The 274,631-nt window shown below is 44.0% G+C and overlaps 2 protein-coding genes and 1 long non-coding RNA gene across 6 annotated transcripts; 2 read left to right on the top strand and 1 right to left on the bottom strand.

The window, feature by feature from the left end:
• The first annotated feature begins 58,752 nt into the window (after window positions 1–58,752).
• Window positions 58,753–86,184, top strand: LMNB1 (lamin B1). Of its 2 annotated transcripts, none has more exons than XM_081213732.1 (11): window positions 58,753–58,983; window positions 73,399–73,555; window positions 74,981–75,106; window positions 76,148–76,318; window positions 77,947–78,072; window positions 79,599–79,819; window positions 80,518–80,743; window positions 82,779–82,883; window positions 83,800–83,919; window positions 84,179–84,295; window positions 85,499–86,184. In XM_081213732.1, the coding sequence occupies exons 1-11, from the start codon at window positions 58,826–58,828 to the stop codon at window positions 85,538–85,540; spliced, it is 1,569 nt and encodes a 522-aa protein (XP_081069858.1). In that variant the 5' UTR covers window positions 58,753–58,825; the 3' UTR covers window positions 85,541–86,184. The 2 variants fall into 2 exon arrangements, with proteins under 2 accessions (XP_081069858.1, XP_081069857.1); XM_081213731.1 differs by lacking the exon at window positions 58,753–58,983 and adding an exon at window positions 60,730–61,573.
• Window positions 86,185–100,574: 14,390 nt separating this feature from the next.
• On the top strand, window positions 100,575–102,059 carry LOC308597624. The gene is made up of 2 exons (XR_014013086.1): window positions 100,575–100,668; window positions 101,742–102,059. It is a non-coding gene; the product is annotated as an uncharacterized lncRNA (long non-coding RNA).
• Window positions 102,060–105,047: 2,988 nt separating this feature from the next.
• Window positions 105,048–259,023, bottom strand: MARCHF3 (membrane associated ring-CH-type finger 3). Of its 3 annotated transcripts, none has more exons than XM_081213880.1 (5): window positions 258,916–259,023; window positions 162,202–162,445; window positions 153,498–153,702; window positions 127,552–127,761; window positions 105,048–105,508 (listed from the first exon to the last, which is right to left on the bottom strand). In XM_081213880.1, the coding sequence occupies exons 2-5, from the start codon at window positions 162,387–162,389 to the stop codon at window positions 105,350–105,352; spliced, it is 762 nt and encodes a 253-aa protein (XP_081070006.1). In that variant the 5' UTR covers window positions 162,390–162,445; window positions 258,916–259,023; the 3' UTR covers window positions 105,048–105,349. The 3 variants fall into 3 exon arrangements, with proteins under 3 accessions (XP_081070006.1, XP_081070008.1, XP_081070007.1); XM_081213882.1 differs by lacking the exon at window positions 258,916–259,023 and adding an exon at window positions 208,470–208,489; XM_081213881.1 differs by lacking the exon at window positions 258,916–259,023 and adding an exon at window positions 203,369–203,388.
• Between the last annotated feature and the right edge of the window lie 15,608 nt (window positions 259,024–274,631).

The raw sequence follows: 274,631 nt of genomic DNA, 5'->3' as shown, positions 1-274,631 counted from the left end.
CTATGAGATTAACCTCACCCAATGGACTAGAATGTGGTCTAAACCTCCCTTTAAATCCATATCAGAGAAACGAAAAGAACTCACTCTTAAACTGATTTACAGATGGTACCTAACACCAAAGAAACTAGCGCTGATACACCCAGGAACACCACCAAAATACTGGAGAGGATGTACCTCCACAGGCACATACGTCCACATGTGGTGGGAATGTCCCAGAATACAACTCTGGACATCAGTAATACAAGAAATATGCAAAATAACTAAGCAAGTAGTAGAACTCACCCCAGAACTGGCCCTATTGAACACCTTCCAAGTTAATAATGCCCACTCATAAAGAGCTCATAACCCACATACTCTCAGCAGCCGGAAGCAGCAGAGTCAGACACTGGAGAGACCTGTCAGGAGTGAACATGGACCAATGGTATCAAATAGTATGAGAAACAGCCTTACTAGAACCAATAAACTGAAAATGACATGGGGACAAATAGAAGAAGACTAACCTGATCCAAAAATCCACACCCACTCAAGCACAAAAACAAATCTCACTACAGCCCACCAAAGACAACCAACCAGACCAACATATTTATTTTTTTAAAAAAGTTTGTAAGGTGTTCCGTTAAACGAATGATGTGACTTTTTCTTCCTTCTTCCTGCTTGGGTGAATTTGAACTTTGATTGGCAACCACTTCCAGAGATTTAGGCTAGGGTTTTTCCTTATTAAATAATCAGGTCATTATACAGGGATGTTTTATGAGGAGCATCCAAGTCTCTGTGTCAAATCTAACGTTCTTTTCTTGAGTCGGGTAGAGTTGAAAGGGAGCAGACTTTCAGGAATGGAAAAAGCTGCGAACACACTACCCCCATTTCAGACAATCCATTGTGAGCCATGCCTGCTCAGTCTCCTTTAATTTTTCATTTTTAATAATTGGGCCTTGGCAGTTTTGTTCTGTTTAAAAAAGATGGCACAGGATGGTAATTGTCCTATTGCAGAAGGTATGGAAAGAAAGTTTACCTCTTTCCTTCCTCACGGCAATAATGAAGAAAAACCCTCCTCTGAAGGGTTTGACGCCAATGGATATTTTTCTCCCAATGCAAGTAGCAGCAACAAAGGGAAGATTTTCCAAGGGACCACAAGAGAAGAGGAAAGTGTTAAATTTTCACTGCAGTCCCAATGATTCCTGGCACATGCACACAGGCTGGTGCTATTTGCATTTTTTAAAAGCATGCTGGTTAGATGCAAAGAAACCTACGGAGGTATAAGGTAAAGGTACCCCTGACCGTTAGGTCCAGTTGCGGATGACTCTGGGGTTGCACGCTCATCTCACTCTATAAGCTGAGTGAGCCGATGTTTGTCTGCAGACAGCTTCTGGGTCATGTGGCCAGCATGACTAAGCCGCTTCTGGCAAACCAGAGCAGTGCAGGGAAACGCCGTTTACCTTCCTGCCGGACCTATTTATCTACTTGCACTTTGACGTGCTTTCGAACTGCTGGGTGGGCAGGAGCAGAGACCGAACAACAGGAGCTCACCCTGTTGCTGGGATTCAAACCGCCGACCTGCTGATCGGCAAGCCCTAGGCTCTGTGGTTTAACCCACAGCGCCACCCACGTCCCTATGGAGGTGTAAAGGTAAAAGTAAAGGGACCCCTAACCATTAGGTGCAGTCGTGGCCGACTCTGGGGTTGCGGCGCCCATCTGTTTTTGGGCGACAGGAGGCAGGCAGGTGTGGAGGATTCCCTGGTCCTGAATGGGGTAACTGTGCCCCTGAAGGACCAGGTGCGCAGCCTGGGAGTCATTTTGGACTCACAGCTGTCCATGGAGGCACAGGTCAAATCTGTGTCCAGGGCACCTGTTTACCAGCTCCATCTGGTACGCAGGCTGAGACCCTATTGGCCTGCGGACTGCCTCGCCAGAGTGGTGCATGCTCTGGTTATCTCCCGCTTGGATTACTGCAATGCGCTCTATGTGGGGCTACCTTTGAAGGTGACCCGGAAACTACAACTAATCCAGAACGCGGCAGCTAGACTGGTGACTGGGAGCGGCCGCAGAGACCACATAACACCGGTCTTGAAAGACCTACATTGGCTCCCAGTACATTTCCGAGCACAGTTCAAAGTGTTGGTGCTGACCTTTAAAGCCCTAAACGGCCTCGGTCCAGTATATCTGAAGGAGCGTCTCCACCCCCATCGTTCTGCCCGGACACTGAGGTCCAGCACCGAGGGCCTTCTGGCGGTTCCCTCACTGCGAGAAGCCAAGTTACAGGGAACCAGGCAGAGGGCCTTCTCGGTAGTGGCGCCTTCCCTGTGGAACACCCTCCCACCAGATGTCAAAGAGAACAACAACTACCAGGCTTTTAGAAGACATCTGAAGGCAGCCCTGTTTCGGGAAGCTTTTAATGTTTGATGTATTATAGTATTTTAATATTCTTTTGGAAGCCGCCCAGAGTGGCCGGGGAAGCCCAGCCAGATGGGCGGGGTATAAATAATAAATTATTATTATTACTTATTGACCGAGGGAGCCGGCGTACAGGTCATGTGGCCAGCATGACTAAGCCACTTCTGGCGAACCAGAGCAGCGCACAGAAATGCCGTTTACCTTCCCGCTAGAGCGGTACCTATTTATCTACATGCACTTTGATGTGTTTTCGAATTGCTAGGTTGGCAGGAGCAGGGACCGAGCAACGGGAGCTCACCCCGTCGCGCGGATTTGAACCGCTGACCTTCTGATCAGCAAGTCCTAGGCTCTGGTTTAACCCACAGCGCCACCCGCATCCCTACAGAGGTATAAATATGTGCAAACTTCCCCAAAATAGAAGGGGGTAGGTAAGAGAGGAGACAGGTGCCTGGAGCCCTCTTCTGCAGACACTCTTCTGCAGACTCTGTCGTCAGCAGGAGGCACATAGCCTGGTCCACCTCTGCAAATCCACAGGCTGGCGGAGTCCAAAGTGGGAAATAACAGGATTGTTGCAGGGAATTCTGAGACTCACCTGCTGCTGAGGGCCTGAAGGGCCTTGCCGGCCTCCTTCCATCTGGGCTTTCTTAAAATTGCTTTTATTTTTTATCTATGTCATTTTAAATTGCAACTGATATTAATGCTGTATCCTTAGTTTTAGATTTTATGATTTATGTGGAAATGGTTTTCCATTTGGTAGTGTACTTTTTGGTTTCTTTTCTACATTGCTTATGACTTTTGTTACGTTGGTAATTATGTAAATCTTGTCATGTCGTAAGCCGCCTTGAGCATTGTTTTAACTATGGAAAGGCGGCATGCAAATAAAACGATGGTGGTGATGAATGATAATGTGCGGGAATTGCTTTGAATGCTCTCAAATGCTGTAGAACTGCTAATTATTATTTCCACAACACTTGCCCCAAATGCTCAAAACACTTTCCGTTCATGATTTAAGCAGATACGCCAGATGAAATGTTGGGCTAGGGGCAGAAGGGAGAAGCATTTGATGAGATGTTTTTAGATTGCCCATACTATTTACAAAGACCATTAAGTGCCGGACTTGGCTGTGAAGTGTAATAATTAAATGTAAAATATACCAATGCACCGAGATACTTTTAAAACTCTGCAGCACTGATACAAATACATAATTCTGAGCGTTTATTTAAATTAATTCCAGATTTGGGGGTCTGGGGAGGATTTCTCGCTAATAAGCACACTGCAGGGAGAAGCAATTTTTAAACAATTAAGGACTTACGGTTCTGAAGTTGCCATGGAAACAGACAAGCAGAGGTTTTTTAAAAAAATAAATAAAACACTTAACTACACTTTATATGTGCTTAGTATTGTCCCTCTACAGAGATTATATTTTTTTTAAAGCAGGTATAATCATTCTAAACAGCAGGTGTAAAAAAAGTCTCCCCCCACCCTCTTGAATAGAAGTAGAACACATATATTACTGGGTTTCACCCCCCCCTTCAAAGTTACACGGTAGATAATCTCTACATCACGTAATGCAATATTTATAGCAAGAAAGGGAGATTGCAGTCAAAATAGTTATTAAACCTTTGTGACTTTTCGCTCCTCTGTCAGCACTTCCAAATAGGGTTTTTAAAAATCCAAGATGGTATACATCACCGTTTTTTCCCCAAGAAGGGACTCTCTTTGACTTCACAGTAATGTAATAAAAATTATAATTCATGAATCAATGCAAACCAGACACAACCACTTAGAAACAGCCCACTATTGCAGCGGAAGGAGACAAATTTCAGGAAAATCAGATAAGAAACGTCTGAGGTGCAGCAATATAAAATATAATTCCCCCCCTCCCTTCAGGTACCAAAGAGAAATGTAAAAGAATAATTAGAATTTTGAGTTCCACTTTTCATCTGAAGTAGGGTCACCATATGTACCGGAAAATTCCAGTAATGTCTGGGAGGTGGGGGCTAAATTGGTTCCCCGGGGTTAAATCAATAGTAAATGTCCTGGATTTTATCTGTTCCCCAGCAGAAGCACTGTGCAGCAGTCAGTTCCTTGTTGCCTCCTAGATGGCAGTTTCGGAAGCCCGATCGCCACCCTGCTGTCCACCCCGAAACAGCTCAACAACTTTTTGAACAATGTCCAGATTTTTTACTTCTTGAAATAAGGTAAAGGTAAAGGATCCCTGGACGGATAAATCCAGTCAAAGGCAACTATGGGGTTGCGGCGCTCATCTCGCTTTCAGGCCGAGGGAGCCGGTGTTTGTCCACAGACAGCTTTCCGGGCCTTGTGGCCAGCATGACTAAACCGCTTCTGGCGCAACAGGACACCGTGACGGAAATGTGCACGGAAATGCTGTTTAGCTTCCCGCCGCAGTGGTACCTATATATCTACTTGCACTGGTGTGCTTTCGAAATGCTAGGTTGGCAGAAGCTGGGACAGAGCAATGGGAACTCACCCCGTTGTGGGGATTTGAACTGCCAACCTTCTGCCAAGAGGCTCAGTGGTTTAGGCCACAGCGCCACCATATTCTTGAAATATGGCAACCGGAAGACCACCAGTGAAGGACTACAGACATTTCAGGCATTGCTGCTCACATGTAGGCACCATGATCCAGAATAGCTCATTGCAGGGCTTTCTGCATAGCTGCCCTCGTTCTGTGGAACAGCACCCTTGTTGAGGTGCAGCAAGCGTGGCCTTCGCCACTTGTTATCTGTTCTTGTTCCTTATTAATTGCTTTCCACATCAGGGGTGTGCGGTGAATTTTTTTGTAGGGGAGCAGTTGAGGGCCAGAGGCACCAGCTTGTGAGAGGGATGGGGGGGGACCCATGTCACACGTGTGACGTTGTGATGTCCTGACCTTGTGCCTCCCTCCCTAAGCCAACCAGGAGTTTCCCGGGCTTTGCAAAGGAGGTGCCAGGGCCCTTAAGGGATGCTGAAGCCCTCGTGGCTCCTTCCCAAAGCTGGATGGGCTTTGGGAAGATGGCAGGATGGATCTTGGACCCAGTGGCATCGGAACGGGGGTGCGGTAGGGGCATGCCGCCCCAGGTGTCACCGCTGAGGAGGGTGACAAACTGGAAAGAATAAGTATTTAAAAAATAAACTTATTGAAGCTCCTCTCCGAGAGGTGGGGGGACTTCCTGGGTCCTAGATGCCACTCCCCTTGCCTTGGGACCTTCGCCCCGCCCCCAACCCAGCTGGCCAATCAGCTGCAGGCTGAGGGCAGGGCAAAGGCAAGGACTGGTGCTCTCAAGACCGACTTCCCGATGCTGCCAAGGCCCCCTGCAAGCAGCAGTTGGGTTTTTTGGGCCGCTGCAGCGACCTGCCGAGGAAGCAGTGGCCTGCAAAGGCCAAGGCCATCCTACAGAGGCCGAGGCGGCCACCAACAGCGGTTGGGCTCTGGGCAGTGCGGGCGCCATGGACGACCTCCTGGGCCGCTAAGCCAAAGTTGCTTATACTCCCAATGTTCAGTAAATAAACCAGAAAATGACACTTGCGACTGTATCTTATATGTCCTTCTTTTAATAATTTGAATGTGTGTGGGGAGGGGGTTGACAAGGTTTTTTTTGCACCAGGTACCACCTGATCTTGCTACGCCTCTTCTTGGACCCATCAAGGCCTCACGCCTCCCTTCCTAAGCTGGGCAGAAGCTTCCTGGGATTTGGGAAGGAGACGCCAGAGGAACATTTAGGGAACTAGCCTAGTCCCTTCAGTCCAATGACGCATGCCACTGTTCCACATAATTCCCTTCCATATCTATGATTCTGTGATTCCGTTACAAGTTCTCGAGTTCTTGCGGCTCCTGAACTGACCATCAACACACCTATTTTTCCCACTGAAGCACTCGGGATTACCTTGTCTATAGAAATGGCCCGAGATGTATCACACATGAGCATCTATGGTGCTCCGCGGAACTCATTTGTTAAATTGAACCGAAGCCTTCAAAGACAGACTGAGCTTCCTTCGCGCTCAAACTGTCACTTTTAACGAGTTATCGATCTTTCTGCGGCGCCTCATATTTCCAGCTGGAGGTTGTTGCTGCTGCTTTTTCTCCTACACTCGATCTCATCTTTTAAATCTTGCAAACAACAAGACCTGAGCCTCACAGCATAAACTTTCTGGTCTGAATTCAGTAGATATTGACTGCCCAAAGTATGTTTTGTGAAGCATTCTTCTTCCCATCAATGGAGTTTCTGTTTCCAGTAAAATAGCGTTAAGGTCCAAATAACATTTCAACCTCTTTTCTTCGTGTGGTGGGATTGCAAAATGGCTGTGACCTCGTATTGCCTAGATTTATGAGGCAGTCAAACTCCAGTTTTCAGCAAAGCCGAGCGGAACAGATGAATGTATGGGGATGGAAAGGTTAAATTTTATCTTGATTCATCTCCAGGACTGAGAGCTTGGTGCTATAAAAGAGCACTGGCTCCTTCTTTCCCTTCATCCTGATTATTTTGCAACAACCATGCTTTATGTACTTCTGCAAGGAAAGCACGAGAAACCAAAAGTGGTTTCTGAATACCAATGTTCAGGTTTCAAGGATGTATTTTTGTGAGGAATTCTACCTTAGAGATCTGGAGTCGAGAGAAATAGAAATTGAGATGTTTCTGCTTACAACTGAATTTTCCTCAGTTGAATCTGTCAGATGGATAAAGTTAAGTTCCGAAAGAGGGTCATGCTTGTTGTTGTTTTATTGAAGTTATATACTGCCCTATACCTGGAGGTCTCAGGGCAGTTCATGGAATAAAATAAATATAAAAACACAAAATGCATAATCAAAATAAGAACAACAACCCCAATACCCCCCCAAACCCCCCCATAAGATCCTCACAACATTTAAAGTAAGACAATTAACAAACCTGGACAAGAGCCACTTGTTGGAAAGACTGTGATCTCAGAAAAGTCTGTGGAGATATTTATTGGCAACCAAACTGGCCGGGTGCTTTTCTGATACAAACATAAAAATAGCTTTGAAATAAGGGCGGAGGGGGCTAATTAGCTTTGGTAGTTGAGCAGATGTAATGCTAATGCTTCAACTTCTGCAAGGGAAAGGCTTGTATCTAATGTTGCCAACGAGTCCTCTTTGCTGAGTTTCATCTTCTTTCTTCTTGGTCAGGAGTCAGCAAACTTTTTCAGCAGCAGGATGGTCCACTGTCCCTCAGACCTTGTGGGGGGCCGGACTATATTTTGGAAGAAAAACGAATGAATTCCTATGCCCCACAAATAACCCAGAGATGCATTTTAAATAAAAGGACACATTCTACTCATGTAAAACACACTGATTCCCGGACTGTCCGCGTGCCGGATTTAGAGGTGACTGGGCCGGATCCGTCCCCTAGGCCTTAGTTTGCCTACTCATGTTCTTGGTGCTGTTTCTGCCACTGATGTATGTTCCTGTTTGCCCATCCCAGGGCTACCCTGGCTTTCTGGATCAGCCTCTTGGTCAAAGTCTGTATACCTGTCATGCTCTGGAAGGCTGCTTGGTTTGGCCGAAGTCATTTTGCTGCTCAAATGACAAGATGGTGGCCTTCCATGACATGTATAGAAGCCACACTGATGACGGGGGGGAACCCACCATCACAACCAAGTTCAGCAGGCTAACTTTAAGGGCGACGGGCAGCCTAAGTGGCGCACAGAGCTTGCCACCTCTCCTCCATCACTTCACTGCCCTCCTGTCAGCATCCGCCACCCGAGGCAGCTAATTCGTTCTGGCTGATGGACATTCACTGTCGCCTACACCTTTTATGCTGTGAACCAGTGGCATAGCATCATTTGCTGGTGCCCGGGGCATGCTGTGTTGCCTGCCTGCCCGCACAGGGGAAAGCTGAGTTGGCCAACGCAGCCCTTGACGGGTGAATCCCCCCCCAAAGCAGACTGGGCCATGCTGGGATCACCCCTTGCCCTTCTCCCTCCTCATGCAGCCACTCACCATCTGAGCGAGGAGTGAGCGAGTGCTGGCCAGGCGGCCGTTCAGCAAGGGGATGCAGTGGCAAGGCCACGCCAGGCTCCAGGGCCCAGAGACCCCTGATGGCAGGTAGGGCAGGACGGAGATCGCTGCATGGGGATGCCTGGTTTGTGCCCCCTCAAAATTGTGTGCCCAGGACCACAGCCCCCCAAGCTATGCCCCTGTTGTGAACTGCCCTGTGATCTTCAGATAAAGGTCAGTTTACACACTTTTGTTATTGATGATAATACTAACACACCAATTGGAAGTGGTACTCCAATGTTACTGACCTGGAACATTCCCAGTCCTACCTGGAAATGCGGGAGATTAATTTGGAACAGTCTGCAAGCCAAGAGGATGCTCTTCCAATGTATAAAATATTATTGGAATGGGAGACAAAGGATGAGCAAGAAAAACCCTCAACGATATACTGGGAAATAGATATTGATCATAATATAGACATGGAAGCATGGGAAGGATTGTGGAATGTGGGTATAAAATTTACAGCATGTTATGGTCTAAGAGGAAATCATATGAAAATGTTATATCGATGGTACCTAGCACTGAGTAAATTGGCAAAAATATAAATCAAATAAGTGTTGGAAATGTAAAGAGAAAGAAGATTCTTTTTATCATATGTAGTGGTCTTGTAGTAAGGTTAAAGCTTACTGGGAAATGATATATACCGAAATGAAAAGGATGTTTAAAATAAACTTTGTATAAAAAAAAACACCTTTGTAAAATAACCTTTGTCATTTTACCAGAAGCTTTTCTTTTGGGAATTATAGGGACAGAACTACCTAAAATGTATAGAAACTTATTAATGCATGCTAATACAGTAGTAAGAATGTTTCTTGCCCCAAAATGGAAAGAAGCAGAAGCCCCAGCAAAGGAAGAATGGTTAAAAAAAACCTTATGGAATATGCAGAGAGGGTGAAACTTACCGGAATAATAAGAAATCAACATAACAATTTTTTAAATAAAAGAATGGAAATGGTTTATTGAATATTTACAGATAAATTATAAACAGATAAAAACATTGGCAGGATTATTGTAACAACCTGCAGTTTCATAAGAGTATATATTTAAAGAAGATGAATAAATGAGCAAACTAAGTTAATCTGGATATGCAGGAAGATATTAAAAACAAATTTAAGGAACCGCAGAAAGAGGGGGAAGGAAGTCAAGTTTTGAAATGTCAAAATGATTGTAAAATTAGTGAAATGTACAAACTTGAAAAGTACAAAATAAAAATACATAAAAATGGGGGGGGGTGATCTACCACTGAGCGATGGATATGCAGCAATTTGTTGTATATACTTTCCCCCTTTCTAGAATGGATATGAGAGCTGTTCTTGAAATAGGGTGTGTATTTCAATTTATACTTGGGTGGCGGTAGATGTTTGGAGAACAGACCTTTATTACAGAAAAGTGAATATGTTGAGAGATCAAGCATGGCACTCATGTAGGCAAGCACTTGACTGACAAGGGCAACCGTACGCGTGTCTACTCAGAAGCAAGCCTTACTGAGCTCAATGGGACCGATTCCCAGATAAATGTGTATAGAGCTCGCCTTTCCATGATTGTGCAAAGTGGCTCACAACTTCATTTAACACCATTTATTTAAATGAAGAGACTATTGCTGGAAGAGATTCTTGAGAGTCCCATGGACTGCAAGAAGATCAAACGTATCCATTCTTCAGGAAACCAGCCCTGAGTGCTCACTGGAAGGACAGATCCTGAAGCTGAGGCTCCAATACTTTGGCCACCTCGTGAGAAGAGAAGACTCCCTGGAAAAGATGGAGGGCACAAGGAGAAGGGGACGACAGAGGACGAGATGGTTGGACAGTGTTCTCGAAGCTACAAACATGAGTTTGACCAAACTGCGGGAGGCAGTGGAAGACAGAAGTGCCTGGCGTGCTCTGGTCCATGGGGTCATGAAGAGGCAGACACGACTAAACGACAACAACAGCATGGCAAAACTATTAGGTTCATTTCATTGAGTTCTGCAAAACACAGACTTTTCTGAACTTAAGCCAATCCAATGTGAGCTTGAAAAAAATGAATTCTGGCATAAAGGCGAAAACACCATCTCAAGTGATACGAGTCTTTTAAAAAAAATATTACTGATAGTAAAAATAAATAATCATGTGGTTGTGAATTCTTATGATTCTTACGGCATCAAATGCCATGGATAATGGCACAAATTTTAAAATTGTGATTGGATAGCGTTATACATATTAGAAGTAATTAAAAAAACCATTTCACAGATGTCATTCGCTATTTTATTTACCAGAGCAAAAAATAATCAGTGCGAATCAGGAGCCAGGGAAAGATCTTGATGTTAAACCGCAACTAATTGAACTTTATGCAATGTGTGGATTAAGGTTTTGCAGAATTTTCAAAACATGCCTCTTAACGCTTTTGGAATTGATTGGCTTGCATTAAATTAACCATTTCAACCGGTATTTTCTAGTCTTTTAGGCTGCTACTGAAACACTTCATATATATTTAGTTATATACAACTGAAATAAAGTTATATTTTGATGCTGAAATAAGCACAGTCGTTCCTTAGTCAAAACGTACGTATTTCCAGCAGAGGGCAGCCGATCGCTTTCCTTGTCAAGTTTGCCTGCTTTGAGGACAATGTCAAAATCTATTAAAATATTTTCCTGTAAGAATCAATCTGAATGAGATCTGAAATTAATGGCAATACGTAAAAAAAAAAGGAGTTAGTGATAGCATTGTTTACAGCGATGGTCCCAATTTCTGAATGGCAATTCTATTAGAGAGATGCTATCTCTTTTCAATTCAGATGTAATGGAAAGATCAAGAACACTGATTTAAGGAGCCAGCGCTTGCCTGAAACCACAGCTACAAATAATGAACACTCAAACAACTATTACTGGCGGGAAAATGAAGCAAAACGGCCAGCAGATAACGACTGCGCATTTCTTTTACCACATTAAGCTTTTGAAAACAAGGACATTGAATCCTATTTGTTAAACCAAGGAGATTCATTTATGGTATGTGACATGCCGTAAGCATTTAACTAAGCGCAGTAATTCTGATATCCAAATGATACTGAAAGGGCATGCCTGCTCTCACAGTTAAGTGGGCATAGGATTGCAGTCTAAATTAGTTCATTCTCCAGCCTGCAAAACCATTATGATTCGCCATTGGCCTCTCCTTGACTTTTCAGCATGACTCTATGTTCATCCCTCCCACTTCCTTATTTTTCTGCAGCGCTGTGGCTCCCAAACATTTTCCCCACGAACCGCTTAAAAGCCATAGAGTCGTCTCAGACCACTTAACGGTTTTTTCTGCCCCCCTTCTGTAGCAATTGCAGTGAGCTGCGCTAGAACATGTATAATTTACAAATACATGTGTATCACTATTTTTACCGTATTTCTTATACAGTGGTACCTCTGGTTACGTACTTAATTTGTTCCGGACGTCCGTTAGTAACCTGAAACTGTTCTTAACCTGAAGCATCACTTTAGCTAATGGGGGCCCCCGCTGCCGCCGCCGTGTGATTTCTGTTCTCATCCTAAAGCAAGGTTCTTAACTCAAGGTATTATTTCTGGGTTAGTGGAGTCTGTAACCTGAAGCGTCTGTAACCTGAAGCGTCTGTAACCCGAGGTACCACTGTATTGTCTTTTGCTTTGATAACAAGATGCAAAGCAAAAAATGCATAGCATCCTATGTATGCCCTATTAAAATGTGGGGTTTTTTTTGGCGTGGGTGGGTGGGTGGTTACTGGGTTGTTTTTATTTTGATTCTATATTTTGTGGTTTTATATTTTGACTTTGTTCTGTGAACTGCCCTGAGACATCTGGGTAGAAGGCAGTATATAAATTCAGAGGAGGAGGAGGAGACAACAAATGCAATTAAAAAACCCCAAGATAAATATTTTGTGTGGCTGATATGCCGACTTCCATCTGGGCCAGCATCATGCTCATTTGTGAAATGAGAATCTTGCAAAGAGAGGAAACCACATAATTATACGATTATATAGGAATTGTGGGATAGGAGGGCTTTGTGCTGATGCATGCCCCTACAGGTGCTCTGATGAAGAATATATCTGTGTAAAATGGCCAGCTGTGGCTTTACTTTTTCTTTTTTTAAAAATTGGGTTTTACAAATTCATTCACAGGAAAATATTTTTGCAAATATTAGAATTTTACGCAAGATTCTTTCGAATCCCAAGACTTCCCTCCTCCCCTTCATGTGTCCATTAAAAAACTTTCCAACTGCATATTTTAAGTCCATCCAGTTTACAGCCCTCCAGTATATCCAAAGTCTATGTACCATTGCAAGATTTCCTGTAGGACAGGCCAAACCCTATGCCAAACGATAAATGGACATAAATCTGACACCAGGAATCACAAGACAGAGAAGCCAGCAGGAGAACACTTCAGTCTCCCAGGACATTTATATACAAGATCTCCAAGCAGCTGTCTTATTACAAAAGAATTTCAGAAACAGACTTGAAAGAGAAGTTGCTGAATTACAACTTATCACTAAACTGAAAACTATTGAGAGACCTGGTCTTAAAAGAGATATTGGATTCCTGTCTCATTACATATGCTAATCATCTGCATACCATCCCTTGCTTTTTCCTGTAGGACTAATTGCAGTCGTTAACAGTCGTCAACAGCTTTACCATACCCATTATGTCAATCACCCATCTCCTACCACCCTTCTGAGAAAAACCCCACCCTCCCGCTATATATAAGGGTCTGGTGACTTCTGTTTCAGTGTATCTGAAGAAGTGTGCATGCACACGAAAGCTCATACCAAGAACTAACTTAGTTGGTCTCTAAGGTGCCACTGGACAATTTTTTTATATATTTTGACTGCGTCAGACCAACACGGCTACCTACCTGAATCTAGTACCATTGCAAGAGTTTGTTTTTTTAAAAGATATTTATTAAAGTTTTTAAAATATAACAATGAAAATGAAAAATAAAACAAAAAATACAAAATACAGCATAAAAACAGTTAAAAAACAAATAATTTTCCATAACATATCTTCCTTACACTTATTTCCCCAGACCTCCTCATACCTCCCTTCTTTGTATTCCACTTCAATTTGTTAGTTCAGCAAATCCTTACCATTAAGCTTTTACCCATTTATAAACCTTTTTTTTCGTATCTCCTAAAGCATTACAGCTGGAAACCCCTTAGTTTCTATCCAACATCTTTCTAGCATTCATTAATTTTACAATATTTCTGTAAATAGTCTTTAAATTTCTTCCAGTCTTCTTTCACCATCTCTTCTCCCTGGTCTTGGATTCTGCCAGTCATTTCTGCCAATTCCATGTAGTCGATCACCTTCATCTGGCATTCTTCCAGAGTGGGTAAATCTTGCGTCTTCCAATACTTTGCAATGAGTATTCTTGCTGCTGTTGTAGCATACATAAAAAAAGTTCTGTCCTTCTTTGGCACCAACTGGCCGACAATGCCCAGGAGAAAGGCCTCTGGTTTCTTCAGGAAGGTATATTTAAATACCTTTTTCAGTTCATTATATATCATTTAAATATTTAAATATTTAAATACCTTTTTCAGTTCATTATATATCATTTCCCAGAAAGCCTTAATCTTTGGGCACGTCCACCAAAGGTGAAAGAATGTACCTTCCGTTTCTTTACATTTCCAACATTTGTTATCGGGCAAATGATAGATTTTTGCAAGCTTGACTGGGGTCATATACTGCCTGTATATCATTTTCATAATATTCTCTCTTAAGGCATTACATGCCGTAAACTTCATACCTGTGGTCCATAATTGTTCCCAGTCAGCAAACATAATATTATGACTTCCGGGGTGGCGCCATCGGTAATGGCTGCTTCCCTCTGACTCGGAGGGAACTGGCTCTATAGAATCTGGGTCTTTTCCGCTACGGCGCAGCGGGGACCCTTTAAAAATCACAGGCGGGTGAAGCCTGTGACCGTGGGACTCAGCGGGCACCATTTGCGCCCCCCCCCCATTGCAAAAGGAGCTCGGCAACGGGCTCTGGAGCGGAGCGGGGGTTGCGCGGTGCTGTGAGCCAATTGCTTCTTCCGTGGAGCGAAGCCGCGAAGCTGTTACCGGAGAGCGCTGCCTTTTTCCTGGGATAATTGGATTCTGAAAACAACTACCCATTGCAAGAGTTATTTAAAGCCTGCCAAAGAGTTCAAGTGTTTACAGTGGTCTTTCAAATACAATCTATATTCTCTGTTGAAGTCATGATCATCCCGATTTCTGATTTCCCCAGTTAACCTTGCCGTCTCTGCATAGTCCAATAGTTTCATCTGCCAGTCCGCCCTCGTAGGTCTCTTATCATCTTTCCAGCTCTGGGCAAGTCCAGCTGTGGCTTTTTGATCCATCCCTACTTCATATGTGAACAGTGCAGCAACTAGAGAGATACCCAAAGTGGTTACTCCATTCTGTCCCATTTGGTCATTGTGTTCTCATTTTTCAGCCAAGCGCAAGCAGGCCCCTCTGCGGACGCCATAGCCAAGCCGCTTCACCCGTTGAGAAGCAATGCGCAATACTGCAGCATAATGATGTCGCAAGAGCACCCACAGAACATAAAGGGCAAGTCCATCTAAACCAGGGGTGTCCAAACTTTTTTAAAAGGAGGCCAGACTTGATGAAGTGAACATGCATCATGAGGGCCGACCAAACTTGTTGAGCTTTTTTTAAGATTTAGGAAACGGACTTTGGACTTGCCTGATCTAAACAATTCCTGTTGATGGAATTAGGAACTCGGGAGCTTGATTAATCAGACTCTAGACACTGGCTTTACATCCTTTTGCTGCTACTTTTCTTTTATAATTTTTTTATTGGTTGTTTTTTCAGTTTTTTACATTTTAACATAACCATTTCAAACATTAAAATACAAGGTTCTTTTGAACCTTCGGACCTCCTTCCCTCCCTCCACGGCTTCCATGTTTAAGATTAAATTTGCTGCATCTTTTACCATTATCCACCTTAAATATCCATAAAGGTAAAGGGACTCCTGACCATTAGGTCCAGTTGTGGCCGACTCTGGGGTTGCGGCACTCATCTCACTTTATTGGGCAAGGGAGCCGGCGTACAGCTTCCGGGTCATGTCGCCATAATGACTAAGCCGCTTCTGGCAAACCAGAGCAGCGCACGGAAACGCCGTTTACCTTCCCGCCGGAGTGGTACCTATTTATCTACTTGCACTTTGATGTGCTTTCGAACGGCTAGGTTGGCAGGAACTGGGACTGAGCAACAGGAGCTCATCCCGTCGCGGGGATTCGAACCGCCCACCTTCTGATCAGCAAGTCCTAGGCTCTGTGGTTTAACCTACAGCGCCACCCGCGTCTCGTTTAAATATCCATAAAGGTAAAGGTAAAGGGACCCCTGACCATTAGGTCCAGTTGTGACCGACTCTGGGTTTGCAGCGCTCCATAGCTATCATTAAAAAATTCTACATTACAAGTGTCATTACACCCCTGCCAGTGATTTTAACTGTTTACAGGGGTCTTTTAAATAAATTACAAATTTGCTCCAAACTTTAGAAAATACTTGATCTTCCTGGTTTTGGATCTTCCCCGTCAGTTTCACCATCTCCGCATATTCCATCAGTTTCATCTGCCATTCTTTGCTGCTGCTTTTCATTTACTTGCCAGACAGACCCTTTTAAAGGCCTGCATTCAATCCTGAGACGCTTTTTCGACATGTCTAGACCCCTGTTTGTGCCTGATCATTTAATCTCTGCATGTGTCCTGTACACGCGGGTCTTTTTTTCAGCCGGAACTCACCAGAACTCATCAACTTTTATAGAATGGCTTTGTAAATATTTCCTAATTTCCATTAATAATTCCATTATATTGGCTTCCCCTTCTTGCGCAGATCCTCTCTCTCCTTGGCCATGGTGCCTGCTTTCCTTTTGTCGCCATTTCTCCTTTCTCAACCTCAATCTTATTATATTCACTTGCTCCCTCTTTCTTTTCACTTTCCGTTCCTTCCCCCAATGTCTATATATTCATTTCATTATTTTTTTAAAATGATATTTATTAAGAGTTTTAGAATTACAGAAAAAAACAAAAAAGAAAAGGAAAGAAAGAAAATAAAATAAAAACAAACCACAATCAAACAATACAAATTGATAAAAATCAAAATAAAAAAATAACACAACACAATCAAAAGACAAAAATAAGCCACAAACATTTAAAAACAAATCCAATATTCTCAAATCCTTAACTGTCATTACCTTCTTTCTTTGACCTCCTCACTCCTCCCTTTTTTTGTATCCTAGTTATTAATTGTCACAGCAAATCCTTTGTCTATATATTCATTTCAGTACATTATTCTCCCTTTCTATTTTCTTTCTCTTTTCCCACTGTTTCTATTTCACTTTCCCGTTTCCCTTTTGGCCACCGGATGGCGCCAGAGACACTTTTGTACGTTTGCTCCGTGCAATTTAGCTACCGTATTTTTCAACGCAGGTGTTCCTTTGGTTCAATATTGTTTATGGTTTGTTACTTCCCAACCTTGCAGGAGTTTATCTTTCTGTCCTTGCTTTTCTGTTAAACTGCTTTTTCACTATGAATTTCTCCCTAGTAAATTCCTGTCCTTGCAATTCAGTTTAATTCTGAGTTCTTTTCCATTTTTACCATTTAAAATCCTTAGCGACTCATTTTTGTAAATATCTGTGAAGAAGGTTTACTTTGTCATATCTGGAAGTCTTGTTGGTTCAATTATTGGGCAACAAAGCCCCGAAATTAATCCCTAAACCACTCTATCAAAACGACATTTCCCAAGGATGACTTTGCAAAACATATGGAGAAGCACACAGGACACAGAAAACCGTTCTGGTTTGTGATTTAAAACCTTATTTCCTTTGGCACCCAAGTTGTTGAAAGCCCCTGCTGCCAGAACTGTAATCAATAAAACCTTGATTTCTTTGTCTTCCCCCCGCCCCACCTGTTTGATAGTACGGGGTTGCGATTTCTTTCTTCCCATCTTGTTTAGCTGGTTTTTAATTTGTGTACTTAGACAGTCTGTTTAGATCCACTGTTCTCTTTCGTTTGGAGGTTTCACTGCACCCCACAAAAAGCCTTCGGGGCCCTTACCCGCAAGTTCACGATTTTGCAGAAAATGCGACGTCATCCGATTCAATCCAAAACTCTGCTTAAAACCAGCAAAAGGACCCCTGCATTGTTTGGAAGTGAAGATCCCATGTTTCATGGCGCCTTACAAAATGAACCTTCAGTGCCCTAACGTGCAGGGTCACAGTTTCACCAAAAACGCAACGTTATCCAATTCACTCCAAAGCAGAGTGAATACGATTCAGTCTTCTTCTTTGGCAATCACTCACAGCCAAATAAGATTGTCTTCCATAAACACGGTTTTAAAAGTGAGTTCGTAAGTGACTGTGGAGGCCAGTTCTGGATCCACACATCCTTCCACAGTGGGGACATTGGTTTCCAGGTGGGAATTGTTCACGGTGTGGATTTGCCAAGAGTGCCTTCCTCTTAGCACATTTCTCCCTTGCGTCCTGAGTTCAAGCGTCTTCAAAGCCCATGGCACCTTTGGTAAAGGCTGTTCTCCAGTTGGAGCGCTCACAGGCTAGTGTTTCCCAGTTGTCAGTGTTTATACTACATTTTTAAGGATTTGCCTTGACACAGTCTTTAAACCTCTTTTGTTGACCACCAGCATTATGCTTTCAATTTTTACGTTTGGGATAGAGTAGTTGCTTAGGAAGATGATAATCAGGCATCCGCACAACATGACCAGTCCAGCTAACGAGTCCAAAATGTTTTGAGTAATGGGAGTGTATGCTTATTGTCATAATAGGCCTTCTCGGTAGTGGCACCCTCCCTGTGGAACGCACTAAGATGTCAAGGAAATAAACAACTATCTGACCTTTAGAAGACACCTGTAGGCAGCCCTGTTTAGGGAAGTTTTTTTAGGATTGGTGTTTTATTATGTTTTTAGATCTGTTGTATGTTATATGGTAATTTATGGACCTAATAGGTACAGTGGTGCCTCGCAAGACGAAATTAATTCGTTCCGCAAGTCTCTTCGTCTTGCGGTTTTTTCGTCTTGCGATTCACGGTTTCCCATAGGAATGCATTGAAAATCAATTAATGCGTTCCTAGGGAAACCGCCTTCAGACCAGGTCCGGGGACAGTCTGTCCCCGGACCTTGTCTGAAGGCTGGGGGAGGGACAAGGGCTTTTCTTCCCACCCCCAGCATTTTAAAAAACCCCGGGACAGCGGAGGACTTCTCCGCTGTCCGGGCGATCTTAAAATGCTGGCGGGCGGCATTTTAAAATCGCCCGGGACAGCGGAGGACTTCTCCGCTGTCCGGGGCGATTTAAAAGCCCCTGGGAAGGCAGGCAGGGTGGACAAAGACTTTCGCCCCCCGCCCGCCTTCAGAAGGTGTTCCCACCCCCCCCGCCCGGCTTCGCAGCAGCGCTCCAGAGCCCAGCGGCTGGGGCAGGTGTTCCCGCCCCCCCCGTCCCGCTTTGAAGCAGCGTTCCGAAGCGGGGTGGCTGGGGCAGGTGTTCCCGCCCCCCCGCCCGGCTTCGGAGCACCGGGAGAAGCGATCTCCCCACAGTCGCTTGCTTCAAAAGAGGTCCCGCACCTCTTTTGAAGCAAGCGGCTGCGGAGATAAGCGATCTCCCCGCCGCCCCTTGCCTCAAAAGAGAAGACCCGCTGTCCCCGGGGCAAGCTTCGTTTTGCGAAGCAAGCCCATAGGGAAATTCGTCTTGCGAGGCAACTCGAAAACGAAAAAACCTTTCGTTTTGCGAGTTTTTCGTCTCGCGAGGCGTTCGTCTTGCGGGGTACCACTGTATCTAAAAACATTTGCACATAACAAAATATGCATTTTATCAAAGCAATTATTGAACTGATATACAATTAAGAAGTATATTAATAAGATAAAGGTAAAGGTACCCCTGACCGTTAGGTCCAGTCGCGGACAACTCTGGGGTTGCACACTCATCTCGCTCTATAGGCTGAGGGAGCCGGCGTTTGTCCGCAGACAGTTTTTCCGGGTCATGTGGCCAGCATGACTAGGCCGCTTCTGGTGAACCAGAGCAGCGCACGGAAACACTGTTTACCTTCCCACCGGAGTGGTACCTATTTATCTACTTGCATTTTGACGTGCTTTCAATCTGCTAGGTTGGCAGGAGCTGGGACAGAGCAACGGGAGCTCACCCCATCACAGGTATTTGAACCGCCAACCTTCTGATCGGAAAGCCTAAGAGGCTCAGTGGTTTAGACCACAGCTCCACCCGTGTCCCGAATAAACAAGCACACAATCACTGATAGGTCCACCTGCCATTGTGAGGCTCAAAGCAATAAAGTTGATGCCTCCCCAGCTGTTGCCATTGGCTGTGGGTTTCTTGTGATGTTACAAAAGCACATGGCAACTCAGTAGATATAAAGCCAGACCAAGGAGAAAGCCCCTTTCTGTTTCCAGCAGGACACACCTGGCAATGGATGTGACATTCAGCACTGCCCAGGTTTCTTCCATTTGGAGGAGGCAAACTGGTGAATGGAAGGAGGCAATCCTCTCACAGCGGGATGCTATGGAGCAATAATAAGACAAGTTTGCTTGCTTGCAGGCTGCTGGTATCCATGATTGGAAGTTTGTGGACGTCTCATGATGGACCTAACAGTAGCTTTTGGCACAATGGGACACTGTGACAGAAGCCAGAGCACACAGAAATGCTGTTTACCTTCCTGCCACAGCGGTACCTATTTATCTACTTGCACTGGTGTGCTTTCGAACTGCTAGGTTGGCAGGAGCTGGTACAGAGCAACGGGAGCTCAGCCCGTCACAGGGATTCGAACTGCCGACCTTCCGATCGGCAAGCCCTAGGCTCAGGGGTTTAGACCACAGTGCCACCCGCGTCCCAAGTATATTAACAATGAAATACAATTAAGAAGAAGTATATTAATAGTGAAATAATTATTAAGATATAACTTAAAATGATTTTTTATTCATACAAACTTAATAATGCAAACTCATTGGCATTTGGCAATAACAAGAGTTCCTTTAGAAATGCAATTTATAAAGACTCGCAATTTTGGGGGGGGCCCCAAGAGATTGGGGCCCTAAGCGATAGCTTGTTTAGCTTATACAGTGGTAGCTCGGGTTAAGTAATTAATTTGTTCTGGAGGTCTGTACTTTGCAAATGAAGAAAGGCTTTGAGCACTTTGAGGGGAAGCATATCACTTTATACAGTGGTATCTCGGGTTAAGTACTTAATTCGTTCCGGAGGTCCGTACTTAACCTGAAACTGTTCTTAACCTGAAGCACCACTTTAGCTAATGGGGCCTCCCGCTGCTGCCACACTGCTGGAGCACGATTTCTGTTCTCATCCTGAAGCAAAGTTCTTAACCTGAAGCACTATTTCTGGGTTAGCAGAGTCTGTAACCTGAAGCGTATGTAACCTGAAGCGTATGTAACCCGAGGTACCACTGTACATAAATCCGGGACGGCTCACTGCCAAGGGGACATAACAAGCAAATAGAAAGATAAGCTACCCAAGTGCCACTGACACAAAATTTCCATGCATGCACTAAGTAAAAGAACATAAGCTTTACCACCCCAGCCCCTCTTTCCAGCCCCCCTTTTCTTTTTCTTTTTTTTAAAGATATTTATTGAACGTTTTTAAAATATAGCAAAAAATGAAAAATAAACATACAAAATAAAAAAACAATTAAAAACACACATTAATTTTCAATAACATAACTTCCATACACTTATTTCCTCAGACCTCCTCACACCTCCCCTCCCTGTATTCCAATTCAGTTTGTTAGTTCAGCAAATCCTTACCATTAAACTTTTACCCATTTGTGGATCTTTTTTTTCATGTCTCCTAAATCATTACAGCTGGAAACCACTTAGTTTCTATCCAACATCCTTCTAACATTCATTAATTTTACAATATTTCTTTAAATAGTCTTTAAACCAGCCCCCCCTTTTCTTCCCATCCCTATTCCGAATATAACACCGATGTCTCACGACAAATGTAACTGATTTGTAGAAAACACAACCTGAAGAAAGAGACAATGCATGTGCTTTTTGAAAACGAAGAAAATCTTTAATGCAAATTATGTCTTTTAAAAACAAACCAAAGGGGAATTCACACTAGCAGGAAACCTGAGAATGAGAAGCAGCCTTTGTTTTTACACATGTGACCAAGGTCAAGAAGAGAGTTAAGTGGAAAACCCTATCATGTTTGGGCAAGACAAATTGCCTCTGTGTAAAAGTGTGACAGATGTTGTTCTTGGAAAGGCTGGAGTTCTGCAGGAGGGGCGACTTGTCAGCCAGCTTTTGTTAAGTGTAGGTGGTTTCGGAATGAGTCAGCACCCAAAAATACTAGCAAGACGTAGCCTAGAGGTTAAACAAGTGATTCTATTGATCTTTTCATTCATCAGATGTGTCAGTCCCACAATCTCTTGTCAGTTATCCAAGAGGTTGGAAACAAATGCAGTATTAATGCATCTCTGCGATCCCTGTTGAGACATGCTATCATTGTTCAGTAAGAAATTGGTTGCTTGTGGCATGAATTAAATGTTTCCTTTCTCTGCTGATGAGATTATTTGAGCGGAGTCACATACACTTTTTTGATCCGTAACTTCTTATGCAAAGTTTGGCGAATGTGTGCCATCTACGCGGAAGGCGATAAATACTGGGTACTACCTGGAGAGCACACAAATATTAAAAATTCTTTATCAGTCTCTAATATTGTCATTAGTGGGATATTTTTCTCACTTTCTGCATAATTTAACCTTGCACGTTAATCTTGAAAATTTACGAAAACTGTTTGTTTCTTGCCAGAAATAGCAATCATGTGGGCTGCAAAATTATTTGATTTGTGCTAAATAGTTTGGAAGATTACTCATGCATAAGTAAGGTTGCCATACATCCAGGAATTCCATAATTTTATTTATTTATTAAAGTTCTTATGTTACATCGACAAACATTATCATATTACATCACAAAGACATGTCTTCTTTTGGGGGGTCCTACATGCCTAACCAGGGGGAATTTTACATTTTAAAGCAAATATCCAGGATTTTGGTTTTTTTATATATGTATATGCAGTGCTTTTTTCTGGGGGTACGCAGGGGTACGCATACCCCTAAACATTTTGAGAATCTAATTTTGGCCTCATTGAGGGGCAGTATTTCAATATGAGTAGGAAAATGAGAGTACTCCTAAACAATTTTTTAAAGAAAAAAAGCACTGGGTATCTGTATCTGTAGCTATAGCTATAGCTGTAGCTGTAGCTGTATCTATCTGTATCTGCTCTGGCGGCTCTGGTTCATGCTCTGGCTTTGACTTGGGCAATCCAGGTTTTGGCTTGGGCTCTGGCTTTGACGTGGGTGGCTTAGACTGTCAGGAAATCTTGCCTCAATCAGGAGAAGCTGGCCACTCTCCAGGCACCCGGCTTGATCTCCTGTTGACCTCCCTGTCTGCATTCCCGAGCAGGATCCAGGCTAGATCACGATCGGCGATCCTCCTCAAACGTGAGAAGAACACACCACTCTTCCCTCCTCCCTGCCTCCCCCAGGCAGGGGAAAGAGATAGACAGAAATGTATTTACATGCCTTTATTTCTGTCTTTGCAGCGTTACAGAGAAACACGTCTGCTCTCTTCAAACTCCAACAGCAGAGAGAAAAACTCCACCTCCGGTACTTCCTGTACAGCTCACATTACACTCTGAGCTAAATCCGGTGCTCAGCACTGTGAATAGACTGTCCCTCTGTTCCCACGGAACAGTCCCAACATTCCCATTATGTTTTGCTTTCATGCTAGCAGCTGCTCGCGGCTGCATTGCTTCTATATCGTGAGCTTGGCAGTGGCAGAGGGGCTGTCAAGCAATTGCCCTAAAACATTTTTTGTGTGTCCAGATTTTTACCTCTTGAAATATGGCCTTGAGCTTGTTTGGAGGTTCTAGCAGGTGAGCTCAGCTATCGTATACCCTTGACTAAAGAACGGTACAGTCATACCTCGGGTTACAGACGCTTCAGGTTGCGTTTTTCCAGGTTACGGACCGCCGAAACCTGGAAGTACCGGAATGGGTTACTTCTGGGTTTTGGCGGTCGCGCATGCGCAGAAATGCTAAATCGCAACCCGCGCGTGCACAGATGCGGGTTGCGAACGCTGCGGGTTGCAAACGTGCATCCCACACAGATCACGTTCACAACCAGAGCGTCCACTGTACACTCCTTCTCTCTGGGATGGTCATCCTCTTCCACCGTGCATGCGGCTTCGGGAGGGACGCACATGGAGCGGTGAGGGAGGAAGGGGACAACCGCCTAGCCAGCCAGATCAGCCGAATCAACCCTGGCGATCAATGGGGTGACAGATGTCGCAGCCAGATCGCCCTCACATCCGCCTCTTGAAATATGGCAACCCTATGGGATGCGACTGGCGCTGTGGGTTAAACCACAGAGCCTAGGACTTGCCGATCAGAAGGTTGGTGGTTTGAATCCCCGCGACGGGGTGAGCTCCCGTTGCTCGGTCCCTGCTCCTGCCAACCTAGCAGTTTGAAAGCATGTCAAAGTGCAAGTAGATAAATAGGTACCACTGTGGAAGGAAGGTAAACGGCGTTTCCGTGCACTGCTCTGGTTTGCCAGAAGTGGCTTAGTCATGCTGGCCACATAACCCGGAAGCTGTACGCCGGCTCCCTCGGCCAATAAAGCGAGATGAGCGCTGCAACCCCAGAGTCGGCCATGACTAGACCTAATGGTCAGGGGCCCCTTTACCTTTACCTTTATGCATAAGGCTGTTGGAGAGTTCCGACAAAAATGGAAATGGCAATTGCCCACGTTCGCTTATTTGCCCATGCCCAGGATGAAAATCAACCCTGTTGTTGTTGTTGCTTTAATCAAGGATGAACTTTGGTCTTTCAAATTTCAGCATCATCCTGTGCGAGGCCAAATGTGATCCGCCCCTTTCCATTCTGCTCTATTCTGCTTTCATTGATGACATCCCCTTCCTGCGCTTTGAGTTTCATTTGCCTTGAAATGAATGGAGCTGATGATGAAGCCTTGCTGATGATGAAGAACATGAACCCCCAGCTGGGCCTCTGCCAGAAACTAGAGAGGTACATAAACAAGGAACATTGACATGGTTCACCAGGTATGCAAGGGGATTAGATACAAGGCTAAGTGCAGACGAATGCACTGATCCAACAAGTGACTCACACCTGCCACACTTTCCTTTGGAAGGATGGGTTGGGCACAGCACTTAGCACGGGAAATAGCCATAGTGCGATTGGGCAAGCAAACTGGCACTTCTCTGGGTTGGCTGAGCTTGCAAGGCCTGTTTGCACCATCACTGGTGTCTCCATGTCCGAGGAGATGGAGATGATGTCTATGCTGGTTCAGTATCTGACTGAGTCTCAGCAGTCCTGTTCTTTGAAGAAGGCTCATCACTGACAGGGTTAACCACTAGTTCCACAATGGGACATGGAGTTTCTGGTGTCACCAGAGCAGAACACTCTTCTGCTAGCCCATTTGGTGCCTCCCTGGCTCATTCTGCTGGGCCCGGGGGTAACCCAAGAACCACGGTCCAGGTGTGGTCCAGAATCCATAGGTTCTGCTAGGAGTCAGTCTGACAGGATCAAGGCAGGGCACAAGGCAAGGACAGGTACAGGATCTCAGACAGGGTCTGGCATACAGCAATGTTGCTCCCACAACCTGGGGCGGGGTCCAACAGCCTTTTATCTTTGTCAGGGTAACGGCCGGTCCTGATCCCCCAGCGACTCACCTCCCTGTCTTGCCTGAAGGCGAGCACTCCTCCTGCGAATACTCAGGTCTCTCCTTCTCTCAGACCTTAGTCTCTGCAGCTCGGGAGATGTCGGTGGGTTACTAGACCCAGAGGCTGCCTCAGCCTCTCCTGACCCAACTGGTAGTGGAGCAGCTGTAAGTGATTGCCCCTCTGAAGGCAACGAGGTCATCCCTGCAACTGGAGCCAGGGCATGCTCAGGCCCCTGACTCGGCTCAGCTGGTGTTTGTTGCAGGGGAACCTGTGCAGACTGGGACTCTTCAGGATCAGGCCCCTGACTTGGTTCAGATGACACCTGAGGCAAAGGATCTGGTGCAGACTGAGATTCCTCTGGTTCCGAGTCCGAGCCTGAGTCCCAGGCCATCACACCCATCATCCCCCGGGCTATCAGACATGTCCCTAGGCTTGGACAATTTCATGGGTCCAACTGACGCTTTCTACAACCCACAGACCCCTCCAATGGGTTGCCCAGCTTACTGAGCTCTTCTCATTCTTCTTCAGACCACCCGCTCCATGACAGCTAAAGGAGAACACATGCCAGGGGTGGAATAAAAGAATGACAGCATAATTCACAAATTAATTATGTAAGTTATATAAAAAGGTAAAGGTAAAGGACCCCTGGGTGGTTAGGTCCAGTCAAAGGCAACTATGGGATTGTGGCAGTCATCTTGCTTTCAGGCTAAGGGAGACAGCACTTCTCCACAGCCAGCTTTCCAGGACATGTGGCCGGCATGACTAAACCACTTCTGGCTGACGCAATGGAACACTGTGACGGAAACCAGAGTGCACAGAAACACTGTTTACCTTCCTGCCACAGTGGTACCTGTTTATCTACTTGCACTGGCTTGCTTTCGAACTGCTAGCTTGGCAGGAGCTGGGACAGAGCGACGGGAGCTCTCCCTGTTGTGGGGATTTGAACCGCTGACCTTCTGATGAGCAAACCCAAGAGGCTCAGTTCTTTAGACCACAGCACCACCCGCTCCCCCCGTAAGTTATATAATTTCACCACAACAGATAACAAGACTAATAATGCAGTTTTGGGCAGAAGATGAACTACAGCAGAACAGGAAAGAGCACAGCATGGAACAAATATAGGGTGGAATGTAATACGATGCCTTCTTTCTTTTGAGGTTTTCTCTTATTTTCATTGCTTACCTATTAGAAACACATTCAGTGTACATTGTGGACACAGCACAGCATGCTAGCCATCTTCCTTCTATGTCTCTCCTAGACAGACATTTAAATTTTTATTGAGAAATGCATTTATAATAAGCAAAAACATCAAAACAAAGTGCTTCATATGAATGGCACATTTTTAGATATGTGTCGCTATTGTTCTCATGTTTTATGAAATCTCTTTATTTCTTTCCATGCGGAGAACATTTGCGCAGTTAACTGTGCCAGTTTCACTCGGGAAGAAAGAAAAATCCACTTATAAAGGAAATAGAAGCATATGTTCTCCAAGGAAGAATGATCAAATAAAACGCCGAAAGAGGAACTGTGTTTCTCTTTGCAATTATTGGGTAATGGAGGAAGAACGAGCATTCACTTCTTCACTGTGGGGACATGTGTGGGCTCCCAATGCAGGAACAGCTCATGCCGCTCCTCCTGATGAAGTAAATGAGTTGTCCCCTCATTCACTAGGCCAGATGCACAACCACAGGAAGCACAGCTTGCTCACACTTCCTAGAAATGGGTGGATTCATCCTGCTATAGACAGTCTGTTGATTCCAGAGACCAGAGAACTAGCAAGCCATCTTAATTATGCTGGCCTGTAGCTTTGGGGTTACAGGCCCATGGCATCTGAGACTACATTAACAGTACAGTGGTACCTCAGGTTAAGAACTTAATTTGTTTTGGAGGTCTGTTCTTAACCTGAAGCACCACTTTAGCTAATGGGGCCTTCTGCTGCCGCCGCGCCGCCGGAGCACGATTTCTGTTCTCATCCTGAAGCAAAGTTCTTAACCCGAGGTACTATTTCTGGGTTAGCGGAGTCTGTAACCTGAAGCGTCTGTAACCCAAGGTACCACTGTACGGGCAACTCCCCCCATATGCAGGGGTCATGTTCTGGGCCACCGTAAGTAAAATCGCGTAAAGTGAGGAGCACGTTCTAAATACCCTTTCAATGCTCTCTCCTCAATCCATACCAAAAACACTGTATCCAAAAATAGCCACAACCAGAACTGGAACTCTAGGGCTGGCAGGAGGCTGGAGGACACGTGGGAAAGCAGCTGCTGCTGCTGCTGTGCTACCCCACATGTCAGCTGTTAGACGGGAAGGGTAAGCAGCATAAACAGGTGAATCTCTGCTTCTTAATGGCGCCATTGGAGGGTTTTCACCAGACGAAGTGTTTTTGCACCCAGCACTTCCCTGCCTTCCACATTCCATGCCGGAGCAAGAGTCAGATTCCTGAGATGAACTGTGAGTGAAGCCCATTCCCCCTGTCCCTGGGGGGAATTTGCAAGGATAATTACCCTCAACCACCCTTGTTTTTCCTTCGCCAATGATCTTCCACTGTCATGGGGGCTGCCTCCACAAAGTCAGAACATTTGTTCATCTATCTCTAGCCTCTCCTGCTATGTCCCACGGAGGACCTTATGGTCTTCAAACAAAAACATCTTGGAGGTCCTGGGCCACAGAGAGGTTAGGCTGGCCTCAACCAGAGCCAGGGCTTTTTCGGGTGTGGCTCCGATCTGGTGGAACGCTCTGTCACAAGAGACTAGGGCCCTGCGGGACTTGACATCCTTCCTCAGGGCCTGCAAGACAGAGCTGTTCCACCAGGCCTTTGGCCAAGGCACAGCCTGACCCCCTCCTTTGGTAATTCTTCACAGAACTCTAGCCCAATGGTTGCCATCAATTTGATTTGAACTGATTTTATAATGAATTATTTTAGAATGCTGTATTATTTTACTGTTGTTAGGGGAGGGTGGGATATAAATGAATTATTATCATCATCATCATCATCATCATCATCATTGTCAGGGAACTGACATCGGAGCCAGAGGCGGAGGCGAGGCTCTCAAACGATGCTGGAGAAGGACCCAGCAGGGGGAGAGGCGGCTCACCAGCTGGGGAAGGAAATCAGCATAACACCAGGGATAAAGGGGGGCAGATGGGGGAATCGGCGAGGGGGCTCCAGGACTCTTCGCCGGAGATCAGCGAGGAGAGCACGGGTCCTCCGCTACCCACGCCCTCCCTGCGCAGAAGACTTCTGTGCAGGGAGAGTAGGAGTCAAACAACTTTTATGCTGGAAAAGGTTTAAGAAATGCCCACTGACGGATTCTGCCAGCGACTGAATAGCCACGAAGTGTAGGGCTGTCCAGACAGAAAAGGTTTAACAAGGCAAACTAGCCAGGAGTGGCACCAACTTGCGCACGAGTAACCCCTACAGTTATTACAATCATCATCATCATCTCAGTATTATCTATGCTGAGGTAGGGAACACCTGAGGCCCTTCATTCTGTTGCAGGACTGTGACTCCCACAATCCCTGGCTACGCTGGCTGAGGCTGATGTGCGTTAAGGGACCAGCAAGGGCCATAGGTTCTCCATCCCTGGTTGCACAGAGTTTCAGACAACCGTACCTAGAGGGCTAGAGAGTGAACCTGTGAACTTTTGTACCCAATTTCCTTATCCACTGTGCTTGAGTTCTTTCTACAACTACATATTGAGGCCTGCGCCAGGAATAGTTTAAATACTTTTTTATAGCATTGCAGCCAATTTGAATTTTGGCAGCCATCATTTTCATACTCCAACGGTGGGTGTAACAAAGTGATAAACTGAGTAACGTCTTCCCCGCAGAGGTGTGTCTGGACTCTTCATTTCTCAGCTTTCATTGAATGGTGTACCACAAACACTGGAAAACCCCAACAAACATTCTATTAACTGCATTTGTTGAGGAATAAAACCCTACTTAGCAAGGCATTCTCTTATCTTATGCAAGCTCATAAATCTCTTCTTTTGGCACAGGAATACAAGAACACAATGAAGCTGTCATTCCATATCTAAGCAGATGACATCCTTGCAAAGCAAACTCAACAGAGAATCAATTCAACATCAAGGTAGTTGTGAAGACTTGTATTAACTTGTTCAAGACATGCATAATACTCCCAGTATGTACTCCAACACAGTGGCGTAGCGTGGGTTGTCAGCACCCGGGGCAAGGCAAGCAATTTGCGCCCCCTAACCCGTGGATTTGCGCCCCCTAACCCTAACCCCCAGATGTTGCGCCCAGTACAGCCGCACCCCCTGCACCCCCCACGCTACGCCACTGCTAAGGGGACAAGGAACACGCGTGGGGTGGGTGGAGAAGGATGTGGCTAATAATGCAGGAGGGGGGTCTAAGGGGAAAAGGAGCTCGCATGGGGTGGGTGGAGAAGGAGCTTTTCGGAGAGCTGAGCGGGGAGGGGGGAGGGAAAGAGCACTGTTGCTTTAAAGGAGCCAACCGGACAGCAGCCACTTACAGCAGTGTAAGCAGCTCCTTTCCACTCCCGCTTTGCTCCTTCTCTCCCTCTTTGCTGCTTTACACAGCTAATGGCAAATCCCCTGCAACCCAAGTCCTGCTCAGCGGATCAGCTGAGACGCTGGGAGAATTGTAATTTCCCCCTCTCCCTCATCCCGTGCCCTCCTGTCCCCAGCAGCCTTTTAAAAAACTTTTTTACTGGTTTTCACTGCGCTCGTGGCTCAGAGCCCTCCTGTTCCCTGCCGTCCCTCTGCAGCCTCATTGCTCCGTTTAGAGAGCGCACGGACCTTTGCAAGCTGAGGCTGCAGCAGCTGTTGCTGGCTACGCGGCGCTTTTTCCGGGTCCCTATGGCTCCCGTCTGTCCCTCCTCGCGTGTAAGCGGCTGCTGCCCGCTTTGCTGGCATGGCTCTCCTTCCCTCCCTCCTCCTCAGCTCCACCCCCTCCTCCTGGCTGTAAAGCAAGCATGAGTGCTCGCTCCACCTCCTCCTCCTCCCGGCTTTGCTGCTGCTGCTGCTGCTGCTGCGCGGCTCTTTTCCTCCACCGACGGCGCGCTGCGCCTTGGAGAGGTTCCCGCTTCCTCGAGGGGGGCCGGCCAAACGCGCCCCCCAAAATGTTGCGCCCGGTGCGGCCGGCACCCCTGGCACCCCCCACGCTACGCCACTGCTCCAACACAGCAAATACCTTTGTGTTAATAAACATTACAAAGACCAAAGTCTTTCATCAGTTGCAGGCAGGTCAATTTCTCTGAAAATACAGCTGCCAAACATACCACGATGGAATCTAACCCTTCATGAGATGCCACATTAAATTATATTCTTATCTGCTTAGCCACAAAAAGCTAATTTTTAGGATTCCAAGCATTCTTTTGGCACCAGCAAAGCCTGAGTGTAATCCTTTAATAATTCAATGAAAATAGAAATATAACTCTGGCAGGGGAGGAAGCAGAAATATTAAAGCTGTATTTCATTAGTTGACCTAGTGTCAGGAAAACCTAGCAGAAACATCTGCAGATTTGCTCTGCATACGAGCAAGATCAAAGCTCTGTAAGTAGACAGTTGAAGCAGATTTTGGAGGGGCATACGGGGGGGGGAGAGTGTCCCATATTGATATGGGTTTTAGTGGTTCCTTTAGGCTGTGGCAAAGTACGCCTTTGCTTTCAGAAACTCTGTGCAATGGAAAATAGAACTTGGAACACACATAATAATATACCCTCCAACATTTCTTAGATGAAAATAGGGATTTCCTACTCAACAATGATAGTATTATTTTGTTATTTATATCCCGCCCATCTGGCTGGGTTGCCCCAGCCACTCTGGGCAGCTTCCAACATATATAAAAACATAATATAATATCAAGCATTAAAAACTTCCCAATATAGGGCTGCCTTCAGACGTCTTCTAAAAGTTGTGTTGCTCTTTATCTCTTTGACATCTGGTGGGAGGGCGTTCCACAGGGTGGGCATGACAAACCAAGTAGGCCCTCTGCCTGGTTCCCTATAACTTCACTTCTTGCAGGGAGGGGACTGCCAGAAGGCCCTCAGAGCTGGACTTCAGTGTCCAAGCTGAATGATGGGGATGGAGACGCTCCTTTAGGTATACTGGGCCAAGGCTGTTTAAAGCTTTAAAGCTCAGCACCAACAATTTGGATTGCACTCAGAAAGAGACTGGGAGCCATATTGTTTAACACCACTCCAATCTCTCAGTGGTGTGAGATTCCAGGGGTACCCAGGATTTGTGTTTCCTGTTGGGGATGAGGCACAGCAGAGACTAAAGTGTCTTTATGATATATGGTTTATTTACACACATATATACAACCTGAGCCTTTGAGGAAGGGGTTCACAGCATTAACACCCCAAGAGGGTCTTATTTTTCCCATAGCTGCAACGTTGGCCCCACCCATTTGCCAACACACACAGAACCCCCTTTTCTTTGTTCTCCTAATGGCCCATCACCCAGGCAATCTCTTCAACATAGGAAGCTAGCCTGGCTTACATTTTAACACTTTCTGGATCCAGGGGTTAGAAGGGTCTTGCATGCAAAACTCAACAATATTATAGGACTACAATCATAGGTGTCGAAAGGGTTTGGAGAGACTTCCAATAACAATCCAGGTAATTGTACTAACTCACAAACAGCCTTGAATATGCGCTAGTGCAAATAACACTACACCAAATAACTTCATTGTGCACTTTCCCCCATTCTTGTCACTTTATAAAAGGCAAAAGGTAGAGAGAGGGTCTATTACTATTGATGAAATGTACTCAAAGTTGAGTGTTGATTTCATGCTCTTTATTTCAGCTCATGGTAAACAGTGAGTGATTCCCCCCCCCCAAAAAAAACCCTCTGGCTATATTTACTGTACATTATTTACACGATGGGTCCCGCGTAATTGGCTGATTCAACTCCCCTCCTGGAGCCTGATTGGGCTGCTCCTGCAGGCCAATCAGGTTGCTGATTCACTTCCTCCTGGAGCCGGATTGGTTGGCTCCTGCAGACCAATCAGGCTGCTGCCTTCTAGGAGCCTACCTGTCTGTTGTTCTAGAATCCAAGCTCAGTACATAACAGCTGATGATAGTGCAGTCCTATGTATGTGTTCTTACTAATAAGATCCACTGAGTTCAACCATCATTATTTTGTTTTCTTCTAATGCCAATCCAAATTCACCTGTGCTCATAGCCGAAAAGGCATCATTCATGCACATGAGAGAGTTATCAGGAAACCTGAGATAACCCTGAGGCTTGTAGATGCCACCCCACTCGCAGTGGGGTGGGGGTCAAATCAACCCCATAAGAGCTCAACTAGCATGCAATGTTGGAGACTGAGGTCACGACAACACTATACATTTAAAACACCAGTTTTAAACCGTCATGGTTTTCCCCAAAGAATTCTGGGAGTCCTTGTTTGCTAAGGGTGCTGAGAGCTGTTAGGGGGTCTCTAAAGGTAAAGGGACCCTTGACCCTTAGGTCCAGTCGTGACCGACTCTGGGGTTGCAGCGCTCATATCACTTTATCGGCCGAGGGAGCCGGTGTACAGCTTCCAGGTCATGTGGCCAGCATGACTAAGTCGCTTCTGGTGAACCAGAGCAGTGCACGGAAATGCCGTTTACCTTCCCACCACAGCGGTACCTATTTATCTACTTGCACTTTAACGTGCTTTCGAACTGCTAGGTTGGCAGGAGCAGGGACCGAGCAACAGGAGCTCACCCCATCGCAGGGATTCGAACTGCTGACCTTCTGATTGGCAAATCCTAGGCTCTGTGGTTTAACCTACAGCACCACCTGTGTCCCTGTTAGGGGGTCCCTAACCGCCTACAATTTCCAGAGTTCACTGCGAAGGATTGGTCGTTAAACACACCGAGAATTGTAGCTCTGCAAAGGGAATAGGGGTCTCCCATCAATTGTCAGCTTCCTATGGCAAATCAAGTTGATGGACTATGCCGAAAGGGCAAAACTAACTGGGAAGCTCAGGAATCAAGAAGAAAAGAAATTTAAAAAAGAATGGGAAATGTTTATAATGTATATATGAAATCATTGTAAACAGGTCAAAACATTGGCAGGATTTTAAAGACACTTGTAATGTAACAGAACATATAGATAACCTAGGAAGATGAAAAATTGGAGAAGTATTGATACGCAGTTGAAAATAGAATCAATAGGACCCAGGGAAGGGATGGGGGGATTTCAGGAGATTCAGAGTCATTTCGATAATTAGATTGGGTATTGTTTTTGTTGTATGTTTATATTTTGGAAAATCAAATAAAATTTATTTTAAAAATAATAATTGTCAGCTTTTTTAACAAACTGCAGCTTCCCAAATTCTTTGGGGGAAGCCACAATTGTTTAAAGCGGTATCATAGTGCTGTGTAAATATGATCTGGAAGGGGCAAAACTGGCTAATGGATGGGAGGGGGAAGGAAATGGAATGACCGGGAAAAGAGGAGACAGATTTTTTTGATATAAATCTAGAAAAACAATCTATTTGTCTGGATAGTCACTTCCTGGTTCACATTTTGCTACAGATCCCACTTGTAAATTTCATTCCCAAGTAAGTGTGTATATTACTGCAGCTTAATAGTGCAAAAGATTAGTATAAATTTCCTCCTTGCTGCAGGATCGGAGAGAGACAATTTCCATTTTGTTTTAAATGGTTTGACTTATTTACAAGAGCAATGGGAGGAGGGATGCTATTTTGCATTTTTAAAGTTAATTCTCAACGGCCATCTAATCAAGTGCAGAGGAGTTAATCTTTCAAATATGACTCTAAAAGCATAACTAAGCAGTTTCAAATTGCTTCATTAGACATACACCTCAAAAAAATGGAAATTCTTAACTATCAATCTTTTATGAAGCAAGAACTAAAAATGGAAAATTCAGAGTGTCAAAAAAGGAAAGTTTGGAACATCAACATTTGGGACATGCAATAAACTCTTTTCCTTTTAAGATTGGAAATACATTACATTCACCATTTGTTCTCTTCATCAAAGCATTACATATATTAATTTTGACACCTGATAACAGAGGAATCGCGTCTTACATGGGTCGTCCAATCATTTATTTGTCTATTTAAGGCATTCTGTACTGACATTTCTGTTGTTTATTCCAGAGCTGTACATGGCACAAGTTAAATCAATAGTAACACAAAATGTACAATTAAACCCAAATCCCGGATGTTAAGTGGAAAAATCTGAAAAGGTTTTCCATGCAAATTTGGGTCATTTGCATAGGGAAATTGACAGTTTGTACTGAAAAATATTTGGATGCCTTCCTAGAGAAAGTGTAGGCAACATGCTGCCCTCCTGATGTTGCTGGACCATTAATCCCCTGACCATTGGCCTTGCTGGCTGAACAAAAAACACTAAACGTGAAGATCCTTGAAACTGCCAAGCTTGTCTAATATTGCAGACCCTCCAAGGGAACCTACAGTGGTGCCTCGCAAGACGAATGCCTCGCAAGACGGAAAACTCGCTAGACGAAAGGGTTTTCCGTTTTTGAGCTGCTTCGCAACGAATTTCCCTATGGGCTTGCTTCGCAAGACGAAAACGTCTTGCAAGTTTGTTTCCTTTTTCTTAACACCGTTAATACAGTTGCGACTTGACTTCGAGGAGCAACTCATAGAACGCAGTGTACATAGTAGCCTTTTTTGAGGTTTTTTAAAGACTTTGGTGATTTTTGAAGCTTTTCCAAAACTACTTTTGCAGCCATTTGGTAAGTTAAGCTTTTAAAACTTTTTTTTTGGGGGGGGTTGGATTTTGGGTTGGGGTGTTTGGAATTCAAGGACTTGGTGTTGGGAAGGGGTTTGCAAGAATCTGAAGGTTGTGTGGTTTTTTCCTGCATTTTTATGATTTTCTGTGACCATTGGGCCACTCTGCTGTTTTTTTTAAAAAAATCTGGATTTGAATTTCTGTGTGCTGGGTGGCTGGGGGAACAGTTGGGGAGGGGTTTGCAAGAATCTGGAATCTTGTGGTTTTTTCTGCATTTTTATGATTTTCTGTGACCATTGGGCCACTCTGCTGTTTTTGTAAAAAAAAATCTGGATTTGAATTTCTGTGTGCTGGGTGGCTGGGGGAACAGTTGGGGAGGGGTTTGCAAGAATCTGGAAGCTTGTGTTTTTTTCCTGCATTTTTCTGATTTTCTGTGACCATTGGGTCACTCTGCTGTTGTTTTTTTTAAAAATCTGGATTTGAATTTCTGTGTGCTGGGTGGCTGGGGGAACAGTTGGGGAGGGGTTTGCAAGAATCTGGAAGCTTGTGGTTTTTTTCTGCATTTTTCTGATTTTCTGTGACCATTGGGCCACTCTGCTGTTTTTGTAAAAAAAAATCTGGATTTGAATTTCTGTGTGCTGGGTGGCTGGGGGAACAGTTGGGGAGGGGTTTGCAAGAATCTGGAAGCTTGTGTTTTTTTCTGATTTTCTGTGACCATTGGGCCACTCTGTTTTTTAAAAAAAATTCTGGATTTGAATTTCTGTGTGCTGGGTGCCTGGGGGAACAGTTGGGGAGGGGTTTGCAAGAATCTGGAAGCTTGTGGTTTTTTTTCTGCATTTTTATGATTTTCTGTGACCATTGGGCCACTCTGCTGTTTTTTAAAAAAAATTCTGGGTTTGAATTTTGAAATGCTCTTTACAGTATGTGTAACTTTAAAGAGCACTTAATAAACTCTTGTTGTACCAAATTTGGCTTTGTTTGGACTTTTTTTGACCATAGGAACGCATTAATTGATTTTCAATGCATTCCTATGGGAAACCGTGCTTCGCAAGACGAAAAATTCGCTAGACGAAAAAATTCGTGGAACGAATTAATTTCGTCTTGCGAGGCACCACTGTATTTTCCAGGGACAGTCCTGGAGTTACAGAAGCCGTCCTGGTTTCTGTCTTGATCCTGGAATGGCCCGCTTTTCCATAGGATGTTCTTATTTTCATTGAAGAAATGTTGGAGGGTACGGAGGGTATGGAGTTATGTGAACCCTGAGCCAAGGAGATAAGTAACTAGACAATCTTTAGGGAAGTTTTTAAATGTTTTATTATGTTTTCATATATGTTGGAAACCTCCTAGAGTGGCTGGGGCAACCTAGTCAGATGAGTGGTGCATAAGTAATAAAATTATTATTATTATTGAAATAGGCCATTCCTATTTTCTTTGGAGAAATGTTGTCAGGTTTGATATTGTATGTGTAATTGGTTGCAATTCATTCTTAGTCGAGAACTTAGGAAACAGAAAACTTTCTGACCGTGTCACTGTCTACACCTGAGCTGCAGTCCTTCTGCTGAATTTACCTTGAATCTATCATCTTTATTGGTATGGAATAAAGTTGCATTATTTAGTTCAGTGTGATATTTTGTTAGTTAAATAATAACAATGGCCTAGATCTTATGGTAACCTAAGTTAAGGATCCCCTTACCTTATATATTCCTAGTCAGCTGCTTCAATCTGTGACACGGGCACTTTTACAAGTACCACATAATGCTTGCTCTGCACTTGCAAGAAATTGATCCTTCCACCTGGCAGACTGTACACGGTGGAATTCCTGTCCATTGATATCAGGCAGGTGCTTTCTCTATACTGTTTACAGCGTCCTTTAAAAAAAAAATGTTTAAGCAAGCGTCTCTAGACATGTCTCTTTCACTAAGTAAATTTATTTTATTGTGTGCTCCAGAACTTAATTTGTTCTGGAGGTCCGTTCTTAACCTGAAACTGTTCTGAACCTGAGGTACCACTTCAGCTCATGGGGCCTCCCGCTGCAGCCACACAATTTCTTTCCTCATCCTGAAGCAAAGTTCTTAACCCGAGGTACTATTTCTGGGTTTGCAGAGTCTGTAACCTGAAGCGTCTGTAACCTGAAGCGTCTGTAACCCGAGGTACCACTGTATCGGTTTTGCTTCCCCACACAATGAGTCAAATACCTTATTTTGTTTTATTATGTTTTTTATTCTGCATGGAGCAGGACGCCACCATCAGGTGTAGCAGTCCAAGGCCAAAGGAACTTCAGCCTGTGTGGAGGCCTTGCAGGGCAGAGCAGGCCTGCAGTAACCTTGACGCAACCACCACAGAGGCGAGCAAGAGCCTTATACTGCTTTCTCGAAGCTCTTAGTTCTGGCTCCTTAGTTTGAATCAACTGGATCTAGATTGCCAAGAGCATGTTTCACGATTGGTTACAAAGGAATTCAGTCTTGCTCTGTCAAGAATCAGCGACATTGCTCAGAACAGCACAAGGATCGTCCAGACATGTTGGTTATTCTCAGATTTAACTTCAGCCAGAATTGCGCCAGCATTCAATATGTTACCGCTAGCAGTGAGAGATTGAAAAAGGGAAAGGACTCCTGGACGTTTAAGTCCAGTCAAAGGCGACTCTGGGGTTGCAGCGCTCATCTCGCTTTCAGGCTGAGGGAGCCGGCGTTTGTCCACAGACAGCTTTCCGGGTCTTGTGGCCAGCATGACTAAACCGCTTCTGGTGCAAGGGAACACCATGACAGAAGCCAGAATGCACAGAAATGCTGTTTAGCTTCCTGCCAGAGCAGTACCTATTTATCTACTTGCACTTTGACGTGCTTTCAAACTGCTAGGTTGGCAGGAGCTGGTACAGAGCAACGGGAGCTCACCCCATCGTGGGGATTTGAGCCACTGACCTTCTGATCGGCAAGCCCAAGAAGCTCAGCGGTTTAGACCACAGCGCCACCCGCATCCCTAAAGGTTAGCATGCACTATGCTATATAAAGTGATGTGCCTCCCCTCAAAAAGTAATTTTTTTTCAAAGTGCTCAAAGCCTTTCTTCATTTGCAAAAACGTCACTGTAACGGGCAATGATATATTCCCATAAAAGGCGAGAAAACATAACCATTTCCATTGCCTATTGTCAACAATGAAGCCAAGTTAAAAACAACAATTAATCATTCTCCGAAAGTCTGAAAAACACGGATAAACCATTGATAGTTTCAGCAAAGAATTAAAACTAGTTGAGACTAACATTCATATCGGCCTGTTTGCTAATATTTTTTAGTATCACAAAAGAAGGAAAAACAACCCCGTACTGAATTTCTGCTCCAGGAAACTATCCAACCAGAAAGTGCCCTTAACTTTTTAAATGAATATTACCAGCTGCAGTGGAACCAAACATGCAGAAGGTTATTAATAGCAGGTGCATTTGCTTTGTTAGAAGTGGCTGATTGCTTCTGCACTAGCTATTAAATGGCTGCATTAACTTTATGTACTTCTTAATTAAAAAGCAAATAGGTTTTAGAAAAACTGTTTCACTGGATGCTGAAACGTAGCACTAATGTGAAGCCTGGAAGGAATGGCCTATAATGTTAAATTAAGAATATACTAGGGATTAACATATCCATTTTTAATTAAAAGATTATAGTCTTGTGAGACTCCAACACACGGCCAACAATGCAGCAGAAGAAAAACCGCCATCTGCAAATATACTATTAAAAAAAGTGTTTAGCGTTCCATAGATATGGTAAATAGCATCAGCAGAAACTCCATGATCAGCCTCATTTATCAATCAAATTCTAAATGTACTGTTGCAACCCATGATTCTAAACCTATACCAATTTGCATTACTGAATATTTTATCCACAGTACAGAATTCCGCAATGCATATGGTTGGATCTTGAATTTATTTGTGCATTGCAACAATAACAGCAAACATTGATGCACCTACTGTTATTTCTTTGCCTTTTAAGTCTCACAGCATAAAATATTTGTTCATCTTAACGATCTTCTTAAATCTTACCCATCAACTTTCTAGATTACTTAATCTGTTGGACAAAGTCGGTTTTAATCCGCAGAACTTTATGTCACAATATTGTCTTACCGGTTAATTCTATTATTTCATTTTCATAATTTTATTACGGTCAAAGACCAGCTCGAAAAGCACAACTGGGACAGCTTTCACAAGAATAAAATATACATTTAGAACATTGTACAACACCATCTTAAAGATTAAAATCTAAGATAAACGCATATACACATAAAGACCTAAAATTTGGGCTACCATACAAATTGGCCCTGCCACCATAGAGGCCGACTTCAACTGTTTTCCTAGTGAACTAATTTGTTTCAGGGGGTGGTCTGTGCCTGCAAATCTGCGCGCAGAATCTGGCAACCATCCAGGTCGTCTTGTGGTCTTTGCCTAAGAGGAGAAAATAAGTTTAGACTTATCCAAAAGGTTAGCAAGTCTCCCCAGCTGGGGGTCAATAGTATCTCTGCGTATCTCGGGTCAATTCTATTAGTCTTCACTTGGATGTAAATGGGATGTGCAATGCAATCCTAATCATATTTGCTGATACTGCATACATACCATACATTTAAAGCACATTATTTCCTCCTACAGAATCTATGTATGGTGGGTACATAGCATAAGATGTATAAGGGGTGGATTTAGGTTTGATGTGGCCCGAAGCTACTGAAGGTAATGGGGCCCTTTATATGTTCAACTGTGCTGCACTGCAGTCTGCAGCTGCATGCTGCATGTTACCATGCAACTAGTCCATGCAGAATGTAAAGGCTGACCATTAGGTCCAGTCGTGGCCGACTCTGGGGTTGCGGCGCTTATCTCGCTTTATTGGCTGAGGGAGCTGGCGTACAGCTTCCGGGTCATGTGGCCAGCATGACTAAGCCACTTCTGGCGAACCAGAGCAGCGCACGGAAACGCCGTTCACCTTCCCGCCGGAGCGGTACCTATTTATCTACTTGCACTTCAATGTGCTTTCAAACTGCTAGGTGGGCAGGAGCAGGGACCGAGCAACGGGAGCTCACCCCGTCACGGGGATTCGAACTGCCAACCTTCTGATTGGCAACTCCTAGGTTCTGTGGTTTAACCTACAGCACCACCCGCGTCCCATGCAGAATGTAGGCACCCTATATATAGAAATGAGCAAACCAGGGATATTTTAGGGAGCAGGCGGGGCCCATTACTTGCATCATAGGAGCCTACACAACACAAAACACTGTTGCTGTATGTAGGTTTATTTTATTTGTGTTTTATCTTATATTTTGGAAATGTACATCCAGGTTTTTTTCCTTTAATTTTTTGGGGGGCCCCCAAGAGAGTGGAGCCCTAAGTTAGAGCTTATTTAGCTTATATGTAAATCTGGCACTGGATGTGAACTCCCACTGCATTCAGACACACTCTTTAGTTAAGTGTGTAGGATTACAGACCAAGGAATTACAGTGGTACCTCGGGTTACAGACACTTCAGGTTACAGACTCCGCTAACCCAGAAATAGTACCTCGGGTTAAGAACTTTTTTCAGGATGAGAACAGAAATCGTGCTCTGGCAGCGCGGCATCAGCGGGAGGCCCCATTAGCTAAAGAGGTACTTCAGGTTAAGAACTGCTTCAGGTTAAGAACGGACCTCCGGAACAAATTAAGTACTTAACCCAAGGTACCACTGTACTCCCAAGAGAATCTGCAGATGATCACAGCTTTTCAGCAAAGTTATTTGCATTTTACTTGTAAGTCCCACTGAGTTTAGTTATTAATTTAATCGTGGAAGCCTTACAATACCACAGTGATATGCACCCTTTAATTAATTACATTCCTGCTATTTGAAATTTAGCACTGGACCATGAATTATGGGTTATGTATGCATTAGAGTCAGCCAAACACATGATGTCGGCACACTAGAAGAAGAGATCGTAACCTTCCATACAGCGATGGATTAATGATTTGCACTTCCTGCGCTTATTTGAACTGGCAGTGTATCAATATGTATGCAAAGAGAACAAGTATGAAAACATTTGCTCGGCTTTTTTTGAGATGCATGCATCATAGAGGAGAGAGAAGTATAGGACAAAAAACAACGTAAGCCATTGTCACATCATGGGGTGCAGCCTGCACCACGAGAGGGAGGGAGAAAACCAGTTAACTGTGTTTTCCCTGGTTGCCTCCACTAAAACACCCTTAACCCTCTGTAACTTTGTCATTTCCTATCAACCTCCTTACGGACTGAGCCAGTTCACTAGACTAGATAAAGAGGTGAGTAAAGTCCAGAAGGTACGGAAATGAAAACAAAGTCATTAAGCCAAGATGAAACCACAACAAATTTAGTTTTTATCAAAGGTCTTGAAAAGCAGCAGTTAAACAGTTGCTGTCTTAACATTTTCTAGCAAAAAGTAGGTCCTGAAACAGTTTAACCACAAGAGCAATTATAATATGAAAATCACAGTGGGGAAACCCACATCCTTTGAAATGTAGAACCAGAGATCTTGGTTCACTGCAAATCCTACTCTGATCGAGCCAACTTTATTTCCATCTGGCTCGTTTTACTAGCTGGAGTTTGTGATCAACCACTCTCCCAGGTCCGCAAGAAATGGCGAAAGGGAAACTAACCTGGACAAAGTCCTCCTGGAAGAGGACAGGGCATTGTGTGACCCCAGAGCTTTCCATGGGTTCATTCCAGGTCATGCATGCAGTTCTAGACTCAGGGGTGGCTTATTAACCTGTGGCCCTTTAGATGTTGCTAGAGTACAAATGAGGTGAGGCAAGTCTTGGACCAATGTCTAGTGTCGCAACCCCAGAGTCGGTCACGGCTGGACCTAAAGGTCAGGGGTCCCTTTAACCTTCTTACCTTTAGAAGGTAAAGGAAAAGGACCCCTGACCATTAGGTCCACTCGTGGCCGATTCTGGGCTTGCGGTGCTCATCTCGCTTTATTGGCTGAGGGAGCCGACGTTTGTCCGCAGACAGTTTTTCTGGGTCATGTGGCCAGCATGACTAAGCTGCTTCTGGTGAACCAGAGCAGCGCACGGAAACACCATTTACCTTCCTGCTGAAGTGGTACCTATTCATAGGCGCCGACGTGCTTTCAAACTGCTAGGTTGGCAGGAGCAGGGACTGAGCAACGGGAGCTCACCCCGTCACGGGGATTCAAACCGCCGACCTTCCGATCGGCATGCCCAAGAGACTCAGTGGTTTAGACCACAGCTCCACCCGTTTCCTGAATAAACAAGCACACAATCACTGATAGGTCCCCCCGCCATTGTGAAGCTCAAAGCAATGAAGACGATGTCTCAGCAGCTGTTGCCATTGGCTGTGGGTTTCTTGTGATGTCACAAAAGCACTTGGCAACTGAGTGGATATAAAGGCAGGCCAAGGGGAAAGCCCTTTTCTGTTTCCAGCAGGACACACGTGGCAATGGATGTGACCTTCAGCCATTTACCTTCCCACTGGAGCGGTACCTATTTATCTACTTGCACTTTGACGTGCTTTCGACCTGCTAGGTTGGCAGGAGCAGGGACCGAGCAATGGGAACTCACCCCGTCGTGGGGATTCGAACCGCCAACCTTCTGATCGTCAAGTCCTAGGCTCTGTGGTTTAACCCACAGCGCCACCAATGTCCCAGTGATGGGTTACATGATGGTTAATACAGAGCCATCTTTCCCATTGGGCTTACTGGTGTGTTGCACCAGGGTGCCGGCCTCTCAGGGGCGTCCTAGCAAGTGGGGGAGCTGTGCGGCTTTGCTGGCGGCCTCCCCTTTCCTTCCTGCATGCCTGCCAGCTGCACCCCATCAACCATATGGCTGGCAGGCGTGCAGCTTGCCTCCCAAGCCTCTGCAGGAGGAGAGCGATTCCTGCAGAGGCTGGGGAAAAGGTCGACAACTCTGGGAAATGGGGTGGGAAGGTGGGGCGCTGGAGGGATCTTTGCACCACAGCGCCGGATATGCTTAAGACGGCCCTGATACACTTAACTGAGGCTGAATTCTGGTATGATGTAAGCCCCGTGTGAGTGAGTTGTTCCCTGTTGGTTGTTCTTGGCAGGGTTGCACTGTCTTGTGAAGGAGCAGGTATGTAGCTTGGGAAATCTCTTAGATCCATCACTGTCAACGGAGGCACAGGTGTCCTTAGTACTGTTGAAGAGTCCTTGCAGCTTCATCTGGTACAGCTGTTCCTGGACAGAGGCAGTGAGGCAGCAAGTTGCTAACCTGCAGTCTGAACTGCTGGCAATGTGCTCTACGCTGCGCTTGTCTTTCATTGATAAATTGTAGCTAGTGCAGAATGCACCTGCTGGTGGTACATTCCTGAGCAAAGTTCAAGCGTATAAAATCCTAAATGACCTGGATTACCTTGTCCCTTAGGCAGATCGCTGTGGTTATCTGGAGGAGTCATCCTGATTACCCAACGCTGATTACATTTGTTTAGCTTCTTTCTACTCAAACTAAACCTTTGCTTTTGCTTTTGTTATATTATTGTGTTATATTTTTATTAACCAATTTCCACATAACAATTTATCAATCCTCTTAACCAATTACATCATTTCCCCCCCTTCCCCCCTCAACCCTCCCTCTCCCCCCCCACGGACTTCCCTCAGCTCCCCTCCCTGATTTCTTTACATATATTGTTTTCTGCAAGTTATAAAATTGTACATATCCTTACTTTGTCTATCATATATTCAGCTAATAAATTTGTGAATGTCCAGTTCATTTTGTTGTCTTTTTAGATAGCTTGTAAAAAGCTCCCATTCTTCCTTGAAGTTGTCCTTTTCACATAGTTTATATGTCAATTTGGCCCAAATTCCACATAGCTCATCAATTTTTCTTGTCACAGTTCTTTCGTTGGGATTTCCTCATTCTTACATCCTTTTGTTAACAAGACTTTTGCTACTGTCGTGGCATACATAAACAAGTTCTTTACTTTTCTTGGCAGATCTTGTCCTACAATCCCTATTTATTGTGTTTTAAGGGTTTTATGATTTGATGCTGTTTTAATGATTTTATTGTGCAGGCTCCATTATATTATTTATGAGTTTACAGTTGAAACACACACAAACACACACAAATGAAGATGCTTGCTCACTTGCTTGGGCCTTACGAGTAAAAAGAGTCTCCCTCAGGGCTGACTCCCCTGTCTCTGCTGTCTCGGGTGTTTGCCTCTTTCTGTCTGATAATAGGGTCATCCCTGATCTTCCTTTCCTTTGTGGGTGGAAGAAAGGTCCATGGCAGACAAGACATATTTAGAGGGAGAGCAGGGTTTGGAGTGTTTGTTACAGTGTCCGTTTCAAGTGGAATTAATTTTAAATATATGCCTGATTCGCACATCACCATGATTGCTACTTCTGCTGATCTTGATTCTACAGCACAACAGGGACATTTAAGAGGTGAAATCATAATGTAAGTTTCCGCAACTGTGCCTCCAGCACCGATGGTGTGCAAAACTCAGCACTTAAATATAATTGATATTCTGAAACATGTTTAGGTGACGGATTTATGGTTGTCAGGGTAGAGTCTGAAAGCGTATGAGGACACCACCTTGCTGAAGCTAAGCAGGTAGAGCAGCCACTTACATACAGTGGTACCTCGGGTTAAGTACTTAATTCGTTCCAGAGGTCTATACTTAACCTGAAACTGTTCTTAACCTGGAGCACCACTTTAGCTAATGGGGCCTCTCACTGCTGCCGCGCCTCCAGAGCACAATTTCTGTTCTTATCCTGAAGCAAAGTTATTAACCTGAAGCACTATTTCTGGCTTAGTGGAGTGTGTAACCTGAAGTGTATGTAACCTGAAGCATATGTAACTCGAGGTACCACTGTATTGCCAGAAAAGAAGAAGATGCATCTCTGAAAGGGGGGACAGAAGAGGATATGGATTTGCATATATTAATTTATATGTCTAGGGGCAGATTTAGAGTTTAAAAAGAAAAAGGTAAAGGACCCCTGACAGTTTAGTCTAGTGGCGGACGACTCTGGGGTTGCGGCGCTCATCTCACTTTACTGGCCGAGGGAGCTGGCATTTGTCCGCAGACAGTTTTTCTGGGTCATGTGGCGCAACGTTCTGGCGCAACGGAACACCAAAACCAGAGCACTGTGCGGAAACGCCGTTTACCTTCCCGCCGGAGTGGTACCTATTTATCTACTTGCACTTCGTGCTTTCGAACTGCTAGGTTGGCGGGAGCTGGGACTGAACAACCGGAGCTCACCCTGTCGTGGGGATTCAAACCGAATAGAACAGCGTTATGGGATTTTAAATTGGCTGCAACTTTTATTGATTACAGATGTAGGTAGGCTTTTGATCAGGCATTGGGTGTATATCTATTTTCGGGATCCATATGGAGGGCTGACGCTTCAGCAGCGTCGCATCTGACAGGGCAAATTCGAAGCTTGTGATACCGGCTGGCTGGGAGGCATTCCTGGCTGTGGCAAAGTCATTTCTCCCTCTGGGGATGTGAAGGGCTTCTGTGCCCGGCCTGTCATGAAATTCTACTCAATATTGATCCAGAGCAGATTCCAATGTGTAGTTAGCAGAGTAACAACTTAAACACATTGCAGGATTCCCAATAAAATAGACCAGAGGCAATTAATATTTCATCCAGCAGATCTTTACTGCTACTGAAGGCAAATGGACATAATGGTCACAAATCCAATACATTCAGGATTGGCACCGTCCATAAGAAATCCAGTTGCAGCAGACTTAACTTAAGCTTACAATAACTTATAAGAAGTCTAAACCTTAACGCTAAGTGTTAAGTTGTGGGTGAACATATCAGACCACACAGCAATTCTTCAAACAGCTCTTGTTTATTCACAGGCCAGAACAGAACTGAACTGAAGGGTTCAGTCAGCCTGCTTATATAGAACTCCACTACAACGCAACAGTAACAACTTTCTGTAACTGTCCAATCACTGAACATCACTTTCAATCCCTTATTTACATATGTGGACCTGAGTGAAAACTATCTAAAGTATCCTCTGCTGGCACGGGGTGAGAACTTCAGTACATAACACTAAGCATACTGTGTACAGAACACCACACCAGAAGGAAAAGAGATAGAAAGAGAAAGTGAAACCCAGGCTCCTTGTGGCCTATTACAGTGGTGCCTCGCAAGACGAAATTAATTCGTTCCGCAAGTTTTTTCTTCTTGCGAGTTTTTCGTCTTGCGAAGCACGGTTTCCCATAGGAATGCATTGAAAATCAATTAATGCGTTCCTATGGAGACCGCCTTCAGACCAGGTCCAGGGACAGTCTGTCCCCAGACCTCTTCTGAAGGCTGGCGGGGGAAGAAGGACTTTTCTCCCCACCGCCAGCCTTCAGAACAGCCTTCTGAGGGCTGGCGGTGGGAAGAAAAGCCCTTGTCCCGCCGCCAGCCTTCAGAAGAGTTCCCGGAGGGCTGCCTAGGCTGCGGATAGCAGCCTGCTGCCCGGTGCGAGGCAGACATCTGCAGCTTGGGGTGCCCTGCAGGACTTCCCCGCAGGGCTCTCCAAGCTGCGGATAGCAGCGTGCTGCCCCACACGAGGGGCGCTCTTAAGCAGAGCGCCCTTCGCGCGGGGCAGACACCTGCAGCTTGGGGAGCCCTGCAGGACTTCCCCGCAGGGCTCTCCAAGCTGCGGATAGCAGCCTGCTGCCCCGCACGAGGGGCGCTCTTAAGCAGAGCGCCCCTCGTGCGGGGCAGACATTCACAGCTTGGGGAACCCTGCAGGACTTCCCCGCAGGGCTCTCCAAGCTGCGGATAGCAGCCTGCTGCCCCGCACGAGGGGCGCTCTTTAGCAGAGCGCCCCTCGTGCGGGGCAGACATTCGCAGCTTGGGGAGCCCTGCAGGACTTCCCCGCAGGGCTCTCCAAGCTGCGGATAGCAGCCTGCTGCCCCGCACGAGGGGCGCTCTTTAGCAGAGCGCCCCTCGCGCGGGGCAGACATCTGCAGCTTGGGGAGCCCTGCAGGACTTCCCCGCAGGGCTCTCCAAGCTGCGGATAGCAGCCTGCTGCGCCTATCCGCAGCTTGCAGAGCCCTGCGGGGAAGTCCTGCAGGGCTCCCCAAGCTGTGAATGTCTGCCCCGCGCGAGGGCGCTCTGCTTAAGAGCGCCCCTTGCGCGGGGCAGCATGCTGCTATCCGCAGCCTAGGCAGCCCTCCGGGAACTCTTCTGAAGGCTGGCGGGGGAGAAGGGCTTTTCTTCCCACCGCCAGCCTTCAGAACAGCCTTCTGAATGTTGGCGGTGGGGAGGAAAACCTTCCTCCCACCGCAAATCTTCAAAACAGGTCCGGGAACAGAGGAGAAGCGCTGCGCGCCTTCCCCTCTGTTCCCGGACCTGTTTTGAAGATTTGCGGTGGGAGGAAGGTTTTCCTCCCCACCGCCAACATTCAGAAGGCTGTTCTGAATGTTGGTGGTGGGGAGGAAAAACCCTCCTCCCACCGCAAGCCCCGGGAACAGAGGAGAAGCGCTGCGCGCCTTCTCCTCTGTTCCCGGACCTCCCACCACAAGCCTTCAGGACAGGTCTGGGAACAGAGGAGAAGGTGCGCTGCGCTTCCCCGCTGTCCCAGGAGATTTCCCTATGGGCTTTCGTCTTGCGAAGCAAGCCCATAGGGAAATTCGTCTTGCGAAGCCTCTAAAAATCGGAAAACCCTTTCGTCTTGCGGGTTTTTCGTTTAGCGAGGCATTCGTCTTGCGGGGTACCACTGTACAGTGGAACCTCTACTTACGGACGTAATCAGTTCCAGTCTGTAAGTAGTTCTGGGTCGCTGGTAGAAGCGCCGTTGTGTGCAGGCACATTCGACGGAGTGCGCTTCTGCGCATGTGCAGATGGTGGCAGCCACTTCTGCGCATGCGGAAGCGGCAGAAGCCGCTTCTACGAGTGCATGAATCGTGGCAAACCCAGTATTTTCTTCCGGGTTTGCAGTGGCTGCAACTTGGATCGGGCCCAAGTAGAGGCGGTGGTAAGTAGAGGTTTTACCAGTGGAACCTCTACTTACAACCATAATCCATTCCAGAAGTCCGGTCATAACTAGCAAAGTACATAAGTAGAGGCGCACTTTTCCATAGAAAGTAATGGAAAAGTGAACTGATCCGTTCTAGATGATGAAAAACACCCCCTAAAACAGCAATTTAACACAGATTTTACTGTCGAACGAGACCGTAAATCCATAAAATGAAGGCAATAATCAATGTACTGTACTATAAAATAAATAAGACAGTATTGCAAATGAAAAAATTAACTTTTTTTTCCTTACGTGCACTGAGGGTGGGTGGGATTACCTGGTTACAAGCTGGGGGGTAGGGCAGTAAAGAGCTGATTCACTTCGGCCAGGGTCACTTTTTTTCCTTGCCAGCCCAGGTTCTTCTCTGGACTTCCTCAGGTTAGTTCATCGGCAGGGTTTGGGGCTGCAGTGCACCCTGCTGTGCCTCTTGCAGGCAGCACCTCTTCCACAGCTTCAGGGGTGGGATGGGGCCCTCTCCCTGGCAGCAGAGGCCTCAGCGCTGCCCCACAGCCGGCTGGGCGAGGTCCGGGCTGCTGGCAAGGCCTCTGTTCGTATCTAGAGGAACGTTCATAAGTCGAAGCGCCTACTGAAGGTATTAACTGGAATTGTACATAAGTAGAGCCGTACGTAAGTCAAGGTTCCACTGTATGCATAAAGGTAAAGGGACCCCTGACCATTAGGTCCAGTCGTGGCCGACTCTGGGGTTGTGGCGCTCATCTCGTTTTATTGGCCAAGGGAGCCGGCGTACAGTTTCCAGGTCGTGGCCAGCATGACTAAGCCGCTTCTGGCAAACCAGAGCAGCGCATGGAAACGCCGCTTACCTTCTCGCCAGAGCGGTACCTATTTATCTACTTGCACTTTTTGGTGTGCTTTCGAACTGCTAGGTTGGCAGGAGCAGGGACTGAGCAACGGGAGCTCACCCCGTCACGGGGATTCAAACCACCGATCTTCTGATCGGCAAGTCCTAGGCTCTGTGGTTTAACCCACAGTGCCACCCGCGTCCTACTGTATACATAGGAAAGATTAAAAAGGCAGCATATGCACAAAGAATAAAATGCAAACACTGCAGAAATCAAAAGTTATGTAAAATAATTGTGTTCAAAATGAACAAGATATAATCTTGGCTATTGCTTCATTTTCCTTATTCCAGCTGAAAACTGGTTATACAATAAAGATGGAGAACTGGTCATTCCACTTGCTAAAAGTTGGAAGTGTTTATGTTTAAAAGTTCTTAAACTTTTTCTTCTTTTCTAAGTTACCTCTGTTATAAGAAAAAAACCTTGCTCTTTTTCCCTTATGGGGTACCCAAGAGCCCATACAGAATCCTCTTTTTAGGTTCTCTATCTATAGGAGAAAATAACAGAGGCCAACCAGAGAATATTGAGAAGCAAGGCAGCTAATAAGCCTGATCCTTATTAAAGGTGTTGCAACAGGGTGCTCCCCCCCATACACGGGGGGGGGGGAGACCTCAAGCACAGGCGCACAAGCCCTTATATAGACATTTGAAATTGCCAGCCCTGCAGAACAAGACCACCCCCAAAAGCATCATAAATAAATCACAGAATACATCACAGAAGGGGTGTAGCCCAGATCACTCCATTAACACATCAGAGAAGGAGCAGAAATCTGGGTGTGTTGTTTCTTCCTGTCTGGCAGGTTAGCTGATCGGATTAAATGGCATCCTGGCCACTCTTTTGTTATGATAACTAATTCCTGACTCTAGGTCACAGGCTCACACCCTGATCATATCTTGAATGTGCCCTTAAGACAGGATTTGTGAGGACAGGATTTGTGAGGAAAGAGACAATGGGGAGGTTTCCCACTTTGACCTTGCAGAGAAATATTTGAGGTCAATTTGTTCAGGACCTTTTCTGTGGGGTTTCAGACTTGTGGTTTATATATACAGTTATGAAGATTTATTTTTTCATATATGATCTTAAAATGCTTATAAAACCTCCTACGCCTATTTGTGTCTGCAATTGTACATATGTGCAGTAGGCAAGACAGTGAGAGAGACTGGGGTGGAATCTAGACGCGTATTAAAAACGTTGTGAAAATGTTTCTTAAAAAAAAAACGTTTTGAAAAAATATATTGAATTTGCTATAGCTCACCATCGCCGTAAAGTGTCTTATTTGTATAATGCCCTCTACAACACACTTAAAACATTTTATTTGCAGCTGTGTAGCTGAGTCCTGGGACGCGGGTGATGCTGTGCTCTAACCACTGAGCCTAAGGTCTTTATATCCACTCAGTTGCCAAGTGCTTTTGTGACATCACAAGAAACCCAAGAAATGGCAACAGCTGGGGAGGCATCATCTTCATTGCTTTGAGCCTCACAATAGTGGGGGGACCTATCAGTGATTGTGTGCTTGTTTATTTGGGACATGGGTGGTGCTGTGGTCTAAACCAGTGTTTCCCAACCACTGTTCCGCGGCACACTAGTGTGCCGCGGGATGTTGCCTGGTATGCCGTGGGAAAAATTAAAAAATTCAAAAGATTTTTTTTTTAAAGTCAAATTTTTGATTGGGGCGCCGTGTCTAGATGACCCCTGGGGTTCCCTCCCTCCCTCCCACTCTGCGCCTCCCTCCTCCTCCTCCTCCTCCAGGGAGGCCCTTCCTGGCTCTCGGCCAAGGCTTGGCGGCTGCCACTCACTCACTCGCTCGCCCACCCGTCCCTCCATCCCTGCACCTGGCCTCTCCCCCTCCGTCCCCGGCGCGGGGGCTGCCGGGATCCGTAGTCCCCTCGCCCTTGGGCTCCGTGCCCACGCAGGGTGCGCGAACTACGTTTCCCAGGGTGGCCTGGCGGGCTGGGCGTTTTGTTTGAAGCGCTCTTCTCCCGGCCATGGAATGAGCGCAGCGGCAGCGGCCGGGCAGGGGCTCTTCCGCGCAGACCCCGCGCAGCCAGCCTGCGCCCCCACGGAGATCGGGCGGCAGGATGGAGCCCGGGGATCCCCGCGGAGGCGGAGCGGCGGAGGCTGCCCTCCCAGGTAGGGCTGCGTCGGGGGGGGTTTTATTTTTGCAATGCTGCATCCGCGCCGGAGGGGACGCATCGGACTGCGGGGAGACTCCTTGGCGGGCGTGCAAGGCAATGCATGTGTGCAGGCGTTGCATGGAGTGCAGTGCAATGCAATGGCAACGCGGCGCCCTGCATGCATGCATGCAACTTCCACCGGCGCTCCGGACTTGGCAGGTGAGGGGGGTCCCCAGTGGGCGGCAGAGAGAGCCGGGAGGGCGAAGGGGAGCCGGGGGTAGCAGCGCTGCTCCCCGAGCCGAGCCCGGGGGGGAACTTCGGCGTTGTTGCGCCGGGTGTTAGAAGCGGAGGCTGGCGGGGGCCCCACACCTGCAAAACCTGGTCGCCTCTCATATATTTCGTGCATTGCATTCATCGCCCGCTTTCTCCTCCAAGGAGCTCCCGGGGGCGCGCGTGGTTCTCCCCGTGTTATCCTCGCAACAACAGCCCTGCGAGATGGGTCAGGCGAGTGGCCCAAGGGAGCACCCAGGGATTGTCCTGGCCAGGTGGGGTGATTTGAACCCTGCTCTCTGCCCGGTCTTCGTCCTCATTTAGCCCCCACATGTGCATGACTGTGCATGACTGAGGTTTTCCCCCCTCATCTTGGCTATGGTGTGAGTCTGTCCTGTTAATTAATGGGGTTCTGCCTTCGGAGAAGATGAGCCAGCCCTCAAGGAGGTGATTATGTAATTTGCTAGCAATTCATGTTCCTCCCGGCGTGACGCTGCGCGCTGACTTCACGGGGCTGTAATGGTGGTGTGCCTCGAGGTTTTTTTCATGAAACAAGTGTGCCTTTGCCCAAAAAAGGTTGGGAAACACTGGTCTAAACCACTGAGCCTCTTGGGCTTCCCAATCAGAACGTTGGCGGTTTGAATCCCTGTGACGGAGTGAGCTCCCATTGCTCTGTCCAAGCTTCTGCCAACATAGCAGTTTGAAAGCACGCCAGTGCAAGTAGATAAATAGGTACCGCTGTGGCGGGAAGGTAAACGGTGTTTCTGTGTGCTCTAGTTTCTGTCACAGTGTCCCATTGCACCAGAAGTGGTTTAGTCATGCTGGCCACATGACCCGGAAAAACTGTCTGCGGACAAACGTCAGCTCCCTCGGCCAGTAAAGTGAGATGAGCTCCGCAACCCCAGAGTCGTTCGCGACTGGACTTAACTGTCAGGGGTCCTTTACCTTTGCCTGAGTCCACTGAAAGGGCCAAACTGAAGCTATACCTCCATGATACCTGACACTCATCTATGGAAACAGATCCATTGATTGATTTCACTCTATTTCCCAATAGAGGCATTGCAGTCAGCTAACTGAATCCATCTAGTTTTGCCATGACCTGATGATAATCAGCAGGTGCGCCAAGGGGGGTGGGTGGGTGGGGACAGGCCCCCCAAGTTCTGCAGTGGCTGTGCGCACACGCCACAGGGCGTGCTCACATCACATGTGCAAATACAGGGCATCCACATCACAGATAAGCACACCCAGTGCTCTGAGATAGCCACAGAACCACCCACATTTCATATTTCTTTATAACATTTCTCATCGCCGCACGGTGTTCTCCTTGCTTCCTCCTCCTTGTTCCCAGAAAACCTTGCAAAAAACAAACCCTGTGTAAAAGGACTTTTATGACATCACAACCCCGTTGCCCTGGGAACCTCCTCCTTCTTCTAGCCTTGCCATACATGAGGAAAATTCCTGACAGGGCCTGGTTTTCGGGTGTAAAAATGGTGTTCGGGGGGAATCTGAAAAATGTTGGAAAAAACTCACATGTATGCAAAAAGCAGCTTAAAATTACAACAATTTTGGTGATTCTCTTAAAAAAAGCCTGACAACTTTGCGGGTGTCAGGAATTTTACTTTTTGAAATATGGCAACCCTACCTTGGTTACCTTGGGCTTTTTGCCTTGTAAGATGGCTTAATGGCATGTTTTTTGGATATCCACTTATATTCTACTCAAGGGAAAATGCCGTTTCCCCCCCCCAGGAAATAAATATTTGTTATATATATGTACCCAGAAGTAAGCTCTATTGAGCCCAGGCGGCAGCCTAAGAAAGGGAATTGAAGCCAGCATTAAACATCTGGACGGGACCTCAACTTCCTCAGCACCGCACACAATTTTATTATTTTGGCTCTGAGGTTATGTGTGCACACAGACTCTTTCACTTCAGCGCCAGCTGCTACACAGAGCTATTTAATGCTGTAATCCTAACTCTATGGCAACTTTATATTGTGGCAGGTGCGACAAGGCAGCTTGTTCTGTAGCTCTTGTTCTTAAGGCATCCCTTCTGCTTACAACAGACTGGGGAAAGCGGAGAGGAAAAACCTCTATCATTAAAGGCCTGAACTGTGTAAAAAAGAGAGAGGACACTGCTCTTTAATGTTTTTATAAAGGACCAATAGGGTGTGGTATGTATACTGAACATAGCAGCAGTTGCTACAGTTTTAGTCTCCCCTTAGGTGTGCCTGGATTCCTCCTGCATATTTTCCCAGAAACTCCAATGTTCAGACATGGTTCAGGTAGACTTTATTTCTTTACCTTTTCAAAGGACTACGTACTTGCTTCTTTATTCAATTTAGCATCCATTGGTGCCTTGTCCTTCCTTCCTTCCTTCCTTCCTTCCTTCCTTCCTTCCTTCCTTCCTTCCTTCCTTCCTTCCTTCCGTCTTTCTCTTTCTTTCTTTCTTTCTTTCTTTCTTTCTTTCTTTCTTTCTTTAAAAAAGCACAGTGCATTTTTAATTTTCTCAAACCTCTCCTGGATTGAAGGATGAGGGAGACATTGTGACATCACAGAACCAACCAATCAGCATCATGTGCACCGGAGGCCAGCTTCTGCTGACAATGAGTTGAATTAGTTTCCTGAAGCTCAACTCTGGAAAGCGATAGGGATAGCTGACCAGAGCATGGTGAGTATGCTTTCAGAGTTGTTCCAATGTAAATTTGTAAATTCAGAACTTAAAAATGGAAAGTGTAATGCGGGTGGGCAACAAAAGAGGTTTAAAGACTCTCTCAAGGCAAATCTTTAAAAATGTAGTATAAACACTGGAAACTGGGAAACACTGGCCTGCGAGCGCTCCAGTTGGAGAACAGCCTTGACCAAAGGTGTTGTGGACATTGAAGACGCTGAAACGCAGGACAAAAGCGAGAAATGTGCCAAGAGGAAGGCACGCTTGGTAAACTCTCACCATGATCAACTCCTGCTTGGAAACCTAAGTCCCCACTGTGGAAGGACATGTGGATCCAGAACTGGCCTCCACAGCCACTTACGGACTCACTGTTAAAAGCCTTTGTCTTTCAAATTCTTTTTTAACATCCATCTGCTTTTGTGTGTGTGTGTGTGTGGGGGTAGTTTCCTCTTTTGATTCAGATTTGACCATGCTGGCTTTTCTTGGCAATTGGCCATGTACATGTATATTTCATTTAATAGCACTATGGCTACTACTTCCAACTGGCTTAACATCACTTCTTATACCTCATGCCAGATTCTAGGGTCACCACCCCTCCGATCAGTTCCATGAGCAACTGTTCTAGGGCAGAGTCATATTAGGGTATCTAGAAATTTTTCCTTTTTGTTGTGACTGGAACACATATGTAGCCAATCTATGCGAGACTAGTTCTAATAGCCCATTACTAACATAATCAACATTTCTTCTTATAGATGCTTCCTTGATTTCATTCTTCATCCTAATATTTCCTTCAGCATTTTCATCAGTGGGACGATAGCACACCTCCTGTACTATATTATTCTTAGGGCCTTGTTCATCACCCACAATGTTTCTGTGGAGGAGTCTGTCCCTTTTGGGATTTCTAGCATGTTGGACTTGGTCAATGACCTCTTTAACATACAGAATGATACCAGCTCCAGTACATTCTTCTCTGACCTTCCTATAGCTTTTGTATCCAGATATAACAATGTCCCACTGGTTTTCTCTGTTCCTCCAGTTTTGCATTATGCCTATTATATCAATGCAGTCCTCTAAGACTAATCACTCTGGTTGGTTCACCCCAAATTCACCATCAGATCACGTTACATGTCCATGGCTACAGCCTGCACCAAAAAAATCACGCACCCACTGTTGCCTGGGGCTGCAATGGTACAAAAACATGGTTACAAAGCACGAATCCATATGGATCCTCAGGATCTTTGCATTGGGTCACCCCAAATTCACCATCAGATCACATGTCTGTGGCCACAGCATGAAGCACAAAAATGATACACCCACTGTTTCATTCAGAATTCCCCCCCTTGCTTTCCTCCTCTAAAAGCGATGTGTGTGTTATGGTTAGGTGCGTGTTATAGAGCGAAAAATACGGTACTTTAGATTTCTAGCCAGTGTTAAAGACTATATACTTCTGTCCATGTTTCCTTGAAAAAACACTCTCTTGAACTCAGTGGGACTACTTCCAAGAAACATTCCTAGGTGCAAAATGTGGGTTGCCACAGTTCTCCTAAGGTTCTAACACTGAGATTTAGATAGTTTGAGATCAGGATTAGTGCTTGTGAGAGGAAGCTGGTTTGCATAGATGACTAACAGATGAAAGAGGAAGTATACCAAATCAGTGTGTGGTGAGTCAAAAATGGAAAGCTAGATTTATTGTGAGCAGTGTGAATAAGGAAGAAAGGATTACCACCTCTTCCAATGTAGGGAGACCTACATTTTCTCCCAGTACATTTCCGAGCACTATTCAAAGTGTTGGTGCTGACCTTTAAAACCTTAAATGGCCTCCGCCCAGTATACCTGAAGGAGCGTCTCCACCCCATCGTTCAGCCCGGACACTGAGGTCCAGCTCCAAGGGCCTTCTGGTGGTTCCCTCACTGTGCGAAGTGAGGTTACAGGGAACCAGGCAGAGGGCCTGCTCGGTGGAGGCGTCCGCCCCGTGGAACGCCCTCCCATCAGATGTCAAGGAAATAAACAACATTCTGACTTTTAGAAGTACTTTATCTCAAAATGTCAGGAAACTTAGAAATACTTTTTGAAAACTCTGTATGCTAAAATAGGAACTTCAAAAGAGCTTCACAATTTTCAGTTATGATAAGGAAAAGCATAGTACATAGAATATTAGCCATAGCTCTTCTGTCTCATGAAATATTGTTTTGATTAATTTTAATCCAAACTAGTTTCAGAACTTGGCTGTATTTTAAGACCATAATGTAGACATGGCCTTATATGCCTATTCAGTTTACCCTGCATTACTTTGCGAGTGCAATTATGTAATTCTTAATCCATATCATTTTCTAAATAAGCTGCCTGCCATTTCCTCTACGTTGTTACATTTCCCTTCAAAGTTCATCAAATTTGTAACATTAGTTTCTGAATGATGCATTATGCATCAATAAAACAAGTGATTTGTTTCAGTTACCTTTTTGTGTATGTAGTCTTTTATACATACAGTACTGGGGTTATACTTTACCCCAGGGGATGGGAATCTCTGGCCCTCCAGAGATGTAGTTAAGACTGCAGCTCCCATCACCCTTGACCAATGACTATGGTGGCTGGGGCCAACATCTAAAGAGCCCCAGGTTCCCCACTGCTGCTCTACCCTCTGACCCCATGGATTGCTAGAGTGCCAGTTCAAACCCAGTTAAGATATTTATTATTATTTATTAAATTTCTATAACACGCTTCACCTAAAAATTGCAAGGATGTTTGCAATATAAAAACACATACCATAGCAACAAACAAAAACATCCCCCTCCAGTTTAAAAAGCCATAGATTTGTGGGATGTAAAACTGCAGTCAAGTACAACATTCCTACAGTAGACATGTGACTTGAAGAGGGTGTGGTCTGTTGTACTAGCATGGAGGAGCGCATGGCCTCCACATTCTGATTAGTGTGTGTGTTCTCCATTTTGGATGTTGCTGTATAATTGGATAAGTGACTGCTTAGCCGCAGTCACTTGGGACTAACTTCTTTATGGAATAGTTGTACTTGTTAAGTAACCAAAACCTACCTTCAGGGATATGTCTGTGAACCTGAATGAATCTGTGAGTAAACTATTTTTAGGTAAAGGTAAAGGGACCCCTGACCATTAGGTCCAGTCGTGACCGACTCTGGGGCTGCGGCACTCATCTCGCTTTATTGGCTGAGGTAGCTGGTGTACAGCTTCCGGGTCATGGGGCCAGCATGACTAAGCCGCTTCTGGTGAACCAAAGCAGCGCACGGAGACGCTCTTTACCTTCCCGCTGGAGCGGTACCTATTTATCTACTTGCACTTTGACGTGCTTTCGAACTGCTAGGTTGGCAGGAGCAGGGACCGAGCAATGGGAGCTCACCCTGTCATGGGGATTCGAACTGCCGACCTTCTGATCAGCAAGTCCTAGGCTCTGTGGTTTAACCCACAGTGCCACCTGTGTCCCTATTTTTATATTAACGTTAAACAGATTCTTGTGTTTACAGTGGTGCCCCGCAAGACGAATGCCTCACAAGACGAAAAACCCGCTAGACGAAAGGGTTTTCCATTTTTCGATGCGCTTCGCAAGACGAATTTCCCTATGGGCTTGCTTCGCAAGATGAAAACATCCTGCGATTTTTTTCGGTCCCCCCCCCTTTTTCTAAGCCGCTAATAGCCTTTTAGCCGCTAAGCCGCTAATAGCCACTAAACCGCTAATAGGGTTGCTTCGCAAGACGAAAAAACCGCTAGACGAAGAGGCTCGCGGAGCGGATTATTTTCGTCTTGCGAGGCACCACTGTATTCTTTTTAAGAGGGAAAGGCAAGGGATTTTACCAGGAAGGAATCTTTAATAGTAAGACTCAGATGAGTCAGCAACAAGCTGATCGCTGCATAATCTAAAAAGGGCGATGTTTGGAACTCTGCTAGAATATGGAACTTGCTAGCGCAAGTTTGGAAGGATATTATTAAATAATATAACCTCTCCTGCCTCCCTAATTGCCCCCACATTATTTAGCGTATTTACTCGAGTCCAATGCACCATCAAATCTAATGCACACCTCAATTTTCAAAACCAAAAAAGTATTTGCTGGCGAATGTAAATGTGCCATCGAATCTAATGTACAACTTAAATTTTTGCAATGTGATTTGGCAAAAAAAAGGTGTGCATTAGATTCAAGTAAATACGGTAATTAGTCAAAGGCCTGGGAGACGGGGAATGTTTTTGCCTGGCACCTAAAGATAATGAAGGCGGCAGACGAGCCACCGTGGAGAGAGCATACCACAAATGGGGAGCCACTGCAGAAAAGGCCCGTTCTCATGTTGCAACCCTCTGACCCTCTCCTGGAGTGAGCACACAGAAAAGGGCCCAGATGGTGATTGCTGAGTCCAGGTTGATTCATATGAGGTGATCCTTGAGGTATTGCAGTCCTGAGCCATTTAAGGCTTTATAGGTAAAAACCAGCACTTTGAATTGGACCCAGAAACTAACTGGCTACCAGTGCAGTCAAACCAGGATGGCTTAAACTGCCTTGCTTCGGTGAGCAACTGAGCCTCTGAATTCTGCATTTGCTGAAGCTTCCCAACCGTCTTCAGAGGCTGCCACACGTATTATCACACGATAATATATTTTTCTCTCTCTTGGTTTTTAGTCTCCAAGGAAAGGTGCACAAGAGATCAGAGTCCAGCTTTCCTATACAGTCATACCTTGGGTTACAGACGCTTCAGGTTGCGTTTTTTTGGGTTACGGACCTGCCGAAACCTGGAAGTACCGGAATGGGTTACTTCGGGGTTTCGGCAGTCACGCATGCGCAGAAGTGCCAAATTGCACTTTGTGCATGAGCAGAAGCGCCAAATCGCAACCCCCGTGTGTGCAGATGCGCCACTGGGGGTTCTGAACACTGCGAGTTGCAAATGTGCATCCCACCTGGATCACATTTGCAACCAAAGCATCCACTGCATGTCATGTGTACAGGACAGCCGTTGACAAATAATGTTAGCAGTGGCTTACCAGCCCCTCCTCAGAATTGCATATTTTTTTATCGGAAGAGAACCTGCCAATGAGTTTTTGTTTTCCTTATAGGAGATACAACGTTGAGATCTGCTCAGCATTGTCTTATAAATCTTAGTTCGTCTTGTGTCCATTGCCTCCAAGCGAAATGCCAAGAAAACTCCACCTGCTGCAGAAAGGAGGCCTCTTTTCGCGGAAGCAAGGGAAAAGTTGTAGCTTTGCAGAAATGGGAGTACATATTTACAAGGGGCAGAGGACCTGGCAGGCTGTAACGAAACAGCCACTTGCTCCCACTTTCCTGGCAAGGTAGGACAGGCGGGGAGGAACTTCCTTCACAGAATTTTCTAAATCTGAATACATGTAATCTGAATTTATTTGCGGAGAAAAGGCAGGCCTTTTTTTAGAAGACTCCCCTTTTCCTCCTCAAACCTTGGAGCGCAGATTTAAAGTCCAGTTAGCACTGCGACAGTCAAATATGTTTTCATTTTCTTTATGTTGTGAACTGCCTAGTGAGGTTCAGCTGAAGGGAAGTGTACAAACGTAAGAACTAACAAGACAGAGAGCAGCAAAAGGCATCCCTGTCAATGGAGAGGTGTGCGGCCAAGTTACTTTATCATTATTTTTTATATTTATGATTTTCAGTTATTTCAATAGTTTTACTTTCATTTTAACATTTCGAAACCTGACTTCCTTCTTCCTCTTTGTGCCGTTCCTTAATTTATTTTATCATTTCCTGCCCATTCTAAATTAACTTCTTTTATTCATTGACTTTAACTATTTACTCTATGTATCTGAAGAAGTGTGCATGCACACGAAAGCTCATACCAAGAACTAACTTAGTTGGTCTTTAAGGTGCTACTGGAAGGAATTTTTTTATTTTGACTATGGCAGACCAGCACGGCTACCTATCTGTAACTATTTACTCTTATGAAACTGCTGGTTATTACAATAATCCTGCCAATGCCCTTGTTGCCAGGAATATTTCTTCATTCCACTTCTCGGGTGCCTGCGGAAGAACATCCTTGGCAGAAAAGGACAAGACCTTGTGTGTGTGTGTGTGTGTGTGTATATATATATCCTTATATATATATATATATATATATATATATATATATATAAATAATGTGTGTGTGTACACACACACGTACACACAAACACAAACTTCCAGTTTTGCCATTTAAAATACTCATTTAAACATCCTTAAAATCATTGACTTCCCTTCTTCTCTTTCCATAATTCATTTTGGATATCATAAATCCCAGCATATTTTACAAAAACTAAACCATTCAGTATTCCATTATTGTATCCATCAAAACGGGACGAGACTCTTTCGACGGGGCGCCTGAAGCGCTCACCTGTCTCAACGGCAGGGCTGAGCCCGCCTGTTTCACAACCTTAGCCTTCCCATCCCCGCATCTTGGACGCCACCCTGAGCTGGCCACCGCAGCCCCGTCGGTTCCCCTCAGGCTTTTCCCGCCGAAAGCCAACGGTCCGCGCGTTCAAACAGACCGAACGGAAGAGGATGCTGGGCTGCCCGCTTAACAGCGGCTAGGGGAAGTTTCACGCCGCCAGCCCTCACAGATAGCCAGGAAGGACAAATGCGTGTGCGAGGGGAAAGAAAAACAACACAGCGGCTCCTTCCAAGCGCTCCAGGGCCCGATAAACAAGCAGCCCGTCCGCCCGCTCCTTTCCTCCGCCTCCTCCTCCTCCACAAGAGATGGCGGAGAGCGAGGGAGAGAAGAAAGGAACGTCGGCGGCCTAACCGCGCACGCGCACTTGGGGGTTTCAGCCGTGGGTGGGCGTGTTTGTGTGTGAGAAAGAGAGAGAGCGCGCGCGCGCGCCGCTGCCTCGCCGGCAGTTGAGGGTTTTGAATTTAGCGTCTAGACCTCGGCGAAGAGCCCCGCTCGGCGCCCTATTGGTTGAGCGCGGGTCACGTGCGGTGGGGGCATAGGCGAGCGGAGGAGGAGGAGGAAGGGAAGAGAGGGAGGGCCGGCGCTCGAGCGCGCGACGGCCATATTGGTTCGGAGCAGAGCCCGCCTGTTTTGTGTGTTCTGCCCGGGGAGGAGCGGCCGGAGGCGGGATACGCGAGGCTGGCCGGGCGGGTGGCTCCGCTCCTTGCAGCGGCGCCGGGTCCCAGCTGAGCAGCAGCCGCTTCTCCTCGCTCCCTTTATTTGCTTGGAACATCCAATTCGCCTCAGCGAAGCACCTGCAGAGCCGCCTTCGTTTCTTTTCGCTCCTCCTCCCCCCCTCCTCCCTTTTTTCCCGCTCGCTCGCTTCCTCACCCTCGCGGGTTATTATTTTTATTCATTCATTTGCATCCTCGGTTCGTTTCCTTTCTCGCTTAACTTTTCCCTCTCCCTGCCTCGCTGCTCGTTTGCCAATTTGCTTTTAGGATTGCTGTGCTTTTTTTAACCTTTGCATTGCCAAGCTCTCCGCTTTTGAACCCCTTTCGGGCTCTTTCCCCCTCTTTTTTCCCTTTGGGCTTCTTTCCCTCCCCCCCTTTCCTCGCGCGTTTTTTGCGCGCCATGGCGGCGGCGGTGGCAGCCATGGCCTCGACGCCGTCGGGGCAGCGCTCTCGGGGCAGCGCGGCGAGCACCCCCCTGAGCCCCACGCGCATCAGCCGCCTGCAAGAGAAGGAAGAGCTGCGCGAGCTGAACGACCGCCTGGCCGTCTACATCGACAAGGTGCGCAGCCTGGAGATCGAGAACAGCGCGCTCCACCTCCAGGTCACCGAGCGAGAGGAGGTGCGTGGCCGGGAGCTCACCGGCCTCAAGTCCCTCTACGAAGCCGAGCTCGCCGATGCCCGGAGAGCCTTGGACGACACGGCCCGGGAAAGAGCCAAGCTACAGATCGAGCTGGGCAAGATCCGCAACGAGCACGACCAGCTCCTGGGCAAGTAAGTGGCCGAGGAAGAGACGGAGGCCCCCTCGATCTCTCGTCCTATCTTGGCTTCAATAAGAGTTCATAGAAGCCAATTCCTAGGGCTAGCCCCCCCCCCATAAAATATGTGAGAGGGTTTCCCCCCCCGCCCAAAGCTGATGGGCATTCAAATGTTGCGCGTGCACAACATCATGTGATTGTGTGAGGCGGGGCTCCCCCCCCCCAATATTTCACTCCATTTGGCACTCGGTGTTCCAAACTCCCATTGTTCTGGGCGCGTTTTGCGTGCTGTTTCTGAGCTCTGGGCATAGCACTGCGCCTTAGATTTCCGATTAAAACTGCAGAGTGGAAGGAAAAGAGGAGCTTTTCCTGCCTCCCCACTTCCAAAGACCGGAGAAGAGACCCTCTTAAAGATATTACGGGGGTGGGCTAAACCAGGTGAAAAGTGAACATAATATTTTAGCTGCCGTTCATTCATTTTCAGCACTGTATTCTTGCTATAGAAAGCATGTGCCCAGACATTCCGTTGTTGCGCCTGTAACCTCGTTTTAAGGTGCCGTTTAGCTCCTAGCTTTCATATCCCACTTTCTAACACTGGCTGGGGGTCATCAGGCCAGGAGCATGTGGCCTCTCTTGGTCCCCAAGAAGCTCCCTTCTCACATTGCAGCACATGACTGACGCGGACTGCCTGCTGGGGAGACCAGGGTCTGGGTCTTACTCTGCTGCTTGCATGTTGACGTCATAGACCCTCTTCCATTTCCTGCCTCCAACCCCACCCTGTCCCTTGGAATCTCCACACCATACTTCCTCATGCCTTCTCTACTCCTGCTTGGGGTGGCCACCTTAGATTTGCGTGCCCCCAAAGCAGTTAATATAGGTCAGCGTGGAACTCCTCCATGAAGCTTGTTTCATAAGAGGGTTTGATAACTTCCCCTCACTTTCATGTTTGGGGAGATACCATGTCAGAAGTTAGAATCATGCTATCTACGTAGAGATTTTGGTGTGAGAGAACTCTTTATTCATGTGTTTCCCTCGGCAACACTTTTCATCCTGTTTTATAGAGGTGCGCATGATGTTCGGTTCCTCCTTTCTGGTTCCTTCTGTTAATTTATTTGTATTTCTGTCCATGCATGTTCTCTATGCTCTATTTGCAAAGGTGAGCAGTAAAGTAAGAGCATGTTTTGTAATCTTCACTTTAAAACAAGGCAAAGCTTGAGCTAACAACAGATTCAAAATCCACATTTTACTCCATTGAGAGATGAGAACCAGGCATGGTTTGAGAGCGCGTTATTGTCTCCTCCCCTTTCCTCCCATTCATTTCTTGAGTAGTGAGCATATTAGTCTGACTCCTCTAGCTGCTGCCATGTGCTATAGCTAGTGTGGTAATATTTGAATGAATGAAAAAGAGGGCTGGGAGGTTTCTTCTTAAGAGCAGTTTCCGGCCTAACTGACAGTATGAGGTGTATGACACTGGGGTGGGCCATGCTTTCATCATCATTTCATATGTTCAGATTTGATCTAAATACATGGGTTATTAACATGTGATACTTATGTACAAAGTTGTCAACTTACACAATTTGGCTAACTTTTTAAATAGCTTATCTAAAGTGGTAGTCCACTTTAGAGCTAAAATAGAAGGGGAAGTTTTTCTGTGTTTGCTTTTGTTGATGTTAGGGGGAAAAAAACCCGGCGAGATATATTGCAACAAGATAGGTACTTATTTTAAATGCAGTTCTTGAAAGAGAAGCGCTTAATATGATTTTTTTCCTATTTTGATAAGAGCATTCCTGGTCAAGCATTAACAATACACGTGAGAATTGAAATCACTCCTGCTTATGTCCATGTTTACATTTTTGAGCTTTGCAGAGCTGCCTGCCTAAAGAAATGTGTGTAACTTTGGGAGAAGGCAGATAGCTCCTTTTCTCCAGTGCTCAGTGAATAATTTGGTTCATAACTCCATGGAACCTTTTCCATTTTGTATGCTTTCTAGTATTGGGTATGTTCCTTTTGCTGGCTGGCCTCACTTCTTTGGAATGAGCAGGTGCTTGCTTGCACTGATAAGCTTGATTCATACACCTCCAGAGCTCTGCAAAGGAATGCTTTCAGGGGTGCTATTAAAACTTTCCTTTAACAGTTGTGTGCTGTCAGTTTGCTGTTGCTGTTGCTGTTGCTTTGCCTTTTTATTTTTTGTTAATGGCACCCAAAATTTGTTTCTTAGGGAGCTTCCACTTGTGCTATTCCCTGGTTTTTTTTAACCATTTTCAAATGTGTGTGGCCATACACTTGGGGTGAGAACACAATGAGACTTTTCTCCCTGTAGACCTCTGCCCCCCAATCTTATTCTGAAACAGAATGGGTGTAGTGGAGGGGGAGCGGAAAGGCGCTAGAAGTCCTGTTGCCTGCCATTTTTCCTGTTCTCTTCTCTGATCCCCCTCCCAAGCTCTGCATTTCTTTGTTTGTTGGCAGTGTACTGTTGCAATCGTTTAAGTGAAATTGTGTAAGATGTATTTAATTATATGTTCTAAAAGCTTTTTAAAATTTATTTAGGACAATTTTGTATTTAAGACAATTTTGGATACCTTGAAAAAATGGTTCAGGTGTTGCAGTTTTTGTAGTATATTTCACAGTGAAAAACTATGCCAAGTAATCATCTTTTGCTCACTTCATCATCAAAGTTGGCCAACTTCTGTATTCTTATGGCAGTACTCCTGGAATTACAACTCTGAGGGGGCAGTAAACTACAGCTCCAGAATTCTTTGAGGAAAAGAATGTGCTGCAAATGTGCTTCTCCAGTGGCCTAGGAGAAGTAGAATGTTTTTGCCTGGTGCCTAACAATATGTAATGAAGGCACTAGGCAATGTTAGAAACTGGGATAGAAAAGCTAGGAGCCAAATGGCTTCTGGGATCTGGCTTGTGGGCACCAAAACAGAATGTCTAGTTGCCGGGGGGGGGGGCGGGCGGCAACAATTTTTATTTATTATTTTGATAAGCATGAACTAATATGCAATTCACATAAGTGACACATTGTTAATACCACATTTTTAGCAGAAATTGTTAATACGTGTTTAATTTGGTGTTTACAATAAAAATATTGGTACCATGCTTCAGTTTTCAAAACACTACAGTGGTACCTCGGGTTACATACGTTTCAGGTTACATACACTTCAGGTTACAGACTCCGCTAACCCAGAAATAGTGCTTCAGGTTAAGAACTTTGCTTCAGGATGAGAACAGCAAGAGGCCCCATTAGCTAAAGTGGTGCTTCAGGTTAAGAACAGTTTCAGGTTAAGAACGGACCTCCAGAACGAATTAAGTACTTAACCCAAGGTACTATTGTACTCTTTATTGTGAAACTCCTTAACATATTGTCTATCCTTAACGTACACTTCAAGGCTCCATACATTTCAGTAATCCTTGAGTGTCAGCCAGGGGGGGAAATGGCACCCAGACTTTTTTGAGGTGCTCACAAATGGAGAATCTTTAGGTGCAAAATGCTCCTGGCACCCTTCTAATTTTGAACTCTGGTGCCAGGGGAGCCTCCCTGTGGAGATCATCCCACAAACAGGGAGCCACTGCAGAAAAGGCCCTTTCTCATGTTGCTACTCCCCAGGTGTCTTGTGGAGGGAGCAAAGAAGTGCCTCATATGATGATTGGAACTCCTTGCGGTCTCTTTCTGTTTTTAATGCTCTGAATAATTTGGTGTCATCAGAAAACCTGGTCAAACCTGGTCAATTCACTGCTCACCCCAACTGCATTTTTTTTTTAAAAAAAAATATAAAGTACAGTGGACGCTCAGGTTGCAAATGTGATCCGTGTGGGATGCACGTTCGCAACCCGCAGTGTTCGCAACCCGTGTCTGTGCACATGTGGGTTGCGATTCGGTGCTTCTGCGCATGCACGACCGCCGAAACCCGGAAGTAACCCGTTTGGGTACCATAACCCGAAAAGAGCGGCCCATAACCCGAAGAAACGCAACCTGAGGGGGCTGTAACCCGAGGTATGACTGTACTGGTTCCAATACAGATTCTTGAGGGACCCACTTCTTACATCCTGTCCATTTAAGCCTACACTCTGCTTCTTGTTCTTTAACCAGTTACTGCTCTATAAGAGGGTCTGTCCTCTTATCCCATGTGTTAAGATCACTTTAGTAAGGGACCCGATAGTAAAAGCTTTTTGAAAGTACCATGTATGCAATGTCTATTGGATCATCCCTGTCTACATATTTAAATTGGATAAAATTGCTGCAGTGGTTGCATCTTACCTGCTGACTGATCCCTGATCTAAAAACTTCTTCAAGAAGAAAGTTATGTTCATTTTGCTGTTATGCTTATGGCGTCCTTCTTTGCGTCTGCTTGCATGCTTTTCTTGATTCAACTTGCACGTTTGAACTGCTAACTGGTTTTTTAATGCTATAAATTAGAGTTCAAAGCTTTGTTGCCACCATATTCAGAGCTCTGTTTTACTAATTGTGCCTTCTCAGCAACATTTGCTGTGGTATAATTTGTGGTGGGCAAGTTTTAAAGCTTGGGAAAAGCTACTTCTAAACATTAGTAATAGTCTCAGATAACAGCCTTCTGGTTTTGTGAGGTGTATTAGTATATATAAATATTTGGGAGGAAGAATAATGTGTCTAGCTGCTGCAGCTTAGGGACTTTGTCTTGCAGTGAGGAAAAGAAGGTGATGCTATCATTCTTGTAGAGCCAGGTATGTATCTTTTTGTGTTAGGAGATACGTTGCACATCCATCAATCCATATGTGGTGGTAATGGAGTCATGAAGAATAAATTTGTAGAACCATCTATCTGTACACACACAAACACACACTCGTTAATTTTTTGCTGGGCACTTTCAAATTGACTAGAGTGCTTGAGATAAAATTATGTTTTCATATGTTGGCAGTAGAATAGGAGAATCCACAATAGTTGGTTGGAGTTACGGTGTTCTGCTTTTGTGAAGACCATTGCTTGTGGCTTGGTGGTGGTTCTTAAATCTTGAGGCCATAGTTTCTGTTGCCTTGCTCTTTTCATAATTAGGTTTCTATGTAGCAGTAACTTCTAGGGTTTTTTATAGCTGGTCTAAATTGTAAGGGTGAAATTAAGTGTGGGAATTATGCATGTGAAATGGCTTTTAATCCAGCAGAAGTGCCTGCTAATTAAAGAGATTATTTATTACTTCTCAGTCCACTGCATTCTCTCCAATAATGTTCTAGATCGTTTTGGGGGACCCTCCTGTGGTAAGTGGCATGAAGAGGAGGGATAAAGAGGGAATCAGCAAAAATGCCTCCTCTTTCCTTAAGTTAGCAGATGCCTCTGCTGCATTTTGCCCTAAAATCTGTTACTTGAAAAAGCAGTGCATGGGTCCAAAAATGATTTCAGGAGGATGAACTCATTCATTCCTTCTGTCTTGAGATAGAGATCAATACAGGAGAGACATGTTTTATTGCAGCTGGGGCAGATGAAGGCGTCTGGTTTCACTGCTACAGATGCGTCATGACATCTCTTCTCTCTGTGCCCCTCTAGCAGTCATTTCTTCTCTGGTCACTGCTGTGGATACATGACCTGACTGTGTGTCTCCAGGCACTTCATCATTTGTCAGTCAATTCCAAATTGAGTAGCTTTGTTAAATCTGTAGCAGAATGAAGTTGAGAAGTATTGTGCTTAACTGTTGCCCCTTTTCTTGTTGCTTCTGTTGAAGTTGTACGCTTTCTAAATTCCATTTATTCGTTTTTAAAAAACCGGGAAAATAAACTAGTGCTGTGCATGTGTTCGCTTGTCATAATTAGCTCTGAAGCATCTTATAGTAGAAATATGATGTGGTTTTCTGCCTAGTGACTGAATAGTGTAACTCTTGATATGGATTCTATTTCTCTGGGAACTCCAGCTTACCACTGAAAAGCTGGATTTGCAAATTGCTAGAATAATTATGGTGAATGGGATACTTTGAGATCAAAGTAAATGTACATCTTTTGAAGGGACAGGAATTTCTGTGCAGACTACCCCCTTAAACCTTTAATAAACAGGCTTTTCCATATTAATGAAAACAAGGTTGGAAACCGGGGGTGGGGGGGTGGGAGGGATATCTTAAAGTGCCAGTAATTTGATTCTCATCTATTTGTTTTAAATCCTCAGGCCCTGCTTCTCATCTTAAGGCCTGATTTGCACATGATTGGCAAAAGCAAAGCACTTTATCTAGTTCCAAGCCCATGTGGGGTTATTTAGATGTCATGTTCTAATTAATTGGATGGTGGTTGAGTTATTGTATTCCTACCTCAAAAACGAGTTGAAACTTCTTCTCTTTTTTTGCAAAGGTTTTGAGTTAGAAGCAAATTTTGTGTGATTTAGAAGTAGGGCTTGGATTAAAGTACATCTGTGGTAACTCCTGTTTGAGATGTGAAATGTGCACTTACACGTAAGTATAATACTTAAGTTTAATATAATCACTGGTTCCTTTGTTACTTCTTACATTAGCTTATATTAATAGCCAGATAAAATGCAGAAATCTGTGATTCCTAATTGTGGGTGCTGTGTTTTGACACATCTCTTAAGGTTGTATTCAACTTTAAGTAGCAGGTTGGCTTTCTGGAAGTTAAGAAGGGAAAAACCAATATTATAGAGAGCTGCTTTCTCCATTAATGTTAAGAACAATCTTGTATAAGCACTCAGTTCTGGGTGAACTACTTAACTTCTGCTGTTAAAATGAGTAACAACCCAGTGAGAAAAACCCTTGTAAGAGATATTACTGTATACAGGTGAGCACCCTGGTGAACCATAGTGGCTCGTGAGAAAACCCACCTGAGATCCCAAAGAGGACCTCTTCGGGCTCTGGGAAGGATCTCCTCGCAAGCTGGAGGGGCAGTGGGGCTTTATTGAGCTGCTCAGCCTCACATCCTAGCATCAGAAGTGTCCCCAGAACCCAAAGAAGATCTCAGCGTGAGCTGGAGGGGCAGCAGGGCTTGCTCAGCTGATGCACTGAGAAGCGGCTGCTGCTGCGCTACCTGGCACACAGTGTTAGAAACTGGGATAGAAAAGCTAAGAGCCAAATGGTTCCTGGGACCTGGGTTGTGGATGCCAAAACAGAATGTCTATTGGCCATTTTGGGGGAGGGGGGTCGGCCACACTTTCTATTTATTATTTTGATAAGCATGAACTAATACGCAATTCACATAAGTGACACATTGTTAATATCACATTTTTAGCAGAAATTGTTAATTTGTGTTTAATTTGGTGTTTATACTAAAAATGTTGATATCATGCTTCAGTTTTCAAAACACACTACTCTTTATTGTTAAACTCCTTAGCATATTGTCTATCCTTATTGTATACTTCAAGGCTTCAAAGCACATATAGTTCAGTAATCCTTTAGTGTAAGCCAGGTGCAAAAAATGGCACCCAGACTTTTTTGAGGTGCTCGCAAATGGAGAACCTTTAGGCGTGAAATGTGCCTGGCACCCTACTAATTTCGAACCCAGCCTGCACGTCAGTTGTTAGGCAGTGAGGCTGAACAGTTCAACAAAGCCCCGCTGCCCCTCCAGTTCACGATGAGATCCTCTGGGGTGAGTTTCCTTGCAAGCCAGGAGTGTGCTCCCTATTTCCGAATACCCAGCACCACGCATGTGTGCAGTCACATACAAATAGATCACATGTAAATGGGAGTTGCCTGCATACATATAGCAGTAAATAGGATGGATTTGTGTCCTTGGTAAGTGTATTGCCTATTACCCTTGTGCATTCTACTGTAGGAAACAAACCTAGCTGCTTGTTAATTGTACCTCAACTTTGCTTCAATCCTTGTGCTGCTACTGCATGATTTTGAATATGGTCAAAATATGTTTGACAGGGTTGGAAAAGTGAAATGGATATGTGAAGTTCTGTGGTATAATACTTAATGCTTGTTAGTAAATCTCAAATCAGATGCTTGTAAAATCTGTATTGGGTGGCATTACCTGAAACCAAATACATCAGTTTCAAATTGCTTGCAAGATTGTGAAATCTTGCCTAAGAGTAAATTGTAAAGCATGGTACTTTTGCCATCTAAATATTATTGTGGAAAACTAGACTTCATATCAGTAACAGGGGCTTCTGTAATCTTCAGACTTTGTGTCTTAATTTCCCTCATATTATTTAAATGTGATGAAAAGTAAGTTTTAAAAATTAGAACACAATTTAAAAAGAATATACTGCATGTAGTGCCAATTTCACATTAATCAATACCGTAGTGTTTGAAAGTTCTGTGGTGAATAAGTGTATAGACTATATTTTGGAACTTCTAGGTTGAGGATTGCCACAAGAGAAACTCTTAAGCACACAGCTGCAGACGTGAAAGGTTGTACAGTATCTATTAGCTGTCAATCATTTAGCTTACATAGTAAGATTGCTAGCAGCTAAGAGGAACAGAATCTTGTACAATTTTTTTTCCTGTTACTATCATCCAGTTCCAGGAACAGAAGATTTCTTTTAAGGAAATAACGTTTTTTTCATTCTTACGTTCCTGCTTCCTTTTTTTAAAAAAGGCATATTTATGAAATTGCACTGAAAATCTACATCCCCATGGGCCTGTTATTAAGACAATGACTTGATTGATTCAGCAAGTGTTAAGTATAGTTCAGCTGGTGCACAGGGCAACTGTTCAGAGGGTAAACATAGTTGAAACAGCTGTCCCAAGTCCATATTGCTGTGTTAAAGTATGGACCTCAATAGGAGAGTTAGTCTAATCTGATTTAAATGAATGTTTCTCCCTCAGTTGCAATTCAGACTATTATCCAAATCATCCCTTTTGCACATGGCCGTTGTACTGTTGGCACAATGATTATTTTCAGTGTTTGAATCCTTGTGCTTATGAAATCAGACTATAGGTAGATGAAGCTCTTGTCTGTCATTTACTCTGATTCAGCATACAACTACTATAATTGTAAGCTTTTCAGTGATTTGCCAAATGTGCCATATGGTTACGGCAAAGTAAGGCAGCTGGGTCACTTCAAGTATTTACTGAAAACTGTCCAATTTGTCATGTGCTGGCCCCATGTGTTTGGTGTAACACAGTACTCTTAAATCAAGAGTTTTTGAACTTTCATGAATTTAATATGTCTCAGATACTCCTTGGCATACCCCCCCCGCCCCCAAATAGGGCATGGATGTAGAGTGGCATTCTTTTCAAGATAAGATAGGTGCACACTATATGAGCTTTGTAGAAACAGAGAATTTACCAGCTGGGTGACTGGGTCTCTGCCATGAGTGTCTATTTTGTATTGTTTTGATTTAAATACATCTGCTGTTTTTGTGTGTTTAACTGTGTTTTTGCTGGTTTTATTGTACATCATCTTGAGCTGATGGTGTAAATAGCCATTGATAACTAAGGACAATAATAATGCAGAGAGAAAAAGCTAGTCAATATTATTCTCTTAAGGTCATTGATGCTGAATATTACAGCCTGTAATAATTAGGTACTATATGTTTTTAAAGGCTGTGCTAGAAATCTTAAAACTGAGTTACTTTTCACTGTATTTTTTACTGCCTTATCACTTTTTAAAAGCATATATGGGGTAGGGGTGGGGAACAAACTTAGGTTCCCAGGAAAGAGAGAACAAATCACCATCTACATTACAGTAATTTACTGTTTTTTGAATTGGGTGCCAAATTTAAAAAAGCAGTGAAGTATACCACCAGCAGCAAAGAAAGACTCAAGAGTGCCCTTCGAATGCACTCCTGATGCGTGGTGATTAATTTGCCACACAGAGTTACCTGTGCTGTGCCTGATGCCAGGTGATAACAGGTGGGCATAGTTCAAGCCAAATCATGTCATGGTCCCAATGGGGAGGCCTGGCAGACCTAACCCAAATTAGGCTCCAGACTGGAGGTTTCCTAGTACCGAACAGTGGCTCGGTGGCATGTGTGAACCTAGAACCCCTACTGGTTTGTTTGGCCAGCAGCTGCCTGCTTCCTTTACATTCAGTCTAGCCCATTGAATTGCAAGCCCTAGCTGTGGTGAAATGGCTGTAGTGGCCCTGAAACTCATGTTTTGTGAATAGTGTTGTGGCAAAGGGTTTGAGACTACTTGCATTTTTACCTAGGAGACTCAGAAACTGCCCTTTACTAAGCCAGACCATCTTGCTCAGTATTCTGGAAACCCATAAAGGTAATAGTAAGTAAAAGAAAAGAAACTCAGTTTTGCCCAAGAGGTAAACCAGGCTCCTGGTAAAAACGAATAAATGTGTGTGTTCTTAGTATGTTCCACCTCTTGTTATCTCTTCCGGGTCAGACTAATCTGTTCCCTGAGCTATTGGATTTGGAAACCGCCTTCCTTGCTGAGAATGGAATTTCTGTTTCTTCTCTCTAGCCCAGACTCATCTTGGTGACAGTATGGAGAACAATGGATATTCCAGTTATGGGGTATGGCACCCCACAATAAGGAACTGCATTATAACATTACACAGCTTTGATAGCTTTAGCTGTGAAGTAGTTTATAAATAAACAAATACATAAAAGCCACAGTTGTACAACACTTAAGCAAATAAGCAAATGCTTGGTAAAGTACTTGTTACATATAGAAAGTCTCTAGTATGTTCTCATTAAGACGAGGATTTCATAAGCTGGCTTCCTATGAAACTTATGAAGGCCCACCTCAGTGTTTGCATTGGGAAGAATTGTGGTTTTTTTGGTTTCCGCTGCAGGTCTGCCCACCAACTTATGTACTGTTGGGGTAGCTTCCGTTCTGGGGCCTGAAGGACATCAAATCACTCTTCATCTAAGTTTTCTACCTAAGAGCTCTATAGATGTGCAGCAAGGAGAGAGAAAATTATAGGTCATATCCCACCAAGTTTTACTCAGCGTAGACCCATTAAATTTATTCCAGTGGCTGTGTGTGGAGTTTTAGTAACTTGAGTAGCTGCTTGCCTTTTCCCCATGACTAGGAAAAGGAGAGTAGATTGTACAAATTTGTTCTGCTTATGTATTTTATTCTGCTCACAGAACTGCTTTCCCTGGCACATAATTTGGATTGTATCAAATTCAAAGTTTTTTGTAGATATGTTTTGGGCTTTTACTTTTTACAGTGCTAGTGTCCCAGCTGCACAATAACAATTTTATGATGGTGCTAAAAGCAGTTGAGTGTGCTGAATAACTTGAACTTCAGGTTCTACAGTCATTCAGCAAGTTAATATTGCACTTTGGTTTTTCTCTATAAAATAGAGGCTATACTTAATCTTAGCATCTTTGCAATCTTATTCTTCACTGTTTTGGCATAGAGTGCTTGTGTTGCAAAAATAGCTAAGTGTTTTTGATTGGTTTATCTACAGCCAGCAAAATCTTAATCGCTTATGAAAATCTAGCTATGTACTATGATGAAATATTAGTTTAGTGTTACAGTGGTACCTCGGGTTAAGAATTTAATTCGTTCTGGAGGTCCGTTCTTAACCTGAAACTGTTCTTAACCTGAAGCACCACTTTAGCTATTGGGGCCTCCTGCTGCTGCCGCACCGTCGCTGCACAATTTCTTTTCCCATCCTGAAGCAAAGTTCTTAACCCGAGATACTATTTCTGGGTTAGCGAAGTCTGTAACCTGAAGCGTCTGTAACCCAAGGTACCACTGTACTAGTTCTTCACTAGAAAGGATTACACAGAATGAGGCTTTTATCTTCACATGGCTTATATATTAAGAACTGTAAGGATGAAGTAAATTACATCTCACTAGAGTTTCAGTCTTTTAGCAGATTTTCCATTCCCCACAAACCAGTGGAATCCAACTATAGTCATACAGCTCTTTTTAAGTTTCATCTTGCATTAAAGAAAATATCTGAGGCACCTTATTGAACTTCGTTTTCCTGTTTTTTAATTACTGTTGTTTTTAGCTATGCAAAAAAAGAATCTGATCTAAATGGAGCAATGCTTAAGCTTCGAGAGTTTGAAGCTGCTCTGAATGCTAAAGAAGCTGCACTTGCCACAGCACTTGGTGACAAGAAAAGCCTGGAGGTGGACCTTGAAGATTTAAAAGATCAGATTGCTCAGGTAAATATATAAGTTACTACACAGTGCGCTTCAGGCCAGCTTGGAATAAGCAGCAACAGCATCTTACAAATATGGCTACAGCTCGTTGAGTAGTTAATAATGCTCACTATTTTAATTAAAACAAAACTGGTGAGTGTGTTGAGAAATTACGGGGTGGGATCTGCACACCAGAGCAGATTTTGGGGCAAACAGGAGGCTACAATGGGGGGTGGGAAAGGAAGGTGAAGTCTGTTGTGCAACCTGAAGTCCATTGCACTTGTGACACCATAGGAAGCAACTTAGTTTCTCATAATAGCCTAGTTTGGATGTAATGATAATGGTTACTGTAATGTACAGTAGCCTAGATCTCATGCACTCACACCTCAGCTGTTTTGGTGCAGCCAGGATGCAATCAAAACCTTTAACTTTTGATTTAGATCAATTACAGTTTAGCATTGTGGTCATACTGTAAATTAGTTAATCCTAACTATGGTTATTTGAAGCAGATCCGTTTTCCTAAACTATGGGTTGAAATTTACTTGTTTTGGCCAATCATTGCTATGACCAGTATTTGACATTAGCCAGGTGCCAGGCGCATTTTGCAGCTAGCTTTTACCACTTGCGACCATGTGAAAATTCCTGGGTGCCAGGATGCATCTGGCATATCCACCATCTGGGGATCATTGAATGGACTGTTTTCACACACTAAGACCCCATCTTGTAGAATTCTATTAGTTATATGTTATCTGCACAATCAGAATGAATTTCTGGAACCAAATTACTTTTTCTGTGCACCCTGAGCAGGGACAGTCACCTTTAAGAAAAAGAGGTTGGAATAGGCCAGTATATATGTGGACTGCTCCTGAATCAAGTGACTTTTCTTCTTTAAGTTCTCAATGCTCTTGACCTAGCCCAGAGTCGTCATCTGAACTAGCCATATGTTTAACTGATAATCACAGTCAGTCCATTTGACCAATAAGGCTATAGAGCTGTCTTGCCCCAAAATGGCAACTAGACATTCCATTTTGGTGAGTGTAACCTTGGTTTAAGGGGAGCTATTTGGTGCCTAGTTTATATATGCATTTTTCACACTGGCTAAGATTAACTGTGGCTTGTCTGGGTTCACTTACCTAATGTTAGTTTTGAACTGAAGCAAAAAAGCCCCAGCTCTTTATGCCAGGCAAAGGGGTGCAGTGTGTAAGCCCCAAGACTTGCTGTTGCTTGCTCCCATGATGATAACCCAAACAACAGTACGTGAGACATTGTGGATCAGTAAATGAGCAGTACTTAATGAAGAGTGTACTTAACTTCAGTGCATCAAATGTGCTTTATTCTATAATTGGCCAGCTTTATGAAAACTTTGCCAGATGGCACTTAATTTTTACTTGTGATAATTATTTTATGCTGGAATTGTGTTTTTGCTAATTTGTAATTATTTCTTTTAAGCTTGAAGCTGCTTTAGCTGCTGCTAAGAAGCAGCTCGTGGATGAAACTTTACTGAAAGTGGATCTTGAAAATCGCTGTCAAAGTTTGATTGAAGACCTGGAGTTCCGAAAAAATATTTATGAAGAGGTAATATAGTTCAGGTTCTAAGGTAATGTTATGCAGTGACAAGCCAGTGTGCACCCTGGCTTCAAATCAGGTCTCTGTGTCTGCCTCCAAGTAGTGATAGATGGATCAGTCTATTTATGATCTGTGTCAATTTTGCACATGTGTCTATCCCAAAGTCTGTCCTGTTACAGCACTAAACTTCGATTTTAAAAACAACAACACAAATTGGTGTTTTGATTTGAACTTAAATATGGATGTGTGCTATGTCTTAATGTATGTATTTCTAAAGGTGATTTATCCTAAAATACATGTTTTATGCATTTTGGTAAAAATTTTGAGTAGAGAACAATCATAACATGTGCGAAAGCATGCTGTCCGAAGGATTATTGCGTTTTGATCCATGTATTAGTATGGGAAGGGAGTATAAGGTCGGTTGCTTATAAAAGCAAACCGAATACATTTCTCCATCTTTACTTCAGACTCTCCAAGACACTGGGTTTTTTGTGCTTGTATCCCTGTCTGTCTCAGCATTGCTTCCAATCAGTGAAGGAGGAGATATACCCTCATTTTTCTATACCTGAAGCGTTTCCAGCTATTTCCTGTGCCAGCCCATTGCCCTAGCTTACATGGCAAAAGGGGGGTATTTAAGAGACATGACCAGGACTGTTTAGTTAACAGAAGAACTGGTTTGACCTTTTTAGCAATATTCTCAGCTCCAGTCTTACAAATAAAGAACCCTAAGATTGGAAGCAATCCCAAGAGGATACCCATTCTAATCCCCAAGCTCATAAAAGTAATATATTGGAGCACATTTAGTAAGAAGATTTTGGGGGGGGGGACCCTCGTAAAAGTGGCATATCCAAAAAATATATTTGGAGTATTTCTCTTAAAAGCTGAGCCCCAAGAAACCTATTTAAGCGAGACTTTCCTTCTTATCAGTACACAAAGCAATTGCAATCTAGCTGGAAAGCCAATGGGGTCATACTTTATTTAATATGCCATCCTTGCTTTTCTTTGCTAAGTGAAATTGTGTTATTGAAAAGTAATGTTATTCCTCCTTAGGAAATCAATGAGACAAGAAGAAAGCATGAGACCCGTCTTGTTGAGGTGGACTCCGGGCGTCGGATAGATTATGAGCACAAACTTGCTCAGGCGCTTCAAGAAATGAGAGAGCAGCATGATGTGCAAGTGAAAATGTATAAGGAGGAGCTTGAAGAGACATACCATGCCAAAGTATTAATATTTACTCTTGCATATAATAAAATCCTGATAGTTGTGTTACAGAAACTTTGTCTGAATAATTGAAATAGAAACTGTTTCTGGATGTGAGCTTAAATTTCATTTCTTCTAGAGATTGATAGGTAGTAATGGGTTAAACACCAATATACAAAATAGAAATTTCCTTTAACGTGAATGCTCCTTTTAAAAACAACTTATTTTGAACTAGTGTAGCTGTAGTGAATAAAACTCAACACAAAGAAGCAAAGTGGAATATATATTCAAGTCGAGAAGGGTGCATGTTAACATTTCAGAAAAGCTTTGCTGATGTTAAAGATGAGTTACTGTAGACAATTGGAATGTTTGAAGAGCAGGGTGTTTTCTTATAGTCAACCTGGGGCTGCAGGCTTCCCTGTGTCATACTTGACTGATCTAGTACAGAATGAGTTGTTCAGAAACCACTTGCTTAAGATAAGGTAGTGCGGGCCCGCACCATTTAAGTGCTACCCAATCAGTGCAGCCAAAGTTACTGCTAGTCCTCCATATCTGGCCAACATTCCAGGCTATCCCATTTCCTTGTCTTGTGCATCCTACTTGAGCTGAAAGGGCCTTTGCTATGCACCTAAAGACTCCTGCTCGCATTTGTAGAATTACTACTATGGAGATCCTGAAGGTCTTAACATGGTGAATACAGTGGTACCTCTGGTTGCGAACGGGATCCGTTCCGGAGGCCCGCTCGCAATATAAGCAGAACGCAACCCACGTCTGTGCGGGTAACGATTCGCCGCTTCTGCGCATGCACGTGACGGCATTTTGAGTGTTTGCACGTGCACAAGCAGTGAAATCCAGAAGTAACCCTTTCTGGTACTTCTGGGTCGCTGCGGGACGCAACCTGAAAATGCTCAACCTGAAGCAAACGTAACATGAGGTATGACTAGTGCTTTTCCAAGACGGAGTCATTCGGCAGTCAAATGAATTCCCTGCTTACCGTGTTTCTTTCCTTCATATGTAGCCTTAAAACTTAGCTAGCCTCAGAAGGCATTCTTAAGATACTGTCGGTTAATCTTTGTGCTGTCTTGTGAAGCTGTACTTCATTGCCTTGGAAAACTTGCAACTCTAGTATAGCTGGTGTGGATTGTTTTCTTTTAAAAGCATTAAGCAACAACACCATTACCTTCAACTAAGTTGAGTTCACTTGTAGCTATATGACTCTGAACAGTTTTGGATCACTGTTGAAAGTTATTGAGGAGCCATTCTATAAGTTCAGAAGGTCACTTTGATGGTTTTTCTAGTAAATCCTTGCATTCCTTTGAACATTATTTGCTATCTTGGTTCCTTAGCTTATTAAATGCTTCCATATTTAGTTGATGAAAGAGTTGAGGAAATGGCACGTGGCCTAAGGGGAAAATAAGGATAAAAGAATCAGATATTTTTTTTTTTGTGGTTGGAGGGGTTGTCCCGGAGAAATATTACATATGTTCTTAGCTGTCAGATTTTCAGAAAAGCCTGCATGACAGGTTTCCTGTATTACACGCAATGTGTGCCTTACTTAATGTTGTTGCAGATATTTTAAAGTACAAGCACTTGCTTCTCTATTTGTTGGCAGACCAAATGTGGAGTGTGTTCTGCTTGTTTTCCTGCAGCTTGAGAACGCCAGACTCTCTTCTGAAATGTCTAGCTCTGCAGCCAACACTGTCAGAGAAGAACTCATGGAAAGTCGCATGCGCATTGATAGCCTCTCTTCCCAACTGGCTAATTTGCAGAAAGAGGTAAGGGATTCCACAGTCCTGTCTTTATCACCTTAGTAGCAGGTAAGTACTTTTCAGATATTTTATACATTACATTACAAGTAGTTCAGTGGTTTTCCAGGCTACTGTTGTGTGTGTTGTACTTTAATATTTTTATTCTTTTTTTAAAAAAATCCTGCGTTTGAAATAGACTGAGCCAATTTGTTGTCCATTTTGGGGTCAATTCCACCTTTTGTTCCCCTCTTGATTTATGAAACTTACTATTGTTCAGTCTGACTCCATTGTATTGATTACCGAAAATGAACAAGTGCTTCCTTGTAGACAAGAGGAATTCATTGTGTGTTTGTGCTATCATTCTGCTGGAGCATAGAATTCAGTTTCCTGAGATTCTCAGCTTTCGATTCTAATTTTTAAATAATAAACTGTGTTTTTGACCCTTACGTTTATGAAGATTTGCTGGAACGTTTGTAGGGAATACTCAAATTTTGGGTGACTTTGTTGGCCAACTAAAAACTTGTCGCTAGGACATGCCCAAAGGAGTGGGGTCTTCTCCCTGACTGTATGCTGCATCTTTGAAACATAGCACTTCAGGGGCAAACAGAAACTCCTCTATTGTTCCTCTCCAACTTGCCACTGGGGAGGGGTGGATTTGTTTGTTTTTGCCTGTCAGTTGGTGCTGCAGCCCCTCTCAAGGTTTGAAGTCAGTGAGGGGAGGCCAAGGATGGTTTGGGATTTCATCTTTTATCTCGTAAATACAGAGTTAAAACAAATGACAGATAGCTCTGGTCCCAGGAAGAAGCCTTTGGCTCAATCTCAGTCAGCAGAGCCTGGTTGACTTCTCTCACCACGTCAGGATAGGAGAGTGAAATTGACATACAGTAGTGATATGTAGTGATTCCTCAGAAGATTAGAGGGGCCCAAACATTATTTGCAGGGTCTGGGGTAGGGCTTCAGGGTCCTCCTTAGCCCCTTCTTTTAACCAGTAAAATCAAAATGGTCCTTCATAGCCAACCCAGGCATTTATATAAGCTTGCTTAATTTACAGAACTATATGGGTTGCAAAATTGAGATTATTTTGGTTCACTTTCAATTTTCTGTTCAGTGTGCACAACATCACTGATTATCATCACCTGCATCTTAATGCCATTCTCTTTCTTAAGCCATGCCCATGCCCTTTGCGTAATATGCTAGCAAATGAGAAAATATAAGAAGTGCTGCAGCTTGTCTGTGTTCCAGTAATGAGCCAGTTCTGCAATTGTTCAGTGACTTGCTAGATTTATTCTTGCCCAACATAGGAAGTGTCTGTACGTGTGTGTGTTCTGTTTGTGCTTTTTTTGAAAACAGATTCACAACCATAGACATCAGCTTTGTCACTTTTAAATATGAAGCAATAGACCCAATACCTTGCACAACAGGCAATTTGTATTAAAAACAGGAATGTAACACTTGCGTAGCTCTTCATATTCATTCTATGTCTTTGAATATTGGCTTTTAGAAATTAAAATTCCTGAAGTTGGTGTCTGTGCATTTTTTATTTTCTTTTTTAGTCTAGAGAATGGCTAGAAAGGATGCAAGAACTGGAGGATATCCTGGCTAAAGAAAGAGATAACTTTCGCAGGGCACTGTCTGATAAAGAGAGAGAGATGGCAGAGATAAGAGACCAAATGCAACAGCAGTTGAGTGATTATGAACAACTCCTTGATGTAAAATTGGCGCTTGACATGGAGATCAGTGCATACAGAAAGCTCTTGGAAGGTGAAGAAGAAAGGTAAGAAATAGTTGTCATTTTACAGGAGAATGGAAGTTATCCTAAAGATTATGTACTCCAACTACCTGCCCAATTATTCCAGGCACATGCAGTCCATGTTTAAGAAGGGGAAGGGATATTGGCTATATGTGAAGAGCAAAATGTTTTGACAACTAGAGATGAATGATGGAAAGAGCTTCTCAGTCAAATGTAAAACTTTTTCCCAGTTGCTGAATGTGAACACTAGAATCTCTCCAGGTATAATGTCTTATGAAATAGAAGGCATTTAAATTATGGTTTATAGGTATATCCAGCCAAACTATTCCTCTTATGCTTGGTGTTTTGCAAGGTAAATATTTTCTCTTGAAGTTTTAATGGTTGATTTAAATGTTGCTCTTCACCCTGGGCACTCCCAACTGAAATAGTATAATAATAATTTTTAAAGGAAACTTAATCCCTCATTCCCAGGCCAACCCTGTCCTTGAAAACCCTTAGTCCCCAGCCCTGGTTCTTCCCACCCACTCTAAATGGTGGGTGAATAATCCAAAATGCACATACTTGCTTGAAATCCAACCTTGCAGGTAATTAATATACTCAAAAGTAATTATCAGAGTTTACAAAACATGTTACTAATCCATGCTGCCTGAGAAGGAGAGAGATGAAAGCACACTTGAAACGTGTGTGTTGATGGGTTTCCTTTTTTTTCTCTTCTTCCACAGATTGAAACTTACTCCCAGCCCATCTTCTCGTGTGACAGTCTCTCGGGCATCATCCAGCCGCAGTGTGCGCACAACCAGGGGAAAGAGGAAGAGGGTTGATGTTGAGGAATCTGAGGCCAGTAGTAGCGTTAGCATCTCTCATTCAGCTTCCGCTACTGGAAATATCTGCATTGAGGAAATAGATGTAGACGGGAAGTTTATCCGCTTGAAAAACACTTCTGAGCAGGTATGGAAACCTGAATAATCAGATGAGGTGGTTAAAATGTAGATGACATTTCCCTGGATGACCGGAGAAAGAAGCAGCAGCAACAAACAAATGTTCTCCTGTGACTGATGACTTGTTCTGCAAAAGTTGAGAGTGGATCAAGAGTGTAAAACTCTTAAATGGTCTTACAAGATGTGTCCCAGGTGAAACAATAAGGGTTGCATAGTGATCAAGTTGATAGAAAGGGTTAGAAGGCATATCTATTTCACCATCCTCCCTGTGTTTTGAAGGGCTTAATGTTCAAGTGTATATAATGACTTATATGGTAAGCCAGCTACTTAAACGTGTTGGGATACTGCCAGGGAGATAAAGTCCATCATGGCCCCAAGCCGTGTGCCGGATGATCCATCGATCTCTGGTAGGCACGCAGTATCATCGATTAGCGACATGAGTTTCTAGAAGTTATCTTGCCACATTCTAGAGCTCATGCACACTCTATCAGCAGATAATGCACAGCCAAAAGTTGCACTCCGGAGAGCATTATTTACAAGCTTTATTCAGCGTTGATCAGAACAAAGAAAGACATGACTGCCTGCGTCAGTGTCTCCGACAGAGAGAGAAAACAAAAGCAACAGGAAACATAAACATCCTGTGAACAGGACATGCGCAGACTCTGTGACTCACAAAGCCTGCTCCCTTTTAAGGTGGAACGGACATATCCTAACAAAACGTTCCAGGGATAGTGCCTAAAGCCAAAATCATATCTAGTTAAAACAAACTGGGTGCCATGGCAGGTGGGATTGCCAGAGGCCTCCCCCCTCCAGATGCCCCCCTTCTTTCCACCCCATTTTTAATTTAATATTTTTGCCAAGCTGAATGCGTACAAGACCAGCAGAAGACAAAGTAAAGTGTAGGTACAATTATGAAGAAGATCTGCAGAAGGGACATGGAAAAGAGTTAAGAGCCTCGGACATAAGATCACCAGGTTGATGGACTAGATGGAACAGACAGAAAGGACTGACAGAACCCGAGACCAGGAAGAAGAGAGGGTGGATGAAGATTGGCAGAAAGCTTATAAATTCATTTAGAGAAATATTGCAAAATTAATGACTGTTAGGAAAATCTTGGAATGAAACTATTAGGCTTTAGTAGAAATGTTATAAGGAGTTATGTATAAATAAGTTTTTAAGTTCTAAAGTTTTTTTATGGTAAGATAAGGCTAAAATAAATTAAGACAACTAAAGGACAGAATACAGTGAAAGATGGAAAGGATTTTCTGAGATAATTAATAATTAGAATACAAAAAAGGGAGGTGTGAGGAGGTCGATGAAACAAGTTAATGAAGATAAGGATATGGGAATATTGGATTTGTTTTTAAATTTATTCTTTTGCTCTTGTTTTTGATTTTAGTGTATTGTATGTTTTGTACTTTTTATTCTCCTTTTATTGATTTGTATTTAATCTCTTTTTTCTTGCTTTTTCTTTTTCTTTTTTATGTAAATTTAAATTCCCAATAAATATCATTTTTTTAAAAAAATAAAAAATGAATGCGCACATGTTAAATGCATATAACTTGCAAGTGCACTGTAGTGACATTCTATACATTGATATTCAGAAGTACGCCCCACTGAATTCAGCAGGACTTCCTCCCAGGTAACCATATATAGTCGAAGTGGGGTACCTCTGGCCTGTGGTCTTAATCATGCCCACCAGAGCATTTTGTCCCAAGCCATGTGCACCTGTCCTACATTTGACATATATGATGGGTTGAGGGGGGCAGCTAAAAACCTTACTAACTGAAAGGGATGCCTGCAGGCACTAGCAGTTGGCAAAGCCCTTTTCAATGTGCTGTGCAAGATCACAGAGGGATTTGTGAAGACCCCTGTAGTCAGAAAAGGTGATGTCAGGTGATTGACAGGTGGGCAGCCTGTCTGTGTCAGATGTTGTTCATAAGGGGTCAGGTGGGGATAAAAACAACCTGGTTTATAAGACTAGTCAATGTTCAGAAATAAGTACATAATGGCTTGACATGAAAATATCACCTGCTTTTGTTTAGGACCAACCAATGGGAGGTTGGGAGATGATAAGGAAAATAGGAGACTCTTCTGTCACTTACAAATATACCTCAAGATATGTGCTGAAGGCAGGCCAGACTGTTACAGTAAGTGAAACCTACTTTTTGAGATTAGCGTATTGGAAACGTGCTTTGGGTCTAACGTGGGTTCTTTGGTAATTGCTGCTGCTGCTCCAATCTAGGTGTATGTATTTCATTTTCTATTAAGGACTTTCAGTGGCTTCCTAAAGAGCTGCAAACATTGTTTACACACAGTGATCCTAGTAAATTCATCTCTTGAAAACCCTTTGGTGGAATAATAGGAAAATGGTGGTGGAATATTTATCTGGTTGGAACAGAATGAGCTTTTAACCTTTTCCCTGTGCCAGTCTCGGTATTTTTCTCTCAGACTTGGGCTGTTTCTTCTACTGCCAGGCTTTCTGGTGCTGAGCCTGGTTAGAAGCAAAATGTAAAAGGTGGAGATGGGTGGGTTTGTCACTCCTTCCCAACACCAGTTTTCCTGTGTCAGTATTCTGAGGGAAACAGTAACTCCTGCTTAGCGAGTGATGCTACTTTGCACTTAGGCACCTCTAAACATGAGAGGCAAAATAGAGCAGGCATGAGCAAAAAGTGTGTCACCAACTGGGAAAGTTTGGAAAACTCTGGTGTGAGCCATCTAGCCTGCACCCATGGCAATTACAGAACTCTCCAGAAAGCTGTGGGTCCTGGGTCTGTTTTGGAAGGGCATGACTCCACCCTGCAGATATCTACATTATCTAGAGATATTGCAAATGGGGAGCAACTTGTATGGTACTCTATAAACCGCTTTTTATAAAGTTCAGCTAAGAAAATTTAACTTATTACAAATGCAGTTATTATGGATCAATCCCTTTAAGCTGAATGTATTTGTCTAGGTCTTCCGCCATTTATTTGCTTCCAGAACTATTGCTATAGATAGAGCTTGCATAATTCTTTTCTGGAAGACGTATTTTAATCCTGATTGACGTATCTTTCCCTTTCCCAGATATGGGCTGCTAATGCTGGAGTAACAGCCAGTCCTCCTTCTGACCTCATCTGGAAGAACCAAAACTCTTGGGGCACTGGCAAAGATGTGAAAGTTGTGCTGAAAAACTCTCAGGGAGAGGTAATGTTGGAAACCTGGCTAACCTATGCTCATCACAAACTAATTTGTATAGTGAGAATAGCCCCCAAAGTGGAACAGAACTGTACTTTTTGCTTGGATATATAGTGTACTGGTACAAGCCACTAGTACAGTCTGTCAGATTCTAGATTGACAACAGTCATACTAACATCCAAAAAATGGTCACTAAAAAATGCCAGATAGCTTAACATTACCTTAATGTTGCAAGCATTGAATAACTGAACAGCTGCATCTGTTATAGGAAGTTGCTCAGAGAAGCACCGTCTTCAAGACAACTTTACTTGAAGTTGAAGAGGTGGAGGAAGTAGATGAAGAACCAGCTGAAGCTGTAGAACAAGAGGATCTATTCCACCAGCAGGTATCTTATAACTTACTCGAACTGGTATGCTTTCGAACTGCTAGGTTGGCAGGAGCTGGGACAGAGCAACAGGAGCTCACCGCTGTCATGCAGATTTGAACCGCCAACCTTCCAATTGGCAATACCAAGAGGCTCAGTGGTTTAGACCACAGCGCCACCTGCTTCCTGTAACTTAAATAGTGATGTGGAAAATAAACCTATTTCCCTAGTGACCTTGGCAGGAGAACAATCCAGGTAATTGGTTTTAAAAAAATCAAAATATTGGTATTTGGAAGAATTCCTGCAACTCTTTCATATTGCAACAGTGAAGTCAAGTTATGTCCATAGTAACCTGTGTATCTAAAGGTCCTAAGATGTAGCAATTTTAGTGGCTACTATGAGGTAAGCATTATGTGAGTCCCAAGCAGAGCCCAAAGGTGGGGAACCTAGCCCCCCAGATGTTGTTGGACTAACTTCCATCAGCCCCAGCCAGGATGACGTAATGGTCAGGGATGATGGGAGTTGTAGTACAACAGCAACAGGAGGACCATGGGTTCCCTATGCCTAACATAGGCTCTCATTGGTAATTTGAGAATCTCGGCTGCAGAGACACTGATGTGCTAGAGAACATGTGGGCCAACTCTGGCTAAAAGGGCTGAAACTAAATTGTATTGCTCATCACAGCTTTAAACATGCATGGCTTGCATTGTACTAGATCAAAATCATGGCCTAGAGCTGTGGCAGGCAATATTCTGTTTAACTCATTGTGCAGCCTACAATTTTATGCCAAGCATTACATTTTGAAACTTGACTTTCCAATAAGGCACTATATTGTGGAAAGCAGTGGTTTTGGTTCCTCTCTGAGCAAGATCTCTTTGCTCATCAGCCATGAATTTAGAATGTACTGGTAGTTACCCTTTGCACATGAACTCCTGCTCAAGCCCTTCAAAGGTTTCCATCCCTGAGCATTGCTCATGCTGGCAGGGACTGATGGGAGTGAACAATATCTGAAGAAAGTACATGTTCTCCACCCCTGGCTCAAAGTGTTTCCTGCTTGATAAAACATGTGCCCATGAATTTGTCCACAAGCAGTTCCCATAACAAAAAGCTCAGTGAAGAAGGCAGACTGTTAAAAACAGTTCATCAAACTACAATTATTGAAAGATACTTAAAATGTCCCTACTTTAACCTTAATTAAAGCTGTCTTTCCTCTCTTTAAAACAGGGAGACCCACGAACAGCCAACAAAAGCTGTGCAATCATGTAAACCCGTCATCTGTATATCCTCAGTTATGTTAATCCCTTCCTGCAGAGGAGAACCTGTTTGGAAGCACAATATTTTTGTATTTCCTTTTGTGAATTTTAAAGCTGTGTCTGGCCTTAATTTCATTTGTCACAGAGATGGAGCTTTTTGTAAGTGAAACCCATATATATAGCTTTTTGAAATGTGAAATATTGACACTGAATAATGTACTGTTTTTCAGAAACAGTCCTCATTTTTATGCTGGTCCTTTTCTAATATCTTCATTTAAGAATAATAAACTACTGTGTGGGGGGTTTGTTAGTTAGATTAGCCATCTACTCTTTGTCCTTTTACATTATTAGATTTTTTTTTTTTTGGAAGGGGAAGTAAAGGGGCACTCAACAAAACCTTTTGTACTGAAAACTTTTGTATTTTAGCTATCAGGTTATACAAGTTTTACTTGGAACATTTGTAAAGAACATTATCCAACAATTGCATCGTAAATAGAAGGATGAAGGATTCAATAAAATTCTTTTGCTAGTTTTGCTTCACTTAGAAACTTTACCACAAATCAGGCTTATGATAATGTGTTAGGTGTGTTTTTTAAATTCTAGTGTAACCTGCATACCTTTTCATGTCAAATTAACAAATAAAAGTTACCTTAAGAAGGGACTTGTATTTTTTTTGGGCGGGGGGGGGGGGACTCTTTTCCTTTAGAAATGATATGTGGAACCATCATATTTGTAGGTGAAAGAAACTGTCTTTAATGACCGGTGTACCTTTTCTGCTTAGACCAATTCGTTTTAGCTATGTACTTGTCTTTATTTTTATTAAACATTTATTCAAAAGTTACAATACAGCTTTGTCCACTGCCATAATATCACAGAATGATCACTCCAGTCCTCAACATTTTACAATATGCTTGTCACTTACACCTTTAAAACATTAATCAGTAACCACAACAAAATACTGCTTAGATTTTTCTGGGGGTGTTTGTGTGTTTGGAGTTTCACCACCTGATGTTGAACCCAGCCTATAACAAGATGGGGAGCAGTCTTCCTGCTTTGGTCAAGCGTCTTGTAGACTGGATGCTTCTGAGGGGCATTTCCCCACACTTTTCTCCAAGGCAAGGAGGTGCCTTGCACCCAGCCTGGAGCATATTTGGGAGACCATCCCTCTGCTTTGCAAACCGTCCAATTTAATTCAAGGTCCGAGAGATCCCTTTCTCCTCCCTGCTCTTCCAAGACATGAGAACCTCAATGTCTTTCTCCCCTTAGGCTGTTTTCTAAAGGCAAGCAAGAATTGACCTGTAGACCAGGGATTCCTCACCCCTGCAAAGGGCCACCCGCATTTGATATTTAGAAGAAATTATTCTTTCATGCTAATAAAACACTAATAGAAAAGTTTGATATGTGAAGTAGGTAAAGGAGGAGCTCTAGTCCTTTAGGCAACCTTACATTGTCTGCATCTACCATGTCTCAACCAAACTAGAGATTCAGTGCTTACAGCTGTGTCAGCAGCATCTCAGAACCATCTCTATTGTTCATAGATTCTTTTCCTTTGTTCATTGGTCTTATTACAGATTGCCTTTTCCTTATTGAGTGGGTGTTAACCCTTGGTTATTAGCTGGATTGATTAGAGCTACTTAGGTTGGCTACAGAGAAGCCTTGATATAGCTGGTTATAATTGGGAAAGTGGAATGTGCCTTTTTTTGTTACTGTTATCAGTTAATGAAAGTGGAAAAAAAATATTCTGGCTTGTAGGTGCATTGTTTTAAATGTTTTGCAAGCAGAAATGTTCCTTTGCCAGGATACAAAATCAAGCTAAATTGGCTTCCAGCCATGAAGAGGAATGTTCAACGATACATATTTTGAGAAAGGATACGGAAATCAGAAATAGACATGACCTATTCTAAATGCCATGAAAGCCAAAAGCTTTCTCTGGCGATTCATGTTCTACAACGATCCATTCCGCCACAAGATGGAAGTCTTGCTATTGGAGTGTTCATTGAAGATAGGAAAAGGGCAATTCACTGATAAAATTGACTTCTACTTTTGCAAGGTTCAGTACAGCACCGTATCAAACCCAAGAAGTAAACATTTGAGCTGTGCTGAAGTACTGGAGATTAAAAATGTCTTAATATCTACTTAATGTCGAAGAGAGATGCTACATTCATATGCATTATTGGCTATCATATCTTACAACATACCTTAGATTCATATCTAAGGATATGAATGTTGTTGAAATGAAACAACACCCTAGAACACTTCCCTTTCACTTCTGTTATCCTTCCCCACAATGCCTTTTAATGAGTGAAGTGAAGATTTGGACTGTTTATCCCCCCAAAGAGGATAAACTGGGTGGTGCTTGGTTCAAGCTGAGGATGGAGGAAAGTGGTCTGTCTTGAACTCAGGTTGATAATGTGTTTGAAATAGGCTACAAGTGTCTCATAGGGCGTGTAAAATAAAGAGATAATGCTGATGAAAGGACCTAAAAGTGGTCATCCTGCACCTTTTCATTTTGTATAAGTAATGTTGTTTGGCAGGGAAGTGTGTAAGAAAGTTGGTAAATGTTAACCAAAATTAATGCCCCATTTAAAGTTTAGTCTTGTAACAGAAAGAGGATTTCTTTTGGCTGATGAGAACAACCATTTGGAATCCTGGAATTGCATCAGTTTACACCTTGATGGTGCTCTAGCTAAATAGCTCTGAGAAGAAACCACGAAATTCAGGTTTGTAGACATATTTGTTCTTATCGTTTATCAAAATAGTGTAATAGAGTCATGGGAAATTAAAATAAAATGGGATTTGCTTAAGGATACCTTGAAAATCATTCTAGATAATAGACTTTGTGTGCTGAGGAGCTGAAGTAAAGTTGCTTACATGTTAGATATTTTGCTCTCTTCAGTACTGTTAAGACACCAGGAAAGGGACAGTTACTTATTGATTTGCATCTAATTTGATAATTATCATTTTTTGCTGTGTCATAAAATATCAGATGGTGTAATGTTATGTAAAGGATCTTTATAGGATAAATTGCCTAATTCTGTGTCTTGTGTTTGTGAGAGAATCTTGGCAAAAGTAGTATACCTTCTTTTTCCATGGTAGAAGAAAGAGTACGATAAGCCAAGAGGTCACTTGACAGTATGCACATTGATAGGATTAAAAGAGAGAGGCAGTCGCTAGGCCATATTTTCTCCCCCCCCCCCCTATATTTATGTACAAGTTCATCTAACATACAGGCATTCCCTCTCCTGTTATAACTAAGGATACTGGATGAGTTGAACATGTAGTTGGAGAAAAATACATATCAACCAAGATTGACCTTTCCCAGTTTTGTTTCCTCCATAAGCTTTGAGCTTGCAGCTCCAGCCAGCAGATCCATGCTGATTTGGGATGATGGGAGTTTGAATCCAAAACATCTGGAGGGTACTAGGCTGGGGAAGCTGACATAGACTCAGAATCATAGCGTTGGAAGGGACCACAAGAACCCTCTTGTCCAACCCCCTGCAATTCAGGAATTCTTCGCTCAGCTTGGGACTGAAACCCATGACCCTCAGATTTAAGAGTCTCAGGTTTTACTGACCGAGCCATAGTCCCTCTTACCAGCTATCCTGATGGGTGTCTTTGATGTGCAATTAGGAAATGATTAAATGCATGATTGTATTTGAATGTCAGCTAAAGATACAGTGATGAGACATGTTCTTCCTTTGGAGGAGAAAGTGTTACATATTCTATTGTCGGCAAGCTCTGCCTCATCTTATTTTTGAAATTTCCTGTTGAGTGACAAGCCAGAAAAGTGAACTTCAGCTGTTCTAATTTGATTAGTTCTGGTCAAGGCATTTTCTTGGGAGAAATCCGAAGCCCTGCTTGTCAATAACTTCTATACCAAAGGCTGAAGTAGGATTTGCACTTTTGCTAAGTGTCAAGGTGTACAGACCTAACTGCTTTGGCAAAGCATCTTGAGACAATCTGTGAATCTCCCTGCATGACGTAGGATGGGGAAGGGGGTTCAGTGGAAAGGGACTTTCACGCCAAATCAAGCTTGTTTTGAAATAGTATACAGAACTAGGAAGTGTTCATTAGGTTGATAGCTGCTGGTTCCCGTTAGCTGTAAAAAAAAAAAGATTTTTTTGCTTTTCATACGATAGTTTGAATTGTATCTAGTTTGGGGTTTTTTTGGCCAAATCTTGGCATCTTGTTCAGTAGCTGGGAGAAGAAGCTTGGGAAGAAACAGGCAACAAACTTCTTCATTGGCTTTTTAATTCCATTTGTTCTGGACAAATTTCCCTTTACAGCTGCAAGGAATAAATTTATCATAACCTGTATAATTTTTAATCTCTGTATAAAAGCAAGCCTTTCAAAAACTGGCACAAAGTTGCTTTGGAATTTAACATGGTAACAAAAACCTACAGGATAGAAAATAAACTTTTTAAAAGCAAAGCTTTCTACTGAGAATCTGTCAGATAGCACAAGCTATTTACCTGTATTAAATACCGCTGATCCTCTTCCTTGAAATCCCTCTCTATATTATATAACTTTCTGTTGGAAATTAATGAATCTGCTACTGTGAAAAGCTGTTTGCAACCACCACCATCCTGGTTTACAAACATTTATTGAAATTGAAGTTTCATTTTTGTTTTAGTAGTAATTTCAGATACGCGGCGGCGGCTAATATTTAGAGAAGGCTCCAATGTTATCTTTCCCTATATATGTGAATTGTAGCAAATGTTTTGCCCAAGCTTGGTAATGGCTCATTGTGCTATGTTTACAATATCTAGCTTCATGGCTTTTGCTCTGGAGGCTGTTTGCACAGAGAATTGGTTCGTCAAGGGAAGCCTTATTGCTTTTTAAAATTATATCTTTCTCTGCTTTTTTTACTCGGAGTAGCTAAGATTTGCCTAGACTATAGACCCAAAACAATTGTTTTCTTTCTAATGAGGTACTAGAGATAGTTGTTGTTTTCCCTCTCAATTAAATATCAGGGCTGTCTTAACGATACTCCGAGTTTCTTTGGATTTGGCGAGTCCTTAATTCTAACCCCATTTTTTTCATGCTAAATTGTTAATTAGACTTGTCATTGCAACATAAGGTGTAGTCTTCGTATCAGCAGGTTCGCTGCATTGTGGTATCTGCTAAGATTTTACAATAATGCCTGTATTTTATAACATTCCCGTTCCCAGTTTATTTTACTGCCTGAATGCATCGCAATGGCAAGTTCTGTATCTGTCTGCTTTTTGTACAAGGTTACAGCCAGGCATAGGCGGTAGTCGGATGATAGAGAGGTGGGAGCTACAAAACATCTCCCAAGAAGAAAGCCGTGATGCAGAACCCTTCATAGATAGCTCTACTAATAAGTTGTCTTAGCTGAGACACTGTTCTGCCTGCTTTACACCCCAAAACCAAAAATTGATCCCGTTGTGACTATATTACACACTTATACGCTCCCCAACCATTTCATTCTTTGATCACCTTGCTATTTTGTGTTTTTTGAAGCTATGAGGTTTCTAGACTTGTTTTTCTTTGGCCGTTCTGTAATGAAGTTAATCACTTATAATCTCCCCTATAATCACCACACCTCCCCTACATTTACACCACACCTCCCCTACGCCAAAGAATAGAATAGAATAGATATTTATTACGGCCATAGGCCCATACAGATAAAAAACAAGACATAAATAACAGCTTGTGCACGTGGGAAAAAACAGTCGCTAAAACATCACTATAACAATAAAATACTGTAAGATGGAATGACATAGTGCGCCTTAATTAGCTTGTAGTGCACCTTGGCAGCGCTTTTGGGTAAGGACAGCGACCAGAAACCTAGCCACTCTCAGGGTCGTATGGATATCCTTATCCTGCAGGATTTGGGCAAGATGGAATTTTGGTGGGGTACCCTCTAGCTTCTGTATGATTGGTCCCAACAAATTTGCCCGTGGCACATTAAACAAGGGGCAAGTAAACATAATGTGCTGAAGCGACTCCGGCGTCTCCTTATCACATACACACATGGCGGAGGCTTGGCCCTTTGAGAATCTATGTCTCAGGACATTGGAGGGAAAAACGTTAAACCTCGCTTTGGTGAAGGCCAGCCTGTGAGCAACAGTCGAAAGGGAGGAGAGGTATGATGGAACGCAGTAAGTTAAAGTGATACCAATGTTCTGGGGCGAACAAACACCTCCCCCCAGCGAATAATTTCGCTGTAAGTCGATGTCATCCAGTCTTTGGCGGATCAGTCTTTGAGCAGTGATTTGATCTAGTTTTAGGGAATCTAAGGGAGAGATTCCATAGCTCAAGAGTTTGGCGTGAATTCTACTAGTCCAAAGGCTGGAGAATTCATCTCGCCATAAGCATTGGACAAGATAATGGTCTGGTAATCTATGCCACAATGATAACCAATAATTGAAGACTTGCTTCCACAGGCAAGTTTCTAAGGATGCGATCTTCAATTCTAGTCGTATGGCTGCGTTGCTTACGCACAGGGGGAGCATTAGGAGCCGACGTAGGAATTGGTTTTGCAGAGTCTCAAGAGGAGCAAGATCTGTCATCACGGCCCAGAGCGGGGCAGCATAAGCTAGCACGGGAACCACTTTTGCCTTGAACACCTTTAGGGCCGAGGGCACATGCAAAGCTCCATCCGAAAAGAAAAATCGGAGGAGCGCATATGACAGAGTTTTGGCCTTGTTAAGTAGGTGTTGAATTTGTGCTTTCCACCCCAAATTGTATTGAAAAATAACTCCTAAGTATTGAAATTTTAGGACTTGCTCTATTTTTGCTCCACCAAGCTTCCATTCGTATAATCTCCGACTTCTGGCGAAAATCAGAATCTTAGATTTAGCATGGTTGATGGTTAATTGGTTGAGTTGACAATACGTGGCAAAGATCTTCAGAGCTCTGGTTAGTCCAACACGTGTATAAGATAGAATTACCGCGTCATCCGCGTATAAAAGGAGTGGACAGCGGTAATCCGCTAGTCTAGGCGCATGTGTACTTGGAGATGAGTTGACTAGGGATGCTCGCATGTCGCTGATGAATAGATTGAATAGGCAGGGAGCCAATATACATCCTTGGCGCACTCCCTTGTTTATTGGTATCGAATTTGTGAGGTCGCCCGCAGGAGTAAGTCTCACTCTGGCAAGGGTACCTTCGTGGAGCTGACTTATAAGCCATAAGAGTCTTCTGTCTATGCCCTGTTTCGCAAGTTTCTCCCAAAGAATATTTCTAGGAACACTGTCAAAGGCTGCCTTAAGATCTAGGAAGGCAGCACACAGGTAGCCCCGGGGAGGGGAGGAGTACTTCCGTGCCAGATGGTAAAGAACTATCGCATGATCAGTTGTAGAGCGTTTAATTCTGAACCCTGCTTGTTCGTGGCCAATCTGGTTAGTCTCATCTACCCATCGCAATAGTTTCGTCAGCAAAAAGCTGGCATAGATTTTCCCTATGATCGAAAGGAGGCTGATGTTACGGTAATTTTCCGGCTCCGTTGGAGAACCTTTTTTATGAATTGGTACTATAATGGCCTCCTTCCATATTTTGGGGATGAGTCCAGAAGCGTTGATTGCGTCGAAGGTTTTGGCCAAGATGCCAGCCCACCATTTTGGGTGTAGCTTGATGGCTTCAGCAGGGATCAGGTCGGGCCCTGGGGCTTTGCCCGATTTCAGCTGGGCTATTAGCTTGGCTATCTCATCGGGATCGGTGGGAGGCCAAATAGGTAGGTGGGAAAACAGATGCATCAGATGGTCGGAGGGAGCATCTGCCTGTGAGAAACATTTCTTCAGGAACAATTCCCATGTCGGTGCAGGGATGACAGCCCTTGGGTATTTCCTCGCCCTTCTGTTAATCAGCGACCAGAATTCCCTGGATCTGTGTGATTTTGAAGCAGTAATCAAGGCCTGCCAGCGATTGTGTTGCCACTCGCGTTTGGCAGTTTTCTGCGTGCGTTTGTAAACTTGCTTGGCTTGTGCATAACTAGCTGGCAGAGTAGATGCATCGGAGGTCTTATATGCATCATATATAGCACGAAGGCGCTGTCTTGCTTGTCTGCACTGAGAATTATACCAGGGGGCACCGTAAGTATACTCGTTTCGATTTAATATTTTGGGTGGTAACCTGAAGAAGGACGTAAGTTCAGTCGTATGATGGTGAAAGCGTTTCAACACTATGCTATACTCGTCTGAGGCAGAGCCTATGTTGGAATGAGGCCCGAGGATTTCTTTTTGAAAGAATTCCTGATACTTTTGAGCCTGGGTCTCCGACCATTTGATTCCTCTTACTTGGAGAGAGGATTTGTTGGTTGCCATCTGGGTCGCATGTCTATGGGCCTCCGACTGCCAGTTCAGGGAAAGCTTGGCTACAAGGGGAAGATGATCACTAGATTGTACATTCTCGATCTTAAAGGTGGAAATACACTTAAGTAGATCACTGGAGACCAACAGGTAATCGAGGACGCTGTTTGATTTAACGCTCAGGTGAGTGAAATCCCCTGGAATATCAGGGAGGCATGTTCCATTTAGGGGGACCAGATTTAAACGGATGGCCATTTGATAGAGGAGTACTCCAGCCTCATTAGCTCGTTGGTCTTTAGAAGTTCTCCTCATGATATGTTCCAACTCATAATTATTAAGGTTTGGGGTAACCCACCATTTGGTTTTGGTCAGCGAGTCCCAATTTGCTGCTGTGCGGGCATTAAAATCGCCACCTAATATGGCCGGGGTGTTAGGAAACTTAACATAGCATGAGAGCAAATGGTCTTCTAGCGAGCCCCATTTGGAGCCCAGTTCGGAGGAAGAACCCCCAGGTGGCAAGTAAACATTTGTAACTAGAAGAGAGATCTTTTCCCCCGCAATCAGTCCGGTAAGGGCGTAAGGAGGCAAGGCCTGTACTAGAGTAAGTTTAGAGCGTAGGTTGAGGGAGATGCCTATTATTAGGCCCCCTTTAGGGCGGCCTCCTTTCAGGGAGGGGCAGGCAGGGAGTTCTAGAAGCTCAAAGCCATTTAGGGCAATTTTCTCTACTTCCCATGATTCTTGGAACAAGATGATATGAAACAGGTTAATATACTCCAAGAATTCTGGGTCAAGTTTTTTCCCCTCCAGCCCGCAATGTTCCAGCTGAGGACTGATAGGGGGGAGTTCCTGTTGTGACCAATTCGCTGTCATTTCAGGGAGAGATGTGAGTCCTTTGGAGGCAAGGCAGACCCCACAAAAAAGTCAGTTATTTTACTTTGCATGGCAGGCACCTGCTGAGGGTACCTAGTCTTGAAGTTGGTAGTGAAGAATTCTGACTGGGGCGACAGAACGGGTCTCCCGCTGGCTAACCCAAGGGCGGACACTTCAGTGGGAAACTCCACAGGATTTGCTGAGACTGCCCCACCGCAAGGTCTAAAGGTCGCCGATGAAACCATTTGGTTTATATGTCCGGCCGGGTCTTCAATCAAATCCGGGCCATTTTTTGAAGTAGGTGGAACATTCCCATGACCTGATGCTGGCGAAGGTACAGGGGATGCTCGGCGTACTGGTACCGTTTGTATGTCGGGTCTATGCCGCTCAGGGGAATAAGAGGACTCCAGTTCCGGCATTGATGGGTTAGATGGTAAGGAATTGTTTTGGTGGAAGGGACTCTGAGTTACACTCCTCAGCGGGGGACTCTTGGAGGGCGAGTCAAAATTTATCAAGAGTTGGGATGAGGGGCCAACTTGTGGGGCAAGACCTGGGTCTGCCAAGCGTCGGTGGGTTTTGCCCACAAGTGGGGGAGGCATGGGTTTAGGAGCTGGGCTAAGGTATGGAAGACTTCCTGCTTCCTTAAAACACGACTCCGAAAAGCTGGCAAGGTTATCCTGAGGAGTGGGCAGGACTCTTCCGTTCTTCTGGACCTGTAAGAGCTGATGATTAAGTACTTCTAGTCTTCCAATTATTTCTTGTTGTTCTCTCGGTGGAAGGTCGCCAAAGGTGGCTAAAAGCTCTCTTTCCTCCGGCGGGGTCAGAGAATTGCTTGTGCCAGTGGGTTTCTTTGGGGCTCGTGGGGACGTAGGGTAAGTCCAATTTCGGTGCGGATGGATATCCTCCGGGAGAGGAGGCTCGATGTCCTGGGGTACTCCCGACCTCTCCGACAGAGTCCGCTCCGTGCCGTGACCGGCAAGTAGGAGGGGGTGGGTCATGCTATCCATAAAAACTCTTGTTGGGATGATATCATACCTAGCCAAGAGTGGTTTCTGCCTGATGATAGCTGAAGGGATCCTTGGAGAGTAAAACGCAAGCATCACTTTCTGTTGCCTGAGGTGCTGGTTCAAGGGTAATACTGCAATGAGATCACATTGTGATATTTCAATGTTTAGGAGATTGCTTAGATGCTTTTTAACCCCACTCAGAGTAAGCCACCTTGGTGACCCTGCCCCGATGTTTAGGCAGATTTTCTTAGGTTGCAGGAACAACGCTTGGTGTTTCAGTGCAGGATTGGGTTTATATTTAGGGATCACACTTCTTTTTTTGGTTGAAGGCAAGGACCTCTGGCACTTCAATTCCCCCGTGTCTACAGTTGGTTTAAACTTTGGCCAGAAGTTATCAATTTTCTGTTCGAGGTTACATAGCTGGGAGGATAGCACATCAATCTTCTTAAATATGCAATTAAGGGTTCTGACCACAAGATGGAGATGTTCGTGTTGTTCTTGTCTTGCGCAGTCCTCAGCTCCGGCGTCCTGCACCACCCTCAGTGGGACACTCCCTCTTTCTCCAAGCTTGCCGGCCACAGTTTTAATCTGGGGTAAAAATAATTCCTCTGATGTTGACGTTGTTTCTGGAGACATTAGAGGGTAGAAACGGTTCTGAGTTTTCACCCTATAGCAGTGTTCAGTGGGGTCAGTCCGATTGCCAGACACGAGGGGGTCGGTTTTTAATTGTTTGGCTCTTGGGGAGGGCAGAGCCTCGTCACAATCCCTTAGGCGTTTGCCTTGGCCCATCGTTATGAGTCTTTTAAAAGTCTTTTAAAATAACAGTGCTTAAAAGGTAATAAAAGGTGGAAGAAATAAAAATACAACTGGATGTGAGCTGGCGGAAACCGGTAAGTCGGAGGCTGCTTCCAAGGCTGCCGGAGAATACAATTATCTGCTCATTAAAGCTGATTTACGATGCAGGCTTTACAGTTATCAACAATGTAAACTCCTGGCGTGGGCTCCAACACCCTGATACAATCTTCAGCAAAAACTTGAAAGGCTGGGAACCACAACACAGATTATAGAGAGGATTCGAAATGAGCTCCGGCAAATGCGTCTTACCTCATCGCCATCTTGACCGGAAAAAAATCCCCTACGCCAAAGGATAAATCTGACATCAGGAATCACAAGGCAGAGAAACCAGTAGGAGAACACTTCAATCTCCCAGGACATTTACATACAAGATCTCAAAGTAGCTGTCATATTACAGAAGAATTTCAGAAATAGACTGGAAAGAGAAGTTGCTGAATTGCAACTTCTTACCACAGCCTTTGACTGTGTCGACCACAGAAAACTATGGCAAGTTCTTAAAGAAATGGGAGTGCCTGATCACCTCATCTGTTTCCTGAGAAATCTCTATGTGGGACAAGAAGCTACAGTTAGAACTGGATATGGAACAACTGATTGGTTCAAAATTGGGAAAGGAGTACAGCAAGGCTGTATATTGTCTCCCTGCTTATTTAACTTATATGCAGAATTCATCATGCGAAAGGCTGGGCTGGATGAATCCCAAGCCGGAATTAAGATTGCCGGAAGAAATATCAACAACCTCAGATATGCAGATGACACAACCTTGATGGCAGAAAGTGAGGAGGAATTAAAGAACCTTTTAATGAGGGTGAAAGAGGAGAGCGCAAAATATGGTCTGAAGCTCAACATCAAAAAAACGAAGATCATGGCCATTGGGCTCATCACCTCCTGGCAAATAGAAGGGGAAGAAATGGAGGCAGTGAGAGATTTTACTTTCTTGGGCTCCATGATCACTGCAGATGGTGACAGCAGTCACAAAATTAAAAGACGCCTGCTCCTTGGGAGAAAGGCGATGGCAAACCTAGACAGCATCATAAAAAGCAGAGACATCACCTTGCCAACAAAGGTCCGTATAGTTAAAGCCATGGTTTTCCCAGTAGTGATGTATGGAAGTGAGAGCTGGACCATAAAGAAGGCTGATTGCTGAAGAATTGATGCTTTTGAATTATGGTGCTGGAGGAGACTCTTGAGAGTCCCATGGACTGCAAGAAGATCAAACGCATCCATTCTTAAGGAAATTAGCCCTGAGTGCTCACTGGAAGGACAGATCATGAAGCTGAGGCTCCAATACTTTGGCCACCTCATGAGAAGAGAAGACTCCCTGGAAAAGACCCTGATGTTGGGAAAGATGGAGGGCACAAGGAGAAGGGGACGACAGAGGACGAGATGGTTGGACAGTGTTCTTGAAGCTACTAACATGAGTTTGACCAAACTGCGGGAGACAGTGGAAGACAGAAGTGCCTGGCGTGCTCTGGTCCATGGGGTCACGAAGAGTCGGACACGACTAAACAACAACAACCAAACTTAAAACCACGGAGAGACCTGGTCTGAATAGAGACATTGGATTCTTATCTCATTATACATGATAAAGCTATTTTTAGCCATCTCACCCCTTGCTTTTTCCTTTTCTGCAGTCATAACAGGTTTACCACACCTATCAGCCAATCACCCATTCCCACCACCCTTCTGAAGTAATACCCCTCCCCACCCTCCCGCTATATATAAGGGTCTGGTGACTTCTGTTTCAGTGTATCTGAAGAAGTGTGCATGCACATGAAAGCTCGTACCAATAACAAACTTAGTTGGTCTCTAAGGTGCTACTGGAAGGAATTTTTTTTATTTTGTTTCGACTACGGCAGACCAACACGGCTACCTACCTGTTACTGGATTACTGTTTGTTACACCTTGAATAATAATCCTTCACAGAATGCAACTTCATGCATAAACCAATATCCCAAGTTGAGAGCTTGGTTCTGCTTTCTCCCTGGGTTCATCTCTTAACATAATGCTGATCATCCCCTTAGCTTTCCTGGACCATAAAACTGGTTATTTACCAGACTGGAGTAGTGAAAAAGCTTTCTTGTTGAACCTCTTGGTGTTCTCAGTTGAAAGCACTCAGTTTTTTGCACTTGGGCAAAAAAAATGAGAGGCACAAATACAAGATGGGTGACACCTGGCTTGAGAGCAGTACATGTGAAAAGGATCTAGGAGTCTTGGTTGACCACAAACTTGACATGAGCCAACAGTGTGACGCGGCAGCTAAAAAAGTCAATGCAAATCTGGGCCTCATCAATAGGAGTATAGCATCTAGATCAAGGGAAGTAATAGTGCCACTGTATTCTGCTCTGGTCAGACCTCACCTGGAGTACTGTGTCCAGTTCTGGGCACCACAATTCAAGAAGGACACTGACAAACTGGAACGTGTCCAGAGGAGGGCAACCAAAATGGTCAAAGGCCTGGAAACGATGCCTTATGAGGAACGGCTAAGGGAGCTGGGCATGTTTAGCCTGGAGAAGAGGAGGTTAAGGGGTGATATGATAGCCATGTTCAAATATATAAAAGGATGTCACATAGAGGAGGGAGAAAGGTTGTTTTCTGCTGCTCCAGAGAAGCGGACACGGAGCAATGGATCCAAACTACAAGAAAGAAGATTCCACCTAAACATTAGGAAGAACTTCCTGACAGTAAGAGCTGTTCGACAGTGGAATTTGCTGCCAAGGAGTGTGGTGGAGTCTCCTCCTTTGGAGGTCTTTAAGCAGAGGCTTGACAACCATATGTCAGGAGTGCTCTGATGGTGTTTCCTGCTTGGCAGGGGGTTGGACTCGATGGCCCTTGTGGTCTCTTCCAACTCTATGATTCTATGATTCTATGATTCTAGGGTACAGTCAAAAGCAGCTATACTTTGAAATAAGTCTCACTGTCTTGCTTGTCAAATGTATGTATTAGAACTTCCATTAAACTAAATTTCTGATTGCACATTGATCGAAATGTTACAACAGTATCACAAACTCCCTCATCCAATTTTGCATCAGAACTTTGCTACCAATGCTAAATATTTTCTCTTGGTTCGATGGCAAGGTACCCTAGAGTAACTTTTTTTGTCACTTGGTGACACAGTTGCTGCTTGGGAAGCACTTCTTTCTGCCTTCTGCTGAGCTAAGCAATGTAATGTAAAACCTACTTCTTAGATCAGCTTTATTTTAGGATAAAAACCACACAGAAATATTTCTCTTTGCTTTCCCTATTGAATGTACTCTTACAATTAAACTGTAAAGTCTGAAGATTTTGGTATCTACTAAGATCAGCCTTTTGGATTCTGAAAGTTAAAAATGGATTTATCACATGTCTAAAATGCTGATATCGGAATTCTCACATTGCAAGGCTGCCGTCCCTAGGGAGCCTCAGGCAGCTGCTAAGGAGTGATGGAAATCCTTTCCTTATACTTCTCTTCGCTGCCCCATCTTGTATTTTTGTGCCTGAGTTGGGTAGATGAGGAAACAGCAAAACCTGAAAAATGCCTTGCAAATGATCCCCCCCCATTAAAGTATTTAATTGCATGATTCTCAGTTGCGTTAACTAAACAATAGAAAGTTGTTTCTCAAATTGTAGAACCCTGAGAGCCTTCTCTACCCAGGTACCCAGGTACAAGTTGATTGACAGGTCAACACTCGCATTTGAAGTTTATGTTCCTGTCCTAAGAAGAGTCTTCCCTGTGTAGGTTGTGCACTGACAAACTGGAAGTAGGCATTTTACCCCTTTCTGGTTTGTTGATTGCACTATTTATGGTTCACTAGGCCAAACACACCCAGAGGACCACTTCACACATTCTCAAAAGGAGATGATTAAAGATATAACTTTGCATAAAATTTGTGCACACTAATTTATAGGTGCCAATCCACTATAAGAAATACACTATGCCATAGTGGGGAAGACTGGCACCAGGTGGTTTTCGTCCCTGCTCAGACTGTTGCGCATGTGTTAAATGTTTCAATGGGCATCTTCAGTTCTCCCTTATAGTTCCTCAATAACACTTGGATGCTTCAAAATAGAGACTGTCCTTTGAAGACTAGGATACATGGTGATCTTGAACACAACTCATCCTCTGAATATGAGAGCCTACCACGGCTTAATGAACTTAGGTTTGTTGCTGCATATTATTATTATTAGTAGTATGGGCGACTTTCAGACATTAAAAACTTCCCAATACAAGGCTGCCTTCAGATGTCTTCTAAAGGTTGTATAGTTACGCCTTGACATCTGATGGCAGGGCGTTCCACAGAGCGGGTGCCACTACTGAGAAGGCCCTCTGCCTGGTTCCCTGTAACTTCACTTCCACTGAGGGAACCGCCAGGAGGCCCTCGGAGCTGGACCTCATTGTCCAGGCTGAACAGCGAGGTGAAGATGCTCCTTCAGGTATACAATCTAATCAGCGGGCCAATCTGTGTGCTTCTCCGTCGTGAAAGCCCCCCTTGGGCACCTCCTACCAGTGTTCTGGCAAGGGGTAAGAAACCCCTGCATAAGGCGTAAGTAGGCCTTCCAGTGCCGAAAGCCTGAGCAGGCATAAATCTTTGGCTCTGGAGTCTTAAGTCACATAGGTGCTATGATGAAGCTGCAGAGCTAATCCTTTGAATAAGCCTCGGGAGCTTTGGCACTCGTTGCTCACATACCAAGCAGGTATAGATTGGGCAGTGGGGGGCCATTTTAATTAGGGTTTTGAGTGAAGGACCTCAGGCTGTGGTGCAATGCTGAAATAAAATGAAATACTGAAGTCCTAATATCGTAGCTTTTACTGGATTGTCATTTCGAAGAATTCTGCAGTATCTAAAGGGCACCTATGCTCTTGTTTTGAATGTATTCAACATTATATAAGGATACATTCATCTGTTCAAAAAGGTGGTCAAACTTCTTAGTTGAATTATGGGGGGGGGGGGGGTTGGTTTTTTTTGGCCAAATAACAGTTGCTTATTCCATCTGAAATATAAGCCATATTTTTTACATATCCTCTCCCATTCGACCATTGTAACAGGAAATACAAGCCAAATGCAAGCTTACCCCCTATATATTTGCCATGACTTAGAAAAAGATAATAAATTGCACATAAGCTACATGTCACCGCCTTGCCAGCAGTAATTGTTGGTACAAGCAAGTCCATTTGATAGCTTAACTCTAAAAAGGGTAAGGGGATGAATAAAACAATTTTTCCCCTCCTTAGGAAGGGGCAGTCGTAAGCAAGGCGTACCACCCCCCAGGAATTTAAAAAAAGAATTCCAAATTGGAATTGGCCACAATTACAAAGCTTGCTGTAAACATTTGTTCACAAATAGACCTGAAGTCTCACTGGTACGAAGAAGTAGTCTTATATACTCTCTAAATTTACCTGTCAAGTGGAAAATCCAGCAGAGAATTGTAGCTTTACTTGATTGTTATGCAACTCAGGCCCAGTCTTCCTAGAACACGTCTAATGAGGCAGTCCGTTATGTATGCAGAAGCTCCTTTTACAAAATAAATCTGGAGAACTAGGGCAAAACTCTGTTCTGATGTAATGTGGCTCACTCAAGATTTACACCAGTATTTATGGCACTGATATGTTTGATACGTGAGGTATGAAGCTACAACATTACTCTGGCCTTCAAGAGTAATGCCCCAGGATGTTCTGCTATGAATCCCAGGAGGAGGGGATCGATAGGAAAAACATGCAGAATCTCCTGTATATCCCTCAAGGAAATTTCCTCTGGTCAGATACGAAATCGGATGTTTTAGACTACAGTGGTACCTCGCAAGACGAACGCCTCGCAAGACGGAAAACCCGCTAGACGAAAGGGTTTTCCGTTTTGGAGGCGCTTCGCAAGACGAATTTCCCTATGGGCTTGCTTCGCAAGACGACAGCCCATAGGGAAATATCCAGGACAGCGGGGAAGCGCAGCGCGTCTTCCCCACTGTCCTCGGACCTCCTCCGAATCCGGGCGGTGGGGCGGGAACGCGTCCTCCCGCCGCCGCGGGGCTTCGGAACGATGCTCCGAAGCCGGGCGGCGGGGCGGGAACACCTGCCCCCGCCGCGGGGCTTCGGAACGATGCTCCGAAGCCGGGCGGCGGGGCGGGAACACCTGCCCCCGCCGCGGGGCGGGAACACCTCCTGAAGGTGGGCGGGGGGCGAAAGTCTTTGTCCCCCCTGCCTGCCTTCCCAGGGGCTTTTAAATCGCCCCGGACAGCGGAGAAGTCCTCCGCTGTCCCGGGGCGATTTAAAAATGCCGCCCGCCAGCATTTTAAGATCGCCCGGACAGCGGAGAAGTCCTCCGCTGTCCCGGGGTTTTTTAAAATGCTGGGGGTGGGAAGAAAAGCCCTTGTACCCCCCCCAGCCTTCAGAAGAGGTCCGGGGACAAACTGTCCCCGGACCTGGTCTGAAGGCGGTTTCCCTAGGAACGCATTAATTGATTTTCAATGCATTCCTATGGGAAACCGTGCATCGCAAGACGAAAAACTCGCAAGACGAAGAGACTTGCGGAACGAATTAATTCCGTCTTGCGAGGCACCACTATACAGTGGTACCTCGGGTTACAGACGCTTCAGGTTACAGACTCCGCTAACCCAGAAATAGTGCTTCAGGTTAAGAACTTTGCTTCAGGATGAGAACAGAAATCGCCCAGTGGCAGCGGGAGGCCCATTAGCTAAAGTGGTACCTCAGGTTAAGAAGAGTTTCAGGTTAAGAACGGACCTCCAGAACGAATTAAGTTCTTAACCCGAGGTACCACTGTACAACTGTCAGCCCCAGCTAACATTGCTGGGTGGTGTGGGAACTGTAGCTCAAGCTTCTGCAGGTCGCGAGGCTAACAAAGCCTATACTATATATTGCCGATTCTCCTCTGCTAACTCAGCATTCATGGTTAGCTATAATCCTATTCCTACTTTCCTGGAAAGAAGTCTCAACTCAACAGGACTTATTTCTGACTAAACATGTACAAGACTCTGCTGTTAGTAACCAGTCCATTATCTTTAAAGGTAAAGGGCCCCTGACAGTTAAGTCCAGTCAAAAATGACTATGGGGTTGCAGCACTCATCTCACTTTACAGGCCAAGGGAGCCGGCGTTTGTCCACTCCGCAGACAGTTTTTCTGGGTCATGTGGCCAGCATGACTAAGCTGCTTCTGGTGCAACGGAACACCGAAACCTGAGCAGCGCACGGAAACGCCGTTTACCTTCCCGCCGGAGCGGTACCTATTTATCTACTTGCACTGGCATGCTTTTGAACTGCTAGGTTGGCAGAACCTGGGACTGAACATCATGGGGATTTGACCCGATTGGCAAGCCTGAGAGGCTCAGTGGTTTAGACCACAGCGCCACCCGCGTCCCGTCCATTATCTTTAGCATGGCCAAAATAAGTGTTTTCTTCCTTGTTTTTCTCTGCTCTTAAGATGACAATTTTAAAGAAACCAATCAAAATATTTTAACCTTGCATGGAGCACATGGAGCAGATCATCCAACATTTGGCAGATTATGCTAAACTCTACCTAATTTGCAGGTTTTAAGCATTTAAAGCGGGGGAGGGCAGATGCTGGACACCCAGCTTTCATCAGCTGCAGCTAACATGGTCAATGGTCAGATATGGTGGGAGTTACAGCCCCATACCTGAGCAGCGGCTACCTTCCTCATTAGCGGGGGAAAGGCACCCAGGAGCAGAATTTGAAAATATGCCATTGAAAATACCGTATTTTTCGCTCTTTAACACGCACCTGACCATAACACGCACATAGTTTTTAGAGGAGGAAAACAAGAAAAAAAATCCGAATGAAACAGTGGATGTATCATTTTTGTGCTTCATGCTGTGGCCACAGACATGTGATTTGACGGTGAGTTTGGGGTAGCCCAATGCAAAAATAGTGAGAATCCATGTGGATCTGTGCTTTGTAACCACGTTTTTGCACCATTGTGGCCCCAGGCAACAGTGGGTGCGTGATTTTTTTGGTGCAGGCTGTAGCCATAGACATGCTATGTGATCTGATGGTGAATTTGGGGTGACCCTGAGGCAGAATGCAGGAAAGCAGCAGCCTCCTCTACAGCTTTCCCTCCTCCGTGACGCGGGATCTGATTTTTGCCTGATTTTTGCCCCTGCACTCGGGCCAGTCTGCTCCAGGGACCACACATTCGCTCAATAACACACAGAGACATTTCCCCTTACTTTTTAGGAGAAAAAATGTGAGTGTTATAGAGAGAAAAATACGGTAATTGGGAAGCTCCTGTTCCCATGTATGTTAACCAAATAAAGGGTGATCAGTAAATAGACTTTCTTTTGCACATTTGGCCAGTCTTTGTGAGGCTTGAGCGGAAAATCTTAAGTCTCTTATGAGACCAATGTGCTGTGTGTGTCAAACCAATACTTCTCTCTCTTTTCAAATGGCATTTCACTTATTAAAGTTCAATTGCAGCACAACATCCTCCTATTCTTCTTGTTTAATGTAGGTGGGAGAGGAGGAATGCGGCAGGAAACCTGTCAAACCACTTAAAGAAATACTGCCACAGACGTGTTTTGCATTGTTTGCCATCATAGTTTAATAATCTTTAAACAACAATAAAAAAGGGTTGCATCCCTAGCGATGCAGCTATATCAACATGGGATTGAGGAATTTCATACAGTATCTGCTAAAGTTTAAGCAGGTTTGGCAGCTCAGCAAATATCATATGATTGCAGCATCCATGATTTCAATTCCAACAGTCGTGTCCTCTCTTCGGAGTAAAGAGTCTTGTCTTTTCATAATAACCACTATCAGGTTTGGATGGAATTAGACCCCCGCATGTAGTTCATGGCCCCAGCTCATGATTATCACAATTAAACGATTGTCTCTTTTGAGTTCCTTTTGACCGAATGCAGGCCCAGCAACGACTGCTGGTTTGAAGGGATGCTGACAGACTTTGGGATGAGGAGGATAACTCTTTGATTGGTCCGACGCCATTCATTATATAATCTACAGTGGTACCTAAAGGATACCTGCAGGAAGAACAAGGGGAAAGGGCATATTTGAGATGAGAAGAGCGAAACACAGAGCAAAAAAAAATGCATTTCATATAGTGCATCTTCACTCAGCTATAGCATTTCAAGGTCCAGCATTAATCAGAATTTATGATACGGTTTATAGATCGTGGCATAAGTATAAGATTAACTCAAATATGACATGAGACCCTCCATGATGAGCTTTGGTGATCCTGGAACAAGCCAGATTCCAGCCCCCTGCTGAAAGGCATTTGGGCATATCCTGAGTTGACCCATAAATGACCAGAAGACAAACACATACAAATTTAGTTTTCAAGTACAGTCATACCTTGGAAGTCAAACGGAATATATTCCGGAAGTCCGTTCGACTTCCAAAATGTTTGGAAACCAAAGTGTGGCTTCTGATTGGCTGCAGGAAGCTCCTGCAGCCAATCGGAAGCACCGTTGGGAGTTTGGCTTCCAAAAATAGTTCGCAAACTGGAACACTCACTTCCGGGTTTGCGGCGTTTGGGAGCCAAAATGTCCGAGAACTGAGCTGTTTGAAAACCAAGGTAAGACTGTACATGATACTCAACTCCTCAGTGAGATCCATCCCCACAATGGTAAGGTGATGTAAAGGCAGATCACCGACAGAGATGCGCAGGTGCAGATACTATTGAAGTCTTTTGCTCTTTTGTTAAGCAATCAGGAACACGATGGCCAAAGATGGGCAAGGTAAGAACTAGGCAGGAAAGTCTGGAAGGGATTGTGCAAATTGTCGGACACATTTTACAGCCTCTCCCCTCTCCACTGGCATACCTTGGCAAAAAGTTATACAAAAAAGCATTATATACAGGTAAAGGTGAAAAGGTAAAGGACCCCTGGATGGTTAAGTCCACTCAAAGGTGACTATGGGGTTGCGGTGCTCATCTTGCTTTCAGGCTGAGGGAGCCAACATTTTTCCACAGACAGCTTTCCGGGTCATGTGGCCAGCATGACTAAACCGCTTCTGGTGCAACAGAACACTGTGACAAAAACCAGAGCGCACGGAAACACCGTTTACCTTCCCACCACAGCAGTACCTATTTATCTACTTGCACTGGCGTGCTTTCGAACATCTAGGTTGGCAGGAGCTGGGACACAGCAACGGGAGCTCCTCTGTTGCAGGGATTTGAACTGCCAACCTTCTGATTGACAAGCCCAAGAGGCTCAGTGGTTTAGACCACAGCTCCACAAGGTTAGTTGGCTAGCTGCAACAGGACAGCACTTACCCCAGTGCTCCTCAGGATTCAGCATATTTCTCCTTTACTTAAAGGGTAGGTAAACTTCCCCCACCCCCTCTTCAATTCAAGTTTATGCCCACGTTTTTGTAAGCCTTTCAGAACAGTTAGAGAATCTTCTACTCTTTAATCAAGGTGTGTATGTATCATAATTTGCTACCTGCTTAGAATGTAAGTTTGCTGTCTAAAGCAGCATCTTTATAGATTCTGTCACTCCCATTTCATCTAATAAACCAAACGTCCTTTATTTCTTTGTGAGAGCATCCTGTGGGCATAACGTTAACACACGTCCATAACAAGCGTCTGCCATAACACCAGCTAAAGATCCCAAACCTCTCAGCAGTTGTGTATATGAACGTCCATGTGAGTCCAGGTGCGCACTCATAACAGGACCAGACCTATTAAACGTTACAGAAGAAGGTTGAGGTCCAGCCATCGAGAAGCAGTTCTGAGGCTCTTGCAAGATTATAAAGAGCTACCCAGCTGTGCAATGTATAAGCTCACAGTAGGGAGGTATGATTATTTCATTAACTTATTTCCTGCCCCTCCTCCTCCCCCCAAAGGAGCCCAGGGCCACAAACACATCAATACTGAAAACACTGTTAATAGCATTCTAAAAAACGGTTAAATACATTTTCTCAACCCGTAATTTCAGTGGTGCCAGGAACGATGGGCGAGATTCACTCAGCAAATCCTGTGAGCTGAAGCCCTGAGCAAAGACTTCTGCTTGCACAACAGGGCTCCCCCCCCCCAATGGCTTGGGGGAAGAGGGGGGAGTTCTTTGCATCTGGCAAGCTAAAATGCTTGCACTGATGGGATGATAATTTCACCCAGTACCTTTCAGCCATCAAATGCCTGGAAGTCAGTAAGGGAGACAGATGCACTTCACTAAGGTGGGTCTTCACAAATAGGGACCTACCACCCAATCGGCTCTGTCATGGGTCAATGCCTATTGGGCAGCCCCCAGTGATGGCACCACCAATCAAAGGTTGGTTCTATGCTCTATGTCAGGGATGGGAGATTTGGCTCTCCAGGTGATACTGGGCTCTAGCTCTCATCAGCTGCAACCAGCATGGCCAATAGTCAGAGATGGTCAGAGTTGCAGTCCTACAAATATTCCCCACCCCTGCTCTAAGTCTGTTCCAATCCCAGGTCAGCCAAAATTCCGGCAGGATGTATAGCCCAACTTGTTCTTGTTCCATGTCCATGTATTTTAAATTATTTAATTTAACAACAACAACAACAAATTTATACCCCAGCCACTCTGGGCAGCTCCCAACAGAATATTATTATTAATAATAATAAAGCGATAAAACATCAAACATTAAAAACTTCCCTAAACAGGGCTGCCTTTGGATGTCTTCTAAAAGTCAGATAGTTGTTTATTTCCTTGACATCTGATGGGAGGGCATTCCACAGGGCTGGGGCCACTACCAAGAAGGCCCTCTGCCTGGTTCACTGTAACCTCGCTTCTTGCAGTGAGGGAACTGCCAGAAGGCCCTCGGAGCTGGACCTCAGCATCCGGGCAGAATGATGGGGGTGGAGATGCTCCTTCAGGTATACTGGGCCGAGGCCATTTAGGGTTTTAAAGGTCAGCACCAACACTTTGAATTGTGCTTGGAAACATACTGGGAGCCAATGTAGGTCTTTCAGGACTGGTCTAATATGGTCTCGGCGGCCACTCCCAGTAGCCAGTCTAGCTGCCGCATTCTGGATTAATTGTTGTTTCCGGGTCAGCTTCAAAGGTAGCCCCATGTAGAGCGCATTGCAGTAGGACTTAGTATATTAGCTTTCCACTCCCAGTTCCACATAACACAACCAATAAATGCGTATTAAGAAATGGAAGTACATTCAATCCATATTGTGGATTGCCACTAGAAAAAAAATCCCCTCTGATGAGAAACAAATTTTAATTTGTAACAGCCTCAAAATTGCTGATTATTAGATGCCAAGGGGATCTAAAACAACATCCCCTGATATGATGTAAGGCTTCTAAATAACAGGGGGACCCTCCAGAAGTAGAAGACTTCCCACTTCGTAAAAATGATGGTCAACTGTTAAAAAGGAGACTGACAGGCTGGAGTGGGCAGATCTTGCCAGATGTGTGGGGAAGGAATCTAAGAGAAATGAATGCTTGAATATGGCTAAGTGGTGTCACTTGTGCCCACTGCTGCCAGTGGTCAGTGGTCACCACTGTCATTGGTCACCACTGTCATGAAACCCCCAGGTGGTGCGCTAATAGGCAATGCAGCACTCGGTTGAAAATGATTCCCCATTTTAAGCCAAAAAAATAATATAAAAATTAAAGTGATTAGGGTTGGGTTTAAAAAAATATTCAGTGCTTGCAGCTGCCTAGTTCACAGTGGCCATCGGGCTTCCATGTTCTCCATCATACTGATATCTTTTTGTAGGGCAGTGAACAACCACCTGGGTACAATTTAGGATGTAAAATTCTGGCTGGAAAAACCTAGTGGTGCCTCTTGAAAAAGCAGGATTTTCTCTTTAGATCGCCATGCAAGCTCAAGCAAGGCTTCTCCAGGAATAGCTGCTTTGTTGAGCCAGGCTCCAAGTGGCTGCTCATTTGTTTAAGACATTTTCACAGGATATCCTAGTTAAGCCTGACAGCTTGTTTACAACGGGTTCTTGCCTTCAGGCACTCTCCAAGTGATGTCAGCTACTGAAATTTCAGCAGCGGCCAGGACAGCTCAGCCTCGCGTTTCGCCAGCAAGCTCTCTGGGCAGCAGCTGCAACTTGCTCAAGTGTTAGAGAAATAGTTCACAAACCCAAAATGTGAAGCCTAACCATTTCTAAATTCCCCTTTGAGTTTTCTGAAACACTGTGCAGTATTTCTGGCGAACTATCAGCCATTCTAGGGAGATGTAATTCTGTGTAATCTTGCTGAGGTGAGGCTCAATGAGCCAAGGAAGGATTTGCCCCTTCAATGCTTAAAAAAACCACACACCCCAGAATCTTGGATTCAAAAGCTTTCCTGTGCAGAACAGAGACGAGGTTTGTGTGTTGATCATGGAAACAATGATGAGATTCATTCAAATGGAGAAACAGCAGTCTCTGTGGGAGACAGAATCTTATTTAAGGATGATGGAAAAGAGCTTCTCTGCAAATGTATGGGTCTCTGTTCCTAAAATAGTTACTTCCACTAAACTCTTAAGTTCAATGGGCTGCAGTAGTGCATTGATCACCCAGAGGGCAGCTTTTGATATATGCATCACTTGGTGTTGGCATACCCTCCAACATTTATCCGCTGAAAATACAGTGGTACCTCTGGATACGAACTTAATTCATTCTGGGGGTCCGTTTTTACCCTGAAACATTCACATCCAGAGGTGCACTGTTCTGCACAGGCGTGGGTGGCAGTAGCCCGCTCCTGCGCAGGAGCTGTCGGCGGAAACCTTTACTTTACTTCCATGTTTGCCGCGTGCATAGCCTGAAGCATTCACAAAGCGGGTGGTTCATATCCAGAGGTACCACTGTTGTTGTTTAGTCGTTTAGTCGTGTCCGATTCTTCGTGACCCGATGCACCAGAGCACGCCGGGCACTCCTGTCTTCCACTGCCTCCCGCAGTTTGGTCAAACTCATGCTGGGAGCTTCGAGAACACCATCCAACCATCTCGTCCTCTGTCGTCCCCTTCTCCTTGTGCCCTCCATCTTTTCCAACATCAGGGTCTTTTCCAGGGAGTCTTCTCTTCTCATGAGGTGGCCAAAGCACTGGAGCCTCAGCTTCAGGATCTTTCCTTCCAGTGAGCACTCAGGGCTGATTTCCTTAAGAATTGATAGGTTTGATCTTCTTGCAGTCCATGGGACTCTCGAGAGTCTCCTCCAGCACCATAATTCAAAAGCATCAATTCTTCAGCGATCAGCCTTCTTTATGGTCCTGCTCTCACTTCCATACATCAATACTGGGGTACCAGTGTAGGGACAACCTATTCCACAACAATGATGGTGATGGTGATTTTATTATTTAAACCCTGCCCATCTAATTGGGATGCCCCAGCCACTCTGGGTGGCTTCCAACAGGCAACTCTGTTAAGGGAAGTTTTTAATGTTTGATGTTTTACCATATTTTTAATATTCTGTTGGGAGCCGCTGGGGAGTGGCTGGGGATGTCCAGCCAGATGGGCAAGGTATAAACAAAAAATTACTACTACTACTTCTACAGGCTGTCTAGTTACTTATCTCCTAGGCTCAGGGGTCGCATGACTCCACACCCTCCAACATTTCTCCAATGAAAAAGTGGGACATTCCAGGATCAAATCAGAAACCAGGGTGGCTTCTAAAAGTCTGGGTCTGTCCCTGGAAAAAAGGGACCCTTGGAAGGTCTGTGTTAGGGACAATGTAACTTAAAAAAACACACCTTTTAATGGCATGGTACCCAAATACCATAAATAACCACACCTGAAATACAGCTATTAACAACTATTGGTTTTCTCTACCATACCCTCCAACATTTCTCCGATGAAAATAGGGACATCCTAAGAAAAAGCAGGACATTCCAGGATCAAACTGGAAACCGGGATGGCTTCTCTAAATTAGGGACATCCCTGGAAAATAGGGACACTTGGAGGGTCTGCTATGGTAACCATTCCTCTAGGCATTGCCATTACGAAACTCAGGAATGTCCTGAGCAATTCATTTGGCCTCAACTTATCTGTGGGTATCTCAAAGCCAAAATTAAATGGGTGCCACTGGGTGGCAAAGTTTAATCAAGCACCCATGGATTCAGCTATCCTCTTGTGATCCAACTGGCACACAGAATGCTTCTCTTTGGCCAGTACTCAGTTGTGGCAGCCAAAAGCACTGCAAGGCAGCAAATGGACTATTGGAAACAGAAAAGCCAGCACATTTTGGAAGCTAGCAGCCTGAGGTCGCTACCAAACTTAAAGTTTGGCTAGCTACTTTCTGTGATTATTTGGCCGTGTGTGCGATTAGGCAGCGTGGATTATCGGAGCTGCACTCATGTCTTTCCTGCCAAAGAGTTTTTAATGGGCTAAAAATAAGCACCATACAACATTTGAAACCAAAGTGCTCAGGGAATATTACAGTCGAATGTTATGAGTGTTTGTCCGAGCAAAGGAACAATTAGATTCGCCTATAACTATCACTGTGTAGTTTGGGGTCACCTGCTGGGCCATTGTGAGTGAATCTAAGAACAATGATCTAGTGTCAATACTTTTAAGCAACAGGACCTAATGAAGCACACTGAAATATCAAAACTCGGCATGCAGCCGGACAGAAATTGAGATAGGGCTTGAAAACATCTATATAGCATCCCAGGAGGTTAGTTGTACCGAGCCTTGCCGGTGAGATCAGTCGGTGAGATCGTGGTGCTGATAACGTCAAAGTCATAGGTTTGAGCCCTGTATGGGCATATATACCTGCATTGCAGGGGGCTAGACTAAAATATCAGGGGTCAGCAAACTTTTTCAGCAGGGGGCCGGTCCACTGTCCTGCAGACCTTGTGGGGGGCCAGACTATATATTTTTTTTTGGGGGGGGGAAAGGAACGAATTCCTATGCCCCACAAATAACCCCGAGATGCATTTTAAATAAAAGCACACATTCTACTCATGTGAAAACACCAGGCAGGCCCCACAAACAACCCAGAGATGCATTTTAAATAAAAGGACACATTCTACTCATGTAATTCAATTCAAAACTTTATTAGCAAAGCCAACAGGCCACAGCTGTACAAGAGTTAAAAGTGAGAATAGGGATAAAAGGAAGAAAAGAACAGGCAAAAGGAGGTCCGTCGGGTGAACAGGTCTGTCACTCAGATGGTGGCCCTCAATTTCGCAGCTCTCTCGATGTACCTCGCGACCTTCTCTGTTATCTGACTATCCGTATCAGATAATAGAAAATACAGTGTAATGTCTGGTGAACGGCCGGGGTTGGAGAGAATGAGTGGAGTAATAATCTCATTCCTTAGGTCTTTATAAAGGGGGCAAGTAAGAAGGACGTGGGACACTGTTTCCGTGTTACCATCTCCACATGGGCAGAGTCGTTTTTCAAATGGAGTCTTTTGGTAACGACCTTCGAGTACAGCAGAGGGAAGCACATCCCATCTAGCCAATGTAAAGGCACGTCTGTATTTTGGGATGGTTAGTTTAGACAAATATGAAGCTGGAGAATCAAAATGAGAAGGGGGAAAATAGGTATACCATGGGCACAGTTTCTTTAAGATAGTCAGGTTGTTTTGTCGTTCAATGTCTTTCAGGCGCTGGCCTATTAGACTCTTTGCTTTAATGAGGCCCATTGATAGTAGGGACTGTGAGTGCAGACCGCATGTAAGGAGTTTTTGCTGCACAGTTTTAAACCACTTGCTTTTGTGAGAGTCTTGCATTACCAGCGGTAGTAGACCAGGAGGATTCAGATTAAGACGAAGCCAATAATTAAATGTTCTCTGCCAGGTCCGAGTTTCCACAGATGGAAGGCAGGCCTCGAGTCGTAATGCTGCGTTTGGAACACAGGAGGGGACACCGAGTATCTGCCTTAGAAATTTGGACTGGACAGTTTCGAGACTGGAGCAATGGATCCCCGTCCAGATTTGCGCCCCGTACAGTAACTGCGCCAGAGGTTTTGCTTGAAAAACTTCAAGGGCTGCTGGGATGTATCTGCCCCCCTTCGTATAGAAGAAGCAGGACAGCATCTTGATGCTTTGAGCAGCTTTTTCTTTGGCACATTTTTGATGGACATCCCAGGACCCGGTCGACTGGAAAACGATACCCAGATATTTGAAGGCTTTGACTTGTTCAATTGTCTGGTTATCCATCCTCCAGCTGTACTGTCTGTGTTTCCTTGCAAAAACCATAATTTTGGTTTTCTGATAGTTTATTGCAAGTTGCTCTCTTCTACAGTATGCTGAGAATTCACCTATGAGCCTATTTAAACCTATTCTTGTTCGAGATAGGAGTATCGCATCGTCAGCGTACAAAAGCACTGATATTGCTTTGTCAGCCAGTTTGGGGGCGTGGAAGTCCGGAGATGACAAACAGTTAACCATATCATTGATGTAGATGTTGAATAGAACTGGGGCCAGGATGCAACCTTGCTTGACCCCCTTACTGACAGGAACTGGTCCTATAAGATGGCCATTTAACGAAGTTCTTACATGCAGCACCGTGTCTTTGTATAAACAGCTGATCAGAAATAATAGTCTTTTGTCTATGCTAGAGGTGCTCAATTTGTCCCAGAGTCTTACACGTGGAATTGAATCGAAAGCAGCCTTTAGATCGATAAAGGCTGCATATAACACCCCACGGGATTTTTTGGCATATTTGTCAATTAAATAGGCTAGGGTGAAGCAATGGTCTATGGTGGATCTGCCTTGCCTGAAACCCGCTTGCTCTTCCGCTAGAATAGCTTCGGTTTCCAGCCAGCTAGTTAGCTTGGTATAAAGATGTTTGGCATATAGTTTGCTGGGTATAGGCAGAAGGCTGATTGGTCTATAACTCGCCGGATCTGTCATGGGTCCTTTTTTATAGATTGGGATAATTATTGCCTCAGTCCAACCATCTGGGAGTAAACCCGTTGAGTCGATCCAAGAAAATAAAGACGCCAGCAGGGGGGCCCACCAGCCAATGTTGGACTTCAGAAGTTCGGCAGGGATGTAATCATTCCCTGGGGCCTTGTTGTTCTTTAATTGTGCGATTAAATTCTCAACTTCCTTCGCAGTTACTGCTGGCCAATGAGGTAGGTCCTCCAGTTGAATGCATAGTTTGTAATGTTGGGCTTCCTGGTCATAGAACAAAGATTGAAAATGGCGCAACCACTCCATTGGTTCCACTGTACAGATGGAATTAGTACGCTCCTGGTCCAGTAGACCAGATATGGTTCGCCAAAAGCAAGTAGTATCTTTCTCGTGCGATGCCTTAACCAACCTGTGCCATGCGGCTCTTTCAGCTTCCAGTTTCTTTCTCCTTAATAATTGTTTGTACGACCGTCTCAGATAAATATAAGCATTAAGTAGGAGGGCAGTCCCTGATTTCCTGTATCTCCGGTAGGCTGTTCTCATTTGTCTCCTTGTTTGCCTGCACTCCAGGTCAAACCAGCTAGCTCCGTCCTTTGCCCTCTTTGTAGCAGAGCTATGTATCGCTGTTGTTAAATGGGGTTTCAATCTTTCCAAGAGTAATTTAAAGCGTTCCATAATCGCAGCTGCTGAATTTCCTGATACAATAGCGGAGCGAATAAGCTTTAACTCCACTGACTGAAGAAGGAGGGTTAGGTTTTCATTCAATATTGGGGACCATTTGAGTCTTTTGGGGGCAGGTATATCCAAATTTACAGAAGGTATATATTGTGGCTCGGCAATAGAATAGTCAAAAGGCCCACCTGCAAGCTCTAAAATTAGAGGTAGGTGATCACTCAGAGTATTATGGCCCACTTGAAACTTCCTTATAAAGCTGTGAGCAAATCTTGAGATTAAGATATAATCTATAACACTTCCCCCAACCTTGGAGAAATGGGTATATTCCCCGGGGCGGTCCCCCTCTATATTGCCGTTTAATATCAGCAGTTCCCTCCGTCTAGCAGCCTGCACTAAGCAGAGACCTGGGAAATTACTTCTACCATCTTTGGACAGACGTGTCGCGCCAATATCCATCTGTTCTTCAGGGTCCATAAATTGGTTGAAATGAGTGTATAGACTGTTGTCATCTGTTCCTATACGAGCGTTGAAGTCTCCACACACAATAGTCAGGGCAGACGGGTAAGTAGATTCGAGAGGCTCTAAGAACGCCTCTAGCTCCGCCCATGTAGCCTTAACAACTGGTTTTTTTGGCCTGGGGGAATATAGACATTGACCAGCAAGAGAATAGTTCTCTTGAAGCTAAGTAGAGCGGCTGTTGCTAAGGAATTGCAGCTGGGTAGGGCTGTTAGAGAGTGCGCTAGCTCCGTGGAAATGAAGCAAGCTAGGCCACCACTAGATCTGCCGCCCCTTTGAGATGGAGAGGCAGGCAGGTAGTGGCAGTTATACCCATTAAGAAATATAGGGTCATTCTGCCATGTCTCCTGCAAGAAGATGATGTCAAATTGCTTAAGGTAACACAAAAATTGTTGATTATTTTTCTTGGCGTGCCAGCCCGCGATATTCCAAGACAGCACTTTTAGGCCCCGGGCCCTTCGGGGAGCTGGATCTATGTCACCACCATGTCCAGCAATTCTTTGGTGTCTAAAAAAACACACCCGTTGGTTCTTTTCGAGGCTGGCTGCTTGGAGAGAGTGTAGTGATCCTCTTTTCTTGGTGATTTGGGGCTAGATTTTGGAGTTGGGGGGGAAGCTAATTCATTCGGAGACAATTTAAGATAGCTGTGCCAGGAGCTTTGAGGTTTCACACCTTGCTTTGGTCTTACTTTATTGTACATCACAGGGGGCTCTGATTGTAATTCCACGTCTACACATTTAAAGGTGCCTCCCACTGTCTTCTTATCCACCAGACATTTGGGAGATATGGGCTGCACATAAGGGTCCTTCATTGTCTCACCTTGATCATCCTTTTTTTCTAGTCTGCTTCGAAGTAAATCAAATCTTTTCAGGATCTCTGTTTGAGCTGGAGAGTGCAGTGACCAGAATCGCTTTATCAGCGAGAGTTCTTCCTCCCAAACGGAGTCCTCACTATCCCACGTGGGAGGCCCGACGCCAGTTGGATGTGAGGCTTCCTTTTTTTCATTTGGTGCTGTTTGGTGGGGATGATCCTGCTGGAGCTTATGCTTTCTATTTCGATGGTTTTGGTGGTTGGTTTTTTCCCTTTTGTGAACTTCCACTCCTATGCTCTTGGGCCCTATCAGAGAGGTTGCAGGTGCTCTATTTTCAAATATTCTTAACAGAACTATTCTTTCTTTTTTGAATAGGTTTTTAGCTCTAAAAATGAAACTGGCCAGATTATGATCTAAAAAAGTAATCAATGCTCGTACCGAGCAATCATCTTGATGTAGATACTCTATAGCGGCTATGTCAGTTGCTTTTACTACCCCCGGTAAAATGCCACTTATAATAAACAAAAAGTGGTCTATACGGTCCAACCCTGCATAAAATCTAGGCGGTTTAGGGTAATTAGCAAAGACAAGCTTTTGTGGAATTAAGACTAAACTCCATTCTCTTTTGGGACACAACATCTGTCGAACTTGGGAGGAGTGGTTCCCCTCAATAGTTTGGATCGCCTGCTCACCTCTGTCTGCTGATTCTGTGCTGGCCATGAGAGGACTCTGGGGCGATATGACTGCAGACGGATCAGTTCCTTTGTCCCAGCTCGGTGTTGATTCTTCAGAACTTAATTTAGATTCTTTTATGGGTGTATCTACTTTACGTGTCTCTTTGATGGCACTCGACTTGGATTTGTTTTTTCCACTTGTAGAAAGGGATGGAAGAAGATTAAAGAGCTTCTGCCAATATTTTTTACAGGTACGGTGAGTTGTCTTAAGCCGCCTTAGGTTTTTCATGTTTTTGCTTTTCTTCATCTTAGGCTCAGCTTTTTTCCTCCGGGGTTTGCTGGGGAGTGGTGGATCCGGGCTGGCTAGGGGATTTGTATTCTGGTCTGAAGCGCTCACATGTTGTTTGAAGTTATCCACTAGGGTCAGGAGCAGCCCGTTTGTTATCGCTAAAAAATTTTTAACGTTAAGGAGATCCTTAGAGATCTGGTATATCTGCTCCTGAAGATGATCACCCCACATTTCTATTCCACAGTCATTGGCTTTCACCCAGTGGGTTGAAAGATTACCTCCAAGTTCCAGCGGTGACATTTTAAATAAAAGGACACATTCTACTCATGTAAAAAACACGCTGATTCCTGGACCGTCCGTGGGTTGGATTTAGAAGGCGATTGGGCCGGATCTGGCCCCCGGGCCTTAGTTTGCCTACCCTTGGACTAGATGATCCACGGGATCCCTTTCAACTATGATTCTATGACTTTGGGGCAACTATGTGGACCCATTAGGGGTTCAGCTGGCAAGCAGATCAGAATTGCCTCCCATCTCAATAGTGAGGACCCCTATAACAGATCAAGGCAGGACAAGTCATTCCATACTCTGCTCAATAGTGCCTTACAGAACAAGACACATACAGTTGTACTTTGGATCTTGAACGCCTTGTGACTTGAATGTTTTGGCTCCCGAACGCCACAAACCCGGAAGTGAGTGTTCCAGTTTGCAAACAATCTTTGGAAGCTGAACGTCCAATGCGGCTTCTGATTGAGTGCAGGAAGCTCCTGCAGCCAATCGGAAGCTGCACCTCGGTTGTCAAATGTTTTAGGAAGTCGAACCAACTCCCGGAACGGATTCCATTCGGCAACCAAGGTATGACTGTACTTGAATGCGAGGGCTGGTTTCCCTGTAGGGCGGCCTCTAGACTGGACAGAGAGTCAGGCGAGAGTAAGGCTCAGGCTTGTACCATCTTCCATTATGTACAGAACCTTAATGTGAACCACAGCCTTTACGCTTGGGCCTAACAACATCTGCGCCCCACTTTTCATGGATGAATCATGCCGGTTGCCCTACTATGCACTAAAACTTCCATGTGCAGTGGAACGCAGGAAGTTGTCATGCACGGAGTCGGGCAACAGGTCCATCTAGCTCATAATGGTCTGTGCACTAGTAATGGTTCTCCAGGATTTCAGCCAAGGGAAAGTCCCAGCTCCAGTGGTGTGGCGTGGAGAAGGGGGCCACAGGGGCGGTTGCCCCGGGCACAAAATTTCAACCCCTGGCGCCGCCTCAATACAGCTACATGCTTCCGTCTCTGGGCTCCACCGAAAACAACTTCTCAATGAGAACCAGGAATGACCTCTCCAGACAACACGACTCTTCTTTTCTTAACCCCACACCTGTGATCTCCTGGGTGGTGTGGACACCTTAGGCCGTTGCATGTGCATGTGTACTCCATGCATTTCCTTCCCACCCTGCTTCTGTGCAGCCACGGGCACTGGTAATCCATGCTACGCCACTGCCCAGCCCTACCAGGAAATGTTAAGCATTGAATCTGGGCCTTTTCTGCATGCAGGGAAGATGCTCTACCACTGAGCTATGCAGCCATGCAGTGGGGGAAGTGTGTGAGTTTGCAGCTTCCTCCAGCGCATAGCCCACATGCTCGGGCCACGTGTCTCATAGTTTCCTATGGAACTTGTTCCCATTATATATGTTTAGCACTACAGTGTACGAGTCCTCTGTATACACACTGCGTCCTCTTATTATATTGCCAGCTTTGTGTTCCAACAGTTATGTATGTTCCCTATTAAATTGAGCCCCTGCTGATACACAACGAAAATCTGAAATCTCTTCCTCGCCTGAGCTGGAGAGCACATTGCCTCATTAATAAAGCCCCCTCCTGTTGGACTTAATAGAATAGGAATGGAATCAGATCTCCCACTTGGCAGCAAAGACAAGCTATAGGTTACCATGCAATTGATAATTTATTAGAAGTGCACTCATCTATCTAGTATTCATATCAGGCTTGTGACCACGATATATAAAAATGGGAAACAATGCAAAAAATATGTGCAGCTTATAGATATTTTGTTCCTGGCTGAAAAATACTTTAAAAATAATAATCTCATGAGTTATTTTAAGATGCAAATTATCCTGAGGAGTTGCACTGATAAATAGTTGTTAGCATTCGCAGTTAAAATGCATATTCACCTGAGCAGCGATTAAGCATATTCAGGGTGCAAGTTAAATACTGTGTTTCAGGAAAGAACTCCTCCTACATCACTCCAAGTCACTAGCAGCAATTTGGGAGACATAATAAAAAATAGGAAGCTTTCAGGGCCCAGAGAAAGAGCGGACTGCACCCTATAGTTAAAATGTCAACTTAAGATGACATTTACAGTCCATGAAGTGCAGCAAAGAAGCAGAGGAACATTACTGGAAAATAGAAACCATCAGTGATAAAAGTGTTAATATGCTCTGTATGCTCTTAATGTGCACAGAGTAATAGTTCCACAGCCCTTTTCTTTGAACAGCTATTTTCTGGAGAGAAGAGAATCCGTTATGAAAGGCTGACCACCATGTAAATGCTTATTAAAGGAATATAATATACTAGAGAAATATGAAAAAGATCTGCATTAAAAAGAGGTATTACTTTCCCTCCTTTGTTACTTGCCTGTTTTTTCAGTGTCTATATGTGTTGTGTTGTGTTGTGTTGTGTTGTGTTGTGTTGTGTTGTGTTGTGTTGTGTGTGTGTAGTTCAAACAGCTTAGTTCCCAAACATTTTGGCTCCTGAACATCAAAAATGAGGAAGTGAGTGCTCCGGTTTGTGAACTATTTTTGGAACCTGAACGTCTGATAGGGCTTCTGTGGCTTCCGATTGGCTGCAGGAGCTTGGCTGTAGGGTTGGTTCTGCTATTAGCGGGGGCACGATCTATGGGGTCCGGAGGGCCGAGGATCCCCCAATTTTTTTTTTTTTGTGTGTGTGTATACAATGGTACCTCGGGTTAAGTACTTAATTCGTTCCGAAGGTCCGTACTTAACCTGAAACTGTTCTTAACCTGAAGCACCACTTTAACTAATGGGGCCTCCTGCTGCTGCCACGCCGCCGGAGCACAATTTCTGTTCTCATCCTGAAGCAAAGTTCTTAACCTGAAGCACTATTTCTGGGTTAGTGGAGTCTGTAACCTGAAGCGTATGTAACCTGAAGCGTATGTAACCCGAGGTACCACTGTGTGTGTGTGTGTGTGTGTGTAATTTAGTTTTACAAATTAAAATTTACATTCAAAATCATGAATTATGAAAAAATAAACAACGATTCAACCAAATTTCTGGATTCCCCGCCCACCCCTCCATGGGTTCCGTCAATAGTCCTTTTCCGCTGCATATTTTAAGTCACTCCAATTTTTAAATATTCTATATATCCCTAGTTACAGTACAAGTGTTATTCAAATCCTGCTAAAGAGTGTACAGTGGTCTCCAAGGTAAGTTATAAATTCCCCCCATTCTTTATTGAAATTCTGTTCTTCCTGGTTTCTGATTTTCCCAGTCATTTTCGCCATCTCCGCGTAGTCCATCAGTTTGGTCTGCCATCCCTCTCTGGTGGGAACTTCTTCTTCCTGAGGACCCTCCAAATTTTAAGCAGAGAGATGGGCCCCCTCCTTGGCCTATGACAGGCCTCGCCAGCCCCCCCCCACCGGCTATGACAGGCCCCACCGGGCCCCACCAGTGGCCGGCCCCATCAGACCTCCTCCTGCCACATGACGTCAATTATGTGCACTGGGCCACCCCTAAGCTGGGCGGAATCCATCCCTTGTGGGTATTAGGCAAAGTGAATCAGGTGCAGATATTGGGGGACGGAGCCTTCTATGCCATGGGGCCCAAACTAGGCCCCCTAAGCTAGCCTACTGCCCTCAAGCGAGGAGGTTGTGGGGTGCTGTCACAGCAGCTGTGATGAAGCAAGATTCAGTTGCCAGCCTGATAGGATCCTGTACATGGAAATGGCGAGATAAGTGGCACCATCATGCCCATCATCTCAGGCAGGCCAGCCCTGGCAGACGGCACTGTTTTATTTTAAGAGATTCTGCGTCTCCACAGAAACCTTTCATATTTTGTCTGGGATCCTTAATCCACCCCATTCAGAGTCCCCGAGGTGAACGGCAGCTCTTAGCACCACTTGATATAAGGCAATTACAGAAATGGTGATTGCAGAATTTTCCATCCCTCTTAAGAGCCTGCTATTTTAGGGCATCGCAAGTACGATCTGCATTAAAATGTTGCAGCGAAGAGTGTTCTTGTTCATTGTTCCAGGCAGTCAGACCACACCCTCCTCCAGGACTATCCATTCCACTTCTCCCTCCATTTTCTATGTGCCCCCCCCTAAAAATAAAAGCACTCCATGGTTATTGAGCACATTCAGTTCTCAATGAGCTGTTTTCAGCACTCAGAATGACCCCCCCCCTTTTAAGGGAGAGGTTAATTTCTGCAAACTTTAGGATTCCTCCAAGCCAGAAAATACCACCTGCTTGTGTGCAGATGGTGTCAATTTAGCTGCATAATATTTCGTTTATAACCCTTTCCCTTTGTATTTAGAGGTCCTATTCCTCCCTCAGCTTGGCAGAAAGTGAAAATAGTTGTTTCCAGGAAAGCTGCCATTGTCTCACAGCTATATGGGTACTGAAGTGACAATAACTAATATCACAGCTTCCTTCCCTGAAAACCTTTGCTGGTTACAGAGATAAGGCTGTTGTGTCGCAAGCTGCTGTCGTGTTTAGGTGTTGAGATTTCCTTAAGGGAGGGTGGACCAGGTCAAACTGAAGGCTATAAAGATTTCTGCAGCGTCACAAACTGGCAGAGGGAACAGGGCACCAGCCACCCATTGATTTATGTTGAGCATTATGAACGCTAGACAACACAAAGAAATAACAGCCTGTCTAAAATTAAACGGTTTAACTTACGCAGAGTTTGCGCAGCTGACAGGCACCAATTTCTTTTGGCTACTTTGGAACATTTATTTCATTTACTTGGTCTTAAGGTAAATGCCAAAGATGCAGTTTTTGAAAATCAGATAGGAAAGGACTTGAAAAGCAGAGCAGGAAAAGTACAGAGCAAGTGAAACTAAATATGCACCATATATATATATATATATATATATATATATATATATATATATATAATTTGTTCACTCCAGTGGTTTCCTAACTGGGGGCAGTCAAAGAGCTACGCACATGGCATTTCTTTAGAAAGTTACATATTTGGAGGGGACCGAAGCAAATCAGGTTTCAAATCATTTGGCTTACTGACTGGAGGAGACTGCTTGCACTGTAATCAGAAAGCCGGTGACTTTCAAAGGCTGGAACAGATAACAAACAGTGGGGTGGCGGCAATAGAAAAATGTTAGTGTGAAATTGCAGACTATGAAATTGGGGAGGCAGATGGAGGCAAAAGAAAATAAGGTCAGAATTACACCTGGTAAGAGTCTTACAGCACAACCCAATAATAATAATAATAATAATAATAATAATAATAATAATAATAATAAGGATGATGATGATGGTGGTGGTGGTGGTGGTGGTGGTGATGTAAGGTAAAGGACCCTTGGACGGTTAAGTTCAGTCAAAAGTGACTATGGGGTTGCGGCGCTCATCTCACTTTCAGGCCGAGTGAGCCGGCATCTGTCTGCAGACAGCTTTCCGGGTCATGTGGCCAGAATGACTGAACCACTTCTGGCACCACGGGACACCGTGAGAGAAACCAGAGCACACAGAAATATCGTTTACCTTCCCACCGCAGTGGTACCTATTTATCTACTTGCAGTGGCCTGCTTTCGAACTGCTAGGTTGGCAGGAGCTGGGACAGAGCAAGAGGAGCTCACCCCGTTGCGGGGATTCAAACCGCCGACCTTACAATCAGCAAGCCCAAGAGGCTCGGTGGTTTAGACCACAGCGCCATCCGCGTCCATAATAATAATAATAATAATAAAAGTAAATCCCTCCTCATCTGACTGGGCTGCTCCAGCCACTATGTGCAGCTTCCAACATATACAAAAACCTAATAAAACATTAAAAAACTTCCCTATACAGGGCTGGCTTCAGGTTGTCTAGTTACTTATCTCCTTGACATCTGAGGGGTGGGTGCCACTACCAAGAAGGCCCTCTGCCCGATTCCCTGTAACTTCACCTCTATCAGCTGATTGTCTAATTTTTCAATGTGAGATACTTTCATTAGTTTATTGTTTACAAGACTACATTTATTACATCTTCTGTTAGTGAATTACACAACATGTTTTGATGCGAGGAGCCACCTTGAAGATGGTTTACTATGGAAAGGCAGCATTCAAAGACGCAAAGATGGTGATGTTTTAAAAGTTGGATTTTCTGAGATATTTTTTTGGGGGGGAGTAGAGACAAGAAGTGGTGTTGTGTTAATGACATTGAATGGATGCTCTGTAAAAGGTGAGTGGAACTCACTGTGGCTGTTCTCCAGTAAGAGCCCAATGTAAAAGCTGCCAGAGTCTTCTGGCACCTTAAAGGCAAAACAGATTTATTGTCACATAAGCTTTTGTAGACTAAAGCTCACTTAAGCAGATATATGAAGTGTCATTCTCATTTTGCAGGGGGGGGGGAATGTGAACGGTGGGTCCAAAAGATCACGAAACGCAAGAGGCACAGTCACAGAATGTCAGACTGTATCTCTCACTGCATGACCTTTTGGTCCTGCTGCTTACAATTTTCTTTGTAGGTCTCTCTCTCTCTGTAATTTCTCTCTCTCTGACAACTGAGGATAACACTCCATGCATCTTTGAAAGCTTATGGCACACTAAATCTGCTAGACTTGTAGATATGCCCATAAAAATCACTAGCCTATCCCCCCCAAATGCTAGCCAACTAAGAGACTTGTCACCTACATTCTCATCCTTCACAGCCGGTGTAAAAATACTGACTACTCAACTTGCACTGGGTAGGATGACAGATGAGAGACACATCACTCTACATCCTGTTTGCCATTTCCATGCTGGTGATGGAAGAACTTTACTCCCTTGATGGCTAGCACAGAAACCAGGTGGGCTTCTGGGGGAGGTATGGAGATTCTTCTTCTTTGGCGATCACTTGTAGCTGAGTAAGATTGTCTTCCATAAACACAGTTTTAACAATGAGTCCGTAAGTGACTGTGGAGGCCAATGCTGGAACCACACGTCCTTCCACAGTGTTGATCATGGTGTGGATTTGCGAAGCATGCCTTCCTCTTAGCATGTTTCTCCCTTGCGTCCTGAGTTCAAGTGTCTTCAAAGCTCATGACATCTTTGGTAAAGGCTGTTCTCCAACTGGAGCCCTCGCAGGCAAGTGCTTCCCAGTTGTTGGTGTTTATACTACATTTTTTTTAGATTTGCCTTGAGACAGTCTTTAAACCTCTTTTGTTGACCACCAGCATTATGCTTTCCATTTTTAAGTTCAGAATAGAGTAGTTGCTTTGGAAGACGATAATCAGGCATCCGCACAGCATGACCAGTCCAACGAAGTTGATGTTGAAGAATCATTGCTTCAACACTGGTGATCTTTGCTTCTTCCAGTACACTGGCATTAGTATGCCTGTCTTCCCAAGTGAAGTGTAAAATTTTTCGGAGACACGGTTGATGGAATCTTTCGAGGAGTTGGAGATGGCGTTTATAAGCGGTCCATGTTTCACAAGCATACAGTAAGGTTGGTAGTATAACAGCTTTGTAAACAAGCATTTTGGTTTCCCTGCGAATGTCCCGGTTCTCAAACACTCTGTACTTCAATTGGGAGAAAGCCCCACTCATAGAGCTCAGGCGATGCTGGATTTTTGGCATCAATGTCGGCTCTTGTGGAAAGATAACTGCCCAGGTAGGAGACGTGATCGACATTTTCCAATGTTACACCATTGAGTTGGATTTGTGGTGCTGCAGAGGGGTTGTTTTGTACTTGTTGGTGCAGCACTTTGGTTTTGGAGATATCTGTATCTCCGTCCACTAACCCACTCTTACTGCATGGAATTCCCAAGGCTACTTTAAGATGCCACAATATTTTTCGTTCACAAAACTCAAAATATCTATTTAATGCAGGGATGGGAAATCTCAGGCCTAGGGCCCGAATGGGGCCCTCTGTTCATTCTTTGGGACTCTTCACGCCACAGCCTCCTTGACAGATTCTGCCTGGCTGGAATGTGTCCTTGAACTATGATGATGCCCACTTGCTTCCCTGAACAGAGGCCGGGGAGATATGCATCTGTACAGAAAGTTCTGACATTGGCGTGGCTCAAAATGTAGGCTTTTGTGCTTAGATAAGAGTCGCGACTGTTGGTCCACCTGCCTCTCACTCTGCCCACCAAAGAGATCCAGTCCCTGCATGAGGGAATGCACCCAAAAAAGGATCCCACCCTCGATTTAGTGTGTCAACAGGTTAGTTATTGCACATTGCTGAAAACCTGAACATAGATGGAACTCACTTGTTTCCATTACTACAACTTTGATTATTACAACAGGCAGGGTGCATGGAGGAGCAGATCAGGTACTGCAAAATTTCAGGTAAGGAGAAGCAATTTCAGGGATGTACACACAATTTCAGATGTGATGTACACACAGTTTAAACTTGCTATCTCATAGTAACACACACACAAAAGTGCAAGTATTGCAAGTGCACCTTCGAAAGCACTTCTACTTCCATGTCAAAATGCCTGTGGGGTGCTGACCTCAGACTCTCATCTGCTGCAACCAACATGCCTAATGGTTAGGGATGAGGGGGAGCTGGAGTCCAGTAACACCCGGAGGACCAGAGGTTTTTCCATCCCCATCCTTGCTTTATGAGCTGCTCCTTTCCCCAAATCCGTGTACCACAATAAGACATCTTCCAGGCAAGAGAATTCAGTGCAATTCCTCCATGCCTGTGCATCAGACTGGCAGTCCCCTGGAAACAGATAAGGCCAACTTGACGTATTCATGTATTCTGTCTCCAACGAACTTGTGATCGAGCTGCCAACCTTTCCCACAGATTAGAGGAGCAAGTTCAGTCAGTGACACCAAGTCACAGATGTCTAGACGAGGAAACCAGATTGTATTTTTAAAAGTGCTAGAACTCAAATTAGTGCAGTAACCCCCCCCCCACAAAACCACCCTTTCAACACTGTAACAACATTATCGTTGTCTAACCTACAGTGTTCAGCTAACAGCTTCAGACTTGTTATTTCTGAACATCATTGAGCCTTGGAAAACGTTGACTTTTTGGCACTCCATATCAAAGGAATGAGAATGGTTCAGTTCTTTCCCACTGCAGTTCGTTCAGTGCATTCCAGGTTGCTCTTGCCCAGTGTCAACAGAAGACCTATTTAGGGAGACTGAGAAAGGTCTTGTGAGCTTCTTGTCCTGAGGCAAGTTCAGCTGTCTTGCAGAATTTGCATTAGAATAAGAAAGCACACTTGTCTCAAGCGTTTTTTCTTCCAACACCCAGTAACTGAGGAAAGGAATGTATGCTGGGTGGGATCCCTATACTCCAGATTTTATTTTGCATTTAGCTGATATGGAAAGGTATTGTTTTGTAGGAGGGAAGCATCCACCTCTCCTTCCTGTGTTCGCATCGGAAGCTGAAGTGCCCTGCCTCTTCAGCCCATTTTTCCAAGTCCATTCAACTTCTCCCTTCTCTAATTAGAGTCTGTCCAAAGTTCCTATGTTTAGAGGCTAACTTTACATCTCTCAGGTGCCAAAATCCCAAAGGAGCAGAAAAGACTATTGATGTATGCGACCACGGCTGCATGGATGTTACTGGCCCAGAGATGGAAAGAAGATAAAGCCCTTACCAGAGAAGAATGGCAGATGAAGTTAATGGACTATGCTGAAATGGCTAAAATGACCGGAAGAGTCAGAAATCAGGAGGACCAAAATTTTAACAAGGAATGGGGGAAATTTATAACTTATAAGACCACTCTAAACAGTTAAAATCGTTAGTAGGATTGGAATAGCAATCATAGTTTAAGGTTGATTCTAGGCATAATGGAAGAAGTAAAAGGTTTGGATTATCATAAAATATGTGGGAGGAACGGATTAATAATAGGACCCGCATTGGGGAGGATGGTAGTCTAGGATATTCCTTGGAATCTTGTTTTTATGATTTATTTTTGATATATTTCTGTAAATTTTTAAGTTGAGAAATCAAATAAATAAATTTATAATAACTCTACATCTCCGCAGTCAAAATCAAAGTTACAAAGCTGGTTCCTCTTTTGATAAGCCAAGAGTTGTGCGGGGTGATCTTTGAACACTGCTACATCATGGTGACATGAAAAAAACCATGGCTCTCCAATCTAAATGAAAGTTAACAACAAAACAACAAAGAAAGAGTACTTACTAGTGTCCAAAAGAGGTAAATTGTGAAGAGTGCGACAGTGAGTGCAATGAGGCCAACAGCTTCTAGCCTACTACTAAAGTGCAGGTGGTCCACTGCTCCCCGAAGACACAGCCAGCCAGAGATGGTAGCCAACGGAGTAATAAACAAGAAGCACACCATGTCCCCAAACAAAGTTCGTTTCTCGTGCTGGGGGCCGGGATTTCTTAGCCACTGTAGAAAGAATTAGCACAGAATAAGTCTCAGCAAAATCAATGCTTTCATCCGGATAACTTGGCTCCCTTCCCTTAACACAACTCACAACATTCCACTGTCTTTTTATTTAGTTCTCTGCTCGGTTTGTAAAACGGATGGTTCAAATAACCCAAAACACAAGCCAGATGATTGCAAAGAAAGAAAGAAAGAAAGAAAGAAAGAAAGAAAGAAAGAAAGAAAGAAAGAAAGAGGTAAGGTTCACAGGTGTTATGGAGGACTTGCTCACAAATTTATTGACAACTGCACGAATTATTATAGCTGGGAAGTGGAAGGGCCAAGTAGAATATAAAATGGAAGAATGGTATAAAGAAGTGTGGGATATAGCTATTAACAAAAAAATAACATGTGCCATTAAGGAAAGATGGGGAATATGCTTGAGAAATGATTTTGAGATGTGGAGGATGTTTGTAGAATTTGTACAGTGGTGCCCCGCAAGACGAATGCCTCGCAAGACGGAAAACCCGCTAGACGAAAGGGTTTTCCGTTTTTGAGCTGCTTCAGAAGACGATTTTCCCTATGGGCTTGCTTTGCAAGACGAAAACATCTTGCAAGTGTTCCGATTTTTTTTCACTCCCCCCTTTTTTCTAAGCCGCTAAGCCACTAATAGCCTTTTAGCCGCTAATCCGCTAAGCCTTTAATAGCCACTAAGCCTTTAATAGCCGCTAAACCTTTAATAGAAGCTAAACCGCTAATAGCGCTAATCCGCTAAGCCGCTAATAGGGTTGCTTCGCAAGACGAAAAAACCGCTAGACGAAGAGGCTCGCGGAACGGATTAATTTCGTCTTGCGAGGCACCACTGTACTGTTAAAACAGAAAGGTGTCAAGCCATCACAAGAGGTGTTGAAATTTTGGGAGGTTGGATAGTTACAATGGAATGGTTTCAGTGGTGGGGTGCACATGTTTATTCTTATTTATTTATGATTATTACTTTGTCAAAACAAACAAACAAACAAACAAAAAAGAAAAAGAAAAGGAAAATGCTATTAAAAACCACTATTAAAAAGAGGTAAAGTGAACATGCTTCATCTGAAATAGGGCAAGTTGGGTTTATTTGCTGTTTTCATCGACTTTTTTTTTCATTTCTGGAGTTCGATACTTGTAAAAAGCTGACAATTTACTCAATGCTGTAAAAATTATTTAAGAATTTCTGTGCCACGTTGCAGAACAAAATCCACACCCCACACACCCTGGTCCAAGGTGGGTTACAATCAAATGGAAAAAGATAGAAAATATAAAACGAGTATATAAAATGTCAAAACAGCAGCATGAAATAACTCAGACCAGAAAACTAAGTCAAATGTACTGTAATTTAAAAGCATTTTAAAAGCAGTATCAGTTTAAAACCCGCCCCGCCCTCTTTCTCTCAAAGAGAGGAAAAAAAGTATTTAATGCTTATCTAAAAGAAGATAGGGAGGGAGCCAAACAAACCCCTTGAGGGAGGGAGCTTCAAAGATATGAGGTAACGGCTGAAAAGGCTCTTAGAAAAAAAAACTTATACAGACCAAGTATATAGGACAGAAAAGCACTTGTTCTCACCCTTTCCCAAATCTGGACATTTCACAGCTTATCTGGGGAGTGCTGGCTTTTACAGGTGTGTTTTGGAAACTGAAGGTAAAACTAATTTAATGAAGACTAGTAATGGCTCTCTTGTTGAAACAGCATCAATAACCTGCCTATAAGCCTTGTGTTGTATTTATATATTTGTGAATGGATGGGCATGGGCATAGGATCAGGCTGAAAAGATCACTCTTTTTTATAATTTGGCAAACCTCTAGGCAGGGTCTGGGAGAGAGAAAACCACTGCCATTAGAGGTACCATGAAACCTGTTACTTACTTATTTTTTTTCAAGAGGGAATACCTAAAATGCAATGCTAAACAGTTTCAGATTACAATGCAATGCATGTATTACAGTGTGGGACCAGGAAACCTAAAAGATCATTTCCCCCCTTATATATCCAACCAATCATCAAAATTGCCTCCTGCGGATAACATATTACCAGGAGATGCATGCAATGTGGGAATCTGGCCTTCAGTGTGGTGACACCTACAGTATTTTTTGCCCCATAGGGTGCACCGGCCCATAGGGCGCACCTAGTTTTTTGGGGGGGAAATCAAGGGGAAAAAAATTATCCCCCCCCCCAGCCACTTCAGGATGCAGGCATCTCTCTTCGGGATGCAGGCAACTCTGCAAACCAGGTCGGGGAATAGTGGGATGGCGGCGCTCCGCCTCCCCGCTGTCCCCCGAGCTTGTGGGGCTCCCCGATATCTGCATGAAGCCCGGGGCCCGCAGAGCTCCCAAGGCTTGCGGATAGCTTCCTGAAGCCTGGAGAGCGAGAGGGGTCCGTGCGCACCGACCCCTCTCGCTCTCCAGGCTTCAGTGAACACCTGCATTCACCCCATAGGACGCACACACATTTTTGGAGGGGAAAAAGTACGTCCTATAGGGCAAAAAATACGGTATTTTTTGGAACTTCCTTCTGTTACATTAGACAGGTACTATCCATGTTGTCTTTTTGGAGCTTCACCTTTCAACAAGGCTTTTAGGTGGCAATATTTATCCTAGCCTGCACATATATTGGAACTATTTTAACTGTTTACACACACACGGACTTTTTGCACTTTTCTTGTTTTATGGTTGTAACTGTTTTGTTTGTTTCATAATTGTATTAAAAAAATATGTACCCCACCCTGAGACATTATGGTAAAGGGCAGCCAAGAAAGCTAATGAATAAATAAGTTGTGCTGCTTACCAGTAACTGCTGTGTCTCTCTTTTCTCAAACTAGCAGAGCCAATGCACTTAAAATCCTAAACTCTTAAAACATCTATAGTATCCTTATTCACTTAGATCCCAGCCCCTAGAGAAATAACTGTAGAGATCACTATCCCTGCTTATAGATCGCACAATTGTTGCTATTCAGTTAATTATACGCGCATCTTGCCTTTCAAGGCAACGTACACAGATATCCGCCCTTCAGTTTTATCATTGCAGCCACCTTGTGAGGTCAGTTAGGGTGAGAGAAAGTGACAAGCTCAAGGTCACCCAGTGGAGCTATTACTACTACTTAAGAGAAGAGTTTTGACCACACTGTTTTTCACTGATCATTATACTAGAGGTACAAAAGTATTACACACTCATATCTTGCCGATCAGAAGGTCGGCGGTTCGAATCCCGTTGCTCGGTCCCTGCTCCTGCCAACCTAGCAGTTCGAAAGCACGTCAAAGTGAAAGTAGATAAATAGGTACCGCTCTGGCGGGAAGGTAAACGGCATTTCTGTGCGCTGCTCTGGTTCGCCAGAAGTGGCTTAGTCATGCTGGCCACATGACCCGGAAGCTGTACGCTGGCTCCCTCGGCCAATAAAGTGAGATGAGTGCCACAACCCCAGAGTCGGCTACGACTGGACCTAATGGTCAGGGGTCCCTTTACCTTTTATATATATATATATATATATATATATATATATATATATATATATATATGTTTTGGTGTCTTCGGGTGTCTTCCCGTGTAAGAGTTGGGGTGTCTAGGCGACGTTTCGACGAGGTCTCACTCGTCATCTTCAGGCTGGTGCTTTCGGCTTCTTGTTACTAGAACAGCTCTGTTCTAGTAACAAGAAGCCGAAAGCACCAGCCTGAAGATGACGAGTGAGACCTCGTCGAAACGTCGCCTAGACACCCCAACTCTTACACGGGAAGACACCCGAAGACACCAAAACCTACATTCCTGTACCCGTGAAAATCTACGAAAGCAAATATATATATATATATATATATATATATGGCTCATGACTTGTATTTTTTCCTGCTGAGTCTAGAGATTTTTCTAGCAACAAATCATGTTCCAAAGTGACCACTCTGTTTGATATTTGGAGTTGTGGCCAGGGTCTCCTCCTGCCTTTGAGCAAAGGATTTGACTAAGTTGACTCTTGTCCTTTCCAAAGTCCTAATTTGCAGCGCCGTATCTCAAAGCACTTTTCACAATGAACTAAGAGAGGGTAAGGCTGCAATTGAGTTTTCTAACCTAAGAAACTTCTCCTGTGTTACTGAGATACTAAAAGTAATATGAAGCCAGTAATAAATCTCAGCCGTTGAGAGGAGGAGGGAAAAGGGCAGAGGAAAAGAAGATGGGAAGAGCCGAAATGTCACCAAGTCCACACAAAATAGGAAGGAAGATTTGGAAAACAGGAGCAGAGAAAACAAATGTCTCAGTTCCTACAATTGTACCAAGAAGCATACAAAAACATAGCTCTAATGGCTACATTTCCCCCTCTAAACCAGGCTTAATAATACCCCCACCACCCCAAGTTACATTGTATGCTACAAATCATGAACTGAGGAATAAACCAGAAAGGTAACTGTAGCAAAGAAATAGCAGGTCTCATATCTGTAGCCTTTGACTTGCTCTAATTGTTTTTTATCAGACAGTTCAATTACTTTTGAAACCTAGATAGCAGCAAAATTTAACTCCTGTTAAAAAAATGAGAAGAATGCAAAATTCTAAAGTGTAAATAACTGTTAAAAAATATTCATTAAAACCACCCAAATAAATGCATCTTTTAGCAGATCCAAGACAATTTCAAGTCATTTTCAGGCTGTGGTTATTTTGTAGGTGGGATTCAGTCACATCCCATGCAATTGAAGCCGATTTAATGTCCTTGTGCAATAAACTCCCTTTCGTAACAACAAGAACAACTTCTGGGGAAATAGACAAGTGTGGAATAGCAATGCTCAGTAAACAGTGGACATTGTCTAACCTCCCAACGCACCTTCTGCAAACAAATCAGGGTGAATGAGAACTGAGGCAAAACTAACAAAATGATTTTGACTAAACATCAGGAAGACCTATTATTATTATTATTATTATTATTATTATTATTAGAAATTAGACTGGCCTCGACCAGAGCCAGGGCCTTTTTGGCCGTGGCCCCGGCCTGGTGGCATGCTCTCCCAGAGACCAGGGCCCAGTGGGATTTGACATCTTTCCGCAGGGCCTGCAAGATGGAGCTGTTCTGCTAGGCCTTTGCGCAGGATACAGTTTGACTCACTTTCCTTTGTATAAAACAAGCCCGAAGGAGGCCCCCAACCCGCTCACAGGTCCTTGTATAATCAGTGGAAACTGTTGGTCTTGGCAATTATTAACCACTCTCAATTCAACACTGATAATTGCCACCTGCCCGGATTTTAACTTGTCTGAATTAATTTTAAGATGTATTTTAATTAATTGATGTCTGTTTTTATGCTTATTGTGTTGTTTTTATGATGTTAGCCGCTCTGAGCCCAGCCTCGGCCAGGGAGGGCGGGATACAAATAAATTATTATTATTATTATTATTATTATTATTATTATTATTATTATTATTATTATTATTATTACCAACCCATCTGGCAGCCTCTCTGGGTGACTTCCAGCACATATAAAAACAGAATAATACTTTCTGATGGTAAGAGCTCAACTGTGGAATGGACTCCCTTGGAAAGTGGTGAGCTCTTCTTCCTTGGAGGTTTTTGGGTGGCTATCTGCCCTGTATGATCTAGTTGAGATTCCTACATTGCAGGGGGTCAGACTAGATGTCCCTCAGGGTCTCTTCCAGCTCCACAGTTCTATGGTTCTATGAATGCTCAACCAACAGGTCACCTGGAAGCAACCTTTTCTTTGTACCTTTTATCACTGGGCTGTTGCCCACAGTGTCACTCAGGAGACAGTAAGGTTCCACCAGCAAAATAGGGGCGGATTCGTGGCAATTCCCTGTGCAACTCTCCTTAAACCCATTCCAGAAAGTTGGGGGACCCTCCAGACCAAACATGAGGGGAGCACGCGAATGGCTTCAAATGGTAAAATATTCAGTATGGACTGTCAGGAGTTCAGCCTACACTCGAGTAGGACTCTGGCAGAGACACATGCCCGACTGGCATGTTCCCTCCCTCCTGGTCAATCATTCGGGAGCTTCAAAAGCTTTCTTCAGCCCGAACATCACAGCGACCGATGCCAACCAAAACTGGCACACTTAGGGATCCACTGAGTTTGCGCATCATGCGTAACAGACCTCAGCAACTCAGCATTTCGGCTAATCTACTTTATTTACATATAAACACACATGGAGCACTGCAACATGGCTCCCTCTCTCTCTAGCATCAGACAGCAAAGAGAGAAAGGACAAAGGACAATAGTCCCACTTCACGGAACACAGTAACAGAAACAGCTTGTTTCTGTCACTTCCCCCTCTGTGGAGTCAAAACATATACCGTCATGTGATAGACAACAATCCCATGACTGCAATCATGGAGAAGGAATTCTAACATTCATACAAGCTGAAAAATGAAAGTGTGTGAGACTTATTTGTGGCTTTATTTGCTTCATTCTTCAGTGAAAAAATAAAGTTGTGGCACTTGTAGATTCCAGGAGTCTTAGATTCTTTGGCTTTAATGCTTTAAAGCACAATAGCTGCACAATTGTAATAACAGAACCAGGAAACCAGGCCTAGATGCAGGAAAGCAGACCTAGAACATTCCCAGAAATTGGCTGTTGAATTGCTCTTCAATGTAAGAGGAATTTCTCCTGATGTTCAGCTGATTCTACCATCCTGTACTTAAACCCTTAACACCTTGCCCTCTCTTTTAGGGCAGCAGTAAACAAGTCGTCCTCCCCTTTTTGTGGCATTCAGCTATTTGGAGATGCCCTTATGTTTCCCACTGCTACCACCACCTCGGTTTCCTCTTCTCTAGGCTAAACATACCCAGTTCTTCCAATCTTTTCTCATAGGACTTATTCTCCACATTGCTGGCAATCTTTGTTTCCTTCCTCTGAACCTGTTGCAATGTGCCTGTGAGTCTGTAATCTATTTAACACACACACAATTCAGACGTCTTTCCTCAAGGTTGTATTTCCTTTGTGAGAATAATGAGTTCTGTGACCTGTCTAAATTGCATGTCTTCTTATTTTAATCCTATAAGAGATCGCAACAGTGATTTCTGGCGATGCTAACAAGGCCATTCCCTTCCAGAAGGCTAGAAATGCCATTTCACAAACATTCTATTTTGTTTTTCAATATTTCTGTTTCAGGCTAGGAAGGTGCAGCACTTTAAAAAATAATCTGAACATTTCTTAGTGAAGTCTCTTGGGGTTGAGATTGCAAGATGTTTTTCTGTGCCCATTGAGCTGGCACCAGCAAAGACTATGATGTAAAACTTTTCCAAAATAAAATAAATAAAAGAAAAATCCATACAGAAAATTCTTCACAATCTAGGATACATAATCATTTCCTTTAGGCATCACGTCTATCCTGAAGCTCTAACAAAACAGGTAGAGATAAAGAAATTTCATATTCCTGTAATTCCACTTACATTTGCTAAACATCTAGTCGGCCTTTTCCGCCTCAACATAACACTTAACATACCAGTGAACAAGGAATGCAACTCATACAAGTCAAACACCCCCCCTCCCTTAAATGCAGTTTAAACTGAACTAGTCAGATTTGTAGGGATGCAGGTGGCGCTGTGGCCTAAAGCACAGAGCCTAGGACTTGCTGATCAGAAGGTCGGCGGTTCGAATCCCCGTGACGGGGTTAGCTCCCGTTGCTTGGTCCCTGCTCCTGCTCACCTAGCAGTTTGAAAGCATGTCACGGTACAAGTAAATAAATAAGTACCGCTCCGGTGGGAAGGTAAATGGTCTTTCCGTGTGCTGCTCCGGTTCGCCAGAAGCGGCTTAGTCATGCTGGCCACATGATCCGGAAGCTGTCTGCGGACAAACGCCAGCTCCCTCGGCCTATAGAGTGAGATGAGTGCGCAACCGCAGAGTCGTCTGCGACTGTACCTAATGGTCAGTGGTACCTTCACCTTTACCTTAGTCAGATTTGTGCTGTAACTAACAGGTTGGGATAAGCATGAAATCTAAAGACCCCAAATCAATAATACACTTCATAACACTTTGCCCTCTGCTATCAAGCAACAGTTCTTCTGACTTCTCCTGTATCTATTTCTTAAATTTTCCAGGATTTTTATTATTAATACATTATGAATTTGAATTATTACATCTGTGTATTGCATCCATCCCACTACAAGTCGGATGGCATTTACCAAAAGCAGGGGATGAGAAGTACGTGGAAGAATACCCTAAAGTAGATTTTTGAAGAAGGTATAGGTGGGATTCTACTGACTAGTCCCATCACAGGAAGCCTGCACAATAACTTCCTTTAGAGCAATGGGCCTTCCCCCATTGCTATAAAATAGACTTTAGGGTAGGGTTCCCAGATGTCCCTGGTTCCCGGGGACAGTCCCCGGATTTGCAAATCTGTCCCCGGGAAACATGGCAGCAACAGCCTCAGCAGCCCGGAGTCAGCCTGGTAGCACAGTTGGCTCTGGCTGGCTTCAGGAGCTGCTCGCTGCTGTTGGGTCCACCATTTTTCCTCTCTGGAAGTCCCCATATGATGTGTCTTGTGCGTAACACATCATATGGGGACTTCTGGCAAGGAAAAATGGTGGGCGACACTGTAGCAAGCAGTAAGCAGCTCCTGAAGCCAACCAGAGCCAACTGGGCTACCAGGCTGGCTCTGGGCTGCTGACTACTGCTGCCGCCGCCACTGCTGAAGGGAAACTAGGGACATCCGGCAGTACAAATCTCCTATCCCCTTCCCTCTTTGTTTTGACTGATCGGGGGAGGCTCGGGAGTTGCGGGTGGTGCGCCGTTGCCCAGTTTTTAAAAAACTCTGCACATTAATGTTTCACAGGGTGCGAAAGAAGGGCTTTGCACCTTTATAAAATATGCATGTGTGCTTGGGCCCAGGGTCTTTTGCCTCAACATCCCCACTACTGACCCCCTGTTGCTACTCAACTTCAAAATAAAAATAAAAAAGTGTCCCCGGATTCATTTAAAAAAATCTGGTAACCATACTTTAGGGGGGAACCGGGAAACCGCCCCCCCCCAGAACAGTGAACAGAGGGAGGGGGCATCGTTCCATCTGGCAAGCTGAAAAGCTTGCATTTCCGGAACAACCACCATAGCACCTCTTTGAACTGCTTAGATTTAATATCAGCATAAAATGGAGTAGTAGGATGGCAACGACACAGGGGAAATTGATACAGCACCTTTTCGAATGCAATGGCAAAAAGTTAACTGGCAGGACACAGTCTGGAAAGAAAATGGCTCTACTCATGAAGGATGAGAGGTACAACAACTGCCTCTGTGGAAACAAAGTGAGACTTCGGCCCAGATAAATAATGAAGCTCTTCCATGAAATGCTCAATCTGTCAACCAGTAGCCATATTCCCTGCCAGAGACACAAATATCTGCCAAGCTCTCCTGGTCTGAATGCAGCCTCCATGCTTCAGAACCACAGAGATGATTTTTCACACACAGCAGAATCTCTTTCGTGCCTGCCGTGCGCTACGTGTGGATATATTTTTTTTACTACAAGATAGGATGCAAATGCCAAAGATAAACTGCATATACGCGATTGGGAATAAAGGTTTTTTACATTCACCGCTGGCCAGTTGAAGGAAATGCTGACACAGGAAGCCTCACCGGTGTCAACATCTTGAGATCTCAACTCCTTGAGTCTGAATTCACCACTAGGCCCGTTGCATTTTCAGGCACACTCTTTAGCTCTCTTTTTTAGAATATTTTTTATTGGTTTTCCAAATTATCACAGATCAGACCAAATTACTTTAATACAATTTCTTTTTTAAAAAAATCAGGTTTCCCGCTTCCACTTCATCTCTTCTTTAATATCCACTTGATCCTTCACTTGAAGTTAGTCCATTATCACAGCTGACCATTATTCTCTCTTTACATACAGTGCCTCTGTTACTTCTCATAAATATAAAACCCATTTCACATGTGTGAAACGTTGTTCTTGGACCTGGTGTGTTCGCTCTTTACCTCTCTTTTTTTAAAAAATAATATTTTTTAACTTTTCCATTTTAACAATCCGGTAAAAACCACATCAAAACATTCCAAATTATAATACAATCAAAAAAGCCAAATATTCATGCCAAATTATATATCTTTTGGTGACTTCCCATGCTCTGAAGTTTGGGGAGTGATGATCCAGTATTGTACTGCATTCCTTAATTTGTCCAAACAGTCCCACTAAAACACTTCCAATGTTGATCCTTCATTTATTTTTAACAGCCTCTGAATTCGTTTAGCAAGCGGGTTAGGCCTTTGTAGTTCTGTGTGAAATATTTTAATTTTCTCCTTCTTAATTTTCCTGTTGTAATCCAAAGTTCTCATCGACGCTCATCCATTTTCGCTTTCTGTATAGAAAGACAATTCTCAGTGCGTCAAATCCAAGACAAAGGGAGATCTAGCCTTCCGCCATTAGTGCCGGGCAGATATCCAAAATTCCCTTCTGTGATCTTGTTCCAGCTCTTTACCACTCTTGACCCAGTCAGATCCTGTAAACAGGAGTAACTATCTCAACATGCCTTCACACCAGCTTGCCTATTGATTGTTACTGTACAGGAGGAATGGGGAAACCCCAATGCACAGGTCTAGCTAGGCTTGTCAGGCATCTTCAGTTGACCCATGAGGCCATTTTGTCCATGTCACAGCTACCTGCTCAACACCTGACATCATTTATGACATTGATGACACCAGGGAAGCCCCTTTCAAAGATATGGGATGGGCTTCTTGTGATCCAACCGTGTCTTCAGAAGGTCCTCTCAAGGTGCTTCTAACTGGACTTCAGATCTTCAAAGTGGCTTCTAAAGATCCCTGTGGGCAAAAAAAGGCTTCCTGACATCATTGTGACATCAGGAGATGGACAGGTCCACCCACCTGTCTAACATAGCCCATGAAGGGTGAGTGAGAGAAAAACCAGTCCCACCAGGCTTAAAAAGTTCTCTATTCCTGCTCTACAGACCATACAGCTGAATGTGTGCAACGACTGCACTGAAACAATGCATTTTGTAGTGACAACAGGAGGTGTGAATACTCTCAGGGCTGCAAGATGTGCTACAGCTCATTTGTACATACAGTCGTACCTTGGTTCTCGAACAGAATCCATTCTGGAAGTCTGTTCGACTTCTGAAAACGTTCAAAAACCAAGGCACAGTTTCCAATTGGCTGCAGGAGCTTCCTGCATACAATTGGAAGCTACGAAGCCACGTCAGATGTTCGGTTTCCAAAAAAATTCACAAACTGGAACACATACTTCCAGGTTTGTGGTGTTTGGGAGCCAAAACGTTCAAGTCACAAGGCATTTTTGAACCAAGGTATGACTGTACATGTTTATCACCAGAGGCTGCAGTTATGAAGGAATGATTAGCATGTATTAACCATGGGGTATACTTTTGGAGGATTAATTCAATGGCATTTTAAAAGAAAATTCTGGAACAGAAGGTCTTTGCAAATGCCAAATTTTGCTTGAAGGTGGGGACTAAATGTTCAAATTTCCTTGCATATCACTTATTGCTGTCACCTCAAGGTTAGTCAAACATTTTGGCAAGGCAGTTGGGAAGATGACATTTTAGAAAAAACACACACAAAGCGGCGTGTTAAATTACATTCAGACAGAACTCTTGCGCAGTTCTTGGGCATTTTATGCAAGGTTGAAGGGTTCTTGTTGTTAGGATTTATCTCATTTCCTTAGAAAATACCGCTGAGGATAGCAGCTGGATGAAGGTGCTGTTGCAATCCCCGATTACAATTGGGCTGCTTCTAGACATGATTGATTGCAACCTACACCTTGTTCAATTTCCATGAATCCTTGTAATGAGAAACTGTAAGACAACCAAGAGGAACTTGAAAGTGCTTCTTTCAAAGCCGACTGCCAAAGAGTTGGAGGGAAAGTTGTTTGCTTAAAAGGTGACCTGCAGCGTTAGAGAATGAGCACCTGGACTTTTCATTGATTGTGGTGGGAACTGCAGGTGCAGAACCTGAGCTCAATCTACTGGGAACTTCTCTATGCACAACCTCACTGAATTGAGTTTGTTTTCTTTGACCCCTAGTTTCCAATTCTACTTTACTCAAATCAGATTCCTTAAACTGCATTTGGGGCGCAGGTGGGTTAAACCACAGAGCCTGGGACTTTCCGTTCAGAAGGTCGGCGGTTCAAATCCCTGCGACGGGGTGAGCTCCCGTTGCTCGGTCCCTGCTCCTGCCAACCTAGCAGTTCGAAAGCACGTCAAAGTGCAAGTAGATAAATAGGTTCTGCTCTGGCTGGAAGGTAAACGGCGTTACCGTGCGCTGCTCTGGTTTGCCAGAAGCAGCTTAGTCATGCTGGCCACATGACCCGGAAGCTGTACGCTGGCTCACTCGGCCAATAAAGCGAGATGAGCACCGCAACCCCAGAGTCGTCCGCGACTGGACCTAATGGTCAGGGGTCCCTTTACTTTTTAAACTCCATTTGGTCAAGCTATCCTTCTACAGTGGCACCTTGGTTGTTGAACAGCTTGGTTCACGAACAAATCAGCTCCCAAACCCCGCAAACCTGGAAGTACCGTAAGTGTTCTGGTTTGCAAACATTTTTTTGGAAGCCGAACATCCGACACGGCTTCCATGGCTTCCAATTGATTGCCAGAAGCTCCTGCAGCCAATTGGAAGCCGCACCTTGGTTTATGAATGGTTCCGGGAGTCGAATGGACTCTCAAAATGGATTAAGTTCGACAAGTAAGGTAGCACTGTATGCATGAACACAGGGATGGCGAAACGGGATTCCCTGCCCTTCAAATTCTTTTTTCCTGAAACAAGAAAATGAGACAGGAAGCCAAAGTGTGGGATTAAGGTAGCATCTAAATTTGGACCTCACATTAGTGTCACAATGGCATCTGGCTACGTTCAGGTGCCCAAGACTAGCACTATTGCAAGACTGGATGTGACTAAAATAAATAAATAGAAGCACACCACCCCCACACAAATATATTACTGGAAAAACTTCACTATACACAGAACACAACTGAATACATTACATGTTATTTTACCCTCTGGTATAAATTAAGATGTATGATATTAAGCATCAGCAGTTACTGAAAATGGCATATGCATACATCCTAATATAGCATGCACTAATTTCTCCTAGACATGTTTCTGTTCTAAATGTAGTTTCCAGGCTGTGTTTCAGAAAAGTGCACTGTCAACCTACTCTACAGAGGAAAAAGTCAAGCCAGCAGATCCATTCATGGAGGCAAAGGCTGCACAATGATCTCGATAAAGTGCTGAATGGGCTTTTTGATGCAGACATATGGTAGGTGCTAGCAAGCTGTGAAAGACTCCTGTCTGGGGTGAAATGCGGAGGTGACCATGCACAGAATCAAATTAAAGCTATAGAAAATGTCAGTGGGGAGAGATCTGTTAAGTGGATGGCTATTAACAACAGAGGCAAACAGCAGAATTATTATCCATGCTCCGGTGACCCTAAAATATCACATACTATGGGGTTGTTTTTTCTTTCTCCACAAAGCTCTGCAGAAATGCATTTCTGTAAGCTGTTGTTGTTGTTTAGTCGTTTAGTCGTGCCCGACTCTTCGTGACCCCATGGACCAGAGCACGCCAGTCACTCCTGTCTTCCACTGCCTCCTGCAGTTTGGTCAAACTCATGCTGGTAGCTTCGAGAACACTGTCCAACCATCTCGTCCTCTGTCGTCCCCTTCTCCTTGTGCCCTCCATCTTTCCCAACATCAGGGTCTTTTCCAGGGAGTCTTCTCTTCTCATGAGGTGGCCAAAGTATTGGAGCCTCAGCTTCAGGATCTGTCCTTCCAGTGAGCACTCAGGGCTGATTTCCTTAAGAATGGATAGGTTTGGTTTTCTTGCAGTCCATGGGACTCTCAAGAGTCTCCTCCAGCGCCATAATTCAAAAGCATCAATTCTTCGTCGATCAGCCTTCTTTATGGTCCAGCTCTCACTTCCATACATCACTACTGGGAAAACCATAGCTTTAACTATACAGACCTTTGTTGGCAAGGTGATGTCTCTGCTTTTTAAGATGCTGTCTAGGTTTGTCATTTCTGTAAGTACGCAGTTTAAATGGGAAGATTCATCTGAAAGTTGCACGAGCCTGCCACAGTCTGAAACACTTGAGGTAGACAAGGATTAGGATAATTCTCCCATCCCCTTAATAAACTGGCAGTAATGTTTACTCATCAATCCTAGGGATGTGGGTGGCGCTGTGATCTAAACCACTGAGCCTCTTGGGCTTGCCGATTGGAAGGTCAGCAGTTCGAATCTACGCGACGGAGTGAGCTCCCGTTGCTCTGTCCCAGCTCCTGCCCACCTAGCAGTTTGAAAGCACACCAGTGCAAGTAGATAAATGGGTACCACTGTAGTGGGAAGGTAAACAGTGTTTCCATGCGCTCTGGTTTCCATCACGGTGTTCCGTTGCGCCAGAAGTGGTTTAGTCCTGCTGGCCACATGACCTGGAAAGCTGCCTGTGGACAAACGCCAGCTCCCTCGGCCTGAAAGCGAGATGAGCGCTGCAACCCCATAGTCACCTTTGACTGGACTTAACCGTCCAGGGGTCCTTCACCTTTTACCTTTACCCATCAATCCAGCTATCCAACTGTCTGGGATGTCACCTGTTTTCATGACATATGACAATGACAAAAACATCAGGATCGGAAAAATGAATGGCTTCGTACATCTTTCTAATCATCCTGATTCTGAAATGGCAGTGACTTGGAGAGGATCTGCAAAGAGGAGTGGGACAAAATACCTCCTGAGATGTGTGCAAACCTGGTGGCCACCTACAAGAAACGTCTGACCTCTGTAATTGCCAACAAGGGTTTTGCCACCAAGTACTAAGACATCTTTTGCAAAGGGATCAAATACTTATTTCACTCATTATAATGCACAGCAATCTCTGACTTTTGTCTTCTGGGTTTCTGGGGGTTTTCCTGTTGTTATTCTGTCTCTCACAGCTACAATAAACCTACCATTAAAATTATGGAATGGTCATTTCTTCATCAGAGGGCAAACAGGCAAATTTAGCAAGGGATAAAATGCTTTCCCCCCTCACTGTATACTACCAGATCCTAATTTATACTCACATATATCAGTATATAGTCTTGAGCCTCTCTTGTTTTGTACAAAAGAAATAAATAGTTCATAGAACCATAAAATTGTAGAGCTGGAAGGGGACATGAGGATCATCTAGTCCAGGGTTTCCCAACCTTGGGTCTCTGGCTGTTTTTGGACTATAATTCCCATCATCCCTGACCACTAATCTTGCTTGCTAGAGATGATGGGAGTTGTAGTCCAAAAGCAGCTGGAGACCCAAGGTTGGGGAACCCCGATCTAGTCCAACCCCCTGCAATGCAGGAATCTCTTGCCCAGTGTGGGGCACAAACCCACAACCCTAAGATTAAAGAGTTTTAATTTTACACAGCTAACGAGAATGAACACTGAGCACTTCTTAAAGGAAAGTGTGCCATTTTTGTACAGGCACTTTTCAGAACAGAAGCAAATGTCAAGCAATCATTTGCCTTAGGTGGATTAAATGGGAACTCTTGACCTTCTCTGGATGAGCAATTAGCATATAGTGAACACATCTCATAAGACTCTGCACATATTCTAGCTAGCCTGAAGATCTAAGTGCAATTTCCAACACTCAGTCATTTAAATCCTTGGGGAATTTTAAATTCATCAGCTATTTAAATAGGAATGGATCCACAGCTAGAGCTTGAATATTTGGGTTTATCAGTCCTATCCTAACCATGTTGATTCAGAAATAAGTGTCACTGCCTTTAATAAGACTTTGGCCTAGCTATATTTGCGTAGGATTACAGATGTGCACACCTCGATCCTAAAATGCTGAGACGTTAAACCACCATGTTCAATCAAAGGCACTCCCCAAGTAAGTGTGTATAGCATGTCAATCCTATCCAGAATAATTTGGGGAGCAGATTCCATGCACTTAGTGGAATTTATTTCCAAGGAAACGTATACAAAATCTAAATCTTCACCGGTGAAAATCAGCAATGTTTAAGGGACAAAGTAGGCTCAGGCTAAACACACAAGCTGGATAACTTTGTAGATTTGGCTGTAAACATACGAGATCAGTACAGAGTTTTCCAGCAGACTGCAACAGCAAATGCTCAGCCTATCAGATATAAGGGGGAAGGTTATAAAGGACATGGGATGACCACCATCGGCAACAGAAGCCATTTTAAAAGGTCACAGCATGTTTTCAGCTCATGTTGAGAGAAATCCACATCCTAGAATCAATACGCAGGCTTTATCGTAAATTGGTTTACTTCATCACAGGCAAGAAGACACTAAAGTCATTGTTTTGTACCAGCTGCCAGGAAATATGCAAGACAAAGAGTAGGATTTGGGAGATTTAAAAATGTCAAATTACAGTAATTGGATAAATATACACTTCTTAATCTGGATTTTGAAAGCTGTCGGGCTTTTTCTAAAAGAGTACGCGGCAACAACGCTCAATGGAAGTTCATAATGAGAACACATAACAGAGTGTGTGCATGAGCAAGCTAGAAACCCAAGATTGGTGCAGGAGTAGATGGCGTGGGAGGTAGCCAGATTAGGAGTTTTTATGCCACAGTGGCTCCTGAGCTACGTATATCGCACCAAAAAAATGTTTTTGGGGTGCTAGCAACCATTTTTAAGTTACCACTCAGCTGAGGTATATAGGATATAGCTACAAGGCCTCATGTAGATCTCCTGTTGGTACTGGGATCATTATTAAAGGTAAAGGGACCCCTGACCATTAGGTCCAGTCGTGGACGACTCTGGAGTTGCGGCGCTCATCTCGCTTTATTGGCCGAGGGATCCGGTGTACAGCTTCTGGGTCATGTGGCCAGCATGACTAAGCCGCTTCTGGCGAACCAGAGCAGTGCACGGAAATGCCGTTTACCTTCCCACCGGAGTGGTACCTATTTATCTACTTGCACTTTGACGTGCTTTGGAACTGCTAGGTTGGCAAGAGCAGGGACTGAGCAACGGCAGCTCACCCCGTCGTGGGGATTTGAACCGCCGACCTTCTGATCGGCAAGTCCTAGGCTCTGTGGTTTAACCCACAGCGCCACCTGTGTCCCATGGGGATCATTATTACCAGACCCCAAACATAGGAAGGTAAATGGCGTTTCCGTGCGCTGCTGTGGTGCGCCAGAAGCGGTTTAGTTATGCTGGCCACATGACCCGGAAGCTGTCTGCGGACAAACGCCAGCTCCCTTGGCCTATAGAGCGAGATGAGCGTGCAACCCAAGTCATCCCTGACTGGACCTAATGGTCAGGGGTACCTTTACCTTTACTATTTACACACAGAGTGGAGCCCTTTCAGCTTTTCCAAGCTGTTTATTCTAGCTGGACATCATCTTTTTTATTCTGTCCTAATGTCTCTCACTGCTCTCGTTTCTTACTCTTTGAAATGAGCTTTTAAAAGAAAAAGATAAATCTTTCAGCCCTGCCTTTAACCACCTCAGGAGAGTGTAATGAAGTTGTCCCCTGTTTGGCTTCAGCACGGTGGATTGCCAGCTCTTGCCTCCATTAGCCCTTAAAGCCAATGGGCCATTTCGTCTCGCTGATTACATGCCGAAAACCCCTTTTCCCTTCTAGCCTTGACAGTGATCTCTTTGTGAACTGTGTCGGAGAGCATCTGGCCTTCTGCTGCGGTAACAGGATACCAAACTCCTGCTTCGCTGAACAGCGGAGGGCTGGGATGTACAAAAGGGAGGACGGAACGGAAGTCGGTTCAAAGCTTTACATGGAAAAACAGTCAGATGAGCTTCATATTTCAGTACAAGGCTTCAGAAAGCTTTCAATTACCAAGCAAGCTCATCTTAATCCTTTCATGCTTGAAACTGACTGCCCATCCCCCAGCAACAGCTTCCCAGCTGCCCAGTGACTGGTAAAAAGAGAGAGAGAAGAAAGTAACAAGTCCTAATCAATGATATTTATTGCAGGGCTCAAGACGCAAAGTTGAGTAGGAGCATCAAAGGATGGCTTGCATGTATTTTTATATTGCATGTTAACTTTTATTTTACTAGATTATAGCATCCCCTGCATTTTCTTTTAAAGTACATGTTCAATATCTGAGGGACTGTGTTTACGTGTAACACGCCAACCCAGAAATGTCATAAAGATGTCTTGAAATGCCACTAAAAGGGCAGAATGGGGGCACGGTGTTTGCAGGCTTTTTCAACAGGTTTCCATTATACGTGGTTTTACTGATGCGTGCGGTGCCTCAGAACATAACCCTCGCACACTGACACCGGGTATAGGGGGCACTGAGGGCTACAGCCCCACTAAATATTTTGAACCAGGGGGCCCAGCCCCCCAATATTCAGGGGGCCGACATCCCCCGCCACCACCCTCCAGGTGCCTCACTCCCCACCCAGGAGGGAACAAGTGAGGGGGAAGAAGAAGAAGAAGAAGAGGAGGAGGAGGAGGAGTTTGCATTTGATATCCCACTTTATCACTACCTGAAGGAGTCTCAAAGTGGCTAACAATCTCCTTTCCCTTCCTCCCCCACAACAAACACTCTGTGAGGTGAGTGGAACTGAGAGACTTCAGAGAAGTGTGACTAGCCCAAGGTCACCCAGCAGCTGCATCTGGAGGAGCAGGGAAGCGAACCCGGTTCACCAAATTACGAGTCTACCGCTCTTAACCACTACACCACACTGGCTCTCTGTGTCTACTGTCCCCCAGCGCATGCCCTGCGGCATGTCCCACTGGACGAAACATGTCACATGACATCACATGGTGCGTCACATGATGCTTCCCCCTCCAATATGGGGGGGCACAAGTTGTCACTCCTGCCCTCACATAAATGGGGGGCTGCCTGTATATAGTCCTTTATGATCTGGTAAGAGGTAACACAATTCTTTGTTACAAGAACACAGTAGTAACTTATAAAGTAACCCATGACTCTATTTTTAAATTTATGTGTACCTGAGCACTGGAAATAAAAATATCGACCTGGAAATTCATGCCCAAATTCCTTATATTACTGACACCCAGAGTATAATCCAGAAACCATTCACTCTTTACTATGTACTAAAGTCTGTGGGTATACTCAAAAATAAAACTTTTCTAGTCTTGTGATCCATGTCACTGAATTTAATCTTCTAGAAGTTCTACTGTGCTTTCCACAAGAAGCAGCAATGCAGAAATGGCCTGTCCATTTCATATAGGACTCTATGATAAGACATGTTTCTGTCACGTCTTCATGCAGTGTGTCTTACTCTTTCATATTATGTTTAAGCAGAAAAACATAAAAGAGAAGAAATGGCATTTATCGGATCAATGAATTATCAAATTTTGTCATGATGGAGGTCCTCCAAGTCAGGAAAATCACTAGTTTCCCCACATGTAATTAAGACAAAGCAAATTTGCCTGCAACACCTATTCGCTCCTTCATTCATGACTGGATCGGCAGTTAATACGGGAGTCATTCCACATGTGCAAACTTAGCTAAATGTAACACGAAAGGACAGTTTGAATTAAAGACAAAAATACTAAGTCTGATGTGGAATTCTGGGCACAGAGAGAACTGCTACTTAACAAACCAACTTACAAATCTGTCCTTGGTCTATTAGGGATGAGAACCTGTGGACCTTCAACTCCCATAATCCCTGACAACTATTATTATTATTATTATTATTATTATTATTATTATTATTATTACTATTATTAGATTTTATATACCGCCCTATACCCGGGGGTCCCACTACAGGTTCCCATCCCTGGACTAACACTATCAGCTTAATGACACTGTGATCCTCTTGTGCAGAAAATATAGGGTAACTCTTATCTATTAGTGTGTTTGAAAGTTTAAAAGCTGGCATTGGAATTTCAGATGGGTGTCTTTTCTACTTGGAGATGCCAGGAATGGAATCTGAGACCTGGTGCAGGAATTCCACATAAGGAAGGACATGAACTCACTTTTATTACTAGTGTGGCCAAATGTAACATCAAATGAAGGTTTGAGTCTGTTTTAAAAATCTGTTTTGCAGGGTAGCTATCAGGCGTCAGGGAATCCTATCCCCTCCATGGTAGGCTGCCAGGAATAGATAGTGAAGAAAGGCTCTTACCAATGTCTTTTATTCAATATTCACAGAGAGAGGCTTAGAAATGCAGCCTCTTGGAGTAATGGCATTTCTCCGAGTAATCTCCACCCCCTTCTCTCCTCAATCGCCAACAGCAGGCATAGGCAAACTCAGCCCTCCAGATGTTTTGGGACTACAACTCCCATCATCCCTAGCTAACAGGACCAGTGGTCAGGGATGATGGGAGTTGTAGTCCCAAAACATCTGGAGAGCCGAGTTGGCCTATGCCTGGTCAATAGCATCACACATCTTATGGTGGCCACTTAAGGCCGTTTGCTCTCCTACTTTCAGTGCTTGCCAGGTTCTGGGAGAAGAGGGATCTGGAATGCTTTCTAGTAATAACGTGTTAGCCAGCTGCCCCTCTGGCTCTGCCGCCTCCTCCTCTCCCATTATTTCCCAACTTCGCCCCTCATCTACCTCTGAGCATTGACCTCCCGCAAACCACTGTTGTAAATCTATACTGTCTTCCTCTTCTCTGGAAGGTTGAGGAGGCAGAGGCAGTCTACACGATTCCTCCTCCTATCCTGTCCCTGACAGTAGCACAAACCACACTTTGCTGGTTGGGAGAAAAAGCAAACCATGATATGCCTCAAACCAGGAATGGAAGCAGGGAATTGCCATGCATAAAAGTCCAACGAGAAGGAGAGAGAATGTGTGCATCTGAGGCCCATCCCAGTCTCATGCACATGATGCTAGACCATAGTTTAGTGGTTGCTTTCTTGGGTCCAGCTGGGAGGAAAGAAGAGAGTTAAAATTCTACATGGGTCTGATACATCAGAATAAAGTATTATTAAAAAGTGGGGAGTGCTGTGCTGTATTTTGGCTAGTGAACTGCAACTTCCTTTGGAAGACCGAGTTTTGCAGCATTTCACAGCAGTAGATAAGGCATGCACCGTCAGCGATGCACATTGCAAATGTGGTTTTTTGTTTTTGTTGTTGCAGTAAAATATAAACTGGTTCGCCTTCAGAATGCCTATTCACTATATCACTTCCGTTACATTTTTATGCCTGATCTTGTGAGAACAGAATCTCTGCTATTTGGTTAAAACTTCTGCCACCTGCAGGAAACAAGCCTCTTTTATATTGCTCATACAATTCTTATCTATAGCACTGTGGTCTTTTAATAGGAAAAAGAAATGAGAAAAATCTAATCTCTCCCACTAGGGCCAAAAAAGAAAAGAAAAAGATGCCTCTTATCAAAAGGAAGATCAAAACATCATGCAAAGCCTGGCATCTGAATTTTCATTTTCCTGGTTCCATTTCCTCACAATTATAAAGTATGCAGCTGACCTCGTAAACTCCGCTCTAGGATTATTGTTCCACACGGAAAAAGATCTTAGGCTAGACTGTGAAATAATAAGAGAGGACCTATAATGACTGGCCTTTGTTTAAAAAGCTATGCTCTAGGTTTACTCTGAAAAAATGGAGCACAAGTACGTTGTTGTAAGATAAAAATGGAAAGGAAGCTGTGAACCAGGGGTAGGCAAACTAAGACCTGGGGGCTGGATCCGGCCCAATCGCCTTCTAAATCCGGCCCACGGACAGTCCAGGAATCAGTGTGTTTTTACATGAGTAGAATGTGTCCTTTTATTTAAAATGCATCTCTGGGTTATTTGTGGGGCATAGGAATTTGTTTACCCCCCCCCCAAATATATAGTCCGGCCCCCATAAGGTCTGAGGGACAGTGGACCGGCCCCCTGCTGACCCTTGCTGTAAACTGAAGCCTTCAAGCCCACCTGCTTTGCGCAATGAATGAGGCATAAGGCTAATGTAAAGTCAAGGCTGATTCTGGCACAAATCCACGTTCTCTGCAAAGCAAAACAAAAAAGGCTACAAGAGACTGGAGGATTAAGCATGTCACAGAAGTCGTCTTGTCCAACAGCTCATTGAAAGCTGTACCCAGCGGAAACGTGTCTACTCTCTAATTTCATCAGTCGTATAAAGTATAATAGAACTCAACAGTGCAGGGCTACCAACCATGAAGAATGATGGCGGGATACTTTTGGGCAGCCATGCTGACTCCTCAGTTTTTACACTAGTGAGAGGAGGGGAGTTTACTTTGGAAGGAATATTGGTAAAAACAGTGAAGCTACAGGCTTGGGGTGAGGGTCTAAACCAGCGCAGAGCAGAGTGGGGACCGCCTTCTGCAACGCTGGCCGGCTTCCCATTGGCTGCAGGAAGCTCCTGCAGCCAATGGGAAGCTGCGCACGCCTCCTCCGTGCCACAAGGAGCACCGGAAATAGCGCTCGTGCGTGCAAACACTCTGGCCCACCGCAGTGTCTGCAGGACCGTGAACCGTCCCAAGCCACAAAAACTTTGCTGACCCCTGGTCTGAAGTGTCCTAGGCTGGGCTAGGATCAACACTTTGCTGCCAGGTTACAGCGTGCATGCTCAGCCCCCACATCCACCAAGGGTCATTTAGGAGGGCAATGTCAGGCTTCAGGGAATCTGATCCCTCCCATGGTGGCAGCCAAGAAGGAGATAAACCAAAAAGCAGTTCTTACCAAGTACCGTATTATTTGCTCCATAAGATGCGCTTTTTTCCTCCTTAAAAGTATGGGGAAATGTGTGTGCGTCTTAGGGAGCGAATGCAGGCTGCGCAGCTATCGCTGAAGCCAGCACAGCAAGAGGGAGAGCTGCGCAGCGCCTCTTGTAGTGCTGCCTTCCCAGCAAAGTGGGTGTAGGGATGGAAGGGAGCTCCCCTATATTTATAAGGAATAAAATCACCTGCCCTCACTTATGAATTGGCTCTTGATTTGCAGATCTTACATTATATTTCAATAAATATAACTATTTCACCAATATGCCAGCTCTTAAGTCGTGGAATCATAGATTGTACAATTGGACGGAACCACGAGTCTCATCTAGTGCAACCGTAGCAACGCAGGAAGGTTCGGCTTGAACCCGCAACCCTGAGATTAAGAGTCTCATTGCTCTACCAACTTCTTCAGGGGATAATAGAAAAAAATGCCCATTTGGGAAGGAAATCTCATACTGTATATCAATTCAGCGGCTTTACTGTTTGCATATGTTCCTGTTAACTGTACTTTGATATTTTATATACTTCCAGTATCTAATGAAGCCTTAGTTCACTGGCTTTCCACAAAGTAACAATCTCTTACATCTAGAACATATTTTTTATTTAAATCAGAACAGTGGTCAGCAAACTTTTTCAGCAGGGGGCTGGTCTACTGTCCCTCAGACCTTGTGGGGGGGCAGACTATATTTTGAAAAAAATCAAATGAATGAATTCCTATGCCCCACATATAACCCAGAGATGCATTTTAAATAAAAGGACACATTCTACTCATGTAAAAACATGCTGATTCCCGGACCGTCTGCGGGCTGCATTTAGAAGGCGATTGGGCTGGATCCAGGCCTCGGGCCTTAGTTTGCCTACCCATGAATTAGAGCTTTGTTATTGCAAGCCTTGCAATACCAGTCAAATGTTTACTGGGAAGGATAATTGAAAAGTCCACAACAATAAAATACAGTAGTTATTAGTATTATGAATTTTGTTACTACTGTTCCTTTGTTTTCCCCTCCATTGAACAAACAAACACAAACATATTTGTTGCTTCTTGATTTCGTCTGCTTTTTTCCGTTGGTCAGAGGGAATGTTCATTTCTCCATAGGATGTTAAAAAGCAAAGCTTCTCCAGCTCTGGAAGGGTTAACGTTCAATTTCAACTTCCCCAGTCACTATTAATTCTCAAGAAATGTCACATTCCATTTGTGCAAAGAACATTTTCAATCCCAAAGGTGAAATTGCAATAAATTGGGCCCTAAAATCTATTTATTTACTCAATGCTATCTTGTGACCATTTCTTTATCTTAGTAGACTTACAGTCTCACGCTCCTCCCCCTCCCCGCAAAAGTTGCATTTACTGATAATAAAAAATGTTGATTTTGGGCTTCTGCTGTATAAGACGCCTGTTCAAGATGCCACTGTCTTGTTATCCAAACTTAGCTGCTTAACTGAAATCTAAAGCTCACGCCACAATGACTTTAGGGTACCACAAGACTTTGTCAGATCGAACTAACCATGAAACTCGTAACTGCCAGAAAGAAGAGTTGGATCAAATTGCCAGTTACCTTCAGACTGCAGTCCTTGAATGGAAGGACCCTTTGGCAAGGGGTTAAAGGGCTACTGGATTACTAGGCCTCCTCCTTGCCAGGAAGAATACCGTGACAAAAAGATGACAGTGTGGCTCAAGCCATCAGTTGGAGACTGAACAGAAGAAGGCATCTTGATTTCCTGCTCCCTGACGGAAAGAATACTCTCCTTCAACTGCCATTTACCCTTGCCTTACAAAATCTGAAGGGAAGCACATTCTGGACTGTCGGGCTGCTAAGCTGTGCTGCACGTCCGTAGCGACTTCTTTTGTTGTATTACCAATTTGTTGTGGTCGGCATTTACATTTCAAATGGAAAGGGTAGTAGGTTAGTGGCAGAGTTTTGCACGTAGAAGATCCCAACTTAAACCCCTGTCATCCACAGGATGGGCAGAGAAAGACATCTGCCTATCAGTGCAGACAATTTAATAATAATAATAATAATAATAATAATAATAATAATAATAATAATAATAATTGTTGATACCCCACCCATCTGGTTGGGTTTCCCCAGCCACTCTGGGCAGCTCCCAACAGAATATTAAAAACATGATAAAAAATTGAAAACTTCCCTAAACGAGGCTGCCTTCAGATGCCTTTTAAAAGTCAGATAGTTGTTTATTTCTTTGACATCTGATGGGAGGGCGTTCCACAGGGCAGGCGCCACTACTGAGAAGGCCCTGGTTCCCTGTAACCTTACTTCTTGCAAGTGAGGGAACCGCCAGAGCTAGATGGGCCAAACAGCTCCCTATGAAGCAAGGCTCCACTGTTGTAGACAAGCACCCATGAAGCTCTGTGTGATCAGAATTATGCTGCCCCCACTGTGATTGATATAAGTTATTTTTATGTTGTCATTTTCTCAACCAACTTTCTATAATTCATTGTATAGCTGACTCTGAATTCTCATCATCACGGCTCCGTTTTCAAACTCCTAAAGGAAAGAAGTGACCTGTAATAATATCATATTTCAAAAGAAAGGAAGAGACTGCGGCTGCGGCCCAGAGAGCAGATTGAAATTTTATGTGCAGTCCAATTTATTTAAAATAATTGTATCCACAACCTGCAAGTCTCAGACTGCAAGTAACCAGAAGAAGAAAAATTGGCTGATGTGAGTAATGTTTGGCCAATAAACAAACCAGTGTTAAATCTATAAAGTGGCAATACAAAAAATCCGTCCATGGGTGACTTTTAAAAACATTAATCCTTGATCTACATTTTACAATCTGCAGTAATGTGTTTTTTTAAAATAGTGTTCTGTAGATCTATGTCCCCCCCCCCAAGAGGTCTCCGTTAAAGCAAAGAACAAAATATATGCTGTAAATATTCTCCCCCAAAGTATGCAGAGTCCTACAAAGGAGCCAAACCATTTGTCCTATTGTTCTCACCCATGCTCTTTGAGGAAAAATGAAGGTTTTAATTACGGTTGCCCTCTTCCTGCCCTTCATTCCCCGCCCCCCCTTCTAAAAACACCCCAAATGTATAGCTTTTCTTTTGCTTCATCGAAGCTGCAAATCTGTTGTGATCCTGGTGTAAAAACAGACATCATTAAAGCAAAGCTTGGGAGGACATGCCCCGTTTACTGACCTCGACCAGCGGCCTTGGTTTGCGCTCTACTGCAAACCTGAAGTGGCAGAGTTCACAGTAAGTGGTATTCGAAGACGACAGCCAGTGCTCCAGGCAGCTGCGATGTATAGTTCCCAGGGTTCCCGTACATTCACAGGGAGAGAGCAAGTCTTCTTGACTGCTGCCTTCGTGGCAAATCCTACACATTGGTCGGTCATTGAAAGGGCTGGAAGACAAGGAAGAGGGGTCGTGGGTTAGTATCGGAGTCATGGAGGGGAGGAAATGGGATGATTATCTGGCCCAACCCCATTGCCACGCCAACTCATCGCCACACAATTACAAGCCTTTCCACAGTAACCACACCATACAATAGTATACAAGGTAGCTTCACTCATTGAGAGGACACAGTCACATCCCACCCCAAATTAGGAGGTGTACTGTATTTCCCCGTGTATTGGATGAGGTTTTTTGACACAAAAATCATGTCAAAAAACTGGGGTCATCTAATACAGTGTTCCCCAACCTTCGGTCTCCAGCTGTTTTTGGACTACAACTCCCATCATCCCTTGCTAGCAAGACCAGTGGTCAAGGATGATGGGAATTGTAGTCCAAAAACAGCTGGAGACCCAAGGTTGGGGAACACTGATCTAATACATGGATAGTGGCATGGGGTGGGGGAGATGTTGTTGTGCGCAGGGAACGATCTGGGGGCACTGCTTAGTGGTGCGCAGCTTCCCCCGCTGCCGCTGCACGTGGGAAGCACTCCCTGGATCGTTTCCCGCATTCAGCTAACCGGCTGACTGGCTGGAGCGCAACTTTCCTCGATGCTGCTGCCCGAGGGAAACACTCGCTACCTGCTCACAGGAAATGATCTAGGGAGTGTTTCCTGCCCGCAGCTGCGTGGGGGGGGGGAAAGGCTCAACAACGTTGGGCCATCTCCCCTCATTTTCTAAAAATCGAGTCCCCCAAAATAGTGGGGGGTCTTATACACGGGGGCGTCTAATAGATGGAAAAGTACGGTATCTCCTCCATCTCTACTAGCTAACCTGACCTGGGGTGACATTTTTTCTCACCTGCAGATATGGAGAGCAACCAACTGCAGAGCACAAACTATCTAGAGAGGTGTAACATCTTTGGTTCCATAGTACAGTGGTACCTTGGGTTACATACGCATTAGGTTACACACTCTGCTAACCCAGAAATAGTACCTCAGGGTAAGAACTATGCTTCAGGATAAGAACAGAAATCGCGCAGCAGCAGTGGAGGCTCCATTAGCTAAAGTGGTGCTTCAGGTTAAGAACAGTTTCAGGTTAAGAACGGACCTCAGGAACGAATTAAGTACGTAACCAGAGGCACCACTGTATAGTTTCTCCCAGTGTTTTGTTTCTGTGCTGCAATGTACATTGCAATTCAGCCGGGTAACAACAACAACAACAATTTATTATTTATACCCTGCCCATCTGGCTGGGTTTCCCCAGCTACTCTCCAGTGGCTCCCAATAGAATCTGTCATGGATGCTAAATAGATACCGCTCCGGCGGCAAAGTAAATGGCGTTTCCTTGCGCTGCTCTGGTTCACCAGAAGCGGCTTAGTCATGCTGGCCACATGACCCGAAAACTGTACGCTGGCTCCCTTGACCAGTAAAGCGAGATAAGCGCTGCAACTCCAGAGTTGTCCGCGACTGGACTTACTGTATTTTTCGCCCTATAGGACGCACTTTTTCCCCTCCAAAAATGAAGGGGAAATGTGTGTGCGTCCTATGGGGCGAATGCAGGCTTTCGCTGAAGCCTGGAGAGCGAGAGGGGTCGGTGCGCACCGGCCCCTCTTGCTCTCCAGGCTTCAGGAGAGCCCCATCGCCAGCCCCGCAAACTGGGGGGACAGCGGGAGGCGCAGCACGCCTTTCCCGCTGTCCCCCGACTTGGCTAGAAGGCTGGCGGGGGGGGGGGGGAGAAGCCTGCTCCTCCCCGTCGCCAGCCCCGCAAACTCGGGAGACAGCGGGAGGCGCAGCACGCCTTTCCCACTGTCCCCCGACTTGGCTAGAAGCCTGGCGGAGGGCTTTCCCCTCCTCCAGCCCCGCAAGCTCCCAGAGCGATGCCGAAGCTGCACGCAGCTTCGGCATCGCTCTGGGTCCTGTTCTGGGGGCTGGCGTGGGGGAAGCCCGAGCTTCCCCCGCCCCAGCCCCGCGCTGGGGGGGGATTATTTTTTTCCCTTTATTTCCCCCCCCCCCCAAATCTAGGTGCGTCCTATGGGCCGGTGCGTCCTATAGGGCGAAAAATATGGTAATAGTCAGGGGTCCCTTTACCTTTAGCTTTTTATGGTTTGTTTTTAGCCCGGGCTCAAGCTGTAATTTCTTTTGTTTTGGACTTTAAGCTGTAGTTCAACACACTCCTGAAGTGCTGCTTTAATGCTTAAGAGAGAAGGGAGTTTGTGGATACTGTTACATTTGAACCAGGCCAGTGACTTTCCCAAATTATGTTCATTGGGACACACCAACCTAGGCTGTTTTCTCACCAGCACAGTTAGGCTATAAAGGCACTAAAGGCATTGGGACCTTTGTGTTTACCACAATATATGCACAGCCTGCTCTCCCCTCTATAGCAGTAGCAGAGCGTTACTGTGCAAACTGTTGCATGCTGTAAAAAATGGCAGGATATACTAAAGTCTTGGTTGGTAAAAGAACACTTCCTAGCCATTACTGTACACAAAACATGAATATTTTAAAAAAGAAAATCCTTTGTTAATGTTCTTTGAGATCAGCGAGGTTCTTTGCTCAGATGACTATTTTGCAGTCTGTTTAAGAATTTTTCGCCTCTTTTCCTTGGAAACCATATTCTGCTCCCAAGTTTTAATTTTTAATGGACCATGTATAGCCATTAGTTTTTATACCCATGGTCTTTCTCAGTCTCTCTAGTGTATTCGTAGTGTGCAGTTATATGCACTCTACAACTCCTTTTGGCCAGGCTGAACAGGCTAAGCGTTTTCAATATGTTCTCCATTCCTGTATTCATTCTGCTTATTGCACTTGGTGTATGCTCAAGAAGGATAAACTTAAAATTGCAACAAACATGACCAAAACTGTATCTTCTCTTCCAAGGGAAACCTTAGGTGGTGCCCCTTAAAGACGGGATTAAACATTCACTCTCTGACATTACCTATGCGTCATTTGTCAAGTACAAGGTTTTTATGATGCATGCTCCAGATACAGCCTCTGCGGCTATTAGATCTAGATGGAAACACAAGCTCTCTTGTCGTCTTTAGCAAGTCTACTTTCTGCGGAGATAGCAATTCTATTTCCTGGTAGAATTTTGCTGGCTAACATATGATCCCTAGCAGGTATTGATCCCTAACTTCCTTTCTTCTGTCTTCTCTTCCTTATGTCATAGCTATCACCTCTCCTCTTCCAGGTAGAACCAGTTCCTGTCTCTGCTTCTTCCAAGGTCATTGAAAGGTTCAATCTGTACTTCCAGTTTTCTTTTATGCTGGCTGGATTTGGCTTTGCCAAGATGAGGTGCACTGTCTCTTGTTCTTGTTTGGTGGTAAGCAAGGAGTAGGAGGGGGAGGCGGGTGGTGCTGTGGGTTAAACCACAGAGCCTAGGACTTGCGAATCAGAAGGTCGGCAGTTTGAATCCCCACGATGGGGTGAGCTCCCGTTGCTCGGTCCCGGCTCCTGCCAACCTAGCGGTTTGAAAGCACGTCAAAGTGCAAGTAGATAAATAGGTACCGCTCCGGCGGGAAGGTAAACAGCATTTCCATGTGCTGCTCTGGTTCGCCAGACCAGGACATGATCCGGAAGCTGTACGCCGGCTCCCTCGGCCAATAAAGTGAGATGAACGCTGCAACCCCAGAGTCAGCCACGACTGAACCTAATGGTCAGGGGTCCCTTCACCTTTAAGGAGTAGGAGAGGCTTGCTTTGTTGAGGAGAGGCATCCTGCCCTTCTAAGGAAGAGTTTTCATTGGTGAATCTCAGAGGCTCGCAATGGCCTGGCACATTTAGCTCAGCACAAACATGCTAAGTTCCAGTCACAGTCATTTTGCTCTCTGTTGGTCCTTGCCAATCAGAAGGTTGGTGGTTCTAATCCCCACGATGGGGTGAGCTCCCGTTGCTCTGTCCCAGCTCTAGCCAACTTAACAGTTTGAAAGCAGGCCAGTACAAATAGATAAATAGGTACCACTGCAGGGAAGCTAAACGGTGTTTCTGTGCGCTCTGGTTTCCATCACGGAGTCAATCCCCCATGGTAATCATGAGTCATAAACCAAGAGTCATAAACCATGGTTACAGCTCACGGTTAGCCCATAGAGCAGCGGTAGGCAACCTAAGGCCCAGAGGCCGGATGTGGCCCAATCGCCTTCTAAATCCAGCCTGCAGATGGTCAGGGAATCAGCATGTTTTTAAATTGAGTATAATGTGTCCTTTTATTTAAAATGCATCTCTGGGTTATTTGTGGGGCATAGGAATTCGTTCATTATTATTTTTTTCAAAATATAGTCCTGCCTACCACATGGTCTCAGGGATGGTGGACTGGTCCATGGCTGAAAATTGTTGCTGACCCCTGCCGTAGAGAGGGCTTAGACAACACGCTCAAACCTTGGCTTGATGTGGTGCGGCAGCAGCAAGGACTGCTGAGAAGCAAAGCGACTGCAAGCTCTCCACTTGTGGAAGACCACCAGCTCACCTGCCACCACTTTGATTCTTTATATCTCTGTATGTGCTTGCCTGTTTTTCATGTTCCTTAGGCTCCCCAGACTCTTTCACGAATAAGGATTGAGGAAAGGATCGTTAAACTATAAAAGGAAAGTGGATTATCTTAGAAGAGACAAATGATTCAATGTGGCTGGAACTTTCCTTAAGCTAAGGGAGGTGGAATTCTAGAATTGTAGAGTTGGAAGGGACCACGAGAGTCATCAAGTTTAACTCCCTGCAATGCAGGAATCAACCTCAGGTAGCCCTATATACCGGAAGAAGCATCTCCACCCCCATTGTTCAGCCTGGACACTGAGGTCCAGCTCCGAGGGCCTTCTGGCAGTTCCCTCACTGCAAGAAGTGAGGTTACAGGGAAGCAGGCAGAGGGCCTTCTCAGTAGTGGTGCCCGCCCTGTGAAACACCTTCCCTTCAGATGTCAAGGAAATAACCAGCTATCTGACTTTTAGAAGACATCTGAAGGCAGCTCTCTTTAGGGAAGTTTTTAATGTTTGATGTTCTATTGCTTTCTTCTTCTTCTTCTTCTTCTTCTTCTTCTTCTTCTTCTTCTTCTTCTGTTGGGAGCTGCCCAGATGGGCAGGGTATAAATAATAAATGATGATGATGATGGGGAAGCAGCGGCCATCACCTGGCCTGAGCTCCGCCCCCCAGAAGTTCCCCTCTGTTGAAGGACACAGGTATATATTTGCCCCTGCTAAGCTTAATTCCTGTGAACGACATCATACCTTTGCCAATGCTGAAGGAAGATTTAGCCCCGTCAGCTTTTGTACATGCAATGCGGAAAGGGCACCATATTGTCTTTTGCCTCAGGCCGCAAAACGTCTCAGGCCAACCCTGCCTATCAAGCAGCTTTAAACTGAGTTAGGCCCAGGGCTTCTTTTAGGGGGAACTCACAGGAACTCAGCTCCAGCGCCTCTCTGGTGGGCGCCATTGCTTTTCTAAGAGAACGAGGGAGGTGTTCACGGTGAGTTCTGACACCTCTTTTTCTAGAAAAATAACACTGGTTAGGCCTGTGGTTGATTCTAGACCAGTCTCCAATCTTCCTTTCCTCAGCAAGGTGTTAGGAGCACGTGGTGGCATCTCAGCATCAGGCTTCCTGAATGAAACAGATTACCTAGATCCATTTCAATCTGGTTTTAGGCCTGGCTGTAAAACGAAGACTGCGTTGGTTACCTTGGTGGGCAATCTGCATTGTGAACTGGACCTCTCAGTGGCTTTGGAGACCATCAACCATGGCATCCTTTTGGACTGTCTGTCTCGGATGGGACTTGAGGGCACTGTTTTACAGTGGATGTTGTCCTTCTTAGAGGGGAAAGTTCAGAAGGTGGGGCTGGGGTGTGTGTCTCCCATTCAATCTTGTGGTGCTTTAAATATGGGGTCCCTCAGGTCTCCATCTTGTCCCATGCTATTTAACATACGTAAACATGAAACCTCTGGAAGAGCTCACCAGAGTGACGACACACAACTTTGTCTCTCCTTTCCATCACAACCAAGGAAGCAATCTCCTTAACGCAACAGGAAAGATTGAAGGAGCTGCGTATGTTTAGCCTGGAAAAGAGGAGACTGAGAGGAGATATGATAGCCATCTTCAAATATCTCAAGGGCTGTCACATGGAGGAGGGAGAAAGCTTGTTTTCTCGTGTTCTGGAAGGCAGAACTCAAACTCATGGCTTCCAGTTACAAGAAAGGAGACTCCTCCGTCAGAACCAAGCCTGATCCAACTTTTGCCAAGCCAAGAAAAGGAGAGTGCCTGTGCATATTTTCAGACATTGTTCTCTTTCTTAAACATTACCGTTTGCTCAGCTGTCTTATTCCTAATTCAGACTTACATCAATTAAAAATAGCTTAGCAATATGATCCTCTTCTGCTTATTTTAAGTATTTCCATTTCGAGGCAGTATACCGTAGTGTAGCTTCTCCTAACAGTGTGGCATTTTAGACCACCATTCTCATTGGCCTCAAACCAGCATGGCCAATGGTCAGCTATTATTGTGACTGTAGTGCAAAACAGCTGGGTGGACCAAAGTTGGGGAAGGCTGGCGTAGTAGGTTTGGAGGCTCAAATTCCCTCTCAGTCATGCATCTTTCAGGGTAGCCTTTGTGCACAGCATCACCTCTCACTAACCCTGCAGGGTAGTTATTGTAAGGATTAAACAAATTTCATGTATCCTGCTTTGACCTCATTGGAGAAAAGGCAGGATACAAATAGGATGGATGGATGGATGGATGGATGGATGGATAACTAACTAACTAACTAACTAACTAACTAACTAACTAACTAATTGTGCTTTTTTTTTTTTAAAAAAGCACACTTACACTGCTATAAAGGTAAAGGTAAAGGGACCCCAGACCATTAGGTCCAGTCGTGGCTGACTCTGGGGTTGCGGCGCTCATCTTGCTTTATAAGCTGAGGGAGCCGGCGTACAGCTTCCGGGTCATGTGGCCAGCATGACTAAGCCGCTTCTGGCGAACCAGAGCAGCGCACGGAAATGCCGTTTACCTTCCTGCCAGAGCAGTTCCTATTTATCTACTTGCACTTTGACGTGCTTTTGAACTGCTAGGTGGGTAGGAGCAGGGACCGAGCAACGGGAGCTCACCCCGTCACGGGGATTCGAACCGCCGACCTTCTGATCGGTTTAACCCACAGTGCCACCCACATCCTTTGTCTACACTGCTATAAAAAAGTATATAACAACAACAAAAACAACAACAACAACAATAATTTATTACTTATACCCTGTCAATCTGGCTGGGTTTTCCCAGCCACTCTGGGTGGCTCCCAACAGAATATTAAAAACACAATAAGACATCAAACATTAAAAACTTCCCTAAACAGGGCTGCCGTCAGATATCTTTTAAAAGTCAGATAGTTGCTTATTTCCTTGGTATCTGGTGGGAGGGCATTCTACAGGGTGGGTGCCACTACCGAGGAGGCCCTCTGCCTGGTTTATTGGAAGGCAAATCTATGAATTTAAAAATGTAATTGAAGCACAGCTCTTCATACACAAAACTTTCTAGAAAGATATCAGCTCACTCTAGGAGCTTCCAGTCTACCCTTCTGAAAAGAAAAGCTATGGTTAAGGGCATGACAGGGGATATTTTTGAAATCAGCACTGGTTGAACAACATGCCCCCCCCCCCACAAAATATAACTATTTTCGTAAATAGTATATTCTACATGCATTGGCCAATTGCCTACCAATAGACATACCAAGCCATTAGACATTCTTCTGAATGGACTTTAAAAAATATATAACATGACCACTGCTTACTTACACCATATCAAACTGCAGCCTGCCAGCGGTGAAAAAAATCTCATACAATACCACCCCCAAGACCCACTCCAGTCCATGGACATGAAAGAGAACAGCAAATTCTGTACCTAGGCAGCGGGCATCGTGTTGAATATCAAGTTTGCCCAGCTGCCCAGCTATACAAAACGTGGTCTAGAAGTATAAAAGATGAAAGTCCACAATACTCCACACAGAACGCGATAGGCTAGATATGAGTTTTCCTCCCAATCTCTCTCACACACATGCAAACGTGAAACGACAGCCCTCACTGGGAAGCTGCGAGCACCATGCTCAAGTCAGCAGAATGTCACTCCTGAACTTTTCTCTTTCGCCTCAGGAGGATTAATGGCCTCTCCATCCCTTTGCCACCTGCCTCCCCCAACGGTCCCTGCACCCCCTTCTTTGCGCGAAGCGGAACGAGTTGAATCGTCGGGGATCGCGACAAAGTTGCAACACATTACGAACTCGAAGAGGAGTCAAGCTTTTGCTCTCTTTAAAGTGAGCAATGCCGTGCGCATCATTCGGAAAGCATGGCTATAACAATACAGAAGAATTGAATGTGCAGCTTCCCATCTGCCTGCCCCTGAAACGGACCTGTGACTTCGGAGATGAAAGACCCCAAGTGCACTAAGGAAGGTTCGGGTCTTGCAATCGCAAACCCCCTCCCCTTCCCGGCACTTTCTTCCCCACGCTTAGCAAGCAATCAGATGTTTCCTTGGCTCGGTACGACCGTACCTCTGTGTGGCAAGCGTCCGTACTACTGATGACAGCAGCTGCCCGTCCTTGGCCGAAACTTGCATGACATACTGCGGTTGCCCATTCGCGAGGCTGCTACAGTCCTCCACCGTCTTCACCACCGGAGCAGCCGAGCTGGTGCAGTCTGGTAAGACTTCGGGCAGGTGACTGCAGCGGCTGGTTGTCATGGTAACAGACAGCAATTACTCTGCTAATGGCTTCCACATTCATACAGGATTTCCATCTAGGAAAGAAAGATTAGAAAACAATTTATCGAAGGCAGGGGCTGCTGAGAGCGGACGCCGGGCAAGACACACATGCAACAAACCACCAACGTCTCCGTCATTAAAATTCAGCAGGACTCAAAGAGCATTGCTTCCCATTAGAAAATATTCTAACACAAAGGTGGAAAGGGGGGGGGGGAGAATAGAAAGGCAGGAATTGTTAATAACAATGCAGCAAGCACCTCTGTGTACAACACTGTCTTATTGATTCTCTTTGAAAATGAGATATTTCTCTCTCTGCCCCCCCTGCACCTCCTATTTCTTCCCCCCCTTTTAAAAAATTGCTCCTGCTATTTGCAGGGGATGGGCAGCCACACAATTACGTGGAGTTGAGAAACTGCGTCTCTATGAAGTGTGTATTATCTTGAAAAGCAATTTTTCCCCCTTTACTTTTCTCCACAGACTTTAATGCCTTGGTGATAAATGGAAAGGCTGAAAACCTTTTGTCTCTCTCTCTCTCCCTTGCCGCCACCTTCCACTCCCCCCCTCCAGTTGTGAGGTGCTAAGGACACCTAGCTTGGGGTTGCTTCAGCTACACGTCAGCCTCTTCCCCATAAACGCAAGAAAAGTACCAAATAAATTTGCAATCTCTCGGAGAAAATAACCTGTTATTACGAAGTGCGTTACACCATCAAATAGGGAGCGCAACACCCAAATCAGTATTTAATGACAGAGGGGTTTTCTTCCCCCAACCCCACGACTCCGGCCCCTTAATGATAACCTGCATGCAGCAATAATACAGGCTGCAAGGTAAGGTTAGAGGGGGGTGGCGAAAAAGAGAAATCATACTTGTGTATGCCATGCTCTTTTCTCCCAAGCATTTCAAGTAATGACATTTAAAATGTTTTGCTGGACAGTAATTGTACAGGAAAACAGAACTTGTGATAGGCAGGAGTGGGCAACCCCCCCCAACAATTTAGGGGCCAATTTTTCACAGAAACACAAACAACAGAAATATGTGACATTAGAAAATGTGGGTTAATTTACTGGGAAGTGCCATGCCCTGCTCTCCTCAACCAGGGTGAGAGTATAACAACACCTCCAGGCCTTATAGAAGATGTGAGTGTATTGTTGGTTATTATGCTACATATTTGTGTGTGTGTGTGTTTATGCACATAAAAGACCACATACAGATTGTTCAAATACAAACATCACAGAACAAGCCCTTTCCTTAGAAGTCAGCGGCCCTAATAGCGAAGGACGTTTCAAAGGCCTGACTGCGGCTAGCTGCTAATTCCGTAGGTTCACTCTACTGATTTAAAAACAGCCAATAAAACAGGAAGAATAAAATTACCAGATAACATAACCATCAACTTCATCATCATCAACAACAACATAGAAAACTTAAAAGAAAATGAGTGGCATAAAATATATTCCACAGTGGAATGCAAGGTTCATATTTCTACCAAACATACCAAATATTCATGGACGTTGCCAAATAAACTCATATTTGAAAGGACTGAGCCAACCAGGAGAAAGATTGGTCATATAAGTCACAAATGTCCCCCAAGAACAAGCAAAGTTGGAGGGGTCTGCATCATCCCTGGCAGTGTGTATTTTATGAGTCATTTTTCCGGAAATGGCAATGAACACGACTTCTTTAAACCATCGAGCCACAGGAGAACAAGACGCATCTTTCCATCCTTGAGAGATCACTAGATGAGCAGCAACCAAAGGATATAGAATTCCCTGTTGAGAAGTTAAGGTCAGTAAGGCCAAATGGCTAAGAGACATAGCTTAGGGTCCAAGGAGGCCTATTTGCCAGCAATAATACCAATCTCAAATGTAACCTGCTTCCAGAACTTGTGTACATAATGACATCCACACCACATATGCCAGTATGTTTCTCATACCTTACAACTCGGTCAGTGTAAGGGGGAACTATATCTTCCAATACATATTTTTATACAGTGGTAGACAGTGGTACCTCAGGTTAGGGACGCGGGTGGCACTGTGGGTTAAACCACATAGCCAAGGGCTTGTTAATCAGAAGGTTGGCGGTTCGAATCCCCGTGACGGGGTGAGCTCCCGCTGCTCGGTCCCTGCTCCTGCCAACCTAGCAGTTCGAAAGCACATCAAAGTGCAAGTAGATAAATAGGTACCACTCCGGCGGGAAGGTAAACGGCCAGAAGCGGACATGATCCAGAAGCTGTACGCCGGCTCCCTCAGCCAATAAAGCGAGATGAGCGCCGCAACCCCAGAGTTGGTCATGACTGGACCTAATGGTCAGGGGTCCCTTTACCTTTACCTCAGGTTAAGAATCAATTCATTCTGGAGGTCTGTTCTTAACTGAAACTGTTCTTAACCTGAAGACCACTTTGACTAATGGGGCCTCCTGCTGCCACTGCGCCGCGACTGCACGATTTCTGTTCTCATCCTGAAGCAAAATTCTTAACCCGAGGTACTATTTCTGGGCTAGCGGTACCACTGTACTGTAAACTGCCCTGTGATCCTTGGATGAAGGGTGGTACGTTGAAGGAGAAGGAGAAGGAGGAGGCGGAGGCGGAGGAGGAGGAGGAGAAGAAGAAGAAGAAGAAGAAGAAGAAGAAGAAGAAGAAGAAGAAGAAGGAGAAGGAGAAGAAGAAGAATTAAGAAGCCAGCCCCAACCTGGTGCTCTTTCACTGCCAATGGACCTCAACTCCCATCATTGTGCTGATAATGCCATGGTTTTAGGTTTGATCCCCATATGGGACAGCTGCATTGCAGGGGGTTGGAAGAGGGAATCTTCAGGGTCCCTTTCCAACTCCACAATTCTATGATCTCTTGCTGTTGACTGTGCTGCCTGGAGCTGATGGAAGTTGTAGTCCAATACATCTGCAGTCACAGGTTGGGGAAGGTGGCGTTAAAGCACATTAAAGGTAGAGAAAGAAATGTGTTTTAGTGCCCCTGGCATTAATTCAAAAAATGCCACCTAACTGCTTATCTGGGGAATACTCCTATCCAATGTATTTTATTGATTTTCTCTCCCCCCCTTCTTTTTTAATGGTATTCCACTGTCCTGTCACTGTTGAGGCTCAGTGTAGCAGCCACCGAAAACGGTTGCGCAACAGGAAAAGAAAGCTGAGAGTGGCTATGGGGCAACACATACAAAGAGTTATAAGTGCTTGTGTGTGTACCAGCAATCATTTTCATACTCTCCCCCTTCCCATTTCTGAGCCCTATCCTTTGATTCCCGTCCTCCCCAGAGTGAGTGCTTGTGTGATTCCTCGGGGATAGGTTTATTCCCTCTTTCTTGTAAATGATTTTTGTAGTTTTTTGTGGAGCACAAGAAGGGCAGGAGAACACTTTGGGAATTCTGACTCCCCAGGGCTCTTCCCCACTCCCCCCCCATGTCTTCACAATGCTAAGGGAAGAACCAGGCATTATGGGAAATGCACTGTCGCTCCAGCAATCAGCAGCTTCTGGTACCCTACTTTTCTCAGACTCCTGTAGCAAGTACTAAGATGATGATTTTGTCACATTGCAAGATTCTGCATTATCAGCTCTGCTCCAATGGCTGAGATACCACAGGCAGAAGCCACCAGTATGGCCACACACACACACACACACACACACACACACTGTAGATATATAAACAACCATGATAGAGCATGGCAGACACAATCCAAATACTGTACTGAACACCATTCTTTTATTTGCGTGTTCAGACCCAGAGACCTCCCCCCTAAATAAACACACATTTGATTCAAATTTTAATTTTGGTTTTTGGCAGAATTTAGGCCACAACTTTATTGATTACATCAAGTGAATAGTTGCATAGGCTCTGGTTCGACTAGCTCCCTGCACGCTTGCAGGTAGTGCTGACCCAGGGCGCCAGCATAGGTCAGCCAAGGGTGAACACCTGAGGTAGGTGAAAAGCCAGGGAACGGACTATGTCCACTCCCCAGATGCTCCCCTGGACTTAGGCATGGGCACAGCCCCCTCACAGGGGTTGACCAAACCAGGTTGAGTCCCTGGATTCCTTTAACGGAATACCCTTCACATAGGGATGGCGAGACCGTTCTACCATCCCTATCACCTGAACCAGAGCCTATCCGCAACCTTACAAGTTGTGACGATTTGCTACGCGGCAGGTGAAACCCAAACAGCCAATCAGCCAAGTGGGGAAATTCCTGCCATGCCCCTGTTCCAATGACAGGCGACACACGACAGCATAGCAAGGTCAATCACAAAATGCCCCAAATATAGGGAGGGTAGGTGGGTGTTCCGAATGCACGTGCCAAAAGAGGAAGCTCTGGGACACGTGCATAGGTATATATAGGTCCCTAGACCCATTTAGACAGCTCCCCATTGGCCAGATTAAACCCAGCAACGAGGGGCCTACCAATCGGGTGTTGTGGCTGTGCAATATACCCACCCACAACCAAGAGGTCAGTCTCCAGGTCTTACCACAACACATGCCCTCCTGTAGGGAGGACATGCTTTCCTTGCCTTAACACCAAAATAATTTAAAAATTGAAACCTTGGCCATTCCTTTTGTAGTTTGATAATCAACTGGCACAAAGCACTTTGTGGCACTTTCCAGAGTTAGCCAAGCAGCTGGCTGAGGCAAGAAAGCAATTGGATCCAGGCAGAGAGACATCAGGGATGCCATACCACTCCCATAGATCACCAGCATTGAAGCAATGATTCTTCAACATCAACTTTGTTGGACTGGTCATGTTGTGTGGATTCCTGATGATCATCTTCCAAAGCAACTACTCTATTCCAAACTTAAAAATGGAAAGCGTAATGCTGGTGGTCAACAAAAGAGATTTAAAGACTGTCTCAAGGCAAATCTAAAAAAAAAATGTAGTATAAACACCAACAATTGGGAAACACTGGCCTGCGAGGGCTCCAGTTGGAGAACAGCCTTTACCAAAGGTGTCATGGGCTTTGAAGACACTCAAACTCAGGACGCAAGGAAGAAACGTGCTAGGAGGAAGGCACGCTTGCCAAATTCACACCATGATCAGTTCCTGCCCAGAAACCAATGTCCCCACTGTGGAAGGATGTGTGGATCCAGAATTGGCCTCCACAGTCACTTACTAACTCATTGTTAAAACCGTGCTTATGGAAGACAATCTTACTCGGCTACAAGTGATCGCAGAAGAAGAAGAAGATGATTTACGAACAGGGCTGAGTGCTTGACGATACACCTATCATTGCGGGGATGGCTTTAGCTACTTTTGCAGAGAATACATTCCCTAGGGAGCATGCATGTTGCCTATGCGCTACTTCGTTGCAGTTCTGACGCTCAAAGAACAATGAAGAAAAAGAATAGCGTTGTGATCCTCATATACAATGACAATGGAGCAAATGACTAATTCCAAGACCATTAGCACACAAAGAAATGCAAAAGAATGCAGCCTTATGAGAACGGCAGCCAGAGACTCTCCAAGGAGCGTGCGTAGGGACATGGATTATGAGCTACATTTTAGTTTTGAAATGCATGCTGAGACTGTTCAACGAGAGTATGCAGCAGCACAGTAGATGCCTCATTAAACTTAAATAGCCTAGACAGGGCTGTGCTTATAGACCCATGCTACAGAATTATACATTTCCTTGCTCACTGCTTCGCTGACCTCATTATGTACAGCAGGAAGATTATCATTCTGCATAAAGTGACCATCCATGCTTTGACAAAGGCATCCGTCAGTCAGTTGAGGAGTTTAAGGGTATTTCTTAACCACCAGATGATGCCGTTAAGAGCAAAATATTAATATATGCACAACTCTTTGCTTTAGCGGCTACTTAAAAGAGAGAGAGAGCTATTTGGGCAGCCCAGCAGAATATGTTTCTTCTTAGCAGCTTGATAACATATTTTTAAAATAGGAATATCTGACTATTAATTTCAATGGATATGGGATTTCTGCTATTCAAGGCACTTGAAAATCTGATGAAAATCATTTTTGTTATACGGAAAACAGAAAGTGAGGGAGCAGCTTGGCCATGGCAGCTGACGTTCATGGCTGACGTTGACATTTGAAAACAGGTCTAATCCCAGCATTTTACCAGTGCCACCCTGATTTCCAAAGTTCTGATTTTTAGAAAAGCTCTGACAACACAAAATAAATACCAGCCTTTTGAACATGTATTAAAAATCATAATAATTCAACCCCGGCAGAAGCCCTATAATGCAATTCATCCAATTCCAACAGTTGAGTTTGTTTTCAATATTTCCCTCATAAAATGCAGCATGATATACACTTTTGAAAATGGTGTAAGTAATAAGCAGCGCATATTGAACTCTGGAGGTAAATATCAAGAATGATTGTTCTGAGAAGTACCTATTGACTAAGGCAATGCCAGTGCATACAAAAGCAAAAATAAATCTTGCTACCTAAGAAAACCCTGGCTGAATAAATGCTGCTGTATTCCTTTTATGCGCTTTCATATGAAACACATGGAAATAGCTTTTGACTATGAGCAGATATTGTTCATTTTCAGGGCCATAAGGTTCATTCAGAGATGCTGACAAGGCCTATATTGTATCATTATAGCAGAGAGTCAGAAAACCAGGGGAAGCCAAGAGAATGAGTACTGGACCTACCAGAAAACGGTTGCCAAATCACAAAAGTCAGAATCCAAAAGAATCCAGGGATTTTCTAGTCATTCACACATTTCATCACGGTTTGGCACAGCTGTTAAAACATAGGTCTGAGGTGGTGATTATAGGCAGAAGACCCTTGCCGATATATATGCTTAAGGAATGATCTAAATTCTGCACCAAGAAATCTGAATTCTGCAACCTGCCTAAGTCATGCAAATGTATATGTATTTACTTATCTTGCATAATTTATTCTGATTCTGCTATTCATATTTTTTGGGGGGTAGGGAGCAGAGAGCAATGCAGGACAGTGAAACATTGCTCTCTGGCCACTAAAAATCCTGCTAAGCTTCCTTCGTTGGCTCCCGTGATCTCATTGACACTTCTCATCTAGTTTCAAGGCTATCTTCGTAACCTTATGAGCTAGACAACAGAAGCGGAATTTTGGCACTGAATAAATACAACACTGAACCAAAACGATCATGTAGGTGTCCCTAAAAGTACATTTTGGGGAGATGTTCCAAAGATGGGGTGCTGCCACTGAAAAGGTTGGGTTGGCACTCATCTAATATTCAAAATGGGGAGCCTCTGAAAAAGGTCGTCTTCAAGCCAGTCTTAGCAATCAAGATGGTTGAAATGAGAAACAGTAGTCCCTTGCTATTAAAAACCATTTCTTCTGCCTGTAAGTCTGGTTAAACACATAACTGCAGAGCTGCATTTCTAGCCTTCAGTCTTCTTGTGAACAAGTTGCTCACCCAACTTCACCAAGTACTTTTGATGTGTTTTCCAATAAGCTCTGCAACTTGTGGGTTATAAGCATGATCCTGCACCTTCCTCAACAGAGGAAAGGGCACCAAATGGAGGATGTTCCCTTTATCTGGTTCGCCCCGTTCAGGTGACAGGTAAGTTCAAAATGTCATCATACCATTGGTGCATCTTAAAACGAATGCTTGCCATACTGCATATTGTTTCTTGCAGTGTAGAAGGCAGAAGTCTGGAGGGAAAGTAGGCAGAGGGAAATTAAAATTTTAATGGAAAAGCGAGGAACTACCAACGAAAGAACAATGGCAAGAAAAGTTGATGGAATAAGCTGAAATGACAAAGCTAACTGAGAGACTCAAAGATAAGGACAACAATGACTTCAAAAAAGATTGGGAACCTTTTATGATGTATATACAGAAACAATGCATTGAAATGAACTCACTTGCAAGATTCAAGTAATACACTTACAATGGACAAACATAAACAGAAAATATAAATATGAGGTTAAAATGTTAACAACGGATTGACAAGGTACAATTTTAATTTTAGTACATAAGGCATATAAAATTATAAGCAGAAGAAATAAGTACCGTACTTTTTGCTCTATAAGACACACCAGACCATAAGACGCACCTAGTTTTCAGAGGAGGAAAACAAGGAAAAAAATATTCTGAATCAAATGTTGTTGAAGAGGCTTTGCACGGATATCCCTGAAACTAGAACAGCAAGAGGGATTGCTGCACAGCAATCCCTCTTGCTGTTCTGGCTTCTGGGATAGCTGTGCAGCCGGCATTCGCTCCATAAGACGTGCACACATTTCCCCTTACTTTTTAGGAGGGAAAAAGTGCATCTTATAGAGCGAAAAATACGGTATGCTATAAACCAGAAACGGAAGTTGGGAGAGCTGGGGGGGGGGGTAATTGAAAATGTAAAATGTAATTTGAATTATGCTAAAACTTGTTGTAAAATTTTAATAATTTTTTTTAAAAAAACCCATAAAATTTTCTTTTGCAGAAGGAGGAGAAAGAAATCACGCTAGCTGCTGCAGAGAATACTGTCATTACAACCCGCTTGTTCCTCAAGGGAGCATCACGGAGTCAGGCGAGTTTTTCCCTTTTGCATCTCTGCTGTTGATTTAAATGACAGGTGTGAAAAGTGCAGGGAGTCAGACTGCTCCCGACTGACTCCTCGTGTGTGGATGCTGAATGGTGATGGTACTGCAACACACACAACCGCCCCTCCAAGGAGCGCTAAAAATCTTGCAGCTAATGAATTGGCTTTCCTGTGAGGCATGGATATAGAAAAGCAATGCTACGTACAGCAAGAGCAGTGAAGACTGGGGAAGCAATTTTGGGAGAATGCAAAGAAGTTAGGACAGTCTAAAGACATAGCCTTCTGTTCTCGTAACCTCCAGGTGTAGACCTGTACTTTTAACAGTTTGCTGGGAAGATCAAAGATTGCGTTTCAGGAAGGTTAGAATTAGAGCTGGGAAAATCCTCCTGTTTTCAAGGAGGCATTAATCATCTCATCGATGCAGTTTGTCAAATCCCCTCTTGCTACATGCTATCAACCAAGTAGGGCAAGGATGGAGCCCGCAGGTAGAAGGTCACGTTTCTCCTAGAACCATATCTATCACTTCTTTATTCTCAACACGGGGTAATCTTTGTTTGGAGTACTTACACTAGTACTTCAAGCATGTTGGCTAGCCAGGTAATAGCTTGACCTTCACACTTCTAGTGGGCTTTAATGTTTCCTACTGAAAGAAACTGCCTTTTCCCCACATGACCCATTAGACCAACCTACAGAGTCTTCCAATTCACACTGGAGAATGGGAATCAGAAACAGGATATTTGTGGCTGACCTAAAGTTGTGTGATTCACTTCTCTTAGAAATTTGTCCGAGGCTGAGCGTTTACTGAAAGCTTTCCATTAGCTAAAAAAAGAAAGAGCGATTCTGTGATTCAAATCTGTTGGGACTGGTGAATTTATAGTAAGGTGTGGGTATTTTTATTCGTGCCTAGTTTTCTCCCAGAGCCGTAATCCATTTTCAGCCTGTAGGTTCAGACACCCCAAATAATACATTAAATTAAATAATATTAGTCCAATAAACTATTTTTTCTTTCCTTATTCTGTTCCATTAATCCACTTCAGGTCAATATTATTTTACATACACAGTGATATCTTATAGTTACAAATGCTTCGGGTTACAAATGCTTCAGGTTACAAACTCCGGTAACCCGGAAGTAGTTACTTCAGGTTGCAAACTTTGTCCCAGGAAGAGAATGGAAACCGCGTGCCAGTAGCGCGGCGACAGCAGGAGGCCCCATTAGCGAAAGCGCACCTCAGGTTAAGAATGGTTTCAGGTGAAGAACGGACTTCCAAAACGAATTAAGTTTGTAACCTGAGGTACCACTGCAATTTTATCATGTCACTCCCTCTGTATGTGTTCAAAATATGAATGTACAGTGGTACCTCGGGTTAAGTACTTAATTCGTTCCGGATGTCCGTTCTTAACCTGAAACTGTTCTTAACCTGAAGCACCACTTTAGCTAATGGGGCCTCCTGCTGCCGCCGCGCCACCAGAAGACAATTTCTGTTCTCATCCTGAAGCAAAGTTCTTTTTTTAAAAATAGTATTTATTAAGGTTTTAAGTTTACAAAAAGGCAAAAGAAAAAACACCAAATTAAACAATGACAAAACAGCACATCACAATAAAAAACAAACAGAAAAATAGAAACAATTAAAAACAAAATCAAAAACAAATCGAACCTTCCCATAACTTATCTTTCATTTGCTTGTTTCCCTGACCTCCTCACACTTCCCTTTTTTGTATTCTAAGTCAATTATCCATTTCAGCAAATCCTTTCCCTCTCTTCAAAATTTTTATCCTGAAAATTTATCTTGATCTTAATATAAGTTTACTTTCCCTCTTTTCACCAATTAACAGTCTATTTTTCTTAAATCTTTGATACATTTTTGCTAAAGTCACATAGATTCATTCCAACATCATTCTAACATTCATTAATTTTACAATGTTTCTGTAAATAGTCTTTAAATTTCTTCCAATCTTCCTCCACCGACTCTTCTCCCTGGTCTCGGGTTCTGCCAGTCATTTCCGCCAGTTCCATATAGTCTATCACCTTCATCTGCCATTCTTCCAGAGTGGGTAGATCTTGTGTCTTCCAATACTTTGCAATAAGTATTCTTGCTGCTGTTGTGGCATACATAAAGAAAGTTCTGTCCTTCTTTGGCACCAATTGGCTGACCATGCCCAGGAGAAAGGCCTCTGGTTTCTTCAGAAAGGTATATTTAAATACCTTTTTCATTTCGTTATAGATCATCTCCCAGAAAGTCGTAATCCTTGGGCATGTCCACCAAAGGTGAAATAATGTACCTTCCGTCTCTTTACATTTCCAGCATTTATTATCGGGCAAGTGATACATTTTCGCAAGCTTGACTGGTGTCATGTACCACCTGTATATCATTTTCATTATATTCTCTCTTAAGGCATTACATGCCATGAACTTCATACCTGTGGTCCATAACTGTTCCAGTCAGCCATCATAATGTTATGTCCAACATCTTGTGCCCATTTAATCATAACAGATTTCACCGTTTCATCCTGAGTATTCCATTTCAACAGCAAATTATACATTCTTGACAAATTCTTAGTTTTGGAGTCTAACAGTTCTGTTTCCAATTTTGATTTTTCCACCTGGAAGCCATTTTTTTATGCTAATTATATGCCTCCATTATCTGATAATAATGAAGCCAATCTTGCACTCTATTTTTTAATTTTTCAAAACTCTGCAGTTTTAATCTGTCTCCCTCTTGTTCCAAAATTTCCCAATATTTCGGCCATTTAGCCTCCATATTGAGCTTTTTCTGAGCCTTCGCTTCCATTGGTGACAGCCACCTTGGGGTTTTATTATCAAGCAAATCCTTATATCTTATCCAAACATTAAACAGTGCTTTTCTGACAGTATGGTTTTTAAACGCTTTATGTGCTTTGACCTTATCATACCACAGATATGCATGCCACCCAAAGACATTATTAAAGCCTTCTAAGTCCAACACATCAGTGTTCTCAAGAAGCATCCATTCTCTCAGCCAGCAAAAAGCGACTGATTCATAATAAAGTTTTAAGTCTGGCAGGGCAAATCCACCTCTTTCCTTAGCGTCAGTTAATATCTTAAATTTTATTCGAGGTTTCTTGCCCTGCCAGACAAATCTAGAGATATCTCTCTGCCACTTCTTGAAACACTCCATTTTGCAATGTTTGAAACAAAAACAACATCCTTGGGAATACATTCATCTTTATCGCAGCAATTCGGCCTAGCAATGATAACTTTAGATTTGACCATATTTCTAGATCCTTTTTCACTTCCGTCCAACATTTTTCATAGTTATCCTTAAACAGATTCACATTCTTAGAAGTCATGTTAACCCCTAGGTATTTCACTTTCTTAACCAATGTTAATCCTGTCTCCTTCTGAAACCTTTCTCTCTCCGTCACTGTTAAATTTTTCTCTAAAACTTTAGTTTTCATCTTATTAAACTTAAATCCTGCTAATTGTCCAAATTCTTGGATCAGTTCCAGTACTCTTTTGGTACTAGATTCTGGCTCCTGTAATGTCAATACCAGATCATCAGCAAATGCTTTCAGTTTGTACTGTTTAGCTCCAACTTGTATACCTTTAACTGTTTGGTCCCTCCTAATCATGTTTAAAAGAACTTCCAGGACCGATATAAAAAGCAATGGAGAGATTGGGCAACCTTGTCGTGTTCCTTTCTCTATTTTAAATTCTTCCGTCACTACATTGTTCACAATTAATTTAGCCTTTTGTTCTGAATAAATTGCACCTATACCATTTTCAAAACCTTGACCAACCCCCATCCCCTGTAGATTTTTCTTCATAAAACTCCAAGAAATATTGTCAAAGGCTTTCTCCGCGCCCACAAATATCAAAACTGCTTTAGTATTAATATTCACTTGTAACTTTTCTAAAATGTTAATTATATTCCTTGTGTTGACAGACAAGTGTCTGCCCGGGAGAAAACCGGCTTGGTCTTTCTGAATTTCTTCTACTAGTACCTTTTTTAATCTTTTAGCCAAAATATCTGCAAAAATTTTGTAAAATTTTTGTAATCCACATTAAGCAAAGTTATGGGGCGGTAATTCTTAAGCTGTGTCTTCTCAGACTCTACTTTCGGTATAAGTGTAATGTAAGCTTCTTTCCATGACTCTGGCACCCTTTTCCCTTCCAATATTCCATTACAAACTTCTTTTAATGGCTGTATTATCCATTCTTTCAGGGATCTATAGTATCTTGAAGTCAGTCCATCCGGACCTGGAGATTTACTCAATTGCATATTCTGGATGGCCCCTTCTATCTCTTGCTCCGTTATTTTGTAGTTCAACATTAGCTTATTTTCTTGAGAGATTTTTTGTAATCCATTTGTTTTCAAAAAACAATCAATGTCCATTTGTTTCTGAGTTTCCTGTGTATATAGTTGTTTAAAATACCTCTGAAAACACTTTCTAATCTCCCCTGGATTCTGTATATTTTTCCCTTCTACTTCCAAATTTGTGATAGTGTTAAGTTTTTGTCTTTTTTTCATTTGCCAAGCCAGCAGTTTTCCACATTTATTTGCTGATTCAAATGTCTTTTGTCTCATCTGTTTAATTTTCCATTCTATTTCCTGGTTCATCATTTTCATATATTGTACTTGGTATAACTTTATCTCTTTCAAAATCTCCTGCGACTTTGGTTTCACTCTCAGTTTCTTCTCTCCTTCCTTTATTTTCTCCAATATTTTATCTTTTTTCTCATTTTGGACTCTCTTTTGAATCGCATTCTGTTATATCAAAAACCCTCTCATAACCGCTTTGCTTGCGTCCCAAATCACTCTTTTTTCTACAGTGGTGTTCATATTTATCTCAAAATAGTCTCTCAGAGTTTTTTGGGCCTTCTTAGTCACTTCTTCATTCCTAAACAATATGTCATTCATCCTCCATCTGAAGGAACCAGTTGGTGTTAGTTTCAATTCCATCTTTACAGCATTATGGTCGGAGCAGGTTTTTGGGCATATTTCCACCTTTCTAGTTTTTGGAGCCAGTCCTCTAGTTACCCAAATTTGGTCAATTCTTGTCCATGTCATTTTGGCCTCAGATAAGAAGGTTCCCTCTCTTCCCAAAGGGTTTTTAATTCTCCAAATGTCAACTAAGTCCATATTGTCAGTCATATCACAAAAAGTCTTTGGCAATCTGCCATCCTTAGTGACTACCTGTCTCTGTGCTTTATCCATATTTGTAGACACTACACCATTCATATCCCCCATCAAGTTCATATTATAATCCATATAGTCCATCAGAGTCTCATGTAGCTTCTTAAAGAATTCTGATTTTCCCTCGTTTGGTGCATAAATACCTAATATCAAAAACTTCTCTCCTTGCGATTGGATTTCAATTGCTACAAATCTTCCTTGATCATCTTTAAAAAGAAATTTCGGTGATAAGCTCTCCTTTGCATAAAGTACTACTCCTCTTTTTTTTACTTTGTCTGATGAAATAAATTCTTGTCCCAATCTTTTATTTACCAGTAATTTCCTATGTAGCCTTACTGAAGCAAAGTTCTTAACCTGAAGCACTATTCCTGGGTTAGCGGAAGAGTATGTAACCTGAAGCGTATGTAACCCGAGGTACCACTGTATACAATATGGAGCTCTGGGGTTGCTCTCTTTGGTATCGTGTTCGAGAATTCAAAATGTCACTGCCGATCACTGTGGCGTTTGCTCTCCTAGGTGTGTGACATCATACTGGGTTCATACGGAAAGGGTTAACTAATTGTAAAATGACTAACCAATGGGAACCCAAGGGGAGGAGTTAGAGTTAGAGTTAGGGTGGTTGAGAAATCAGTCTGGAGTTAGAGAAGAGACAGAGAGGATAAGTCTGTGGGTTGGGCTAGTCTGATGTGTGAGAGTGAGAGAATCTGTTAAGAGGAGTCAGTCAAACAGTTGATATAATCAGTCAGAAGGTATTAGAAAGGTATAGGCCGGTAAAGAAACTAAAGTTAAGAAACCGACAGGAATTATACAGTGGTACCTCTAGATATGAATGGGATCCGTTCCGGAGCCCTATTTGTATCTAGAAGTAAACGTAACTAGCGACGGCGCGTCTGCGAATGCGCGTGTCGCTTTTCACCGCTTTTGCGCACGCGCGTGACATCATTTTGAGCATCTGCACATGTGCAAGCAGTGAAACCCAGAAGTAACACATTTCGTTACTTCGGGGTTGCGAGGAGCGCAACTCAAACGTGCTCAACTCGAAGCGTCTTCAACCCGAGGTATGACTGTATCTGAGAAACCATAAACTTGTTAATGGTGCTAAAATAAACTTGTTTATTTGGTTCAATTTTAACAACTGTCTGGACTCAGTGTTTTACCCAGAGTAACGGGTTGGTGGCAGTGGGTAAGCGGGCACAGTGGTGGCACAGGGATCAATAGACCATTAAACGTCCGGGGACCCTGTGTGATCGCCACAATCACTCGCTGAGAAATTCCAAGGCAGTGAGGGACCCAATGTGTAAGTTCTCATGCCAAGACAATGCCAACAAGGCAATATTATTGTCAACGTATTTGCAAGAAATTCCGCAAATGGTCCCATCAATGAAGTGCTCGTTTTCCATCACGGAAGGACTGCGTAGCAGGAGGTGCGTGGCTCTGAAATCAAGGAAAACGGCAGAATTCTGCACATGCCTGCGAGCGAGGCCCAGGGATTCTTATTAAGTTATAGTCAAACATATGGAGATGTCAAACGGCAGCTTTGCCAGCCTGGAGATGAATTTCAACACGGGCTCATTTGCATTTACAACAGAAAGCCAAGTTGGAGCCCTCATTGCACTTTTGACTACCGTGCATAAATTGAGCTCATTTCTCCACTGCATCAAGAACTACCATGTTGATGAATTCAATTACCAAAGTGGATCTCCCCCCCCCGCCCATTTCAACAAGGAGAGATTCCCCTCAGAGCCGCTGCAGAAAACCCTGAGTGGTTTTTGATTCACGTGAGACAAAAAAAGCTCTCATACCGTAAGCTGTGGGAGGCAGAAGTTATACAAATATTGAAGTAGAGCTCTTATGTGAATTTCCCATTTGTGCCTTTTCAGCACCTTTATTAAAAACAGCACTGAATGCATCCGCAGTCTTCAAACGCTTTCAAGCACTCAGAAACCCACACTAAACTTCCTATTTCACAGTATTCCCAGGAGTCTCCTATTAAGTTCCAAGAAATGCAACTCAAAAACTTGGTATCCTGCAGCTTTGAGACTTTAAGACCAAGGGAAGAAAAATACAACTCGCTTGTTACCAAGGGAAGCTGTCCTAACAGCCTGGCAGCCAGTTATTTAAAATAGGGAGTTAGGGGAGAATCACCCTGAAAATGAAAAATACGTGTGTTGGGAAAGCAAATAATCATCCTTGGTTTTTATATTCTGTGCAAGAAACTATAAATTCTGCCAGCATGCGGTAAACATGCCATGTGTATTTTAGCTGACGTTCAAATATATTTAATTATTAAAATGCCATTGATTGTGGAAGTTAATCATTATCCACGGTTAATTATTTTCCAATTTAATATGAAGCTAAGGGCTTACAGCCTATTTATGACTCTTTTGAAACTGAGATACAAGTTTGCATAATTTCACGTTTCTGCAAATCACCCACTGCATGTAGAGACAAGGGGATATTTTGACGTCCATTGAGAACTTCTGATGTAAAGGAAAGCAAGAGAAATGTAAAGTAGAACAAGAACTGATTTGACTAACAAAATTTAGCAAAAAAACATAGTCTTATACATGAAAAAATATTGTATTTTTTGGGGGGGAGCACAGGTTCTCCACCCCAGAACCTGTTGCTCCAGTACATGGAATGCTAGGCTGTGGGAGAGACATGTTTCTTATTTAGTTAACTGGGAGACAACCAAAGATGCCATTAACACATGATCTCAGTGATCAAGGTGGGATGGAAGGGTTCGGATGGCTGCTAAGCTATATTTAACGTAAACTTCCCAAAACATGATGTCATGCTGGCGTTGCAACATCATCACAGCAGCACCAACACTATCTGCTAGCAAATATGCTCAGTAGGCAGAATCATTTTCAAAGGTACACTGAAATCTCAGTTTGTAGACTGGAGGCACACAAAGGGCAAAACTATCACTGTCATTAATCAGAAGAGAGGGGAGCCAGGTTAAGTTTGAAATTAACCTTATGGGAGTTTAAATATGGATAGTTTCGCATGATAGGTATTAAGTAGTGGGTGGACATAGCAGACGACACAAAAATTTCTCCAAGTAGTTCTTTATAAGTAAGCTGGAACTGAACTGAACAGCAAATAGCTCAGCTGGCCTGCTTTTATAGGCACCTGGCTGTCAACATTGTAACAACAACAACCCAGGGTTTTCTGCCTAAATTAACTGACGTGGACCTGAGTGAAAACTATATACACAATACCCCTGGTGGCCAGGGTGAGAACTTCAACACGTAACAATAGGGATGATGAGAATAATAATAATAATAATAATAATAATAATAATAATAATAATAATAATAATTTATTATTTATACCCCGCCCATCTGGCTGGGCCTCCCCAGCCACTCTGGGCAGCTTCCATAGAAACCAAAAACACAGTAAAATATCACACGTTAAAAACTTCCCTGAACAGGGCTGCCTTAAGATGTCTTCTGAATGTCAGGTAGTTGTTTATCGCTTTGACATCTGCTGGAAGGGCGTTCCACAGGGCGGGTGCCACTACCGAGAAGGCCCTCTGCCTGGTTCCCTGTAGCTTTGCTTCTCGCAATGAGGGAACCGCCAGAAGGCCCTCGGCATTGGACCTCAGCGTCCGGGCATAACGATGAGGGTGGAGACGCTCCTTCAGGTATACTGGACCGAGGCCGTTTAGGGCTTTAAAGGTCAGCACCAACACTTTGAATTGTGCTCGGAAAAGTACTGGGAGCCAATGTAGGTCTTTCAAGACCGGTGTTATATGGTCTCGGCGGCCGCCCCCAGTCACCAGTCTAGCTGCCGCATTCTGGATTAGTTGTAGTTTCCGAGTCACCTTCAAAGGTAGCCCCACGTAGAGTGCATTGCAGTAGTCCAAGCGGGAGATAACCAGAGCACGCACCACTCTGGCGAGACAGTCCGCAGGCAGATAGGGTCTCAGCCTACGTACCAGATGGAGCTGGTAAACAGCTGCCCTGGATACAGATTTGACCTGTGCCTCCATGGACAGCTGTGAGTCCAAAATGACTCCCAGGCTGCGCACCTGGTCCTTCAGGGGCACAGTTACCCCATTCAGGACCAGGGAATCCTCCACACCTGCCCGCCTCCTGTCCCCCAAAAACAGTACTTCTGTCTTGTCAGGATTCAACCTCAATCTGTTAGCCGCCATCCATCCTCCAACCGCCTCCAGACACTCACACAGGACCTTCACCGCCTTCACTGGTTCTGATTTAAAAGAGAGGTAGAGCTGGGTATCATCCGCATACTGATGAACACCCAGCCCAAACCTCCTGATGATCTCTCCCAGCGGCTGCATGTAAATGTTGAAAAGCATGGGGGAGAGGACAGAACCCTGAGGCACCCCACAAGTGAGAGCCCAGGGGTCTGAACACTCATCCCCCCCACCACTTTCTGAACATGGCCCAGGAGGAAGGAGCGGAACCACTGTTTGACAGTGCCCCCAGCTCCCAGCCCCTCAAGACGGTCCAGAAGGATGTTATGGTTGATGGTATCAAACGCCGCTGAGAGATCCAGCAGAACTAGGAAACAGCTCTCACCTTTGTCCCTAGCCCGCCGGAGATCATCAACTAGTGCGACCAAGGCAGTTTCAGTCCCATGATGAGGCCTGAATCCCGACTAGAAGGGATCCAAATGGTCTGCTTCTTCCAGGCGTGCCTGGAGTTGTTCAGCAACCGCTCGCTCAATGACCTTCCCCAAGAATGGAAGACTTGAGACTGGGTGATAGTTGGCCATCGTGGCCGCATCTAAAGATGGTTTTTTAAGAAGCGGTTTAATAACCGCCTCTTTCAGCGGGTCTGGGAAGGCTCCCTCACGGAGGGAAGCATTCACCACCCCACGAAGCCCATCACCCAGTCCTTCCCAGCTAGCTTTTATAAGCCAGGATGGGCAAGGATCCAGGAGACAGGTGGTTGGTTTCACTCGTCCAAGCAGCCTGTCCACATCCTCGGAGGTAACAGATTGGAATTGATCCCACTCAACTTGACTAGACAAAACTCTAGCACTCTCCCGCCCCGGCCCTGCTCCCACGGTGGAGTCTACTTCTTCCCAAATCTGAGCAATTTTATCTGCAAAAAACTTTGCAAAATCATTGCAGGAGAACATGTGGCCCGTACTTGCAGGTGGTTCCGCTAAATTGTGAACCACCTGAAAAAGTCTCCTGCTGCTGTTTTCTGCAGATGCAATAGAGGCGGTGAAGAAATTCTTCTTCGCCGTCGCTATCGCCACTTGGTAGGCTCGACGTTGAGCTCTAACCTGTGTCCGGTCAGATTTGGAATGAGTTATCCGTCACCGGCGCTCTAGCTGTCTCAACGATTGTTTCATTGCCCTCAGATCCGTGGAAAACTACGGGGCTGTCCGGGCTCCATGCAATCGGAGAGGGCGTATGCAGTAGTCCCCTAAATAAAGTTTACCATGCTATACAAAAATTAAAGAAAGTAAGGATTAGTATCTTAGAATTGGAAGGGACCACAAGGGTCATCTAAAAAGGTAAGGGACCCCTGGACGGTTATAAATCCAGTCAAAGGGGAATATTGGGTGCAGTGCTCATCTTGCTTCAGAGCCGGCATTTGATTGTGGACAGCTTTCTAGGTCATGTGGCCAGCAGGACTAAACCGCTTCTGGCGAAACGGGACACTGTGATGAAGCCAAAGCGCATGGAAACACCGTTTACCTTCCCGCTGGAGCGGTACCTATTTATCTACTTGCACTTTGACGTGTTTTCTAACTGCTAGGCTGGTAGGAGCTGGGACAGAGCAACAGGAGCTCACCCCGTCGCGGGGATTTGAACCACCAATGTTCTGATTGGGAAGCCCAAGAGGCTCAGTGGTTTAGACCACAGCTCCACCCGTGTCCCGAATAAACAAGCACACAATCACTGATAGGTCCACCCGCCATTGTGAGGCTCAAAGCAATAAAGATGATGCCTCCCCAGCTGTTGCCATTGGCTGTGAGTTTCTTGTGATGTCACAAAAGCACTAGGCAACTGAGTGGATATAAAGGCAGGCCAAGGGGAAAGCCCTTTTCTGTTTCCAGCAGGACACACCTGGCAATGGATGTGACATTCAGCACTGCCCAGGTTTCTTCCACTTGGAGGAGGCAAACTGGTGAATGGAAGGAGGCAATCCTTTGGCAGTGGGATGCTATGGAGCAATAATAAGGCAGGTTTGCTTGCTTGAAGGTTGCTGGTATCTATGTTGGAAGCTGGCGGACGTCTCATGATGGACCTAACAGTAGCTTCTGGCACAATGGGACACCATGACGGAAACCAGAATGCACGGAAATGCTGTTTACCTTCCTGCCACAGCATTACCTATTTATCTACTTGCACTGGTGTGCTTTCGAACTGCTAGGTTGGGAGGAGCTGGGACAGAGCAACAGGAGCTCACCCTGTCGTGGAGATTCGAATCACCGACTTTCCAATCAGAAGCCCAAGAGGCTCAGTGGTGTAGACCACCGCGCCACCCGCATCCCTCACAAGAGTCATCTAACCTGCATTCTGGGAATCTTTCACCCAACGTGGGGCTCTTACCACAACCCTGGGATTGAGAATCTCATGCTCTACCAATTGAGCTATCCGAACTGCAGTAATATTGGGATTATGTCTGCATTTATTTTACCGTTATTATATCTTTACCCTCCTTTCCACTAGAGAGCTCAAGCGGGTGTGCATGCCTATCTCATGGCATCCTCAAAGCAACCATTTTGAGTGTTACGCTTCCGATTTGAGTGCCACACTTCCATTTTGACTGTTACGCTGAGGTCTGTCTGTTTTTGCTATTTATTTTGCGTTTTTGTTTTGCGACTTTTTTGTTTTGTTTTTGTGACTGTGTGGAACCCAGTTCAGCTACTGATTGATTGATTCCATGACTGCAGTACATTGCTTATTGCTTTCATTTTATGGGTCAATGCTCTCATTAGTTAGTAAAATTCATGTTCAATTGCTGTTTTAGGGGTTGTTTTTAAAAGTCTGGAACGGATTAATCCACTTTGCATTACTTTCTATGGGAAAGTGCACTTTGGTTTTGGAACGCTTTGGTTTTGGAACGGATTAAGTTTGAGAACCAAGGTACCACTGTATATTAATAAAGGCGATTTTTGCTGAAGAAATGCTACTCTGCAAATCATTAGAGAGCACCACTACTGCCACTGATATATAATAAGCTAAAAAATTACTTAGATGTCAAATAATATATCAATGGAAAACATAACATGTCACGGGGGTGAGGCATCAGGATTTTAGAGATGCTTAGGTGGGGCACGGCCAAAAAAAGGTTGGGAACCACTGGTCTAAAGTGTGAGGGGCTGTTTCTACTTGTGTGAGCTCCCTATATAATGCAGATGCTCGCAAAACCAGGATTCTACATCACCCTCCCCTACGTGTGGGTATTCTGGTTGGAGTATATAGGGCACTATCTCACAACATGATTTCGGACACCAGACGGACAGTTTTAAATGATTGCACTGTGGTCATCTGATTCTGCCCTCTTGACAGGGACAAAAAAGTGTCATTTGAAAGTCTCGCGGTCTACAACAAGCAAACCATTGATTTTCCAGCTCAAACGGAGAATCAGCGAAAATCACTTGCTGCTCTTGGAAGCTTTTGCCATCGGATCAAAGAGCCTTCCATCAGTGGAGGGAGACAACTGGATGCAACCCACTGGATTCTGCAGTAATCTTTTACAACATATAGCCATGTCAGATTTAATCAATACAGAAAAAGTAAATCTATCTGGTTTTCTTTGAGCTCGTATCACCCTTGCTTTGGATTCTGGGGTATAGGAAATTTTCCGCTGAGTTGGTCTGAAAGTAACTGCACAGAGCTTTGAGGGTCTTTTATGAACATCTATATAAATTACCTACGCAGTGCAACTGGGGGAGCAAGGAGCTGTTCTCCCAGAATTAATGATGAGTTTTAGAGAAAGGGGCTAAGGCAATCCATTGTAACTACTCCTCAATTTATTGCACACTTATAAGAAAAACTTTCAGTGCACAACCATGACTCACGATACTTCTCAATATGCCTTAATTTCATTTTCAAACCATTTGCTGCCAATGGTTTCTTCTTCTTCTTATTTTGCTTTGCAAAACTGAATAATGAAATCCATTCACTGGCAACGCCATTTCACTACATGCACGGTTCATGGAAGATTATACACTGCAATAAAAGGGTAGCAAAAAATGGAAAAGATGACAAAAGTAAAATACAATGATGGAAATTGGTGTTTGGTATAAATGTCACAGATTTGGAAGCTTCCAATATCAGGGTGTGTTTTTTAAAATATATATTATTTTCAAAAGCTTTTTTAAACATGGAGGAGCAAACCGCACACTGTGTGCATGAATAAAATGATGCCTCAGGGAAATTTGGAAGGCTATAGTTGGATGTGCCATCTGATTTTGAGTGACTCCCCACCCCCGAAAGCCCCCCTTACACCACCCCAAAGCCCCCAATTTCCCAGAGAAGTTATTCAGATATGCCAGTGGCAGAGGATGCTTTCGTTCCTTAAGTAAACTTATCTTAGGACTGAAGCCACTGTATTTTCTTTTTTAAAAAAATATAATAATAGATATATTACTATGTGTTGCACTGCGAACATCCTGCTTAGTAGACGATGTTTTAACTTTCTCGTTTTGTAGATGTTGTGTTTGCTTTTTATTTATTTATTCTTGGCTGTCCATTAAAATGGGAACTGGTAATGTTTGGATAAACAGCTCTAGGTCCTTTGTATTTCGAGATAAGTCAATTCCATCTTGTAATGAACCGCTATCTCGCAACTTCAGCAGCAACAGCCTTCATTGAATCATGAATCTTGGCAAATCTTTCTTATCGCTGGAGGAGCCACAGAGCAAAATAATGGCTGGGTGGCTGTGGCTCAGAAAGGAATTGGAGGCGGCTTTCCTTATTTCTCGCAACGAGGGAGAAAGTCACAAGAATCCGTACTCTGCAGAAACGGTGACCTCCTATCTAGGCGCAGATAAAAAGATCCTTTACTTGCAGTGTATTTTCAAAAATAGGGAAGGCTTAATTCGATCCTATGACACATTGATTTACTACAGCGCATCTTTTCTTCCAAGCCTGACCTCAGTTTGACTTTCACATTTACTGGCTAAAGTGAAAAACTAGACCACTGCATGTTAGCATGGCTGCAAAAGCCAAATGAGAAGGTGACAGAGTGTGCTCTGTGCAGCTCTTGGGCTCCAGAAAAAAGACCCCTGGGTTGAACTAAAACATTGATTAGGTTTACACCTCAGCATTTGGCTGGTTTTACTAGTTTCCTACAAACTGGAAGTGCCACACGAAGTCATATCTCTGGGCCAGTGCTGGATTTACGTATAAGCTAAACAAGCTATAGTTTAGGGCCCCACTCTCTTGGGGGCCCCCCAAATTATGAGTCTTTGTAAATTGTGTTTCTAAAAGAACTTTTGTTATTGCCAAATGCCAATGTATTTGCATTATTAAGTCTGTTGTGAATAAAAAATCATTTAAAGTTAGAGCTTAATGATTATTTCACTATGAATATACTTCTTAATTATATTTCACTATTAATATACTTCTTCTTAATTGTATATCAGTTCAAAAATCACTTTAATAAAATGCATATTTTATTATGTGCAAATGGCTTTAGATACCTATTAGGTCCATAAATTTCCATATAGCATATATTCAACACAAAAAACAGCGACAATTTGTTGTTGACAAAGGACAGCTGGACATATAAAGGGCCCAATTACCTTTAGTAGCTTAGGGCCTCATCAAACCTAAATCTGGCCATGCTCTGGGCTATTGGAATACTGGCACTGTCTATCTTCTCAAATCCTAGCAGAATTTTTCTGCCTGATACCCAGCTCTACCTCTCTTTTAAAGAAGATCCAGTGAAGGTGAAGGTCCTGTGTTGGGTGTCTGGAGGCAGTTGGAGGATGGATGGATGGCAGCTAACTGATTGAGGTTGAATCCTGACAAGGCAGAAGTACTGTTTTGGGAGGACAGGAGTGTGTGTGGGAGACTCCCTGGTCCTGAATGGGGTAACTGTGCCCCTATAGGACCAGGTGCGCAGCCTGGGAGTCATTTTGGACTCACAGCTGTCCATGGAGGTGCAGGTTAATTCTGTGTCCAGGGCAGCTGTCCATCAGCTCCATCTGGTACGCAGGCTGAGACCCTACCTACCATGGACTGTCTTGCCAGAGTGGTGCATGCTCTGGTTATCTCCCGCTTGGACTATCACAAAGGGCTCTATGTGGGGCTACCTTTGAAGGTGACCTGGAAACTCCAACTAATCCAGAATGCAGCAACTAGACTGGTGACTGGGAGCAGCAAGTGGCAACAAAGGGCTTTTTCATTTGTGGTTTCCCAGTTCTGGAACACTCCCAAAAAGACATACACCTTTTCTAATCTCTTTTAAGAAGAGAAACAGAGTTTGGATTTGATATCCCGCTTTATCACTACCCAAAGGAATCTCAAAGCGGCTAACATTCTCCTTTCCCTTCCTCCCCCACAACAAACACTCTGTGAGGTGAGTGAGGCTGAGAGACTTCAGAGAAGTGTGACTGGCCCAAGGTCACCCAGCAGCTGCATCTGGAAGAGCAAAGACACGAACCTGGTTCACCAGATTACGAATCTACCACTCTTAACCACTACACCACACTGGCTCTCAAGGCCCCAGGTTAAGATGATTTTATCCTGGCATTTTAAATCACTGGCAATTTCAGAAATTGTTTTCCTAGTCATTAATATTTCACCATATATATTTTTATTGCTGCTGCTCTGGATTTTTAATTGTCTTGCAAACCATTCTGGGGGAAATGTTTATGAATGTCAGTGTACAAATGGCTGGAATGATTATGTTCACTACAGCTTTGTATTGCAACTTAATACTTCTTAATACTTTTTCATGGTTCCACTAAGCATGTGCTCTAGCCTTAAGAATTAGGCGATGTGAACACAGGTTGAAAGTTTCATTGTATGCCAAGCACACCTCTGGCACATCAAGTGTTGTCTCTTGCTTAATTAACACAGCTATTATTGAATTTCCTGATCACCGTGGAATAAGTAAGCAGGTCACGGCAGCTTAATCACAACCGTGTAACAAACTCCAATCCTGTGCCAAGAAGACCCAGGTTTTTGGACTGAGCTCTGCTAAATAAGAAATGCGCATGCAGATTATGATTCATTTTCACGCTATCTTCTGCTTAACTGAGGAACGAAGGAATGAAAGCACTTAAAGATTAGGGCTAGAAGCGCTTTAGAAACAGTGAGAAATGGAGTAAGAATGTTGGGCCCTAATGTGTAGCCCAGGGTTTCCCAAACTTGAGTCTCCGGCTGTTTGGGGACTACAATTCCCATCATCCCTGACCACGGTTCCAGCTAGCTAGGGATGATGGGAGTTGTAGTCCAAAAAACAGTTGGAGACCCAAGTTTGGGAAGCCCTGCTCTAACCCAATGGCTAGCAGAAGGCCTTCTCTTGCTTCTGAAGGTTATATATATATATATATATATATATATATATATATATATATATATACACCTCAGATTACAGATGCTTCAGGTTACAGACTCTGCTAACCCAGAAATAGTACCTTGGGTTAAGCACTTTGCTTCAGGATGAGAACGGAAATCGTGCTCCGGCGGCGTGGCGGCAGCAGGAGGCCCCATTAGCTAAAGTGGTGCTTCAGGTTAAGAACAGTTTCAGGTTAAGAACGGACCTCCAGAACGAATTAAGTTCTTAACCCGAGGTACCACTGTAGAATATACCAGCAACCCTTTAAAAACTGGGGGGGGGGATGGAGAGGAAGGGGGGAAAGAAAGACTTGAATTACATTGGTGACAAAATTTCAAGAAGCATTTAATGGGGTATGTGAGGTTGCAAAATACTAAAGCCAGTATGTCTGCTCATGCACTTCTTAAAAAATAAAAATCTGCCACTTTTAAAGAAGGATGGCATCAGGAGATATGGGTGTATTGTACGAATAAGTCAAAGCAGTGAGAACTGTCTAGGTTAAATGAGATCACAGGGGCATGAACTGAAGGTTATAAAACTGACCATTAATACATTGAGAGGAGTCCCTGCCATCGTTCGAAACTCTGAAAGATCCTCTTTTCATGACAGCAATCCCACTTATGTGCAATTATCAGGATCTCTCCCCCCCCCCAACTCCTCATGCACTTTTAATTCTTCAAGTTTTCTATTCACACAGTTGAGATGGCTGAATTGCTCCTGGTTAATTACAGTTCCCACACCATCTGGGCATTGTTCTGGGTTATTCATATGTGATGTCAATTTGTTTAATGGTCTGTCAAAAGCAACTCTGGTACAGCAGATTGTTTCCTCTAGAGTTTATACTTTCCAGTAATTCTCTCCTTCTAGGTTCGTTATATCCACAGCTGGGGAAAGAGAGGTGGGGCAGAGAAAAGAGAAGCAAGGAACTGTTGGATTTCAGACACAATAGTCGGGCTGCAATATAAACATGATGCGTAGCTTTGGTGCCTAAAAAAGTCCATTGTTTCTTTTTAAACTCCCCAAACCAGAAGGAAACAAGGATCCAGAAGGAAGTCTGCTTAGCATGTGTTCCCACACCATCTATTGAAACTTATTTCCTAAAAAGAAAATTTAGTGAAAAAACTCCCATCTGAAGACTATAACCAAAAACAGAACAGGGAATTACAGTGCATTCCTATAAATGTCTACTCAGAAGTAAACCCTACTGAGTTATAAGACTTATTTCAAGGCAAATGTGTATACAACTGCAGACACAGCAGTGATGAGATGCATACGGATGGGTAATGTAATCTATTTTTAATTGTCAGCGTACTCCAGCATTAAGCAGTATAATAAATAATGATCGTTTTAAATTTTTTTAGTTACAGCTTTTATAAACCCACCCGCCAGTTCATGGTCCCTGGACAGAAGTTCATATATGACATTAAAACAATAAAATAACTCATCTGAAATCCAATACTCACAAAAAAATTAAGTCAATACTTTAACTGTCAGAAGCGTGCCCCACAGAAGCAGCAGGCAAATTAAATCAATAACCGAGGATAACAGAACCCACAATAAACCTCCCTCTGTCCCCAAAGCCTGGGCAAACAGGTGTGTCTTCACCTGTTGACAAAATGCCATGAAGTCAGAACAAGCCTTCAGCAGGGAGGTCATGCCGCAAGTTCTCACACCACCAGTCCTCTGTTGGAATCACAATTGGGGTTCCTTGGTGGATCTTAAGCCCATAGGCAGGCCAGTACTGGAGGAGGAATAATTTTAAATATTCCCAAGAGGTTCCCAAGATGTCCAGGACTTTATATTTGGATATAAGCACCTGGAACTGAGCTCTGAAGAAAATTGGTAACCTGTGCAGTTCATTCATTCATTCATTTATATACATACGTACTGTACATACATACATACTTTTCAAGTTTATAGGTAAAGGTAAAGGTACCCCTGCCCGAACGGGCCAGTCTTGACAGACTCTGGGGTTTGTGCGCCCGTCTCACATCTATTGGCCGGGGGCCAGCGCTGTCCGGAGACACTTCCGGGTCACGTGGCCAGCGTGACAAAGCTGCATCTGGCGAGCCAGCGCAGCACACGGAACGCCGTTTACCTTCCCGCTGGTAAGCGGTACCTATTTATCTACTTGCACCCGGGGGTGCTTTCGAACTGCTAGGTTGGCAGGCGCTGGGACTGAGCAGAGGGAGCGCACCCCGCCGCGGGGATTCGAACCGCCGACCTTTCGATCGGCAAGCCCTAGGCGCTGAGGCTTTAGCTTTCAAGTTTATACATTTCACTAATTTTATACATTTCACTAATTTTACAATCATTTTGACATTTCAGAACTTTGCATTCTTCCCCCACTTTCTGTAGTTCCTTAAATTTGTTTTAATATCTTCCGCATATCCAAATTAACTTAATTTACTCATTTATTCATCTTCTTTAAATATACAGTCGTACCTTGGTTGCTGAACGCCTTGGAACCAGGGGTGTAGGAAGGGGGGGCAGCAAGCCCTAGGCTCTGATCAGCAAGCCCTAGGCTCTGTGGTTTAGACCACAGTGCCACCCACATCCCTTAGTCCTATGGGACCTTGGGCCAATTCCAATAGGGCCAAGCAGTCATATTTCAATACTATCTTCTGAAAGTGACCTTTCAGGAGAACCACTGTGTCTCCAATTCCCTAGGGAGCAGCTGCAAGGGGATGCTCTGGTCAACAAGATCAAAAGCGGCTCAACAAGGCTGAACTCCCCCTGCCTCTTCCCTGATAACCAAGGTAATTTCAAGGTAAGGGCCTGAGGCTTCTTGGAATTTGGTCCAGATAAATTGCTTCCTCCAAACATGCCAGAAGTTGAGCTGATACCACCAGCGTCCCATAAACAATCTACAAGCAAGAGGCAAGTCCCTAACACCTCAACCTGCTGAAGCATTGAGCGAGGCAGCTGTATGAGGAGAAATAAGTACCACCCATTTAGTTATTTAATTTATTTCAGCTAAAAGTGTAGTAAGAGCACTGCAGAGGCTCTGTGTGCCAGGAGCTAAATTCATGGTGGTTAACTTTTGTAAAAATGTACAACTTCTGATAGGCCCGTGCAGAGCTTGTCTGAAGACCAGGGCGGGAGTATTGTAAGAATAAGGTTATAAACTCAATCTCATAAGGGACGCGGGTGGCGCTGTGGCCTAAACCACTGGGCCTCTTGGGCTTGCCGATCAGAAGGTCAGAGGTTCGAATGTGCGTGACAGGATGAGCTCCCGTTGCTCTGGCCCAGCTCCTAACAACCTAGCAGTTCGAAAGCACGCCAGTGCAAGTAGATAAATAGGTACTGCTGCAGCAGGAAGGTAAATAGTGTTTCCATGCGCTTCCATCATGGTGTCCTGTTATGCCAGAAGCGGTTTAGTCATGCTGGCCACATGACCTGGAAAGCTGTCTGCGGACAAACGCCGGCTGTCTCGGCCTGAAAGCGAGATGAGTACGCAACCCCAGTCGTCCGTGTCTGGACGTAATGGTCAGGGGGTACCTTTACCTTTACCTTAGTCAGATTTGTGCTGTAATTAACAGGTTGGGATAAGCATGAAATCTAAAGACCCCAAATCAATCGTACCATCATACCATCGCGAGTAGATAAATTGGTACCATTGTGGTGGGAAGGTAAACGGCGTTTCCGTGTGCTCTGGTTTCCATCACGGTGTTCCATTGCGCCAGAAGCGGTTTAGTCATGCTGGCCACATGACCCGGAAAGCTGTCTGCAGACAAACGCCAGCTGTCTCGGCCTGAAAGCAAGATGAGCGCCACAACCCCGTAGTCTCCATTGACTGGACTTAACTGTCCAGGGGTCCTTTACCTTTGACTTATAAACTCAAACAAAAAAGTAGCCGGTCCCTGGTGGGGGGCCCTGACCAATTTATCCCTCCAAGGCCTGGGGCAAGTGTACACGACTGTCCACTCTCCACATGCGTGGCTGAGGAGCTGATTCCTACTGGTGACAAGCCTACAGAAACTCAGTTCCCAGCTCTCCTCTAGCAGGAAAACATTGAGGGGCCGCAGTGGACAACAATCAAACAACAACCAGAAACCCAGATTAAATCTCATTGTTAGAGAGGAGGGGGATACCACCCTGATAGAAAGTTTTGTGGGAACGTTTATATAATTTAGCACAGTTTAAACGACCCCCTGTTTGAGTTTATGCAGCGACAAGCAGGTTGCTAACTCGTTTGAGTCCTATCAATAATTATACCTTCCTGGTTGATAATCCCTTTCTGTCCCTCTTAAAGAAAACACACATGAACCTGAATCATATTAACATACAGTGGTACCTCAGGTTAAGTACTTAATTCATTCCGGAGGTCTGTACTTAACCTGAAACTGTTCTTAACCTGAAGCACCACTTTAGCTAATGGGGCCTCCTGCTGCCGCCACGCTGCCGGAGCACAATTTCTGTTCTCATCCTGAAGCAAAGTGCTTAACCCAAGGTACTATTTCTGGGTTAGCGGAGTCTGTAACCTGAAGTGTATGTAACCTGAAGCATATGTAACCCAAGGTACCACTGTACACTACTTTGCTATCGTTTCCGTGCGCTGCTCTGGTTCGCCAGAAGTGGCCCAGTCATGCTGGCCACATGACCCGGAAGCTGTACGCCGGCTCCCTCGGCCAGTAAAGCGAGATGAGCGCTGCAACCCCAGAGTCGTCTGCGACTGGACCTAACGGTCAGGGGTCCCTTTACCTTTTTACTTTACTATCAGATTCATTCAGGTTTACACAGTTGTTTCTGAAGGCAGGCTTAGGTTACATAACAGATAAACTATATACTAGCTAGTAGTGAGTCATGAGAAGACTGCATCCGAGCAGGTACCAGTTAACACTCCTAGCAGCAACTGACCAACCAACCAACTGACCAAACTGCCTGCCACATAGAGGCAGTTAGTCCTCTCGGAATGTTGGACTTGACTGACAGCTTTGTATCCCACAAGTTTCACACGTGCCAATGGAAATGTCAGCTATACAATGTAAGCTTAGCATTCATCCCAAGCTCATTGCAGGCCTTCGTTTTAGTTTAAAGGGGCAAAGTATAAACGAAACAAGTTTTATTCACCCTTTGCAGATCCAGGACCCCCACCTTTACCCCAGACTTGGATTTGGAGACCCCTTGATCATTTCTTTCCGTCAAAGCTAAAACTTCATTGCTTCATGATTTCTGATCCTGGCCATCTCATTCGTTTGACTCATCTTGCCCGGACCCCAAACTTTTGGAGACACTATTAAATTTATTAGGGTATATATGGATGCACAGATGCTACTGCACATTTAAAAGATTAACACGTGTGTTTGTGGGATCCGATTCCATTAAAACGACTACACATAGTCTTATAGAAAGCATGCAAAGATTCATGGCAGGGCAGTGAGTGACATAACGAGAATGAAATGCGGCAAGAGCGTTTGCCTTGATGCACCTCTTAAACAGCAGCAGTGGTCCTCAGGCTTGTGTCTGTTGCTTCTCTTCTCCAGAGGCAAGGCTGTCATTTCTGATGAGCTACCACTGGCTATTAGCACGCTAATGTTTATGCAATAAAGAGCCTATGGCAGGTCAGGACTAACCAGCCATTGTGCTTCGTAGAGCTGAAAGGGGGGCAATTCTCGCTATTACGATTTGTGCCTGAGCAGGTAGGCAACACATTTTCTAACTGCCTTTGGCTTAAACTGTACTTTGCTTTTGTAATACTTTGATGTTTGCATGCACTATTCTCGGAAACCTATTATCGTCACAGATAGATGATGGATCCAAAGAAGAAAGGAAGTTGGGGGTGTTTTGCAGAGTAGTTTGGACAGATTGCTAAAATAAAAGAATGATGGCCTCAGTAATTCTACATACAGTCCAATTGCTGAAGTTTTGGTGTGAAGGTAGAGGAGAGAGAGAGTTTGGGAAGTTTTGTCACATTTAATTTTTTTTTTAAAAAAATTGCTACTATCTTCTAAATACTCTGACATCGTCCCATAGGCACTATGACCTTGTTTAATTTTATGTCCTTCCCCTTTAAATCCAAGTGCAGCTGACAGGATTACATGCTGATACGATGCATTGCATTGTGAATCGTTGACTTCAGATAAAAAGCGGGCGCACACGCTTATCTGCTTCATTTTGGAGAAATGAGGACTCCAATCGTGTTGCATATTCACTGATATGCCTCTAACATTACTAGGTACAGTCCACTGGTTAGAAGCCTAGACCACAAATCAGAAACTTACGGTAAGTTCAGACTCTCCAAGTGTCCCTGTTTTCCAGCGACAGCCCCAGATTTACAGAAGCCACCCCAGTTTCTGATTTGATCCCGGCATGTCCTGCTTTTCCTTAGGACACCCTTATTTTCACCAGAGAAATATTGGGGGAGGGGGTAATGGAGTTATGCAACCCCAAGCCAAGGAGATAAGGAACTATACAACCTTCAGAAGACATCTGAAGGCAGCCATATATAGGGAAATTTTTTAATGTTTAATGTTTTAATATATGTTGGAAGCAGCACAGAGTGGCTGGGGTCCAGTGAGATGGGTGGGGAATAATAATAATAATAATAATAATAATAATAATAATAATAATAATAGAATAGAACGTCCTAATTTTCATCTGAGAAATGTTGGAGGGTATGTAAGTTCAGTTTCAAACCACCCTCTGTGACATCAGAAATACGGGGAGAAGGTATACCTATTTCACAGGGTTATTCTAAGGAGAACAAGGTCTGTCTGTGGTGTTTAGCTGCACAGTGCTAAGTAGTTTCTATTAATTTATCAATTACAAAAGAAAGGAAATAAATATTGCAATATTGGGGGCTTGTTGCATATCCTGTATGTTTACTCTTTTCATAGGGAGGCGGATGGTGCTGTGGTCTAAACCCCTGAGCCTCTTGGGCTTCTGATCGGAAGGTAGGTGGTTCGAATCCCTGCAACAGAGTGAGCTCCTGTTGCTCTGTCCAAGCTCCTGCCAACCTAGGAGTTCAAAAGCATGCCAGTGCAAGTAGATAAACAGGTATTGCTGTGGTGGGAAGGTAAACAGCATTTCTGTGCACTCTGGTTTCTGTCACGTTGTCCCATTGTGCCAGAAGCTACTGTTAGGTCCATCATGAGATGTCTGCCAGCTTCCAACCATGGAAACCAGCAGCCTTCAAGTAAGCAAACTTGCCTTATTATTGCTCTCTAGCATCCCACTGCCAGAGGATTGCCTCCTTCCATTCACCAGTTTGCCTCCTCCAAGTGGAAGAAACCTGGGCAGTGCTGAAGGTCACATCCATTGCCAGGTGTGTCCTGCTAGAAACAGAAAAGGGCTTTCCCCTTGGTCTGGCTTTATGTCTACTTAGTTGCCAAGTGCTTTTGTGACATCACAAGAAACCCACAGCCAATGGCAACAGCTGGAGAGGCATCATCTTCATTGCTTTGAGCCTCACAATGGTGGGGGGACCTATCAGTGATTGTGTGCTTGTTTATTTGGGACACGGGTGGTGCTGTGGTCTAAACCCCTGAGCCTCTTGGGCTTCCCAATCAGAACATTGGCGGTTTGAATCCCAGCTCCTGCCAACCTAGCACTTCGAAAGCATGCCAGTGCAAGTAGATAAATAGATACCACAGCAGTGAGAAGGTAAACGGCATTTCCGTTCGCTTTGGTTTCTGTCACGGTGTCCTGTTGCACCAGAAGCTGTTTAGTCCTGCTGGCCACATGACCCGGAAACCTGTCTGTGGACAAATGCCAGCTCCCTTGGCCTGAAAAGTGAGATGAGCACCACAACTCCATAGCCACCTTTGACTGGACTTAACTGTCCAGGCATCCTTTATTTTTACCTTCCTTTTTCGTCTTTTTTTACTCTTTTCATATTTACTTTACGCTCCCTAGATCAGGGGTTGGGAACCTGTGACTTTCCAGATGTGGGTAGACTCCAACCCCCAACAGCTCTATCAGCCTGGCAGATAGTCAGGAATGATGGGAGATGTAGTCCATCTGGAGGCAAACAGGTTCTCCAACGCTGCTTTAGACCACTGGTCTTCAACTGGTGGGTTGGGACCCAGTAGCAGGCTGTGGCCAAATCCACAACAGATGACAACAGGAGAGCAACCGCTATGCAAATATATGGAAAAAAAAGTTAAGAATTGGGTATCCAAAAGAGTGTTTCAGTTAAAAGTGGGTTCTGTGTCATCTTGGGAAAAGTTATGGAGGACTGAAAATTTACAGCATAATGTGCGTTGAAGGAGAACTATGTGAAAATGATGTATCGTTGGTATTTAACACCCACAAAATTAGCAAAAATGTATAGAACTGCTCCAAATGTATGTTGGAAGTATAAGAAGGAAGGCACATTTTGCTATATGTGGTGGATGTGCAAGATGACAAAAGCATTCTGCTTTTGAATTGAATTGAGTTGAAAAAATGTTTAAAATAACGTTTGTGAAAAAAACCGAAGCTTTTTTACAGGAATTTTAGATGCAGAGATACCAAAGCAACAGAAACGATTATTCATGTATGCGATGACAGCAGCGCGGATACTACTGGCCCAGAGATGGAAAGAAGATAAAGTCAAGATCAGAGATGAATGGTTGATGAAGATGATGGACTATGCTGAAATGGCGAAATTGGTCAGGGAAATCAGAAACCAGGAAGATAGAAACTTTAATAAGGAATGGGGGGGGGTGCAATTTACTTCAGAGAACACTGTAAACAACTAAAACCTTTGGCAGGATTTGAGTAACACTTGTATTAAAAACTAAGGTAAAAATGAACTATTTTAAGAAAAATGGAGAAAATATGCGATGCAGTAAAAAAAGTTTGATAATGGAAACCATGGAGGGGGGGAGGGAAGTCTAAGGCTTCAGGGAATCTTAAATGTTGACAATTATGATTAATGTTTGAGTTCAAATGTATAGTGTAAAATTGAATAATAAAAAAATAAAAGTGGGTTCTGCGTCTGAAGATGCCTGCTGTAGACTGAACAAGTGACTTACGTACCATGAGTTGATAAGCAGAAAAGGACGACTGATCTTGTGCCATCCCTATGCCTTTATTCAGTCCTTCGAAAAGCAAACGCCTGCCCTGTAATGGACTTATGACAGCGAGGCTCTGCCAGCTTTCAGCTAGCTCAGATTTGCCAAGCATCTGGCATGAGTAAACAACGCCGCTTTCCAACATTTTAATGTGACAAATTCAGGCGGCATTTGCATTTGTGCGTGCGTGAGAGACCACTGGCAGGAGAGAAAGAGTATACATTCATAAAAAACCTCTGTCAATCACTGCTTCAACTGTAGCACAGGAGGTGGCGGTGAAGCCAGAGCAGTTCGTTTAAGGGCTCTTCAACAGACACAAAGAGCTTTGCACTGAAGTAAATGGCTTGTGGATTTTAGCTGAAAACGACAGAACTGGTATTTGGTAGCTTAAATGCAGGTTATTAATTTGAAAAAGCAAACAATTATAGCAGAAAGTAAAATGCCAGATGACAACTGTGGCTCAGTTTTGCACCGTCTTCTACTACAGCTTGGCATTTATGCAGCACATTTCAAATGTTTGAAGAAGTTCATATACGTTATCTCAATAATTCTGCTGGGGTGGGGAGTTAGCAGCTAGCCTAAGGCCACCCAGCGAGTACACGGCAACATCTCATCACAACAGCAATTCAACTTGATGTTTAGTTGGCATCAAACTGAAGACTAATCATTGAGAAAAGGAGATCTGTTAGCTTACGGAAGGAGAGGGGAGACTCAGTTAAGTCTACTCATGGCTGCTGAATCCATGTCAATATCAGTCTTGTGTCGCTGGTAGATGAAAAACACATGGCACTTGGCTCCATCCCATTCCTCTCACACGACACGCTCCCTACATTGCCTGAAATCACTGAGGTGGGCAGAAATGGTTGCCTGGTTCAACGATACCTGTTTCTAGAGATAGACGAGTTGTCACAAGCTTGTTTTCTATCACTGGGGTTTTGTCACATGAGGACTAAAGCAGAAGACAATTTGACCAATGGGGGAAATAACTGCATGGTGACTCTTTCACTAGTTTTTGATTGCCAATAAGTTCCAAAATGGAAGAGACTTTACCAAACCACAGACTTTACTACACTAGGTCTTATGTTTTGTCAAACCTGGGACATGGCCAGTGTTTCTCTGTGGCGAGGGATAAGCCATCATATTCTGAGGAGATTTTTTACATTTCATTTCTCTGTACACCTACTGTCACCAAGCAAGAACTTGATGCTGTACTTAGAAGGCTGGTCAGTAATAATAATAATAATAATAATAATAATAATAATAATAATAATAATTTATTTATACCCCACCCATCTGGCTGGGTTTCCCCAGCCACTCTGGGCAGCTCCCAACAGAATATTAAAAACACAATCAAACATTAAAAACTTCCCTAAACAGGGCTGCCTTCAGATGTCTTCTAAAAGTCAGGTAGTTGTTTATTTCCTTGGCATCTGGTGGGAGGGCGTTCCACAGGGCAGGTGCCACTACTGAAAAGGCCCTCTGCCTGGTTCCCTGTAACCTCACTTCTTGCAGTGAGGGAACCACCAGAAGGCCCTTGGAGCTGGACCTCAGTGTCCTGGCTGAATGATGGGGGTGGAGATGCTCCTTCAGGTATACAGGACCGAGGCCATTTAGGGCTTTAAAGGTCTGTGCCAACACTTTGAATGGTGCTCAGAAACGTACTGGGAGCCAATGTAGGACTTTTAGGACTGGTGTTGTATGGTCTCGGCGGCCACTCCCAGTCACCAGTCTAGCTGCTGCATTCTGGATTAGTTTTAGTTTCCGGGTCACCTTCAAAGGTAGCTCCACGTAGAGCGCATTGCAGTAGTCCAAGCGGGAGATAACCAGAGCATGTACCACTCTGACGAGACAGTCTGTGGGCAGGAAGGGTCTCAGGCTGCGTACCAGATGGAGCTGATGGACAGCTGCCCTGGACACAGAATTGACCTGCACCTCCATGGACAGCTGTGAGTCCAAAATGACTCCCAGGCTGCGCCCCTGGTCCTTCAGGGGCACAGTTACCTCATTCAGGACCAGGGAGTTCCCCACCACTGCCCACCCCCTGCCCTCCGAAATCAGTATTTCTGTCTAGTCCGGATTCAACCCCAATCTGTTATCCACCATCCATCCTCCAACCCCCTCCAGACACTCACACAGGACCTTCACCGCCTTCAACGGTTCTGATTTAAAAGAGAGGTAGAGCTGGGTTTCAACTGCATTCTGACAATACTGACAATATGCTATCTCAAGAACGGCATCAATCAATAAAGCAACACCTTGGCAAAAGATGCAACAGCTGAACTTGCTGGTACAAGAAATGCTACTGATTAGAACCTTGTCTTAGAGGTTTAACCCCACTTAAAACTGCAGGTCCTTCCATAACAGGTGAGCACGTTTAAGCAGTATCTCAAAGCAGAATCAGTGGGTTACCTGCTCTACCAGGTAAACCACAACTTCTGGAACAGCCCTAATCCTAACCTGGAGGGAATGTCAGCAAACATTAGACAAAACATTGCCTTGCCTTTGGAAAGGCTAGCCATGAGTCATTGCTATTCAAGACCATCCAGTGATTAAAACCAGGTTACCACTCACATATTCAGAGCTAATCTGAAGTCCCTTTTTCTAGTTACATTTTCTCTTTTAAAACAAATGAGCCAGGACTTCATTAACATGCTCATCTGCTCAGAAACTTTTATGAACTAGCTGCAAACACCATGACTGGAGGCTTTCAGTTCAAAGCAAATTCTTCTTGCTTAAAAAAAAATAAATCCAACTATTTTGTCCTTAGCAGGTACAATGTTAAAACAGTATCTCACAAGTTAGAAGAGGTCAAGACAGCACATTTCTTTTCACTCCTCGCTCTCTGCTAATAAAGCCTGTGACTGCAATATATGAAATTAAATGGGAACCGTTATCAACTTCCCTTTCCCCCCCAGAAAGTGCAGCATCATTGGTGCTCAGAAAGTCCTTTTAATGAACTACCAAAGAGCAAAGGACCCCAGTGGCCAGAAATCCTCAAGTCAGTCATCTCGCACAAACATCTATGCAGCTGCACTATAAATTCTTAGAGGACTGGACTGTTAGCCTGCTAAATCTCTAATGTTTCAGGTGCAAGAGATGACCTACTCTCTCCTCGTTATATTTCTAAGTGGGAACCCAGCCTTTCTTTTCAGTTCATTTGCCAAGGTGCCTACTGAGCCGGTAAAGTTTCGACTGAGCAAATGACTGCCATGGCTTGTGTTTCAGTGTTTCTAGGTTAACCTCGGCAATTGCAGTTTTTCATTCAAAGTGTATTCATTCTATTTTATTTTATTAATTTGTATTTAAACTTTTCAGGTTTATACATTTCCTTAATTTTACAATCATTTTAACATTTCAAAACTTGACTTCCTTCCCTCTCTTTCTGCAGTTCCTTAATAAAGGAGATATCCTTACAGAAAAAGCCACAAGACTCCTTTCATCCACCTGGTACTTTTCAACAGGGATTTCGTACTACTTGGCTGTCTAAAATCTATTCTGCATATACCTGTGTCTCATATACTTTAAAGTGTCTCAGTCTCTCTCTTGATGCCTGATCTTTTACAGATTGTGTGTGGTTTTGTGGGTGTGTATACAAGTCACACAAGCTCCTGCCGTCTGAACATTCAGAATCTTTCATACTGCTCTGCAACACAAAGTTCATTGCCATGAATTATTTACGTAAGGAGAGCTATTTGTAAGGAGCGATATCGTCACGAGAACATCAGATATGCAATTAGATAACCGGACTTCTTGTCCTCGCTTTGAAATGGACCAGATGATTGAATCCGAGCCAAGACAATTTCCTGTGTCCCTCTATTTCCCCTCCTAAATGTTTGTTAGATTGTCTTCTGACATTATACCTACTTCATGATAAAGCATTGGAAAAGCACTCATGTTCCAGTAACATTACCTATTTATTGTTGGTCGGTTGTTTATTATCCGTCAATTGCCGAACCAAACGCTTCCATCCAAAACAGGAATATTGTGCTATTCTGTTTAAGCCTTCAACAACCTGCTGCTCTCCAGGTGTTTTGGACTACAATTTCCACCAGCCCCAGCCAAACCCTTCAATATTATTGTGATGGTTCAATGCCGATCAAGCAAGCCTGCACAACTTGTAACTCAACAAACCCAAGAACAGCAATGCTCTGTTGCTTGACATTTCCTCACCATTTTGTGTTCCAGGGAAGCCGTAGAAAAGAGAAGTTTATAAACCCACCTACCTAGCTGGCAGGTTGCCTTTGATCACAAACTGGAAAAAGTGGGAAATTACACATTAACAAATTATTATTTTTTAAGTACAGGGTGGCGCTGTGGGTTAAACCACAGAGCCTAGGACTTGCCGATCAGAAGGTTGGCGGTTCGAATCCCCGTGACGGGGTGAGCTCCTGTTGCTCAGTCCCTGCTCCTGCCAACCTAGCAGTTCAAAAGCACATCAAAGTGAAAGTAGATAAATAGGTACCACTCAGGCGGGAAGGTAAACGGCATTTCCATGCACTGCTCTGGTTCGCCAGAAGTGGCTTAGTCATGCCACATGACCCAGTAAGCTGTACGCCGGCTCCCTCGGCCAATAAAGCAAGATGAACACCGCAACCCCAGAGTCGGGCACGACTGGACCTAATGGTCAGGGGTCCCTTTACCTTTACCTATTTTTAAAGTATGAGAATAAAGCTGATCTCTTTTCTCTTATTTGCTCTGTTCTCCCACACAGGCAAGGCTTGGGGTAGAGAGATTACAAATAATTTGGTCTGGTTGACGTGGAAATAACACCTCCATTCCTTTCAAATCTTTCCTTTCAACCTGCTGTAGCATAGACAGATGCAATAAAACTCCCAAAGCCAACACACAGAAAGTCAGCATTTAATTGTAGCTGTAGTTTGATATTTTAAAAACAATAAAAGGGAACTTCCAGTTCCTTTCTCAAACCAGCCAAGTAAGTGAAATTTCTTTACACTTCCAGCACATTGTTTGGTATTTCTGAGGTAGCCAACGATGCACAAAAGTTAAAGGAGGAAACAAAAAGTATTGTCATACTGAATGGCAGTGATTCAGCGGCTCTGAGTTGGGGTCTCTCCCAGCCCAGCTCTGGAAATGAGACTACACCTAGGAGCACCTTCGCATGCAAAGCACTGCACTTATCACTGAGAGATGACAGTTCTATTTCCTTGGTGATATCGCTGTTTTATCATGGTTTATCTCCCAGCCTTATAAGCATCAAAGGATCATCCTTGATTCTAGACTATACATCCGCACAAGTCAACCCATTCATCCCTCCATTCTTCACATTTCCAGACTCGAGTTTTAAAAGGGATTTTTTTTGGAGGGGTAGGAAAGCATTGGGAGGGTGGGAAAGAGAAGATGAATAGAAGCCAAAGAATGATGTTAGAAATCCAGGAGCACAACCGCTAGCCTGAGGGCTGAATGTTTCAAGTGAATATGACCTATTAAACATGGAGAAATGGAGCGTTTATGGTAGATATCACACCAGACGTTTTTAAACTAATAAAATATTTACAAAGAATATACAGTGGTACCTCGGGTTATGAACTTAATCCGTTCCGGACATCCGTTCTTAACCCGAAACCATTCTTAACCTGAGGCATGCTTTCGCTAATGGGGCCTCCCGCTGTCGCCGCACCGCCAACATGCGATTTCTGTTCTCATCCTGAGGTAAAGTTCTTAACCCGAGGTACTACTTCTGGGTTAGTGGAGTTTGTAACCCGAAGTTTTGTAACCCGAGGTATTTGTAACCTGAGGTACCACTGTATGATGTCCTGGCCTCGTTCCTTTTGGGATTACAGTGGTACCTCGGGTTACATATGCTTCAGGTTACAGACTCCACTAACCCAGAAATAGTACCTCGGGTTAAGAACTTTGCTTCAGGATGAGAACAGAAATCGTGCTCCGGGGGCACGGCAGCAGCAGGAGGCCCCATTAGCTAAAGTGGTGCCTCAGGTTTCAGAACAGTTTCAGGTTAAGAACGGACCTCCAGAATGAATTAAGTACTTAACCCGAGGTACCACTGTATATGTGTACAACACACATACATCCACTGCAATGTGTGGGGTGTATACACATCAGAAAAGAGACAATAATCAGGTGCCAGATTACGTTTGACAACTGGGAGTATTGTTTAGCCCGTTGTGGTATTGATAAAAATGCTACATTTTATAGGTGATGTAGTGAAGAAAATCCTGGGCATCTGTTTCCATAGGAAGGATTCCAAATAGCTTCCCCATTCCCAAAGAAAGATACTACAGTGGTACCTCAGGTTACATACGCTTCAGGTTAAAGACGCTTCAGGTTACAGACTCCGCTAACCCAGAAATATTACCTCGGGTTAAGAACTTTGCTTCAGGATGAGAACAGAAATCGTGCTCTGGCGGCGCGGTGGTAGCGGGAGGCCCCATTAGCTAAGGTGGTGCTTCAGGTTAAGAACGGACCTCCGGAACGAATTAAGTACTTAACCCGAGGTACCACTATAAATCATCATATGGGGGCGGGGGGCAGTGATCAAAGAACCATAGAACTGGAACAGACTCTAAGGGGCATTTAGTCCAACCCCCTGCAATGCAATGGTTAGAGCAGGGGTAGTCAATATAATGCCTTCCATATGTTCTTGAACTGCAAGTTGTATTAGGCAGGAATGGCTAGGAATGATGGGAATTGTAGTTCACCAACATATGGAAAGTACCATGTGGGCTACTCCTGGGTTACAGTGTTGGATTAGGGCTGTGGAGACAGGCTCAAATCCCCATTCAGCCACGATGCTCACTGAGCTATCTTGGTCCACACTCACCCCATACCCTCCAACATTTCTTTGATGAAAATAGAGACATCCTATTCCATGCCTTCCAATCTTTCTCTGATGAAAATAGGGACATCCTAAGGAAAAGCAGGACATTCCAGGATCAAATCAGAAACCAGGATGGCTTCTGTAAATCTGGGACTGTCCCTGGAAAATAGGAACATTTGGAGAGTTTGTCTCCCTCTCTTCGAGCCTAAACTATCTCCTAGGGCTTTCAGAAATATAAGAAACCGAAGAGTTCTAAGTATTATTCAACCTTCCTCTTCTGAAGTTTTGCTTTGTTGCATAATTTGGGATAGTAGGTGATTTTTCAGATCAATTCACTTGAATGCTTGCTATCTCTCTAGCTTGTCACACCATTTCTAGGCTAAAGCTCTCGGTATGTATAATTTCTTTTCATAAAAGCACTTTCAGAAATACATTCCGCTCCTTTTAAGCTAGTGCATCATTACCTTTCCACTTTCTATTTCCGGCTACCAAAAAAACACACATTAAGAGAGAAAACAAAAGTTATTTTGAAAAATATTGCTACTCCTAAGTCACATACTGAGAATTTGAAGACTGGTGGAATGCTAAGGACATCAAAGGCTAGTTCTCTTTCTAGGCTAGTTTTCTCAAGCTTGGTGCCTTCCAATGTTTTGGACTACAGGTCCCACCAACTATGCTGCCTCTGGCTGCTGGGAGTTGTATCTGAAACCATCTGGAGGTCCTCAGGAGAAGGAAGACTGCCCCAGAAGCACCGCTCACCCAGCTTCCATTTTGTTTAAACAGAGGCTGTGCAAGAGAATGGTGCTCTGTTTTGCTTTCTCCCTAATTCTTCAAATGAACCAGAAGTGACTTCATGTAGTACCCTACAACCTTGTGTAGAAAAATCTAGGCCGTTTGCTCTCACAACTTGACCTGAGATGAAGCGGTTCTTAACATTTTGGATGCACGTGCTTAAAATTCTTATTTTAGTCAGTTGATATTCTTCATTTTTTTTAAAAAAAAATGTATCCCAAAGTCTCCAGAAAAACCTAAGCTGTATTTTCAGAGCCTTATCATTCCATTCCATTCTGCAGTTTCAATGCTCGTAGGATACCAAAGCTCACCGTGTTTGTATTTTTTTTTACTGCCCATAAGCCATTTCAAATGGAATGAATTTAGTGGCAGGCGATTGCAGTCATTCACTTCATAACAGAGTCTTTTAAAGACGGGTCCAATTACCCCTTATATTACTCCACTATTTCATGCAGTTACTTATCTGCTCACATGGAAAAATTTCCCCTAGCAAGAGTACGTCTGTGAAGGTACTCCAACCACAGGATTCCCATAAAAGACAAAGGGACGAGCTGGATCAAGAAAGTGTCTGTGCTCCTTAGCCCTGCGCTGTTTTGTTTCTCTGAATAAAGAGTGCCTTTGCTGGCACCTTGTGAGCTACTGCTGAGCTGTGCCTGAATCTTGCCTTGACAGGATGACATTTCTGAGAAGGATAATTCGGGTTTCAAATCATTTCTTTACGGCAAATGTTGACAGGCAGGGTTGGTCCTAGAATATCAGCTTTGCATGTAAAAAGTCCCAGGTTCAGTTCCAGGTATCTTCTGCTTGAAACCCTGGAGAGGGATGGCTGGTCAGTGTACAGAATACTTAGATGGACACTAGCAATGATTCTTCAACATCAACTTCGTTGGACTGGTCATGTTGTGCTAATGCCTGATTATCGTCTTCCAAAACAACTACTCTATTCCAAATTTTAAAATGGAAAGCGTAATGCTGGTGGTCAACAAAAGAGGTTCAAAGACTCTCTCAAGGTAAATCTAAAAAAATATAGGATAAACATCGACAACTGGGAAACACTGGCCTGCGAGCGCTCCAATTGGAGAACAGCCTTGACCAAAGGTGTCATAGGCTTTGAAGACGCTCAAACTTAAGACGAAAGGGAGAAAAGTGCTAAGAGGAAGGCACGTTTGGCAAACCCTCACCATGATCAGCTCCCACCCAGAAATCTATGTCCCCACTCTGGAAGGATGTGTGGATGCAGAATTGGCCTCCACAGTCACTTACGGACTCATTGTTAAAACTGTGTTTATGGAAGACAATCTTACTTGGCTATGAGTGATCGAAGAAGAAGAAGAAGAAGAAGAAGAAGAAGAAGAAGAAGAAGAAGAAGAAGAAGACTTAGATGGATCAATGGTCTGGCTCAGCGTAAGACAATTTCCTGTATCCTTGTAATATGCAAGTTTATCTTTGCTGATACCTGGCAAACAGGAGTGCTGCTGAATTCCGTTCTGGTAAAACCTTATGGGAAATAGATGGGCTGGAGACAAGAGAGGACATTTGACCCGTGGGTGTAGGCACAGGGCACAGCTCTCTTGACAGCCTGGTCCATACCCTCCAAGTGTCCCTATTTTCCAGGGACAACCCTGGAATTACAGAAGAGATACTGGTTTCTGATTTGATCACGGAATGTCCCACTTTTCCCTTTTCCTCCCCTCCATGTCTCGGAGAACAATTAAAAGTGGGGTTTGTGCGTAGGTGCAAAAGTGGAGTTTATACTGAAAATAAAATACCTGCAGCAAATGAAGGAAATGGTGAAGTGGGCATATGAAGCCCTTTCTATAATTTTGAAGGAAGAGGTCACCAATCCATTTGGTTATGATGGTGATGATGATACCCTGCCTTTTCCTGACAGGGACTCAAGACAGCTTATCACTAAAGGAATATTTTATTCCATTTATCAGTGGAAGATGTTGCACACGATCCCTTCCCTCACACATTTTTTCTTTGCAATAATCCTGTGAGCAGAGAGGTTGCCATTGGCCCACAGGGACTAATGTATATGTGTCTATGACATATACATATATTCAGTGAGATCAAATGCAGAAGAGGTTTCCTGATGTAGAATAGAACATCCCAATTTTCATCAGAGAAATGTACATAGCTGAACTAAAAGGTGACGTTATGTAAAAGCTGATGTTGTGAAGGTTGGGTGTATGCTTTTGTTTTGTTTTGTTTTGTTTTTTAAAAATGCTAACTGTTATTATAATTATTCCTAATTGTATCTCATACGTCTCCTGCTTTGTTTTACTTTCCAGTCACTTAATATGCCGTGAATCACTTACAGAACAATTTTCTGGGAAAGTGGCACACGAATAAATAGACGGTGATGATCTCAGGCAGGAAAGCATTAAGGGTGGCGCTCTACTATGTTTTACTTGGAGTAAACCACTGGAATTAATGAACATGACTTAACTTTGGTCCATTCATTTCAACAAGTCCAGTCCGAGTAAAACCTAGCTGAAAATCACCCTAAGAATATTGGTTTAACTGCAAACATAATTCCTTTTATTAAACATTAAACATGTGCTCCCATAGGGGAAATATCCAAACAGCCTTGAGGAAAAAAATGAAAATCCTGGCTATTAACTACTACGTTTTTATTGCCCTATTAACAAACCGCCTTAAAAAATCCCAACTGCAGACAATGGGCTTGGTGTTATACAAGGGCCAATGCCCTTCCACCACTTAATTCTGCAGCTCTGTTTTGAATGCAAAGCTCCGTCTTGCGCTGCCCATTAACAAAGCCATTTTTCTTCCAGCTGTTAAGGGTTAGATGTGCAACATCCATTAAGAGAGCTACTTGATGGCATGACTGGCAAGGATGCTGCAAAAGGAGAAAGATCACCGCAGGCCCGGAAAATTAATGCATCCTTCACAACAGAGCTCCCACCATCCATTATTACCAAACATTGATTAAGCATCAGTGTGATCAGCAGAACCAAATATTTTTTATTGCTAACATAGGAAGATGTCATGTCCAGCGTTTAGGGCTGGGTTAGGGAAGGGAGAGCATTACACTAGCAAACGCATCACAAGGGACCAGTGGAGCGGCCTTCTGACCTTTGGGCAGATGTTGGTGGGTCCCAGTGAGTGTGTGTGTGTAAATAAAGCACCTACCTCTTTATTCCTTCCAGCTGAGCATAGGGTTGCTTTTGAACTAATGCTGATCTCAGAAAAACTGAAGCTTGGAGCTGCAGTTTGGAAGCAGGAGGAACACACAGGAAGAACGCCAAACAGTGGAGGTTAAACCAACCCAATTCCAGCCCCATGAGGAGCAAGCGAGCATTTGCACGACACACCTATACACACTGCAGGTGTCGCAACACACAGTTTGGAAAGCTCTGCCTTAAATGAAGTCTGGACTTAGCATCACAGGGGAGCAACTGGTGACCTTCAAGAGAGACGAGGCAACATGGGTGACCCCAGTCCCCTCACGCCAAGTTTTCAGTAGCAGCAGAAGAAATCCTTACATTTTTAACATTATGAAGTTTCTCTGTACAACCACACAACCAAAACCTATGTTTTCCACCTCCTGACTCCTGGACTGGACACCTCTGGTTTATGACTTCTAAGCCAGAATTGAAAAAGATGTCACAAAGGAGGGCAGGTCACTGCTACCTTGACAACCCACCTACCTGGCCACTGCTCCTCAGTCTTCAAAGTTCTTTAGAACAAAGTTCTTTAGAACTTTGAGGCACCTGATACATCTTGTTGAAATATCTCTGTTTATATTTGTATCTCCATTTCAGATTATCCTGATTTCTAAGAGAACCATCCCATCTCCTTTTAAATACAATACGAAACGCATATCAATAACACAGCATTAGACAATCTGTTTTACAAGCAGGAGATCTCAGGTTCTATCTCAAACATCTCCAGGTAGGGACAGTGCTTTTTTTCTTAAAAAAATGTTTAGGGGTATTCTCCTTTTGACTCAATAAAACCAACATTTTATAGTTCAAATCGGGGGAAATAAATGCAGTAAATGGACGAAAGTACAAAGATTCACAAAATGTTGAGGGGTATGCGTACCCCCAGAAAAAAGCACTGCATACAGGAAACGCCTGTTTTGGGCAGAGGAAGGGTGGAGCTTTCTAGATGTAAAGTTTACAATATACAAAGGAAATGTGCAGAAAAGGGAGCATCTTTCGACATATCTCACTTTTAACCAGCAGGGAAGATTTACCATGGCTCTGCAGTCACAATGGTTTGGGGGAGGGATACGTAAGTAGAAAGAAGACCACACAGAGGAAAATGAATCCATTTTACTTACCTGCAATCAACTTTAAAGCACAAAAGCCCCTGGATCTGTTTGTCTGCAACTTGATGCGTTTGTTATGCAGGAGCACCTCTCCTGTGTCTTCAGTTTTCAAGCCACAAAACACTATGGGTGATTAAGCGATTCCTTTTTTTTTACACATCCCATCCTGCAAAGCCTGTTCTTGCAGGAAAAGCATCACAGCCATTCTTCTGAAATTTGGCAGGGATGCCTTTGCTGCAATTTTCATCCGGTTCTCCCCTCCAACGAACAAGTTTGAGGCAATTCCTTTTTCTACAAAGAAACAAATGTCCAACCCTCTGGATGGATTTGCTTGTAATTTGGCAGTCTTAATAGACTCTGAGGGGTGGCTGCTATGCCTACAAATGTCATCCACTTTTAGAAAAGAAGCAGATAATAATAATAATAATAATAATAATAATAATAATAATAATAATACAGCCACTTTTTATTCCCTCTAATACTGAATGGTGAGAAACAGAGCTTTGTTTTTAGCTAAACCGCTTCAGACCAGAAATAAAAGTATAATTGGATGGTTCAGAAAAAGACTTCGAATAGATCAGACTGCTTCCTAAAATGAGAGACAGATCTGAACCCAATCCTGTGGTCAGTGCACAATCAAACTAAATAGAAAGTTTTAATCTTATGGCGTATGAGGGTGGGAGCAGAGGGCAGGATCTGAGTGCATAATATATTAGGAGAAGTTGACTGGGAGCAATCGTCATGTGGGGAGAATATTAATTAGGAGGAATACAGTAATTTAAGGAGACAATTTAGAGGAGGTTTGGGGATAAGGTTTGCGGGACTTACTTCTGAGACACCATGCATAGGATCAGTTTTTGCCTGTTGAGATGGAGGAGATATCTTAGTGCTTCATATTTGAAGCATGTAAATGACCCTCAGTAAAACCATTAAGTTAATTGTTTAAGATTTTTTAATATATACAGTCGTACCTTGGATCCCAAATGCCTTGCGAGCCGAACATTTTGGCACCCGAAAGCCGCAAACCTGGAAGTGAGTATTCCGGTTTGCGAACGTTCTTTGGAACCCGAAGGTCCAACAGGGGTTCTGCAGCTTCCGATTGGCTGCAGGAGCTTCCTGCAGCCAATTGGAAGCCGCTCTTTGGTTTTCAAACGTTTTGGTAAAGGTAAAGGACCCCTGGACAGTTAAGTCCAGTCAAAGGTGACTATGGGGTTGCGGTTTTCAGGCTGAGGGAGCTAGCGTTTGTCTGCAGACAGCTTTCCGGGTCATGTGGCCAGCATGACTAAACCGCTTCTGGTGCAACGGGACACTGTGATAGAAACCAGGGCGCACGGAAACGGCGTTTACCTTCCCACCACAGTGGTACCAATTTATCTACTTGCGCTGGTATGCTTTCAAACTGCTAGGTTGGCAGGAGCTGGGACAGAGCAATGGGAGCTCACCCTGTCGCAGAGATTCGAACTGTCAACCTTCTGATCAGCAAGCCCAAGAAGCTCAGTGGTTTAGACCACAGCGCCACCTGCGCCTCCTGAGTCAGCAGTAGATTCTCACCTTCCCTTAGGAAATATGCAAAACCTGTGGGAGAAAAAGTGACTGCAACATCTCCCAGGTGGGACAGAAAATAATGGCATAGCATCAATTTCCAGACTGCAGCCTTGTATCCCTTTTGCATCTTAATCACCTCAACTGTTTCTTCTGTTTGCCCAAGTTTAATTTTAGGTGACTAATCGCAAGTATTTGTCCAGGGATATTTTTTTCCTAAACGGTGTTATCAACAACTGAGATAAGCTTCGCAAGAACTGAAGATCAAAAAAGCACTCTTTGGAAAAGTTCCTTTCAAAACCGAGCTGGTGCATGTGAGGTTGCTTGCAAGACATTTTAGGGAGATTTGAACATGACACATGATGTCTACAGCAGATTGTTGCAGTGTATCAGAGGAGAGTGCAAAATATGGTTTGAAGCTCAACATCAAAAAAACCAAGATCATGGCCACTGGTCCCATCACCTCCTGGCAAATAGAAGGGGAAGAAATGGAGGCAGTGAGAGATTTTACTTTCTTGGGCTCCATGATCACTGCAGATGGTGACAGCAGCCACGAAATTAAAAGACGCCTGCTTCTTGGGAGAAAAGCAATGACAAACCTAAGCAGCATCATAAAAAGCAGAGACATCACCTTGCCAACAAAGGTCCATTTAGTTAAAGCTATGGTTTTCCCAGTAGAGAAGACTCCCTGGAAAAGACCCTGATGTTGGGAAAGATGGAGGGCACAAGGAGAAGGAGACGACAGAGGACAAGATGGTTGGACAGTGTTCTCGAAGCTACCAACACGAGTTTGACCAAACTGCGGGAGGCAGTGGAAGAGAGGAGTGCCTGGCGTGCTCTGGTCCATGGGGTCATGAAGAGTCGGACACGACTAAATGACTAAACAACAACAATCCTAGCCCTCTAACAGGAATGCTCCTAGTCAAGATTCCAGCTGGTCAGGCCCTCCTCTGGACTATGATAACCAATGAAGACGTTGGGATGTATTTCAAAGTAAACATGCTCAGACTTGCCCTGAAAGACTAGAGAATCACAATGGATTTTAAGGGAACTGACCAATTAGCAAGAGAGACTTTGTTTCCCATAACGTACACACAAGGTTCACCAGCTCTCTAGTCAAATGCATTTCGGAGATTTTCAAAACCAAGGTGGAATCTACACACAGATAAAAAAACGTTCTGAAAATGCTTTGTTTTAAAAGCGTTTTTAAAAATACATTGAATTTTCCATGAGGCTCATGTTGTATATTGCACTAAAAACACACTTAAAACGTTTTATTTGCAGCCGTATAGTTGAGTCCCAAGTGAAAATCTGCAGAACAGATTGTACAAGAGGCAAATGGAGGAGGCCTGTAGACATTAGGAGTGATTATTCCTTTTCGAAGCTATCCTCTACCCTCTGGAGCAACTACCATCTGTCTTCAGCCTAAAAGTCAAGCAAATAATTTGCTGTGTAAAGACATTAATCTTGTACCATCCAATTCCAGCCATTCTCTATACTGGGAAAGCATTCACAGTAAAGTTGGACATATTTGGACTGAGTAAATGAACCAAGAAGAGATTATATCATCTCCACGATTCTGGAACCTAAGTAAGGGGGATGGCGTGGATATTTAGCAACTGTATCTGAAAGCTTCAGCCAGTGATATAATGCTTCACATATCAAGAAGAATCATAGGCAAACATAATTCAATTACCCAATTAGAATTTGAGTAATTTCCCTAAGGTCAGGATACAGAATAATTACCTTTTACCAAACCTTTGCCTAGGTTTAAAATATAGCAGAAAACCCAGGAGAAGCTTGTACAGTCGTACCTTGGAAGTCAAATGGAATCCGTTCCAGAAGTCCATTTGACTTACGAAATGTCTGAAAACCAAATCATGGCTTCTGATTGGCTGCAGGAAGCTCGAACCAGAGCAGCGTACAGAAACGCCATTTACCTTTCCGCTGGAGTGCTACCTATTTATCCACTTGCACTTTGACGTGCTTTCGAACTGCTAGGTGGGCAGGAGCAGGGACCGAAAAACGGGAGCTCACCCCGTCGCGGGGATTTGAACCGCCAACCTTCTGATCGGCAAGTCCTAGGCTCTGTGGTTTAACCCACAGCGCCACCCGTGTCCCTCACTTTTCCTTAGGCTGTCCCTATTTTCATTGGTGAAATGTTGGAGGGTATGGAGTTATCCGACCTCCAAGCCGTCTGAAGGGAATCCTATATTCAGGTAGGTAGCCGTGTTGGTCTGACGTAGTAGAAATATATAAATAAAATAAAAAAATTGTCACACACGAAAACTCATACCAAGAACAAACTTAGTTGGTCTCTAAGGTGCTACTGGACAATTTTTTTATTTTTTTATTTTATTTATATATGAAGGCAATCCTGTACAGAGAAGTGTTTTTTAAAAAAATGTTTAATGTTTTATTGTGTTTTTATATACCGTATTTTTTGCTCTATAAGACTCACTTTTTCCCTCTTAAAAATTAAGGGGAAATGTGTGTGCGTCTTATGGAGCGAATGCAGGCTGTACAGCTTTCACAGAAGCCAGAATAGCAAGAGGGATTGCTGCTTTCACTGCGCAGCAATCCCTCTTGCTGTTCTGGCTTCTGAGATTCAGAATATTTTTTTTCTTGTTTTCCTCCTCCAAAAACTAGGTGCGTCTTGTGGTCTGGTGCGTCTTATAGAGGGAAAAATACAGTATGTTGGAAGCTGCTCAAAGTGTCTAGGGCAACCCAGTAAGATGTGTGGGGTATAAACAGTAAAATTATTATTATGGAATGGGACGTCCTTATTTTCATTGGAGAAATATTGGAGGGTATGCAACAATAATACAAACAACATGAGCTATTGTGTTATTTGTATTTTTAAAAGATATTTTACATAGCCTATATGGCTGTAGGTCTTAAAAGAGATGTAGGACTTCACTTAATTTTAAGCTCCTCAGGCTTGTTCTTTCATGCAAGGAAGTAACCTAACCTGCAACATTTATTTTTTAAAAAACAAAAACAGAAGGAGAGGATCATTTGGCTTAATCTTCAGGTAGGAAAATGTATTGTGCTGGCACTGTCAGCCCCCAACAATTAACTGCAGTAGGAGGAGATTTTAATAAGATTTTAATTTCAATTGATTAGTGGGTGAAATTAATCAACTAAAGTGTGCAACTTTCCACGTGGGTTTTCTTTTCATCACCACGCAGACATGCAGACATCTTTCCATACATTTTATTAGCAAGCAAAATTGCTGCGAAAATTAGCTTATGGGTTGCAGGCATTCCTCTCTTTCCTTTAAGCTCCCCGCTTTTGCAATCGAACCGCTGAGCCAGCATATATGGTAGTGACTTATGTGAAGTACATGCAGCTGCGTGACCCAAATGCCATCCTCTGAAGTGTATACTCGGCCACAGAACGGATCTCTGCTGAGCTGGTATTTTGCCTAATCCATTGCAACTGCCCCAGAAGCTACTGAAATGTCATGGTGATAATGAAGCGCCTTGCCTTTGTAGACCTCCATTCTCAAATTAACCTGAATTGACTTTCAATATGCAAAAGAGCAGGAGCTTGTCCTTAAAAGCATCACAAAAGGACTTAGCTTTCCAGTCAGTGTTGGTCTCCCTGTGTGCTGCTAAGAAGGCACAAGTCCCTTTGTTTCGTGGTCCATTCAGCCTGCGTTTCAGAGAGTCAAAGCAGTCTTTCTCATCCTGCAGACCACAAGAAAACCAACCACATTCATCAATCAAATCCTTGCTTTACTTGTGTCACTTTCCTGAGTGAACAATTGCAGCTTCCTGTAGTCCCTGCCGGCCACGTGATTGCAAAAGAGCAGTAGCTTCAGCAACAGCTGATTCAACATTTGCACCACCTAGATGATCCCAAACAGTGTGATGAAGACAGACAGAAGCAGCTGGAAGAAGCAGCCCCAAGCTCTGAGTGCTCAGCAGCGTTCAGATGACTGCTTTCTTTCTGCTCAGCTCCGGAAAGGATTCTTGTAAACTGGGATAAAAGTAAAAGGTGGTGGGATTTTCCCTGGAATCAGCATAGGATCTATTTATTTATTTTCAACTTCAATTCCTATAGAGTAATTGCCGTGGTGAACTTGTTCACTAGGCAAGAAGGATCTCCAGCCACAGTTCTGAGCAAGGTTAGGCTTCTAATTCTGGGAATTCGCTGGCAAAAGTGTAGGAGTTTAAGTGACTTCAAGGTCCAAAGAGAGTTTTCTATGGCGTGCAACAGATACCCAACTAGAAGAAATACTGGGTTTTTATCAAAAGGCAATCACATCATGTCTGCGCTCCAGTCCAACAAATCTCTGCAGGAGCTTTTGAGAAACAGTGAGATTTCTTGTCAACACCTGAATCCAATGGAAAATGTTACTAGAGAACAAAGAACAGTTGAGGAAGGGTGAGACAGCAAGCAAAATTGAAAACAAACCAAGATACATAAGGGACCAGCAAACCATGGTTTCAGACTGTGGTTTGTTGTCAAGCCATTGTTATGTGTGAACCTTGTCCAGCAATTTAACACGATGCCATAGTTTAATAAACCACGGTGTGACCCAGGCAGAGCAGCCAGCGTTTGTTGACCCCAGGACGACTCAGAACATATAGAGTTTTGTTTTGATTTTTTTAAGAGCAGAAACTATGTTGATGCCTCTATGATATTGTGCCATCTTTTGACACTCCGCTAAGACTGTGTTCATGGATGAAAATCTTATTTGGCTACAAGTGATCACCAAAGAAGAAGACTGTGATGGAGGGCCAAGAATTAATCTTTGAAAATACTAACTAAATTCACTAGCAAACTTCATCAATGTTAGCAAATTCTCCTGTGCTAATCTGGCACAATTCTTATTTGACGTTCCTTGAAATGAAAGCAAAGGCATGGTCATAAAAATTCTCCCATAATATGTCAGTTCTGTGGGGATTTTTTAAAGGTACTCTAGGATTATGAACACTTTAAATGGTGGATCTTGAATGGCGAAGCAAAAGAATCATCTGCAGCTTCATTATTTCAACAGTGAAACAAAGAACGTTTGAAACCATTAACAAACACATTAGTGTCTTAAAGGAAAATGACTGTTCAGTCTTCAGTTCTGATCCTGAATGCTAATTACATCCAAGAATAATTGCTTGGATAATCATCAAAGTTGTTTTTTTCCACAACATATAATGAGTTTAGGTATGCTCACATATTTTTTTTTGCCTGAGTATTTTTTGTAAAAATATTGAAGCAACTTGAGCCAAAAGAAAATGAACATGTGCCATGACATCCCATACAAATTTGCTCAGAAGTAAGTCCTGTCACCTTCAGTGGATACAAGGCTGAAGCCCAAAAAGAGACTTTGTTTTTTGAACATGAGTGCTCAATAAAGGGAGGCAAACTTTGCAAAAAAAAATTTTACAGCTTTGACTCTTGGTTATATAACTTTTTACATAAACAAATCTCTTTAATTTAAGTTCCTTCCCCCTTTCAGTTCTGGAATCTTTTTCCAAAGCATGTTCTGGAAAAACCACCAACAAGCAAGGTTAATTTCCTTACTGCCAGTGCAGAATACCCAATAGAAGTTTCCTTAAAAAAAAAAACAGGATAGTTTGAAGAACTGTTTTAGTCATTTAATAGCATATCACACTTTCCCCCAACCTCGTGCTCTCCAGGTGTTTTGGTCTAGAATTCCCATTATCCTCAGCCAGCACAACCAATGGGGAGGGACAAACATCTGACCAGCACCAAACTGGAGAAGGCTGGGATACTATTTCAAGACTATCTATTGATTTCCAAGTCTCTCCAAGTGGTATTTTCAGGAGCATAAATTGGAAAAAACAAACCAACCCAAAAAACTACAGTGGTACCTCTAGTTATGAACTTAATTCATTCCGGAGGTCCGTTCTTAAGCTGAAACTGTTCTTAACCTGAAGACCACTTTAGCTAATGGGGTCTCCCGCTGCACGATTTTTGTTCTCATCCTGAAGCAAAGTTCTTAACCCAAGGTAATATTTCTGGGTTAGTGGAGTCTGTAACCTGAAGCGTATGTAACCTGAAGCGCCTGCAACCCGAGGTACCACTGTATAGGGATTAGAGGAGAAAAATGGAACATGCCTCCTGGTTGTGATAATAACCCCCATTTTAAAACTGCTGTTTTGGTTGCCCATTCATTTCCAAACCCAATTCAGGGTTTAATTCATTGTTATCAGCCACTTTGGGAGTTGGAATCATCATGCCATAGCTACAATGATTCAACTTTATTAAAAAAAATTAGTATAGAGTAGTTCATTGGATGAATGGTAAAAACTGGATAGGGTACATTTCTTACCTCAGCCGGCTAACTTCCTGCCATGACCTCCTTGCTCATGTTGCATCATTCTCACCTGCCCTGCACTGCTGCCATCTTGAGGATTACTGCCTATGCGCTCGCAGCACTTTCTCATAAGATGCCCTCACCCAATTTTACCTGGTGGCCTGCTCTCAATGCAGCCCTCCCAAGTTTTCAACCCCTGCAAGTGTCCCTATTTTCTAGGAGAAGTCCTGGAGTTACAGAAGCCATCCCGGTTTCTGATTTGATCCCATAATGTCCCCGTTTTCCTTAGGACGCCCCTATTTTCATCAGAGGAATGTTGGAGGGTATGGAGTTATGCAACCCCCAAGCCAAGGAGATAACTATGTAACCTTTAGAAGACATGTGAAGGCAGCCCTGTATAGGGAAGTGTTTTCAGGTTTAATGTTTTATTATGTTTTTATAAATGTTGGAAGCTGCCCAGAGTGGCTGGGGCAGCCCAGTCAGATGGGCTGAGTATGATGATGATGGAATAGGACATCCTTATTTTCATTGGAAAAATGTTGGAGGGTATGACTTTCATTCCTCAGGCTTTACCTGAGGTTCTCTCGATTCTTAGGAGAGGCTTTAGAGAGTGAACAGGGTCTCCACTGGGGAGGAAGTAGCAGGAAATTCCCCCTGCACATGCCATATTGGATATTGATCGTTACGTACTACAACTTCTTGCCATTAAGCAAATCTCTTAACCATGTATACTGGTACCTCGGAAGTTGAACGGAATCCATTCCGGAAGTCCGTTTGACTTCCAAAACATTTGGAAACCAAGGCACGGCTTCCGATTGGCTGCAGGAAGCTCCTGCAGCCAATCAGAAGCCGTGAAAGCCACGTTGGACATTTGGGTTCCAAAGAATGTTCACAAACTGGAACACTTACTTACAGGTTTGCGGCCTTTGGGAGCCAAGACGTTCAACTCGCAAGGTGTTTGGGATTCAAGGTATGACTGTACAGTGGTACCTCGGGTTACAAACACCTCGGGTTACAAAGATTTTGGGTTACAGACTCCACTAACCCGGAAGTAGTACCTCGGGTTAAGAACTTTGCCCCAGGATGAGAACAGAAATCGTGCGGTGGCAGCGGGAGGCCCCATTATCTAAAGTGGTTAAGAACGGTTTCAGGTTAAGAACGGACCTCCAGAACAAATTAAGTTCTTAACCAGAGGTACGACTGTACTGCAAAGCCGCAAAGACATTTACTAAGCCTTATTCTACAGACACAAAGTCAGGACTCCACATTTGAAGTTTGGATCGACATTCTGACTTTTTTAAAAATGAGAAGTTGGCACCCTGAGAGCCTAAGCTTTGTTTATCACTTGGTTTTATATTAAAATGCATCTCAAGCGATAGAGCAGATGTGTTGAATGTCAGTAAATGACTGCCAGATAAACTCGGCAAATTGTAAAAACAGAATAAACCAACACTGCATTAGCCTTGGCTTGGCAGAGATTCCTCTTGTCTCTGGCTTGAGTGAAAACATTTGTCATGAAGCCAGTAGCACTGATCAAGCAACTGAAACCAGAAAGGATAATATAAGTGGGTGAAGGTGGAGGCGATACAACTGGCCTGAAAATATCGTTGGCATTTGTACAGGATCCTCATCTGCAATTCCAAAGGTCCTCAGTAGGACTGGTTAAGCTTTTCATATACTGCAGTAGCATTAGGTAGCCTCTCTTGCAGAACAGCTCAGACAGCACTGACAGCTTCTTCTATCATTGGCCATTCCTTTCCTTGTATTGCATTATCATAGCTTTATTTGACATGTTCTCCGCAGAGACAATGGCTTGGATCCAGACTGCTTAAGAGCTGAACCCTGTTCACAGAATGTCCCCACTGGCAGAAGCGGCGAGGCCCTCACAGCCCCCTCAACTCTCCAAAAAATCTACTCTAGAGACTCGCCAGAGCAGTATGGAAGGAAAGGGGAATTGGCAAATACTGCCTCGCTATTCTGCCAGTAGGAGCCTTCATAGTCTCTTAATGGAATCCAAGCCCATTCATAGAGAGGAAACGTTCTTAGAATGCGGGAAAGCAAGGGTTTCCTTACTGGATCCAAAAGCAACTTCCTTCCAGCGACAAATAGCTGATTGCATCGGGGCTAACTTGAACAAAATACAGTGGTACCTTGGATCTCAAATGCCTTGGTACTCAAACGTCAGAACCCGGAAGTAAGTGTTCCGGTTTGCAAACGTTTTTCAGAAGCCAAACGTCCAATGCGGCTGTTGGCTATAGTTTCCGGGGCACCTGTACCAATCAGAAGCTGTGCCTTGATTTTAGAACATTTTGGATGTCAAATGGACTTCCGTAACGGATTAAGTTTGGCGCTTTTGTTCTTGCTATTTATTTTTCACTCTTGTTTTAGAGGCTTTTTTTGGTTAATTTGTTTTTGTGACTGTGTGGAACCCAGTTAAGCTACGGATTGATTGATTGACTGACTGACTGATTGATTGTGCAACTGCAGAAATGGATAAAAGCCCCCCATCCAAAGAATGACGATCATCAGTGCAGGTATGGAAAAAAAAATAAAAAAAAATTCATCATCTACAATACTGTCTTATTTATAGTACAGTACATTGATGACATGGGTGGTGCTGTGGGTTAAACCACAGAGCCTAGGACTTGCTGATCAGAAGGTCGGCAGTTTGAATCCCTGCGACGGGGTGAGCTCCCGTTGTTCAGTCCCTGCTCCTGCCAACCTAGTGGTGGTTCGAAAGCACGTCAAAGTGCAAGTAGATAAATAAGTAGATAAATAGGTACCGCTCTGGCGGTAAGGTAAACGGCACTTCCGTGCGCTGCTCTGGTTCACCAGAAGCAGCTTAAATAAAAAAATTCCTTCCAGTAGCACCTTAAAGACCAACTAGGTTAGTTCTTGGTATGAGCTTTCGGCATGAGCTTTCGTGTGCATGCACACAAAAGCTCATACCAAGAACTAACCTAGTTGGTCTTTAAGGTGCTACTGGAAGGAATTTTTTATTTTGACTATGGCAGACTAACACGGCTACCTATCTGTAACTAGAAGCAGCTTAGTCATGCTGGCCACATGACCCGGAAGCTGTACGCCGGCTCCCTCGGCCAATAAAGCGAGATGAGCGCCACAACCCCAGAGTCGGTCACGACTGGACCTAATGGTCAGGGGCCCCTTTACCTTTACATTTACATTGATGATTGCTTTCATTTTATGGATCAATGGTCTTGTTAGATAGTAAAATTCATGTTAAATTGCTGTTTTAGGGGTTGTTTTCAAAAGTCTGGAAGGGATTAATCCATTTTGCATTACTTTCTATGGGAGAGCGCGCCTCAGTTTTGGAACGCTTTGGTTTTGGAACAAACTTCTGGAACGGATTACGTTTGAGAACCAAGGTACCCCTGAATGGGGGGCGCACCATGCACTTCTCCCCCCTACTCACAATTTCTGCCTGCACACCCACCTCCCACACCCTGCCTCTTGCCCCCATGCCCACCCACCACCTACCTCTCCTACTGACCTCTCCAGCTGCCTTGGCTCAGATGTGCTTGGAAATGGTCCAAACGTTGGTAGGCAAGTCGGGAAAAGATGGTGGTGTGTGGCTGGGGGGGGAGGGGCAGGGAGGTGTCTGCCCAAGGGAGGGAAGAAGGCACTAATTTGCAGGAAATGTTTTTTGGGGAGCTCCCCTAAATATTCTACTGGGGGGTTTGAAGAGACCAGGGCCCCATAGATTTGGAGCCTATGGCAGCTTGGGGGGGGGAGAAGAGAGTTAGTGAGCTCTATGACCCTAACAAAAGAGTTGAACTTTTTCTCTACCAATCTAGACAGCCCCCTCTATAAAAAGAACCCCAAACTATCAGTTGTTACCACAAACCACACAAACAAACACACAAGCTTAGTGTAATGCGCAGTTTAGCCCACTCGAACCTTGCACCAAATTAGTTTCCTTCAAGCCACATGGTGACCAAATATTTGCTCTGCAAACACTAACAGTTCCAGGGAAAGTATTTGTTAAGCCCAAAGTGGGGGGAGGGGAGGGTGGAATTGGGTAAAAGGAGTCCTTAAGCGCTTATCCAAAGCTTCCCAAACTCATCAGATTTCCTTCATCCAGTGATTTCTAAAATTTGTGTTGTAAAAGAGAAAAATGACTTGCCTAGGCCCACAATTAAAGGATAACTGTTGGCTTTGCCCCTGTTCAAGCTCAAGACTTGTGAATCCAACACCATGATCTAAGCAGGCGCCATCTTTGAAATGGCTAGGATGGAACTGGTTTCGAATGCTCCAGATACACAACTGCCCACCCTCTAAAAGAGGGCGCATCTCCGCAAAGGTCTCTTCTCTGAACTCTCCTCCTTCAAAATAAGCAGGGACACCAAAAAGAGTAACTTAATTACTCATATATGCATACTTTCCAGGTGTAAAAGTCAAATGTGTGACCGGATTTTAAGTTCAGGGAGGAAAAGAAACGTTTTGTCACAGAGGTCTTGCATCACCTCAGTTAACAGAAGTTCAGAGTGTCACGATGACCCTTTTACATCAACCTCAACTGACTTCAGACGCTACAGAGTCCAAATTTAGCTTGAATTATGACAAGGGGGTGGGGGACAAAAGGGGAGCTGAAATCCAAAGTGTTTCAAAATCCCCTGGCAAAATTCAGGGAGAAGAACAAAATTTGTGAGAGCGAGATCCCACTGCTATTCTTCCAACAGCTGCTGACTCCTCATCCTCCCACCGCCCCCAAAAATCCAAAGAACACAGCTATGTGGCGACATAATATCACTGTGATGGAGGATATTGGGGAAAAGATAGCAGCAGCCAGCCGGCAACAGAAAGCAACAGTTTCATCAAAATGTTCCCCATGTCACCACCTGCAAATGGGGCAGTAAGACATTGGGAAGGTAATTTCGGCTTGGTCCTGATTTTCATAAAACCTGAGAGGGTCTTCCAATTTTTTCTCTCTCCCCCCCCCCTCCGAGTTTTTAAAAATGCTTTATTGCAGTATGGTAAAATATCAGTAGGGGCGCAAGTGGCGCTGTGGGTTAAACCACAGAGCTTAGGACTGGCCGGTCAGAAGGTCACGGTTCGAATCCCCGCAACGGGGTGAGCTCCCGTTGCTCGGTCCCTGCTCTGGCGGGAAGGTAAACGGCATTTCCATGCGCTGCTTTGGTTCGCCAGAAGCGGCTTAGTCATGCTGGCCACATGACCCGGAAGCTGTACGCCAGCTCCCTTGGCCAATAAAGCGAGATGAGAGCCGCAACCCCAGAGTCGGTCACAACTGGACCTAATGGTCAGGGGTCCCTTTACCTTTTTACCTTTACCTTTAAAATATTGGTAAGGTATAATTTCCTTAACAGGAGGGTTTCAAGTGACGGTGACTATCATATTGACAAACTTTATTCAAAACTCTTTTTTTATTATAAAAAAATCCCTAATATATGTCCCACCATGTGCCGAAAGGGCCATTTCATTAGTTGATTGTGAATATGTGAATACCGATATAAAAAATATCACCACCATTGGCTGAGAGCCAGGCCACATATTATGGTTATCTTGAAGGTGTAATCTTATCACAAGGGGCTTGGTACTACATTTAATGGTCTGCCTTCTCTCATATGTACTTTCTCAACAGTTAATATAATTTTTTAAGACCTTTATCCGGGTTCCCGCTTTTCAGAAGTTAGGTGAGTGGCTTCTTTGTTTTGTCACCCAAATTTCAGAATTCTTGGTGCTGTCATAATTGTCACCATGGTATCAACATCAGTTTATGCTGGTTTAGACTGTGTACAATACTTTAATCAAGGTTAAAACCTTTTTTTTATACTGAACTGTTTGTTTTGTGCTACAGTGGTACCACTATTTTCGAACGTAATCTGTTTCGGAGGACTGTTTGTGTTCTGAAATGTTTGAAAACTGAAGCATTTACTTCCGGAAGCATTTACTTGCAAAAAACTCAATACGGGAACCGTGTTTAATGTTCGACTTCCGAAAAGCATTTGAAAACCAAAGCATTTATTTCCGGGTTTTCGGCGTTCGAAAACTGAAACATTCGACTTCCAAGATGTTCGAAAACAAAGGTACCACTGTATCCTTTTTAATGTCTGATATAAGTCGCCACCACATATTTTCACAATAAGAAGTCAGTGGGGAGGGGGATTGAAAATACGTGAAACAACACCTGGCAATTTTTTTATGCTGCCCTGCCAGGTTTTTTAGGTTAATTTCTCAGCATGTTTTCTGTGATAGTTAAGGTTATTTATCTCAGCTGCCTTAACTTTGGTTTCCATTTCTTTTCTTTTGTGTGTACCAAACGGTGTATTTTGTCTTGTACAGATGATTATACAGATTAATAGGCAGAACAAAACGAAAAAGGTGATTTCTACAGTCATCATTGCCGATTCAGCATCAGTAGGCAGATCAACAAACGAAGGCTAGAGAGGAGGGGGACCTGTTCCCTTTCATAATTCCTAATTGCATTGCCTTCCCACGGTCCGAAAAAGGTCAGTGGACGTGGTAAAATTGACCAGACAGAAATCAACAAATAGCCTTCATTACAATCAATTTCGCTAGCGAGAGAGAGAGGAAAAAGGGGGACGGAATGAAAATACTTTCCAATAGCAAGGCAGTTGCTGAGAAGGGTAGCCATACACAAAACACAATGTTTGTAATATTAGTCACATCATCTGAACAGCACGTAGGGGAAAAGACAGCGAGAAAACAAGTGCGGATCTGCTCTAATTCACAGACTACTCTTGTGGGATTTCTTTCTTCTTCTATAACGGTGCCACAAGCAGAAGATGGAGATGAAGAAGCAGTCACCTGTCATATCCCATGGTGGATCCAGCTTTTGACTGAGCAGTGCTAACCATTCTTTTGAAGTGCTTGTAGTGATGTTTGCTATATCAGCGGCTCTACTTGTAGCAGATAGATCAGATAACCACTTGCTCGCCTCTGTCTTTCCTTCTTCAATGACAGGAAAATAAAAAAAAGCTACCACCCAAGCAACAAAGAAAAAGATTTATAGTAATACGGAGTCACTTTTCTTCCAGCTAGACAACTAAGTGGCTGTTATGATCTAACCCATATTAGCCCGTGACAAATTAGGAATGGAATATTCCAAATACCCTACTAAACTGGAAGAACTCTCTCAGTTTCTGTGGCATTAAGGACACAGGACTCCACATTCTTGTGGTAGCATATTTACGATGTAACAATTCTGAAATATTTTAGAACTAATTGATTCTAAAATATTTTAAGACTTAACCAGTGGGTAATAAGTGGCTTCTTCTGTCATTAAATACTACTCTTATTGATCCAGAGCAGAACTCCGACATATAGTTACCAGAGTAAAAACCTAAACACATTGCAGGATTCCCCAAAAATAGACCAGAGGCAATTAATATTTCATCCAGCAGAGCTTTACTGCTACTGAAGGCAAATGAGCATAATGGTCACAAATCCAATACAATCAGGATTGGCCCTATCCATAAGAAATCCAGTTGCCGCAGACTTAACTTAAAATAACTTATAATAAGTCTAAAACCTTAACACTAAGCATACTATATACAGAACACCACACCAGAAGGAAAGAGCGATAGAAAGTAAACCCTGGCTCCTTCTGGCCTTATTATTATAGTCAGCATGATCTTGACAGAAAGATATAACAGAGCCAGTTTAAGCCAGCTGTACTCAGCTTCTCTGAAGCAATAACCCAAACAACATGAACCTTCTGCTTGTTTCTTTCACACAGAGAAGCTTTCAGAACCCTCTTGAATTAATTAGAATAGGAAAGATCTCCACACATCAGATCAATACTTTCAGCACTAGTGTAATGGGTTTGAGTTACTCGTGCGTAAACTGTCCCCGTTAGGGAGCTTAATTGCCTGGGTTAAACCGTCCTGACTGCACAGCCCATCTCAGCGTGGCTGCCTCAGTCGCTAGCAGAATCTGTCTGTGGGCGTTTCTTAAACCTTTGCCAGCATAAAAGCTGTTTGACTCCCAGTCGTCTCCGCCTCTCACTGCGCGGGAGTCTCCTGCGCAGGGAGGGCGTGGGTAGTGGAGGACCAGTGCTCTCCTCACTGACGTCCAGGGAAGAATCCCGGAGCTCTGCCTCCGCTTCCCCCATCTGCCCTCCTGGATCCCTGGTGTTACGCCGATTTCCTTCCCCCTCTACCAAGCTGTGGCTCCCCCTGGTGCTGGTACCTTCTCCTGCAGAATCGGGGAGCCTCTCCTTCTCCTTTTGCTCTGATGTCAGTTCCCTGACGACTAGGAAATGCAAACTGACATCTTCTTTAATTCATTATGAATATAAAAACATAAGAAGAACCTGATGGATCAGCCAAGTGGCCCTTCTAATCCCACATCCTGTCCCCACAGTGGCCAAACAGAAGCCCATGGGAAGCCCATAAGCAGGACCTGACCACAAGAGCAATCTCACTTCCAGTGTTTTCCAGCAACTGGTACCCAGAAGCATGCTGCTTCCAGCCCTAAAAGCATAGCCATCATGCCTAGCAGGCACTGATAGCCTTATCCTCCATGGATTTCCCTAACCCTTTTTTAAACCCAACCACGTTGGTCACCATCCCTGCATTTTGCAGGAGCAAATTCCACAGATTTAAATATGTTCTGTGTCTAAAGAAGTATACAGTGGTACCTCGGTTTTCGAACGTCTCCGTTGACGAACATTTAAGTTCCCCAACGCCATAAAGCCAGAAGTAAATGCTTCGGCTTTCGAACACGTCTCAGAAGTCAAACATGCCACGCGGCTTCAGCTGACTGCAAGTGTCAGGAGCTCGTCCTATACCTGAGTAGGTCCCTGGCAGAGACACGTGCCCGACTGGCATGTTCTCTGCCTCCTGGTCTATTGTTCGGGAGCTTCAAAAGCTTTCTTCAGCCTGAACATCACAGCGACCGATGCCAACAGACATTGGCACACTCAGGGATCTTCAGAGTCTTTGCAGCTTGCGTAACAGACCTCAGCAACTCAGCATTTTGGCTAATCTACTTTATGTACATATAAATACACATGGAGCACTGCAACATGGCTCTCTCTAGCATCAGACAGCAAAGAGAAAGAAGAACAAAGGACAATAGTCCCACTTCATGGAACACAGTAACACAAACATCTTGTCTCCATCACTTCCCACTCTGTGGAGTCAAAACATATACTGTCATGTGATAGACAACAATCCCATGACTGCAATCATGGAGCAGGAATTCTAACAGCAAGATCTGGAGGCGTAGCTGTTGGCTATTGAGTTTTCGGTTTTTGAACATTTCAGAACTTGAACTGTCTTCCAGAATGGATTACGTTTAAAAACCAAGGTACCACTGTATCAGACTCTCCAAGTGTCTCCATTTTCCAGGGACAGTACCAGATTTACAGAAGCCGTTCCAGTTTCTGATTTGATCCCAGAATGTCCTGCTTTTTCTTAGGACATGCCTATTTTCTTAGGAGAAATGTTGGGGGTATGGAGTTATGCGACCCCCAAGCCAAGACAACCTTTAGAAGAAATCTGAAGGCAGCCCTGTATAGTTTTATTATGTGTATGTGTGTATACACACACACACACACAGCCCTTCAAGGCATCTGGGGCAGCCCAGTCAGATGGGTGGACTATAAATAATAAAATTATCATCATTATTATGGAATAGGATGTCCCTGTTTTCATTGGAGAAATGCTGGAGGGTATGGTATATTTCGATGCCCATGAGCTCTTGTGTTGCAAAACAGGCAGAGAAACTTTCCTCTATCCGCTTTCCCCATGCCAGGCATCATTGTATACATCCTTCCTGCAGAATTTGCTCTCGCTCCTTGATCACTTTGCTTCCCCTGTTCTGAACCTCTCCCAGTTCTACAATAACCATTTATTAGGTAAGGTGACCTGAACTGAACTGTACACACTCTCACTCCTGGTCAATCGAGGCCACTTCAGAATCCATGAGTGTACATGTGAAATTAGGATTTCTGGCCACCAGCATGCCTCACTTTATGCTTGTTTACGTTGAATTGTGTTTGCCTTTTTATGGCCCATTTTGTCGGGTTGAATAGGTCCTTTTGAAGCAGTTTGCAATCCCTTTTTGTTGATCTTGAACAATTATGACCAGCATATGATGATATGCTTATACTTAACTCTAGATCAGTGTTTCAAACGTTTCCATCTGTTTTTGGACTACAACTCCCATCATCCCTACCTAGCAGAACCAGTGGTCAGGGATGATGGGAATTGTAGTCCAAAACCTGCTGGAGACCCAAGTTTGGGAAACCCTGCTCTGGATTGTTTATGAGCAAATTAAAAAGCACAGCTCCCACTATTGACACTTGGGAAGACTCAACTTTCTACATCCCTCTGTTGAGAAAACGGTGCATTTATGCCCATGCTCTGCTTCCTGTTATGCACCTAGTTCATGACCTACAAGAGGACATTGATTTTATTCTATGACTGTAGTGGGTATTGGCTTACATGTAAAAATAAAAGATAAGCTGTGTCTGGCATTGAGATTTTCCAAGCACTTCAATTATTGCATGCCAAGAGCAAAGAAGAACTTTAAAAGCTGGGCTATTAAAAATCTTATAATTTACTGCATCACATAGAAATGCAAGGATTGTCAGAATTTTTGGTGCATGATGTATTGGGACACAACAGCCATAGTAATTTAGTATAATTTATGGAGCATGGAGTTGATTTTACAGGTGCATGCTGGCCTGAACACGCTAATGAAAAATGCTGTACTGGTGTTTTAAACTAATCATGCAGAAGGCCTGGGTGATGCAGACAATGCTAAAATAATATGAGAAATAAACAGGAAGGGAAATCAGACCTCTACAAAAGTATCTGCCTTAGGGATATTATTACTGGTTTATCTTGCAGGATCATTGTGCAAATTACCAAGATAATATCTTACATACATTATTAAAATAGTCATTCAACAATACCATGATACTGAAGATTTATAAACTTTAATGTTTTAATAATCACAGACTAAATTCACTATTATTATTATTATGTAATTTATTAATCATCTTCTGTATAATTGCCTCAATGTGATGTAAAACACAAAACAGATTTAAAACATTTAAAAACATACAAGGAAACCCAAGCAGATACATTGAAAACAAAACAAAAACCATACAAAATAGACACTCGTGGCAGAGACCAGTTTATCTAGCTGGGGAAACCTGTCAGAACAAAAATATCTTAAATAGTTTCTGGAAAGTGCAGTTAGTCAACATATTCAGGACTTTGCCCCCCCCCCCCAAGCTGGAGCAAAGCGGACCTCAGTTCTGACACCTCTCAGGTGGGCACCATTGCCATTCTAAAAGAACAAGGGTGAGCTCATGGTGAGCTCCGGCTCCCCTTTTTCTAGAAAAATAGCCCTGGATAAAGGTATCCCTCAGGTAAGCTGGTCCTGACCTGTACTATGCCTTATATCTTAATGCAATGGGTGGCACTGTGGTCTAAACCACTAAACCTCTTGGGCTTGCCAATCAGAAGGTTGGTGGTTCGAATTCCCACAACAGGGTGAGTTCCCGTTGTTCTGTCCCAGCTCCTGCCAACCTAACAGTTCGAAAGCACACCAGTGCAAGTAGATAAATAGGTATCTCTGCAGCAGGAAGGGAAACTGTTTCCGTGGGCTCTGGTTTCTGTCACGGTGTCCCATTGTGCCAGAAGCTACTGTTAGGTCCATCACGAGACGTCAGCCAGCTTCTAACCACAGATACCAGCAGCCTTCAAGCAAGCAAACTTGCCTTATTATCACTCCCTAGCATCCCACTGCCAGAGGATTGCCTCCTTCCATTCACCAGTTTGCCTTCTTCAAGTGGAAGAAACCAGGGCAGTGCTGAATGTCACATCCATTGCCAGGTGTGTCCTGCTGGAAATAAAAAAGGGCTTTCCCCTTGGCCTGCCTTTATATCCACTCAGTTGCCAAGTGCTTTTGTGACATCACTAGAAACCCACAGCCAATGGCAACAGCTGGGGAGGCATCATATTCATTGCTTTGAGCCTCACAATGGCTGGTGGACCTATCAGTGATTGTGTGCTTTTTTATTCAGGACGCGGGTGGCGCTGTGGTCTAAACCACTGGGCCTCTTGGGCTTGTCACTCACAAGGTCAATGGTTCAAATCGGCATGACTGGGTGAGCTCCTGTTGCTCTGTCCCAGCTCCTGCCAGCCTAACAGTACGAAAGAACACCAGAGAAAGTAGATAAATAGGTACCGCTGTAGCAGGAAGGTAAACAGTGTTTCCATGCGCTCTGGTTTCCATCATGGTGTCCTGTTGCGCCAGAAGTGGTTTAATCATGCTGCCCACCTGACCTGGAAAGCTGTCTGTGGACAAATGCCAGCTCCCTCGGCCTGAAAGCGAGATGAGCGCCGCAACCCCAGAGTCGCCTTTGACTGGACTTAACCACCCAGTGGTCATTTACCTTTACCTTTATTAATACAACCACCTTGAACATGGCCCAGTAGCAGACTGGCAGGCAGTGCAAATTCTTCCAGCGGTGAGTTATATGCTGGCTGAAGTTTGCCGCCATAAGGAAATTTCACCCTGCAAGACAGAAGAGCTGCCTTTTACAGAAATTGAACTAATTGCTGCTTTCACCTACTCCTGTCTACCTTGAATGGGAGAAGTTTCTCTTTCAAGCACCCATTCAAGCAGGGGCGAAACTAGGCTTTATTTCCAGAGATGGAAAGAAGATAAAGTCCCTACCAGAGAAGAATGGTAGATCAAGCTGATGGATTCTGCCCCAATGGCTAAAATGACTGGAAGAGTCAGAAATCAGGAAGACCAACATTTTAATAAGGAACGGGGGAAATTTATAACTTATCTTTAAGATCATTGTAGACTGTTAAAATCGTTAGTAGGATTGGAATATCATTTGTAGTTTAATGGTGAATTTTAGCTACAATTGAGATAAAAGTTTTGGATTATTATAAAAGATGGAGGAGGAAATAATTAACAATAGGACCCACAAAAGGGAGGAGGGGAGTCCAGGAGATTCCTTGGAATCTTGTTTATGTTGTATGTGGCATATGTGACTGCAAAATTTTAATCTGAAGAGCCAAATAAATAAATTTAGCCGGGTCAAAGACCTCGTTTGACACCCTCATGCACATTTGTGTACACACAGAGAGAGAGAGAGAGGGGGGGGGGCTGGGAGCCTCAAGGCAAAAAAAAGCTGGCTAACTGGCTAACGCACCCACCCCCCACCCCCCGTAGCTATGGCTCTATTAACTTAAGTTCAAACATACAACACACACATCCTGCACGTGAGCTTGGTTCCATTTTAAAGGGAGGTAAAAAAATCCAATACATTGGGTTTTTGTTTTTTATTAAAGATTTTCTTGTTTTACAGAAGTAAGTGTAATGTTTCTCGTATTTTTTCCATGTAACATTTTTACAAATCCAGTTCATTTGTTGAGACATTAGGGGGAGGGGGGAAAAAGGGGTGGAGGGAGGGAAGATGGGTGGGGTGGGGTCGGGTGGCGATGTTTCTATCATGCTTAATGTATGTAGGGTTTGGTGTCAGCATTGCTTGTCCTGTTCACTTGTGTTCCTTTGGTGGTGAGAGAGGTTGGGGTTGGCCTAGGGTGTGGTTGTTTGTTTCTGATTGGCTGTGGTGATCTTTGTTTTCCTGTGTGAGTGGGGTGGGTGAGTGTTTTGGATCAGGTTAGCCATATTGATTTGTATGCTGTTGGTGGATTCTTGTCATTGTCTTGTTGGGCTGTGTATGTGGTAAAGGGGAGCCATACCAGGGTGAAGGTGTCTTCTTCTGTTTGTCCCCGTGTCAGTTTCAGTTTATTGGTTAATTTTTCTAGTAGGGCTGTTTCCCATACTATTTGGTACATTGTTCTGGACAAACTGCAGCATTCAGGATAGGATGGTGTGGCCCCCCTTGAACTACTGCTTGTAGCACCAGCCATTATGCATTTGCAGCATCCCAGATACTCATTTCACCTGCACATCAACTCATCATAATACTGGAACAGAACATGTCCCAATCTCTTTTCCCACACTGCCTGCGAGTCACGCAGTATTACAAAGGTTTTCCCTGAGTAGAAAAATCCGATACGTACAGTAAACACTGGTACAGCTGTGAAAACTAGGTGTTTCAACTCAAAACTGTTCAGCATTTGGAAGTGGTGCTCTTCTGACTCCTTGTGTGACACTACTTCATTTCCAAGAGGAGTCCTAGGAAGTCCCATTTTCCTTTCATGGTGGATTAATGGATGCTGAACGGCTACTGAGGCAAAAATGGGCTGCAAAAACCAGGAAGATCTGTGGCAGTAGCAAGAGACCCCTGAACTACTGGGAGACGGGGAACAAAATCTAGGAGCAGCTTAAACAATATTCATTGTTTTAAGCATATTGCTCAGGAGATGTCTGCATAATAATAATAATAACAACAACAATAATACTTATACTCCACTCATCTGGCTGGTTTTCCCCAGACACTCTGAGTGGCTTCCAGGGCATATAAAAAATTGTAAAATATCAGACATTAAAAATTTCCTGATACATGGAAAATTAGTAAACGCTCTAACAAAAAAATAAAAAAATAAAAATTTCCCGATACAGGGCTGCCTTCAGAGGGGCACAATGCAGTTACATCCACAGTTACCTATAGCTGTAAAAAATCTTAGTAGCAGACCAGATCTTTTACACCATTGGAAAACTAGCCCTATTACTGTATTTTTTGCTCTATAGGACGCACCAGACCATAGGAGGAGGAGAACAGAAAAAAACTTTTTTTTCTTGTTCTCCCCCTCTAAAACAAGGTGCGTCCAAGGCGCATTCACCCAAAGCCTCTGGAGCACAGCGGGAGTTACTACCTTGGAAGCCTGGAGAGCGAGAGGGGTCGGTGCGCACTGACCCCTCTCACACTCCAGGCTTCAGTGAAGGCAACCCGAAGCCTCTGGAGCATGGCGGGAGTACCCGCTGGGTTCCAGAGGCTTCAGGTTCCTTTCAACCTGCTCTTTGGGGCTGGCGGGGGGGAGCTCTGCTTCCCCCCACCGCCAGCCCCAAAGAGCAGGTCGGGGAACAGCGCACAGCGCAAAGGCTGCGCGCAGCCTTGCCGCTGCCCCCCGAGCTTGTGGGGCTGACGGTGGGGGGAAGAGCTGTTTTCCCCCACCGCCAGCCCCAAAGAGCAGGTCGGGGAACAGCGCAAAGGCTGCGTGCAGCCTTGCTGCTGCCCCCCAAGCTTGTGGGGCTGGCGGTGGGGAGGAAGCGCTGCTTTCCCCCACCGCTAGCCTCAAAGATCCCTGAAGCCTTTGGAGCGCAGCAGGACCTCGTGCTGCGCTCCAAAGGCTTCGGGTTCCTTTCGCTGACCCAAAGCCTTTGGAGCACAGCGCGAGTTCCAGCTGCACTCCAAAGGCTTGAGGCTTTGGGGACAGCGTTTGTAGCCTCCGTGCTGCGCAGCGCTCCATCTCCCTGTTCTGGCTTTGGGCTTAGCCGTGCAGCCTACATTCGCTCTATAGGACGCACACACATCCCCCCTTAATTTTTGGAGGGGAAAAAGCGCGTCCTATAGAGTGAAAAATACGGTAATTTCCAATGATATTTTATTCTTATTAGCTCCTCCAAGAAAAGAAAAGAAAAGAAAAACATGTCCTGCTGAAATCACTCTCCAGTCACCCACCAATTAGGTGCTGCGGGTGTTATTGTACTCTTGGTAATGGATTTATGTGAGACTTTGTGATGGAGCGCAAGTTCTGCTCCGCTATAAACAAAAGTTCAGCTACAGCTATTACACATACCAGGTGCTACAGGAATTACAGGTGTGGGCAGATGGCGTAAAGCTCAAAGAAGTGCGAAATGGTTTGTGGTAGAAGAAGAATGGTGAGCAAATTTGTATGACTCAACAATCATTTTATGATTGCCTGAAGTGCTGTTGCAGACCCTCCAAGTGTCCCTATTTTCCAAGAACATTTTCCTGGATTTATAGAAGCCATCCTGGTTTCTGATTTGATCCCGGAATGTCCCGCTTTTCCTCAGGACATCCCTATTTTCATCAGATAAATGTTGGAGGGTGCTGTAATGGGTATGGTGTTGCTCGTGCGTAAGTTGCCGCCTCTCCTGGTTATGTTGCCTTGTTAAACCTTTCTGTCTGGACAGCCCTTCAATTCGTGGCTGCCTCAGTCGCTAGCAGAATCCGTCAGTGGGCGTTTCTTAAATCTTTTCCAACATAAAAGTTGTTTGACACCCAGTCTCCTCCTACTCTCTCTACGCGGAAGTCTCCTGCGCAGGGTGGGCGTGGGTAGCGGAGGACCCGTGCTCTCCCCGCTGGTGTCCGGTGAAGAGTCCTGGAGCCCTCTCGCCGATTCCCCCATCAGCCCCTCTATATCCCTGGTGTTGCGCTGATTTGCTTTCCCATCTGCGGAGCTGCCTCTCTCCCTGCTGGGCCCTTCTCCAGCATCATTTGAGAGCCTTCCCTCCGCCTCTAGCTCCGATGTCAGTTCCCTGACAGGTATGGAGTTATGTGACCCCCGAGCCAAGGAGATAAGTAACTTTGCAACCTTTAGAATGCATCTAAAGGCAGACCTGTATTGGGAAGGTTTTTTAAAAAAAATGTTTAATGGTTTATTATGTTTTTATGTGTATTAGAAACTGCCCAGAGTGGCTGGGACAACCCAGCCAGATGAGTGGGGTATAAATAATAAAATTCTTATTCTTAGTTAATTGGACGTCCCTATTTTCATCAGAGAAATGTTGGAGGGTATGCTATTTGTTGCAAATACTTGAACTGAAGATTCTTTTAGGTTTGCTGCATTCATATGGGGCTTCTGGCTGAGGACCAGACATCACTATCACCATCATTTTGTCAGGAGCTCGTCCTACACTCGAGTAGGACCCTGGCAGACTTTCAAAAGCTTTCTTCTGCCTGAACATCACAGCGACCAATGCAAACAGACATCGACACACTTAGGGATCCGCAGAGTCTTTGCAGCTTGAGTGACAGACCTCAGCAACTCAGCATTTTGGCTAATCTAATTTATTTACATATAAACACACACGGAGCACTGCAACATGGCTCCCTCTTTCTCTAGCACCAGACAGCAAAGAGAAAGAAGAACAAAGGACAATAGTCCCACTTCATGGAACACAGTAACACAAACATCCTGTCTCCGTCACTTCCCACTCTGTGGAGTCAAAACATACACTGTCATGTGATAGACAAAAATCCTATGACTGCAATCACGGAGCAGGAATTCTATCACATTTATACCCCACCCATCTGGCTGGGTTTCCCCAGCCACTCTGGGCAGCTCCCAACAGAATATTAAAAACACGATAAAAGATCAAACCTTAAAAACTTCCCTAAACAGGGCTGCCTTCAGGTGTCTTCTAAAAGTCAGATAGTTGTTTATTTCCTTGACATCTGATGGGAGGGCGTTTCACAGGGCGGGTGCCACTACCGAGAAGGCCCTCTATCAGCTTGCTCCATTAAAGAAATGCTGGATCCTAAAATGAGATTGCCTCAAATTTCATCTCAGAAAACACATACTGGCTCACTTGGAAATTGCAGATTACGGTATGCATAAAGGACTTTGCATGGCTCCAAGGCCTGTAGTTCCTGTAAATTCACGCAGATTAGGATGCAGAGCCATTTTATTTCTGCACTGATCAACACAACTATGATAGGCAAAAATGATGCAAAATGAGTTGGGCAACTGAATCAGCACAAAGCAGTAAGGAAGCAGAGCAGCTAAATGAACTAAATGGCCTGTCAAAAAAAGAGAGCATGCAAAATAGGAAAATATAGAACTTAAACGTTCCAGGAAGTTTGCTTATGATTAAGGACCGAGCCAAAGTGCTGCAGAATAGAGATGGCTCACATTGTTGCAACATGTTTTCATGCTTAAATCGTTTTTAGGCACAATAACAGATGGGAAAAGCAACACAATCTATTGCTACATGCAAAAAATTGAGCCACTGCTTTCAACTTCTTCATTTTTACATCTTGTGCATCTCCACAAAGTGACATCATAGTGCCCTATATCACGCATGATCACTCTTTCTAATAGCAAACTCAGGTGGTTATTTTTCTAGAAAAAGAGGTGCTGGAACTCACCATAAACACCTCACTTGTTGTCTTGGAATGGCAATGGCACCCACCTGAGCGGTGCTGGAACTGAGTTCTGGGGGAGTTCAGACTGGAAAAAGAGCCCTCACTGTAGCCGAAACAGAGTCAATGAGAAAGAAGAGGAAGACACTCAGGGGAACTTTGGTTTTGATATTGCTGCAAACCAGTGTGATATATTTCTTAAGATACAGTCATAGCTCGGGTTGAAGTTGCTTCAGGTTGAGTGTTTTCGGGTTGCGCTCTGCAGCGACCCGAAAATAATGGAATGCGTTACTTCTGGGTTTCGCTGCTCGCGCATGCACAGACGGTCAAAATGACATCAAGAGCTTGTGCAGAAGCGGCGAATCGCAACCCGTGCATGTGCAGATGCGGGTTGCGTTCGCTTCAGGATGTGAACGGGGCTCCGGAACGGATTCCGTTCATATCCAGAGGTACCACTGTACAGTGGTATATAAATATTTTAATAAATTAATAAATAACTAAGCAAAAACAGAAAGAAAAACAAAGAAAGACTTATACAAGTGTTTAAAAAATATTTTCTTAGAAACTCCAAACCTAAAAGTGTGTGTGTGTGTGTGTGTGTGTGTGTGTGTGTGAGTGATAGGAAATCCCTGGGCTCACTTGGATAAACAAAGACACCAGCCAAGAATATAGGAGCAAAACAGCAGCCTGTAGGCCTTATCTTTATTCAAGGAACTGTTGCAACAGGACCTCCACCCACCACATGGAAGAAGCAGGAAGAAGCCCAGAACAAAGGATGGCTCCAACTTTTATAAGTTTCCCTTTTTACCCACAACACCCTTAGTGAAGCATCACATTTATACATCACAGCTGTGTCACAATCTGGGAAGGGTATCCTGGCAGAAACCTGAGTATTAGGTTTGCCCCCATCACTCCCTTGACCAAGATCCTAATCAACTGAGGTTGGGTTTACCATTGTTTCTGGAATGGCTACCTGTCTGGCACTCAGGGGCCAGGATGCCAGCGATTTTCATCCAGGCAAGAGGCTGCTGAGTATATGGTCTCGGGCTTGAGGGATTATGGCTGCCGACATTCCAGGCTTCCCCCTTGGTAGCCATTCCTTCCCTGAACAGAACAAAGTTGGAATGGCGCAATTCTGATGCTGGAGCGATTTTATATGACTTTCTAAAGCTTTCCCAATGAGGCAGTAAAAGGTAAAGGGACCGTGAGCATTAGGTCCAGTCGTGACCAACTCTGGGGTTGTGGTGCTCATCTCGCTTTATTGCCTGAGGGAGCCGGCGTACAGCTTCAGGGTCATGTGGTCAGCATGACTAAGCCACTTCTGGCGAACCAGAGCAGTGCATGGAAATGCCATTTACCTTCCCGCCAGAGCGGTACCTATTTATCTACTTGTACTTTGATGTGCTTTCGAACTGCTAGGTTGGCAGGAACAGGGACCGAGCAACGGGAGCTCACCCCGTCACAGGGATTCGAACCGCCAACCTTTTGATCGGCAAGTCCTAGGCTCTGTGGTTTAACCCGCAGTGCCAGCCGCGTCCCCAATGAGCCAGTACATACATACATTTATCAGTGAACTGTTACATTTGGTAATGTGGCAGCGGAGGCCCTTTAAATAGAGGTGATGGTGGGGAACTGTGTGATGAAGTGTTTTGTGGGGACATTTGTAGGAGTGATTGTGTTGATTTTGGTAGTCGTGGGGGGTGTATGATATCGGCTGGAGGGGCAACATCCCCCACCTTTCCATAAATTCTGGTAACAATATATATAAACCCCCTCAGAAAACAGTCCAATGAGGTCTACAGAATGCAGAATGATTACTGGGAAAGAGAAAAGTGGAAGGTGGCAGAGGGAAATTAATAATAATAATAATAATAATAATAAGAAGAAGAAGAAGAAGAAGAAGAAGAAGAACACCTTTATTGTCAACGTACAGCCTGTGTACAATGAAATTAACCGAGCCCCCCCAAAAAAACCCCTCAATCTCATTGCACTCTGTGTGCTTGTTGCACAACACACCAACCCCAAAGTCAGTTGCACTATATTATTTTCCGTTCAGCAGCCTAATAGCCGATGGATAAAAACTGTTTTTTAGCCTGTTGGTACGACTGATTATACTTCTATATCTCCTGCCCGAGGGTAGAAGTTTAAAGAGGTGCTGGCCAGGGTGTGAATCGTCCATGAGAATTTTGCTCGCTCTCCTAAGGCAACAATCCCTTGCAATGTCATCTAGCGGGCTCAGGGGACAGCCCATGATATCATATGCTGTGTTCACCATGGCTGTCAAGCCAACGTTCTGTCCATGGCTGTCAAGCCAACGTACCACACTGTGATACAATATGAGAGGACCGGTAGAAGGAGGTCATCAATTGTTGTTTAACGTTGTTCTTTCGCAAGACCCTGAGAAAATGGAGTCTCTGTTGGGCCTTCCTAACCACCTGAGTTATGTTGTTTTTCCAAGTGAGGTCTTCACTAAGGTAAACTCCCAGGAATTTAAAGGAGGAGACTCTCTCCACACAACCCCCCTAATATACAACGGGGCTAGTTCCCCTCTCTTCCTCCGAAGTCCAACACCATCTCCTTTGTCTGACATATCTGCTGACATATCACTTGTCTCTTCAAAATAACATTCTTAACATTGAGCAGAGACATCACCTTGCCAACAAAGATCCGTATAGTAAAAGCCATGGTTTTCCCAGTAGTGGTGTATGGAAGGGAGAGCTGGACCATAAAGAAGGCTGATCGCCAAAGAATTGATGCTTTTGAATTATGGTGCTGGAGGAGACTCTTGAGAGTACCATGGACTGCAAGAAGATCAAACGTATCCATTCTGAAGGAAATCAGCCCTGAGTGCTCACTGGAAGGACAGATTGTGAAGCTGAGGCTCCAATACTTTGGCCACCTCATGAGAAGAGAAGACTCCCTAGAAAAGACCCTGATGTTGGGAAAGATGGAGGGCACAAGGAGAAGGGGACGACAGAGGACGAGATGGTTGGACACTGTTCTCGAAGCTACCAGCATGAGTTTGACCAAACTGCGGGAGACAGTGGAAGACAGGAGTGCCTGGCGTGCTCTGGTCCATGGGGTCACAAAGAGTCGGACACGACTAAACGACTAAACAACAACAACAACATTGTTTGATGGAACTACTAGTACCGTTGTTTTCTAGAAGACACTCTGCCCAGGAGAAGAGCCTATCTTGTTGCCATTAGTTGCCATAGCAAAGGCTGATAAAGCGCATCGTCAACATCACATCCTTTCTCAGGAAAACTTTACAAGAGTCAAAATAAAAAAATCCAACATTTAACACCCAGATTTCTGGGCACAGCAGTTTCAGTTAAAAATGGTCCTGCGTGCCGCATTAACCACCTTTACAAGTGATTACGAAAATAAATTGAAGACAAAGGACCATATGGCTATGATGAGACAAAGGCATTTTATTATTATCCCCCTTTTTAGATTTTCCAGGGTATTTTGTGAAGTTCAGATCCGGCACAATAGTGCTCAGCCAAATGCACGAGAGCATAAACTTATCTAAAAAGTGCAGAGCTGTGCTTTGTTGTTCTTGTTTAGTAGTTTAGTTGTGTCTGACTCTTCGTGATCCAATGGACCAGAGCACGCCAGGCACTCCTGTCTTCCACTGTCTCCCGCAGTTTGGTCAAACTCATGCTGGTAGCTTCGAGAACACTATCCAACCATCTCGTCCTCTGTTGTCCCCTTCTCCTTGTGCCCTCCATCTTTCCCAACATCAGGGTCTTTTCCAGGGAGTCTTCTCTTCTCATGAGGTGGCCAAAGTCTTGGAGCCTCAGCTTCACGATCTGTCCTTCCAGTGAGCACTCAGGGCTGATTTCCTTCAGAATGGATAGGTTTGATCTTCTTGCAGTCCATGGGACTCTCAAGAGTCTCCTCCAGCACCATAATTCAAAAGCTTCAATTCTTCGGCAATCAGCCTTCTTTATGGTCCAGCTCTCCCTTCCATACATCACTACTGGGAAAACCATAGCTTTTACTATACGGACCTTTGTTGGCAGAGCTGTGCAGGCCAGCCCTAATCCCCATGCCACCACACATAGCAGCACCAATCATCTCCACCCGTTGGAAATGGAAGGAGATGGAGCAGTGGACATGGGGATATGAGATGTTTGCGCCCTCACACCTTTGATAGTACATTTGGAGAGTGTGACATCCCTTCCATATTACAATTTATGGAGATTAATAACTCCCCTCCACACAAAAACGGTGTATGTTTGTATACCTATATCTTAATGGGAAACCAAAATGCTTGGTTACAAAGCTATGGCACTACCAACCTTACTGTATGCTTGTGAAATGTGGACCACTTATAAACGCCATCTCCACCTGCTTGAAAGATTCCATCAACGGTGTCTCCGAAATATTTTACATATCACCTGGGAAGACAGGCGAACTAATGCCAGTGTACTGGAAGAAACAAAGATCACCAGTGTCGAAGCAATGATTCTTCAACATCAACTTCGTTGGACTGGTCATGTTGTGTGGATGCCTGATGATCATCTTCCAAAGCAACTACTCTACAGTATTCCGAACTTAAAAATGGAAAGTATAATGCTGGTGGTCAACAAAAGAGGTTCAAAGACTCTCTCAAGGCAAATCTAAAAAAAGGTAGTATAAACACTGATATGTTGTGTCCTCCCTTAAAGAGGGCACGTGTTGCGGTGAGACCTGGAAACCGATCCCGTGTGTTGTGGGTGGGTAAGATTGGTCAGCCACAACACATAACTGGTAGGTCCCTCAATGTTGGGTGCAATCTGGCCAATGGGGCGCAGTCCAAATGGATCGAGGGACCTACATATGCCCATGCACATGACCCAGAGCTTCCTCTTTTGGCACGTGCATTTGGAACACCCGCCCACCTCTCCCTAATTTTAGGGCTTTTGCACTTGACCTTGCTATGCCGTTGTGTGTTGTCTTTCATTGGGACAGGGGCACGGCAGGAATTTTCCCCACTTGGCTGATTGGCTGGTGCCATTTGGGTTTCGCCTGCCGTGTAGCAAATTGGCACACCTTGTAAGGTTGCGGAACCCTCTCACCATCTCTATGTGAAGGGTATTCCGTTAAAGGAATCCAGGGACTCAAATGGTTTGGTCAACCCCTGAGAGGGGGTTGTGCCCGTGCCTGAGTCCAGGGGGACATCTGGGTGGCGGACATAGTCTGTTCCCGACTTTTTGCCTATGTGGGTGTTCACCCTTGGCTGACCTATGCTGGAACCCTGGGTCAGCGCTACCTGCATGGCAGGGAGCTAGTCGAACCAGATCCTATGCAACCAGTCACTTTCTGTAATCAATAAAGTTGTGGCCTAAATTCTGCCAAAAACCAAAACCAAAATTTGAGTCAAGTGTGAATTTATTTAGGGGGGAGGTTTCTGGGTCTGAACACGCAAGTGGGAAACACTGCACTCCAATTGGAGAACAGCCTTTTGCAAAGGTGTCATGGGTTTTGAAGACGCTCCAACTCAGGACAAAAGGGAGAAATGTGCTAAGAGGAAGGCATGCTTGGCAAACCCTCACCGTGATCAACTCCTGCCCGGAAACCTATGTCCCCACTGTGGAAGGACATGTGGATCCAGAACTGGCCTCCACAGTCCCTTACGGACTCACTTTTAAAACTGTGTTTATGGAAGACAATCTTACTCAGCTACGAGTGATCGCCAAAGAAGATACCTTAATACATATATCTGGAAGTCCAGGAAGTCGGCTTCCAAAAAGAACATTACTACCTGAAAGGTCCACAAAATGTAAGGTCAACAGTAGCCAGTGGGGTGTGGTGAAATGTTTCGCAGGGGAACAGACGCCAGCTTCCAAGGGCGATGTGGGACATTGCGCGTCTGATGTTGTGCGTGTGAGCATCGCACTTTCCTCCCTAAGCCGGACAGAAGCTTCCCAGGTTTGGGAAGGAGGTTCCCAGCCTCTGACAAGATTCTGGAGCCGCCCTTTCTCCTTCCCAAATCCAAGCAGGCTGTGGGAAGGTGGGAGGGACTTTGGACCCGTCAGAGGATCATGCCTCTCTCCCTGAGCTGGGCAGAAACTTTTGGGGCTTTGGGAAGGAGATGCCGGGGGAACATTTATGGAACGAGCCCTTCAGAGGTTACAAAAGCTGCATGAAATCTGAATGTTTGGAACTGGCAGCACCCCTAGGAAAGGGGCACTGCCCCAAAAATGGCAGGATGATTACAGAGCAGATGCAATATGTGGATTTATTTTCAATGTGTGTGGACTTTTATTTTTTGAAAAATAAACCAAAATTGTCTTTTTGGGAGACATTTCCCTCACAAGTCTCTTCCTGACCGCCTCCCCCAGGTGTCCCCTGGGCATCTTCCAGAATTATAAGAAGAGCACAAGGGTGAAGTGGCCATTCTTAGAGGCCATCTGGATAACATAAACATACAAGCAACTCATTTAATGAACCTGTGCATCTTGCCGACTTTATGAGCACTGCATTTCACAGCTGTGATGGCCGCAGAATCTAACCTCTCCAAGGCTCAGCGCAGGAATAATATTGATTTGTATGAAAGGTATAACATTTCCATAAATCTCATTCTGCCTGTCGGAAGAGTAGCTTTCTGATGAGAGCGAATCTGCACTCAGAGAGAAAGAGAGAACACCCAGGGACCACGTTGATGCATTCATAGGATCAAATTGGGTCCAGCACTGAATGAAAAGAGTCAGTAAATTAAGTTCAGTTGTCCATATTTTCTGCTAGCCCTTTTATTGCATAACTTAGGATCCTTTGTGGGTTAACAGGTAAGTGGGATCTGTGCCAGAAGTAAGAAGTTTCATACTCAACAATACTCTTGAGGCCTCTGGTAGAAGCACCAAGCTGTTCATATCTAAAGGTTTTCTTGGCAATAACAGCAGGGAATCTGCTATTGTTTTAAAATGAGTGTTCAATTTTTTGCATGATAGCTCCCAGATTCTGCACTAAGGGTGCCTTCTGTGGCACAGTTTCAAACCATATAGTTATCTACACTTCTTTGGTCAATGTGAGCAGTTTTGATCCTGCTATTGAACCTTGCTGATGTTATGAATAGATTGTCATGAACAATTCTGGACATAAAACCAGGCAGATGGAAGGTTTATTTGGATACAAAGAAGTAAAAATTGAGGTTGGTGAGGTTTTTTTTAAAAAAAAAATATTGAAATTTAATTAAGCATAAAAGGTTGGATTTGTTTATTAGATCTCTATCTGAAAAAACAGCAACAGTATTTTGCAGGTTTGGCCAAGTGACTCCAGCATTCTGGCTAGAAATGAGACAGAAATCAATGCTGCCTGCTTCCATGTACTGCAACATTTTCAGAGCCAACGCTATTTTTCCTAAAGCTCCACATCACCACCTGGCCCAGCACAGACAGTTAACATAACTCAGTGTTTATAGATTACAAGTTTGGAGAATTAAAGCAATTATTCTTCATGTCACACACAAACACAAGAAAGGAAATTTTGCAGTTAATTTTCAAAGCTGCCTAGAATGGGGTCTGTATATACATATATTTAAAATACTTATATTTGATTTATAGGTTACTCATAAGCCTCTGTAAATAGGCTTTATCCTTCCCAATAAAAGGTTGTTTTTTTTAAAAAAAGTCTTCCATTACTTCAGGAATTTCTCATCATGACCAATATTAAATCAAATCAGGTTGACAAGAACACACACAAAACACCACAATCTACCCGCAGTCATAGCTCACTGTCTTACACATGGTGACTAACGGAAGAAGGAAAATAAAAACACACTGCAATTCCATACTGTAGGTGCTGCATGATTTTTAATTACATTTTTATTACTGTTTAGAGAAGTTTTTAATGTTTGATGTTTTATCGTGTTTTTAATATTCTGCTGGGAGCTGCCCAGAGTGGCTGGGGAAACCCAGCTGGATGGGCAGGGTATAAATAAATTGTTGTTGTTGTTTATAAATAAATTGTTGTTGTTGTTATTTGGAGCGTCATCCTTTACTTTAAAAAGGTCCATATAGTAAAAGCTGTGGTTTTCCCAGTAGTGATGTATGGAAGTGAGAGCTGGACCATAAAGAAAGCTGATTGCCGAAGAATTGGTGCTCCAATACTTTGGCCATCTCATGAGAAGAGAAGACTCCCTGGAAAAGACCCTGATGTTGGGAATGATTGAGGGCACAAGGAGAAGGGGACGATAGAGGACGAGATGGTTGGACAATGTTCTCGAATCTACCAGCATGAGTCTGACCAAACTGCGGGAGGCAGTGGAAGACAGGAGTGCCTGGCGTGCTCTGGTCCATGGGGTCACAAAGAGTCGGACACAACTAAATGACTAAACAACAACAACACTTTACTTTAAAAGTAATTCTACCCCTCCCCCCATTTTGAATACAAATAATAATAAAAACAACCCAGAAATGGCACCTGGAAAAGGCTCATCAACCAACGTTTGGGGGGAAACGCATGTCTTGATGTGCCTTCAGTGTTCCCATGTGCATCATCCATGCCTTAGTAGACAGACACGAAGTATGAGGTTACCCACAGCCGCACTGGCCCAGAGCAAACGACACGGACATTTCCAGCTTGCCTTCCCCGAGGGAGCAGAGCCTGTTAAATTGATTGAACAGTTTTTCCTATGTTGTCACCCTCATCTCTTGTGACACAGAGTCCCCGTCCCCCGCATAACAATACATGCCTCTAGTCATTGAAGGCAGCTGTCTATTTTTGTGACCGAGGACAATGCAAGAACCCAGGAAAGGTCAAAACAACTAATTGGTTACAGAGACATTTCTCCCGATGCAGAAGCCTGTGGTGAAGGAAGGGGTGTACTTATGAAGTAATCATCTTGACATAGCTGGATTAGTTGCTGCAGGTACTGCTGTCATTTGCAACTCTGAAAACGGCAATTTCTCGTTCACTTTCTAAATGGATTAAACACAATCCTGTCGCACATCTCTCAAGGAGAACATTAGAACTATCTCACTGTAAACAAACGGCTTTGTCTTATCTCTTTTCAAATAATTTGCTTGTCTTCGTAGCCCAGCTTTCCTCCAAACCTCAGAGAAGCACGTGTCCCTGTTCTAATTTATCCTCATAACAGACCAACATGGTGGTCATGGTCCTCATTTTACTAGGCAGGAAAACTGAGGCTAAAGGATGTTGCCAGAGGATTACGGTAGTTTCTGGTAAAGCAAGTGCACGGTAGTTTATTTATAAAAGATTTGCTGTGGAACATTCAGATGTCTTTCCTTAAGGCAGAATTTCTGCCCAAGTGACAGTTGGTTGGATCCCCAAAGCAAGGAGTCTTTCACTCAAATAAGATGCACTTTTGTGAGTGCAAGGGTCTTAGATCTTAGAGTCTTCCACAAGTAGAAGAAGTAGGGGCTTGGGAAATTTCCATCAATTCCTCCCCCCGACTCCATACTACCTCCCATGCCATTTCTCCATGTCCCCAGCCTTCTGGAGTAGGTTTTCAAGAGGCACAGAGTTGCTGAGACAAAATAGGGCCCCATTCTAGGTGCTGAACTCATTGAACACTGATTCAATCTTTTTTTCTTTTCCCCAAAGCTTTAAGAATCACTATAGCAAGACATCTGAAAGCAGCCCTGTTTAGGAAAGTTTATAATGTTTGATGTTGTATCACATTATTATTATTATTATTATTATTATTATTATTATTATTATTATTATTATTATTATTATTATTATTATTTTCTGTTGGGAGCCACCCAGAGTGGTTGGGGAAACTCAGCCAGATGGGTGGGGTATAAATAGTAGGTTGTTGTTGTTGTTGTTATATAAGGTTATACAGTGGTACCTCCGGTTACGAACTTAATTCGTTCTGGAGGTCTGTTCTTAACCTGAAACCTGAAACTTAATTCGTTCTGGAGGTCTGTTCTTAACCTGAAACCTGAAACTTAATTCGTTCTGGAGGTCTGTTCTTAACCTGAAACCTTTCTTAACCTGAGGTGAGCTTTTGCTAATGGAGCCTCCCGCTGCCACTGTGCAATTTCCATTCTCATCCTGGGGCAAAGTTCGCAACCCAGAGCAACTACTTCCAGGTTAGCATAGTTTGTAACCCAAAGCGTTTGTAACCTGAAGCATTTGTAATCCAAGGTACCACTGTATGATCTTCAGAAGTCCCTGTTGGACAATGCCAAATAGTGATACATATCCTCAGTGCTTTCTTTCTAAAAAAAATGTTTAGGGGTACTCTCATTTTGACTCAAGAAAATCACCAATTTATAGTTCAAACAGGGAAAATTAAATACAGTAAATGGACACAAGTACAAAGAACAAGCATTATTACCTCATATTACACAGCTGATAGCTCACAGTAACTTCCACATTGGCATGAGGCTGTGTGCACTAACATCTTCCTGATTCCTCTGATGACAAATAGTTAGTAATTTTCCTACTCATATTGAAATACTGCCCCTCAATGAGGCCAAACTTTCATCAGTAAAACACCACACATCCACATTCCACACTGCTTCACACATTAAACGCTCACTTCTGTCTGAGACTCAGGAAAAACTGGGAAAGGAAATGAGGCCACCATCAGGGGTAGCAATGGAACTGACGATTCTCTGTGCTAGAAAAGAAACTTTTTAAAAAAAAATCCAGTTTCTTCTCTCATTAGATTCACAAAATATGTAGGGGTATGCGTCCCCCCAGAAAAAAGCACTGCATAGCCTCCCCCTCCCCACAATCCTGCCCACACTTGGGTCAAATTTTATTTCCATTTCCATTCAAATTTTAATTTTCTTTAGAGCACTCCTCTGCCATGCCATGAGACACATGGAGGTCTTTAAAAACAGTAACATAAGCCAACTAAAAATTGCCAGCGCCACCGGAATATCCCACTGCAACAGCTTTAGGGTTGTATTCTCTCTTGATACTCTGTGCTCCAATTAGATACTAGATTTCAAAATATACACATGCACCCAAACAATTGTGAAAGGATATGAAGAGCTACATTGACTCTTCAAACACACACACAAAATTCCAAGAAATGGATGTGGAGCACACCCATGTTCAAGGATTGGCAACCTAAGCCCATGGGCCACAAGTGGCCCACGGTAGTCATTTAACCAGCCCACGAGCTGCCCCTGAATCAAGCCGCGCGTTCAGCGAGTCCCTGCGCACTGCGCTAAACCGGCACGGTGCGGGGACTTGTTTCTGTGGCACCAGAAATCGTGTCTGCACAGACGCAGACGCCGGAAATCGCCGGCCCACGGAAGGATCTCCACTGGAGTGAACCGGCCCAGGCAAGGTAAACCTTGCCACCCCCTGCCCTTGTTCATTTCGAAGGGAAACAATTCAGAATGCCATGCAATTTTCACCCACCATTCCTAGCAACTTCAAAAATAATCTGGGATATTTGGTGGGGACAGGGGAAATCATGGAAATTTTCAAAGGCCTAATCTTAGGATCAGAGAAAAATCAGTGTATATTTAAGAAGATGGCACTGGTCCCCTCTTCCATTACTTGGGAACAAGATGTCTCTCCACTATAGTTTGATCCGAGTTTGAACAAGCATTGCACGGAAGAGGGTGATAAGTCTGAGACTTAAAAGTCTTAAAAGTTTGAGAGCCAGTGTGATGTCATGGATAGAATTCTGGACTAGGGACTTAGGAAACCAGGGTTCAAATCCCCACTCAGCGAAGAGGCTCGCTGGGTGACTGTGGGCCAGTCACTATCTCTCAGGCTAACCTCCCTCACAGGGTTGTTGTGAGGATAAAATGGGGAGCAGGAGAACCATACGGGTTGCCTTGAGCTGCATGAAGAAAAATTGGATACTTATGCAATAATGAATGAACGAATGAATGAACTAGACAGCTGTAAGGCCTCACTCAAGTGGATTGCCATCAAAGGAGTTGATAGCCAAGGTGATATACATACCACCACATTTTCAATGTTCAGCTCTCTTAAGTATAGTCATTTAATTCACTGAAATTGTAAATGATTGCATGCTTTACTATGTGTTTAGATTTGACTGTTTGGTAACTGAATTCTAGAGAGTAGTAGTTCTCATGTGATTGGCTAACATTGGACACATGGAAGGTAACCAGTGATTTTATGTGATGCAAGGTGACTGTGTTTTAGAATCCACTGTGAACACTGCTAAGTTGAGTAGAGTGTCGCAGTGCTTCTTCTCTGCTTGAAAGAGAGAGAGAGCAAAATTGCAGGAGAAGGAAAAAGTGGAAATCTCTCATAGGAGCTGCAAGGCATGGCCTAATTGAGATACAGAAGGCTGAAAGTGCTGAGCTCTGGAAAGAGAGGAAAATAGTGTTGTTTGGAAGTAAGAAGAAGAGACTCTAAGCCCATGCTTGGACAAGCATGTAAATATTATGTTCTAATTCATCTATAAGTTTCTGCAAGTAAAGTTTTGGAATGTTAAAGTCTGGACATTGGTTTAATTTCCAAAGAAGAGTGTCAAGTCATATATTTGATTTAGCATTTCGAAAGCACACCAGTACAAGTAGATAAATAGGTACTGCTGTGGCAGGAAGGTAAATGGCATTTCTATGCACTCTGGCACTCATCACAGTGTCCTGTTGCACCAGAAACAGTTTAGTCATGGTGGCCACATGACCCAAAAAGCTGTCTGTGGACAAACGCCAGCTCCCTTGGCCTGAAAGCGAGATGAGCGCCGCAACCCCATAGTCTCCTTTGACTGGACTTAACCATCCCAGGGTCCTTTACCCTTTTTTTACCTTTATGATTTGAGCTTCTTGGCTACATTTGCACTATCCTTACTTCACCTTGCCAAAGCGGTGCTCTGTGGAGACATGGTCATTCTCCAGTGTCAGTCTCCCAGAAAAGCAGCATTTCCAGTCTCATTTGTTTCAAGTAAAAGCAACAACCTCATAGTCCAGGTGAACATAAAGGTGAGCTCTGCTTTATTACGCGGTCATTCAGTTTTATCCTCATCGCTGGAGACAGATCGCTGGGACGTCTCCAGATTTCTTTTAAAAAATACATCAGTGCTGCTCTCTGCATGAACTAGGGGTGGGGAAAAGATGCTGGAGAGCTGAGAATCTGGCATCTTCCCAAGAGACCAATCACGCTGCCCCATAATGTGCTTACAACTCCTTTCCCCCCACCCTCCAAACCCTTGTCTGGCACCAGAGAGAATGAAGCGAGACAGCAAGGCAAAAAGAGCGATGCCTCTGTTTGCGGCAGCAGGGAGCAAAACCCTCAAGGGCAGAGCACTCCGCAGACCAATCTATTCCTTTCTCATTTAAGCAAAAGGAAGAAGCTCCTGGGCTCAGAATCCTCCTGTAGCATCCTTCTTCCAAACATGTGTGATGCCCTGCTGTTTTCGGGAGGAACTCACCCCACGCCACAGTTTCTTTAAAAGAATTGGGGGAGGGGGAGGGGAAGGGAATACTAGGTCATCAGCCCTGGTCTTGAGTAAGATGATGGACTTCGGATCTAAACTTCAAAAAGGCCCTTGCCCTGGCAAGCTTCATGTCAGGTAAAATATGCCCGGAAAACTTCTTTGAAAAGAAAAGAGAGAGAATACGCATTCAGAAGCTGGTTTGATGGCAACGCATGTATTGCATGTAACTCTCTTAAGGGTGGGGGTGGGGGCGGGGAGCGGGGGGGGGGGAGGAAGCCTAGTAACAGCCTCTTAACTGCAACAGCTCCACAGCCATCTGTGCAGGGTACCCTATGTTCATAAGCTTAGGTTATTTCTGCTGGAATACTTGCTCTCATAACAGATTCAAATTCAATCATCGCTGCATGCTTCCATCGACGCATCCAAATAACCCCAGGCATTTTGGGCACGGATCCAAGTGCTTAATCTAGCATGAGGGGATGGTTTCCATCACCATCCAAAGCAAAGATTCAAAGTAGCACCAGCAAACACGGAATTAGAGGCGGAAGAGAGGGCCCACTCTCTCGTGATGAATGGCAATGTGTTCTGCAAGCTTTTCAAACGGCCTTTTCAATTTTGGTGTGTGCTTTTATCGATACACAAATACCTGGTTTGGGGTTCCTCCCTGCTTCTTAGCTTACTGCAGAACCTTGCAAGTCACAGAAAGCCGACTCTTTCATTCCTTCTGTTCACAGTTTATTACCCACACAAAAAAGGGAAAGATTGCCAAACAAATTTATTCTCCCCAGATGCAATCCTCCAAAATGTTTTCTTATTTTTTTTATATGCATTTGAAGCAATGCCTTTTTTTTCAGGGGGTACCCAAGGGTACAAAATTCTGGCACCTCTTTTGTTGTTGTTAAAATGTGTGGCTTTTATTGTACTTCACGGTGAGTTCCAGCACCTCTTTTTCTAATAATAATAATACTAATAAATAATAGTAGAATTTTATTTATATCCCGCCCTCCCCAGCCAAAGCCGGGCTAAGAGCGGCTAACAACAATAAAAGAAAAAAAGGGGGGGAAGCACTAGTTGAAAGCCACCCAGAGTGGCTGGGGCAACCCAATTGGATGGGTGGAATACAATATATAAAAATAATAATAATAACCAAATGAATAATTCTAAGAATGTGGTACTCCTCACCAACGGGGAACAGGGATCCTGACAGCCCAGGTGTCATTTTGCACAATGGTGTTTGCAGTTGCTGCCAAGCCGACTCAAGCCTCGTCAATAAATACCCAGTGTTTATGCAACAAAGTGCTGCACAGTTTTCTATGGCATATGGTTATCTCAAGGCCCATCCACATGGCAGCTTCCCACGCTGTTGGTTCAGTGCGCAAACAAGAGCATGGGAAGTGTCCTCGGAAGGCAGATGCTCTCCTCCAGGACTGCCCTAGAACAAACGCATCTCATCTACGAGATTTGGAGCTTGCTACTAATCCATAACAAAGCACCAAAATCTGTACGTATTTTCATGATTGATTAGCAGATTTCAAACTGCTCTCCAAGAAACCCCCAGGGTTTCTGACCAACTGCATAATTGGGAATTTCTCAATCATTAGCAGCAGATTACAATTTCTCTAAAAGAGAGTTCAGCCACCACTACTTATCTTTGTCTTGTGCAGGGCCCATTGCATGTGGAGGAGCGTTACGGTCCCAAGAGGTTGGAATGCATATACAGTGGTACCTCGGGATGCAAACAGGATCCATTCTGGAGCCCTGTTCGCATCCCGAACAGAACGTAAGACGCGACGGCGCGTCTGCGCGTGTCGCGTTTTGCTGCTTCCGCGCAAGCGCATGATGTCATTTTGAGCGTCTGCACATGCCAGCGTGCCAGCGTGCTCCATTACTTCTGGGTTGCCGTGGAGCGCAACTCGAACGCGCTCAACCCAAAACACGTTCAACCCGAGGTGTGACTGTATATCATCCTTAACAACAACACGAAGAAGAAGAACAACAAGAACAACAACAATTTATGATCGTCCCTGACCACTGGTCCTATTAGCTTGGGATGATGGGAGTTGTAGTCCCAAAACATCTGGAGGGCCAAGTTTGCCTATGCCTGGTTTAGGGCTTTTAATGTCAGCACCAACACTTTGAATTGCGCTTGGAAACATACTGGGAGCCAGTGTAGGTCTTTCAGGACCAATGTTATATGGTCTTGGCAGCCGCCCCCAGTCTCCAGTCTAGCTGCTGCATTCTGGATCAGTTGTAGTTTCCAGGTCACCTTCAAAGGTAGCCCCACGTAGAACAGCGCATTGCAGTAGTCCAATGTATGGCAGAGGGAAAGGAAGCGCATGCGTTCTTTCAACACCCATGCTTAGAGCGTTAGACTAGGACACGGGAGAGTAGGGTTCAAATCCCCACTCTGCCAGGAAACTCACCTAACCCGCCTCATGCACAGCACCTTGAGATCATTGGCAGATAAAGCTGGTATATAGACATTATTTTTAAAATAAATAAAAATAAATGCCCAAAGGCAAGATCCATGTTGTGCGCTGATCAAGACTGATTCATGCAGCAGAGTTAGCCCAGCCAAGGCCTATCAGGCTGTGGATAGGAAGCATTTGTATGGCATTTTAAAACTTTGTGGCGGCGAGGGAGAAAAACCCAGTAAATAAATAAATCAGATTACTCATTTATTATTAAAAAGCGTTGCTGGGGAAAAATTTATTCTATGATCAACAGTTCACAGAATGGAAGCGGCCGTTCTAGTAAGTTTTTGGTGGCGATCATAATTATTAATTCCAATATTAAAGCTTACCTCCCAGCTTTGTTGCAAAGATGAGAGGGGTAAAGATTATAACACAGAGAAAGTGCCTTATGAATGCTAAGCTGTGCTTTCGGCACCCCCATTCTTAGAAGCAAGCACTACAATATCATTACGCTTAAAGATAAACTTAGATAGTTCATCCTGTTGGACTTGCGTTGCCTACATCTTAAAAAATTGAGATTGCCAAGGACCTAAATAGAATCTGTGTCTTTTATCAAGCATAGCTGCTTTGCAAGTAAGTTTCCTTTTGCAGGGGGAATAAAGGCTTGATATTTTATTTTCCTCAGTGAAAACCACTCTTACCAAAACAGCACACAGAGCAGCAACTCTGAAATAAATACCAGCATGCTCTTTTAGTCGAGTTAAACATATCTGATGATATAGCATGCACCACAGTCTCCGAGTGGCAAGAGGTTTCAGTGGGTACGCCTCACGCCATGGGGTTTGCATCCTTTGAACAAAGTTACTGGAGACCTATGGGGTTTCTGTGATGATGCTTTATTTATGAAAGCAGACCAAACAAATTATGGGGGTGGGAGGGGAATCATAGTATCAACACTCAAACAGATTCTGCTCTCACATAAGGGACACAAGTGGCGCTGTGGTCTAAACCACTGAGCCTCTTTGGCTTGCCAATCAGAAGGTTGGCAGTTTGAATCTCTGTGACTGGCTGAGCTCCCATTGCTCTGTCCCAGCTCCTGGTAACCTAGCAGTTTGAAAGCACACTGGTGCAAGTAGATAAATAGGTACCGCTGCAGCAGGAAGGTAAATTGTGTTTCCGTGTGCTCTGGCTTCTGTCACAGTGTCCCATTGTGCCAGAAGCTACTGTTAGGTCCATCATGAGACGTCCTCCAGCTTCCAACCACAGATACCAGCAGCCTTCAAGCAAGCAAACCTGCCTTATTATCGCTCCCTAGCATCCCACTGCCAGAGGATTGCCTCCTTCCATTCACCAGTTTGCCTCCTCCAAGTGGAAGAAACCTGGGCAGTGCTGAATGTCACATCCATTGCCAGGTGTGTCCTGCTGGAAATAGAATGGGGCTTTCCCCTTGGTCTGGCTTTATCTCTACTGAGTTGCCAAGTGCTTTTGTGACATCACAAGAAACCCACAGCCAATGGCAACAGCTGGGGAGGCATCATCTTCATTGCTTTGAGCCTCACAATGGTGGGGGGACCTATCAGTGATTGTGTGCTTGTTTATTTGGGATGCAGGTGGTGCTTTGGTCTAAACCACTGAGCCTCTTGGGCTTGTCGATCACAAGGTCGATGGTTCAAATCTGCATTACGGGGTGAGCTCCCGTTGCTCTATCCCAGCTCCTGCCAACCTAAGAGTTCGAAAGAACACCAGTGCAAGTAGATAAATAGGTACCGCTGCAGCAGGAAGGTAAACAGTGTTTCTGTGTGCTCTGGTTTCCATCACGGTGTTCTGTTGTGCCAGAAGCAGTTTAGTCATGCTGGCCACATGACCCAGAAAGCTGTCTGTAGACAAACACCGGGTCCCTCGGCCTGAAAGGGAGATGAGCACCACAACTCCATAATCGCTTTTGACTGGACTTAACAATCCAGCGGTCCTTTACCTTTTGCTAAGCCACATAAGGTTTCAAAAGTGCATCAACACTGGGTTCTCACAGAGCGGCAGGCTTCTGTGTTCCCTTCACACAAGACTGCTAGACTGTTGCCCTCTTTATCTCTCAGGCAAGGCTCCTTGGGACGGGAGGATAAGCCTAGATTCCCAAATGGATCTGTCCTATCAGGGAGAAACCATCCATTGAGACAAATCACCTTAAGAAAAGCAGGTAGTTGGCCGCTCTTGCCAGAGCTATCAAGTCAAGATAATCTCCACCACTCCTCCTGGTTTCATTTATCCTCTTCTGATCAAACGTCTGTTTCACAATCAAGAATCATGGGGCTGTAAGGAACCCCTCAGGTGAAGACATCCAGACTAATTTTCCAGTGTAAAAATATAGAAGATTTAAGTTTCAGATGCACATATTTCTAAAGTGAATCCATGCTAGGTGCCATCTACAGACAGGCTTCGCATTCACAGCTGTGTACCCTCCAACATTAATCTGATGAAAATAGGGTAATAATAATAATAATAATAATAATAATAATAATAATATTTATACACCTCCCATCTCACTGGGTTTCCCCAGACATTCTGGGTGGCTTGCAGCATATATAAAGAAATAATAAAACATAAACGTTAAAAAACTTCCCTATTAAATATTTTTAAAAATTATTCTAAAGGGTATACAGTTGCTTATCTTCTTGGCTCGTGGGCTGCATAACTCCATATCCTCCAACATTTCTCCCATGAAAATAGGGATGTCCTAAGGAAAAGTGGGCCATTCCTGGGTCAAATCAGAAACCTGGATGGTTTCTGTACATCTGGGTCTGTCTCTGGAAAATGGGGACACTTGGAGGGTCTGCATTCAGTTGCCATTGTGAGAAGAGGATGTTAGATTAGATGGGACTTTGGCCCAATCCAGAAGGTCATGTAGGTTCCTAAATTATTTTAAAGCTCCTTTATTCTCCCTCTTTTTCTCTCTTTCATATGAAAATATCCTATGTTGGGCTGATCTTGCATATGCGTTGAGCCACTTTCCATTTTGCCCAAACTCGGTTTCCCCAAAACAGCTATTGGTGGGTTATTACTGTGCTATAAAATCCCAACAGAAAGGGGTTCACACAAAGATAGACCTCAGTATGTGCATACTGCAAACTTTTACAAACTAGAAGATGTGAATGGATTTTTGGCAGCTCATTGAGAGATTGGATGGGGGTGGGCAGATGATGGTTCCATTTGTCTGAGAGAAAAGCATCAATCTACTGTGTAACTTTGAATGACTGTATTAGGAGATACACAATCTAATAACACCCAGAAGATCAAATACCCTTAACAATAGCTGAAAAGGAAGTAAAAGCAGATGTGTCCCACACTATGGGTGCCCATGGTGCAAGATGGCACCAACATAGGAAAGAGCTGGCATATTATTAAGGAAGTCTATCATGTCCTTTGTGCCGGAAATGGCAACACAGTTTTCATGACAATACGCTCTTAGGACATATGTGCATACTCTGTTCAGTACCAGAATAAAAATCTGGTATCTTAACACTGAATTAATGAAAATAGCATGGTTAAATCCCCCCTCCCATCTATGACAATTTTGACAATTTTATTAATTCCAGAAAAATTGAGAGGGGAGTGGTCCCCACTGATTATAATTTTATTATAATAATAACATTATTTATATGGCACCCATCTGACTGGGTTGCCCCAGCCACTCTGGGCGGCTCCAAGCAGAATATTAAAGACACGATAAAAGATCAAACATTAAAAACTTCCCCAAACAGGGCTGCCTTCGGATGTCTTCTGAAAGTCAGAGAGTTGTTTTTTTCCTTGACATCTGGTGGGAGGGTGTCCCACAGGGTGGGTGCCACTACCAAGAAGACCCTCTGCCTGGTCTCCTGTAACTTCACTTCTTGCAGGGAGGGAACTGCCAGAAGGCCCTCGGAGCTGGACCTCAGTGTCCGGGCTGAATGATGGGGGTGGAGACATTCCTTCAAGTATACAGGGCAGCCTCTGGGCTTTAATATGAGAACAATTTACTGGAAAAGTGGAATACAGTGATACCTCAGGTTAAGAACTTAATTCGTTCCGGAGGTCTGTTCTTAACCTGAAACTGTTCTTAACCTGTAACAACCACTTTAGCTAATGGGGCCTCCTGCTGCTGCTGTGCCGCTGCTGCACAATTTCTGTTCTCATCCTGAAGCAAAGTTCTTAACCTGAGATACTATTTCTGTGTTAGCGCTGTCTGTAACCTGAAGCATCTGTAACCTGAAGGGTCTGTAACCCGAGGTACCACTGTACATAGTTTGCAAATAAATATACACAACAAAGTGGTTAAAGATGATGGTTTGCCATTTTCAGAAAATAGCTTGTGGGTTATTAGGAAGCAGATGAAGTCCCTTCCTATGGAAGAATCACAGCAAATGGGTGGCCACGTGAACTTCTAAATCTTGACGTTTATGGAAGCTGGTTTTAAAACCGGGGTCTTTGGCATCCTTCTCATTTTCCTCTCCAGAAGGAGACGCTGCTCTCTCATGTGTTTTCAGCCCTTCTCCGCCCGCCCCCCCACCGCCAACAAGCTTATTTCACATTCCTGCTACACCACAGCAATTGCTTCTTTATTACAGCACAGACATTGATGTCTCGCATGGTTCTAAGATCACAGCAACAGACAAGCCCAAATACTTCAGTTACCTTTTCCCGAATGAAAAAGGGCATTATCCGAATTGGGGGAAAGAGGGTTCCCGCTCATTCTCTGGTATGAATTCAGATAGTTCAGAAACTCTTTCAGATGGCAACAATGTACAAAGAGGAGTGTCAGGCTGGTGGAAAATGCATCAGTTCGGCTTACCATGACATTTCCCGTCTCGTGTTTGAGATGACTGATTTCCTTGTTCAGCTCTATAGGATTGTCGGAGCTTTTAAAAATCTCAAATCTGAAACGCTAAATCTTTATTTTATATCTGCCCACCACTGGTTCTGAAAAGCACTGCCTTCTTTGTGTGGTTCTTTTATATTCTTCTGTCTGTTATGATACAAAGCCACACTCTGTGATCCTAAACATATTTGTGTGAGGGGAACCATTTAATAAGAGTGTTCCATCTTTCCAATATTGCTTGCATTCTTCCCTAGCTGCCCTTGCCTTGGTCTCATCATTCTCTCTCGTCAACATTTAAATTGTAAGCTTCTTTTCACCTACGATCCTCTGTGAAATGCCATGTACACCTCTAGTATTAATATAAATGTTAAAATATACTAATGACACTGTAAAGCAGGGGACTGCTGGCCACCTCTGCCAGGTGGGTGGGGCTGCCTGCCTGTCAGTCACCTGACATGATGATGTCAGTGACCCATTTTTGCCCCTGAGAGGTTCAAAACTTTGCACAGGGTCTCCTGCAACCCTGATTATTAGAGCCCTGTGCAGTGCTTTGAAGCCGTGACAATCAGCTGATCATTGGCGCTTCTGAGAATACTAATTTTCAAAAGGTTACAAGCTTAACACACATACATCTTTAAATTCCTCCATAATTTTCAACTAACATTTGACTTCCCCTCCACTCCTCTGTGGAGTGGAGTAATTTCTAATATTGCTGCATATTATGACTCATTTTGCACCCTATCCTCTCCATATTATTATAAAAGACATCGTTCACGGCTGTTCGTTATTCAAATCCTACTTGTGTTTTAGTATGTTTACGATCACTTTTTAAGTATTTTATAAGAGGTTTCCAGTCCTCCTTAACTACACCACTCTCTTCAAGCACTATAAATCTTCAAAGGACCACAAACAGCCTGCAAACCCCTTTTTTGTCTTAGCCATTACTTGACCCGACCCACACCTGATATAGGGCAAGTGGATGAGGGCTTGACCAAATATGGAGGCCAATCATGCCTTAATTGGACCTGCTCTAAATCAAGACTGAATACAACGAATCCTTAATATTTTATAGAATTTAATAGCAAAAATATCCCTTGCTCTAATGTTTGCTATAATAATCTTAAGAGGAGCTTCTGATAAAAACTATAATTGACGGACAGGTTCAAGGTAAAAGTAAAGGTAAAGGACCCCTGACCGTTAAGTCCAGTCATGAACGATTCTGGGGTTGCAGCGCTCATCTCGCTTTACTGGCCGAGGGAGCCGGCGTTTGTCCGCAGACAGGTTTTCCGGGTCATGTGGCCAGCACGACTAAGCCACTTCTGGTGAAACCAGAGCAATGCATGAAAACGCTGTTTACCTTCCCGCTGGAGCGGTACCTATTTATCTACTTGCACTTTTTGGCGTGCTTTCAAACTGCTAGGTTGGCAGGAGCTGGGACTGAGCAATGGGAGCTCACCCCGTTGCGGGGATTTGAACCGCCGACCTTCTGATCAGCAAGCCCTAGGCTCAGTTGTTTAGACCACAGCGCCACCCGTGTCCCTATAGATAGCCTTTAAAGCTCTAAACCAGTGTTTCCCAACCTTGGGTCTCCAGCTATTCTTTGAACTACAACTCCCATCATCCCTAGCTAACAAGACCAGTGGTCAGGGATGATGGGCATTGCAAGACTAGTACTTTGGATTCCACCTAGCAGCAAACTAGCAGACAGCGCAGATCATTTAGGCACTGGTGTAAAACGTTCTCAGTGGTCAGCCCAAATGTGCCAGCTATAGTTGCAAAAAGCTTTTTAAAAGCAGCTCCATGGGTGACGCACAGGGATGGAGCAATCCAGCAATCCTGGTTTCTCATTTCTCCAATCTTATATCCAGTTCACCCCATTTCTGCACCAATTTGCAATTTTTATATAGCAATATCTATCCAAAACCTGATAAGCATTTTCATGCACCTTACTCCTCCTTCATACATTTTTGTGCACATTGTTGCCCAATATACACATTTTTGCAAGCCGTTTTCCTGTGATATAATTATTTTTCTACACATTGCTTTCACTAATATACACATTTGTGTACACACTTTCCCCAAACATACATTTTGGTCCCTACTTTGCTGGGCAAACTACATTGCAAAATGCAGAGAAGTGCAAGTTTCAAAGGATTGATGCATTATGTGTAGGAAGCTGGAATTAAGAAGTGAGGACATTCATGTGAACCCTAACCAATTTATGCCCTATTCCATAGGATGTCATCGGAGATGGAATAACTGTGACTGGAGTATAGCTCTCCAAGGAGTGGTGCAGCTGGCGTACATGCCAGAACCGATGAAAGGCAATATGAGCTATGAATGCCACCTGTGCACTTATCAGCAATCAGGGATTTAAAATCACACCCAAGCTGCAGACCTGATCCTTAGGAGGGAACACAATCCCATTCAGAACAGGTTGAATATCCTTTCCCTCAGCTGACAAGTGAATGACCAACAGCACATCGGTCTTGTCTGTATTAATCTGTATACTAACCCACATCCAGCCCATTACTGACTCCATCTACCTGTTATTTATGTACAGTAACACCAGGTTCCAATGAAAAGAAGAAGCAGAGTTGGGTGTCTTCCACTTATTGATAGCACCCAACTTCAGATGACCATTCCCATAATGCAATATAACAACAACAACAATAACAACAACAACAATAATAATAATATTACATTTATACCCCACCCATCTGGTTGGGTTTCCCCAGCCACTCTGGGCGGCTCCCAACAGAATATTAAAAACATAATCAAACATCAAACATTAAAAACTTCCCTAAACAGGCCTGCCTATCTTCTAAAAGTCAGATAGTTGTTTGTTTCCTTGACACCTGATGGGAGGGCGTTCCACAGGGCGGGTGCCACTACCAAGAAGGCCCTCTGCCTGGTTCCCTGTAACCTCACTTTTCACAATAAGGGAACCACCAGAAGGCCCTCAGAGCTGGACCTCAGTGTCCGGGCAGAATGATGGAGGTGGAGACGCTCCTTCAGGTATCCTGGGCCAAGGCCATTTGGGGCTTTAAAGGTCAGCACCAACACTTTGAATTGTGCTTGGAGTAACATGGGGACAGAACAGAACTCTGTGGGATACCATAAAACAAGTAGTATGATACCCTATTCCAATCTGGCAACATCACCTTCTGGAACCAACTTGCAGATCTTTTGAGAAACAGTGTTTCCAATTTACTTTCAGTCATGAGATCCAATAGAATAATCAGGGATGCACTCCCCATTACACATCTGGCATAGATCAGTCATCGGGGACAATCAAAGGGATTTCCATTCCATAACCAGGTTGGAAGCCACAATGAAATGGGCCCAGAAAATCAGTATTGCACCTGAAGCTTTTAAGTACACTTGCTCATGCATCTTGCCCCCAAACGGAGATTTGCTACTAGACGATAGGCAGAGAAATAATGAGAGTTCAAGAGAAGTTTCTTCAAGAGGAGCATTACAACCACCTCTTGAAGAATTAAGGGAAGAACAATGACCAGGGGTCGGCAAACTACGGCCCGGCTCGTAAATCCGGCCCATGGACCCTGCCACCCACTTGGTCAGTCCCCGTGCTGAGCTCAACTGGCGCGACGAGGCATCCGCGGCTTCTTTTCGGCCATCTGAACGGTCGGTAGAAAGCCTGAGCACAATCCTTTTGATGGGTTCCAGAGGGCCTACACTCATGCAAACGGCACATCCATATGCTCTGCACAAGGGGCTGCTAAACACACCTGCGTCACAGTTCCCCATGCTCTCAGCCTGATCACTCCATGTTCCTGCAGCAAAGGGAATGTATAGGCTAGCATGCCACCACCTGCGTCATCCGAGTGGCAAAGGGGCTCGTCTCACCTCCCCAAAGCGCCAACGGAAGGACGGACAAAGACAACCCCCTTCCCCTCAAGCGTTCTCACTGGAGCATTGGAAAACATCTTTCTGCTACTTGCGGCGGAGGCCATACCTTTGACGCCAGTTGTCATTTCAGCAGCGAGCTTTAGATTAACAGTGGTGGTGGTGGTGGTGAAATGCTCCAACTTGGCTCGCTGGGGCCAAAGGCGACCGGCCAAACCTGAAATGTAACGAAGAAACAGAAAGACGTGGTGAAAAAACCGATGCTTCTTAGCTATGCACAGAAAAGTCACTAACTCACAAGTTACTACAGTGGTACCTCGGGTTACAACATATGCTTCAGGTTACATACGCTTCAGGTTACAGACTCCGCTAACCCAGAAATAGTGCTTCAGGTTAAGAACTTTGCTTCAGAATGAGAACAGAAATCGTGCTCCGGCAGCGCAGCGGCAGTGGGAGGTCCCCATTAGCTAAAGTGGTGCTTCAGGTTAAGAACAGTTTCAGGTTAAGAACGGACCTCCAGAACGAATTAAGTACTTAACCCGAGGTACCACTGTACTGCATTTTCAAAGATGCTTAATCGGCGCTAGAAATCCAAGATATATCAGCTAGGTGCCAAATGGCTCCTGAAACCAAGGTTACAGTCACCAAAACAGAATGTCTGGTTGCCATTTGGGGACAAAACGGCTTGATAGCCTTTTCTTTCTTTCTTTCTTTCTTTCAATTTTTATTTATACTTTCTAGGTTTATACATATCACTGATTTTACGATTATTTTGACATTTCAAAACTTGACTTCTGGGGTTCCTTAAATTCATTTTTAATATCTTCTGCATATCCTAATTAACTTAATTTGCTCAGTTGATCATCTTCTCTAAATATATACTCTTATGAAACTGGAGGTTATTACAATAACCCTGCCAATGTACTTATCTGTTTACAGATTGTTTGTAAATATTCAGTAAACCATTTCCATTCTTTTATAAAAAGTTTGGTATCTTGATTTCCTATTTTTCAGGTCATGTTTCTCCTTTCCACGTATTCCATCAGTTTTTGTATCCATTCTTCCTTTACTGGGACTTCCTCTTCTTTCCATTTTTGGGCAAGTAGCATTCTTGCCGCTGTAGCTGCACACATGAATAAATTTCTATACAGTTTGGGTCACCCCCTTAATATTCTTAAGAGGGTCTCTTCTACGGTCTTCAGAGAGCAGCTGGAAGGGGGGAGGCAGAAAAAGCTCCTCCTTTCCTTCCACTCTGCAGTTTTAATCTGAAATCTCAGGCATAGTACTGCACTCTGAGCTCAGAAATGGCTCGTGTTAATGAAATCCCCTGTCACAAAAATGGTGCCCAGAACAATGGGAGTTTTGAACACTGTTGAAGACGTCAGGTGCTATCCTGGCACCCAGGCCTCTTCACTTGGTCGCAAGTGGATAATAGTCAGGTGCAAAATGCACCTGGCTACGTTTGAACACTGGTCTTAATATTATGTTACCATATACCTCGGTCCAGTATACCTGAAGGAGCATCTCCACCCCAGTCGTTCTACCCGGACACTGAGGTCCAGCGCTGAGGGCCTTCTAGCGGTTCCCTCACTGCGAGAAGCCAAGTTACTGGGAACCAGGCAGAGGGCCTTCTTGGTAGTGGCACCCGCCCTGTGGAATGCCCTCCTACCAGATGTCAAAAAGAACAACAACTATCAAACTTTTAGAAGACATCTGAAGGCAGCCCTGTTCAGGGAAGCTTTTAATCTTTGATGTATTACTGTATTTTAATATTTGGTTGGAAGCCGCCCAGAGTGGCTGGGGAAGCCCAGCCAGATGGGCAGGGTATAAATAATAAATTATTATTATTAATCTGTTCTCACCTTTTCCTCATAAAATCCAATGAAGACCCTCTCCATTTCAAAATCACTGGGATTTTTATTTTATTTTTTAAAAACACAACAAGCCTCGCCAGAAAATGTAATGAGGAATGTGACCCTGGTAACTGGTATGTTCCTAAAATACACATTTTGCTTTTTACTATCCCGGTACACACCTTACTTTTTAATGGCACTACCAACCACAGCTGTGTTGCTTGCAAGAAAGCAGTCCTGTTTAAACTACAGCCAGGTGCAGAGCTAAATCTTCTACTGAGGTTTATCTGCATTGCAAAATGTGGGCGAACACCATCACTCCCAAGGCTCAACTCCACCAAATAGCCTAGCACAGATGGAAGTAGTCTGTAGCATACCTAGTTAAAACGGCGTTTTAAAAAGCCTGGTGCCATTTCAGCTCCAAAACAGCTGCTTTCGTGCATCATAAAAGAGCTTTCAAAATACAGTGTGTGCACCAGGGGGGAGGGGGGGAGAGAGAGAGGAAGCAGAACATGCCCGGCTGTGGCTTTACCCAAAGAGCATTGCTCAGATTACTTGAGAAATATTCCAGCTATGTGTGCCCATTCCAGAATCTAAAATAAAAAATTGAAAAAAATGCAAAAACTTATGCTATACATTTTGTATGAATTCATGCTGCTTTGCTACCCGGAGAAGTTAGGAAGTGGAAACACATGCCTTCCCTGTTCGATAGACAAGCCAATTGAACCTGGTATTTTATCAATCAATCAGATTTTTCTTCTCCTTCTTGCCTTCTCCCCTTGTATTATTAATACGGCAAGTCTTGGAATACTGTGTATATTGACAGCAGTCAGCTGCTGCCAAGAAATCACACGAGTTTCTGTTCTAATGGCTTTGTTTTTCAGCTCGCCTGAGCGTAGGAGAACGTATCGAATGCTGCAAGACGTTTGCAAAAGTCTTCTGAATAAACAAGGTCTCCCCCAATGAACTTGATTTACTGTGAACTGTTCAGTACCTGGGGAAATGCCAAGAGAGGCTTAGAGCTCATGATTGCTTTCCACTGAGTTCCGCACAAACTTAGCTGTTACGGAAGCAGAAAACAAACAAGTTGTGCTAGTGCAGGGGTCAGCAAACTAAGGTTCGTGGGCCGGACCCAGCCTAACTGCCCTCTGGATCCGGCCCGCAAACGGTTCTGCAATCGCCGCAATTTGTTCTCCTCCTTCCCTCTTCCTGGCTTCTCCCCGCCCTGCGGAGGAAGGGGGCTGGGCTTTGATAGGAAGCCTCACCACCTGCCTCTCCCCATGGCTGCGCTGTGGGCTGGAGCTTGGCGCGCCTACTGGCCCCATGCCTGGTGTCCGGGAAAACTGGCCCGAAAAGGAGAGGCGCTTTTGTTGGGATACGTCCAGGGAGATGGAAGAAGAGAAGAAGAAGAGTTTGGATTTGATATTCCGCTTTATCACTACCCGAAGGAGTCTCAAAGCGGCTAACATTCTCCTTTCCCTTCCTTCCCCACAACAACAAACACTCTGTGAGGTGAGTGGGGCTGAGAGACTTCAAAGAAGTGTGACTGGCTCAAGGTCACCCAGCAGCTGCATGTGGAGGAGCGGGGAAGCGAACCCGGTTCCCCAGATTACGAATCTACCGCTCTTAACCACTACACCACACTGGCTCCTGACCACAGGAAAAACATGACTGCTTGCCTCCGTGTCCAGGAAAAACAGCAGCAATACAAAAGGTATATACAAACGGAAGTTCCCAGTGAGAGCTGGAAGTAAACAGGCATGTGATACACCAGTCATGCCTGCTCCTTTTAAGGTGGAATGGAACTATATCCTAACAGCGCTGCCACTGCTGCCAGCTCCCAACTGCAGGCAGAGTGGCGGAGGAGGTAGGCAGGGGGAGAGGAGGGGCTGGGGGAGAGAGAGGGAGAGACAGAAGCCCCCTCCACCAAGTGCACACGCGCCTGCGCAAGCAGTCCGGCCCGCCACTAGGTCTTGGGGTCGGTGAACCGGCCCCCTCCCAAAAACGTTTGCTGACCCCTGTGCTAGTGGCTGTTTTTAAAAAGTAAGCATTTTAATATGCTGTTATTAGATTAATTTTCCTAATGGGGGCAGTGGGTGGCGGTGGGAATTGATGGTAGTCAGCCACGAGGGCTTGTTTGCAACCTTGGTTCTCAAACTTTATCCATTCCAGAAATCCTTTCCAAAATCAAAGCATTCTAAAACCAAAGCACGCTTTCCCATAGAAAGTAATGCAAAACGGATTAATCCGTTCCAGACTTTTAAAAACAACCCCTAAAACAGCAATTTAACATGAATTTTACTATCTCACAAGACCCTTGATCCAGAAAATGAAAGCAATCATCAATGTATTATACTATAAAATAAACAAGACAGTATTGTAGATAGTAAAAATTATCATCCACAAAGCCAGAAGAACCAATTAACCGAAAAAGCCTCAAAAACAAAAATGCAAAATAAATAGCAAAAACAAAAGCGCCAAACTTAATCTGTTCCGGAAGTCCATTTGACTTCCGAAATGTTCAAAAACCAAGGTGCAGCTTCTGATTGGTGCAGGCACTCCGGAAACAATAGCCAACAGCCGCATCAGACATTTGGCTTCCGCAAAACGTTCAAAAACTGGAACACTTACTTCTGGGTTTTTGGCGTTTGGGAACCAAGGCGTTTGAGAACCAAGGTACCATTGTATATGTGTTTCTCTAACAGTAGAACAAAGTTGATCAGTTTATAGGTCTAATTATTTGCCTATTCATTTTCCTTGTTCAGATTTAAGATATTGCTGTCCAACAAACAAATGCTTAGGAAAGAGCACATGTATCACAGGACAACTGTTCTTGCTCTGTTGTAATTTTAAAGTATGGATTTAGTTGGTCTCATCGTTTATAACAGATCATTAATATATCACTAGGGCCGCTTTGCCTTTCAGCAAGAACACAATCCATTTCTGGCAACGAGATTAGGGAAAGGACGGTGTGTGCTCGTTTCTTGCCTCTCTGGGACACCGGCCGCTTGCCCTGGTAGAGGACATTGTTATTGTCAAGTTGTTATTTTTCATAAAAGATATGTTACAGCATTCCTTGTTACCAAAATGTGAATTAATCCAAGCACAGCTACACAAGCATGATGACCGCTTCTTTCCATTTTTGATTACAGGATTACAGGGAGAAACATCTGGGTGACCAAATATGCAGTGGTTGGGCGCTGTGTTACAAAAGTTGGGTTCCACTCCAACTGTCTGTTGAGCTGCAGCAGGATCTCAGGGGGTTCCAGGCACTCACCCAGGGCCTGTGGTCCTTTGGAGAATTGAGACATGGTGGAGACTGTCATAGTTTTAAGAAATATGGCTTCTTCACCTTCAGTCTGCATGGAGGGAGTCCAGATCTTACAGCAAGGTCATTTCATTGTCCTCCACAGCAGTCCATGGTGTCCAAGCCATCTCTCCCAGCCAGCCTTCAGCCATCCTTCCCAAGATGGATCCCAGTCTTTTCTCTTCCTGCTTCTTCCTCAAAGAACAGCCTGTTAAAACCTCACACCAAGTTGCCCTGGCAACCTTTCAAAGCCCAGTCTTTGTTGACACTTCGGGACAAGGGGAGAAGGACGGTTCTCTGGCCCTCAGTGGTTTCTTAATGGCCCTAGCTTGGCCAGGTCATTTTGCATAGGCTTAGCCCAGGAATGCTGATTTCTCCCTTCACATCCCAAATAATCAAAACCCTACCATTTATTAATTTCTAGGGTTTTGATTATAGAAACAGCTGGGTGACCAAACAGGCAGTGGTTGGCAGCTATTTCCATGATGGAGGTGGATTGGGAGAAAACACTACTAGAGAAAGCGCTTCTACAATGGCAGAAGTGATTCTAACACAGTCCGGATTAACCAAACAGGTGAGCCAGTGAGCATGGTCCCTTTCTCCTCTCTACACGGTTCTTAAAATCATATGAATGAACACCCAAATAAGGTGAATAACATACATAGGCGGACATACTTATGTGCCAACACGCTTCCCCCCGGCCTCATATGGGAACTCCCCTACGGAATTTGAATTTTGTTTTATTGTGGTTTCATTTCCTTTGCTGAACTGTCACCCAAGACTGGATTCACTATGCACTATTACTTCCATAATCTTTCTTTACTCTGGGTTGAAAAACTGGAAGGAAGTAATCGTAAAGTAACAGGCAACGGCTAAGGCTCACTCAGCCTGAGTCCCTGCTGTTCGTGAAGATTACCTCAGGACATTTATATAACAGATTGCTAATCCTGTATAACAATGGTGATCTTTGCCACTTGCTTCCTGCCTTGTAAAAAAATAAATAAATCACATTCCAACTTCTGCACTGAATTTCCAATTTCCATCAATATTCTAGAAATACCCCACAGGGAAGCAAAGTAATTTTGTGCATACCATACTTCTGTCAGGGAATGCCACAAGAAAAGCCTAAAGCATGTCTAAAGTTTGCCATTTCTTATTTATTTTGCACTTCGCCAAATGGTGGTCGAGAAGGTACAAAAACATCACAATTAAAATAACAAAATGGAACCACACGAACAAACTGATATCAGAATAATGAAACAGTAGCGCGGCATTATGGAAATGGGGCTCCCTGCAGAAGTAGGACCTAAATGCTTTCTGACACTTCAATGAAAAATTAAATTTCACTGGTGGCAACGCTGTAGCTTTATTGGTAGGCAAACTGGAGAGGGGAAACGAGGCGGCTTCTCTTTCATATCTCATCATAAAACAAACAGAACCCAATATTCGCAGGACGCCTTGATCCTGATGATCTTTCAGGGGTGCCACTGGGTGGGCCTCTTAGGAAAACAACAGGAGAAAGGCCCACATGACCAAGAGATGAAGATGTCATGGTCATGACTGCTGAATGTCTAGTCGCAAGGCAAAAACAGGATTTGTTTACTGCTCAAGGTCTCCTAACGATAGTTTCTATTTAAAATTCTGAAGTGCAGTGCTTCCAAGGTAAGACTAGACGGTTTTTTTCTTTTCTTTTTTAAACTTCTAGGATCAGTAGAGACATTTGTATGAAATTGTGTATCTGAATATTTGGTGCGGAACAATGATTTTAAGACAAAGATGCATATAATTGCCTTTTAAAGGGGACATTTGCTTTCCAAAGTTATTTTTTAAATTTCCCAGAGTATGGCAATAGCTGTAACTAATTTCATTTACATGTATTCACAGGAACCTCAGACCCTCCAAGTGTCCCTATTTTACAGGGACGTCCCTGATGTAGAGAAGCTGTCCTGGTTTCTGATTTGATCCAATAATGTCCCGCTTTTCCTTAGGACGTCCCTATTTTTTTTTATTGGAGAAATGTTGAAGGGTATGGAGTTATCAGACAACCGAGCCACCTGAAGGAAATCCTATAAAGGGATTTTTTTTAATGTTTCATGTTTTATTATCTATTTACAGTGGTACCTCAGGTTACAGACACTTCAGGTTACAGATGCTTCAGGTTACAGACTCCGCTAACCCAGAAATAGTACCTCGGGTTAAGAACTTTGCTTCAGGATGAGAACAGAAATTGCGTGGCGGCAGCAGGAGGCCCCATTAGCTAAAGTGGTACCTCGGGTTAAGAACAGTTTCAGGTTAAGAACGGACCTCCAGAACGAATTAAGTTCTTAACCTGAGGTACCACTGTATATATGTTGGAAGCCGCCCCAAGTGGCTGGGGCAACCCAGACAGATGTGTGGGGTATAAATAGTAAAATTATCATTATGGAATGGGATGTCTCTATTTCCATTGGAGAAATGTTGGAGGGAGAAATGTTGGAGGGAACCTTCAACACAACACCTCTCACCCCTCAGGAGGTGCCAAATTTTTTGCCCTTCCATTGTGATGTAGACTTTTCACCAGAATGATTGCTCTTCACCTTTAGGACTTCCGCAGACCACTGGCTTACTTTTTTTCCTTAGTTTTACAGATACTTGCTTAGCAGTATTTTGAAAGAAGGATAGGACCCAATCCTGAAGGGAAGCCACATTCCCTGGCATGGAATCTATTTTTGATCCAGATTACAAGAGCCGGGAATGTGAGTGACTCAGTAGTGAGGTCAACAACTCTACCTGCTCATATCTAGTCATGTGATTTCACATGATCCAGGATTGCACCTTGTATTAAAAACAAGGGATGGTGTAGCAGAGTGGCCGAGAAATTGGACTGCCAATCAGGAGGTCCTTCAATAAAATTTCATCTCGGCCATGAACTCACTAGTAGGCTTAGATATGCCATTTCTGCCTCAGTCCTCCCATCTGCAATATGGGGAATAATACTGATTTAAAGGGTTTGCTACAAGCAGAGATGGCACATGAAAGGCACTGAGAGCACTGTACAAATGTAACATACAGTGGTACCTCGGGTTACATATGCTTCAGGTTACATATGCTTCAGGTTACAGATTCTGCTAACCCAGAAATATTACCTCAGGTTAAGAACTCTGCTTCAGGATGAGAACAGAACTTGTGCTCCGGCGGCGCAGCAGCAGCAGGAGGCCCCATTAGCTAAAGTGGTGCTTCAGGTTAAGAACAGTTTCAGGTTAAGAACGGACCTCCAGAACGAATTAAGTACTTAACCTGAGGTACCACTGTACTGTTATTCCTACTGGTGAATCGGGTCCTCACTTAAAGAGGGCACGTATTGCGGTGAGACCCGGCAAACCGACACCCTGTGTGGTGGGTGGGTACGATTGGTCAGCCACAACACCCAATTGGTAGGTCCCTCGAAGCTGGGTACAATCTGGCCAATGGGACGCAGTCCAAACGGTTCGAGGGACCTATTTATGTCCAAGCATGTGACCCAGAGCTTCCTCTTTCGGCTCGTGCATTCGGAACACCCGCCCACCTCTCCCTACTTTTAGGGTTTTGAGCTGGACCCTGCTATGCCGTCCTGTGTCGTCTGTCGTTGGGACAGGGGCACGGCAGGAATTTTCCCCACTTGGCTGATTGGCTGTTGCCATTTGGGTTTCGCCTGCCGCGTAGCAAATCGTCACAACTTGTAAGGTTGTGGATAGGCTCTGGTTCAGGTGATAGGGATCGGAGAACGGTCTTGCCATCCCTATGTGAAGGGTATCCCGTTAAAGGAATCCAGGGACTCAATGGTTTGGTCAACCCCTGTGAGGGGGTTCTGCCCATGCCTGAGTCCAGGGGGACATTTGGGTGGTGGAGATAGCCTGTTCCCAGCTTTCCACTTATCCAGGTGTTCACCCTTGGCTGATCTATGCTGGAACCCTGGGTCAGCGCCACCTGCATGGCAGGGAGCTAGTCGAACCAGAGCCTATGCAACCACTCACTTGATGTAATCAATAAAGTTGTGGCCTAAATTCTGCCAAAAACCAAACCAAAAATTTGAGTCATGTGTGCATTTATTTAGGGGGGAGATTTCAGGATCTGAACACGCAAACCTTGGCTCAAATTAGGTCTACAGCTAACAGTGGAGAATATAACGTAATAGTTATCTGTCCAAGTTGTGGTGTCTGGTGTTATTTATCTGGGATTTTCATTTTTATTTGTCAGAAGTTATTTGGAAGCTGTTTGTGCAAGCTGTTTTACAGTTAATAAATGTCAAAAGGCAGATACAGTAAAAGAATATTACTTCAGATAAACAGGATGCTGCCTATTAATGTTGACTTTCTAGAAGACAGTAGTTACTGCAGTATTGCTAAACAAGCAAGAAGGAGGATGTCATACGGAATCTATCCTGAAACAAGTATATTTTGGGCAGAGCTTTACTAGTTACACGGGTGACCAAATAATATTTCATTCCATTTATTTTCCGACCAAATATGAAACTTACAGCACATGGCAAGAACCCAAAAACCTGCTTTGACATATGCAGCATCCACATATACACAGAAGCGCTTCTCAAACATTTCTAAAATACAGTACTTAGCATTGCAATGGACAGAGACCTCCTATGATATGGATTGATTGATTGATTCATTGATTGATTGAATTTATATACTGCCCTATGCCAGAGGTATCAGGGCAGTTCTCAGAAAAGATCACAATATATAAAATAAAAATAAAAACAACAACTCAATAAAGGTAAAGGTAAAGGGACCCCTGACCATTAGGTCCAGTCATGACCGACTCTGGGGTTGTGGCGCTCATCTTGCTTTATTGGCCGAGGGAGCCGGCGTACAGCTTCCGGGTCATGTGGCCAGCATGACTAAGCCACTTCTGGCGAACCGGAGCAGCGCACAGAAACACCATTTACCTTCTTGCCAGAGCGGTACCTATTTATCTACTTGGACTTGGACATGCTTTCGAATTGCTAGGTTGGCAGGAGCAGGGACCGAGCAACGGGAGCTTACCCCGTCATGGGGATTCAAACCACTGACCTTCTGATCTGCAAAAAGTGAGGTTACAGGGAACCAGGCAGAGGGCCTTCTCGGTAGTGCTGCCAGCCCTGTGGAACGCCTTCCCACCAGATGTCAAGGAAATAAACAACTATCTGACTTTTAGAAGACATCTGAAGGCAGCCCTGTATTGGGAAGTTTTTAATGTCTGATGTTTTATCGTGTTTTTAATATTCTGTTCAGAACTGGCCAGAGTGGCTGGGGAAACCCAGCCAGATGGGGTGGGGTATAAACAATTTACTATTACTATTACTACTACTACTACTACTACTACTACTACTACTACTATAGAACTGTCACTTCAGCACCCTAGTGGTGAAAGTCCTCTATTTCCATTAAGGCATGTAAAAGGTCACCTATATTTCCATTGCCATTGCATGGGATGTTTTGGAGACACAGATATATCCTTTCCACATATCCATGAGCTTACAAAAAGCTTTCACCGTAATTCAAGAATTAAATTTCTCCTTGGCCTACAATTGTTTGGGCACTCATGTGCTGTGAAACAGATGGCTTCTAAATATGCCTCCAAATCAAACTCCACTTCTTATAACAGCTAAATACGTAAGTTGCATAAAACTGGGAGATATTCAAGACATACACTTTAAACATTCGTTTAAAAAACCCAGCAGCTTTTCTCTTGGGAATGATGGGATTAGAACTACCCAAACAGTATAGACATTTATTTCTGTATGCGACTACAGCTGTAAGAATGTTATTTGCCCCAAAGTGGAGGGATGAAGAGGTCCTGACGAAAAAAGAATGGATACAGAAACTAATGGAGTATGCAGAAATGGTGAAACTTACTGGAGAATAAGAAATCAAGGCAACAAACTTTTTAGATAAACTAATAGGACATGAATTTGCTGAACCAATTTTTAAAAGGGATACAAAAAAGGGACACGTGAGGAAGTCAGGAAAATAAGTTAACTAAAGATGAGAAATAAAGAAAGAGGGAGTTTTTGTTTTCTTTTATATGTTTTCTTCTTCTTCTTTTGTGTTTAATGTTTGTATTTTTTGTATTTTGTAATTTTGTATTTTTCTGTTTTTGTATTTTTCTGAACTTTTCTATTGATAAAACCTAATAAAATATTATAAAAAAACAAGGCAACAAACTTTTTAGAAAGGAATGGAAATGGTTTATTAAGTATTTACAAACAAACTGTAAACAGATCAATACATTGGCAGGATTATCATAAAAACCTGCTGTTTTAAATATATATATAAGATATATATGAGAATAGATGACTAAAAGAATAAGTTAAGGAACCACAGAAAGAGGGGGAAGGGACTCGGAATTTAAAATGTTAAAATTATGGTTAAATAATTGTCGTAATGTATATAAATGAAAATTACAAAAAAAATTTAGATACATATACTTCAATAATTCAGACACAGCAATTCAGAACTCAGAATGAGCAATCTTTCCATTTTGCTTTGCTCAAGAAGTTCACAAACAGATTTCCATTAACTGATAGTATTTGTTAGTTTGCTAAAAGCAAACATGGCACTCGCAAATTAATATTAAAATATTAATAGTTTTACATATCAAAGTAAGGTGACATCACCATATACAACTAGAGATTACAGCCAATTTGTATACATAAGCCTTCCCCAATCTACATGGCTATGCCAATTGGAGTAATGGTTCGAAACATCTGGAAGGCGTAACATTGGGGGAAACTGGCATACATTAAGAAATTAGCTAAAAAGATCCCGCATAGCTCCCTCAAACTACCTAAATTTTGGAGTTCGGGCATTCACTTGTTCATCAAGGGCCAATTATGATAGTGATGGGTATTTTGTGTTGCCATTTCCATTGTTGATCAGTGACCATATGCAGGTATCATCAAGGATGCTCAACTGTCGGTTTAGAGCTAACCTGAAACCTCTTGTCTATACTGGAAGAATTCCTAAGAGGTTGTTTGCCCATTTTTAACTTTACAGTGGTAGCTCAGTTACAGACGCTTCTGGTTACATACACTTTGGGTTACAGACTCCGCTAACCCAGAAATAGTACCTCGGGTTAAGAACTTTGCTTCAGGATGAGAACAGAAATCGTGTGGCAGCGGTGCAGTGACAGCAGGAAGCCCCATTAGCTAAAGTGCTGCTTCAGGTTAAGAACAGTTTCAGGTTAAGAACGGACCTCCAGAACGAATTAAGTTCCTAACCAGAGGGAGTGAGGGAACCGCCAGAAGGCCCTTGGAGCTGGACCTCAGTGTCCGGGAAGAATGATGGGGTGGAGACGCTCCTTCAGGTATACTGAGCCGAGGCCATTTGGGGCTTTAAAAGTCAGCACCAACACTTCAAATTGTGCTTGGAAACGTACTGGGAGCCAATGTAGGTCTCTCAGGACCGGTGCAATATGGTCTCAGCAACCACTCCCAGTCACCAGTCTAGCTGCCGCATTCTGGATTAGTTGTAGTTTCCGGGTCACCTTCACAGGTAGCCCCAAGTAGGCAAATGTGTCTTCTTCGAAATATGGCAACCCTAAATCGTATGAAATTTTGGCTAGTGAAGTTATACCTAAAAAAATAATTCATCTCCAGATCTGATCAGATATTCACACAAACCCAGTGTAAACACTCAGGCCTTTTTTTCTACAGGAGCAATGCTCCTTGCGCCATTGTTTTCGCACACTGACCTGCGCATTCCTGTTTCATGCTGAAGTTGCCATTATTTCAGGACAGGTGAGCTTTTGCAAAGGTGCAAGTTTGAATGTGTTGGTGAACGGCAATGAGACAGTTCAGATTTTATTAGGAAAGTTACCCCGTTCATTTCAGCACTGCCGAAAAGCTGCAGCTTCCAGGACTAAATTAATTGGGAGTCCGGTCCAGTCCCTGTTCTTGTGCATGCTTCACTCGGAATAACATTATTCAAGGTCAGTATTACAGGCTCATCATTTCTGTGTCGGATGACAGATGAGGCTGATGGCTTCTGCCTCAGCTGTCATCAGAGCACCCATGAAGAACTAGCAAGCAGTCAGAGTTCCATTTTAAAGACCCAATTCTCCTCACTCGCAGGGGTCTAACAGCACACGTGTCCCTCAAATCTAATTCACTCGGGCTGCTTTCAGATACTGTAGTATAACGGCTGAGAAGCCGAGCTTGGAAGCAGGAAGCCACAAGTTTTAGTCTTGCCTCTGTCAAAATTCGGTGGCCTTGAGTAAACCTCTCTGTCTGTCTCTCTGTCTGTCTGTCTGTCTCTCTGCCTGCCCTTCCTCCTCATATACAGTGGTACCTCAGGTTACATACGCTTCAGATTACATACACTTCAGGTTACAGACTCCGCTAACCCAGAAATAGTGCTTCAGGTTAAGAACTTTACTTCAGGATGAGAACAGAAATTGTTCTCTGGCGGCAGCAGGAGGCCCCATTAGCTAAAGTGGTGTTTCAGGTTAAGAACAGTTTCAGGTTAAGTACAAACCTCCGGAACGAATTAAGTACTTAACCCGAGGTACCACTGTACAGAAAATATAATAGGGATCTATCTTAAGGGGTGGTTGTAAGCAGGGCTATTTTTTATAGAAAAAGAGGTGAAGGAACTCAATGAACAACTCCCTTGTTCTCTTATAATGGCAATGGCGCCCACCTGAGAGTTGCTGGAACTGGGTTCCGGTGAGATCTAGCTGGAAAAATGCCCTGGTTGTAAGGATTAAACATTAAAAGTTCAATGCAAGCAAATGTGAAGTGATGCACGCTGGGGCAAAAACTCCTAAATTCACATATACATTAACAGGGGGTGAACCTTCAGTGACTGACGGGGATCAAGACCTTGGGGTCATGGCGGATAGTCCTCTGAAAATGCTGACTGGCTGAGGGGAGATTGCAACATTTGGGCCTTTGTAGTTGACTCAGCAACGAAACTTGTTAGAAGAGAATATAATTGTGCTTCGCGTGGAGAAAGGGGACAGAGAGGTGTTTTCCTCACTCTCTCACAATGCTAGATTGTAACACATAGTTAAAATCTATAGCATTTGATACCGCAAGATGCAGTGATGGTTGCCAAATTGATAGCTTCAAAGGGGTTTTAGGCAAATTCATGGGGGGTAAGACCATTAATGATTGCTAGGCATTGTGGTTATATCTCCTTTCATTTTACTATTTATACCAGGGGTAGTCAACCTAAGGCCCAGGAGCTGGATGCGGCCCAATTGCCTTCTCAATCCGGCCCACGGATGATCCAGAAATCAGCATGTTTTTACATGAGCAGAATGTGTGCTTTTATTTAAAATGCATCTCTGGGTTATTTGTGGGGCATAGGAATTCGTTCATTCCCCCCCCCCCAAAATACTCCGGCCTATCGCATGGTCAGAGGGACAGTGGACTGGCCCATGGCTGAAAAAGGTTGCTGACCCTTGATTTATACCCTGCCCATCTGACTGGTTTGCCCCAGCCACTCTGGGTGGCTTCCAACATATATAAAAACATAATTAAACATTGACAAACTTCCCTATACAGGGCTGCCTTCAAATGGCTCGGGGGGTTGGATAACTCCATACCCCCTAACATTTCTCCGATGAAAATAGGGACATCCTACCATACCCACCAACATTTCTCTGATGGAAATAGGGATGTCCTAAGGAAAAGCGGAACATTTTGGAATCAAATCAGAAACCCAGATGGCTTCTGTAAAACCAGGACGGTCCCTGGAAAATAGGGACACTTGTAGGGTCTGGAAACTGTATCAGAAGTTCTCCAAAGACATTCAACGCATGTCCTTATAATAAAGACTTCAAACACCCAGGAGAAATGAAGCGAAGCTGGGTGAAGGAGGCAGCTCAGATTGAAAGCTGTAGTACGGAAATAACTGTGAGCTTCATCCACATAGAAAATAGTTTTAGCGCTGGCCCTACCGTAAGGCAGGGCAAGGCAGCTGCCTCAGGCAGCAAATGCTGGAGACAAGGGAAGGGGTGACCAAGAACTGTGTGTATACACACCCCAGACAGCCTGCCCTGTGCCCACAATATGGCAAAGAACATTGCCCTGTCATCAGTGTTGAAACATGATACAACTTCCAGTCTGGTCAGCTTCTGTGTACAGAAAGATGGTTGCCACATTGCCTTTTAGCTCAAGTAGCAAAATGTCTTGGGTCTGCTGTTCCTTTTCCCTCTCACATTGGTTATTTAGCCTAATCATGGCAGGCTGAAGGCTCCAGAAGAGCTAATGTTGGATGATGAATTTGGGGCATGATTTAGAGGCGACAGATATGGAACACAAACCCTGAATTTATGGATTCCAGTCCTTCCTAGCATCAGCTCTCTTAGCCAGACTGCTCTGAGAAGTATAGATGAAGCCAAATGCCTGGTCCTATACTGAGGTATTCCTCCCTTCTGGGAAAACCACATGAAGTTCAAGGACAAGAGACTTAGCTTTTTTTGTCATAGGTGATAGAAAGGTCTTCCTTAGTACAAAGTGCCATCACCAGGGACAGCATTAGACATTTCACCATTCATTCTCAAATCCAATAATTTATCTCACATATTAAGATTCATCCCTCAGTGCACTGTCAATGCTGTACCAGGAAAGACTATTGCCAGAAAGCTTCTGGCAATCAGAGTTGAGGCTGGATGAACCCTTGGTCCAAGGTACTTGGCAATTCACAA

The sequence above is a fragment of the Podarcis bocagei genome (genome assembly GCF_964188305.1).
Source record: "Podarcis bocagei genome assembly, chromosome: 11".
NCBI classification, from domain to species: domain Eukaryota; kingdom Metazoa; phylum Chordata; class Lepidosauria; order Squamata; family Lacertidae; genus Podarcis; species Podarcis bocagei.
This window is presented reverse-complemented; position numbering and strand designations above follow the sequence as displayed.

Bases quoted from the DNA above. Each gene is read 5' to 3' on its own strand.
- LMNB1 (XM_081213731.1), top strand. From the start codon at position 61,203: ATGGCGGCGGCGGTGGCAGCCATGGCCTCGACGCCGTCGGGGCAGCGC. The intron at 76,319-77,946 runs GTATTAATATTT...GTTTTCCTGCAG, and splicing joins AAGAGACATACCATGCCAAA to CTTGAGAACGCCAGACTCTC. The intron at 82,884-83,799 runs GTAAGTGAAACC...TCCCTTTCCCAG, and splicing joins AGGCAGGCCAGACTGTTACA to ATATGGGCTGCTAATGCTGG.
- MARCHF3 (XM_081213880.1), bottom strand. From the start codon at position 162,389: ATGACAACCAGCCGCTGCAGTCACCTGCCCGAAGTCTTACCAGACTGC. The intron at 127,762-153,497 runs GTCAGTAAACGG...TTCTTTCTACAG, and splicing joins AACCAAGGCCGCTGGTCGAG to TGGCTAAGAAATCCCGGCCC. The intron at 105,509-127,551 runs GTAAGTACTCTT...TTCTTCCTGCAG, and splicing joins TTTACCTCTTTTGGACACTA to GTATCCTTTAGGTACCACTG.